The sequence below is a fragment of the Aquarana catesbeiana genome, linkage group LG01 (genome assembly GCF_042186555.1).
Source record: "Aquarana catesbeiana isolate 2022-GZ linkage group LG01, ASM4218655v1, whole genome shotgun sequence".
NCBI classification, from domain to species: Eukaryota; Metazoa; Chordata; class Amphibia; order Anura; family Ranidae; genus Aquarana; species Aquarana catesbeiana.
The window spans coordinates 352,249,016-352,498,655 of NC_133324.1; the positions used below are offsets into that span (position 1 = coordinate 352,249,016).

Genomic DNA, 249,640 nt, shown 5'->3' on the forward strand with positions numbered 1-249,640 from the left:
GGACCTTAAGCTAGCCATAGAATATTTGAACCTCGGCCGGTCCTGGGACTGCCCAAGATTCAAGTCTCGGCCAGGACACTGTCTGCATGGTGTTGCATGTTCTCCTGTGCTTACATTAGTTTCCTCCAGGAAGTCTGGTTTCTTCCCACACTCCCTAGTAAGTATCTCCTAGATTGTAAGCTCTAACAAGCAGGGCCCTCTGATTCCTCCTGTATTGAATTGTATTGTACTTGTACTGTCTGCCCTAATGTTGTAAAGCCCTGCGTAAACTGTCAGCGCTATATAAATCCCTGTATAATAATAATAATGTGTGTGTTTATGTGTGTGAGATGGGGACCTTAAAGGGGTTCCTATGCATTAAGGTAAAAAAACACCTGTCAGTGACCGCCCCCCCCCCCCCCTCCCGCTTTACTTACCTGAACCCTCGAACTTGTCCCTCTGTCTCTCTGCTAGGGGGTTCTCGGCTGTTGATTGGAAAGATTGATAGCAGCGTAGCCATTGTCTCCCACTGCTGTCTTTCTAATCTAATGACGTGGCTGCCGGGGGGCGGGGCTGAGTCCTGCATTCGGTGTCTATGGACGCTGAATGCTGGACTCAGGAGTGCGCCCACAAGGTAACCCCCCCAGGAGAGCCAAGGAATTATCTGATGTGGGGAGGAGCCGCAAAAGCTGCCAAGGGACCCCACAAGAGCCGGTTCAAAATGAGCTGCACAGTGGAGGTAAGTATGATATGTTTGTTATTTTTTTTTTAAAACATGAACTTTTAGTGGCACTCTAAGCTAGCTATAGACAATTTGAATCTCGGCCGGCCCAGGCACTGCCCAAGATTTAAACCATGTATGGGTAGGCTGATTGTATCTAAGTTGATTGATTGACCAACTGGGGTACAACCAGCATGTCGGATTTTGCATGTGATTATTAGCAGCGGTTATAGCCGCTAGCAATAACCACTGTGTGTTATCCCGCCAGGGATGGCTCCCCACGTGCCCCATCCCCCCCCCCCCCCCCCGCTATGAAAACACAATAGCTCCATTGGGGGCATTCCCACATCAATACTGACTGTGTTGATGGGGGGGGGGGGAATTAGTGATTTTTTTTTTTTTTTCTGCAACCAGTGGAATGTACAGTTCTGCATGTAATTTGCTGTGTATAATTACCTGCAATAGATAAGCTATACCTGTAACAAACTCCTGTTCCATAGAACTGGTAACATAATGGAAAAGACAATTATGTACAGTAACCAGCTTCAGGTCTGCAGTCTCTGGCTTTCTCTAAAGCTGGCCACACACATTATGATTTCCCTTGTTCAGCCCTATGCCTGAAGATAGAAATCACTCAATTCCCCCATCTACACTAACCAATGTGAATTGAAGACTCTGCACCTATTGTATTCTGACAGCCAGCAATTATGACTGTCAGAGTACCTGAACAGTGTCTGTACCTGATTGGATGCAGGCATTGTTCGGCCAGCTCCGATTGAAAAATCGAGTTTTGTTGAGCTGGCTGGTGCTGACAGGGCCACCCAAAGAACGTATTGTGGCCGATTCAGCCGGAATCAGATGAAATTCAATCATGGAGTGCCTATGGCCATCAGTATACATGCCCAGGTGCAGGATGTGAATGTATATCCTCCATTGATCTTCTGCACACAGTGAATATTCAGCACAGAACCCTGCACATGGCATCAAAGGTGCACTCAGACCTGATAATGACCAGTGAATAATGACAACAACTTCCAGCAAAACATCTATGGCTTCCCCTTAGGCCGGCGTGTCATCACATTGCTCCTGAAAGAATAGACAGCCCCTGTGGCTGCTAGAGAAGGCTGTACAGAGTGTGTTGCCATATTGTCAGACTGCTCTGTGCATAGTGATTTTGGATGGACACACCAGCTTGTACATTCCAATGCCAGGTCGTACAGACTGTGCAATCTTTTTCTGCAACTCTTATTTCAGTCATCCATATAACAATGTAAAGTGGAAAGGCGTGGACTGGCAGATCCTAAATCATGCCCCATGTCTAAGAGCACCTTTGGGCCACTGGATGTCTCTGGGGGCTGCTGAGATTCAAGGCTATGGCCCCATGAGTACCAAATGCAAAGAGCATCCTGAATTTTTACTAACTAGCTTTTGGGCTATTATCACCCCCAATGGAGGGCACACCAGGAGAGCTATTGAAGTGAATGCCTAGCGTGGTTTGAAAACTGCGTGCTGTTCAGGCCTGTCAAATTTGTTTGATGTCATATACCTGTACCTTTCCAGGGTGTGGGGGACATTCAGTAATGCCAAGTGTCCCAATCTTGTGTCATGGCTTCCAAAAGACCTTTTTTAAAGGCAGTAGATACATTCACTGTAAATTTTATTCCTGCTGAGTCAGCGCTGTAATAACCTAAAAAAAATATTTTTATGATAGGATTAGCAGCGTAAGGTCATGCACACATTTGTGGGCTTAATATGCCAGAGATTCTTTGCATTTCCAGTCTTGCACTAGAAGTGGCAGTGGATCCATACCTCCTATAGTACAGACACAGAGGGGTTGATTTACTAAAACCGGAGAGTACAAAATCTGGTGCAGCTCTGCATACAAACAAATCGGCGTCCAGGTTTTATATTCAAAGCTTAAAGGATAAGTAAAGGTTTGTTTAAAAAAAAAAAAAAACGTCATACTTACCTCCTCTGTGCACTTGGTTTTGCACAGAGTGACCCCGATCCTCCTTTTCTGGGGCCGCTCCTGGCTCCTCCTCTTCTCGAGTGCCCCGTTGATGAGCCGGGGCACTCATGCGGGCGCGCTCTTGTGTCCTGCTGCTGTATCCATTGACACTGACAGCAGGACTCGGGGCCCCCCCCCCCGGCTCCCACGTCATTGGATTCGATTGACAGCAGCAGGAGCCAATGGCTGCGCTGCTATAAATCTATCCAATCAGGACCTGAGACACTGACTGGAGCTGGTGTGCTCGTCCCTGTCGTTGGAAAGACTGGGTTCAGGTAAGTAAAAGGGGGGCTCTGTGGGGCAGCTGTATCACAGGAGGTTTTTCACCTTAACCACTTGCTGACCAGCTCACGCCGATATACGTCGGAAAAGGGGCACGGGTGCGCAAAACAACGTACCCGTACGTTGCTGCATTATCCGCGGCTAGCGAGCATGGGTGCCGCGGACTCAATGTCGGCCCACGATCGTGGCACGGGGAGGCAAAACGGGGAGATGCCTATGTAAAGAAGGCATTTCCCTGTTCTGCCTAGCAACATGACAGGGATCTACAGCTCCCTGTCATCGGGAGCAGTGATCTCTGTCATGTTCTAGTGAGCCCATCCCCCTACAGTTAGAACATGCTGAGGGAACACAGTTAACCCCTTAATAGCCCCCTAGTGTTTTTCACCCCTTCCCCACAAGTCACATTTACAAAGTAATCAGTGCATTTTTATAGCACTGATCGGTGTATAAATGCCAATGGTCCCAAAATAGTGTCAAAAGTGTCCGATCTGTTCGCCGCAATGTTGCAGTCACGATAAAAAATGCAGATTACCGTCATTATTAATAATAAAAAAAATTAATAATAAAAATGCCATAAATCTATCCCCTATTTTGTAGACGCGATAACTTTTGCGCAAACCAATCAGTATACGCTTATTGCGTTTTTTTGTTTTTTTTTTTTTACCAAAAATATGTCGAGGAATACATATTGGCCTAAACTGTGGAAGAAATTATTTTTTTATATATTTTTGGGGATATTTATTATAGCAAAAAGTTAAAATTTATTTTTTTTTTTTTTCAAAATTGTCGCTCCCTTTTTTTGTTTTATAGCGTAAAAAATAAAAACCGCAGAGGTGACCAAATACCACTAAAGAAAAGCTCTATTTGTGGGAAAAAAAGGACGTTAATTTTGTTTGGGTACAACGTCGCACGACCGCACAATTGTCAGTTAAAGCAGCGCAGTGCCGTATCGCAAAAAAAAGGACTTGGTCAGGAAGGGGGTAAATCCTTCCAGGGCTGAAGTGGTTAAATGCATTATGATGAAAAACCTTGAGGGTTTTACAACCCCTTTAATTTAGCAAGCTGAAGTTAGAAGCCAAATGGTTTCTATGCACAGCTGCACCAGATTTTGCACTCTCCAGTTTTCGGAAATCAACCCTACAGTTGTATGCCTGCTACTTTCTGAGACTACTTTCACACTGGGGCGGGCGTCAGTGGTAAAGCGGCGCTATTTTTAGCGCCGTTTTAGCGGCGCTATTCGGCCGCTAGCGGGGCGGTTTTAACCCCCTAGCGGCCGTAAAAGGGTTAAAACCGCCTGCAAAGCACTGCTGCAGCGGCTGTTTGGCGGTGCTGCCTCATTGTTTTCAATGGGCAGGGGCACTTTAGGAGCGATGTATACACCTCTCCTACAGCGCTGCAAAAGGACTTTTTTACCGTCCTGCAAGCGCACTGCTCCAGTGTGAGAGCACTCGGGCTTTCACACTGGAGAGACAGGAGAGGCGCTTTACAGGCGCTATTTTTAGCGCTGTAGCGCCTGTAAAGCGCCTTAGTGTGAAAGTAGCCTAATGCTGCCCTTGCAGATTTAATGTTGGGTCTGCACACTGGCGAGACGTATGATAAACTATCAGAATAGAACAGGCCGTGCTTACTCTGTTATATAGAAAAGCCATCTGTCTGGGATCCTATTTATTCACAGTGCATACTCAGACATGAGTCCTTGGCAAATATAGGGTACAGTCTAAACTAGGGAAATGCTTAATACATGTTTATCCTGAGTTTCTGCATATCTTGTCAATGACCTTAGCTCTTTGTACGTGTTGTTTATCAAATGCAGGGTTAAAGGTCACTAAGGCTGGGCTGTAATTACAGAGCTAAGCAAAACAAGATGAACGGGTAAAAGTTACACGAACACATCACGCATACACCAGTCAGCCATAATAGCCTTTTGCATACTGACACAGAAGAGTGCTACACTTTGACCAAATGACATTGCAATAAGAACATCTTCTGGCACAAGGCAATTCTTTTTAAGAGTAAAACTGACTATATTATACATGACACCTTTTCTCTGGTCTCAATTAAGATGGAATCGAAATCCTGGGTGATAGACTAGTGTAAATTAGCGAATTAAATTGCATGGAGACGGAATCAAAATTGCTTTAATTGAACCCAGCAGAAATTCTGATCACGTTCAACCAACTTTTTCAATAACTTTTTCAATAACCTCCATTAGAGGGGTCTGTTATAGTCCATTACGATCGTTTTGAATTCAGGTGATCAATCCGCCTCATGGGTGCTTGATTGCTTGTTTCACGGCAACCAGTTTTGACTGTATGTTCGATTCTTAGAGGATCAAAAGTGCTTGAAGTTGACATGTGTATAAGTTAGCTTTGTGATGAACCAGCCAGAATTCGAGTCTTAGGTGGCCCTGTTGGAATCTTTCAACCTGACCTACTTTGACCTGAAGATCGAAGGAGCCAGGAGAGAAATTGTCAGCCGAACAGCAGCCCACATTAGATGCATCCACACAGTATATTGAAAACCGCGAGTACTGGATGTCAGATTACAATAGACCGGCAGGAGAGATTTGTCCATCTGTGCTCTTGACGGGGGGAAACGATTTTTTATTTATAGTGGCCTAACCATTGTGAGCCACTATTGCCCAGTTTGGTGATATTGCACTTAATAGGACCGTCCTAGGTCCTGAAAACTCTTGAAAAATTAAAGCGCCCATATGTTTTGTCAAGTAGCCCCAGCTACTTGCAAACGTGTTTGCTCATTCCTTTTGTTGCCAACATCTTCTATTTATCACATGATCCATTTGTTTCATTGACTACCTGTACTTCACTTTTTTGCTGTGGCTACATTCACTGGTGGGGTGATTGTGACGCCTCATTGTAGCCACCACAAAATGCATGTTGCCTCCTAAGGATTACACATACATGTGCAGGTGCTCAGTGCGCAGACTTGCACAGGCGGCAAACAAAGGCTGCAGCTTGAGAGGATGCACAACTTCAGTATGCTGCTTGATCAATCACTATAATTGCAAAGATGTGTCCTTTAAATGGCCCCCGAATGTCAGCCTTAAAATGAGCAGGTCACCATTGTCCCAGGTTCCGTGCATCACCATCTGCAATTCTTAAAACTGAACTTTGCTCATCCAGGGCAAAGTGATAGATTACCATGATAGCCTGCTAACCAGCTGCAAGCCTGCAAGGGCTAAATGTTCATAGGTGTTCAAGTAAAAGATGTATTACTTACTTATCTTGGCTTCAGCAGGCCCCAGCGCTGTCCTCAAGCTCCGGTTCGTGGGTTAACCCTCAGCGTCATCACACACAATGCGAGGCTATTAACCCTACATTGTATGTGAGGAGGCAAGCCTGCGACCACTTAGAGAGGATGCTGTTGGGGACTTGCCCGCAGCAAGAGTTGATTTTGCCTTATTCTGAGAGATTAACTTCCCAACATTTTACCTCTGACCTATTTCCCTAGCAAAAAAAGCCCCGTGAAAGCTCCAATTTGGCCTGCTCAGAGCTTGCATAGACTAAGGACCTGCCTCCATGTGCTAAGGCCTAAAGCCCCAGCATCATGAGGGGGAGAAAATCACACACCCCTATATCCTGAAGTGCAAAGTATGTCACTCAATAGTAAATCACTACAGGAAATAGTAGTAATTAGGGGTCGGCAAGAAGAACCACTGGGTGCGCTGTAGGACACAGGATATTGACACTCCTGGAAGTGTCGGGTCCTGGCAAAACTTTAACAGACAATTTCTCTTCGATTTAGGGGAATTCAGCAGTTCAGGCAGCATTAGTGGTAGGTATTTCTCTTCTTTACAGGTACAGCTGTTAAACATTTGCGAAAGAGTCACTTCAAAGAGATTTACAGCATGATCTGATTATGAAAACTGCAGTCCTGTTCAAAAGGCATGTGAAAATCCTGCTGAATCTTTACCAAGGAATTCCATGAAACACAGATTAAAAGTACATTTGAAATTGAGTAAACTTCTGCAATCATAGCAGGCTTGCAATGTTTGCTGTAGCATTAGTAGTTCACAAACACATGTGTATTGTGCGCTGTGACCTTTGCTCTATATTACAAATGAACAGTTGCTAGTTTTCTGAAGATAAAAACAGCTGGTGAGGCCCTCTGCTGTTTGCAAGCGATTTCTTTTTTTTTTTTTTTTATGCCTAGCACATTCATAGAATTCCTAGAACAGATACAGATTTGTGTATTTGGTATAGATATATCATGAGTGGTACCAATTCAAGTAAATTTGGGGACACATTTATAAAATAGGATTTTAGCAGCAAAATATACACCAAATAGTCTTTATTTGAGCTATAAGAAGTGTTGTAAATATCCTTGTGACAGCGTCTGTGTAAAGACCCCCCTCATCCAACCCACTGTTACCTCTCCAAAATTTCCGACCACTCTTAGCCAGCAATAACAAAATCTGATATGGGGGACCATGTGACATCCACCGGTGATGTTGTGCTTGGGCCTAGTCACTAAACTAAGAACTGGCACATGATGGAGAGGGTGACATAACTGCTCTCTCTAATTTCTGGGCATCAAGTATATTGGCAGTGGCTGTGGTAGAAGAAGGATTGGCTGGGGATCACCAGAGAAAATGACTTCACTGATTTGGGGGGGGAGAGCGTTTTTACACAGAAATTGTCAACTTTCCCTGGTTGGGCAGAGTGACTGTGAGGGAGATTTATTAAAACTGGTGCAGCTGTGGATAGTAACCAATCGGCTTCTAACTTCAGCTTGTTCAATTAAACTTTGACAGTCAGCGAAGGTTCACATTGATGCGATTTGACATGTCAAATCGCATGCCAAATTGGCGTCTATTGCCAGCAATGGCACCGTCCGAATCGCTGTGGCGCCACACCGATTCCCAAAAGCAGTTCCTGTACTACTTTTGGCGACTTGGGGGGGGCGATTTGTATAAACATCTGTGCAGGAACCCAGCCAGATGTCTGTCAAATCACCCCCAAAGTCGGACTGCATTGTCAAGTTGAAATTCAGCCGAACTCGCACGATTTCTAACACGCTCCAGTGTGAACCAGGCTCAAATCTGGAAAACGATTGGTTTCCATGAAGGGCTGCACCATATTCTGTGTACACCAGTTTTTGTAAATCTCCCCAGTGTCTCTTTTGTGACAGTACAAGAGGTGTGTAAAGGTACACAACAGATTGTAAGCTCGCAGGAGCAGGGCTCCTCTAACCCTCTTGTTTTGAATCGTACTGTTGGTACAGTGTCTCCCTTTACATTGTAAAGCACGGCGCAAACTGTTGGTGCTATATAAATCCTGTATAATAATAACAGTAAAAATTTAAACATTAACAATGACATGAATACAAAGAGTATACTCTATATGCTGAGTAGATGGTTTAGACACTGCTTTTCAGCAATGGCCAACCCCACAACCTTTGATGATCCTGGAACACATCTGCTGGTGATGCTGGGACACCCTCTTTCACACACAGAAAGCCTGATATAAAAAAAAAATACAGTACTTAAAAAATGTACAGCTAACAATCAGATTCAACCCTGCCCACCTCCTACTGACCCGCTGTTCCTGGAACACACCTACTAGTGATGCAGGTGCACCCTCTTTGTGCCTTTAAGCCCTGGTTCACATTGATGCTACTTCAAGTGAAGTAGCGCGATTTCAAAGTAGCAAGGTCATCATGATTTCAGGTGCTAATTGATAGACATTTGTGTGGCTTAATACACAGATGTCTATTGAATTCCCAAATGAAACCGGCAAAAGTAGTGCAGGAACTACTTTTGCAAATCGTTGTGGCGCCGCAAAATCGGTGTCGCACCTATTGGAACAGTGCCATCGCCGCCAATAGGCTTCGACTTGTCATGCAATTTGATCTCTCAAATCGCATGACAAATCGCTCCAATGTGAACCTAGGCTTACACACAGAAAATCTACCAGTGCTAAGAAGATTCGTACTGCTGCTGATTAGATTCAACTCTGCCTGCCTACGACTGACCCTCTAGTGAGCTGTGTGTGCCTATTCTGTGGTGGACTGTACATAATTTAGGCCAAACTGTGGCAACTTTATGAACATAATACAGTTGTAGCATATAGTGGATAGATAAAAATGTTAAGGGTATGGTTCACTTTTTGGACAAAAATGCAAAGGTGACCAAAGTTAGAATATCCTGGTCACCCCTTAGGACCCGGCTGTGATGCCCCAAGCTGCCAGTGTAGTATACTGTAAACCACAATACACAGGACGCAATACTTGTATTTTGCAAGTGCTGACTAATTCTGTCATCTATTGATTTTATTTTCCATCAAAACTGAAAAAAAATGCTATAAATATTTTTGTTTTAATACATTTATAGGGGTTGTATTTTATTTGCCTAACTTAAAAATAAAAAGCATTTGCTTACTGATTTGCTATAGGTTTGTATGGCACAGTAACCGTTTTTACATTTGTGGTAAATCGCATTCCACTTGAATGTAATCTTGAATGATCTTGTGCATTTCCATTTTATGTAAGTTTGTCTTTTATGTCACATTTTATAAGTGGATGTCAGTCTCTCTTCATATATTCTCCTTACTGAAAAATGTGCTTCCCTGTTTTGCCTAGCCTTTAGAATTGATGCTGTGTTAGTTATGCACATTTTCAAGGTAATTTAAAGATCAGGGTGATGTTTCTATCATGCTTACTGTATGTCTAGAATGAATGAACACAAGTGAAGTCTCTCACTATTATTACTATGTTTTTTTTTTCCTTGCACAGGCCGTGCTCCCGGACAGTTAAAGCATGGGTGGAGGCACAGCGGGTAAGATGCCGCAGGGCACATGCTGTGCAGACGCTCAACGCGCAGATGGAGCGTCTCCCTCCAGGTGTCCGAGAATTTGTGATAAGAGGAGCTGAATTGTGTAATCCCCAAAACATCCACGTATGTGATGGGTCACCGTCTGAAAATGACACCCTTCTGACCTTATTACAGCAAGAGGGAATGCTAAAGAAACTAAGCAAGTACTCTAACTGGTAAGGTGCCATTTCCATACTGTATACATTATAGCCAAGAGTGTAACTATAGCCATAGCAGACCTTGCCACTGTCATGGGGCCTGGAGCTGTTTGGCTACCCCAGGGGTGCTCAACTTTTTGAAGAGCTAGGGCCACTTAAATGATTTGGTAACCGGTCATGGGCCACAATGAACTATGGGATTTTACCATCCCCCAAACTGCAAATGTAAATGAGCCCATACTGTCCTGAGCCCCCAAAAAGGCTGCTTTCACACTGATGTGCCGCATTTTACGCGTTTTTTCTTGCGGGTTAGCTTCACTAAGTGGTAGACTTCTATTACATCTTGGGGGTGTGGTACACTTTCTGAAAACACACCAAAACTCCTGCATTCAGGATATAATAGAAGTATATGGCTCAGTGTAGCTAACCCCCATGAAAGCCACAGGTGCTCTGAGCTGCACCTGCGGATCAGTGTGAAAGCAGCCTAAAAACCCTTCTTTATAAATGCTAATATGCCCATTGCAAAAGTGCAGTGCATGTGATGTTTAATACACTGACCTTTTCCTCTTCTGCTGGCATCTCTCTCCTGGCTGCTAGAAAGGTCCCAGGCGAAGTGTACTTGGTATCACTCTGCCTGGGACAGGTGCTGGCGCTGCAGAGGCAGTATCGGCTTATGCAGCTCCTGCTTCTTCCCGCAACCCGTTGATCGTGATCTGGGCTTGCCAACCTGCTATGCTAGAGAATGGGCATGCGCTTCCCTGGTTTGAGATTGCAGGCCACATCAGAGGGCTCCGCAGGCCACATGAGGCCCACAGGACAAGTGTTGAGCATCCCTGGGCTACACAATTATTTATGCAGGAACATTTTTTTCAAATACATTCTTGGATATAGAATTTAGGAAACTCTACATGATTGCAATGAAATTAATTTGTATTAGATAGGGCACATCGATGTGGAGTTTAAAGAGGAAGGGGGCCTTTAGTGGTTTTCTATTGAGTCCTATCACAAAGTTTTGGTACTAATTTCAGCCAGTTTTCTTGGGCATATTTTCATGATTGTTTATTTTATTAGTCCATATTCTTTTTCAATATGTCCGTGCGTCCTTGTTGATATTGCTCGTTTTTGTTAAATAAATGTCAGCTTTGGCTGACTTTCTATTTAGGCAACAAATTAAACTTTTATGGTTTTATCTTTTTTCTTGTTAGCTGGCTGGCAAGAACTGACCCAAAAGATGTAGCCCGAGTGGAGAGTAAGACTGTTATAGTGACTGACAAGCAAAGAGACACTGTACCAATTCCACTGGAAGGTGCAAAAGGACAGCTGGGAAACTGGATGTCCCCTCAAGACTTTGATCGAGCAAAGGGTGAACGTTTCCCTGGCTGCATGAAAGGTTTGTATCATTTTTTGGGGTTTATTAAAAGCATGGATGAAGATATCTGTGGGTTGAAGGAAAGGAAACTATACTTTTATAGCCAGCTTTGTGTCATTTTTTCTGCATATATTCTCCACTCTTATTTCTTATATAGCCTCTCTCATCTGATTGTCTCTGGTCTTATTCAGGTATTTGATTTGTTTTTCATAGGTCGCACAATGTATGTACTACCATTCAGTATGGGCCCAGTTGGTTCCCCACTGGCTAAGTATGGGGTACAGCTCACAGATTCTCCCTATGTAGTCGCCAGCATGCGCATCATGACTCGGATGGGCAAACCAGTGTTGGACGCACTGGGAGATGGTGAATTTGTGAGATGTTTGCACTCTGTGGGACAGCCGCTTCCTCTGAAAGGTAGGATAAAATCTTTGTTATCCTTTGATCATTGTGCATCATATAAATATATATGTTTATAAATGGTGTCTCTTTATTTTTTTTAACAGCCCCTCTTGTGAATTCCTGGCCCTGCAACCCTGAAAATACACTAATTGCCCATGTCCCTGATAATCGTGAAATTGTGTCCTTCGGCAGTGGATATGGAGGAAATTCTCTGTTGGGAAAAAAATGCTTCGCTCTGCGTATTGCCTCCCGAATCGCAAAGGATGAGGGCTGGTTGGCGGAGCATATGCTGGTGAGAGAGGAGTTTATAGCACACTGTACACTCTCTCCTGCACTAGACCCTCTGTCTTCTGTTTCCTGAGCCTTTTCATGTTACTATACATTCTTCTGTTATGGGGTTTTTTTCCCATGTTAGATTTTGGGGATCACAAACCCTGCTGGACGTAAGCGATACATCGCAGCTGCTTTCCCAAGTGCATGTGGAAAAACAAATCTGGCCATGATGAGGCCATCGCTGCCTGGCTGGAAAGTACAGTGTGTGGGGGATGACATTGCCTGGATGAAATTCGACAGTGAAGGTGCGTGGTACAATTCCTTTTTGTGGTTGGGCTGCCAACAGGAAACGCAGTGAACTATGCAGTAAGCTTAAAATAGCAAGGGCAAAATCAGTGATGATGGATGCATTTTCCTTGTTACATTAAAGTTAAACTCCTTACAGAAGTGAAAATGTGTAATTCATATATACGCATAGGGAATGCACCCTCCTGTACAGTGCATCTCATATTCATTCATTGCCCCAGTCTTCAAAGGTATCCAGAAACCCAGTCTCCTAACACACTTTCATCCACATTCCCAAACCTGAAAACAGAAGAGAGAATGGATATTAGAGGACATTTGTTTATAAAAAATATGTAGGCAGCTATTACTAACCTTTCTATAAATGGCTGGTTTCAGGGCTTGAATACTTTGTGAGTCTCTGCCCTAGAACAGGTATGCAAATACTGTATGAAAAATAAGGACTACATGTTTACTCTATTTGCTGTATACTTTTTTTTATGAAAGTACTTAATCCAGAGATGGTCAGATTACTAAAAGGAGGCCATTGAAGAAAACGGTATTGGAAAAACATAGGGGCGGCCATTGCTGACCATGCTGAAAATGCCAGATGTCTGACTGTCACCTTGAAACAGTGGCTTTAACAGTTTCTGAAGTACAGACCTGGAAAGAAAGCAAAGAAAGCATGTAGATCAGAAGTTCTGACTTCACTCAAACTTTATAATCTGCATTTTTGTTCAGCTCAGAAAGTACTAAGGCCAGAGACAGTCAGGGAAATAGTATTTTCAGAAAGAAGTATAGGCAGCCTGCAAACATCTGTACAATTTTGTTTCATACCAAAACACTGCATTAAAAAAAATATATATATGTATGTATGTGTGTGTGTGTGTGTGTGTGTGTGTGTGTGTGTGTGTGTGTGTGTGTGTGTGTATGTGTGTATATATATATATATATATATATATATATATATATATATATATATATATATATATATATATATATATATATATATATATATGTGTGTGTGTCCTCAGCTCTGTACAGTATGGGCCTGTTCACACCTAGTAGTATACTGCAATAGGATGTGCGCTCCTGCCTGCTACTGCAACATGTGTGTGCACGTTGCCAGTCATTTTGAATGGCACCGCAATTCACATACATAACACACCTACGTGTGATACAGCGCACTGCAATACACAAAAGAAGGATGCAGTGTGCTGCGGTGAATAAAAAAAAAATACTGCAGCCAACGTAGCACAGCTTGACGTATAATGAAGTGTGTTGTAGCACATGCGTTATCATAGCACAGCATACTGTAGATCCAATGAGCAATGTAAAAACATTATCTTTATTTGTTTCTGGTGTAGAAAACCTAGTACTACCCACTCCATGCTATGAGATTACGCCACTTCCCTCCTTCATTCTTCCTTGTATGCTGACCATCTGCTGCGTGATATTGGCAATAATTCTCTTCCTCACTGTTTATTAGTTGGTTCTGCAAGATCTGCTTTTATATGGCCTTCCTGATAATGCATAGCCACATTCACACCGTGGTCTACCCCCCATTTCAGTCTGTCTGCACTGTTTGCAGAAAGGTATAGATGAGAAAATCAATTTTCAAATCAGGCAAATTGCTATTTTTTTTTACCTAAATATAGGCATGAAGATTTGCTCAGTCTGGGAAGAATTATACAGTTCATGACTCACAGTTGCTGGATCCTAATTTGTGCAATTATTTTTTTCCCCATAGATCTGACAGATCTTCATGTATGTAGATATTCATGGAAATAAGAAATATGCAAATTGCAGATTTTTCTGATTTAATCATCCCTGTTTAACCTCCCTGGCGGTATGATTATTTCAGATTTTTGCGTCTCAAAGCAGTACAATTATTTTGCATAGAAATTTGGCGTTTTATATTGTAGGCCTGTAATTCTTAGCAATAACACTCTTAAATTTGTCCAAACAAGAGTCTAGTAGATATCCCGGGTATGATGAAGTTTGAAACACAAAATCAGAAATTATAATATAATAAATATAAATAATTAAAAAAATAATAATAATAAAATATATTTCCCCACGATTCACTATCGCTCAATTCTGCAAGTGTTCTAATGTATTATCGCTGTTTTCTAGCTGGTTTAAAGCCACTTTTGACGTAAAGGGACACTTTTTGGTTGCTATGGACAATCTCCAGTTTCCAGGCAGAAAGAACAGTATATATAATATAAAACTGCATGCAGGGCATTGGACAAAGCACTGGGGACAAAAGGGATGTGAAATGATTTAATACAGTACTGTAATCTGTAAGATTGCAGTACTGTATGTGTTATGATTTTTCATTTTTTTGAATTCGCCGCCAGGCTCCGCCCCATGCGTCACGGCGCTCGCAGGGAACGGAGCCTGGCACAGAGAGGCTTTGGGAGGAGGACAGAGCCCGTGGACACAGAGGGGGGGACATCGCAGGATCCTGGGGACAAGGTAAGTACACCGCACCAGGATCCTGAGATGTAATCCCGAGTGTGGCTCGGGGTTACCGCTAATGGTGCTGAAATTTAACCCCGAGCCACACTCGCGAAACCCGCCAGGGAGGCTACAAGATACACAGGATGCCAACATGCTTCAATCCATCCCCCAACAGTCTTAAAGCCCTGCTCAATAGGGCCGTAAGTGATTATGAAAAACTATAAATTATAAACAGCCTAAATTTAGATTAATTGGGTATTTCCTCTTACTTCATGATTGGGATAGCATTAGCAGTTTATGGGATTATAGAACTTTAGTCGGTTTTGGAATCTGTAACTAAAATATAATTGTAGCTGTTCATACTTAAAAACGGCAAGGTTCCTATTGCATTAGTCCCTATCGTTGGTGTGCCCATGTTTAAGTGGGCGCAGTCTGAAAAAGTTTTAATTCATTTGTTGGCACCTGTACCAGGAATGTCTGCCAGCTGCTGTTTCTCGTTAGTGAAAGGAGATTGTCAACCTAAACTTTTTAATTTTGGACATAGGTGTGCGCAGCCTATTGCATTAGGGTGTGCACCCCAAAGCTCAAACACACATGCCTTTCTCTGCAGCCATAGCTGCACTGGACAGTGAATGAACAGGATAGTGCTCTGTGCTGAGCGGCTTCCTGTTCATTTACAAACCAAAGCATAGTAAACACAGTTTACTATGCTTCAGTTATGCATGAACACAGTGAGTGAGTGTGTTCATTTAGAAAAGAAGGGTCTGGTAAATTACAATGTTTACTAGCTTCTTCCCCCACTCTCGATTCTGGGAGCGAAAGAAAGGGTGAAGCCCAGGCGATGGGGAGAATTGGCACACCTGGCACACCCCCTTCACACGCCTATGATTTTGGAGAATGTGGGTCCTGGGGCTCAGTCAGATCTTTTTTTTTTTTTTCTCTTTGTCCAATTTAGAAAGATTTTCCTTTTAACTCCTGTCACTGGGACAGGAATCTTTCCATGAGTGCCACAGACAATAATGAAAAATGACTGAGATTCATTTCTAACCCTTTAACCCTCTACAAAAAAAGTGCTTTTTGTTATATTGTAGAAGGTAAAAAAAAAATTATTACACTCAAGTATAAATGTTTTGTCTTTTTACAGGACGTCTCCGTGCTATTAATCCAGAAAATGGATTTTTTGGAGTGGCTCCTGGCACCTCTGTAAAAACCAACCCCAATGCCCTTAAAACAGTAGAAAAAAACACTATCTTCACCAATGTGGGAGAGACCAGTGACGGTGGGGTCTATTGGGAAGGACTGGATCAAGAAATACCTCCCGGGGTCACAGTTACATCCTGGTTGGGAAAGCCATGGAAGAAAGGTCAGATGTCCTCCTCCTTCTTCTTCCTTCTTCTCTTTCCTTTTTTTTTTTTTTTTTTTTACTAATCTGCATAGTTTTTAGATCTCAAGTTGTAATGAGATTTTTTATATCTACAGGAGACAAAGAACCCAGTGCACATCCAAACTCACGCTTCTGTGCACCTGCTGCTCAGTGCCCCATTATGGATGAGAATTGGGAGTCTCCAGAGGGTGTTCCTATAGATGCTATTATTTTTGGTGGGAGACGGCCTGAAGGTACGTGATTTTAAATATATATACATATGTACAGTATAAGGTGTACAGAGGCAGTATTAGCACTCAGTCTGAAACCTGTTGGTCCCCAGTTCATGATGTCCTCTCCACCATCGGGGGTTGCTAAGGCATTGTCCTGGCTGGTTGTGCTTCCGGCTGCCAGTGTTTCTACTGTAGGCTGGCTGTTTGTAGTCTCCCTAGCGGGGCAATTGTTTTTGACACTGCCTATGAATGCTAGTTATTGTTTAATTTTGCATATTTTGTAGCACAAAGGATGTTTAGGGTGGTTGTTCTGGTGGGGGGTGGTCCTTAAAGGGCTAATTACGTACTACTATGTAATATATGTCTGTTACTTTGATAAATAGGACTGTGACTTGCCAAAATGTCAATGCAATAAAGCGTTCCTTTTTTTCCTTGGTTTTTCTCTATGGAAGTCCTTTGAGTGTCTACTATACTTTTTATGAATATATCATAGCCTTTCACTCTTTAATGTGCTTGTCCAGCACAAACAACATTTATGTTAAGGGTCAGAGGGACTGTTCCCTGAAGTGCCGGTTCACACAGGGGCGGCTTCAAAGTCATCTGACTCTAAAGCTGCCCCGTACAGCACGACTTCAGCGCAGCTTGCAATACGACTTCTGTATAGAAGTCAATGCAAGCCGCTCCAAAGTCGCCCCAAAGTAGTACAGCAGCCTTTTTCTAAGTCGGAGTGTCTTGAGATGCTCCTATTATAACTGTTGCATTGCAATGATCGGAGCCTGATTTGTCAGGCGGCTAAGTCGCCTGACAGGTTGCCACTGTGTGAACCGGCACTGTCTGTTGGAAAAAAAGGAAAGATACATCATAAGACATTTACACATTTATTAATAAATATCCACTTCCAGACCAGGCCTTTTCTGACACTTTTGTTTACATTTAACATTCAGTATTTTTTGCTAGAAAGTTACTTAGAATCCCCAAACATTAGATATTCTTTTTAAAAAAGAGAACCTAGGTATTACACCGAGTTACTAGATACCAAAAACTTCACTCTTTTAAATTGCTTGAGCCCGTGCCACAGCCACAAATAACATAAATTTTACTATCCATAGGCAACGCTTTAAAAGACTTTACAGGTAATCACTTTAGATTTACAGAGGAGGTCTAGTGCTAGAGTTACTGCCCATGATCTGACGTCCGCGGTGATAGCTCACATGTTTGGGACTATCGCTTTTTGCGTGCGTGCAGGACTGATGCACATGTTCGCCTGCGCACGAGCACAGGAGGACAGGGGCACTTTATTTATTTTTTTTACACTGTTCTTTTAAAATGTAAAAAGGGGACTTTTATTTCTTTCACAAAGAATGCAAACATCCTAATAGGCATGTGACAGATACTCTTTATAGAGAGATTTGGGTTATAATCCCTCCTCTACCCTTAAAAGCATTCAAAACACCAAGATCAGTATTTTCAAATGCTTTTGATTGTTTTTAAAAATGGCGCCATTGACATCCGGGTAAACCAGAAGTGATGTTAGGTCATCGTTTCCATGTTACCATAGGGGAGAGCTGATCAAAGTTGTCCAAGCTTTGTTCGGGTTTCTGAACAGCTGGTCGCTCGGGTCCCCCGGTGGGACAGGAGAGCCCGGGCAAGCCACGGAAGGCGACAGGAGTTCCCTCCCGCTGCTTGTTAGCTGCTAAGATTACTTTTACAAGAGAGATGGCTGTCAGTTCTAAAAAAAAATGGTACCAGGGTGATGCCTGCAGCTACAAGCATCATTCCAGTATAACCCCCCGAAGTCCAGCAACGTACCAGTACATCGCTGGTCCGGAAGTGGATACATTAGATCAATAATGAGCACCTTTAATGCACAAGTGTGCTGGTTACTATCCTTGTACTCTAATTGCATAATTTCCAACAAACAAGCTGTGTATGTTTGTCCAAAGACCTTTACTATGTATGTTAAGTTGGGTATTGGAATATTTTTTAGGTGTGCCGCTAGTATATGAAAGCTTCAACTGGAATCATGGTGTGTTTGTTGGGGCTGCTATGAGATCTGAAGCAACAGCGGCTGCAGAGCACAAAGGTAAGTCAAAAGATGACTCTTCTACAGACACAACATCCCTTTTGATGTATAAATATCCAAATTCTTTTAAATTTGTATTTTTATATTCATTCAGGCAAAGTGATAATGCATGATCCATTTGCAATGCGTCCCTTCTTCGGATATAATTTTGGCCACTACCTCTCTCATTGGCTGAGCCTACAAAAGAGGGAAGGTCTTCGTCTCCCCAAAATCTTCCATGTCAACTGGTTCCGAAAGGATGAAAATGGACAGTTCTTATGGCCAGGTTTTGGTGAAAATGCACGTGTGTTAGACTGGATCTTCCGTAGAGTAGAGGGAGAAGAGAGTGCACGGCAAACTCCTATTGGCTATCTCCCTGCTGAAGGTGCATTGAATTTACAAGGGATAGGTGGAGTTGACACAAATGAGCTGTTTTCACTCCCTAAAGGATTCTGGGAAAGGGAAGTACAAGAGGTGGGAAAATACTTGACAGAGCAAGTTAATGATGACTTGCCACCACAAATTATGGAGGAGCTGAAAGGTCTTCATACCAGGGTGAGCAGCATGTGAAGCACTGGAAGGCCAGAAAGGGAGTGATAGGCAAACAGTTCATACATTGCACAAGTGCCTTTCTTTACATATCTGTAACACCTTTAAAACAATGCAAGCACCCCTTTGAAACGAATGAACTACAAAAATAGGGGCAAGAAGTTTAATCACTTTATAAAGTGATTCAGAAGCTTCAGGACGCAAACCAAAGAAAAAGCAGCAAGATGCTATGTAAGATGTATACATCAAAGAATTATATTTCTCTCAAACCGCCATCTGATGACCTCAGGAATTATGATTGTATTTTTCTGTCTTTTTTAATACGAATAAACCATTTTTTTTTTTTTGTCTTTGGTGTCCTCCTTCTATTAACCTTCTGACGTTTCACGTGTATTAAATGATGAAGTTAATCAAGGGAAAAGTTTTGTGCATTTATAAGGTGTTTTGCAATTTTAACACTAGGTGAAATTTTCTGCATGGTCCACAGTTCATTAAATCTTTATTGTTAACTGTTTCCTGTGCCCTTAAAATCAAAACTTGGTGTGGATGTAACTCCTGTCCTCCAGCAGAGGCCTGGGGAATGAGCAATCAAAGAATCATGCTCCTGTTTTGTACACCCCACCAAAGACTGGGATCTCAGCAGGGATTAACATTTCAAGTTCGGCAGGGATGGGCTTTGCTCTAGTGTTGATGACATCCATTAGACATAATTTTGAGAAGCTTCTGAGGTCATTCAGGAGTCCTTGACAAGTGCATTTGACCTGCAAATGACCTCCTTCTGATCTGCATTTGACTTTCTTTAACCACATAAATACCACACCATAGCCGCCCATTAGTGCAGCCTCACCAGTGCCCATCAGTGCAGCCTCTTCAGGACACATTAACGAAGAAGAAAAATTACTTATTTGCAACATTGTATAACAGAAACTTTTTTTTCCCCCCATATTTTGCTTTTTACGTTTGTTAAGCAAACAATAAAAAAAACCCAGTGGTGATTAAATACCACCCAAAGAAAGCTCTATCTGTCTCAAAAAACAATTATAAAAATTTCATATGGGTACAGTATTGCATGACCATGCAATTTTTATTCAAAGTGCGACAGCACTGAAAGCTGAAAAGAAAGGAAGGTCAGGAAGGGGGTAAAAATGCCCAATATTGAAGCAGTTAAGTGAGTTTTGCATTTCCATATACAAGTATGGGAATGCAAAACCCACTAGACTCTCATTTGTATATTAAATATTTTTTATTTTTATTTATTTTATTTCAGGTACTTATATAGCGCCGTCAATTTACGCAGCGCTTTACATATACATTGTACATTCACATCAGTCCCTACCCTCAAGGAGCTTAAAATCTAAGGTCCCTAACTCACATTCATACATACTAGGGACAGTTTAGACAGGATCCAATTAACCTACCAGCATGTCTTTGGAGTGTGGGAGGAAACCGGAGTACCCGGAGGAAATCCACGCAGGCACAAGGAGAACATGCAAACTCCAGGCAGGTAGTGCCGTGGGTGGGATTCGAACCAGCGACCCTTCTTACTGCTAGGCGAAAGTGCTATCCACTGCACCACTGTGCAATAGTATCACAAGGTGTATACTGTAAAAGGCTACTATGTGAAGAATAGGGGGGGAAAAGGTGGAACTCTGCTTATCTGCCTCCTCCCTTTCGTTGGGGGGGGGGGGTACCTGGTTTTGACAGGTACCCGCTCCCACTTCTGGCTGACTTCACCATGGCAAACTCATCTGGAAGTTCAGCCTCTTTCCCCTGCCATCGGGCCATTCACAAAGCGCAGCGTGCTTCACACATGTGCAGTAGGGAACCTGATGTGTTCACTGCCGGTTTCCCTTACCCAAGATGATGGCGGCAGCACCCAAGAGCTGAAAAATTGGCTGGGGTGAAGACATCACTGGATTTGTGGACAGGTAAGTGTCCTAATATTAAAAATTAACAGCAACAGCCTGAAGCTCCGCTTTAAAGTGATTGTAAACGATCACCTTGTAAAACAACCCTTTCAGTTTAAAAGAGAAATGAAAGCAAAACACTTTTGCATAGATATAACAAAAAACAGAACATTATAAATACTTCCCCCCCCCCCCCTTTTTTTTTTTTTTTTATAAGTGATGACATTCCCTCTGTTGTCAAGAGCTGGGCGAGGAGAAGCAGCAGCGCATTGGCTGGGTGTGTGTGTGTGTGTGTTTGGGGGGGGGGGGGTCATTGGAGGCGAGCAAGAGGAGAGCAGGCTGATTTCCCAGCATAGCAAGAGAACTGACCACAGTGTGTTCCCCTGCTTAGTGTGATCAGTTTTTAATAGGTAAGCAGGGGGACTGGCAGGAGAATTAGAAATATATAATGTTGGGGTAAGAAACACTTTGAATTGAAAGTCCAGAATGCAACTTCCCCCTCCCCATCTTCCACTGCCTATGCACAGTAAATTTGTAAAAAATTATTTGATTCTCTCTGACATCACTGAATCTAGCACATGTGCAGGACCCTAATCCAGACAGTACTAACATAAGCAGGCCAGTGCTGCCTTGTTTGATCTTCAAGGGGACAGTAACAAGACCAGATGCCCTGCTCAAGGAGGAAGAACTGCAATGATCAGTCATTGCAGACAGAATCTGCTGCAGTGAGGCCTGTAGATACTCAGGTTTGAGATTGGTTTACACAGGCAGTGCTGCAGTGTATCCCAAACGGTGTTCAGCTGTAGAAAAATAATTTTGTATTTTTAAAAAAAAGCACCTTAAAGCAGACTTTGCAGTAAAATGCAAGGTCTGCTTATACGCTCTGGTCCGCCTCCCCTTTTACAAATCACCTACTATTAGAAGGTGTGAAATGTGCCTGTAAAGAAAAAGTTAGGGCTTAAAGTTACCTTAACCCATCTCCCGCCAATGGTGCCTAGGCGAGGATGATGTCACACACCTTCTACCTTTATCCAGGGGAATACAGTACAGCCAAAGTCGCATGAGAATATGCTCTTGCAGTGGACTGGATTCTGTATTCGCCAGGAATCTTCCGAGAGGGTTGGTGACATCAGGCCCACTGATGTGAAAAAAAGTATAAGGTGAATGTAAAACTTTTTAATTAATATATTTTTACTGTAAGAAATGGCATTTTAATAAAAAAAAAAACATTGCTTATTAGCAATAACCTGGCTACACATTAGCCACCTCTATTATGGGTTACAACCTGCTCTCCTGTCTCTTTGAGTCTCAGAAGCTCAAAATTGCGCATGTGTACAGTGAAGAAAGATGTACTATCAATGCCAACTTTCTCAAGAATTCAAAATACCGCCGGGTAATCAAAAGTAGGAGAGAGAGAAAAAAAAAGAAAAAGAGAGAGACAAGCAAAAGGGAGAGAGAGGAAAAAAAAGGAGAGGGTAGCGTCTTAAGGAAGGATTCAATGTCTGTTTGCTTAGTAATATCTAGATTACACAAGGAAGGGAGAGACAGAATCTCATATAAGATACGAACGAGGGAGATTCAAGAAACTACACCCACGGGGTCCAATCTTCTCTAAAACTTGCAGTCAAAAACTTGTTGTAGATACTAGCTCCTCCATCCGCATAACGTGGTTCATATTCGCTACCCACTCTCATAGTGTTGGTACTGCTGGAGATTTCCAATGCCTTGGAAATAAAACTCTACCTGCCATCAGCAGAAATCTACATACAGTGGAGACAGAAAGTATTCAGACCCCCTTAAATTTTTCACTCTTTGTTATATTGCAGCCATTTGCTAAAATCATTTAAGTTCATTTTTTTTCCTCATTAATGTACACACAGCACCCCATATTGACAGAAAAACACAGAATTGTTGACATTTTTGCAGATTTATTAAAAAAGAAAAACTGAAATATCACATGGTCCTAAGTATTTAGACCCTTTGCTCAGTATTTAGTAGAAGCACCCTTTTGATCTAATACTGCCATGAGTCTTTTTGGGAAAGATGCAACAAGTTTTTCACACCCGGATTTGGGGATCCTCTGCCATTCCTCCTTGCAGATCCTCTCCAATGTCACGGAACATCCCACACTCCGCTTGAGTGCTTCCGTCATATACCACTTCCTCCCAGTCTGTATACAGATATCAGATATTCCAACCTCTCTGAGCACAAAACAAGGCGACACTTGCTTGTTGCTAACATGAACTCACTTTATTCAGGACCAGAATACAGTCTTATATACAGATGAGGTTCCACCCTCCTGCTCATATTACTCTAACAATACAAACGTAACCTAATTAACGTGAGCTAATTAACTAATCCTTTATACAGCCTAGGTGACTGAGACATGACTTTTTGCCCAGACTGAGTTAATTATCACAGGACATTTTCTCACAATAGTAGCAGCTCCAATAGGAGTCGTCCCGTCTCCAACATTGTATAGAGGACAATGTGATCAGCTCATTCAATTAACATAAAAACAGGTAGTTGGAGTTGACACCAGCATCTCCTCACAGTATGTGTCCCAACAGTATGAATCAGTCTTATCAGCAGGGGGCTGCTGGAGGAATCCCCCCTCCCTCTTCAGGGACACAAATCCCAAATGACAACAGCAAGGAGTCCCCAACAGAATCAAACAATATATACATATATACACGACTGAGTCTGATTAGTACAGTTCAGACTGGATTTCTAATTCACCTCACAAAGAGTATTGTTCCATTGAAAATTCAGGGCCCATAATCAAAAGGCAAGAGGCCAGCATTCAGTCCTCTGCAACAGCCTCTGTCCCGGCTAGGTCTGTCACACAGATCCTCTCCAGTTCTGACAGGTTGGATGGTAAACGTTGGTGGACAGCCATTTTTAGGCCTCTCCAGAGATGCTCAATTGGGTTTAAGTCAGGGCTCTGGCTGGGCCATTCAAGAACAGTCACGGAGTTGTTGTGAAGCCACTCACACTTCGTTATTTTAGCTGTGGGCTTAGGGTACTTGTCTTGTTGGAAGATAAACCTTCGGCCCAGTCTGAGGTCCTGAGCACTCTGGAGAAGGTTTTCCTCCAGGATATCCCTGTACTTGGCCACATTCATCTTTCCCTCGATTGCAACCAGTCGTCCTGTCCCTGCAGCTGAAAAACACCCCCACAGCATGATGCTGCCACCACCATGCTTCACTGTTTGGACTGTATTGGACAGGTGATGAGCAGTGCCTGGTTTTCCCTCCACATACCGCTTAGAATTAAGGCCAAAAAGTTCTATCTTGGTCTCATCGGACCAAAGAATCTTATTTCTCACCATCTTGGAGTCCTTCAGGTGTTTTTTAGCAAACTCCATGCGGGCTTTCATGTGTCTAGCACTGAGGAGACTCTGCCATAAAGCCCCGACTGGTGGAGGGCTGCAGTGATGGTTGACTTTCTACAACTGTCTCCCATCTCCCCCGACTGCATCTCTGGAGCTCAGCCACAGTGATCTTTGGGTTCTTCTTTACCTCTCTCACCAAGGCTCTTCTCCCACCGATAGCTCAGTTTGGCCGGACGGCCAGCTCTAGGAAGGGTTCTGGTTGTCCCAAACGTCTTCCATTTAAGCATTATGGAGGCCACTGTGCTCTTAGGAACCTTAAGTGCAGCAGAATTTTTTTTGTAACCTTGGCCAGATCTGTGCCTTGCCAAAATTCTTTCTCTGAGCTCTTCAGGCAGTTCCTTTGACCTCATGATTCTCATTTGCTCTGACATGCACTGTGAGCTGTAAGGTCTTATATAGACAGGTGTGTGGCTTTCCTAATCATGTCCAATCAGAATAATCAAACACAGCTGGACTCAAATGAAGGTGTAGAACCATCTCAAGGATGATCAGAAAAAATGGACAGCACCTGAGTTAAATATATGCGTGTCACATCAAAGGGTCTGAATACTTAGGACCATGTGATATTTCAGTTATTCTTTTTTAATAAATCTGCAAAAATGTCAACAATTCTGTGTTCTTCTGTCAATATGGGGTGTTGTGTGTACATTAATGAGGAAAAAAATGAACTTAAATGATTTTAGCAAATGGCTGCAATATAACAAAAATTTAAGGGAGTCTGAATACTTTCCTTCTCCACTGTATTCCCTTTTTAATAGATTTAATTGATCCAGGGATCATGGAGAGGAGTGCTATCCCCGGGGTCTCTTTATTTTACAGGTACATTTTACACCTACTAACAGCAAGTGATTTCTAAAAAGAAACGAGGACCAGGCAATTGGAGCAGACCTCAAACATGGTAAATGTATAACCATAGGCAGCAGAGACAAAGAGGTGTCTTTTCCCTGTATAATTGTCAGCCAAAAGAGGTGATCCCAGCAGAGGGGTGCTACTTAAAGGAGAAGTTCAGCCTGAGATCGTTTGGCTGTACTTCTTCTATGGAGCACAAAAGTGCAATTAGTTTTGCACTCCTGTGACCCATTTTCAGTAGAGAGCGGACTGAAGTCCGCTCTCTGCTGACATCACCAATGTTAGTTCAGGCACCGCATCATCCCGACCATGTAGTCTGAATCTGACAGCGAGCCACTGAGAGCCTGAGACGGCTGCCCCAGCCCCTCCACAGCTCAGCGCTCCAGTGAGCGAGGAGGGAGAAAAGCAGAGAGCTGTGACTGACAGCTCTCTGCTCACGAAGCTCTGAAAACCGAGCGATTGGCTGTGTTCGATCGCTCGGTTCTCAGTGTGGAGGCGCCGGGAGACAGATGCAGCATCGGACTGATTCTGCATCCACCTATTTAAGTATGTTTGAGGGGGGGGGATCCTTTACTTCCAGTGGCGGCTGGTGCTCAAAACGTTTGGGGGGGTGCAAACAAGGGATAGGTGGAGTTGACACAAATGAGCTGTTTTCACTCCCTAAAGGATTCTGGGAAAGGGAAGTACAAGAGGTGGGAAAATACTTGACAGAGCAAGTTAATGATGACTTGCCACCACAAATTATGGAGGAGCTGAAAGGTCTTCATACCAGGGTGAGCAGCATGTGAAGCACTGGAAGGCCAGAAAGGGAGTGATAGGCAAACCTCATACCTTCATACATTGCACAAGTGCCTGTTGTCTCAGCCAATCAGGTGACGGGTAACAGACCCAAGCACCTGATTGGCGGAGAGTTGGTTCAGTGTTAGAAAAGCAAATATTTTTTTTTTCAAAAGATTTTATTGAGATTTTACAGGTTAACATGCAGTGTTTGCCATACATCTTAGAGAAAGAAACAATCAATGGGCAGTATGCACTTATAGATCAGCAGAGTAAGAACATGAGCCAATATAGGCCTTTGTAATCATGCATGAGGCTCAACAGTATAACAAGGTAGGGATCGCCGCTTACAACTATGGATGCAGATTCAGAGAGGGCAGGTGTGGTTTACGGCGCAAGGCCAGACCGCGTTATAAGCAATCCCGTTTCCGTTCACCCCCGACGGGATCTTAGCTGTGAACGAGAACGGGATACCTGACAAGGCATATGTAGTATTTAATATAACGGCCTGGAATTAAGAACTTGTACTAAGAAGTGAAGTCGTCCAAAGTGCAGGGCGGACCGAGGGTGAGTCGGTCGCTCGGAGGGGGAATATATGAAGCCGCTATTGAGTAGAGGCGTGTGTGATATGCATGTATATGGCAAACTTTAGGTTTTCTGAAAATGTCAGGTCAGTATCATTGGTGGGGGGAGGTATGGGGAGAGGGGGGACAGTAGGGGTGGGTGTGTTAACAAAAGTGGACACGAGTGCACTTGTCGCGTGTGCTTCTCAGGGGGTCTGAGGGGTTGGTTGGGTCAAGGCCTGTTGCGTTTGTGAGCTTCTATAATGAGTCCAACAGGCCCAAGTGGCCTGAAATTTGGTAGGAGTATCCGCTGCTTGGGAGATGAGTTGCTCCATTTCCGCTATTCGGTCTACCCTGCGAGTCCAGTCTTGAACTGTGGGGGGGGAGGGGTTCCTCCAACGTGCAGGGATGCAAAGGTTGGCTGCATTAATCAGGTGAATAGTTAGGGTTTTTTTTGTATGAGGTGGGGGACCCTTGTCTGTGGTGCAATAAGTATCTGGCGGGGGTGAAGTTTGGAGTATATGTGGTGATTCGGGAGATTAGTTCATGAATGTCTGACCAGAAGGGTTGGAGAAGGGGGCATTCCCACCAGATGTGAAGTAGAGTACCTCTAGCGTTATTACACCTCCAGCAGGTAGAAGGGACAGAGGGGTGGAAGTGGTGTATTTTGTCGGGGGTCCGGTACCATTTCGAGAAAATTTTGTATCTATTCTCCTGCGTCGTGACATTAATGGACCCCTTGTGCATGAGAGTAAATATGTGTTCCCACTCTGTGGGGGTGAGGTCTATGGCTAGGTCCTTTTCCCATTGTTGTGTAAGGGTGTCATTTTTAATTTTGTGGCCTGTGAACAATAGGGCGTAATTTGAGGAAATGAGATAGCCTTGTGGTTCTGTTGAGGTACAAAGCAATTCAAACGGCGTGAGATCTCTGTGCCAGTGAGAGTGTTGGATGGAGGGTTGGAGGAAATGTCTTATTTGCAAGTATTTGTAAAAGGGTATATCGTAGTTAAGTAGAGTAGTTACAAGTGTCGGGAAAGAGAGGAAAGACCCATTTAGGAAGAATTTCTGTGCTCTAGCTGGGGAGCCGAGGGTATCCGGGGCAGGATCTTTTAGGAAAAGACCCGGGGGGAGGGCTGGGTTGTCGTCCAGAGGGGTCATGGGGCCTGGTGAGGGTGTGAGGGCCAGTATTTTGCATGCTCTTTTGAACAATGAAAGTGTGGTCCCGATGAGGGGGTGAGTAGTGAATTCCTTGGGAACATTGGTGTGGGTCATCCATGGTGTGTTGGCTAAGGGCAGGTGTGCGAACGATGCTTCTAGTGCAATCCAGTCCTTGGAGGGACGATGTGTATGCCAATCCACCAATCTGGTCAGGTGGCAGGCCCAGTGATATTTTTGGAGGTCTGGGAGACCCAGACCCCCCCCCAGTCTTTTAGGGAGCACAAGTCTGTCCCAGCCAATACGCGGAGTTTTGGAGGCCCATACAAAGGTTCGGGAGAGCAGTTTATAGGAGGCAAAGAAGGAGGCAGGTAACGCGATCGGAAGAGCTTGAAGGAGGTAGAGGAGTCTGGGTAAAATGTTCATTTTTAATATTGCTATTCTACCCAACCAGGAAAAGGAACCTAGATTCCATTTCTGCAGGTCGCCCTGGATGGAGCGGAGTAAGGGGAGGAAATTTTTGGCGTAGAGGTCTTTTAGGTCAGTAGTGATTTTGATCCCTAGATATAGTATTTCGGATTGCTCCCAAACGAATGGGAAATTACTACGACATAGCTTCACCGTCTCCCTTGGTAAAGTGACATTAAGGGCCTTGGATTTACTAAAATTAATTTGGAGATTGGATAAAGTCTTGAAAAGGTTAAAATCCGCCAGAAGGTTAGGTATGGTCGTGATAGGGTCTGTCAAAAAGAGTAGAATGTCATCAGCGTATGCTGCTAGCTTATATTGTTTTTGTTGGATGTTAATTCCCTTGATAGCCGAGTTTGCTCTCAGTTTACGGAGTAGGGGTTCTAACGTTAGAATGAATATAAGGGGCGATAGAGGGCACCCCTGTCGCGTCCCATTGGATACAGAGAAGGCGTCCGACAAGCCACCATTGATCCGGAGTCTAGCGGTCGGGGAGGCATATAGTGCTAAAATCATGTTTAGCATGCGCGGTGGTAAACCCGCTGCCTGCAAAGTAGCCTCCATGTAGTCCCAAGCTACCCGGTCGAACGCCTTCTCTGCATCCAGTGAGAGAAAGAATCCCGGTGTGGCAGTTTTAGTAAGCCAATGATGGATGTTGAGGGCCTTAGTGGTGTTGTCCCTGGCCTCACGGCCCGGTCAGCTCCCTGGGGGATCTCGAGCGGGATGCAGAGGATGATCGAGAAGCAGTGCCCATTATCCACTGGTAGTATAGTGTGCGAATACCTTCTTAGTGTTTCTCCCGTGATGGACAGAGCTCAGGGTTTAGTTGTCCGTCGCCATGTCAAGTCAGGCGACGCCCCTCAGAAGAGAAATTAGGTGAGGTGATCCTGAAAGAACAAGATGGCGGCCGTCTTCCACAGGTAGGCCTGGACCTCCTATTTTCCTAGGTTGTGACCGGGGAGTTATGTGGCAGGTGTCCGAGATCGGCCTTTCCTATGCAGCTGCCGGTTTACGGGGCCTGTATAGAGAGCGCCTACCTTCGCGGTACTCCCGCTCGGGGATGCTGGAGGCTCCACAGGCCTCAAGATGGCGGCGGGCCGCGAGCGTTCGGCACCAATCACCCGGAGCTTATCGGCTTCCACAGTGCCAACACAGCGCCCGAACCTCCCTCGCTATATCTGTAGTGGATGGTGGCAGTGTGGCTCCTCCGTGTTCGGCCGATTACAGCACCTGAGTCCGAGGATGGCGAGGGGCTGTAGGCCGCAAGATGGCGGCGACTCGTTTGTGAGGGTGAGCCGGCCGGCGCCTCAGAAGGCCAGATCGATCAGGTAAATTTCTGAAATTTCCCCTGAGGTCTGTGGAAGAGATGTCCAGTGACTGAAGGGTGAAGTTTTAAGGCTCCCCTGTTGGTAGAATACGCCGGATGGCGTTTGATTGTGAGGTTCTCTGTGGAGCTATCAGTCTATACGTCCATTCACTGCGAGGTCCGGACACGCCCCCCAGAAAAGCAAATATTTATTCGCTTTTCTAACACAGCTGAGTCAACTGCGAGCGCCAAGTGCTCACTGTTTACTTTTTTAACTATGGTTCTAATCATTTGCTTCAAAAAAATACCCCACCGCTGTAATTGGGGCGCCCAAAAATGGGCCGGACGCCTGAATAGGGGGTGGCATCAGCGGCCATAGATAGATAGATTCATGCAATGCATGAATCCATCTATTGGTGATAGAGGGGTGGCTAGAGAGAGGGGGTGGCGCCCATGTGCCCTTATGGATGCTTCTGTTTACTTCTCTTTTAAGGCTGGTATAGATGAGCTGAATATCGGCCGGTTCAACAGGCCTGTCCGATACGATATCTGGCCAGTGTGTACAGCAGCCTGTCCGACAGAAGCCGGTCTAAAGACCAGGCACGCTGGAAAACAAATCGATCATTGGCTACCAACGCTGATCGGTGTGTTCTGGTGGGGGGGGGGGCAGTCACCCTATCAGAACGCAAAGGCACAGCAGGGGAGGTTGCTACATCGCTTAGTAGGGCGACCTCTGTTTTCTTTTCGTTCAGCCGTCTGGGTTGATTGAAAAAAAGCATCTAGTTTGTACCTATCATAAGAATGCCAAATATTGTGTGCTTGCAGACTCCAGTGATGAAAATTTGGCCCTGTTTCCAAAGTTACAAAAAAAGTGAGAATTTAGTTTTTCTTCTAATTTTAATGACCGGTTACAGGAGAGCTTGCACAGCAATAACGTATAATTCAGTAAAAAATTAAAACAGATCTAAACATTGATTTAAAGTGCAACTAAACCTATTAATGTAACTTTTTTCCAAAACAGTTGCATTCAAGGCATGTCATGAAATATAACTGTGACAGTTACTTGTGCTCCCAGCTGAACTGCCAAACCAACAAATAGCTGAGGTCATAACTAGTCACACGTGCAGCACTGTGGCAACTGCCAATCAAACAGAGGTTAAGATGGCAGCTTCCTTGGCTGTAAAGGATAGGAGGGTTTAGTTCCACTTTAAAGGAGTTGTAAAGGCAGAAGGTTTTTTATCCTAATGCATTCTATGCATTAAGATAAAAAAGCCTTCTGTGTGCAGCAGCCACCCCAGCACCCCCTAATACTTACCTGAGCACTATCTCTGCCCAGTGATGTCCACGAATGTCTAGGCTGTCCGAGACTCTCCCTCCTGACTGGCTGATACACAGCAGTGGCGCCATTGTCAAAGTCGGTCAGCCAATCAGGAGAGAGAGAGGGTGGGGCCAGGCTGCAGCTCTGTGTCTGAGTGGACACACGGACCTGTGACTCGGCTTGGGTGCCCCAATACTTACTGTTGGGTTACTCGACAGGAGGGAGGGGCCAGGAGCACAGAAGAGGAACCCGAGAAAAAGAGGATCCAGGCTGCTCTGTGCAGATCCATTTCACAGGGCAGGTGAGTATAACATGTTTGCTATTTTTTTAGAAAAAAAAAGAGACTTTACAATCACTTTAAGTTGTCACATAAATATAAGAACTGTGTATGGTCCACAGTTGCCAGTCACATTCTTCCTTTTTAGCACATAAAGTCTGACCATTCATATCTGATTATTGGCTGTGTTGAAAACAAACTGCTGTTTTAATACTGATTTAGCACATACACAAGAGAGCCCGTTAGAGCAGAAGATAGGAGATCTATAAAAAAAAATAATACAAAGAAAACGGATGAACTCTTGGCTGGATCTGATTGCAAGGCCTCCAAGCTGCAAGGCAGCAATCTTACCAGTGCACTGCTATTAATTTGGGTCTTATGCTAAATTAGATCAAGAATTGGCTGTATGTGGTCCATAGCTGCTAATGAGTCTGGTTATTTACAAATGGAGTTCATATGCTCTGCTACTGATAAGGACCTTTTTATCTAATGTGTGCAGAGAAGATAAGTGACAGATCAAAATAATCAACTGTTTCTCATTATATGCTGTTGTGTTTGTTTGCAGGTCCATGCTTTTTAATAGGTCATCCGAACAATCACTTTTCTGCTGTTGGTAGCAATTACTTAAATACATTATGTCATATTAGCAGAATAAGAAAGACAGAAAGCGTTTGCTAGTCATATCCAATCTACGGTCTAAAAATAATCTTTTCATTGAGCCGATTCCTAATTTCTACTGGCATAACAGTAAATAGAGGCAGTGTCTTTTCAGGATATGCAGACAGGACAGCATGTATTTTTGTGGTTTACTTCTCCCTGCAGTATATTGATATCTGTTAATAAAGATGAGATGAAGTGAGGGAAAATATGTGACAGGGTTTGCAAGCTTATTGCCCTTATGTATAGGTGAAACCAACATGGATGAAAGTATTGCATTCACTGCAGGCTCAAAAGAGGAAGTTTTTGGAGTTAGAACTTTAACACAAATAGATCTTCAGAGTGAAAGTACACAAGCAATTTACAGGGCTTGGTAACACTGTAGTTGTATACGGTATGCATTAGTATGTGTATTTTCTTGCAACTGTGTCAAAGCCGCAGAAAGTAAGGTTTTTTATTGCACCATACCTAAAATGCACAGGTGTGAATGGCGTCTAATTGGAGCATGGCTGCCTGTTCTGACCCCTGCCAACTTGCCAAGCATCCTGCAAACTTAGGTCCAGAAGTGTGTACTTGGACAAATAGTTCACACTTCTCCTCTTCTCAAGAGTGAATAAATTCAGTTCCTCTAATCTTTCCTCATAGCTGATCTCCTCCATGCCTCTTATCAGTTTGGTTGCCCTTCTCTGCACTTTCTCCTGTTTCCCTATATCCTTTTTGAGAACTGGTGCCCCAGACTGAACTGCATATTCCAGATGAGGTCTTACTAATGATTTGTACAGGGGCAAAATTATATCTCTCTCTCCATACCTCTCTTAATACAAGAAAGGACTTTGCTCACTTTGGAAACCACAGCTTGGCATTGCATGTTATTATTGAGCTTATGATCTACCAAAACCCCCAGATCCTTCTCCACTATGGATTCCCCCAGTTGTACTCCCCCTAGTATGTATGATTCATGCATATTCTTAGCTCCCAAGTGCATAACTTTACATTTCTCAACATTAAACCTCATTTGCCACATAGTCGCCCAATTAGACAGTGCATTGAGGTCGGCTTGTAAGTTGGAGACATCCTGTAAGGACGTTATTCCACTGCATAGCTTGGTGTCATCTGCAAAGACAGAAATATTACTTTTGATCCAAGACCCAATATCATTTATAAAGATATTAAAGAGTAAGGGTCCCAACACTGAACCTTGGGGTACACTGATAACCTTAGACCATTCAGACTAAGAATCATTAACCACTACTCTCTGAATTCTGTCTTTTAGCCAGTTTTCTATCCATTTACAAACTGATATTTCCAAGCCTGTAGACTTTACCGTACTGTATGAGCCGTGTGTGCGGAACTGTATCGAACGCTTTTGCAAAATCCAAGTATACCACATCCACAGCCACCCCTCTGTCCAAGGTTTTACTTACCTCTTCATAAAGAGAAATCAGGTTTGTCTGACAACCTCTGTCTTTCATGAATCCATGCTGTCTGTTGCTTAAAATGTTTTTTGCCAGCAAGAACTCGTCTCTGTGGTCTTTTATTAAACGCTCCAGTATCTTCCCGACTATAGAAGTTAAACTAACAGGTCTATAGTTACTTGGTAAAGACTTTGATCCCTTTTTAAATATAGGCACCACATTCGCCCTGCGCCAATCCAGTGGTACTATTACCGTCAGGATCAGCCCTGACCTTAATGCATTCTAATGGAACTTGTTTGTACATATGTTTTTGGTTTGTTTGTAGTGTGACTTGTGTGACCATTTGTGAGAGCTAGGCAACTGAGTTCTGTTCAATTTATAAGTATTAGTACTAATAGAGTTGTGTATTTTGTGGATTGTATAGTTGTAAAAATGGAACTTGTTTATACATATGTTAAAAAATATGTCTCTGCCAGTTACCATTAGTGTGCAGATGAACCTCTTAGCCAGTGTAATGTAATATTGTCTCAGTGTCAGCAAAATAATATCCAATTATTGGGTAAACAGCTAACAAAGACAGTGGCGAAAAAAAAAATAGCAAATGAAATTGCAGTATTGCTGAGAATTAAAGATATATCTGAGCAAAAGGAGGAGCAGAGAGGAGGCATCAAAGAAAGAACATTGAGAAAATTGGTGATTTTATTGTTTAACCACTTCAGCCCCAGAAGGATTTGCCCCCTTAATGACCAGACCATTTTTTGCGATACAGCACTGCGTTACTTACTTTAGCTGACAATTAGGTGCCGGTGCTACCACTAGGCAAACTAGGCAGCCGCCTAGAGCGCACTGCTGCCTAGGGCGCCTGGGCCACTGCACTCTTCTCTCTGCAGCAAGCAACTAAGCATCAGCAGGCAGCCGCCGTTCTGTTTGCACACAGTGTCAGAGGCACAGCTGCAGTGGAGGACTGTGTCTGTTTCCCGACTGCCGAATGAATGGAAGCAAGAAAACATTAATTGATGGGCACTGGTAGGCTGCATTGATGGGCGCTGGTAGGCTGCATTTGATGGGAGCTGGTGAGGCTGCATTGATGGGTTCTTGTAGGCTGCATTGATGGGCGCTGATAAGGCTGAATTTGATGGGCACTGGTGAGGCTACATTTGATGGGCGCTGGTGGGCGGAATTTGATGGGCACTGGTGAGGTTGCATTTGATGGGCACTGGTGGGCTGAATTTGATGGGCGCTTCATTAAAAAGGTGGGGTGTACATGGGCAGGGAAATGGGGGTGGAGTCAGGGGTGGAGAAAGGGGAGGGCGGCAAAATGAGGTTTCGCTTAGGGTGTCAAAAATCCTTGTACCAGCCCTGCTGACAATTGTGTGGTTGTGCAACGCTGTACCTAAAACAAAATTGATGTCCTTTTTTTCCCACAAATAGAGCTTTCTGTTGGTGGTAGTTGATCACCTCTGTGGTTTTAATTTTTTGCGCTATAAACAAAAAAAGACAGACAATTTTGAAAAAAAAAATATTTTTTATTTTCTGCTATAAAACACACTCAATAAAAAAATCTAATTTCTTCATCAATTTAGGCCAATTTGTATTCTGCTACATATTTTTGATAAAAAAAATCCCAAAAAGTTTTTATTGATTGGTTTGCACAAAAGTTATAGCGTCTACAAAATAGGGGATAGATTTATGGCATTTTTATTATTTTATTGATTTTTTACTAGTAATGGCGGTGATCAGGGATTTTTAGCAGGACTGTGACATTGCGGCGGACAGATCGGACACCTAACTGACATTTTTTACACTTTTTTGGGAACCAGTGACATTATTACAGTGATCAGTGCTAAAAATATGCACTGACATTGTACGAATGGCACTGGCAGGGTAGAGGTTAACATCAGGGGTGATCAAGGGGTTAATTGTGTTTCCTCTGTGTGGGGGGGCGGGCTGCCTGGGACAACACACAGATCTGTCTTCCTGCATAGCAGAAAGACAGGATCTCTGTGTGATCCCTTGTCAGAATGGAGATCTGCCTTGTTTACTATGGCAGATGATCCCCGTTCTGTCACTGCGGAGAACGCTGATTGGCTGCCCTGTTGGCCAATTGGCACATGCGTGCCCACAGATCGCCGTGTACGAGCCGACATACAGCTACAGCTTTTCGCGCAGCCAAGCCAACCTGACACAGTATAACTGCGGCGGCTGGTCGGCAAGCGGTTAAATGTTTTTACACTTGTATGTTTTTGAACACAGTGGGGTTGAGAGTGCAAAATCTGGTGCAGCTGTGCATGGTAGCCAGTCAGCTTATAACGTCAGCTTGTTAAAATAAGCTTTGACAAAAAAACTGGAAGCTGATTGGTTTCAATGCAGAGCTGCACCAGATTTTTCACTATTTTTCAAAATAGCTAATTAAATTGCAGTATTGCTGAGAATTAAAGATATATCTGAGCAAAAGGGGGGGGGGGGGCAAAAGGGGGAGCAGAGAGGAGGCATCAAAGAGACAACATAGAGAAAATTGTAGAGGTTGCAACAGCCTCCCATAGAGAAATGGATGAATTGCGGGCTACAGCAAGCAATTTGTCAAAAAGAAACGTGGAGCTACAAGAACAAAGAGCTCTCACTCCTTTCTCTCTCCTCCCTCTCTCATCCCCCCTCTCTCTTTCTCACCCTGCTCTCTCTCTCTCTCTCACTCCCCTCTTTCGCCCTCTCACTCTCTTACTTTATCCCCTCACTCTCTCTCACACCCTTTCTTTCTTTCACCCCTCTCTCTTACCACCCCTCTCTGTCACCCCTTCGCTCGCTTTCTCACCCCTCTCTCACATTCTCACATACAAAGCATCACCCTCTCCGCCTCCAGTTTACATTGTAATCTATGTACATGGGGAGTGGGACAAGGCATGGGTTGCAGAGTGGGCATGTGTTAGGGAAAAGGCAGGGCGGGTTTGCTGGGAAGGCACAGTTTTCATACCATAAGCACTCATTCATCACCACTGCTGCGAGTAGCCGTTCTATTTAGATGCTACACATGGGATAATAGACACCACTTTGATGGTGTGAGTTCTTCAAGACTACTGGAGCAAAGCCAAGGTTTCAGAGGGTGGACCTCTCTCTCTTACCACCACCCCCTGTCTCTCACACCCTCTCTCCTACCCACCCCACCTCGCTCTCTCTCGCCCCTCTCTCTCTCTCTCCTATCCCCTCTCTCGTACCCCCCCTCACTCTCTTTCTCCCCCCTCTCTCTTTCTCATTCTTTCCTCTCTCTCACCCCCCTCTCTCTCTTTCTCCCCCCCTCTCACTCTCTTTCTCCCCCCTCTCTCTCTCTCATTCTTTCCTCTCTCTCTCCTCCCTCTCTCACCCCCCTCTCTCTTTCTCTCCACTCTCTCTCTTTTTCTGTCTCTCATTCTTTCCTCTCTCTCCTCCCTCTCTCACCCCCTCTCACTCTCTCTCTCTCCTATCCCCTCTCTCTTTCTCCCCACTCTCTCTCTCTTTCTCTCTCTCATTCTTTCCTCTCTCTCCTCCCTCTCTCACCCCCTCTCACTCTTTCTCTCTCCTATCCCCTCTCTCTTTCTCTCTCTCATTCTTTCCTCTCTCTCCTCCCTCTCTCACCTCCTCTCACTCTCTCTCTCCTATCCCCTCTCTCTTTCTCCCCACTCTCTCTCTCTTTCTCTCTCCCATTCTTTCCTCTCTCTCCTCCCTCTCTCACCCCCTCTCACTCTCTCTCTCTCCTATCCCCCCTCTCTTTCTCTCTCTCATTCTTTCCTCTATCTCCTCCCTCTCTTACCCCCTCTCACTCTCTCTCTCCTATCCTCTCTCTCTTTTGCCCCACTCTCTCTCTCTTTCTCTCTCTCATTCTTTCCTCTCTCTCCTCCCTCTCTCACCCCCTCTCACTCTCTCTCTCTCCTATCCCCTCTCTCTTTCTCTCTCTCATTCTTTCCTCTCTCTCCTCCTTCTCTCACCCCTCTCACTCTCTCTCTCTCCTATCCCCTCTCTCTTTCTCCCCACTTTCTCTCTCTTTCTCTCTCTCTCCTATCCCCTCTCTTTTTCTCCCCACTCTCTCTCTCTTTCTCTCTCTCATTCTTTCCTCTCTCTCCTCCCTCTCTCACCCCCTCTCACTCTCTCTCTCTCCTATCCCCTGTCTCTTTCTCTCTCTCATTCTTTCCTCTCTCTCCTCCCTCTCTCACCCCCTCTCACTCTCTCTCTCCTATCCCCTCTATCTTTCTCCCCACTCTCTCTCTCTTTCTCTCTCCCATTCTTTCCTCTCTCTCCTCCCTCTCTCACCCCCTCTCTCTCTCTCTCTCTCTCCTATCCCCCCTCTCTTTCTCTCTCTCATTCTTTCCTCTCTCTCTCCTCCCTCTCTTACCCCCTCTCACTCTCTCTCTCCTATCCCCTCTCTCTTTCTCCCCACTCTCTCTCTCTTTCTCTCTCTCATTCTTTCCTCTCCTCCCTCTCTCACTCTCTCTCTCTCCTATCCCCTCTCTCTTTCTCTCTCTCATTCTTTCCTCTCTCTCCTCCCTCTCTCACCCCCTCTCACTCTCTCTCTCTCCTATCCCCTCTCTCTTTCTCTCTCTCATTCTTTCCTCTCTCTCCTCCCTCTCTCACCCCCCTCTCACTCTCTCCTATCCCCTCTCTCTTTCTCCCCACTCTCTCTCTCTTTCTCTCTCTCATTCTTTCCTCTCTCTCCTCCCTCTCTTAGAGCCCTTGCACACTGGGGCGGGGGGCGGCGGCGGCGGTAAAACGCCGCTATTATTAGCGGCGTTTTACCGTCGGTATGCGGCCGCTAGCGGGGCGGTTTTACCCCCCGCTAGCGGCCGAGAAAGGGTTAAATACCACCGCAAAGCGCCTCTGCAGAGGCGCTTTGCCGGCGGTATAGCCGCGCCGTCCCATTGATTTCAATGGGCAGGAGCGGTAAGTGAGCGGTATACACACCGCTCCTTCACCGCTCCGAAGATGCTGCTGGCAGGACTTTTTTTACCGTCCTGCCAGCGCATCGCTCCAGTGTGTAAGCCCTCGGGGCTTTCACACTGGAATGAAAGCAGCGGCACTTTCGGGGCGGTTTGCAGGCGCTATTATTAGCGCAATAGCGCCTGCAAACCGCCCCAGTGTGCAAGGGCTCTTACCCCCTCTCACTCTCTCCTATCCCCTCTCTCTTTCTCTCTCTCATTCTTTCCTCTCTCTCCTCCCTCTCTCCTATCCCCTCTCTCTTTCTCTCTCTCTCATTCTTTCCTCTCTCTCCTCCCTCTCTCACCCCTCTCACTGTCTTTCCCCCCCCCTCTCCTATCTCCTCTCTCTTTCTCCCCTCTCTCTCTCTCTCTCTCTGTCTCTCTCTCTCTCTCACCCCCCTCTCTTTCTCTTTCCTCTCTCCCCTGTAACATTTTTTAATTCTCATTTTTATTGTCTTTCTTTCTGACTAGCCTATAACCCGTAACTTGGTGTTTCTTGGGGGTTATTGGCTGGATGTTCTGCTGTAAGTTAGGGGGCCCAAACTACTTGCCTGGCCCCGGGCACTGACAACCCACACTACACTACTGCATACTATGACGTGCAGTCAATATGACAGACAGACCCTTGTAAAATGTTTTCATAGTTCAGCTTTCAGATTTATTTGGAAACCTAAGTATGAGGCAGAAAGTATATCAAGAATATGTACGTGGTCACAATACAAGGAAGAGAGTTACAGTCTGATATGAGTAGACAATTTTTATTCATTATCACGGTGTTCTATCCCAGCAGGTCCTGGCTGGCCGCATGCAGCCTCTGATGTAACCTGTACTGACAGCAGTAGAAAATAACAGGCTGGGAACAGCGCAGACTGGTCTGCTTGTGTTGTTGTGAAAGACTGCTGGACTCTGGGTCAGAGTCTATATCTTTTTGTCATAACCAATTAAAATAACCACTGAGCAAAGATAAAAAGACAAGGGGCTCTGTTAAACATTTACTCTGTCCTAAATTGTATGCAACTTGTTTTTAGAATTATTAGTAACTCTTGTTTGGCACTCTAGCCTTTACTTTTCTAATGTTATCAAATAACTCATGCCCTTTGTAACATATATTAATATAGTGGCTCTCAGCTATCGGGCTGTAGATTGCAGAATAATTGCCACTAGTCAGTTTTCAAACCAAAAAAATAAATTTGAAAAGGGTAGAGGTCTTTTTGTTGACTAATTGTCATATTGTAGCTTAGTATTCGCATCAGTTAATTTATTTGATATTACCCTATCACATTCATATGGACTCCTTTGAGTGTTCATTGTATTCTTTGTATTGTCATTTATTGTGTTTGGTGATATTATACTTATTCCATTTACTTCTAGTTAGCTTTGTGCCTATTTCCTATATTCTAATGCTAACCATAGATTATGACATTTTCTTTCTTGCAGCCACGGGTTGCAGGAAAGAAAATCTCTTGCTTCCCCCATTAACACAGTCAGTGTTGATGGGGGGAATGCCTTCCACTGAGCCACTGTGTTCACCTGGCAGGGGGGCATGGGGAGGTTAAAAGGTTTTATAAGAGCTAAAAATCCTTTGGGAGGGAAGCATACCCAAAAAGAACAGACACAGACTCTGACCCTACCTTAAGCTATACAGAAAACCTTTGTGCCAGACTGACACTCTGTATTTTTTTAACTGTAAACAGTTGTAGAACATGAACCCTTTGGATGAGCCACCATATTTCTTGCAGTGTTCAAGCACAAACCTTGCTCTTTGGAACACACTCCAATAGATAAATGTAATCCTTGTTATTTCTACCCAGGCTCCAGGTTCACTCCTCCTGGGTAAATTCTCAGACTAAGCAATGCCAGCTTTCAGGCCCCAAACTCAGGCCTTCCTTCTTCAAACATGTCTCCTCCCTAGGCACCAGCTCTGGGAGGTTGACGGACAATTAACACATTCCTCCTCAGGCAAAGCCTAGGAGGCAAGAGAGTTCCCAGAAGGAAGGTTCCCCCAAATATTCATTTCTTTCCTCGGCATGCACCATTGGCAATGAACCTCCAAGTGGTTGGCCAGGGACATATTGTATCTTTTTAGGCTACTGCCAGGAACATTCCTCAACCACATTCAGAAGTAAACAATAACCAGAACTTAAAGGAAAGCCTAATGCTGCGTACACACGGTCTTTTCGACCGGACTGGTCCGACAGACTTTCCAGAGGACTTTCGACGGACTTCCGACGGACTTTTTAACGAACGGACTTGCCTACACACGATCACACCAAAGTCAGACGGATTCGTCTGTGATGAAGCACACCAGACTAAAATAAGGAAGTTGATAGCCAGTAGCCAATAGCTGCCCTAGCGTCGGTTTTTGTTCGTCGGACTAGCATACAGACGAACGGATTCTGGGTCAGGTGGAGTTACGACGTAAAGATTTGAAGCATGTTCCAAATCTAAAGTCCGTCAGATTTGCGACTGGAAAAGTCCGCTGAAGGTCCGGTGAATCCCACACACGATCGGATTGTCCGCTGGATTTGGTCCGTCAGCGTCTGTCGGACAAGTCCGGTCGAAAAGTCCGACCGTGTGTACGCTGCATAAGAAAGCAGAACTATCAAATGGGACCTGGACTGACTACAGCCTAGCAGTGCTAAATTTAGAATAGGAAAAGTCCTGCCTAAGGCAAGGGTCCCCACTCCCTACATTATACTTTAGAACTTATGAACCGTGGTGTAATAACACACTTAACAAAAGTCACTTTAGGAATTCGAGTTTCATAGAATTGTGGTGCTACCCTCAGCAACCGACCACTTACACAAACCCTGCCATTAGTCAGGATCCTATGAACCCAGATTACTTTTACTATAGACAACCAAAGCATATTGTAGATGGGCGAACTGACAACAATTAGCTAAATATTTCAGTAGCATGAGAATAAAGGAAATTAGTCATGACATAAACCTGCTGAGCGCCATTGCTAACCTCTCCTTGTGAAAATGCTAATGCCTCGGTTTCATGCTGACCCTTTTTTAATTCTTTGAGCCACTAAAGCTGGCTATACACGGAACAAAATTTGGCCACTTCAGCAGGGACCAAACCAATTTCAAACCATGTATGGGCAGGGAAGTTGTACAGAAGTTGATCTACCAATCGACTTCTGTACAACCACAGTCGGGTTTTTCCCAATTGATTAGTGCCTCTGGCTATAGCTGGCGGCACTGATCAGTGAATGTTGATGGCAGAGAGGCCTCCCCCCTCATCAGAATACAATAACTCTGCATGAAGCATTCCCGACTCCACATCAAGTGTGTGGATGGAGGAATCGGGTAATTTTTTTCATTCAACTCGCTGGTTGAACTGAAAAAAAAAAAAAAGAATAATGTATGGGCTTTAAAGTAACAATGTCCCCAGCAAAGCCATACTAGCCATATTTTTTTTACCTTACATACATAAAATGAGCACTCACTGGCACTGCATTTGTTGTGTCAGCACATCCCCTCATTGTGCAGTAATTTATTTATTTTTATTTTCATTCTAGGATGTATGTGCAACTTATCTACTTGATGCTTAAAGGAGAAGTCCAGCCTGAGCTCGTTTGGCTGGGCTTCTCCTATGGGTCACTGGTGTGTAATACGTTTTGCACTCCTGTGACCCGTTTTCAGCAGAGAGCGTTCTGAAGTCCACTCTCTGTTGATGTCACTGAAATCAGTCCAGGCGCCGCGTCATCCCGACAATAAAGTCTGAATCCACCAGGTGCCTGGACTGATGCCTGTCTCAGCCAGCCGCTGAGAGCCTGAAACAGCCGCTCCCCGACCCTCCACAGCTCAGCGCTCCAATGAGCGCGCAGGAGGGTGGGGCAGAGCGGAGAGCTGCTGAGTGACAGTCAGCATCTCTCTGCTTGGGGATCTGTGTTTGGTCGCTCGGTTCTCAGTGTAGAGACGCCAGGGGACAAATGCAGCATCGGTCCCATGCTTCATGCACCTAGGTGAGTATAAAAGGGGAAAAAAAAAACCTTACTTCTCTTTTAATACTATCTTTGTATAATTCTATTTTTTACATGTTGTTCTAGTGTTTACCAAATTATAGATTTTCCTCTGTTTTTGCTGAGAAAAATTAAAACAAAAAGTAAAAAACGAATCTGATTAATCCCTAATATCCCACAAACTCTCTGGCCCTGATGGGTTTACTGTGTTTTGTTATGAAAAATATACGGAAATCCTTGCTCCCATGATAACGGAGGCCTTTAATGATCTAAGACAGGGCCACTGCTTTTGCCTGAAATCCATCTTGGTGTAGGTGTGCATGATTTCAAAACCGAACATGAACGACTCTACAGTAATTGGACTAATTATCGCCTACTGCTGCTGTCAATTGTCTCCTGTGAAAAGGGAGCATGAGGCGGGGCCGAGCCACGCTGTGTGAGCCACCATATAAATCGGATTCCTATGGGGGGGTGCACCGAGAAGTGAAGGAGCCTAGAACACTGGCGGAGGACCCCAGAAGAGAAGGCTCAGAAGCGTTCTTTGCAATAGCAGAGCACAGAGCAGGTAAGGATAACATGTTTGTTATTTTTTTTTTAAAACAGCCTTTACAACCACTTTAACCGCTTGCTGACCTCACTTAGAAACGCGGTGGTAAAGCGGTATCACTGTGCTGGATCACATAGCTAATACGTGATCCAGCACTTTCGCACCCGCTACCCCAACTGTGCTGTAATTAGTCACAATGATTGACTGCCGGCACCTGCTGATCGGCTCCGCCATTTAGAAAAGGGAGCTCTGTGATTTACACAACATAAAGCTCAGAAGGAATCTTAATGGTTTTTATTCCCTGCAAAGCAAGGAAAAAACTGCAAGATCTAGTAGTAAAAGCGCCACATGGCACACACATTACACATTGTTAGGCACCACATATTTAACCCCTTAATCGCCCCTAGATGATAACCCCTTCCCGTACAGTGACAGTGTATGGTATTATCGCTGATAACTGTCTTAGTTTCACTACTGATGTCAGTGTCAGTGTACCCGCCCAGCCAGCATTAGCTAGTGTCAGATTACCTGCCACACTATCACAGTCCATACTATCACAGCTATAAGTCGCTGATCACCGCCATTACTAGTATAAAATATATATATATATATATATATATATATATATATATATATATATATATATATATATATATATATATAAATTCCATTATACCAAACACTATAACTATCAGATGCTATATCTTTCACTCAAACCAAATAATATACACATATTGTGATTTTTTTTTTTACCAAAAGACATGTAGCAGAATACATTTTGGCTGGAATTCATGAAGTAATTTGATTTTATAAATTTTTTATTGGATATGTTTTATAGTAGAAAATAAAAAATATATATTTTTGGGGGGAAATTTTCAGTTTTTTCATTTATATCGTAACAAATAAAAAAACGCAGTGGTACTCAAATACCACCAATAGAAAGCTCTATTTGTGTGAAAAAATTACATAAATTTAAAGTGGTTGTAAACCCATTACAACCACTTTAACCTACAGGTAAGCCTAGATTAAGGCTTACCTGTAGGTGCAAGAAATATCTCCCAAACCCAAAAGGTTTAGGAGATATTTGCAGGAATAGCGGCACCGATGCCTACGGCGATCATACCGTTAGTGCCAGCACCAGCGCGCATGTGCGGGAGTGACATCATCTCGGCTCCGGCCAATCACAGCGCCGGAGCCGCGATACCAGGAAGTCACTCCGGGATAGATGGGGGTGTCGGAGGAGGCGAACGAGGGCCGATGCCGGGGCTTCGATCCCAGGTAAGTAATTACATACTAGCTCATTATGCCTTTGCCTTGCAGGGTGTATTTTTTTTTTTCAAGAGGCTTTACTTCCTCTTTAAGCACCGATTTGTTAGACAGTTGTAAGCACCGATCTCCCTGTATAGCTTTTCAGTTGATAGCCACGGGAAAGAGAGGAGGAGAAGTGGCTGACTTAAACCCCATTAAAAATATGTGGAATGACTTGAATACCGCAGTCCACAAACAGTCACCATCAAATTTAACTGAACTTGAGCAGTTCTGCAAAGAAGATTGGGCAAATGTTGCAAAGTCTAGATGTGCAAAGTTAGAAGAGACATATCCCAACAAACTAAAGGCTAAGGCTGTAATTAAAGCAAAATGTGGTCCTACAAAATACTGACATAATGGGGGGGTCCTTTTTCCAACTCAGCGATTCTCAGTGATACTTTTTGATTTTTTTCAGTCATGTTGGTGTTATATCTTTCACTTGGATGTTATAAGTTGCACTAGTAAATACAGCTGGATAAAACAAAAACTGTGTCTGTCTTCATTTCAGGCTGCAAAACAACAAAATGGGAATTATTTTAAAGGGGAGATTCTTTTCTATACCCACTATACATATAATTTAATCAACTCCAACAGACCTTGATTTATAGATTACATTTTTATGATGTACGGTATCAAATGCTTTAGCAAGATCTAGATAATCTATGTCCACTGAACTTCCACCATCTAATTTCTCACTTCTTCAAAGAATGGTAACAAATTGGTCTAACAAGAATGGTCCTATTAGGGAGATTTCCCTTCACTTCCTGCCCTGTAAGAACAACAGGGGGTAGGGGGAAATCTCTCAATAACACAGTGAATCCCCTCTTTGTCAACAAAACATTTCTCCCCACTGGAAGATTTCTGCTTTATTTTTTTGAAAAATGTTGGATTTTCTCTCACTTTCAGTTGCGTCATCTGTGCTCATAAGTACAAACAGAAACGGTGAAGTTCCCCAGTAGAGACACAGACAAAAAAAAACTTGACGTTCTAACCTTTGCCCCAAAATAAAAAAAACTTGCTTTAGATACAAATACATTTTTTATGATTTGTGCTAGTTTAATAAATGTAACAGGCCAATTAACATGACATTAATGCTTTCATGTGATATCTTTCATTGTAAACAAATTGGGAACAAACTGATCCTGAAGATTGTGACCATAATAAGACTCTAGTTATGAAAACACTGGATGGGAATAATTTACTGATATACTGCAGCTAGAGACAACATAGCAAGGTAGCCTGATAATGCATCAGTGGAGAAAATTAAATACTATGGCGATAAAATAATTATTTTTGGATAGCACTGTTTAGATTACTTTTTTTACATTTTATCTCTGAAACCATAAGGCACTATCTATAAAGCAGCCTAAAGTGAATGCACACTGTTGACACTGGATACAGTGTCTGGTAAAGGTTAGTTTACATAGCATGTCATAAAGATTATCTTTGCTTTGTTTTTCATTAAAAACATTTTTTTTTTTGTTAGTAGGCATTCAGAGAAAAAATATGATAAGATGATTTCATTTAATTACTTAGCCCTAATAAAGGACAATTTATTGGGTTCATTTAATAGAGGTGTAGAGAATGTTCATTTAGGCTGGCCATACACCATACAATTTTCTTGTTTAAATTTCTTTAGATTTACCTTCAACTCTGTAGTGCAAGGGCATGCCTAAGTGCATACACATTGAAAGTGTTTAGGTTTGACCGCATATTATATGGCTTTGGTAAATCTAAAGGATAATTGAATAAGAAAATTGTATAATGTATGGTCAGCCTTAGTATTCTGAATAAAGTGATTGTACTCACTTTAATTATCCAATTTAACTTTGAATTTAAAAAATTTATGATTTTGCCATACATACAAAATTATCCAGTATATAATTATATATAATACATAATTATTTTATTATTAGCTTAATTATAATATAATTTATATTACAATACAATTATAATATATGATTTATATTTTATATTATACATAACATATAATATATAATTATGTTTTTATTAGTTTAATTTTCTACACCAAGCTAAGTGAACATTTGATTTGGTTAGTGAACATTCTCTAGTCCTTTAGAAAACCCCAATGAATCAGTTGTTACTTCTGTAGTGATAAGATGTGTTTAATCCTAGCCTGGATTCAATGTCCATTCTACCTGGTTTGCACAGGTTCCTCTTACAACATAAAATTGTACTGGTCAGTTAACTATCTTTTGTGTAAGGGCCCTAGCAAACAGGTAAATGGTTGTCCCTTTTGGCTCTCAGCACAAGCATAAAGCCAGAATTAAGCTTGTAGGCAGCTGCAGTCTGCTTCCTCCACTGTTGGTGGCGCCCAACGAAGCAGCGTCACAGCTTAGAGAAGAAGTCAGGGGAAACTTAGTTTCTCTGTGGTTTCCTGGTTCCTTGAGGCAGTGTTTTGGTTGGCTGGCCTGCATTCACTCGACCCTTAGTGGTCATCTTGTGTCAACAAAGTATTTTTAAGTCCCTGCTCCCCAGGTTTTGGCATGGATTCACATGTTGGTAGTGTAGGGACAGGTTGCCAGGGGCAGTATTAGCAGCAGGGAAAGGTTCTAGGCAAGGAGGGAAAACTTAGGGCCCTCAATCTCTTGGAAATTTTCCTGTATGGGTATGATACGGCCAGGCCGCATTCTGCCCCTCCAGACAGTTCAGCTGATACCTGCTCTGCTACATGCTGTTGGTACTTGTGAGTGCTCCCGGTTGGGCCCTCTCCTACCAGTTAGTAGAAAAAGATTCCTCAAAGATGGGACTTTAAATGGACGCCAGGCAGTAATAGATATAAAAGTTACAAAATGTATTATACAGTACAATAACATACAACATGAAAAACATAAATAGCCAATGGTAAAAACATATGTATGGGAGACAAGTGTGGAAACCATCTGAAAGAAGGAAGGAGAGCCGCAGACTGATGTCCGGCGCGTTTCGATTACACAAACGGTGTGGATCTTCCTCAGGGACTATGCGGGCTTCAATACTTCAAACGCTGTAATTCTATGAGAATAGTAAAGTATGTAACATCAGATCCTGCTTAAAACATCATTGTGCATTCCACAGTTACATTAAAACTTTATCATAGACAGTTGTATCAAAAATTCATTTAAACAGCTGATGATACTGACCCCAAACAAAAAGCAATTTCACCGGCAGTAGACAGACATTCAAGTACTAGGATAAGAGGATCCGTCAGGGAGGCCGGGAGCTCATATAAAGGGATTTACTACAGCATGTTGCATTACACTAAATGTGAAGATATTAGGCTTAAGTTAACATTCAAAGAGCATAGATGAAAAAGAGTGAGTGGATAAATATATATTATATTCAATAGGTATATCCATACCTTACTTTGAAAGTGTGGCTCGTGGAGGATGTAACCAACCCAAGCAATGTTCCCGTACTGTATGGTGGAACTTTAGCCGGACAAGATCATAATAGAAGCTGTCCTGTAGTTTTAATCCTCAGGGCCACTGTCTGAAAGAGTAACATCAAAGGATTGTTGTGATCCAACAAAGGGACCAGAGATCACTCACATATAAGAATGGTAATGGATCTCTAAAGACTACACGTGTAGTGGCCCAGGGATCTCAACCATACTTTCAGAGTTGTATTGATAAAAGTAGTAAGTTACTTGCCGTTGTAGGTGGAATAAAGGTGTAAAGTCTGTCGAATGCGGTACCGGAAAGACTGACAAGGTGCTAGCGTCAGCCTTTTATATACTGGTGCTCTAATTGTTAACCTGTTAGGGTCAGCTGATCAGATCACGGCCCGTCACCTGATCCTATTTGTTACCAAAGCTAGACCCATCCGGAATCTGTTTGGCATTCCACAGTGATATCGAGCATCACTATGGTGATCGTAATGCCCTGTGACACAGCAGCATCATGTGGCATAGCTACGTCATCGTGCAATGTCCCACAACGCATAGTGTCGCGCGGCGTGGTTATGTCATCGCGCGATAGCGTGAGCGGTGGGCTCTACATACTAGGAACATGTGGAGCACTCTAGTGGCTAGATCCTGCATGAAAGCAAGAGGCCACACAGAAAGTCAAGCGAAAAACCCCACATGGAAAAACAAGGCAAAGTAAATTAAATAGAGCATGGGAGCACAATAGATCCAAACATCGAGGTATTGCCCCCTGCATGGCCCCAATGAATGTACTAAGGACACAAAAATGACATAACCTTTCACCCGAAAGAGGGAGAATCATCAGGTGCTGATCAACAAAGTTCTATTCTATAATAATAAGATTATATATTAGATAACAGATATAACAAAAAACATGAAAAAATAAATCCTTTTTTAGTCTTAAGCAGAAATTGGACAGTTTGAGACCAATCCTATCACATATGGGTATAGTAAAGATGTTTATTAACATGGTACATAAATGCCCCCATAGAGGTACAATTCAGCAGCTCATTGTATTTGCATAGTACTATGTAATGAGTCCATATATGAGCATATTGTAGAGAAATGTAAATGGACAGGGGCTGTTCATTAATCATGTAGAGGGGTGCATAGGGAAGATCATATTATATTTTAAAATTAGGGTAATTCAGGGTGCCCTGAGACAAAGCCCTCCAAAAATCGTTTGAAGGTAATCATCTCATTGAGGCCTAGAAATGTTGTGGCATTGAGTCTGAAAATCCAACGTTGTTCTCTTTGTAACAGTGTTTTACTCCAGTCCCCCCCCCCTTATTCCTGGATGCACTCTGTCGAGAACAAGGAATTTAATATGGGGAAAATGCCACCGTGGAAGCATGAAGTATGCCGTCCCAATGGTAGATCTGGGTCACATGTCTTCATGCTAGCGATATGCCGATATGCTCTACGACAGGGATAGGCAATTAGCGGACCTCCAGCTGTTGCAAAACTACACGTCCCATAATACCTCTGCCTCAGGGTGTCATGCTTGTGGCTGTCGGAATCTTGCTATGCCTGATGGGACTTGTAGTTCTGCAACAGCTGGAGGTCCACTAATTGCATATCCCTTCTCTACGCCATAGTTCGTTTTTGGTTTTACTGACATAGAAGCATTGGCATTCGCATTGCAACAGGTAGACCACTCCCAGGGTTTTGCAGTTTGCATAATGCCTTGGGGTGAACATGACTTTATTAGGAAGCAGTTTGTGCTTGGTAATGTCCATATACTGACAATACAGACAGCCACCACATTTAAAAGTTCCATGTCTCGTGCATGGATCCCTTAAACCACCCTTAAATTCACTAGAGACAAGTTTGTCTCATAGTGAACTGGCTCTACGAAAAGTGAAAGCTGGGCACTCCGGCACTATTGGTCCCACTATAGGATCCAAGGCCAGAACATGCAAATATTTGTGCACGATATTTTTAAAAAGTTCTTGCTGATTCGAGAATCGAGTGATAATCCGAATTTGGTTATCACAGCTTTTCAAAGTTTTTACACCATATAGTACTGCCTGCCTGGTTTTAGATGTAGCTTTTTAAAAGCCTTTTTTCAGACATTTTTCGAGTATCCTCGTAGGAGGAGTCTCGTCCTCAGATTGTCAACTTCCCTTTTGAACGTGACCTCATCCGAGCAATTTCATCTTAAACGTAGGTACTGCCCAAAGGGTATTGATCAAACTAAATTTTTGGGATGAAAACTGGTGGCATGTAGGATGCCGTTCCCAGAAGTTGGTTTTCTGTATAAACTGCTGGTTAGCATACCATTATCATCTTTGTGAATAGAAATGTCCAAAAATTAGATTTGACTGATATTGGATGTCATGGTAAAAGTAAGGTTAAATGCATTAACATTGAGTTTTTGCACAAAATTCTGAAGCAAGTCATTGGGGCCACTCCAAATCAATAAAACTTTGTCAATATAACGAAACCAGATGATCACATGGTCCAAAAAACCCACCAGTTCTGTTGTAAACTGTTTTGCCTTTACTACAATACAAGTTCTACTAATTGCATCTGGACTGTGTGTGTTATTACTGCCGCACCACGTTGCACCCACTCACAAGTTCTATGTTCAACCCTGTACAAACATCATTCCAATAGGAATACTAAGCAGAATTCCCATCTTAAAAAGTTTTTTGAAAAACAAGTATTCCCGTCACTTCTTGCTCTGAGGACAACTCCAAAATGTTGGATTTCTCATTACTTTCCATCCAAATGACAATATACCCCATGACAAATAGAGAGTGGATCAGCCCTTCAGGGACACAGCAATAACCTGACAGGAGGTTTGACCCTTCCCCAGAACTGAACAAAACACTTCTAGGTACTAGAAAAGTGAAAGTAAACAAAAAAACTAAATTTATTGGTAATATTAGTTTTCTCATTTCATTTTTTTTCATTTTTTTAATTGCTAATACTACAAATAACACACATCTTGTCCTAGGGTGGCTACACTCCACCACTGTATGTATAAAGCGAACCATGGCTGCCACCTAGGCTGGGCTTCAAACATGTCTGCCCTTGTTCATCTCCATTACCTGGGGGTGAATGGAATTAGTAGTTTACACAGAAAAGATAACATTAATTTGGTTTCAGTTCCTCTAAGAGCCCTTTCATGCTGGGGCGCGGGGCGCATTAGCGGTAAAGCGCTGCTAGTTTTAGCGGCGCTTTACCGCTGTTATATCGGCACTTTTTGCCCAATAGTGGGGTGCTTTTAACCCGGCTAGCGGCCAAGGAAAAGGTTAAAACCTCCCCAAAAGCACCGCTGCCGAAGTGCTTTGCAGGCTCATTGATTTCAATTGCAGGGGCGGTTTAGGGGTGGTGTATACACCGCTCCCGCCCCGCCCCAAAGATGCTGCTTGCAGAACTTTTTTTTCGGTCCTGCAAGCGCACCTCCCCAGTGTGAAAGTACTCTGGCTTTCACACTGGGCAGGCTTGAGAGGCACTTTTCAGGTGCTTTACAGGTGCTGTTTTTAGCGCTAAAACGCCTGAAAAGCGCCTTTAGTGTGAAAGGGGTCTAACAGGAAATGACAAAGACACTACATTTCTGGCAAGATCCAAAAGTATTTGCCATACTTTCTGAAAATGGTCTTAGGCTTCATGTACACTTGAACTACTTTGACCGGCGAGTGCAGGAAAATGCAATACGTTGCAAAATTGCGTTGCGACTTTCCCGCGATTTTGAACGTTTTGCAGCCAGCGGTCAAAATGTTCCTATCCTGAACGCGATTCTTCCATGATCAGGAGAGTGAGGTTATGGCAGGTCCAACCTCCCCTAGGGGAGGTTGAACCTCCCCTAACCGCAGCAGCTTCTAAATGATCCTAAAAGCCTATGTGTACATGGACACATACAGTATCTCACAAAAGTGAGTACACCCCTCACATTTTTGTAAATATTTTATTATATCTTTTCATGTGACAACACTGAAGAAATGACACTTTGCTACAATGTAAAGTAGTGAGTGTACAGCTTGTATAACAGTGTAAATTTGCTGTCCCCTCAAAATAACTCAACACACAGCCATTAATGTCTAAACCACTGGCAACAAAAGTGAGTACACCCCTTAGTGAAAATGTCCAAATTGGGCCCAAAGTGTCAATATTTTGTGTGACCACCATTATTTTCCAGCACTGCCTTAACCCTCTTGGACATGGAGTTCACCAGAGCTTCACAGGTTGCCACTGGAGTCCTCTTCTACTCCTCCATGATAACATCACAGAGCTGGTGGGTCTTAGAGACCTTGCACTCCTCCACCCTCCATTTGAGGATGCCCCACAGATGCGCAATAGGGTTTAGGTCTGGAGACATGCTTGGCCAGTCCATCACCTTTACCCTCAGCTTCTTTAGCAAGGCAATGGTCGTCTTGGAGGTGTGTTTGAGGTTGTTATGTTGGAATACTGCCCTGTGGCCCAGTCTCCGAAGGGAGGGGATCATGCTCTGCTTCAGTATGTCACAGTACATGTTGGCATTCATGGTTCCCTCAATTAACTATAGCTCCCCAGTACCGGTGTTCTATCGAGAAATGCCCCTGTCTAAAAATGCCTCTGATGGGTCTGTGCATGCACAGTAACAAACATTACTCCAGCTGATATGTTGATCAGCTAGTGTGATCTCAACATGGCGCATGCGCAGATCATCTGAGGCAGTATTCGACGAACTGCAATCTTAATAGCCACAAAAAATACTCCTTAATTGCTATTTTAAAAGCTAAAATCTAACAGCCACACATAAACTTTGGTACTAAAAATCATAAAAAAAAAAAAAAAAAAAGAAACTCTTGCATTACATATGCTTTTCTGTATGCCGGATAGAGATTTAACGCTTCATTTCAACAAAAACAAAGACAAATTCCCAGCTCAACTTACCAACCAGCCTGCAACAAACCAAATTGTCCTGTCTAACAGTTCTTGTTAAAAACAGGGGTTTAGTTTGCACACATTTGCAAATACATGCGTACGTTTCAGAGGCCACGACAAGGCACCCCATTATTATCCGCAGTAATAACTCTATAAATTTTGAAAGCCTCCATAGTAGAAGCATATATATAGTAATGGATGAATTGAGGGCAGGTTAACCTAGAGGGAGCCCACTCCTTCTGCTGCAGATAATACTGGGGTCCTTGTCACGGCCTCTGCAGCTTAAGCATGTATTCGCAAATGTGGCAAACCCTGTTTTATTGTAAACTGACAGGACAATTTGGTTTGTTGCAGGCTGGTTGGTAAGTTAAGCTGGCAATTTTTCTTTGTTTTTGTTTGACATGCGTCACCATTCCATGTGCTCCTTGCTATTAAGGCCAGCAACTACTGAGACAATAAACAGCCTGGTCAAGTGTGTAATAAACAACACAGCCTAAAGAGCACATATAGTGCAGTGGTCAGGAGTATAAAAAATACAACAGAATATAGAGTAAAACAATCACAAATATGAACACTCTACAATACACTCATGGTAAAGGTCATATTCAAAGAAAATCTCCCTCCTCTCTTGGTGATGATTAGGGATAAGCTTTGAGTTCGAGTCGAACCCATGTTCAACTCAAACATCGCCTGTTCGGTTGTTCGTCGAATGGCGAACGTTATGGGCCGTTTGCACCAAATTTGAGTGGGGGGTCACGGCCCATAATTCACTGCGGCATCGCAGTGCATTGCTGGCTGATGATAGGCCAACCATGCACTATGACCCGCATGCTTGGCCAATCACAGCGCCGTCTGTACAGAGAGCCGTAATTGGCCAAAGCCAGGGTGGCTTTGACCAATTATGGATCAGGGGGTTTAGTACATGTCCCACACTATATAAGGCTGCCTGCGTGGCGGCCTTGTGTAGTGTGTTGCGGCGGCAGAGAAAGATAGACAGAGAGACAGTGTCATTTGATTTAAGTTAGATAGAGTAGGCAGGCGAGTCAGTTAGCTTCACTTACAGTGTATTGTGTATATATATATATATATATATATATATGCATCTTAGGTGTTGTGTATATATATATATATATATACTGTATTCAGTTTAGCTAGATCCGTTCCTGTTATTCTCTTCCTAATATACTGACAGGCAGGCAGGTGTTTTTACAGTATTTACAGTATTTATAGTTAGTGTACTGTGTCCTTTGCACCTAAAGTTACCTGAAGACAATTGCTGGTGTTCTTCTGATCCTATTAATACCACAGGCAGACAGCTGCAGTATTTACAGTTAGTGTACTGTGTCCTCTGCACAGTGTGCACCTAAAGCTACCTGAAGACAATTGCTGGTGTTCTGATCCTATTAATACCACAGGCAGACAGCTGCAGTATTTACAGTTAGTGTACTGTGTCCTCTGCACAGTATGCACCTAAAGCTACCTGAAGACAATCGCTGGTGTTCTTATGATCCTATTAATACCACAGGCAGGCAGCTGCAGTATTTACAGTTAGTGTACCGTGTCCTCTGCTCAGCGTGCACCTAAAGCTACCTGAAGATAATTGCTGGTGTTCTGATCCTATTAATACCACAGAAAGGCAGCTGTAGTATTTACAGTTAGTGTACTGTGTCCTCTGCACAGTGTGCACCTAAAGCTACCTGAAGACAATTGCTGGTGTTCTTCTGATCCTATTAATACCACAGGCAGGCAGCTGCGGTATTTACAGTTAGTGTACCGTGTCCTCTGCATAGTGTGCACCTAAAGCTACCTGAAGACAATTGCTGGTGTTCTGATCCTATTAATACCACAGGCAGGCAGCTGCAGTATTTACAGTTAGTGTAATGTGTCCTCTGCACAGTGTGCACCTAAAGCTACCTGAAGACAATTGCTGGTGTTCTGATCCTATTAATACCACAGACAGGCAGCTGCAGTATTTACAGTTAGTGTACTGTGTCCTCTGCACAGTGTGCACCTAAAGCTACCTGAAGACAATTGCTGGTGTTATTCTGATCCTATTAATACCACAGGCAGGCAGCTGCAGTATTTACAGTTAGTGTACTGTGTCCTCTGCACAGTGTGCACCTATAGCTACCTGAAGACAATTGCTGGTGTTCTGATCCTATTAATACCACAGGCAGGCAGCTGCAGTATTTACAGTTAGTGTACTGTGTTCTTTGCACAGTGTGCACCTGCACAGTTGGTAGACTCTGCCCCCTTCCATGAGTTTGTGGAATGTGCGGTTTCTAAGTGGCAGGTTCCCAAATGCCACTTTTTCTCCCGGAAGGCAATTCCGGCTCTCTACCGGCATGTGGAAGGCAATGTCTTGGCCTCGCTGGACAGGGCGGTCAGCGGTAAGGTGGATATTACTGCTGACTCATGGTCCAGCAGGCATGGACAGGAACGTTACCTATCTTTCATCGCGCACTGGGTGACTCTTCTGGCAGCTGGGAAGGATGCAGGACAGGGTGCAGTAGTGTTGGAGGTTGTTCCACCACCATGCCTCCAAAATTCTACTAGTGGTGATTCTGCCACACCTCTCTCCTCCACCCCCTCCTCTTCTTCTTCCTCCATGGCCTCTTCCTGTGCTGAGTTGTCCTCAGAACCAGCGGTGCTCCGTAGGCGTTCAAGGAGCTACGCAAGCACACAGGCAAAAAGATGCCATGCGGTCCTTGAGCTGGTGTGCTTGGGGGACAGGAGCCACTGGGGCAGAGATTCTGTCAGCTGTGCAGGGACAGGTTTAGAGGTGGTTGATGCCACGCCAGCTTAAGCCAAGAATGGTGGTTTGCGACAATGGCACCAACCTCCTCTCCTCCCTCCGACAGGGACAACTGACCCATGTGCCCTGTTTGGCTCACGTCCTTAACTTGGCGGTGCAGCGGTTCTTGGGCAGGTACCCGGGCTTACAGGATGTCCTGAGGCAGGCCAGGAAAGTCTGTGTGCATTTCCGCCGGTCATATAATGCCAGTGCTCGGCTGGCTGACCTCCAAAAGGAATTTAACCTGCCCAAGAACCGCCTAATCTGTGATATGCCCACCAGTGGAACTCAACGTTGGCCATGCTGCAGCGGCTGCACACGCAGCAGAGGGCCATCAATGAGTACCTATGCGATTATGGCACCAGGACAGGGTCAGGGGAGCTTGGATTTTTTTCCCCACGCCAGTGGGCCATGATCAGGGATGCATGCACTGTCCTGTCACCATTTGAGGAGGCCACGAGGATGGTGAGCAGTGACAGTGCATGCATCAGTGACACTGTCCCTCTTGTCCACCTGTTGGAGCACACGCTGCGTGGAATAATGAATAGGGGACTTGAGGCAGAACAGAGGCAAGAAGAGGAGGACTTCCTTACCTCTCAAGGCCCCCTTTATCCAGATAGTGTTCCTGCGTGCCCACCAATCACACAGGAAGAGGACGAGGAGGAGGAGGATTGTGTAAGCATGGAGGTGGAGCCTGGCACTCAGCATCAGCAGCAGTCTTCAAGTGATCATTTACAGTGCCAAGAAACCCATGGACTTGTACGTGGTTGTGAGGAGGTGGCTGCGGATCATGTCATGCTTAGTGACCCAGAGGTCGATTGCCTCAGCAAACCTACACTGCATGGCCTCCCTGATCCTGCAAAGCCTGCGGAAGGATCCTCGTATTCTTGGTATCAAGAAGAGGGATCATTACTGGCTGGCGACCCTCCTTGATCCACGTTACAAGGGTAAGGTTGCGGACCTTATCTTGCCCTCACAGAGGGAGCAGAGGATGAAACATCTTCGGGAGGCCTTGCAGAAAGGTCTGTGCAACGCGTTCCCAGAGACTGGGAGGTTACAAATTCCTGTTCCTGGACAACGTGTTGCTGAGGCTTCGGTCAGTAAAAGGGGGTGCAGGGGAGAAGGTGGCCGTCTGACCGATGTTTTCAGACAATTTTTTAGTCCGCAGCCCCAAGGTGTGATCGGTTCCAGCAACCATCACCAGCGTCTGTTTTACATGGTGCAGGAATATCTAGGGGCAAGATCAGACTTGGTGTCAGGGAAAGCCCTCTTGCAAATACCCCAGCAAACTAAAGTTTAAAGGAATGCCTGTGCATAAGAGCGCCATCCGGTGCTCGCGCGCACGCAATAGTGCCAATAGGCGTACGCGCATGCGCAATAGCGCCATTGGCGCTAATAGGCGTACGCGCATGCGCAATAGCGCCAATAGCGGCGCGCCCCCTGTAACAGCACTTGGCACCAAAGGAGGACTGTTCCACTGCTGCCTTGCTGTCCGGTCTACAGCGTTCCTGAAGACCCCTACTGCCCTGTTACTTGCTACCTGATACCTGTTGGACTGTTCCTGACTACTCCGTTTGCTGCCTGCCCTGATCCCGGCTTTGGACTTTGACTACTCTGTTTTCTGCCCGCCCTGATCTCAGCTTTTGGACTTGACTACACTCCTGGATTTACCTTCTGTACCTGCTCTGCCCGCCAGTGTCTGACCCAGCTTGCCTGCACCCTGCTGTCTACATCTTGCTGCTGGACTACAAAACACCTCCCGGCTGTCTACATCCTGCTGCTGGACTACAAGACACCTCCCTGCTGTCTTCATCCTGCTGCTGGACTACAAGACACCTCCCTGCTGTCTTCATCCTGCTGCTGGACTACAAGACACCTCCCTGCTGTCTACATCCTGCTGCTGGACTACAAGACACCTCCCTGCTGTCTTCATCCTGCTGCTGTACTACAAGACACCTCCCTGTTGTCTATATCCCGCTGCTGGACTACAGGTCACCTCCCTGCTGCCTACATCCTGCTGCCGGACTATAGGACACTTTCCAGCTGACTACCTGATTCAGCTCCCTGCTCCAGCCTTCCAGTCAGGCACGTGTTCCCCTTCGCACTCTCGAGCCCCTGTCATCACTACCAGGTGTTCCCGAGTCAGATGTATACGAGAGGCCGTTCCCTGCATTCCGGGCTCTACTTACCAGGTAGGTGACACTTGGACACCTTTCCCACCAAAAATCCTCTGGGTTACTTGGTCTTGAGGATGGATCACTAGCTAGAGCTTGCACAGTATGCAACTGAGCTACTGGCCTGTCCTGCATCCAGTGTTCTTTCGGAACGCACATTCAGTGCTGCTGGAGGATTTGTAACCGATCACAGGGTGCGCCTGTCCACCGACTCGGTCGATCGACTGACCTTCATAAAAATGAATCAGTCTTGGATCACCACCAGCTACCAAGCACCTGATGCTGATGTAACCGAATATTTTTTTTTTAAATGTCTGATCCCTTCAAGACTGCCTATGCTGATGCTGAGTGACTATCCTGTTATGCTGAGTGACTATCCTCTTCCTCTTCAATGATCATGCTGATAGCTTGTAAGAACATTTTTGGTTCTGGGCGCCGCCACCAGTAGCTAAGGCCCATTTTTCAGCCCCTGTTTAACAGGGGTTTGTAATTATAATTTTTGATGCAATACTTTGCAGCAGGGCTCATTCCTGCGCTCCAACTAGAGTATCTGTGAGTGGTTGCAGTGCTGTGGGACCAGCACCAGTTCCTAATTTTTCAGCCCCTGTTTAACAGGGTTGTCTAATTACAATTTTTGATGCAATATTTTGCAGGAGGGTTTGTTGCTGCGCTCAACTACAGTATCTGTGAGGGGTTGCAGTGTTGTGGCCTAGGAAGGGAAATTCTCTCCTGTAAGAGTTAATATGGGAAAAACGTGTCTCCTCTCCACTGATGCTTTATCACCAATCCTTGTTTCACTAAAACCCCCAAATTTTCAAAAAACATTTGTCACTGGGACAGAAAGTGAGGTGAAATCTTCTGAAGAGGTCCACAGACAGCAAAACAAATGTTACAGGGGCGATAACCCTTCCCTATGTTTTCCAAAAAGCTTAAAAATAGATTTTTTGGCTGAAGATACACTTTAAAACTGTACAAGTTCAAAATTACAAACAGATTCTATTTAACAACAAACCTACAGTCCCTGTCTTGTTTGCACAGCCTGTATACTGCTGTTCAGAGTATATAAGGCCTGGGGGCCCCACGCCTTTCCTTTTTTTAATTTGGGTGCGGGGTTCCCCTTAATATCCAAACAAGATCCAAACGGCCTGGTAATGGGCTGGGGGGGGGTACCCATGCCATTTTTCTCAATGATTTTCATCCATATTGCCGGGACCAGACATTACATTAAAGCCGCAAGCAGTTTTAAATGACTTTTTTTCCTTTAGAAATGTAATTTTGTGCAGGGACAGTTCTAAACATGGGAAACACGTGCCACTTCACAGGCATACTTTAGACACCTCCCAGGTACGATATTTAAAGGAATATTTCACTTTTTTTTTTTTTTTTTTACTTTAAGCATCATTAAAATCACTGCTCCCGAAAAAACGGCTGTTTTTAAAACTTTATCTTGCATTGATACATGTCCCCTGGGGCAGGACCCGGGTCCCCAAACCCTTTTTAGGACAATACCATGCATATTAGCCTTTAAAATTAGCACTTTTGATTTCGAGCGTTCGAGTCCCATAGACTTTAACAGGGTTCTAAAGTTAATTTTTTTACATTTTACATTTGTTTGTTTACATGTTTTAAAAATCATTTTAGCCCTGAAGATTACTTAAAGGAGTTGTAAAGTCAGAAGGTTTTTTATCTTAATGCATTCTATGCATTAAGATAAAAAGCCTTCTGTGTGCAGCAGCCCCTTCATACTTATTGAGGTCCTTCTCTGTCCAGCGATGTCCACGAATGTCTCGGCCATCCAAGATTCTCCCTCCTGATTGGCTCAAACACAGCAGCGGCGCCATTGGCTTACGTTGCTGTCAATCAAAGTCGGGTAGCCAATCAGGGGGGAGAGTGGGTGGGGCCGGGTCGGGGCTCCCTGTCTGAATGGACACAGGGTCTGTGACACAGCTCAGGTGCTCCCCATAGCAAGCTGCTTGCTGTGGGGGCACTCAACAGGAAGGAGGGGCTAGGTGCTCCAAAGAGGGACCTGAGATGAGGAGGATCAGGGCTGCTCTGTGCAAATCCACTGCAACAGAACAGGTAAGTATAATGGCACGTACACACGAGCAGACTTTCCAGCATACTTGGTCCGGCGGACCAGAGTCTGCCGGACAATCTGACCGTGTGTAGGCTCCGGCGGACTTTTCCGGCGGACTTTTTCCCAAAAGTCTGCCGGACCTAGATTTGAAACATGTTTTAAATCTTTCCGTCTGACTCAGTTTCTGACGGAAAGTCCGCTCGTCTGTGTGCTGGTCCGACGGAAAACTTGCTTGTCTGTATGCTGGTCCAACGGACCAGATGCGATGCAAGGGCAGGGTATTGCATCTCGCGCTCGCTGCAATAGGAAAAACAAATTTTCCTATTGCGGCGAGCATGGGGCATACCAGGCCCTTAGGTCTGGCATGGATTTTAAAGGGAACCCCCCTACACCGAAAAAACGGTGTGGGGTTCCCCCTAAAATCCATACCAGACCCCGATCCGAGCACGCAGCCCGGCCGGTCAGGAAAGAGGGTGGGGACGAGCGAGCGCCCCCCCCCCCTCCTGAACCGTACCAGGCCGCATGCCCTCAACATGGGGGGTGGGTGCTTTGGAGGAGGGGGGGCGCCCTGCGGGGCCCCCCCTCCCCCAAAGCACCTTGTCCCCATGTTGATGAGGACAAGGGCCTCTTCCCGACAACCCTGGCCATTGGTTGTCGGGGTCTGCGGGTGGGGGGCTTATCGGAATCCGGGAGCCCCCCTATAATAAGAGGGCCCCCAGATCCCGGCCCCCCACCCTTTGTGAATGAGTATGGGGTACATGGTACCCCTACCCATTCACCTAGGGAAAAAGTGTCAATAATAAAACACACTACATGGGTTTTTTAAATAATTTATTAAACAGCTCCGGGGGGGTCTTCCTCCAGCCGGGATCTGGGGCCCTCTTATTATAGGGGGGCTCCCGGATTCCGATAAGCCCCCCGCCTGCAGATCCCGACAACCAACAGCCAGGGTTGTCAGGAAGAGGCCCTTGTCCTCATCAACATAAGGACAAGGTGCTTTGGGGGGGCCCCGCAGGGCGCCCCCTCCCCCAAAGCACCCACCCCCCATGTTGAGGGCATGCGGCCTGGTACGGCTCAGGAGGGGGGGGGCGCTCGCTCAGCCGGGCGCGGCCGGGCTGCATGCTCGGATCGGGGTCTGGTATGGATTTTAGGGGGGACCCCACGCCGTTTTTTTGGCGTAGGGGGTTCCCTTTATAACCCATACCAGACCTAAGGGCCTGGTATGACCCGCGACGGGGCTCCCAAGGTGTGTGTCAATCTCGCCGATAAAAGCGGCAAGATTGACTTCCTTTTCTAGTCCCATCGTACCTGAGTCACGTTCAAAATGAACGGACTTATCCATGTGTGGGCAAGTCCGTTCATTCTGAAAGTCTGCCGTAACTCCGGCGAAAGTCCGTCGGAAAGAAGGGCGGACCTAGCTTGCCGGAAAGTCCGGTCGTGTGTGGGCAAGTCCGTCCATTTTAAAGTCCGGTGCACCTGGCGGACAAAGTCCGTCGGAAAGTCTGCTAGACCAAGTATGCCAGAAAGTCCGATCGTGTGTACGCGGCATAACATGTTTGTTATTTTTATAGGAAAAAAACAAGACTTTACAAACACATTAAAAACCCCCAAAAATCTTATTTTTATTTTTTTGAAAGCAGACACTCTAGAGAACAAAATGTTGGTAAAGCAAATTTTTTATGTTACACAACATTAGCACAACTGTTTATGAAAGGCAAAATTTCAGTAAAAAATACATTAAGCATATATATTATACATAAATGCAATGTATTACCTAATTTTTTTGGGTAAAATATAGAAGATGAGGTTGTGGCGAATAAACAGATACCTATTACCTATACCTAGATACCTAGACACCAGGATGTCTGCCTGCAACTCTTTAACTACAGGTCATCAGTTTAGAGGTACGCAGGAGCACTGGTACTAAAATCATTCCTCTCACTCTGACGTGCACGCTGATCTATAACATGTGTAGAACAATCTCTGTTTTCATATGTAGGTAGCCCAACGCACGCATTTTTGTAGGTGTGTGTATGTGTGTGTATGTGTGTGTGTGTGTAGGGGGGGGGGGGCTCTTAAAAAAAAATATTTATTTTTTATATGTCTCCTTATATGCTTAAAACATTTTTGGTTTAATTTTTATTTCTTTTTACATAACTTTTATTGCTATCACATAAAGGACTAAAAGCCCCTATATGATAGCATATAGGGGACGAGTTCTCTTTATGGAGACACTCGGGTCTATTAGACCATGGATGTCTCCTCTCTACTCCACTTAACTCCTACACAAACCATGCTCCATCAGTTGTTTCCCCCAGCACTGATCCTGGAGAATGACAGCTCTGATCCAGGAAGTGACACAATACATGTCACTTTCAGGTCTGTGTTCAGGAGGGAGGCTGAGTGGATGGAGGTCCGCTGAGCTCCCGCCACCCTTCCCAGCAACACGTGCCATGACAATACCGGGCCTGCAGGTAGGACAGCAGAGCCTGGTGAACATAGCGGGGTGGGGGGTCACATGGGGGGAAAGGCAGCACATAGCGGCAGTTGGTGTGGAAGTGAGCATCCACTGCTGCTCGTATCACTTCCACATGAATACAGACAGTAGTCCGCTTTTGTAAAGTACCCACACTCCCGGTTGCTATAGCGGCTGGGTGTGTTTAACCACTTCAATACTGGGTACTTATACACCTTCCTGCCCAGACCAATTTTCAGCTTTAAGCGCTGTCGCATTTTGAATGACAATTGCGCGGTCATGCTACACTGTACCCAAACTAAATTTTTATCACTTTGTTCCCACAAATAGAGCATTCTTTTGGTGGTATTTGATCACCTCTGGGATTTTTATTTTTTGCTAAACAAATAAAAAAAAGACCGAAATTTATGAAAAAAAATGTTTTTTTTTTGTTTCTGTTACAAAACTTTGTAAATAAGTTTTCTATTTCACTGATGGGCACTGATGGGGCTGCACTGACGGGCACTGATTAAGGTGGCACTGATGGGCACCAATAAGGTGGCACCAGTGAGGTGGCACTGATGATGGGCACTAATATGCGGCACTGATGTGTACACATAGGTGGCACTGAAAGGCGGCACGGATGGGCACTGATAGGCAGCACAGATGGGCACTGATAGGCGGCACGGATGGGCACTGATAGGTGGCACGGATGGGCACTGATAGATGGCCCTGATGTACAGTAATTGATGGTACGGATGGATGCCAATCAGTGCCAAACAATAATGCCTGCCAATCAGTGATGCCCATTGTGGGCACTGATTGGCATCCATTGTGGGCACTGATTGCATCCCTGGTGGTCTAGGGTGGCATACCTGGTGGTGACATCCCTGGTGGTCTTAGTGGCATCCCTGGTGGTCCTAGTGGCATCCCTGGTGGTCCAGTGTGGGCATCCTCGGAGGGGGGGGCTGCGCTGATAATCAATCAGCACAGACCCCCCCTGTGAGAGGAGCAGCCGATCGGCTCTCCTCTACTCGCGTCTGACAGATGCGAGTGAGGAAAAGCCGATCAATGGCTCGTACTGTTTACACTGCGATCAGCCTGTGATTGGACACGGCTGATCACGTGGTAAAGAGTTGCGTCCGTGACAAGGTGGAGGAGAGTCTCGTCTGTGACAAGGTGGAGGAGAGGTCATGACGTGAAAGATAAAAGGGAAAAACGAGTAGAGAGCCCAGACACCATCTTTCTCTTTATTATACTAGTTTATTTAACTTCCTCCCGCCCGCCGTATAGACAAATGACGGCAGGCAGGATCCCCTCTCGTTCTAAGATGGCGTCATATGACATTGCCCCAGTCTCACTATGCTCAACCCCGATCTTGATAAAGAGCCAGTGATGCAGCTCTTTACCCATGTGATTGGCTGTGTCCAATCAAATGTAAACATGGAAGTGCCATTTATCGGCTCTCCTCGTCTCACACTGACAGAGTGCGAGGAGAGTAGAGCCGATCAGCGGCATCTCCTCACAGGGGAGACCTGTATGGATAGTCAGGGCACTGATCATCAGTGCCAAAATTATCTGTTCAGCCCCAACAGTGATGTCAGTCAGTGCCCATCGGTGATGCCAATCTGTGCCCATCAGTGATGGCACTTTGTACCCATCAGTAATGTCAATCAGTGCCAGTCAGTACTGCTTTTCAGTGCCCATTGGTGCCGCCCATCAGTGCCACCTATCAGTGCCCATCAGTCCTGCATATTACTGCCTCCTCATCAGTGCCGACCCATCAGTGCCCATCATTGCCACCTATCAGTGCTGCATATCACTGCCTCCTCATCCGTGCCCTTTAATGCCGTCCCATCAGTGGCCATCAGTGCCACATATTACTGCCTCCTCATCAGTGCCCATAAATGCCGCCATATCAGTGAAGGAGGAAGATTACTTATCCCTTTCATGCCTAACATGCCTGACATTTGTTGCATACAAGTTAAAATCCGATTTTTTGCTAGAAAATTACTTCGATTCCCCAAACATTATATATATATTTTTTAGCAGAGACCCTAGAGAATAAAATGGTGATCATTGCAATATTTTATGTCACACGGTATTTGCGCAGAGGTCTTTCAAACGCACTTTTTGGGGAAAAAAGACACTTTCATGAATAAAAAAAAAAAAAAACTAAAGAGTAAAGTTATCCCAATTTTTTTGTATAATTTGAAAGATGATGTTACGCCGAGTAACTAGATACCTAACATGTCATACTTTGAAATTGCACACACTCGCAGAATGGTGACAAACTACGATACCTAAAAATCACAAAATTTAACGGTTACCAGGTTAGAGTTACAGAGGAGGTATTTTGCTAGTTGTGGAGATACCTCACATGTGTGATTTAACACTATTTGCAGGCGCGACTTACGTAGGAGTTTTCTTTGCTGCGCGAGCACGCGAGGACAGGGGCGCTTTAAAAAAAATATATTTTTTCTTATTTATTTATTTTTTACATTGTCCCTTTAAAAAAAGATTCTGATCACTTTTATTGCTCTCACAAGGAAACCATAGAGAGACCATAGAGATTTCCGGTGGGCCAGATGGTCCCCAGAGTCTATATGATTGTTTGGAGGCCGGGTGCGATGTTATGACATCATGCCTTCATGCCTGGCCTCTGAATTTGAAAAAATGCAGCCGATCTTTTTTTTTTTTTTTTTTTTTTTTTTTTTTAGGCTTACTAGCCTAAGACCCCTTTCACACTGGGGTGCTTTGCAGGCGCTACAGCTCTAAAAAGCGCCCTGAAAGACCCGCTCCTTACACTCCAGTGTGACAGCCCCAAGGGCTGTCACACTGGAGCGCTGCGCTGCACTGGCAGGACGGTAAAAAAAGTCCTGCTAGCTGCATCTTTAGAGTGGTGAAGGAGCGGTGTGTATAGATAGATAGCGCCGTTTTACTGCCAGGGCCCGCACCGCCCCAGTGTGAAAGGGCTCTAAAGGTGAGATCTGGGGATTTATTGACCCCAGATCTCGCTGTAAAGAGGACCTGTCACCCACTATTTCTATTACAAGGGATGTTTACATTCCTTGTAGTAGGAATAGTGATAAAAAAAAATGTGAAAAGAAAGTGTGAAAATAGAAAAATAAAAGTAAAGTTAACAATAAAAAAAAAAAGAAAAAATGTAAGCGCCCCTGTCCCCGTGAGCCCGCAGAAGTGAACGCAAACATAAGTTGCGCCCACATATGTAAACGGCATTCAAACCACACATGTGAAGTATCGCCACAAAAACTTTAGAGTGAGAGCAATAATTCTAGCCCTAGACCTCCTCTGTAACTCAAAACATGTAACCTGTAAAAAATTTTAAAGGGTCACCTATGGGGATTTTTAAGTACCAAAGTTTGGCGCCATTCCACGAGCGTGTGCAATTTTGAAGCGTGACATGTTAGGTATCCATTTACTCGGCGTAACATCGTGTTTCACATTATACAAAAAAATTGGGCTAACTTTACTGTTTTGTTTTTTTTAATGCATGAAACAGTTTTTTCCCCCAAAAAAGATTGAAAAAATCGCTGCGCAAATACCTTTGCGAGATAAAAAGTTGCAGCGGCCACCATTTTATTCTCTGGGGTGTCTGCTAAAAAATATATAATCTTTGGTGGTTCTGTGTAATTTTCTAGCAAAAAAATGATTTTTACATGTAGGAGAGAAATGTGAGAATTGGCCTGGGTGACAAGGCCTAAATACAATGCAGGAATGAAGGGGAGGGGGAACACTTCATTAGTCTGGGGTCCCAAGCAACACTCACTAACCGGCCGGTGCTCTGTGAGAGGTGTGCGCACTCAGGAGTGTGTGTCATGTGTCATGTGTCTGTCATCATGGTGTCCCCCCCCAATCCTTCCGACATTGTCCCCCTCCTGTTTCCAGGGTGACGTTCGCTGCCATACAGCATCCAGCGCCTGACATCAAAGCAGCGACTTGGAAAAACAAGAGGGCGGGATATCCGCCGCCCAATCACAGAGAGCGCTGCCGAACTCCAGCGACCTGTCGGCCAACCAGAGATCAGTCACATGGCGAGTCCGGGAAGCGGAAGCTGAGGAGAGAAGTGTGAAGCGGTGTAAACATTGTTTGTGTAGGTAAATAATTGTATGCGATGTGTGTGAGGATCGGGTGCCTGTGTGTGTGGGTGTAGAGGGGAGGATAGGGAAGGGAAGCGTCCCAATACGGGGCTGTATACTTCTATTGGGAAGTCGCCTTGTCTACACTTACGTAACGTCACCGAGCGGCGCTGTGACTGGACGGGGTGCATGTATATGTATATGTATATATATATATATATATATATATATATATATATATATATATATATGTATGTGTGTATGTATGTATGTGTGTATATATATATATATATATATATATATATGTATGTGTGTATATGTGTGTGTGTGTGTGTATGTATGTATGTATGTATGTATATATATATATATATATATATATATATATATATATATATATGCGAGGGAGAGGGGAGGATGGCTACACTGCACACAAAGCGGGCTCTGCAATAACATCATGGCTGCTGGTCACTGTCACTTCAATATGGTCTGATATGTCCGCAGCCTGACTTGTGGTTACATTGTAAACAATGGTGACATTTGTGCTTGTGATAAGATTTCATCTATAAAGGAGGATGGGCTCTCTTTTGTATGACATACACATTGTTTGCCAGTTTTGCTGCTGATGGGAAGTTTAAATGGGCCAGCATACAAGCCAGTTCCCATCACAAAAGGTATGCGATTTTCACAACGCTTAATTAGCTGCCCCCCGTACCCACCGGTGCGACTTGTCATGCAATTTGACAGATCAAAGTTTGCATCCTATTCCTGGCTATGGAACCCCTTCAAATCGGCATGACTCCGGCTCGATTTACAAAAGTAGTTCCTTCACTATTTTTGTTGACTTCGGAGGCGATTTCAATAGACATCTGTGCATAAACCCACACAGATGTCTGTCAAATCGCCTCCGAAGTTGGACTGAAATGCCGGTTTGAAATTGTGCGAGTTCAGCTGCACTCGTACGATTTCAAACCCGCTCTCAGTGTGAACAAGGGCTTAGGCTCGGTTCACACCTATGCGTTTTTTTAAATGCTTTTTGCAGAAACACACTGCAGTCTATTAGGGCCCCATGCACGCTAGCATTTTTTTTTTTTGTTAGCTCCTAGAAGCTGTTATCATTTTTTTTTCTTTTCCTAGAAGCTAAATAGTGTTATCCTATGTGTTCATGCACACTACATTAGGCTATTAGCATTTTTTGGGCTTCAGCGTTTAGGAGCAGAGTTTCTTGAAGCGTTTTTTACCAGCAGAAAAAATGCTGGATGCTACTAAAATGCCACTAACAGCTTTTTATTAGCTTTTTTTTTTCCTTTATGTACTGCAAAAATGCTAGTAAAATGCTACTGCTCCAAAATGCTTCCAAAAGCTACTAAAACGCTTCTAGAAGCCGGCACAAACATGCTATTATCAGCATTTTTCATCCAGCGTTTTTTTCTAGATTTTTTTGAGCTTATGAAAAATGCTAGTGTGCATGGAGTCTTAAAGGAGAAGTCCAACCTGAGCTTGTTTGGCTGGGCTTCTCCCATGGGGCACAGAAGTGCAATTCGTTTTGCACTCCTGTGACCCGTTTTCAGTCTGCTCTCTGCTGACGTCACTGGAATCAGTCCAGGCACCGCATCATCACGACAATAAATTCTGGATCCGCGAGCCGCTGAAAGCTTGAAATGGCCGCTCCGCCCCTCCACAGCTCATCGCTTCAGTGGGGGGGGGGGGGGGGGGGGGGGTGCAGAGAAGAGAGCTGCTGATTGACAGGCAGCAGCTCTCTGCTCGGGGATCTGTGAGAACCGAGCCATCGGCGATGTTCGATAGCTCGGTTCTCAGTGCAGAGGTGCCAGGGGACAGGTGCAGCATCCACCTAGGTAAGTATGAATGGGCAAAATAAAAAAACATATTTCTATTTTAATATGGTTTCCTATGGGACAGGTTCACATCTATTTTTTCAGCCGCTGCGTTTTTGGAAAGGACGAGGGACTGTTTTTTTTAAAAGCAAAGCGTTGCAGTTTTGGTTCAATACACTTCAATGGAGACGCTGCAGACAAGCATGTAGTGCGATTTTGCAGCGTTTTGCATTTTTTTTATCCATTTAAAAAAAAAAAAAAAAGGGCCAAAAAGCATAAAAAAATGCAAAACAAAATACACGAAAAATGTGTCAAAAATGCAACGTGCACCACAAAAATCACTGCAGAAATTAATCAAAAGAAAACTGCATTGTGTGAACCAGGCCTGAGCCTCTGTTGAGCCTCTGTTGATCTGCAATTGCCATGGTGCTGCACAAGTGATCAATTATGACACCAGCCATTTGATGTTTTGACAGTTCAATTGAAAGCACAAGCAAATGTGACAGTTAGCAAGCCCATCATGCCTTGAATATAACAGTTTTGTGAAACCGTTAAATCGTTGGGATTAGTATGGCAGACATAGAAAGTACAGGCCGGAAACTCGACAGCTTCTCCATAGAAAATATTTATTTAAGCATTACAGCAGTAACATCATCCAAAAATACTGACACGTTTTAGCCTTAGGCCTTCATCAAAAGCATAGTATGGCAGACTTCATTTTTAAAATCACACCATGGTACCATGCGTTTTGGTGGCTGTAGTGGATAGGGCAGTCATGTGTTTCCCACACGGCAAGTGGTGTGAACCAATTCTTAACATGAGCTTTGCTGGGATGGGTAAATAAAGGGCAGAACTATTCCCCTTCATTGTTCATTACAGGTACTTATATAGTGCCATCAATTTATACAGAGCTGTACATTTACAGCATATAGTACATTCACATTGGTCCCTGCCCTTAAGGAGCTTGCAATCTAATGTTCATAACTCACATTCATATACAGTACATACTAGGGACAATTTAGACAGGAGCCAATTAACCTTCCAGCATGTCTTTGGAGTGATGGAGAAAACCAGGGTACCCAGAGGAAACCCATACAGACATAGAGAACATGTAAACTCCAGGCATGGTTGGAATTCGAACCAGCGACCCTTGTGCTGCTGGGCAGAAGTGCCAAACCCTCTCTTCACATTATTGTGGTTATATGCGCTTCCATCCGTTTATCCAATCAATGTGCAATTCCATCAAAACAATCAAATCAGGATACAATTGAACAGCCATTACTTCCCTTGCAATCAATTTAGACTACATTTTTTATTTAGATTTGATTAAAGTGAGACGTTCACCCAGGGTAGAAAATTATCAGTCAGCAACACTAAGATGCTTTGAGCATGAATTTGGTCATATCCGAATCAATCAGATTATGTGTAGGTTCACACTGACAGCGGGAATGAAATTGTGCGAGTTTAGCTGTACTCGTACGATTTCATTCCCGCATGTCAGTCCCGACTTCGGGGGGTGATTTCAGAGACATCCGTGCGGGTTGCTGCACAGATGTCTATGGAAATTGCACCCCAAAGTCAACTACTTTTGGGAATCAATGCGTCGATTCAGACGGTGCGATTGCCAGCAATTGCAGCCAATTTGGCATGCGATTTGACCTGCAAAATCGCTCCACTGTGAACCAGGGCTATGAGTTTGCACGTTAAAGACAGAGATGCAACTGATAATTTACGACTGTATCTACTGTATCAGTCAAAATCCATTTCTCGGTGTGTGGCAATTCGATCGATTACGTTTGCTACAATAGATCATTTATTCCTATCGAGAGATCAATCGGAAAATAGATCGATCTTGTGTCAAAGCATGTACGGCCATCATTACAATAATGGCTGTAGTGGAAAATATAATAGAACTGACTTGAATTTGGGTGAGCACTGGACCTTTATCCATGTGACTCTGTTGCTTGGTGTCTTTTAAAGTGAATTCCATTCAAAATCTAACTAAGCCTATATCTACTTCCACCCCCATTCTAAGCTTATTCTATCTATCCTATAAAAGGAAAGATGTGTTTACTTACCTATTCTCAAGCCGCTCCAGTCCAGTACATGATCAGGTCCCAGCACCGCCTTCAGTTTAGATGAAAGGCAGTGACAACGGCTGAAGAACCTGGACAGTGACGTTATCACCCATAGGCTTACTGTGGGGCATCTGTTGTTGGCTGTCACTCCTCTACACTGAAGTTGAAGTTGTGTAGAGAAAGGGGATAATTATTAAAATAGATTTCCTGATGCCTTAAAGCAGATTAAACAGCACAGTGCTTGTGCTGTGTAATCTGCCCCCCCCCCCCCCCCTCTAAACTGTAAAAAAACTTGCCTGAACCTGCCACTTCCTGTGTCCCCCTCTCTGTACTGACCACCGGGGTCAGAGTGCGTCCCTCCATCATACACAGCCCTGCTCTCCCCTCATCCTCTCCTCCCTGCCTGTCATCTCTGTGTATGTGTGTCTCTGTCTCCACCCCCCGCCGTTATTAGTAAAATTAAAAATTCTAAATGGTCCCTGCCAGCCCCTCTCTTGTAGCCTGGCATAGCACACTGCATTAGGATTTTGAAAAAACGAGCGTTGTAAATACTGATTTAGCACAATCTTCAGGCCCATCATGTGACACTCAGCCGGTTTCCAGGGCTACTGCAGGAGAGGCTGAGTGGCCATGTGATCTCCCCGGCTGTCGTCAGAGGGAGATCACAGCCCCTCCTGCAGTATCCATCAATCGGAGCTGTACAGCGGCCGCGAGTCATGTGACTGGCCTGAAGATCGTTCCAAATAGGTATGTACAACGCTCGTTTTTATAAAAGACTAATGCAGCGTGCTATGCCAGACTCTAATAGAGGGTCAGGCAGTGTTTGTTATATATGGGTTAACAAACACTTTAAGGCTTTTCTTTTGCACAAATTACATGTATTGTTTTGTGACAGCCCTAAAGTGGGATTTTGTGCAGAATTCAAACAAAGGGTGAACAGAAAAAGAAAGCTGAGCAGACATTTGTTTTAGAGGGGTGTGATAAATACCAGTAAGAATAAGTATACAATTGTATTACAATATCAATTTTTTTAGAACCTTGTGATACATAAATATAAGATGTATGTTGTTTTTGTTCATAGTGTATTAAAGTGTATCAGTATGCATTTATAAAAATGTAATTTATTGAAGCTTACCACTGCTGAGATGTGGTGGCTGCATTTTAGGTTTAGTTCACACCCATGCGGTTTTTTAGTGCGTTTTGAAGAAACACACTACAGTCCATTTAATATGGGACACCTTCACATCTATGTGCTTTTCAGCTTCTGCAGTTTGAAAAGGGTCAGGGACTTTTTTAAACGCAACACGGAGCGTTTTTGAGTTAATATACTTCAGTGGACATGATGCAGAACGCATGTAGTGCATTTTTTTTTTGTGTGTATTGCCTTTTATAATCTGCCTAACAACAAAAACCTCCCCTCTTTAAAAAAAAAAAGCACAAAAAAATGCGTGAAAAATGTGCGTGCAAAAAGCACTGCAGAAATGGGTCAAAAGCAAACTGCATAGGTTTGAACCAGGCCTTGATTTCTGTCTCTTGTTTGTCACTTGGTAATCCTGCCGGTAGCATTTTTCCTAACATAGAATGATAAAACTCACTCATCCTACTGTATTATGACTACCCTCCTCTGCTTTTGTTGTCCATAACCTAGAAAGGTATAGTTTAGTAGTCCTTAGAAGGCATAGGAAGTTATCAGTTCACAAGGCTTCTGGTAGGATCAAGAGGATTTTTTTGCATTTTATTATACAGATATTGAAAAATTCTTTTAATAGTATAGCTAGTCTCCCAAATATCTGAATACATTAAAGCTAAATGCTCAATATGATTCTTATTGCATAGTTACATTGGTCCAGCTTGGATCAAAATAATTATCTCATTCCTAATGATCGTTGTTGAAGCTGCAAATCACAGTAGTAGTCAGGGCTACTACAGTGATAGCTGCCATCTTCCAGGTTATGGTGTCGCTGTCCTTCCTCTCCACCTTGTCCAATCAGAGAACATCTTGCATTAAAAAAAAAATGATAAGGTTTTCTGTGAATGGTGGCAGTGCCAAGCGAGTGTGATTACTATGTGGAGGGGAAGCAGATTGGCATAGGACCTGAAGATCACTGCTGATGGGGAAACCCCAGAACTCAAGGGGTTTCCGTAACGTGTTGACTGCTGAAGCCACATTCAAAAAGATGTAGTTAATATTCAAGCATGTAGCTATCCACAAGCAGGGAGAACAATACAGTACATGGTGATACGTTCAAAATAATTTTTCTGAAATGGCTGAGAACCTCATCGTACAATTTATACATTCTGAAGGGGGTGGCACCTTGAATGGGACTCTTTTGAAGTCCCATTCAACTCTTTGGTGATATTCATTGATATGCAGATGGTCATTTCAACATACAAGTCACTTCCCAAGTTTTCTGGGAAAAGCCAGAGATAGACATTTTCACAGCTGAAGGTTGGAATGGCATTTGACCACAACCGAAAACAGCTGTCATATGACTTCTAACATATTTGTACCAAGTATATCTGCTTAATCAGAAACACATGTTTTGATACTTATAACTAAATGTTTGATAAATAAAATGGCTATTCCATTTCCATTTACACTATCACTGCTATCTCTTTGGTAGCGCCAACTACTACAGTGATTTGCAGCTTCCACAGTGATTGCTCCGGTATGAGATATGTATAGGTACATTGTGCCAAGCTGGATCAATATAATTATGCACTTAGGCCTCATTCACACGAGGGGGACTCCGTTTCCACGGAACCCGCCTCGGTCCGCTGGCTCAGCGGGAGATCTCTCCGTTGATCTCCGCTGAGCCGGCAGATGACAGGTCCCTCTCTGCTCACTGAGCGGGGAGGGGCTTGTCAGGCGCCGCTGCTGCCTATGGAGGGATCGGATGAAAATGGACAGCATGTCCGTTTTCATCAGATCTCACCCGATCCGATCCGCCAGCGACGGATCTGGACGTAGGGCCATCCGTCTGCTTTTTGTGGATCGGACCGGGTCGGATGTCAGCGGACATGTCTCCTCTGACATCTGTCGCTCCATAGGCTAACATGGAGCTCCCGTTCAGATCCACCGTCAAAACTGACAGGCGGACCTGGACATTCCGATCGCGTGAAAGGGGCCTAAAGATCATACCTAGAGGTCAGTTTTAAGGACTCACGCGCATGAGCAGTTTGGCCCTTATAGCATAAAAACGCAAACATTTTAGAGGCAAAGTTGTAGTTTATAATCCGCTGCCAGCAGCCTGTAAAAATCAAAGCAGTCTTAAATACGTGTCAGCTAATCTGAGCAATACTAACATTTGGAGCTGTATGTGTTAAAGGATGTACACAAACACAGAATTATTGCATTCGGAGTAAACATTTCTAAATAGATACTGCCCTCTGTAAAAAAAAAAAAAAATGGCTGAGTAAATTCAATGCAGTAAAATGCAAAAAAAATGTAAGTACAGTACAGTCTCACTTTATATAGACACACATGTTTTTTAGAGGGACTGGCCCACCTTTGGAACAAAGTCCCTCTTTCCTCCTCATTTGTCCCTAATTTTAGTCTGATGTATATATCTATACAAAAATGTATTTTACAGTGCTAAACCTTTCGTACAGTTTCTAAATGGTTGCATTTGTAAACTTCGTATGCCACTATAAATGAATGGTAGTGATAATAAGTGCTTGTGGGTTTACAGTGGGGGAAATAAGTATTTGATCCCCTTGCAGATTTTGTAAGTTCGCCCACATACAAAGAAATGAAGGGTCTATAATTTTTGTCATAGGTGTATTTTAAATGATAATGACAGAATATCAACCAAAAAAAATTGAAAAAAACACATACAACAAATGCTATAAATTTAGTTGCAGTTCAGTGAGTGAAATAAGTATTTGATCCTCAAGCAAAACATGACTTAGTACTTTGTGGAGAAAACCCTTGTTGGCAAGCACAGAGGTAAGATGTTTCTTGTAGTTGGTGACCAGGTTTGCACACATCTCAGGAGGGATTTTGGTCCACTCTTTTTTACAGATCTTCTCTAAATCCTTAAGGTTTCTTGGCTGTTGCTTGGCAACTCAAAGTTTCCGCTCCCTCCATACATTTTCTTTAGGATTAAGGTTTGGAGACTGGCTTGGCCACTCTGTAACCTTAATGTGCTTCTTCTTGAGCCACTTCTTTGTTGCCTTTTTGCTATATTTTGAGTCATTGCCATGCTGGAAGACCCATCTTCAGTGTTCTGGCTGAGGGAAGAAGGTTCTCATCCAATGTTTTACAATACATGGCCCCGTCCATTGGCCCCTCAATGCAGCAAAGTTGGCCTGTACCTTTAGCAGACACAGCCCCAAAGCATCATGTTTCCACCTCCATGCTTGACTGTAGGGATGGTGTTCTTGGGCTCATAGTCAGCATTTCTTATCGTACATCACGGGACACAGAGCCATAGTAACTATGTGGGTTATAGGCCATCTTCAGGTGATGGACACTAGCACACCCTAAGACAGGAAGTCCACTCCCTATATAACCCTTCCCACTACTGGGAGTACCTCAGTTTTTTCGTCAGTGTCTAACGTGTTGGTTACGAGTACAGATGTGCTGTGCTGAGCTCCACTGGAGCAATCCTTGCTGGGCCAGCTATGCAGCTGGATCCGTTCAAAGTGTCTTTTCAGGCCAAATTGCATGGTACCCGGGCCTCGTGGCGGAAGAAACGAGGTTTTGCCTGTAACGCTTCTCTTTTTAAGAAAGCTGGACCCCAGGATCCAGAACTTTGTTTTTTTCAGCCATAAAGTTTTTTCTGGCGGGGGGGTGTTTTACGGCTCCAGGAGTGTGGGTTCCCAGAGGGTCCCCGGTTCCTGAAGGTTTTGTAACGGAGCCCACCGTGAAAGGTGAAGATTGGGTCTGTTGGTTTTTACTACAGAAAACCCTGCGGCGGGAAAGGTAAGTGGAGGTTTCTAAGGAATTTTAAAATTTTCTTATGAAATGTCTCCTTTAAAAAAGTAAATGTTGTCATGCCTAAGAGTCAGCACTGGGGGCTGTATAGAGCACGTACCTTGTCATGCTTTCCTCAAACATCACGCTTGTCAAGAAGCAGCAGGCTTCCCTCCGGTGAGCAGCTCAGACCTCCGGTAAGATTAGGGGGATTTTCTTTCACGAAACACCCCCACCTGGACAAAGCCCTCCCCCTCTTACTGCAAGGGGAAGGCCAAAAACGATCGGCGATGCCGCTCCGTTTTTTCACTGCCCCCTGCAAGGCGGCTTGTTACAGGTCTCCTCCTCACCATCCCCCCCACACACACACACACGCCGATCCCGTTGGATCGGAGGCCCGCGATCACGCGGGAAAACCCTCTTTAAAAAAGAGGGGAGTCACGATATGATGGAAGGGGCGGGCTTAGCGTGGCATTGGCGTCCTCCAACGTCCAGCGCGGTAGTATGTTTAAAAGCTCCATTTTTGCTGGCTGCAGATGTCGGAGGGACACAATAGCAAAAAGGGACATATAAAAGGTTGGTAACACAGGCATTCCCTGACACATTTACTAAAAGAATCAGGCTGAGCGTTAATAGCAGCGGCAGTGGCTGGACTATTGCTCAAGCAGTGGATGCGATTTCTTCTGATAGTACCTCTGCTTTTGTGCATTGGGCTAAGGTCAGAAGGGGGGGTTGAAACACCCCCAAAAAAGGGCTAAAAGGGTCTCCCTCAAGCTCTGGAAAGCCTACTCATCTCTACAATGACATCCTCCCCTGAGAGGGGGTGGCTGGTCGGCGTGAGCATCGGGGCCATGAAATGTTTGCAACTGTTTTCAACACTGCAGCCCCTATTTATGTTACTAAAAAGATATTTTTTCTTCAGCCATAATAGGATTGGGGAAAAAAAAAAAAGGTTAGCGGCTTTAATCGCATCCATTACCCAGGACCCTCAAACTGAGGAACTGGGGGCGGGAGAAGATGAATTCCCTCAGGGGACCATAGTGAGGCTGATGACTCCTCTTCTGAGGTGTCAAATGCGGGGGGATCAGCTTTCACAATCTGTAAGATTGATGGTGTAATTTCTTGCTGAATAGTCCGCTCCACATTTATGTACCCTTAACTGAGTGTTTGAGTTTGCTGAAGCCTCCTCAAGCTGTGCATGCCTTTCCTGTCCATTCATTGCTGGAAAAGCTTTTTGTATCTGAGTGGATCACCCAGATAAGCATTTTTTCCCCTCCTAAAAAGTTTCTTCACACTTTGTCCTATGGAAGAGAAAATTCACTAAAAGTGGGGTATACCAGCAATTAACGCTGCTATATCCTCTGTGAATAAGAGTTTGACTTGTTCGGCAGACAATTCTCAAATGCTTAGGGATCCAATGGATAAAAAGTTGGAATTCCTATTAAAAAAAAAACACTTTTTTCTCTGGCAGATTGAGTGTATCAGCCTGCGCTGACAGTAATTGGTTGATCGTTGAGAGACCAGTTTAAACAGGTGCTCAAGGTTATCCTGTTCAGCAGGCCCAGGATCTGGCAAGCTACTAGCAGCTTTATGCTTGCAATAGTTGCTATGAGAGATTCTATCCTTCAGGCCTTGCGCCCTTCTCTAAGCGCCATGCACGAAGCTCCTGGCTAGTCTTCCTTTTTGCGGTGAAACGGCTATTTCGGGATGATTTGGGTAATACATCCAAAGAAATTCTAGTGGAAAGTACCCATTTGCCATTTAAGAAAAGGAGTAAACGTATTTCATTTTAACAAGCTCCTTCTCCTGTGCGAGGGGCATGAGCCTCCAGGCAGTCACGACGGCCTCCGCTGTCAAGTTCAAAAGGCAATTATTAGGGACAAAAGAGGTCTTGGGGGAGGAAACCTACAAAATACTAAAGCCTCCTTATGAGGAAGCACCCCCGCTCGCTCGAGTAGGGGGAATATTTCTGCAGTTCTCAAGGATCTGGCAGGAAGAGCGTCGAGACAGATGGGGGACTTCCTCAATAGCTCCAGGGTACAAACTGGAGTTCCAAGAGTTCCCATCTCCTCATTTTCTCAGATCAAACATTCCTAAGGATCCAGAGAAAAAGATGTCTTTCTTTTAAGCATTGGACCATCTTTTGGCAAAAAGTGATCATGGTGGTCCCCATGTAAGAGCAGGGGTTGGGGTTTGATTCAAACCTTTTTTCACGGTGCCAAAACCAAATGGACATTCTGGATCTCAAAAATCTAATTAGATTTCTGAATATAACCGCTCTTTTTTTCGCATGGAGTTAATCCAATCGGTTGTCTCCATCCTACAAGGAGGAGAACTTCTGGCAGCAATCGACATCAAAGATGCATACCTCCATGTGCCTATTTCCTCGCTCACCATTTATATCTACTTTTCAAGGTAGAAAATTTTCATTTTCAGTGTGTAGCTCTGCTTTTTGGTCTAGCTACTGCACCTTGAGTGTTTACAAAGGTTCTGGCCCCTCCTCTAGCCAGATTAAGGGCCCAAGGTATAACGATTATAGTTTACCTAGACAATCTGTTCCTGATAGACCAGTTGGTAGCCCACTTAGACCAATATATGGTCACCACATTCAACTACCTGGAATACCTAGGTTGGATTCTCAACCTAGAAGAAATCTTCCTTAAAACCATGAAGAAGGCTAAAATACCTGGGTCTGATCATAGATACACCCAGAAAAGGGTATTCTTGCCCCAGGCAAAGATCAGCGCCATAAAGGAACTGATTCAGGTGGTCGAAGCAAGATGAATTCTTCTTGCATGAGGTTGTCGGGAAAGATGGTGGCTTCATTCGAGGCTATTCCTTAATCTCAGTTTCATTCAAGACTACTGCAAAACAGTATCCTATCGGCTTGGAACAAAAGGGTTCAAGCTCTAGATTTCCCAATGTGTCTGACTCCAAAGGTGTGTCGGAGCCTCAGTTTATGGTTAATAACCAAAAACCTGCAAAGTTACCTGGGAAGTGGTAACAACATATGCCAAACCTTTTTTGGGTTGGGGAGCAGTCCTGGAAGAGGCAACTGTCCAAGAGAAGTGACCCAGATCAGAAATGGGCTTGCCTATTAATATTCTAGAAATTCAGGCAGAGCACTTGGTCCTGAGGACCTGAACGTTCAGTTTACGGAATTGTCCTGCCGGGATTCAATCCGACAACATCACAGCAATGGCCTATGTTAATCACCAAGGGGGCACAAGAAGTTGTGTGGCCCAGAGAGAGGTGAATCATAGCCTATCTTGGGCAGAATACAATGTACTTTGCCTATCGGCAGTCTTCATTCTTGGAATATAAAATTGGCAGGCGGACTACTTGAGTCGCCAGCAGTTGTTCCTGGGAGAATGGTTCCTTCACCCCGATATCTTCCTGTCAATATGTCAAAGATGGGGGATCCCAGACGTAGATCTGTTTGCGTCCAGGTTCAACAAAGTCATCGACAACCTTGTGTCAAGAACAAAGGATCCGCTAGCATGCGGAACAGATGCCTTGCTATTCTGGTGGAATCGGTTCTCACTGATTTATGCATTCCCTCCTATTCTGCCTGCGTCCACGACTTCTTCGCAGGATCAAGCAGGAAGGGAAGTCAGTGATTCTTGTGGCCCAGGAGATATTGGTATGCAGAGATCGTAAAAATGGCGGTAGGAGACCCATGGACCCTACCGCAACGGCCAGACCTTCTCTAGCAAGGTCCGGTATTCCATCCTACTTTAGAAACGCTAAATTTAACGGTTTAGCTATTGAGACCCACATTCTGAAGAAGCGTGGGCTGTCAGGTTCAGTGGTGTCTACTCTGGTTAATGCAAGGAACCCGGCCTCCAGGGTCATGTATTATAGAGTCTGGAAGACATATGTCTCCTGGTGTGAACCCAGGGGTTGGCATCACAGGAAGTATATCATAGGTAGAATCCTTGACTTTCTTCAGATGGGACTAGAAATAAAGCTGGTCTTGAGTACTATCAAGGGCCAGGTTTCGGCCTTATCGGTATTATTTCAAAGACCACTTGCATCACACTCTTTGGTTCGTAGCTTTATTCAGAGGGTAACGCGACTTCATTCTCCGGTTAGGTCACCCCTGAACCCTTGGGACTTGAATTTAGTCCTGTCGGCATTACAGAAACAGCCTTTTGAGCCGATACGACATATTCCCTTGGTCCTTTTGACAAGGACACTAGTTTTTCTGGTAGCCATATTTTCTGCAAGAAGGGTATCAGAGTTGGCTGCTCTTTCTTGTAAAGAGCAATATTTAATTATTCACAAGGATAAGGTTGTATTGTGTCCTCATCCTAATTTTCTACCGGAGGTAGTATCGGGTTTTCATTTAAACCAGGATATTGTTCTACCTTCATTTTTCCCAGAACCCCATTCTGCGGAAGAAAAGTCACTACATTCTCTTGATGTGGTTAGAGCAATCAAAATCTATTTAAGGACCACTGCTCAGATTCGAAAAACGGATGTTTTGTTTGTGTTGCCTGAAGGTCCTAAAAGAGGACAGGCAGCATCAAAATCTACTATTTTTAAATGGATTTGACAAGTGATTGTTCAAGCTTATGGTTTAAAGAGGAAAGTTCCACCTTTTCATATTAAAGCGCACTCCACCAGGGCTGTTAATACTTCCTGAGCAGTGCATCACCAAGCCTTCATGGCTCAAATCAGCAAGGCCACAACTTGGTCTTCAGTCCATACATTTACCAGATTCTATCAAGTAGATGTAAAAGGTCATGAGGATGTCACCTTTGGACGCAGTGTGCTGCAGGCAGCAGTATATGTCCTCTGGTCTCATGGTGCACTACTTTTGTTGTGTCTCCCTCCCTTCAGTTGGCATTGCTATGGGACATCCCACATAGTAACTACTATGGCTCTGTGTCCCGTGATGTACGATAAGAAAATAGGATTTTTATAACAGCTTACCTGTAAAATCCTTTTTTGAAGTACATCACGGGACACAGAGGTCCCTCCCTTCTTTCTGGTATACACATGTATTGCTTTGCTACAAAAACTACTGGTACTCCCAGTAGTGGGAGGGGTTATATAGGGAGTGGACTTCCTGTCTTAGGGTGTGCCAGTGTCCCTCACCTGAAGGTAGCCTATAACCCACATAGTAACTACTATGGCTCTATGTCCCGTGATGTACTTCAAAGAAAAGGATTTTATAGGTAAGCTGTTATAAAAATCCAATTTTTTTCTTCCTGCAAACTTGGCGAGTCGAGATAATGCCAAAGACCTCAATTTTGGTCTCATCTGACCACAGCACTTTCTCCTAATCTTTCTTTGAATCATTTAGATGTTCATTGGCATGACTGTACATGCCAGTGAAGGAGGGGGACTCGCCGTGTTTGGAGGAAGAAAAATGCTGACCATGACCCTAAGAACACCATCCCTACAGTCAAGCACGGAAGTGGAAACATTATACTTTGGGGCTGTTTCTCTGCTAAAGGTACAGACTGACTTTGCCGTATTGAGGGGTCAATGGACAGGCCAAGTATTGTAAAATCTTGGATGAGAACTTTCTTACCTCAGCCAGAACACTGAAGATGGGTCGTGGATGGGTCTTCCAGCATGACAATGACCCAAAACATAACTCCAAGACCATCTATCTATCTCCAGACCATAATCCTATAGAAAATGTATGAAGGGAGCTGAAACTTCAAGTTGCCAAGTGACAGCCAAGAAACCTTAAGGATTTAGAGAAGATCTTTAAAGAAGAGTGGACCAAAATCCCTCCCTGAGATGTGTGCAAACCTGGTCACCAACTACAAGAAACATCTTACTTCTGTGCTTGCCATAAGGGTTTCTCCACCAAATACTAAGTCATGTTTTGGTTGGGGATCAAATACTTATTTCACTCACTGAACTGAAACCTAATTTATAACATTTGTATCATTTGTTTTTTCTGGATTTTTGGTTGATATTCTGCCTCAATCATTTAAAAAACACCTATCATAAAAAATGATAGACCTCTCCATTTCTTTGTAAGTGGGCAAGCTACTCAAATACTTATTTCCCCCACTATAACTAACAGGGCTTTTTTTCAGCGGGAACGCAGGGGAATGCAGTTCCGGCACCTCCAGCACTGAATGTATGTAATAGCATGGGGTGCGGGGTGTGCTGGAGGGTCTATTGATGTTGGCTGCTGGGGGATCTGATTTTGTGTGAGGGTCTGTTGTTGCTGATGGGGAATCTATTGTTGCTGGGGGGTCTTATGTTGCTGGAAGGGATCTACTGTTGAGGGAGAGGTCTATTTTTACTGGCTGCTAGAGGATCTATTGATGCTGGCTGCTGGGAGATCTGTTGTTGCTGCTGGGGGGAGTCTAATGTTGCTTGGGTGGATATTTTGTTGTGGGTAGTTCACTGTTGCTGTAGGGAATCTATTGTTTTTGGGGTGGAGTCCATTGTTGCTGGGGATCTATTGCTGGGATTCTATTGTTAGAAAAATAGAAAAAATACTGCGCTACCACTATACAAATGAAACCCCCCAAAAAGCAGCAGTTTAAATGTGAGATGCACACCAAAAATATCAAATGTTTAGAAAAAAAACTGCGCTATACCATGGATTGAATGTGAATGTACATAAATAAATCATACATATCATAAAATGATCAATTGTAAATCAAAAAGATTCCTCTTATAAACACAACACCAAAGAAATCCGAAAAAATGTGCAGTAATCAAATAATGTCATAAAAAATCAGTTATAACCATTGCAAGTAAAGTTGTGAGTCATTAAATGCATATGATCTTGACTGAAGAAAAACAGAGACCTTGAGTGAAAAAAATAAGAAAAAGTCCCAAAGGAAAGCACCTCAATATTGCACAAAGAGGACTTGATTGTGAAGATTGCATTAACACACCGCTCACAGTGATCCTTCACCACATAGATTTTGCGCTTACCAGAAAGCAAGCAATAAAGGCTTGTATTCAGACCAAACCAGGGATGTCCAGCTGGCAGTGTGACTTGTCTGTGTGCAACATAACTGCGGAAGTGCACCAGGAAATTCACAGACTCGAGCTCAAAGGCATGTAGACAAAGGAGAAATGGCCATAGTGCAAATCTGATAGGACATTTTATTTTAAAAGGTAGAAAACTTACATAAAACAGGATAAAAAAAGCAATTCGCCGGCCGGCATAGCGAGCGCCCGTGCACAATAGGACTGCGATGACGTCAGAGCGTCAACCTCCCATTCTATTGTTGCTGACTGCAGGGGATCTTTTTACTGCTTTTCTTTTTATCATCAACATGTTTCATACAAATGATTTAGCACCACAAAATAATACTTTGATTCTGTATTCTCTAAACGGGGCACTACTGGTAGGTGGGTAGGGGGTGGAATCAAGGGACGGTGGTCAGAGGTGGCTAGGGGGGCAGAGACAAGGGGTGCCTCAGACGGGGGGAGTTCCTGCACCTATTCTCCGAGAAAAAAAGCCCTGATAACTAATCATTTTTTGTGTTTTAATTCTGAATGTATCAGGGGTGTGTACTTTGCCTAAAATACCTTTCTCCTCTTTCCCATCTTAGAAAGTCAGGAGTTATGGTATATTGCATACAACAGACAAGCCAGTTATTCTTCTGCTCAGTCTATCTAGCATGTGGTAGGAAATCAAAGTGTCCTGAAAAAAAATCACAAGATAATTTCCCATGCATATTCTGACCTCTTTACAGCTTTTTTGAGATGATTTTAAAGTGGAACTTTCTGTCAGTGCTAAGGAAGCCGTTCTGCAAGGAAGGAATGTTGGTCAGTATAGATAATGATATCATCCTTATCATCAATTCTGCAGTCAGTATACTATACCAGGTATAGGCAAGCCCAGGAACTAGGTATCCATTGCACCTAAAAAGTACTAGTGGTGTTTAAGACCATTTTTACTCCTGTGCGGTGTTGACCATAGAATCATTTGTTTACATCTCCTTGCATGGTTTTGCACTAAAAACTACTTTAAATACGTTCCATTGTTCTTCCATTGTTCTGGTTCGCCTTCTTTTTTTTGATTTGCGTTGGTGGTTTCCTAACTCAAAAATATTTTTTACAGTAAAAAGAGGGTAATGCTAAGGTTAATTTTTAAATGGTGTGTCATTTTATTTTTACTGAATTATTAAGTTCTAGTGTCATGTCTCTCATTTTAATGGAAAAATGTTTTTATTTTTTGCTACATACAAATTTATGTGTAATGTGCAGGGGAATGGAGGATGGGAACACGCAGTAGCAGCAGCGCAGGAGGAGCTTCAGGGGATTCTCCAGAGGGCTCCCACAACAGTTCCGGATCTCGCGGTGGACTTCAGGATGATGATGATGAGGAGAACGTTGACCTGGCGCAGGTACTGGCGTATCTTCTGCGCAGGTAACAACACACCCCACATGCCATCTATTGCACTTCAGAACAACACATCTTCATCTGTTTCTGCAATTTTTGGCCTAAACATCCTTGGATCAGCGAGACTGAGATCTGGACACTGCCTGCTTGATAATGTTCTGCACTATATCGCTTTAGTACAACTTGCTTGTACGTGCCTAATTCTCAGTTACTCCTCAGACTGATATTCACCTATTTCTCCACAAAGGCGACACACTTGATCCAATCCAGCATGTTTTCCTGTTCAGTAATAAATTAAATAAAGCAAAAAAGCTGAGCAGAGAGTGGGGGGCAAGGCCAAGCCATGCTAGCCATGCTCTGTGTGTCTATGGATGCACACAGCCTGACTTGGAAGCAAGCTCGCATGTCTGCCCCTCTTGCAAGTGCTTGCTATGGTGCAGACATAGATGAGGAGGAGCAGAGAGCTCCAGCAGGGGACCCCAGAAAAGCAGGTTCGGGCCTACTTTTATTCTTACTTGCACAGAGCAAGTAAGTATAACAAGTTTGTTTTTTTAATTAAAAAAAAAATCTTTTACGACCAGCTTAAGAGTTTTAGGTAACATATGTTTGCATTTGCAAATACTAGTGAAGTTGTCAGCTGTAAAATAATTCCTGACTCCCTGTTAGTTTATGAAAGCATATTGTAATCGGTTGCTGAATGCGTGAACTGATAAGAAAGTGCACCAGCTTGATTTAAGCTGTGTAGCAGGTATAAACGCTGAGTCAATTGTGAAACTTTGTCCTAGCAGAAAATAGTTTACATATATATTGTTACAGCCCCATTGTTAATATTTAAACTTTAAACAATAAAGTCAGGCTGCATAAAATCAGTAAGTGCTAAATATCTTACTATTTTTTGTTTCTTGTTTTTTCTTTTGAGTTCTCCCAGTAGAAAACTCTAATTTTGTCCAGAGACTGCACATAATGACCTCTGCTTTCTGTGTGTTTTGCAATCAGCAATGCACACACTCCCTACTGGTTGCAGTGCTATAGCAATGACAAAGTGGGGCAGCATGTTGGACCCCTCTAGAGAGAGCGCTGCTTTCAAACAGAGCGCGTGCGGTTGGGCTTTATTTCTGAATGATGTCGTTATAGTTGTATTTGTCGTTAAACAGAATTTATAGTGGTTTTGTTTACATTTTCTTTGTTGTTTATACAGTAGTCAAGGTTTAAAATACATATTTAAAAAATGTTTCCTTTTAATTAGGCAAGTATGAAATATTACTTATGAATATTTTGTATTCTGATTTTCAGCCAGCAGGTGACACTTTCAGTAGGTTTTTTTTTTTTTTTTCGTTTCTTTTCATATGTTCTCTACCCTTATCTGCTTTGCCTAAAACAAAAAAAACTGAAAAATCAGCACATAACTTACAGTCAGTAGGATGTGTCCCTTGTGCTAATGCCTTTTCTGTTAGTTGAAGTCCTTCTCTTCCATGCCCCCATACTATGTAATCTTCCATCAAGAGAGCCTAATCTATGCCCATCTTTTTCACCCAGCTGCCCCATGCATAGAAGCTGATTCTATGAATAAAATGTGATCTATAAATAGGGGATGGGTGAATTATTGTTTGCCAGACCCTAACCCCACCACCACTCCCCCCCTTTTATAGAACCAGTTTCGTTCATAGAAGCTGCAGTAGGCCTTCAATGAATAGAGCAACTGGGGAGAAAGAATGGACATAGTCTCTCTTAATGAGAACCTGTGACAGCCCCTTAGTTGTATTAATCCCCACCGCACCAGAAGGTTTTGGCAGCGGGGGTGGGGGAATGGCATGGATGGAGGAGGATTTCAACTAACAGAAGAGATGACAGCACAAGGGACACCTCTCACTGACTGTTATGTCCCTTGTGCTGATTTTTCAGTTTTTTATTTTGGCTTCACTTAAGACTTTAAGACAGCCTATTTACAGACCTCAGTAGCTCAACCTGAAATGTACACTGCACGTTAACAGCTTCTCCTGTGCCCTCACTTTATATAATCTATAGTTCTCTGTAAACGTTGTCACTGGTATACCCAGTTTTAATTATAATTTCTTTGTAAATTAAAAACTGCTATAATAAAGTAGTGTAAAATAATAATAGTTTTTAAACAAAATAAAATTGACCCAAATCGATTATAATTCCCTTTACTAGTCTGCTTTCATGTGTAGATAATCCACACAGAGAATGACAAACATATTTATTAAATTGTGTAGACTGCTCAGTATAGGGTACAGCACTGCAGGTTACACAAAAGCAAACATTTTTCAACTGCACATCGTATTTAGTCGTAAGGCTACATGCACAGTACTTTCTTTTAATATCAAACAGTTCATAAAGGGCATCGCAATTATTCTACCATATTATTCATTTCTGCACCTATCATGTCCTATTCATGCATCACCACCTAAAGTGCAACCAAGTAAACAAATTACAGAGTTGTGGTGTTTTGGCTGATATATTGTGTTATTTCTGTACATCCACAGAGGGCAGGTGCGGCTAGTTCAGGGAGGAGTTCCTGCAAGTGTGCATCTGATACAGTCCCTATCTGATTCTGATGATGACAATGACAGTGCTTGGGAGGGATGCTTGGGAGATCGCTACAACCCCCCTGGTAAGTGACTTCTCCTGAATCCTTAGGATCATGGCATCAGCATTCACCAGCATTTCATCTAACCTAAAGCTTTTAACAGGTACAGTATTTAATGACATTGTGCCTTAAACTTGCATATATTGAAATTTAGTAGAGTCCAGAAACTTAGGCTGGGTTTACACTAGTGCGATGCCAGAAATCGCATGTGATTCTCATCATATTGCTGTGCTGAGATAGGGTGGATACCTTACCACTCAGCCGCCGGATATATGTGTCACTGTTCTTTTCTGGGGTGCGCTTCATCGATGCTCCCAAAACTGTGACCAAGCTATCAATCATTGGGAGCCGGTAGGAGCGGCTCCCGATGACATCAGCACTGTGCTACATGTATAGCCAGTCACAGTGCCTTATCAGGAGCCCCTTCTACCAACCTTGGGCATCATGGTCCATTTAAAGTGCCAGCTCCCATCAGTGCAAAGGGGTTAACTAAAAAGTGTTGGAAAAAACATTTGTTTCAGTAACCAATAGCACAAACCAATTAGACATCTTAAATTGCACCCCACATATGTTTAGCGGGGTAGAATAACGACAACTTAATAATGTTCTGCTGCTTTGTCTGGAGTATGTTTTGACCCAGTGACCACGTATTGCTGCTTCTGCTGTTGCAGTGCATGTTGGTGACCAGTCTGTGCTTTCTGGCAGGGGTGCTGGATAACAAAACTAGCTGCACAGAATTTTTTTATAAACATCCTGGTATTCAAGGGGTTAAAGTAAGCTCATGACTGCTGCATCATCAGTGAGCTTGGTATTGATTTTTTCAGACAGCAATTGGCATGCAAGTAAAAGTGATCCAAGTAGCTGTAGAGCCACCCAGTCACTTTTAAAGGGCTCTGAAGGTGCTGCTGCTGATGGTCGTAAGGATTCACGACTGCTGTTCCTCTGGGAGTCCAGGGCTGCAGTAAATGTATTACAACACTTCAAAGTTCAGAGATGTCATTCCTTGGCTACTGTAGCCTGGGAAGCAGCTATTCAAGCATAATCTGTACTTTATTAGCTGTAATTATAATAGACCCTTGATGTGTCACTAAAGAGGACCTCTCACTTGCCCATGATATTACCAAGGGGGTTTCCTAGCCCCTAAAGTTAAAATGGAAAAAACAAGTGTTAGAAAATATAATAAGAAATTGAAAGCACCCCTGACATTCCCATCCACACCCAAATGCATTGTGAATGTTGCAGTGATAGCACTTGAATTAAAGCCTAAATTCAGGTTTCATTTCATTTTAAAAAGTTTGTTTGGACTAAGCTGGTCCAAGTGAACTATTTCCTTTGCTAACACATGTACCTGCTGTCATCATCATATAAACTATATGTAACATTCGTTCTGGCAGTGGGATGGGGATTTCCAGTCCAGTTCCCGGAACAAAATTGAGTCAGGCTGAGTGCTGCTCAGCCATTCACAGGAAGCTTTGTATTTTTATGAATGAATACAAAGCCTCCCCTGAGTGGCTGAGATTGTGACAAGGTAGTTCATGCATAATAATTTGAATAGCTTTTTCTTTGGCAACCTAAAAATCCCTTTCCCTTTCTTCTGCTAATATTTTTAATAGCTGTAATTTGTTTTATATAATTATTTTTGCTTTGTATATCTGTTATTGAGTTGCCGTATTTATCGAAAACATTTTGTTTGCTTTTGTCGCTCTTTCTTGTTACCTCCTGTAGCTGATCCAGCTCCAGACACTGCTTTACTGGATCAGAGCCAGATCAGAACCCAGGTTCTGCTAGCTACAGGGAGGTTCAAAGCACGCACAGAGAAGAATATGACCCGACAGCTGTTGGAGGTAAACTGTTCATTCTGTCTTATGGTAACATTTGTATGGTATTACACATACATTACGTTTATGGTTTAGCCCTCATGAATTTCACATAAGTTACCCTCTCCTACAAGCCCATCTCTAAGTAAAATGTACCTAATGCAGCAATAAAAGGAGGGAGGTACTTTAGTCTTTTATATTTTATTTGGTAATTTCACACAGTGCTGACCATTTTCAAGTGAAACTCAAAACATAACAGAAAGAAACCTTACTGTTTTTATCTGTCCTTTTTTAAAGTGTGTCCTTTATGGGGAATCTCTTATTACTGTGTCACCAGAACCTAGACCACTTGCAACCAATCCAAAAAAAAAAAAAACCACAGTGAAACCCATGAGGTCTTGGTAATGGCACTTTCTTTATCGTACATCATGGGACACAGCGCCTTAAGTAATTACTTAATGGGTTATATGCTATCTTCAGGTTTTGACACTGGTAAACCCAATCAAGGAAGTTCACTCCCTATATTACCCCTCCTCCTTCCAGGAACACATCAGTTTTTTCGCTAGTGTCTAAAGGTGTTGGTCACGAGTGAAGATGTGCTCTGAGGAGCCCCAGGAGGGATCCATGCTGGATTTAAATATCCTCCATAGACCAGATCCATCCAAAGTGCCATTGAGACCTAAAGGGATGGTACCTGGGGCCTCGTATCCGAAGCACAAGGTTTTGCCTGTAACGCCTCTTTTTGTAGGGCTGAACCCCAGGAACCCAGGGCTTAGGTCTTATTACATTACCTAAACTTCCTGTTGGGGTGCTCTTTACAGGTCCAAGGCAGTTGGAACCCCGTTTTTAGGGACCCAGTCCTTGAAGGTTTGCTACGCAGCCCACTGTGATGGGTGAAGGCTGGATTGTCTGTTAATTCAGCAAATCCTGCGGTGAGGATAAGGTAAGGGAAGAAACTTGGGTATTAAAAACATCTATGTATTTCTTCCATTAAGGAAAAAATGCTGTCAAGCCTTAATTCTCCACTAGAGGGAGTCTGTGCACATACCTTACTCTGTTGTCTTCACTGTAAGCTCAGTCCGTGTCTGGTTACAGAAGCAAGTGGATGGAGACTTGCAAGGTAAAAGAAATCTGAAAAAAGGTCTTCTTCTCCCCCTAATGGGACCAGAGGGTTAGGGGGACAGCAGCGCTGTACCCCCCTTACATTACACACACACCCCCCCCCCCCCCCCCGGAGGTCCTACTAATACCACTAATTGTTTTTACTGTGGCTCACTGTTGTTTCTGCCTGCTGCTGGATGGGTCCCTGCTCCCCCCCCCCCCTCGTGTTGGGTCGGTGGACCCGAAAACGCCACGCATAGGCGCGGCAACATTTTAAAAGTAAATAGGGGCAGAATTTTTTCTCTAAGGGGGCAGGTCCTAAGCGCGATGCCGTGAACGTCCACGAGGACACACGGCAGGCTAAAAACAAATACAACACAACTGAGACAGTCTCTCCTCAACTGACGAGGAGAAAACAAGCAGCCTGCAACACACGTACACAAGAGCTGTGGGACATGTGTGGGTTGCAAACTGGCATTCCTGATACAGGAACAATGCCTTTTTTCCAGCACTAGGCTGAATTTTATAGCGGCTTTAAATGTCATGACTATTTTCAGCGATTAAGTGCAATTTGTATAGTGCCTCTGTTTTTGTACTTAGGACTATGCCTACCAAAAAGACACCACAAAAAACAAAAAAGTAAAGGTTTCACCCCCAGGTGCTAGGATCCCGAGTCGCATTTCCATGCTGTCATCCTCGCCTGAATTACCAGTTATGGCAAGCCAGGGTGAGCCATTTGAAAAAATTGATGGTGCAACTGCTTCTCACATCTCAGCCCCTGTATACGTGATTGAAGATGTCCTTTCCTCCTCCCTGCAGGGTCTGGAAGAAAGATTAGCGACTAATCGCATCCTCCATTCAGATGGATAGGAAGTGTGCTAGATCCCCTTCCCCCAATGGGATCACCTGGATAAGCATTTTCTCCCTCCTAAGAGATTTGCAATTCTCTATCCCCTGGAGGAGAAATTCTCCAAAAGATCGAAAATACCAGCAGTTGACGCTGCGATTTCCAATGTGAATAAAGGCCTAACTTGTCCAGTAGACAATGCACAGATGCTTAAAGGATCCAACAGATAAAGAGTTGGAATCCCTGTTAAAATCTATTTTTTCCATGGTAGGGGCCATCACTCAGTCTGCAGTCGCTGCAATAAGCGTCTGTCAATCCCTAAAGGACCAATTTAAACAGGCCCTTAGAGAGCTTCCTGCAACAAGCTCGGGATTTGGCTGAACTACCAAAAGCATTATGCTTTGCCATAGATGCTATTAAAGATTCTATTCACCAGGCGTCTTGCCTTATGCTTATGCTTGTGCATATGTGTAGAATCCTGTGGTTAAAAAATTTTGGTCAGCTGAAGCACCATGTAAGACCGCCTAACTGGGCTCCCTTTTCATGTGGAGCGACTATTTGGAGAAGACTTGGACAAATATATTCAAACAATTTCTAGTGGGAAAAGTACTCTTTTGCCAGTCAAAAGAAAGTATAAACGCCCTTCATTTAAACTGGCTCTTTCCCCTACACCAGGGGCCTCCACCTCTAGGCAGGGGCGATGGCCTCCGCTGTCAGACTCTAGAGGAAGATCTCAGAGTCAGACCCAGGCTCAAAAGAGGTCCTGGGGTTGGAAACCTGCAAGCCAGAATCCTAAAGCTTCATCATGAAAAGGCAACCCCCCTCACCAAGGTGGGGGGAAGACTTCTACAGTTTTCAGAAGTCCGGAAAGAGGAAATTCAGGACAGAAGGGTCATCTCCATGGTAACGCTGGTGTACAAGCTGGAATTTCGGGACTTTCCACCGTCTCACTTCCTGAGGTCAAGCGTTCCCAAAGATCCAGAAAAGAGACAATCTCTGTTTCAGGCACTAGACCAATTAATATCTCAAAGGGTGATCATACAATCCCACAAAAGAACAAGATCTGGGGTCTTATTCAAATCTTTTTTATGGTACCAAAACCAAATGGAGATATCAGACCCATTCTAGATCTAAAAAATCTAAATCAGTTGCTGAAGATCTGCTCCTTTTGCATGGAGACGATCAGGTCAGTAGTTCTATCCTTCTAGGAGGAGAACTTCTGGCACCAATTGATATCAGGGATACATATCTGCAAGTCCCTATATATTCCCGCTCACTCAAAGTTTCTGTGCTTTGAATTAGAACAGCAGCATTTTCAGTTTGTAACCCTGCCCTCCGGGCTAGCCACAGCACCCTGGGTGTTCACAAAAGTGCGGGCCCCACCTCTAGCCAGGTTAAGGGCACAGGGCATAACAGTCGTAGTGTACCTAGACAATCTAATACTAATAGATCAGTCGGTGGCTCATTTGGAGCAAAGCGTACGCACTACAATCAACTATCTGAAAAGTTGGGCTGGATTCTCAATCTTCCTTAATACCGCTAAAAAGGTTGGAGTACTTGGATCTAATCATAGACACAGCCCAGGAAAGGGTGTTCTTGCTACAGGCAAAGATCAACTCCATAAGAGAGTTGGTGCGGATGGTCAGGTCAAATGGCGATCCCTCCATTCGCCTTTGCATGAGGTTGCTAGGAACCATGGTGGCTTCATTAGAAGCAGTTCCCTATGCCCAGTTTCATTTAAGACTGTTGCAAAACAGTATCTTGTCTGCTTGGAACAAAACAATTCAAGCTTTAGACTTGCCAACGCAGCTGTCCCCAAGAATGTCCCAAAGCCTCACTTGGTAGTTACTAACCCAGAATCTGCTGAAAGGAAAATCCTCCAGACCAGTTATCTGGAAAGTGGTAACGACGGATGCCAGCCTTTCAGGCTGGGGAGCAGTACTAGAACGGACAACTGTCCCAGGGACAGTGGTCAAGAATTGAAAAGAACTTTGTCCTTCAATATCCTAGAGATTCGGGCAGTACGTCTGGCTCTAAAGGCCTGGACTTTCAGGTTACGGCATTGTCCTGTCAGGATTAAATCCGACACAGAGGTCCCGCCCCTCTTTAGCTGTGGCCTATATCAATCACCAAGGGGGCACCAGAAGTCTCTCAGTGCAGAGAGAGGTGAACCATATTCTAACTTGGCCAGAAAGGAAATTTCCGTGCCTATCGGCAGTCTTCATTCCAGGAGTAGAGAATTGGCAGGCGGACTACTTGAGTCGCCAGCAGTTATTCCCAGCGGAATGGTCTCTTCACCCTGACATATTTCGGGCTGTTTGCCAAAGATGGGGGACTCCGGACGTAGATCTTCTAGTGTCCAGGTCCAACATGAAGTTAGTCAACTTTGTGGCCAGAACAAGGGATCCATTCACATGCGGAATGGATGCGTTGGTGACCCCATGGGATCAGTTCTCACGGATCTATGCATTCCCCCCTATTCAGTTGCTGCCACGCCTTTGCAGGATCAAGCTGGAAAGAAAGCCGGTAATTCTGGTAGCACCAGCATGACCCAGAAGGTCATGGTATGCAGAAATCGTAAAGATGGCAGCGGAGGGCCCATGGTCCCTCCCACTATGGCCAGATCTGCTGTCACAGGGCCCAATATTCCATCCTACCCTACAGTCTCTAAATTTAACGGCTTGGCTATTGAAACCCACATTCTGAAGAAACGTGGGCTTTACGGGTCAGTTATCTCTACCCTCATTAATGCAAGGAAGCCAGCTTCCAGAACTATATATTATAGAGTCTGGAGGGCTTATGTTTCCTGGTGTGAATCCAAGGGTTGGCACCCTTGGAGATATGTCATAGGCAGAATTCTTGCCTTTCTTCAATTAGGGGTAGAAATGAAATTGGCCTTCAGTACTATTAAGGGCCAAGTCTCAGCTTTATCGGTCTTATTTCAGAGACCACTTGCTACTCATTCTTTAGTCTGGGGTTTTATACAAGGGGTAACGCGGTTTAATCCGCCCGTCAATTCTCCCTTGAACCCTTGGGACTTAAACTTTGTTTTGTCTGTGTTACAAAAAGAGCAATTTGAACCGATACAACATATTCCCTTAGTCCTTTTGACAAGGAAGTTGGTATTTTTGGTTGCTATATGGCTGCTCTTTCTTGTAAAGAGCCATATTTGATTTTGCATGAGGACAGAGTGGTGTTACGCCCTCATCCAGGCTTTTTGCCAAAAGTGGTCTCAGGTTTTCACCTGAACCAAGATATTTTTCCAAAACCATGTTCCAGGGAAGAGCAGTCACTACATTGTCTTGATGTGGTGAGAGCAGTGAAAATCTATTTAAAGATAACTGCTCAGATTCGTAAGACTGATGTCTTATTTATTCTGCCAGAGGGTCCTAAGAAAGGACAGGCAGTGTCGAAATCCACTGTCGCTAAGTGGATTCGGCAAGTGATAATTCAAACTTATGATTTAAGGGGTAATATTTCCCCGTTTCAAGTTAAGGTGCACTCTACCAGGTCGGTTAGTGCTTCTTGGCCAGTGCGTCACCAGGCCTCCATGGCTCAGATCTGTAAGGCCGCAGCTTGGTCTTCAGTGCATACATTCACAACATTTCTTCAGGTGGATGTAAGGGGGTATGAGGATATCGCCTTCGGGCGCAGTGTGCTGCAGGCAGCAGTATAAATCCTCAAGTCTGTGGGTACCCTGCGGGTTGTCTCTCCCTCCCCTCAAGTAGCATTGCTATGGGACGTCCCATTAAGTAATTACTTAAAGTGGTGGGCCAGCCGGGAAAAAAAAAATTTAAAAGTCAGCAGCTACAAACACTGTAGCTGCTGACTTTTAATAAGCACACTTACCTGTCCTGGGTGCCCGCGATGTCGGCCGCCCAAGGCCGACCCGTCCCTCGGCTCTCGGGTCCCGGCACCTCCATTCGAACTTAGGGAAACAGGCAGTGGAGCTTTGCGGCTTCACTGCCTGTTTCCTACTGCACACGCGCGAGTCGCGCAGCGCTTTGTGAATGGGACGCGATGTTTTGTGGGACACACACAGTTCCCACAACACACCACACCCCATTCCCCAGAAGACAACGCGAAGAGGAGAAGACTGAAGATCACCGCGAAGTAGGAAGAGGCAGATTAGGAAGACTGCCTAGCAACAGCCATTTCAGGTAAGTAAAAAAAATTTATTTTTTTTTCCTCCAAGTTTTTAGGAACATTTTTATGCAATTTTTTTTTTTTAGGGTGGTCCTCCACTTTTAGGGCTCTGTGTCCCATGATGTATGATAAAGAAAATAGGATTTTTATTACAGTTTACCTGTAAAATCCTTTTCTTGGAGTACATCATGGGACACAGAGTTCCCGCCCCTCTTTTGGGATTAAGTATATTGCTTTGCTACAAAAACTGATGTGCTCCTGGAAGGAGGAGGGGTTATATAGGGAGTGAACTTCCTTGATTGGGTTTACCAGTGTCAACACCTGAAGGTAGCCTATAACCTATTAAGTAATTACTTAAGGCTCCGTGTCCCATGATGTACTCCAAGAAAAGGATTTTACAGGTAAGCTGAAATAAAAATCCTATTTTGAGCCATGCGCACTCCACATTAAAAACTAGTGGTGCACCAAAATGAAAATTCGGGAACGAAACCGAATATTTAGGATGCACTTAAACGAAAACCGAAATAGAAAGTTTTGAAAAAATATTATTATTTTATTATTATTATTTTTTCTTATATTTTCGATTATTAAGATTTTGAAGTGCTTTTCGTTAAAGCTCAAAAAAAAAGGCATCCATTTAAAATCTATTTATGTCTTTACACTGATCCGTTGGCTCCCCGTTGGAATTCATTAAAACGCGGCAAAAACAGTTTCAAGTCACATGACCTATGAAAACTGCAGCAAAATTGCTCATGTTTTTCAGTGGCCATTATGGGTACTTTTTTTTTTTTTCTTTTATCGGCAAAATGCTGATAACCCTATTTTGCCTGATAAGTTTCGGGGGCTGATATATTAGTGCATGCCTATTGAATAGAAAGGGCTTTACATATCATAGGTAACTGCGGGACAAGTTTCCTGACTACACAAGGCATCTTTGCTTGGGTGGGGGATATATAATTTTAGTGCATAGTATGCCAATGTGGATGTCTTTAGTATGTTATATCGTACTCTCGGATCCAGGGCAATAAAATACTCCTGGAGAATATATATTTTAAAGTCCCAGAACCAGCATGTTACAAATCTTCACTGAAGTCATCCTCATTTCCATATTGTGGACCACAATTTTCACCAGCCTTCAAAGAGTAGATGGACATCAAGTATCAAAAGATTATGCCAACATTTGGAACTGAGCGACACGGGAGACACGGTCCATCTAAGCAGAGGTCCATTCCCACCAGAGCCTTGGAGTTTTGTGTGAGCCATATATCCACACCATCTATACTGGAGATACCTGAGCGATTGGGCCTCCAGATTTGATGTGTAATCATCCCTGCTTGTGTGACTCATTGCCGTAAGGCGCTTGGGTCCACACTCTCTGGTAAGCGCAATATCACTATACATGCTGGTGGGGTTGTCACGCTGGTGGCCATCAGCATTTGTGGATTAACATTTTCATTTCATTCACCCCTTTGGATTCTGATTGCATACGGACACTTCCTTGTTGTTTCATAGTTTACTGTTCTCATTATGAATTTTTCATTCTTTGATTTGATGTTTTCACATACCTTTTGTGATTTATGTATATGATCGTTTTATACACCATTTAGTGCTGCACTGTATGGTTTCCTAGTTAAGGCTGTTAACATGACTTTAATGTAAACCTGTGGTGATATCTTGCTTTTTATGCTGTGATCTGTAGCTCCAGTATTGCCATCGCAGAGTAAAAATAGTGACTTTCTGAAAATCTTTTTGTATAACTATTAAACCCCTGCCCTCACATATCAGTTAGTCTTATTGTGTCACTTGAGCCTTAGACTTTACAGTGAGATGATGGAGGCCATTATTTACTCCACAGTTGGGATGTGGAGCTGTTGGGGCAGGGGCACACCAGCATGAACTGATATCTTATGCTGTTAACTGCCAGATACAGTTCTTATTTTATTCTATTCAGTGTCGCCAAATGTTTCTTTAGGTGAGCATTTAAAGTATAACTAAAGGAAATGTTTGTCTTTTTTCTTTTTGGATTCAGTGGAGATGGATTAGAACACCTGTCAGGTTTTTATTGCTGTCTGTGCCCCTGTTAGGGAGATTCACCCTCTATATATGTCCTGTTTACCATTATCCTCAAAAGTGAATGTAAAAGAATCCCCAAATTTTTTGTTGTGCTCTAACAAAGTAAAAGAGGAGAATTTTTTCCAATGAGAATACTAGTTCTGGTGACCTGGGGGTCGCCAAGGAATTCCCTTAAGTTGCAGAGCTTTTCTAACTTTCTGTTGTAGCTATGGGACGGGAAGTGAAGGGAAATCTCCCCAATAGGACACAGATGGCAAAAAATAAACTGGTTATAACCCTCCCTTGCTCTATCCAAAATAAAAAAAATAAAGTTTTGCCTATAGTTCTACTTTAAGTATGGGTCCACCAGATTTTTTTTCAGAATTATAGCCCATAGCCCATTATATTTTTTCCTATTCATAATAAGTGTGATTTCATTATTACACTTGACCAATACTCCTTCATTGTTTTTTCTTTAAGAGAGTGCGGGGAAGGTGTGGTTTTTCTCACGGAGAGCAATGTCGTATGACTTCAAAGTAAGTGTTATCAAATTAGTAATAAAATAGATTTTTGTAAGCTTATTTAATTGATGTGGAGAGAAATAATTTGCTGTGTATCTACGTCACAACTACCGCAGCCCTTTTGACTCTGAACTCTTTCATTGCAGTTTTCTGCCAAACAATGTGTCTGCCACAGATTTATACTCCCAAAAGGCATTCTGTGGAGTATATTCTCAAGATGGTTCAATCTTTATGTCTGCCTGCCAGGGTATAGTGTTTCTTCCATTTTGCTATACTGTGTACAGTTTTTTTAGGCATTTCAAGTTAATTTGTCCTCTTGAAACTCTCTTCTGTTTTATGTGTTTACATACTGCACACGTTTATGTTCTATGCTCTTCTTTTACTTGCAGAATTAGATGTAACAATTAAGAAGACAATTGCCTGTATGGAGTTTCTATAATTTCTGTGCATGTAATATGTTCTCATAATGTAATGGTAATTGCCTGTGTCATAATTAGCAGCCAGATTGTACTTCTCATCCACTGGGCTTGCAAGAAAATCTGAATAAATGTTGTAGGCAGCACCTCACCTTTTCCTTTAGACTTGAGTAATTAGACAAAAGTGTCTGCATGGCTACCCAATAGCATTAGGATTGCTGTTTCTGCAAGGAAAATGCCAAAATAACCCTGAAGACATTAGCTGATTAGATGTTTGCAGAACAATTGTGACATTACTTATCCAAGTAGCTTATTACTTAGCTTCTCTTTAGAAAATACAAAGAAACTGGAAACCAGTAACAAGTGCTTGAAGACTAATTATTTTTGCACTAAGCACACTTCCCATCCCTAGTGTGCATCTAAGGAAAATAGTTAAATTATGTTTCTTTTTATTTCATCTTTGCAAATATAAGCAGAATCTACACAAACCACTTCCAAGTTGCCTTTTCGAGTGCGGTTCTTACACGAACAATGAGGGTACAAACAAGGGAACGTACAGTATATAGCTGTGTCTAAATTGGGTGCAGCAGTACACAAGTTCCAGACTCGCCCAGGCCATCTGAAAACCTGTCTAGTGCGTATCGGATGCCAACTTCTGACCCAGTCCTGCCTGCCCTAACCTTTGTCACTTAGTTACCTTTTCCGTTACTTTAAAGAAGACTGAAACGTCTAATAAATATTCTGAGAAAAGCATAGGTAGAACAACTTAAGTGTTTGACTGTCAGTAGTTTAAATAAATTGATTTAGGGGGAGATCCCTCAGCTTATTTGTGAGTGAAGGAGCACCTCTAGAGTAAAATAATTTATGAGGGAAATAGAATTAGTCCATTAAAGCTATATTCCAAAAAATGGGACATCATCCAGGGGTATAGGAGTACATCCCATTGGACGATACATGTCTGGTTAAGCTACAGCAGTGACAGAATCATACCCGCTAGGGTGATGACTGTGATAATTTATCTATTTGCCTGATTTTATCTGCCTTTTTTTTTTCAAAAACTGGTGAAGTTTTATACTACTACACTATGAGTTCCTTCCTTATCTCTAAAGTCCCCAAAACTTCTTCTGTTGAGTGTTTTGGGAGCCCTTATTCTGTGTCCTGAAGTGTGCCATCCATCCATCCCAGCAGGGATCTCTCCTAAAAAGTGCAGTCGGGCCTCCATATCTGAGGTCTTACCTGCTGGTAAGCAGTTTGTGAGTTAGGTGCGCACCTGGGTGTGGCACAGCATATGGTTACATAAGCAGATTGGGGCAATATGCACATTCACTTCAAGAATTTTCTTGCACTGTTCGCTTTTGATTTGGACTGATTTTGCACCATGCACTTTAGTGAATTATCATCTTTGGACACTTTTTGATGAATTGATTTTCACATGATTTTTATGCCATATCCCTATGCTAATGGGTTGTATTATCAGTGCATTAGCACTTTGACAGCGCAACACAATTATTTTGTTTATTGCTTTTATCTGTATGTGGGAGTTTAGTGAGTGCTGCTGTCACAGTATTAGTTGATGTTAATTGGTTTCATATGATTGTTAGTTTTTTTTTTACTGCAAGCATAATCAATACTTCTTTTCCTATGCATGGTACCATACCTGGTTGAACCCATAGACGCTGGTAATCACTGTAGTATGCACCACTGCAAAGCATTCTCTGATCGGAAGAGGTGGAGATTGTGGCATCACTGCCTCTTCTCTTCACCTTATCCAATCAGAGAACGCTTTGCATTCATTGAGAAAAGTTAAAACTGTTCTCTGACAGTGCAAGCGATCTCCTGTGTCCACTAAGCAGTAGGGCAGCTGCTCAGCACAGGACCCGGTAGCTAGCGTCAACCACTGCATTAGCGGCGCCCAGCTTCCATTGGGCATCGCCAGATATAGCACATTCATACTTACATTGGTCTAAGATGGACCAATGTAACTATGCAAAAATAGCCATACCTGTAATTCAGCTTTCAGTTTCTCTGCAATACCTTCAAATTGCTAATGTTTTCCTTCTTTTTTTATCGGGTTTCCTATCTTCCCCCCATGTAGCTTAAACTTTCTTGATTTGTCTTAGATCAAAATATTCGCCTCTATGACTGCCGGTATGGCGCCTTCAAGAAGTTCCGGACTGTGAGGGCCCGAGATGTTGGATGGAGCGTGCTTGATGTGGCTTTTACTCCAGATGGAGGACACTTCTTGTACTCTAGCTGGTCTGACTACAGTCAGTATACACACTGTTTTCTTCTATCTACTGTATGCTTAGAAATATGCATCAGCAGGGCTAGTCATTTTGTATGGAGAACATATAGATTGAAATTTCATATCATACTCAAGTGAGAGTAAATAGGGTAACACCCTACTTCATCAGTGTTGTTGAAAACATTTTGCAAAAAAGAGTGAAAGAATAAACCATTTTTAAACTTTCATACAATAAATAATAATTCTTTATCATACATCATGGGACACAGAGCCTTAAGTAATAAATTAATGGGTTATAGGCCACCTTCAGGTGTTGACACTGGTTATACCCAATCAATTAAGTTCACTCCCTATATAACCCCTCTTTCCAGGAGCACATCAGTTTTTTCGCCAGTGTCTAAGGTGTTGGTCATGAGTGAAGATGTGCTCTGAGGAGCTCCACTGGAGGGATCCATGCTTGATTTAAATAGCCTCCATAAAGACCAGATCCATCCAAAGTGCCACTAAGGCCTAAAAGAATGGTACCTGGGGCCTCGTATCCGAAGCACGAGGTTTTGTCTGTAACGCCTCTCTTTGTAGGGCTGTATCCCAGGAACCCAGGGCTTAGGTCTTGCTACATTACCTAAAGCTTCCTGATGTAGTGTTTTACAGGTCCAAGGGAGTTGGAACCCTGTTTTAGGGACCCGGTCCTTGAAAGTTGCTAAACGCAACCTGCCGTGATGGGTGAAGGCTGGATTGTCTGTTAATTCAGCAGATCCCTTCCATTAGGGAAAAAATGTCATCATGCATTAATTCTCCACTAGAGGGAGTCTATGCACATACCTTAATCTGTTGACTTCACTGTAAAGCTCAGTCCGTGTCTGGTTGCAGCAACGTGTGGAGGGAGACTTTCAAGGTAAAGGAAATCTGCAAAAATGTTTTCTTTCTCCCCCTGATGGGACCAGAGGGTTAGGGGGACAGCAGCGATGTACCCCCCTTACACTAACCCCCCCCCCCCCCCCCAAGCGTGGGAACATTTTAAAAGTAAAAAGGGGCAGAATTTTTTCTCGGTGGGGGCGGGGCCTAAGCGTGATGCCGTGAACATCCACGAGGACACGCGGCAGGCTAAAAACAAAGACAAAGGAGAAAACAAGCAGCCTGCAACACAAGGACACAAGAGCTGTGGGACATGTGAGGGTTGCAAACTGGCATTCCTGATACAGGAACGACACCTTTTTCCCAGCACTAGACTGAATTTTATAGTGGCTTTAAATGTCATTACTATTTTCAGCGATTAAGTGCAATTTGTATAGTACCTCTATTTTTGTACTTAGGACTACCAAAAAAGACACCACAAAAAACAAAAAAAAAGTAAAGGTTTCACCCCCAGGTGCTAGAATCTGAGTTGCATTTCCATGCTGTCATCCTCGCCTGAATTACCAGTTATGGCAAGCCAGGGTGAGCCATTGGAACAAATTGATAATGCAGCTGCTTCTCACATCTCAGCCCCTGTATACGTGACTGAAGATGTCCTTTCCTCCTTCCTGCAGGATCTGGAAGAAAGATTAGCGGCTTTAATCGCATCCTCCATTCAGATGGATAGAAAACGTGCTAGATCCCCCTCCCCCACTTCAGAACCTTTGCAAGGGGAACAGTGGGCACAGGATGAGGTGTTACCCTCAGTCGATCAGGAGGAAAAACAAACCGATAATGATTCCTCTGCGGAGGAAACAATCGTAGGTGAGCCTTTTTCAGCCTCTCAAATCTGAGAAATTGCTGATACAATCTCTTACGGAGATGGTTCATTCTACTTTCATGCTACCCCTAACGGAGTCTCCTGAAAGTTCGGTTTCTTCCTTGGGTTCATTAAAACCCTCTCAACCTTTGCATGTGTTTCCTGCACATGCATTACTAGAACAGCTTAATTTTGCTGAATGGGATCACCCGGATAAGCATTTTCTCCCTCTTAAGAAAATTGCAATTCTCTATCCCCTGGAGGAGAAATTTTCCAAAAGATGAAAAATACCAGCAGTTGACGCTGTGATTTCCAATGTGAATAAAGCCCTAACTTGTCCAGTAGACAATGCACAGATGCTTAAGGATCCAACAGATAAGGAGTTGGAATCCCTGTTAAGATCTACTTTTTCCATGGCAGGAGCCATTACTCAGTCTGCAGTCGCTGCAATAAGCGTCTGTCAATCCCTAAAGGACCAATTTAAACAGGCCCTTAGAGAACTTCCTGCACAACAAGCTTGGGATTTGGCTGAACTACCAAAAGCATTATGCTTTGCCATAGATGCTATTAAAGATTCTCTTCACCAGGCGTCCCGCCTTACGCTTATACGTATGTGCGTATGCGTAGAATCCCGTTGTCAGACTCTAGAGGAAGATCTCAGAGTCAGATCCAGGCTCAAAAGAAGTCCTGGGGTCAGAAACCTGCAAGCCAGAATCCTAAAGCCTCATTATGAAGAGGCAACCCCCCCCCCCCCCCCTCTGCAGTTTTTAGAAATGTGAAATGAAGAAATTCAGGACAGATGGATCATCTCCACGGTAACGCTGGGGTACAAGCTGGAATTTCGGGACTTTTCACCGTCTTGCTTCCTGAGGTCAAGCGTTCCCAAAGATCCAACGAAAAGACAATCTCTGTTTCAGGCAGTAGACCGATTAATATCTCAAGGGATGATCATACAGATCCCCACAGAAGAGCAAAGTTTGGGGTTTTATTCAAACTTTTTTATGGTACCAAAACCAAATGGAGATGTCAGACCCATTCTAGATCTAAGAAATCTAAATCAGTTCCTGAAGATCCACTCTTTTCGCATGGAGACAATCAGGTCAGTTTCTATCCTTCTAGGAGGAGAACTTCTGGTATCAATCGACATCAGGGATGCATATCTGCATGTCCCTATATTTCCCGCTCATCAAAAGTTTCTGCGGTTCGAGTTAGAACAGCAGCATTTCCAGTTTGTAGCCCTGCCCTTCGGGCTAGCCACAGCACCCCGGGTGTCCACCAAAGTGCTGGGCCCCACCTCTAGCCAGGTAAGGTCACAGGGCATAACAGTCGTAGCGTACCTAGACGATCTATTACGAATAGATCAGTCGGTGGTTCATTTGGAGCAAAGCGTACGCACTATAACCAACTATCTGAAGAGTTGGGTTGGATTCGCAACCTAGAGAAATCTTCCTTAATACCGCTAAAAAAGCTGGAGTACTTGGGTCTGATCATAGACACAGCCCAGGAAAAGGCGTTCTTGCCTTAGGCAAAGATCAACTCCATAAGAGTATTGGTGCAGATGGTCAGGTCAAATGGCGATCCCTCCATTCGCCTTTGCATGAGGTTGCTAGGAACCATGGTGGCTTCATTAGAAGCAGTTCCCTATGCCCAGTTTCATTTCAGACTGTTGCAAAACAGTATCCTGTCTGCTTGGAATAAAACAATTCAAGCTTTAGACTTGCCAATGCAGCTGTCCCCAAGAGTGTCCCAAAGCCTCGCTTGGTGGTTACTAACCCAGAATCTGCTGAAAGGAAAATCCTTCAGACCAGTCATCTGGAAAGTGGTAACAATAAATGCCAGCCTTTCAGGCTGGGGAGCAGTACTAGAATGGCCAACTGTCCAGGGACAGTGGTCAAGAACCGAAAAGAACCTTGTCCATCAATATCGTAGAGATTCGGGCAGTACGTCTGGCTTTAAAGACCCGGACTTTCAGGTTATGGGATTGTCCTGTCAGGATTCAATCTGACAATGCCACAGCTGTGGCCTATATCAATCACGAAGGGGGCACCGAAAGCCTCTCAGCGCAGAGAGAGGTGAACCATATTCTAACTTGGGCAGAAAGGAATGTTCCGTGCTTATCGGCAGTATTCATTTCGGGAGTAGAGAATTGGCAGGCGGATTACTTGAGTCGCCAGCAGTTATTCCCAGCGGAATGGTCCCTTCACCCCAACATATTTCTGGCTGTTTGCTAAAGATGGGGGACTCCGGACGTAGATCTTCTAGCGTCCAGGTTCAATATGAAGTTATTCAACTTTGTGGCCGGAACAAGGGATCCATTCGCATGCGGAATGGATGCGTTGGTGACCCCATGGGATCAGTTCTCACGGATCATGCATTATGCATTCCCCCCTATTCAGTTGCTGCCTCAACTTCTTTACAGGATCAAGCTGGAAAGATAGCTGGTAATTCTGGTGGCACCAGCATGACCCAGAAGGTCAGGGTATGCAGAAATCGTAAAGATGGCAGTGGAGGGCCCATGGTCCCTCCCACTACAGCCAGATCTGCTTTCACAGGGACCGATATTCCATCCTACCTTACGGTCTCTAAATTTAACAGCTTGGCTATGGAAACCCACATTCTAAAGAAACGTGGGCTTTACGGTTCAGTTATCTCTACCCTCATTAATGCAAGGAAGCCAGCTTCCATAACTATATATCATAGAGTCTGGAGGGCTTATGTTTCCTGGTGTGAATCCAAGGGTTGGCACCCTTGGAGATATGTCATAGGCAGAATTCTTGCCTTTCTTCAATTAGTGGTAGAAATGAAATTGGCCTTGAGTACTATTAAGGGCCAAGTCCCAGCTTTTTGGTCTTATTTCAAAGACCACTTGCTACTCAGTCTGTAGTCCAGGGTTTTATACAAGGGGTAACGTGGCTTAATCTGCCCGTCAAATCTCCCTTGAACCCTTGGGACTTAAACTTAGTTTTGTCTGTGTTACAAAAACAGCCATTTGAACTGATACAACATATTCCCTTAGTCCTTTTGACAAGGAAGTTGGTATTTTTGGTTGCTATATCCTCAGCAAGGAGGGTTTTGGAATTGGCTGCTCTTTCTTGTAAATGGCCATATTTGATTTTTCATGGGGACAGAGTGGTGTTATGCCCTCGTCCAGGCTTTTTGCTAAAGTGATAATTCAAAGTTATGATTTAAGGGGTAATATTTCCCCGTTTCAAGTTAAGGTGCACTCTACCAGGTCGGTTAGTGCTTCCTGGCCAGTGTGTCACAAGGCCTCCATGGCTCAGATCTGTAAGGCCGCCACTTGGTCTTCAGTGCATACATTCACAAAATTTTATCAGGTGGATGTAAGGAGGTATGAGGATATCGCCTTCGTGCTGCAGGCAGCAGTATAAATCCTCAAGTCTGGGCGTACCCTGCGGGTTGTCTCTCCCTCCCCTCAAGTAGCATTGCTATGGGACGTCCACTTAAGTAATTACTTAAGGCGCTGTGTCCCGTGATGTACGATAAAGAAAATAGGATTTTTAGTACAGCTTAAGCCCCATACACACTATCAGATTTTCTGCTGATTTTTTTTTCCTTCAGATTTACCAAAACCATATAATATGAAGTCAAACCTTAGGAGTTTCAATTTGTATGCAGTCAGGCAGGCCCTTGCACTACATGGTTTTGGTAAATCTGAAGACAAAAATCAGCAGAAAATCTGCTAGTGTGTATGGGGCTTTACCTGTAAAATCCTTTCCTTGGTGTACATCATGCGACACAGAGGTCCTGCCCCTCTTATATTGCTTTGCTACCAAAAATGATGTGCTCCTGGAAGGAGGAGGGGTTATATTGGGAGTGAACGTCCTTGATTGGGTATAACCAGTATCAACACCTGAAGGTGGCCTATAACCCATTAAGTAATTACTTAAGGCTCTGTGTCCCATGATGTACTCCCAAGAAAAGGATTTTACAGGTAAGCTGTAATAAAAATCCTATTTTTGCTCATTTTTTTTTAGGTCTAAAAGTTTGTGTTTTTTAAAAGGTAGCCACATCCCTAGCAGGGATTGTGGTGGTCCTATCCAGAGAGACCACTGTTTCAACCCAAAGAACAAGGGTCCTTCTGTGCAGCATGCTGACAAGGGACAGACCTTTCTACTTGGGCTTTAGCTTCTTTCTAAAGAAAACAAACTGTAAAGTTTACCACATACATTACAATCTGGCTGTATAATCTTTAGATCTACTAGCAACTATGTAGTGCAGGGCCCTGTCTGGTTACAAATTGAATGGATAGTTTAGGTAGGTAAATCTAAGGTTGATTGTACAAAGATTTTACTATAACATGCATGATGAGCTTAAGATTTTGCACATGATGCAAATGGAACCTGTTTCACTTATTTAAAGTAGGAATTAAAGACGCAGATACTTGCCTCCACTCAAACAATCTGACATGCTCAAGGTCCCTTGCCAGTGCCAGCATCTTCTCCATGGCTTCTTCCAAATGCCAGGCCTTAAGTAGTCTTGATTGGCTGCAGTGGAATGATATAACTCCCACATATGCACAGGCACATTTATCCCGGCACAGGTATACCATGCGGAGAGTGTTCCCTGAGCTTTTCACATTCCAAGCTCAGTGTACATTGTAAAAAACACTTTAAAAAGGCAGGTACATTTTTTATTTTAAAAAACGTTAGGTGGTACTGCGCTATGGAATCCACAAACCCAGTAGACAAAAAAATAGAATAAGATATAAAATAAAATATTGTAAATGGGCAAACGAATGCCTTAGTGTTCCAAAAGAGAAAATTGCTGCCTCTACAATAACTACCACTTAAGTGGAGCAAAAGATATGTTGAAAAAGTGTAGGCGTGGCGCTATTTCTCCTAGGGTCTAATAAAAAATATATGAAAGTATTGAGGATTAGGGCCTGGCAATATACCTCAAAGGTGGGAGTAGAATGATAATAGCCTATTTATAGATGCAAGACTTTAAACAGATATGACGAGCTACCATATTACAGCCTCTGGTACAATACACCCCTTTTGTGCTACATCCCCTAGTGCAATATACCAGTGCTGTGTTATACCCCTGGGGTGTGAAGACCAAAATCTGTCCTGCTCAAATAAAAAGTGTCACACCCTCCGTCCATAAATTGCAGAGTATGTAAAATAAGTGCTGAACTTCAGATAAATATGGCTGGCCACTGTGTCACACCCTCTGGTGTAAAACCACCATCTAGTGTGTTACACCCTCTGGGGTATGTAAACCAGACCTGTTCTGTGCAGTGAACTAAAATTATAGAGAGTAGAAGTTCTCTATTCCCTATGTGGTCAATGTGATTGACCCTCTGTATCAAAAACCAGAAGCAAAAAACAGATATAGAAAAATAAATAAAAATTAAAGGCATAAATGTAAAACCACCATTTAGTGTGTTACACCCTCTGGAGTGTGTAAACCAAACCTGTTCTGTGCAGTGAAATAATTCTCTATAATTTTAGTTGACTTTAGTTCACACGGTGCGCTCTGTGATCGAGTCTACGAGACTCGGCTGATCAGGGTGAGGGGTCGATTCTGAACCCTTACCACGTGAGCCAATGACAGCTGATCATGTGATGTAAGCAGAGCCAGTAATTGGCTATTTTTTCTCCTCATGCTGATAGCGTGAGGAGAAAAAAAAAAAGCCGATCACCGGCGGCTGTCAGAGGGACATCGGTCCCGATCAAGGAGAGCAGCCTCCGCCTCATCTATGCCCACCTGTGCCACCTACCAGTGCCCACCAGCACCAGCCATCAGTGCCCACAGTGCCACCTATAAGTGCCCACAGTGCCGCCTATCAATGTCACCAATCAGTGCCTCATCAACAGTGCTGCCCATTAGTGTCACCTACCAGTGCCCATCAGTGCCACCTATCAGGGCCCATCAGTGCCGCCTCATCAGTGCTGTCTTATCAGTGGCCATCTGTGCCTATCAGTGCCTATCAGTGCCCAATCAAACAGCCTCATCAGCGCATATCAACAAAGGAGAAAAATTACCTGTTTGCAAAATTTTATAACAAACTATGAAACGTTTTTGAAGTTTTTTTTTTCAAAATTTTAAGTTTTTTTTTTGTTTAGCAAAAAATAAAAACCCCAGTAGTGATTGAATACCACCAAAAGAAAGCTCTATTTGTGTGAAAAAAAATGATAAAAATTTAATTTGGGTATATTGTAGCATGACCACGCAATTGTCATTCAAAGTGTGACAGCGCTGAAAGCTGAAAATTGGCCTGGGCAGGAGAGGAGTTTATGAACCCAGTAAGCAAGTAGTTAAGGCCACTTTCAGGCTGAGGTGCTATACAGGCGCTTCAGCGCTAAAAATAGCACCTGTAAAGCCCCTCTCATGTCACTCCAGTGTGAAAGCCCGAGTGCTCTCACACTGGAGCGGTGCGCTTGCAGGGCGCTAGAAAAAGTACTGCAAGCAGCATCTTTGGGGCGGTGCTTAAACCGCTCTGCCCATTGAAATGAATGGGCAGCACCCATTTTGCCGAAGCTCCTGAAAAGCGCTTTGGCAGCGGCGCTACACGGGTGGTATTAACCCCTTCTTTGGCCACTAAAAGAGCCCCGTTAGCGGTTAAAAAGCGCCGCTAAAACTAGCGGTGCTTTACCGCCGACTCTCTCATCGCCCCTGTGTGAAAGTAGACTAAGATGAAAGTTCAGTTAGGCTAAAGCAAATTAGAAAAGCAGTAATTTACCTGAGGTACACTTTAACAAGTATTCCATGTCAGAGTGATGGTCATTTAGTATACCGTAATTTTATTTGCATCACCCACCTGGGAAAATAGCAGAAACTGGTTTAAGAAAGAATATCTATACTTTCCACAAATGGCAAACCTTAAATACTTGCTTGAGAATATAAGGACTTTATTATATTAGATCACTTGGTGATGTTAAACAAAAATCTAGTAAAGACTAAGGTTAAGATTTGTATAGATGTTTGTGTGTATATATATATATATATATATATATATATATATATATATATATATATATATATATATATAAAATAGGGTTTTTGACTGTTAACAAGTGTGAAAAAACAGCAATCTACTTTACAGTATATTGCCTGTGTAAACTGACAATCATAAACTGATTCATAAAAGCTTTATTGAATGAACACTGAAGGTAGCCAGACACAGTAATATTTTGCTTAAGATTTCAAGCCCAGTTGACAAATTATTTTAACTTGGACAGCGTGGATAAGGGTTAAAACCTCTGTTTTGTTTAATTGCTGACTGTGTCTGCATTGGGAAGATTGCCCTTTGAATTCTGTCTGAATGTGAAGAGATGGCGGAGAAATTTAGATCGGGTAAAATAAGTATTGAACACATCACCATTTCTAGGTAAATATATATCTACATTATCTCACAAAAGTGAATACACCCCTCACATTTTTGTAAATTTTTTATTATATGTTTTCATGCGACAACACTGAAGAAATTACACTTTGCTACAATGTAAAGTAGTGAGTGTACAGCTTGTATAACAGTGTAAATTTGCTGTCCCCTCAAAATAACTCAACACACAGCCATTAATGTCTAAACCTCTGGCAACAAGAGTGAGTACACTCCTAAGTGAAAATGTCCAAATCAGGCCCAAAGTGTCAATATTTGTCGCCACCATTATCTTCCAGCACTGCCTTAACCCTCTTGGGCATGGAGTTCATCAGAGCTTCACAGGTTGCCACTGGAGTCTTCTTCCACTCCTACATGATGACATCACGGAGCTGGTGGATGTTAGAGACCTTGCGCTCCAGATGCTCAATAGGGTTTAGGTCTGGAGACAAGCTTGACCCATCCATCACCTTTACCCTCAGCTTCTTTAGCAAGGCAGTGGTAGTCTTTGAGATGTGTTTGGGGTCGTTATCATGTTAGAATACTGCCCTACCGCCCAGTCTCTGAAGGGAGGGGATCATGCTCTGCTTCAGTATGTCACAGTACATGTTGGCATTCATGGTTCCCTCAATGAACTGTAGCTCCCCAGTGCCAGCAGCACTCATGCAGCCCCAGACCATCACACTCCCACCACCATGCTTGACTGTAGGCAAGACACACTTGTCTTTGTACTCCTTACCTGGTTGCCGCCACACACGCTTGACACCATCTGAACCAAATAAGTTTATCTTGGTCTCATCAGACCACAGGACATAGTTCCAGTAATCCATGTCCTTAGTCTGCTTGTCTTCAGCAAACTGTTTGCGGGCTTTCTTGTGCATTATCTTTAGAAGAGGCTTCCTTCTGGGACGACAGCTATGCAGACCAATTTGATGCAGTGTGCGGCATATGATCTCAGCACTGACAGGCTGACCCCCCACCCCTTCAACCTCTGCTGCAATGCTGGCAGCACTCATACATCTATTTCCCAAAGAAAACCTCTGGATATGACTCTGAGCACATGCACACTACTTCTTTGGTCGACCATGGCGAGGCCTGAGTGGAACCTTTCCTGTTAAACTGCTGTATGGTCTTGGCCACTGTGCTGCAGCTCAGTTTCAGGGTCTTGGCAATCTTCTTATAACCTAGACCATCTTTATGTAGAGCAACAATTATTTTTTTCAGATCCTCAGAGAGTTCTTTGCCATGAGGTGCCATGTTGAACTTCCAGTGACCAGTATAAGAGAGTGAGAACGATAACACCAAATTTAACACACCTGCTCCCCATTCACACCTGAGACCCTGTAACACTAACCAGTCAAATGACATCAAGGAGGGAAAATGGCTAATTGGGCCTAGTTTGGACATTTTCACTTAGGGGTGTACTCACTTTTGTTGCCAGCAGTTTAGACATGAATGGCTGTGTGTTGAGTTATTTTGAGGGGACAGCAAATTTACACTGTTATACAAGCTGTACACTCACTACTTTACATTGTAGCAAAGTGTCATTTCTTCAGTGTTATCACATGAAAAGATATAATAAAAGATTTACAAAAATGTGAGGGGTGTACTCACTTTTGTGAGATACTGTATAACTATCTTTTGCACCTCCCTTTCTTCAATACTTTTTCCTTATGTCATTCCTTTTTATTACACATATCTTAAACTGGATGTAAATCCTCACATATACCCAATGAAGTGAACAGCCTTAGATGATACACAGACATGAAACAAATCTTCCTACATAAGTTTTTCATGTATATCTGCAGTCTTCAGCTTTCTACACAATTTAAAAAGTGCACATCCTGTTAGAAATGTTTCTTCCTGTTTCTGCAGTGGGTGTGGAGTTTGGGCATAAACTGGTGTGAGCTGATTGGAGGAAAGGCACCCCCCCCCCTCCACATAGGTAGAGGAAGGAACTTACAGAGCAGCTCTCTGCTAATCTATCTCTAAGTTCCCTCCCCTACACAAATTTCCAGCTGCTTTCATCTCCTGTGTCAGACAAATTGTCAGACGTTATCATGCTGATAACAGAGGAACAGAGAAGCAGAAAGACACGGGACTTAGAGCTTTGGAGAGAGATAGGTAAACACTACAGATATATGTGCCCATGTCAGATTTCATGAATGGAGTTTACATCCACTTTAATTTCTGCACATATTATCTTTGGTTTCTTTGTATGTATGGATTGCATGGGTTGTTACCAATCTGTGGTAAAAATTTCATGTCAATAGCACCTTTTAAAAATATATTTATCTAGAAAAATGGTGAGATACACACACTTTGTGAGACACTGGCTGGCAAGATTGTGGACAGTGTAAATGTGTCATCTAGTTTTTCTCACCAACACATTGTGAGGGGCTGTTTTCCCAGATCTTTATGACTTCTGTTGCTGGTTCTGGAGACCGGAAGGCTTTTGTAGCGCTTTGGTGAAATAAATCTTCCTTTCCTAAGCCCTCGTTCACACTGAAATGCAGGTTTGAAATCGGGGGCGTTTTGAAAGACATTTGTGCGGGTTCATGCACAGATGTCTATGAAATCGCCCTCGTAGTCGCCAAAATTAGTGCAGGAACTACTTTTGGAAATCAATTCGATGTCACGCCTATAGGGACAGTGCCGTTGCTGGCAATAGGCTGCGATTTGACATGTCAGATCGCGTCGATGTGATCGGGGGATAAGTCCTGTTACCTTACCTGTTAGCCAAATCTCACTAATTAGTCTCAGCTGTCCACAGGCCTTTTCACATTTAACTCCTTCCCACCAAGCGTACACACATATGCAGCCTCGGCTTTAAGGGGTTATACCGGGAAGATGCATGCAGCTGCATGCATCATCCCGGTACCATTTTTTAGAGTGGGCGGTTGGCTCTTCAGGGATGTGTAGAAAAAGGGGTGAAAATACTGCGCTTAACCCAAACAATCTTAAAGCAAAAAGCTGCTAACACACAAACAAACCAAGTCTGATGAGAAATAACAAAAAACAAGTGTAGCGCTAAATAATAATGTCAGAGTAAATAAGTGACAATATATTGTCACTTATTTACTCTGACATTATTATTTAGCGCTACACTTGTTTTTTGTTATAACCCCTTAAAGCCGAGGCTGCGTATGTGTGTACGCTTGGTGGGAAGGAGTTAAATGAGAAAAGGCCTGTGGACAGCTGAGACTAATTAGTGAGATTTGGCTAACTGGTAAGGTAACAGGACTTAGCCCCCGATCACATCGACGCGATCTGACATGTCAAATCGCAGCCTATTGCCAGCAACGGCACTGTCCCTATAGGTGTGACATTGCACTGATTTCCCAAAGTAGTTCCTGCACTAATTTTGGCGACTACGGAGGCGATTTCATAGAATACACCCCAAAGAGTTTTGGAGTAATAGCAATAAAAAAGACCAAAAGTCCACGTGTGAAGTGTCCAATGGTTGGGGAGCTTTCTCTTCAATCTTCAACCGAAGAAAAAAATAAACCAAAAGACGGGGAAAGACATTCAGTAGGGAAGATGGGTACTCTTGCCGGATCTGTCGGACGCACATACCGTACGGCAGTGCATCTAAAGGGCTTTGGGATACTGGATCCCCAATGGTGAGGTGATGCCAAGGCTGGACGATATCCTGCAGGCCGCAGACGAGGTTGGGGGATGGTTCCAAAGGAAAATTCCAAAGCTGTCGACCGCCAAACCGTTCCAAAGAGAAGATGGTCCAAGGATGGTCATCAATACTCAGGCATGGGGAAACAAGAAAAAAGGGGGCTCCACATGGCACAGGTCAACCAAAATAGGTTTATTGAGGTAAAATACCATGTAGTATAAAGGATATAAAAAATGATTACAAAGGTATATAAAATGGCAATGTAGGAAGCAGGAGGAGCTGGCCCAAGTCTGAAGGAAGTTGCCGTTGCAGCAGTGTAAACAGAGCCTTAGTCAGAAATGGAGTTTAGTTAGTGGCTCAGACAATCAGATGCTTTGTTTTAAGCATGCTGTAAAAAGCCTTCCTACACTGATGTTACATTTGTTTATTGCTGTTCCTGGGTCATACATGGTTTACCACTGCCAATATCAGTTAAGCCTGTCCCCCTTTACCATAAACATACATGCAAACCTTTATGTAATATATAGTGCCCCTTTTTTTTCTTCACTTGTATTTTGTTGCACGTTTTTTCTGCTCTAGTGTTTTCCATGTGCCAGAACCACTCCTAACCAATGTGTGTGTGTGTGTGTGTGTGTATATATATATATATATGTGTATATATACAGTGGGGACGGAAAGTATTCAGACCCCCTTAAATTTTTCACTCTTTGTTATATTGCAGCCATTTTCTACAATTATTTAAGTTCATTTTTTTTCTCATTAATGTACACACAGCACCCCATATTGACAGAAAAACACAGAATTGTTGACATTTTTGCAGATTTATTAAAAAAGAAAAACTGAAATTAAAGTGACTTTAACGCTGGAATGTTATTTTACTTCTGCAATTGTACAAGCCAGCTATGTATGTTATCATGTACCATTTTATCTCATTTTAGTTCATGTCTGCAACATATATGGTGAGCCGGAGTCACACACTGCACTGGATCTCTGGTAATAACCTTAAAGGAAAGCTGCACTAAAAAAAAAATGTAGGCTGCCATTGACTGACCTGCTAATGGAAAATGTTAGTCTCTTGGCTGCCTCTAATTGCATTTTTTTTTTTATGTCATTGACCTGAAAATAAGTATGCAGTCAATGGAACGGCATGAAAGCCAAACGGCTATCATTTTCAGAATGAACTCTGCAGTGTAAGCCTGCATATTTGTTTTAGTGCGGTTTCCCTAAGATTTTGAGATATTACATTTATACTTTACTGTACACCTGTATAGTACCTAAAATTAAATTATATCTGTAATATTTTATTGCCTTTTTTATCTACAGTCCCTCAGAACGGCGTTTTGCTGTTTTCTCTCTTACTGTGTCTTGTGATGGACGGGAAGTGCTTGGTGGGTAAGTAGTTATTTGAAATGAAAGGCATTAAAATGGATGGTTAATAAGAATATATATAACCACACATATTATAGGTTGAATTAAAAACAAACTTCTGTACATGTCTGGAAACAGACATGTTCCCCAGTAAATCACTTTGGGCGAACTGCTAGGAATTTTCAGAAGGGATTTTGAATATAACAATGGTGGTACATTGTTTGCAGGTTATATTTGGTCTTCAGCAAAATCTATGCACTTTTTCCACAGAGCCAATGATGGATGTGTGTACGTGTATGACCGAGAGCAAAACCGCCGAACACTAAAGGTATAATCTGTTTTTGTCTTCCCTCTAACTTGGATTTGAAATATTTTATCATGCAAGGGTTTTTCTCTTTTCTATTTTGTGGGTTTATTGAAACACTTTGCACACACAGCATGCTTATCTATGTGTGTCTTGGCTGGCCATACATGAGTCGCCTTCTTCTTTTTTTTTTTCCTCCAACCAGCGGGTTGAACAAAAGAAAATGGCTCGATTCTTCCATCCACACACTCACCGTGGATGGGGGATTCTCCCACTGAGCCTTTATATTCTGACAGCGGGGAGATTTCCCCGCCGTCAGAATACACTGATCAGCACCACCAGGTATAGCTGGTGGCACTGATCGAGACAACATTTTTCAACAGGCTGGCTGTACACAAGTCAATGGATCAACTTGTCTACGACCAGCCCACCCATACATGTATTCAAATTTGTCTGATCCCTGCTGAACCAGCCAAGATCCACGTATGGACGCCTTAAGTTTGCTTGCTTACAAGACTTTAAGACTATCACAAGTAAATTCATGCCATGTAAGCTCTCCATAGTTCAGTTTTTGGCCAGGCCAGATTAAATTCATGCTAAAAAAAGGAATTAAAAGAGATAGTTTCTGTATTCTTCTAAGGATAACTGAACAATATATCAGTTGAGTGTTGGAAAATACTGGTCCGCAATGCAAGTTGCAGGTGGAAGCTTCATTTTGTTGCTTTTGCAATATTAGATTGTGTTTTGAATAAACTAAGTTGCTATTTGTTTCTAGGTGTTAAAACAATAACAAAGCATATATGTTTCTGCTGTATCAAAATATACAGATAGGCTCCATGCACACTGGAGCTGATAAACTGCAGTTTATTGGAGTTTGGGCATTTTTTTTAAAAGCCCATAAACTCCAGTCTATGTTATCCTATGTGTCCATGCACACATGGACATTTTTTAGCCTTAATGAGCAGTGGAGTTAATGGGCTTTTTTTCTGGACGCCAGAAATTTGCGTTTAAAGTGCCATTTTCCACCTCCAAAAAAAGCCAAAAAACACCAAACGCTGATAAACACTCATAAACGCGCGTTAATTAGTGCTCGGCGTTCTATTTTTTCAATGCATTGTGGGATTTTTGGAGTGTCCTCTGTGTATTTTTATTAAAAACGCCCATAAACGCTAACGCTAAAAAGCGCTCATAAACGCTAGTGCAAAACGCTGTTAAAAGCACGTTTTTCAACCAGAGTTTTCTGCCAGCAATCTGGCATCCAGAAAAAGCTTTTTTGAGCTTCAGTTTGCATGGAGCCTTAGGCCTCATGCACACTGAGCACTTGCTCTGCTCCTTGAACGCCTTTTCTCCTGGCAGGAGAAAAGCTGCTTAAAAAAATGCAGTAAAAGTTGTGTATTATACAGGTGTGTATGCGCGTTCGCACGTATGCATGTAAATGCGTGTTTTATCTGCCCAAACGCTCCTCCCCTAACCACTGATTGTGCACTTTTTTTTCCCCCAGCTTCTAAACTTTCCTCTTCTATTAGGCCCCGTTCACATTTGAGTAATTTTCAGCCTGTAAAACGCTCAGCTCTGAAGCTCCAAAACGCCCAACAAGCAAAACTCCATTAATTTCAATGGCCCCTGTTCACATATGAGCATTCTGTCACCTGAAGCAAAATGCCCGAAGCTCAAAAAAATACATGAGCTTCTTTTTGGCAGATTACAAGTGTTTTTGACCCCATAGACTTCAATACAGTTCATCCAGAAAGTATTCACAGCGCTTTACTTTTTCCACATTTTGTTATGTTACGGTCTTATTCCAAAATGGATTAAATTCATTATTTTCCTACAAACAAATACCCCATAATGACAACGTGAAAGAAGTTTGTTTGAAATCTTTGCAAATTTATTTTAAAATTAAAAAATGAAAAAATCACATGTACAGAAGTATTCACAACCTTTGCCATGACGCTCAAAACTGAGCTCAGGTGCATCCTGTTTCCATTGATCATCCTTGAGATGTTTTTACGACTTGATTGGAGTCCACCTGTGGTAAATTCAGTTGATTGGACATGATTTGGAAAGGCATACACCTGTCTATATAAGGTCCCGCAGTTAACCGTGCATGTCAGAGCACAAACGAAGCCATGAAGTCCAAGGAATTGTCTGTAGACCTCCTAGACAGCATTGTATCGAGGCACGGATCTGGGGAAGGGTACAGAAAAATTTCTGCAGCATTTAAGGTTTAAATGAGGACAGTGGCCTCCGTCATCTGTAAATGGTGACCAAAAAAACAATGGTCACTCTGACAGAATGCCAGCATTTCTCTGTGAAGAGAGGAGAACCTTCTAGTAGAACAATCAGCTCTGCAGCATTTCACCAATCAGGCCTGTATGGTAGAGTGGCCAGATGGAAGCCACCCCTCAGTAAAAGGCACATGACGCCTGGAGTTTGCCAAAAGGCACCTGAAGGACTCTCAGACCATGAGAAACAAAATTCTCTGGTCTGATGAAACAAAGATTGAACTCTATTGTAAATTCTATTATTTGTAGAATTTTGAGGAAAATAATGAATTTAATCCATTTTGGAATAAGGTTATAACATCACAAAATGTGGAAAAAGTGAAGTGCTGTGAATACTTTTGGGATGCACTGTAGAAACGCCTTGAGCAGAAAAACACTTGTAAAATGCTCAAATAGCAGCTTTCCACCCCTAATTTCCTCTCCCTCTCCTCCCCCTAGTGCTTCCTATTGGCTAAACAAAAACACCTGAAGCTGTAAAACGCTTGAAATACATTTCTAAAACGCTTTTAAAAAAGCTTAAAAACGCCAGTAAATCGATGCGCTCAAGTGTGAATGGAACCTTAAGCCTGGAAACTCCTATGTGTGCATGGCTACATAGCCTAACAAAAAAGTGTGTTTACAGGCTCAAAAAAAAAAAAGTCAAACGCCTATAAAAGCGGCATTTTTTTTATATCCTATGTGCATGAGACGTTATATTATAGTATACAATTATGATTTATCATTAGTTGTGGGTCACTATCACCAACTTTTTTGTTCATCATTTCTCTCTCCTTGCTTATCTAGATTGACTCTCATGAAGATGATGTGAATGCTGTTGCATTTGCCGATGACAGCTGCCACATTCTATATTCTGGAGGAGATGATGCCCTGTGTAAAGTATGGGACCGTCGCACAATGCGCGAAGATGATCCTAAACCAGTGGGAGTGTTAGCTGGACATCAAGATGGGATCACCTACATTGACAGCAAGGTGAAAACTATACATTAGCTCTGATGTCACCATTTCTTTGTTTATTAATTACTGTATTTATTGGCGTATAACACTCACTTTTTCACCCTAAAACTTGGGTGCAAATAGCACGTGCGTGTTATACGCCAATGCTTCAATTTTAGCTGCCTCGGAGGGGACAGGGAGGGGGGCGGGACGAGCGCTGTCAGATTACATACAGTGAGAATCTCCTGTTTACTTGGCAGCCTCTGTAATAGGAAGTCCCGTCTCCTGGGCCGCCATTGGACCACTGTTCTGGCTATCATAGGAGATTCTCACTGTATATAATCTGTCTGCGCTCATCCCGCCCCCCTCCCTGTCCCCCCTAGGCTGCAGATGGGCATCGATCAGGCTGCACTGATGGCAATGGAGAGGCTGCTGCATTGATGTGGACTGATGAGGTTGCATTGATGGCACTTGTGAGGCTGCAGATGGGCATTGATCAGGCTGTATTGATGGCAATGGTGAGACTGCAGATGGGCACTGACCTTTATTTTGTTTCAAAGTTCCTTATTTAAAATGTAAGTTTTTTTCCTGAAACTTCCCTCTTAAAATTAATGTGCGTGTTATACACCTGTGCGTGTTATACGCCGATAAATACGGTATATATAAATAATATAAAATGATCAAAAATATTTTGCTCTGTTCTGTTGCTGCTAGCCAGATACACATTTTTGTTTTCTTTTTATAGCATCACAACCTTATCTGTGTTTCTGTCACGCTATCTCAACTGCCTTTTCTTTATCATACATCAAGGGACACAGAGCCATAGTTATTAACTATATGGGTAGGCACCTTCAGGTGATGGACACTGGCATACCCAATACAGGAAGTTCACTCCCTATATAACCCCTCCTCTTACCAGGAGTACCTCAGTTTTTTCGCCAGTGTCTAAGGTGTTGGTCATGAGTGAAGATGTGCTCTGAAGAGCTCCGCTGGAGCTACCTTACAAACGCTAAATTTAAAGGGGTTGTAAAGGTAATTTTTTTATTTTTTAAAAATAACAAACATGTTATACTTACCTTCACTGTGCAGCTCGTTCTGCACAGAGTGGCCCCGAACCTGCTTTTCTGGGGTCCCTCGGCAGCTGTTTCAGCTCCTCCCCGCAAGAACTAACCACCTCAATGCGAGCTCCCTCGCATGGTGGTTAGTTGTTGCGGGCGCGCTCCCGTGATACAGCCGGCGGCTATAGCCGCTCGCTGTATCACTCGGCCCCGCCCCCCAGCGTCATTGGATGTGATTGACAGCAGCGCGAGCCAATGGCTGCGCTGCTTCCAATCCATCCATTGTAGCCAATCAGCGGCCAGGCTGAGCAGCGGAATGGATGTCGGGAACGAGCAGCCGACTTTCGAGGGGTCAGGTAAGTAAAACGGGGGGGCTGGGGGCGGCGGTATTGTCAGTAGTTTTTTCACCTTAATGCATAGAATGCATTAAGGTGAAAAATTTTTTACCTTTACAACCCCTTTAACGGCTTGGCTATTGAAACCCACATTCTGAAGAAATGTGGGCTTTCTGGGTCAGTTATCTCTACCTTGATTAATGCAAAGAAACCAGCTTCCAGAACTATATATTATAGAGTCTGGAAGGCTTATGTTTCCTGGTGCGAGTCCAAGGGTTGGCACCCTCAGAAGTATAACATAGGCAGAATTCTTGCCTTTCTACAATTAGGGGTAGCGATTAGAGGTCGACCGATATGGGTTTTTCTCTGGCCGATGCCAAAGCCGATATTTAGAAATCGCAGTGGCCGATGGCCGATATATGATGCCGATTTTTTAGGGCCGATATATTAGGCCGATTTTTTATTTTTTATTTTTTTCTCCCTTTATCTCATAAAATCTAACAGTTAGACCCCTTTCACACTGGGGCGTTTTTCAGGCGCTTTTGGGCTAAAAATAGCGCCTGTAAAACGGCTCCCCTGCAGTCTGTGTGAAAGCTCGAGTGCTTTCACCCTGAGGCGATGCGATGGCAGGATGTTAAAAAAAAGTCCTGCAAGCGGCATCTTTGAAGCGGTGTATACCACCACTCCTGCCCATTGAAATGAATGCGCACCGCTGCCGAAGCGCCTGTAAAGCGTTTCGGCAGCAGCGCTTCAGGGGCACATTTAACCCCTTCTTCGGCCCCTAGCTGGGTTGTAAGCACCCCACTAGCAGCTGAATAGCGCCGCTAAAATGACGGTAAAGCGCCGCTAAAATTAACAGCATTTTACCGTCAACGCATGCCCGCTCCAGTGTGGAAGCAGCCTTAAGTAATAAGTGATACAGAAAATTTTTTATATTTAAACATTTATTAACTGCTTGCCGACCGCCGGCCGTCAATTGACGGCCAGGCGGCGCAGCTCTCGTTGCGGGCGGACGTCATATGACGTCCTCGCTCTCCTAGGCCACCAGGGGGCGCGCGCGGGACGCTGCCGGCGATCGCGCGCGCCCGCCGTGTCACTAGGCACCCGGTGCGCGTGCCCGGCGGCCGCGATGTCCGCCGGGCACCCGCGATTACCGGTAACACAGCAGGACCATGAATCTGTGTGTGTAAACACACAGATCCACGGTCCTGTCAGAGGAGAGGAGACCGATGATGTGTTCCCAGTACAGCGGAACACCGATCGGTCTCCTCCCCTAGTGAGTCCCCGCCCCCTACAGTTAGAATCACTCCCTAGCAACACAGTTAACCCCTCGATCACCACCTAGTGTTAACCCCTTCACTGCCTGTCACATTTATACAGTAATCAATGCATTTTTATAGCACGGATCGCTGTATAAATGTGAATGGTCCCAAATATGTGTCAAAAGTGTCCGATGTGTCCGCCGCAATATCGCAGTCACGATAAAAATCACAGATCGCCGCCATTACCAGTAAAAAAATAAAAAAAAATAAAAATGTTATAAAACTATCCCCTATTTTGTAGACGCTATAACTTTTGCGCAAACCAATCTATATACGCTTATTGCGATTTTTTTTTACCAAAAATATGTACAAGAATATATATCGGCCTAAACTGAGAAAAAATTTGTTTTAAAGAAAAAAAAATTGGATATTTATTATCGCAAAAGGTAAAAATTATTGTGTTTTTTTTAAAACTTGTCACTCTTCTTTTGTTTATAGCGCAAAAAATAAAAACCGCAGAGGTGATCAAATACCACTAAAAGAAAGCTCTATTTGTGGGGAAAAAATAATAACAATTTCATTTGGGTACAGTGTTGTATGACCGCGCAATTGTGATTCAAAGTGCGACAGCGCTGAAAGCTGAAAAATGGCTTGGGCAGGGAGGGGGCGAAAATGCCAAGTATTGAGGTGGTTAAACAAAACAAACCTCCAATCAGTTCACTTGTATGTAGAATTTAGATAAAAAAAAATAACTATATCTTAAATATTAAATACACAAAAACAGGTAAGCAAAACTTTTGGACAAAAAAAAAATGGGCTAACTTTACTTTTTTTTTTAAATTTCATTAGTGTATTTTTTAAAAAAAAAATTGCGTTTGAAAGACCGCTGCGCAAATACCGTGTGACATAAAATATTGCAATCTATTTTATTCCCTAGGGTCTCTGTTAAAAAAAAATATATATGTTTGGGGGTTCTAAGTGATTTATAGCAGAAAATACAGAATTTTTACTAGTAAGCAACAAGTGTCAGAAAAGATTTAGTCTTTAAATGGTTAAACTGAAAACTTCTCCACGGAGTTCAGTCTATTGATAAAAGAACCCGAAGAGATACAAATGTATCTTCTTATCAGACTTGGCAGGCTGCCCAGAGGAGGAGAGAAGAAAACTTCAGACAACTTGCAATTGACTTCAATTACAGAAGTCATTTGCAAGTCCCGCTGAATTGGCTTTTTTTATCAGCACAATCGGCAGATGCTGATTAAGTAAAAAAAGCCAAATATCGACCGAATATCGGCCGGCCGATATATCGGTCGACCTCTAGTAGCGATGAAGCTTGCCCTGAGTACTATTAAGGGCCAAGTCTCAGCTTTATCGGTCTTATTTCAATGACAGCTTGCTTTGCATTCTGTGGTCCGGGTTTTTATGCAAGGGGTGATGCGGATTAATCTGCCAGTCAAATTTCCTTTGAACCCTTGGGACTTGAACTTAGTTTTGTCAGTGTTACAAAAACAGCCATTTGAACCGATACAGCATATTGCCTTAGTCCGTCTGACAAGGAAGTTAGTGTTCTTGGTTGCTGTATCCTCAGCAAGGAGGGTTTCGGAATTGGCTGCTCTTTCTTGTAAAGAGCCATATTTGATTATTCACGAGGACAGGGTCGTGTTGCATTCTCGTCCAAGTTTTTTGCCTAAAGTGATCTCAGGTTTTCACCTGAACCAAGATATTGTTCAACCATTGTTTTTTCCAAAACCACGTTCTAGGGAAGAGAAGTCACTGCTGTCTTGATGTGGCGAGAGCGGTCAAAGTCTATTTAAAGACAACTGCTCAGATCAGGGAAGACTGGTGTCTTATTTGTGCTGCCAGAAGGTCCTAAGAAAGGACAGGCAGCGTCGAAATCCACTGTGACTAAGTGGATTCTGCAAGTTATAATTCAGGCTTATGGTTTAAAAGGGAAGATTCCACCTTTTCAAGTCAAAGCGCACTCTACCAGTTAGTGTTTCTTGGGCAGTGCATCACCAGGCCTCCATGGCTCAGATCTGTAAGGCCGCAACTTGGTCTTCAGTGCATAAATTTACCAGGTTTTATCAGGTGGATGTAAGAAGGCATGAGGATATCGCCTTTGGGCGCAGTGTGCTGCAGGCAGCAGTATAGGTCCTCAAGTCGGGGGTACCCTACAGGTTGTGTCTCCCTCCCCTCAAATAGCATTGCTATGTGATGTCCCATATAGTTAATAACTATGGCTCTGTTTCCTGTGATGTACGATAAAGAAAATAGGATTTTTATAACAGCTTACATGTAAAAGCCTTTTCTTGGAGTACATCACGGGACACAGAGGTCCCTCCTCTCTTTCTGGGGTTTAGGTATATTGCTTTGCTACAAAAACTGAGGTACTCCTGGTAGGAGGAGGGGTTATATAGGGCAGTGAACTTCTTGTATTGGGTTTGCCAGTGTCAACACCTGAAGGTGCCTATATACCCATATAGTTAATAACTATGGCTCTGTGTCCCGTGATGTACTCCAAGAAAAGGATTTTACAAGTAAGCTGTTATAAAAATCATATTTTTCTTACTGCAAATTTATACAGTGATCTGTACAATAGTCTGTCTTTTGTTAAGTTTTTGACCAACTTTGACTTTCTATACAGGGAGATGCGCGATATCTCCTCTCTAATTCCAAAGACCAGAGCATTAAGCTGTGGGATATCAGGCGGTTTTCAGGACCACAGGGACTTGAGGCCTCGCGCAGAGCCGTAACACAGCAGAATTGGGATTACAGGTGGCAGCAGGTTCCCAAAAGAGGTAAGAATGGCACACAGAAAATTTCCTAGAAACTTTATTATTTTAATTTCTTTGTGTGTGTGTATGTGTGTGTGTGTGTGTATATATATATATATATATATATATATATATATATATATATATATATACATATATATACACAAAGTGAATAAAATAAGTATTGAACACGTCACCATTTTTCTAGGTATATATATTTCTAAAGGTGCTATTGACATGAAATTTTCACATTGGTAACAACCCATGCAATCCATACATACAAAGAAACCAAAACAAATAAGTTCAGAAATGAACATATGTGTAATAAAATGGAATGACACAGGGAAAAAGTATTCAACACGCTAACTGAAATGTATTTAATACTTCGTACAAAATTCATTGTTTGTAATGACCGCTTCAAGATGCCTCCTGTATGGAGAAACTAGTTGCATGCATTGTTCAGGTGTGATTTTGGCCCATTCTATCACACAGTCTTCAAATCTTGAAGGTTCCGTGGGCCTCTTCTACCAACTCTGATCTTTAGTTCTTTCCATAGATTTTCCAATTGGATTCAAGTCAGGTGATTGGTTGGGCCATTCTAGCAGCTATATTTTCTTTCTTTGAAACCAATTGAGAGCTTCCTTGGATTTGTGTTTGGGATCTTCTTGCTGAAATGTCCACCCTCATTTTATCTTCTTCATCCTGGTAGATGGCAGATTTTTATCAAGAATGTCTTGGTACATTTTTACATTCATCCTTCCTGCAATGATATGAAGTTTGCCAGTACCGTATGCTGAAAAACAGCCCCACACCCTGATGTTCCCACTTCCAAACTTCACTGTTTGCATGGTGTTTTTGGGGTGATGTGCAGTGCCATTTGACCTCCAAACATGCTGGGTATTATGACATCCAAAGAGTTAAATTGTGGTCTCATCTGGCCACACTGTATTCTCCGAATATTTCACAGGCTTGTCTAAATGTTGTGCAGCAAACTTTAAACAAGCTTTAACATGCTTTTTCTTCAGCAATGGAGTCTTGCGTGGTGAGGGTACATACAGGCCATGGCAGTTGAGTGCATTACTTATTGTTTTCTTTGAAACAATTGTACCTGCTAATTCCAGGTCTTTCTGAAGCTCTCCACAAGTGGACCATGGCTCTTGGACAACTCTTCCGATAATTCTTTTCACTCCTCTGTCAGAAATCTTGTGAGGAGCACCTGGTCTTGGCCGGTTTATGATGAAATTATGTTCTTTCCACTTCCGGATTATGGCCCCAACAGTGGTCACTGGAACATTCAGTCGTTTAGAAATCATTCTGTATCCAATGTTTTAATGTTTTACAACAATAAGGTTGTGAAGGTCTTGAGAAAGCTCTTTGCTTTTACCCATCATGAGATGTTTCTTGTGTGACACCTTTTTATAGGCCATCAGTTGAGACTGAATCAGCTATTAATTTGTACCGACAAGGGGCAGGATTGCTTTCTAATTACTGATAGATTTCAGCTAGTGTCTTGGCTTTCCATGCCTTTTTGCACCTCCTTTTCTTCATGCGTTCAATACTTTTTCCCTCTGTCATCCAATTTTATTACACATAATTTAATTTCTGAACTTATTTGTTTTGGTTTCTTTGTATGTATGGATTACATTTGTTGTTACCAACATGTGGTGAAAATTTCATGTCAATAGCACCTTTAGAAAAATAGTTTGTGTATATATATGTGTGTGTATATCTCTCTCTTCTCTCTCTCTCTCTCTCTCTCTTTATTTATATCTACATACATGACTGGTTTGAATAGCTCTCCTGATTTTAATGTTTCAGAACTTGGAAAAGTGCTGTTTACTCAGTGGTATACTGACCAGTATTTTCATATATTTTCAGCTCTCAGGAAGAAACGCCTCACCGGTGACACATCTCTGATGACTTACCGTGGTCATGGAGTCTTGCACACTTTGATCAGATGTCACTTCTCCCCTGCGTACAGTACTGGTCAGCAGTATGTGTACAGTGGGTGTTCCACTGGTCGAGTTGTCAGTAAGTTTGTCAGAGAAGTTTGGGTGCTGTCATTGTTAACCTCCCTCTGAAAATGCTAGTTGTCTGGCTTTTATGCTTCAATACTTTCTATGTTATTGACTGGAAACAAGTATGCAGGAGGATAAGGGTAAAGCCAGGCAACTAGTTTTTCTAATGTTTTTCTCATGACAGGTTCTGTTAACCACTTCAGCGCCAGAAGATTTGGCTGTTCAATGCCCAGGCCATTTTTTGCGATACGGCACTGCGTAGCTTTAACTGACAACTGCGTGGTCGTATGACGCTATACGCAAACAAAATTGATGTCCTTTTTTTTCCCCACAAATAGAGCTTTCTTTTGGTGGTATTTGATCACCTCTGCGTTTTTATTTTTGCGGTATAAACAAAAGAAGAGCGACAATTTTGAGAAAAAACTCTATCCTTTTACTTTTTGCTATAATAAATATCCCACATTTTTTTTCCAAAAAACAAATTTTTTCCTCAGTTTAGGCCGATATGTATTCTTCTACATATTTTTGGTAAAAAAAAAATCGCAATACGCGTATATTGATTGGTTTGCGCAAAAGTTATAGTGTCTACAAAATAGGGGATAGATTGATGGTATTTTTTTTTTGCTAGTAATGGCGACGATCTGCGATTTTTATCGGGACTGCGATATTGTGGCAGACAAATTGGACACTTTTGACACATTTTTGGGACCATTGATAATTATACAGCGATCAGTGCTATAAAAGTGCACTGATTACTATATAAATGTCACTGGCAGGGAAGGAATTAACACTAGGGGGCGATCAAGGCGTTAACTGTGTTCCCTCACTGTGTTCTAACTGTAGGGGGATGGGACTGTCTAGGAGGAGAGAGAGATCGATGTTCATACTTAGTGTGAACACATGATCTGTCTTGACTCCCCTAAAAGAACTAGGATTTGTGTGTTTACACACACAGATCCCGGTTCTCGTGATCTGCCGCCTCTGGCGGTGCGCCCCTAGTGGCCAAAAGGAAAAGTGACATAAGGTAACGTCGGTTTGCCCAGTTGAGCCAACCTGCCGCAGTAAAACTGCAGCGGCTGGTCCGGAAGTAGTTAAAGCGGGGTTCCCATTAAAAAAAAAAAAAAAAAATTAAAAGTCAGCAGCTACAAATACTGCAGCTGCTGAGTTTTAATCGGACACTTACCTGTCCCAGGGTCCAGCGATGCGGGGGATCGAAGCCCCGCTCGTCCTCCCCTCTGCTCGGCGGCGCCGGCATTTTAACTGTGGGCGCCCAGCTGTGGCTTCACAGCCGGGCACCCACTCCACATGCGCGGGCCGCGCCGCACGCCGTCACTGGCCCCGCAATCATCTGGGTCCGGTCACGTGTCCCAGATGATTGACAAGAGGGAGGGTGGAGAGGCGATCTCCCTTCCTGCGCCGAGGGAAGTGACGTCAGGAGCCCAGGCACCGAAGGAGGCAGACTACGAGGGAACCCCTAGCAACAGGCATTTAGAGGTGAGTAAAAAAAAAAAAATTTTCTCCAAATGTTATTTTTTTATTTTTTTTTAAGCACTTTACTAATTTTTTTTTTTTTTGGGTGGAACTCCACTTTAATGAATGAAGGAAGTCAGAGTGATATTTGTATTATTGAGGTGGTGTTGTGTGTGTATATATATATATATAAAATTTTTTTTTTTTTTTTTGATTAGTGTTTGGTGTTTATTATTGACAAAAAATTGTGGTACTCTATACCGCTACATGTTGGTGATTGCCTTACCCTGTACGTTGGTGGCAGCAAGGGGTTTTACACAATTCCACCAGCTGCAGCCACCTGGGCAAAAGGGCAAAATTAGAACCAAAATATCTGATGAGCACCTTGATAATTCTCTGTCCAATCTCTTCATTAAAGTTTTGAACTAGAAGATAAGGCATTGTTGGGTAGCACAAATTAGTACAAAATAGAACTGTCAACATAAACCGTGCATAAAAAACAATTGGTAGAACATTAAGAATTCATTGAGAAATGCTACTACATCCATCAAACCAAATATTGATGTGTTAGTTTATCTTAAAGTGGTTGTAAACCCTAGAAAACAAAAACAAAACAAAAAAAACCCCGCAAGACAAAGGCATAATGAGCTAGTATGCATAACATACTAGCTCATTTTGAATTACTTACCTGAGATCGAAGCCCCCGCAGAGGTCCTTGTTCACTGCTCCGGCAGCCGACATCGCTCCCAGAGTTACTTCCAGGTATCGCAGGTTCCAGCGCTGTGATTGGCCAGAGCCGCGATGACGGCACTCCCACGCATGCACGCAGGAGCCGCCGGTAACAGCACAATCTAACTGAAGCAACGGCACGTATGTGCCATTGCTTCAGTTTGCTTCGGTGCGCATGTAGCGATGACGTCGGCACATGCAAATACAGGAGATATCTCCTAAACCGTGTAGGTTTAGGACATATCCGGGGTAGATACAGGTAAGCCTAATTATAGGCTTACCTGGAGCAAAAAGTGGTTGTAAAGGGTTTACAACCACTTTAAACAGTGTTAAATATTGCACTGGTTTTATGTTGCCTCTTACTTTTTTAATAAAAATTTTACAAAAAAAAATATTTTTAATGGTACATTATCTATATCAGTGATCGTTAATTTGTGCTCTGCCTGACTTTTACTGCTCATCAGCTAACCTTATTAGTGTATTTAATGTGTGGCCCAAGACCATTCCTCTTCTTTCAATGTGGCCCAGGAAGGTCAAAAGGTTGGACACCCCTGCTCTAGGGTGTCTGCTTTCTGAAAATATATAATATTTGGGGGTTTTACATAATCTTTAGGCCTAAAATGATTCTTTAAGCGTGTGTAAAAAATGCAGAAACGGCTTGACAGCAAAAGATTTCTTGATGAAGCACAATGTCTTTTGATGGAACAGTTCAAGAGCTGACAAGATTGTGTCTTTGTTTTTCATTTTTACAGTATATGATTTGTTGACGGGTCAGATAGTGAAGAAACTGGCCAACCACAAGGCATGTGTACGGGACGTGAGCTGGCATCCATGTGACACCAGACTTGTGAGCAGCTCTGTGAGTGATCATAAAAATAACTAAACAAGAACAATTGGTATTGAAGTCTTATAGAGGCTATTAAGTGTGTATGGACAGATATTCTAAATCAGTATAGATTGTCATGAGCGCAACCAACCCTGGTAAAAAACCTGTTTGATTTGGTGAAGACCTGCTGCCTGACCAATTGGAGAGCAGTACAATTGCACCTGGAGAGAAAGCATACTTGGTAATATTAATCCACATATATTAATAATCTTATTAGGTCAGTGTGGTCTGTAATATTTTACTCAGGTGATCATTGTTAAGCGTGAGCTCAGGTTTGGTCCGAACATGGATTTTGACCAAACTCGGAAGGAAGCTGTCATTGCTGCCCAGTCAGCTATGGTAAGGGCATTTTATCATACACAGAAGGGGCGGGGGTGGTATCATCGTGACATCATTGACCTAATATAGTCCAAGCTCATCCTGACTGCTGAATAGCAGTTTGATCGTTCAAGATTTTCTACAATTTGTCAGAATTCCGAAGGAGCAGTCTGGTTTATTGTGGTGTTTCTGTTGGAAAAATCAGCTTGGTCATGTCATATGGGGCTCTTTTAAAACTGCAGGTTGTCAGAAAGTAAATGCACGCATGTGACACTGGCATACATTTCTTTTCCACCTCTGCTCAGCAGTAAGCTATCTGATTTTAGGGTGGCCAAGCTCTGATAGATGATAGAAGGATAATAAGGACCTATTCATAACTGATCACAATGCCTTACAGTGTACACATTTTCAGGTGTTGATGTGTATTGCATTAGCCAGCCCATTCAAAAGGATTTGGCTGTAATGCACCTCAACATGAAAATTAAGGACATGCTTCATTTTTTTGTAGTGCATAGCAATGATGTGCATTGTTGTACCGCAGAGTGGGTATGTTCTGGTGGTGTTGTTGAGGTGCTATTCAAAGTGAATGGCAGCGCATCAGACCATTATGTGCATTTTCTAGTACTGCATGTCTTTTACTGTATGTTACAGCAACACCCTTTTGTGTATAATCAGGTTTTATTGATTTTCAAACATATTAAAATGAACATTAAAGGTGTTCTCTGGTAACATATTGTACCACTAGACATGTACGAGGGGAGGCCAATAAGTTCTTACCCTCACCATGATCTAGATGTGCTAAGGATCTAAAAGTTTGCAGGTTTATAGGTGGATATCTTAGTAGTATACATGTCAATTTTTTTGTAGGTCGTGGGGAATTATGGTTAGAGCCCAGAGAAATGGAGTAGATGTCATGCCGGGCAAAGTTGAATAAGGAGCCGTGATTAGATTCCTCCATTTTGAAGGGAAATTTGCCCAAAAAATCCATGAAGAGATGTCAGCTGTGTATGGACCATGGATGAAAGCTGGGTATATCTATATGATCCTGAGACTAAAGAAATTAGTAAAACATGGAAACATGCTTCATCACCCACCCCCAAAAAAGGCTAGGGTGCAACATTCATCCATTAATCACAGCTCAGTATTCAGCTTTGTAAATATGACCCACCCCTTCCTGTCAAGGCTATGCCCCTTGCTGTTTAAAACCCGCCCTGAAATTTTTCGGGTGGGGACACTAGTTCTGATGGCCTGGGGGTGGGGGTGGGCAATGGATTCCCTTAATTTGCATAGATTTCCTCTCACTTCCTGTTTGGCTATGGGGCAGGAAGCGAAGGGAAATCTCTGCAATGGGACAGGGATGGTAAAAAATAAACTGACAGGGGTTATAACCCTCCCTTACTCTATCCAAAATGAAACAAAAAGTGTTGCCTATAGTTCTACTTTAAGCACAAATTTCTGGAAATTTTATGGACTAAAGAAGATATAACCATGCCAATGGTGCAGCAGAAAACAGCACAGTGAGGAAGGTTTGTGGTCCAGGATAATAGGACAGTCAAAATTAGAAGCGGCGCCCCCCCGCCGTTGCGGAATGCCAGACGCCCCCGCGTACCAGAAGCAGTGAGGCTGCTTTATGGGGGTGCTAGATTAATTTGCCTCTCAACCCAGTCTGCCCCAAAAGACTGGTGCTACACTAACAATGTGCTGCCCCCTGCAAAGTGCTTCTCTAGGCCTGGGCCTTGTTGGCCTAGGCCAGGATACAGCATTGATGACACCTATTCCATTTTTATTGGCTCGAACTATAATTCACCATGACCTACAAAAAGGAAAATTGGCATGCATATTACTAAGAATATCCACCTATAAACCTGCAAAATTCAGAGCCATAGCACATCTAGATCATGAGTGAGGGTAAGAACTTATTGGCCTCCTCGTACATCTCTGGCTATACAAAGTACCGTAATAAATCGGGAGTCTCAGTGACTGTGTTCTCTGTTGCAGTACACAGAAACCCGTGGAGGAACAAATCAACACATGTGTAAACACTTCATACATAGTCATAGTAGCTCATTGACTAAAACAAATCGAGAACTTTAAAAAAAAAAAAAAGAGGTTGTCTATTCAACTAGTACCCGGGTACAGTGAGTATAAAACATGATGTTATTCTGCTTCAAAACCTATACTTTGGTTACCATAGAAGGACATGTTCAAACATTTGATATCTCTGACAAGTAGTACATCCACCCTGTCCAGATGTCTCAAAATGTTTCTTGTTGGTCCTTAACATTATGTATCTAACGTTCAACCTCCATAATGGCATATACTTCCCTATTCCAATCAGATAGCGTAGGGAAAGTAGATTGCTTCCAGAACATAGGAATTGGGATTTTTGCGGCATTTAGGAGATGGGGTATTACACTTCTCTTGTAAGCCTTAATAGAGGCTAGTGTGTAACACCGTTTTGTGAATGACCCTTAAATGCTCATTCGCAAAGATGTCACTTGGAACCCCTCCTGTCTTCCTTTTTGGATGCTGAGTGTTAGCAATGCATGGGTGGCGAAAACCTAACTTGATTTTCTTTATAGAAGGAATAGTAAGTTACAGAGAGATCTTACATGTTGGAAAATCTCTCTGTGATATTGCCTCTGGCAGCCAGAAATGATCTCGCTGGTCACCCTTATGGCTGAAGTTTTTGTGCTAGATTTTTTTCTTCTGCAAATATGGACGTACAACACTTGTAACATTTTCATTTACACTATGCATGCACCTTCTAAAATATATTGCATTAAAAATGCTTTTCTTAGATGCCTTTGAGTAGGGTATAATGTGTATAAATACAGACTTTGTTTATTTGTATGTTGTATTTTCTGTTTGTCATATGAATTGTGCAGTTTAAACAGATAAAACGACTTTGACTGTATTTACAATTTTGCAGTAGTCAAATTTGAGAAATCCCACTATATGTTTTGTGTTTTTATGCACACAGCATACCTTAAAATAATCAATGTGTATATATACAGTATAGTTTACTATTTGAGATGTTTTTGAGCAGGACGTTGGCCGACTACAAACTACTCTGAGTTGTCCCTACCAACAAAGAGGAACATTAACTTACACTGCAGACACGCAGCTTCTAAATCTTTAACCCTTCATTAGGTCGGATAGTGTTTAAAACTAGTTTACAACTGATAATGAGTTCCGCAAGTACAGTACAGACATGTTTATAGTGAACATTATCTCCCCAGCCCCCCCCCCCTTTTTTTTTTTTCTTTAATTCATGTACAGTGGGGAAAATAATTATTTGATCCCATGCAGATTTTGTAAGTTTGCCCACTTACAAGGTAATTAAGGGTCTATAAATGTTATCATAGGCATATTTTAAATGACAGAGACAGAATATCAACCAAAGATCCAGATAAAAACAGAATACAAATGTTATAAATTGAGTTGCAGTTCAGTGAGTAAAATAAGTATTAGCTCCCCAAGCAAAACATGACTTAGGACTTGGTGGAGAAACCGTTGTTGGCAAGCACAGAGGTAAGACATTTCTTGTAGTTGGTTACCAGGTTTACACACATCTCAGGAGGGATTTAGGTCCACTCTTCTTTACAGATCTTCTCTAAATCCTTAAGGTTTCTTGGCTGTCGCTTAGCAACTCGAAGTTTTTGGCTCCCTCCATACATTTTCTATAGGATTAAGGTCTGGAAACTGGCTAGGCCACTCCATGACCTTAATGTGCTGCTTCTTGAGCCACTCTCTTGCTGCCTTGGTGGTATGTTTTAGGTCATTGTCATGCTGAAAGACCTATCCACGGCCCATCTTCAGTGTTCTGGCTGAGGGAAGAAGGTTTTACAATTAATGGCCTCCCTCAGTGCGGCAAAGTGGGCCTGTACCTTTAGCAGAGAAACAGCCCCAAGCATAATGTTTCCACCTCAGTGCTTGACTGTAGGGATGGTGTTTTTAGGGTCATAGTTTGCATTTTTATTCCTCCAAACACGGTGAGTCGAGTTAATGTCAAAAAACTCAACTTTGGTCTCATCTGACCACAGCACTTTCTCCCAATTCCTCTCTGAATCATTTAGCTGTTCATTGGCAAACTTCAGATGGGCCTGTACATGTATTTGGTTGAGGAGGGGGACCTCGCGGGCGCAGCAGGATTTCAATCCATGGCGGCGTATTGTGTTACCTTTATGGTTTGTTTGGTGACTGTGGTCCCAACTGCCTTGAGATACAAGCTCCTCCCGTGTAGGTCTGGGCTGATCCCTCACTTTTCTCTTAATCATCCTTACCCCATGAGGCAAAATCTTGCATGGAGCTCCAGACCGAGGGCGATTGATGGTTTCTTTGTACAGTAGTACCATGGATTAAGAGCATAATTCACTCCAGAAGCATGCTTGTAATCCAAAGCACTCGTATATCAAAGCGGGTTTCCCCATAGGAATCAATGGAAACTCAAATAATTTGTTCCAGTGTTACTGCTAGTGTATGCAGTACTACATGTGGTCAGAGGAGGGGGGCGCCAGAGACTGCTTGGAGACACTCGGGAAGGGAGTGTTTCCCAGTGTCTCCGAGCGTCACCGGTTCCCCCCGCACCTCTGGCCACATGCAGTACTGCACACCCCAGAGGCTTGAATCCTGCTCGTCCTGCGAGACAACGCTTGCAAAGTGAGCCAGGATTTAAGAAAAAAGAAACAGCTTGTTTTGCGAATTGCTCACAATCCGAGGTTTTACTGTATTTCTTCCATTTGCGAATAGTTGTCTCCTTCTCACCAAGCTTCTTGCTGATGGTCTTGTAGCCCATTCCAGCCTTGTGGGGGTCTACAGTCTTGTTGTTGACGTCTTTTGACAGCTCTTTGGTCTTGCCCATGATGGTGAGGTTTGAATGGAAGAAAGAGATTCTGTGGACAGGTGTCATTTATACACATAACGAGTTGTCATTAGGAGCACCTTCTTAAATTGACAGGACTAATCTGTGTACCACATGAGAACAAACTGTAGCCAGTCTGTGAAAGACAGAATTATTGGTTGGTAAATACTTATTTTACTCACTGAACTGCAACTCAATTTATAACATTATTATCCTGTGTTTTTTCTGCAATTTTGGTTTATATTCTGTGTCTATCATTTAAAATACACCTATGATAAAAATTATAGACCCTTCATTTCTTTGTAAAGTGGGCAAGCTTACACAATCAGCAGGGGATCAAATAATAATTTTCCCCACTGTATGTGAATGAAAACATGTAACAAATATAATTATTTATATAAAAAAACAAACAGAATCTTGCAAGCTACCATGTGAAAATCCAAATGATAATTAAAGATGATTAAAGGACAGCTGCTAGCATTGATCACATCCCATATGCTCGTGCCAAAAAGTTTTATACCAATTTATATATATATATATATATATATATATATATATATATATATATATATATATTGGTATAAAATATTTGTTTATATACATGCCTTCATTCTTTGCCTTACCCCGTATGATCTTTATGTCATTCTTATTGCAGTGGGATGGCACCGTTCGAGTCTGGGAACACCAACAGTCAGAGTTTTATGAAGATGACCTTTATGTCCCACCGCTGGACCCTGATGGTAGCCCTGCCAGCAGCTCCAGCTCTTGGTAGCCCCCCGGCTTGTCTGACATGATTTTAGAGAATGTGAAGACCTATGGTTAGAGCATTGAACAATGTGGGGTTTGTGTGTATGTGGTACTGAACGTGATTGTATAGGGAAACTTGTGTTTCCAGTAACCTGAAAGGACTGCAAAGGTCATTTAAATGGGGGATCCTCTTTATAGCAGGGGGTCACAAATCTGGTGGTGGGCTACTTGGTGGGACACAGCAGCAGCACCTGTTGGTGACATGTAGAGAAGATATAATACGGAAATTAATCTGTTGTGTTCCTGACTTCCATATCTTAATAAACATGTCCAAAATGTTTGATATTTTGGCTTTTGTTCTAGTGTTACGTGTGTAGAGAGAGCCTATATGGTAGTCACATTTCTTATTGTTCATGGATTTCATTATGGAAATATTTGCCTAGTACTGAGATTCTGATAAGGTAAGTGTTTACATGCATTTCTTTTACAGACATTGTTTCTGCACACCAAGCTGGTCCAGATGAATGATTTACTTTACTAAGACATGCAGTGGCTTTCTGTGCTGTATGAACTGTATGTAACCTCATCTACATACAGTATGCAGCACTGCGTTTCGGCAGTTAGATGGGAACTTCCTTTCCCACACCTGGTATTAAATTGATTCACGCTGAGCTCTGCTCAGCCATTCACAGGAAACGTTATATTTTCTAAATGAATACAAATATTCCTGTGATTGGCGGAGAAGCAACCCATGATGTCACATTCTCTGACTCAACTATTTAGAAGAAGCTATGCATTCATTCAGAAAATATGAATCTCCCTGTGAATGGCTGAACAGAGCTCAGCCTGACTCAATTTTGTTCCAGGTGTCCCCATCCCACTGCAGGAACACAAAGCTGTATACTGTATATAGCTGTGGTAACATAGGGGTTGATTTACTAAAACTGGAGAGTGCAAAATCTGGTACAGCTCCGCATAGAAACCAATTTTACCAATTAAACCAGGTTTAATTGTCAAAGCGCAATTGAACAAGCTCAAGTTAGAAGCTGATTGGCTACCATGCACTGCTGCACCAGATTTTGCACGCTCCAGTAAATCAACCCCATTGGTTTAATGTTTGGATAGAGTGGTGAAGGGTAAAACCCCCTGTAAGTTTTTTTTTTTTTTTTGCTGTCTGTGTCCCTGCTAGTAAGATTTGCTTTCTTCAGTGTCAAAAATCTGAATTGTCACCAGATCATGAACGGAGTTGAAATTTTCTGTTGGGGAAACTTGTTTAAGTGGCAACTGTCAGGAGGCATTTTTCTCACTTTGGAGTGATTTCATCTAATATCCTGTTGTGTCTACAGTACAAGAAATCAAGAGACATCTCCTCAATAGGGCATAGATGGCAAAAAATCTGAACAAAATGAAAAAAAGTGTTTTTGCTGTAGATATATTTTAATTCTTTTGATTTTTACATGAAATTTTGGAACATTTTTCTTGGGCCGTTGATGATAGCATTGCTGGGTCTGCAGTTACCCGCAATTGGAATTTTTTTGTTTTTCAAATATTTTTTATTGGTTTTTGCATGGTTACAAAGATAGAAAAATGGAATTGGAAACAAAAAGAAATCTAAATTTGTCATTGTTACTTTACATATATATGGAGGCATATATTCCATACATGTAATAGTCATGCCAATATGCAAGTTAGGCGTTTTACCACTAGAGATATAGGTTATGTATGTGACATATGTATTACTGTAATAACTATACTTATTTATTCTCATTGGCCAAAGAGTGTAACAATAGAGAAAAACAGAGAAATTTGGCAACATCACCTCTAGTCCATCTATGTTATTATAGAGATAGAAATGGTTATTCCTTGGTTACGGTAAATTTCTAGTATGTTGCCAAATCTGAATGATTACAAGCATTTCCAATATCTGCACATGCATGTCCTTATCAACACTGTGAAAGAAAACTAATGATTCTAGAAATAAATGGAGACTGCCAGTGCGAACTTCTGAAATTCTAGTTGCCTGGCTTTCATGTTAAGCCACTTGCTTCCATATGTAGTTAGTTGTTGATCTGGTAATACCATTCAGAGCTGAGTATCCAACCTCCCTTGTTACATGCTCATACAAGATTAGTGACTGTGAGGGCTAATTCACAGCAGCTATGCAGTGGCTGGTTCGGCGGGTTCATTGTCACATTGCACTGTTCACTTTTTTTTAAACAAACTTTATTGAAATTTCACACCCTGACATTTTATTAAAGAGGAACTAAACCCTGATGGGTTTTACTTCCTTTCTTCTACCTAGCAAAGCAAAAGCATACTGTGCTAGTATACATTGCATACTAGCACTTTTTGTGATACTTACCTGCAAACGAAGCCCGCGCTGCAGGCCGTATCCATCTTCGCCCCTCTTCCTTTCGAGGCCATGGTCTCTGGCTCTGTGACTGGCCGGAGCCACATGACGTCACTCCCACGCATGCGCGTGTGAGCCGCCGCTCACGGCACACTCGCCTGAAGAAATGGCCTCGGGGGGCCGTTTCTTCACAGAGCATGCGCCGATGACCTCATCGGCGCAGTATACAGTCAACATCTTCTAAACGGCGCACGTTTAGGAGATATTTACAGTACCATTAGGTAAGCGTTATTCTAGGCACAACTTGCAAAGGGAGGTTTACGACCTCTTTAAGTTCAATTGGCCCGCTGAGTAGTGCGGTGCACTGAAAAAAGTACAGCTTGCCGCAAGGCAGTGGTGTGAACCGGGCACACAGGAGACAAGCCATTTTGCCTTGTTTTGTGGTGTGTCTGTGCTGGAATAGCCGCCAAATGCAAGCACATTTTTCCTGGTGTGAATGGACCTTAAATGTATTGAAGCTAAAGGCGGCCCAGTATATAGCTTTTTCATAAAGCTGCCAACAAAGGCAGCGTCCAAGTTTCTCTGTACAGATTTACAGTACATATTCACAGTGATTTTCTGTTTATTTTTTATACTCACTTTTCTTTTCATTAGTCTGTTTAACTGTATTAATATCAAGTATCTTGTAAGGCTCAGTTCACACTAGCTAACTCCAATGTCGTGTTATTTTCAGTGCGACTTTGGAGCCCGACTTTTATACAACTTTGATACGATTTTTACACTCTCTGGCACTGAAGCCGTATCAAAGTTTCATTAGAGTAGTGCAGGAACCTTTTCTGAAGTGGCAGTGACTTCAGTAGTGTCAATTGGAATGGCTCTCATAGAGATACATGGCATTTCACATGTCCTGTAAATTTGGGTCTCTTAAGTCGGTCTCTAAGTCGCAGAAGTGTGAACCAAGTCTTTAGAGCCCTTTCACGCTGAGGTGCAGGCCACATTAGCAGTAAAGCGCCGCTCATTTTAGCAGCGCTTTACCAGCGCTGTGCGGGCGTGAGTGGTGTGCTTTTACCCTAAAGAAGGGGTTAACAAGGGGTGAAAAGCACCACTGCCCATTGATTTCAATGCAGGGGAGGTTTAGGATGAGTGTATACACCGCTTCTTCACCATCCCAAAGACACTGCTTGCAGGACTTTTTTTTTCTGTCCTGCAAGCGCACCACCCCAGTGTGAAAGCACTCGGGCTTTCACACTGGGGAGACAGGGGAGGCAGTTTACAGGCGCTTGGTGCCACGTTTAGCTCTAAAATGCTTGTAAAGAGCCTTCAGTGTGAAAGGGGTCTTAAGTGGACCTTCAGTCATTTTTTCATCTTTCCATCTATTAAATCTTCTGCCCTTGTTGTTTTAACTTTGGACAGTAAAACATTTTTTTTTTCTGCCAGTAAATACCTTATACAGCCCACTTCCTCTTTCATGTCTGGTAAAAAGCCTAGGCTTATGACATCATGGAGGGGGTGGGGGGATGAGTCATAAGAGGGCCAATGAGAACTGCAGGGCTGTAGAGCTGGGGGTGTGCCTCTGTGTGTTTGTGTAAATCCAGGAAGTGAACAGGCAGCAGCTTCAGCTGCCCACAGTAAAAATGATTGCAGCCAGACTTAGTGGAGGGAGATTTCTGCAGCATATTTGGTAAGTACAGAATCACAGTAAATATAAAATAATATGCAATGTGGTTGGAGGGAAGCTTCAGAATGGCAAATATGTTTTTATTAGAAATCATGTGAGCAGACTGCAGTGCCTCTTTAAAGAATGATTGTAGCAGCTGTCCTTCACCATAGCAACAAATTAGATTCCTTGTTCCATTTTTACAGTTAAGGTTTTAAATGAAAAAGATATAAAAATCTAATTAGTTAGGTACGATGCAGAACCCTGATTTCCTTTCCTGACATTTTCTAAACCAGGACTGTTATGTTTTTCACATCTGTAGTAATGCAATAATGCTAATAAATAGCAAAGTTGTATAGTAAATAATATAACCATACTAATCTGACAAGCTCACACAAGCTTTTTTTGTTTTTTTTTGTTCTTTGATGTCACTGCACCACAGCGTGTTGTGTTGCACTGCTGTGCAGGCATATGTGGTGCCATCCAGTGCAGTGCTGAAAAATGCAGTCGTGCTGCATTTTCCTGCACTGCAATGCACATAACATCAGCGTTGTGATGTGAACTGGGCACATAGAAACAATTGTGTTTTTTGTGTGCCCTAGTCACGACCTGCGTTTATCCAGTATGAAAAAACGCAGGTTACTGTACATAACCCTGACTGTCCTAGGGCTTTTGTGAAAATAAGTTCTTTGCAGGATCATGTGTTTGAGGTCACCACATCCCGATTATATAGAAAAAACAGCCCCCCTTAGGAAATGGGATTTTGGAAGTGACCAAAAACACTAAATATTAATATAAAAAAGTATTTTATTATTATTACAAAAATTATAGTAAAAAATGTTGTCATATAGACAGGGATGCACAATAGCATGAAGATGAAAATAGTTTTGATACATATACAGACATTTATGACATCTCTAATGAACTTGACGTTCCTTCTTCAGGGGTTTTTTACAAACAGAGCAAAATGTCTATCAAAGAAACATGTATATCATTATAGAAGCAATAGACAAACATTGGTGCAAGGTATGAAAAGCAAATAAATGGCAATACATATCACGTACCAGTGGTATCAATAGATTGTTGTGGCAGCACAGTGGTGTAGTGGGTAGCACTCTCACCTAGCACACTACCTGCCTGGAGTTTGCGTGTTCTCCCTGTGCCTGCGTGGGTTTCCTCTGGGTACTCCGGTTTCCTCCCACACTCCAAAGACATGCTGGTAGGTTAATTGGCTTCTGTCCAAAATTGGCCTTAGTATATGAATCGGGGACCTTGAATTGTGGGCTCCTTGAGGGTAGGGACTGATCTGATCTACAACTGTAGAAACTCAGTCAGCTTGAACTGGTGTCTTTATTCAAGCTTACTAACTATGTAACTATTGTACAAAAGTATAAGAGCCCTTGGGCCCCATATAACAAAGGCTGGACGGATGAGACTTAATCTCAGATAACCCCACAGAAAGTATGGATATCTCATCTAAGGCCCAAAAAGGGGAGGAAGGCCACAAAGAAAAAGTCAGATCTGAACTGATCTGAAATATAAAACGGAATGTAATAATTTCCAACGTACTTTACAGTCAGGCACCAAATGAAGTTGCACAAGATTATATATTCACAAAACATACATACCTGGATAGAAAATATATATAGATTCTACACAGGAAGATGTCCCTGGTTTAACAATCCCAAGAAAATGGCTGGGAGAATTCCCATGAATCCCCTGCACAGGAGGTATGCCTGTTTGGGATGCAAAGGGGTAGTATAAAGATAGGAATCACCTCAAGCTTATTGGTCAGGAAACCACAAAAATGTATTTATTATTTATTTATTTGCTTTTCATACCTTACACTGATGTTTGTCTATTGCTTCTATAATATATATGTTTCTTTGATAGACATTTTGCTCTGTTTGTAAAAAACCGCTGAAGAAGGAACGTTGGGTTCATCAGAGACGTCATAAATGTCTGTATATGTATCAAAACTATTTTCATCTTCTATATGACAAGGTTTTTACGATTATACTATGTTTTTTATGATAAAGTACTTTTTATATTAATGTTTGGTGTTTTTGGTCACTTTCAAAATCCCATTTCCCAAGGTGGGCTGTTTTTTCTTATTACAATATAAATTGAAGCTCACAGTTAGAACTTGAACTCCTCACCACTTTAATATATTAGACTTTTAAAACAATAATTTAAAATAATGAAGTTGTGTTTTTTTTTTCTCCAAGGGGAATCTACAAATGCACACAGTATATTGTACATAAAAACAGTATGTTACATCGGTAGCTAAACATAACATATTTGTATAGTTTTGCATATGTCTTTTATGTATAATCAGTTTTTATTGGTTTTAATATAGTATAATAATAATCTATTTGGGAAAATTCACAAGAGATTAGGGCCGAAAATGCAGGATGCACTAGGCCAAAAACCAACACCGATATCGAAAATTACAGTTTTTAAAAAATATATTTTTATATACATTTGTATTATATTCAACTTTTTAATCAATATCAATTTTAAATTAATATGAGTTTATTGTTGGCCATTATTGGCACCTTTTAGTGCAAGAAAAGCTAAAAAAAATGCAGTCTGTAGTCTCTAACCATCTCCTGTATCGTGTCCTCAGCCTTTAACCATCTCCTGTATCATGTCCTCAGTCTCTAACCATCTCTTGTAGCATGTCCCCAGTCTCTACCATCTCTTGTATCATGTCTCCAGTCTCTAACCATTTCTTGTATCATGTCCTCAGTCTCTAACCATCTCTTGTATCATGTCTGCAATCTCTTACTTAAACACACTGCTGATAGTATTAGCAAAATTTCCATTCGGTGCACCTCTAGCAGACATGATACAGGAGATGGTCAGAGACGGCAGACATGATACAGGAGATGGTCAGAGACTGCAGACATGATACAAGAGATGGTCAGAGGCTCCAAACATAGTACAGGAGATGGTCAGACTGCAGATATGATACAAGAAATCAATGCAGCCTGCCTTTGCCCATCATGCAGCCTACCAGTGTCTATGGATGCAGCCTCACCAGTGCCTGTCATGCAGCCTGCCAGTGTGTGGATGCAACCTCACCAGTGCCCGTCATGCAGCCTGCCAGTGTCTGTGGATGCAGCCTCACCAGTGTCCGTCATGCAGCCCACCAGTGTGTGAATGCAGCCTCACCAGTGCCGTCATGTAATGTGGCCTGCCAGTGCCCCGATCAGAGTGGCGATCTCTGTGTGTCACAGAGCTGTATTTGAATTGCCCGGGTCACAGTAACAATGTCCTGCCTCCTGTGATCACATCACACTGATTCAATGTCCCACCATTGGATCAGTGTGCCATCTGTCACAGGAGGCGGGATATTGTTACTGCGGCCTGTGCAATTCAGCTCCGTGACAGACGGAGATTTCGGCTCTATAGGAGGGAGGGGAGAAGAGGACTGGGGTGCTCCAGGTTGACACCCCCGCAATGGATGGCACCAGGGGTGGGGCCCCGACCCATTTTCATTTTCGGCTCCATTATCGGCAATATTTTCTTTTCAGCAATGTGCCGAAAACACCATTTTCAACAGTTTTTTTTTCGGACGCCGAAATTTCGGTGCATCCCTACAAAAGATAGATGGCACATAAATGGCACAATACAGTGGTGATAGAAATAGTAATTTTTAGTTCTATTGTTGTGCTTGAAGCAAAATTTAACTATATCTGAGCACCACAAACTGAAAGCGCTATTTATTTTACTATTCAAAGCAAAACCACCCATCGATGTCTCCATTTTTAATTTTGTTGAGAAAACACCCCCCCCCCCCAGCATTTCTAGCTGTGGCTATCTTGAGTAAGGGCAGATTATTCATGTAGCATTTACTTCCTGGAATCTATCTGCCTTTAGATGAGGAATGCGGGGAGGAGGGTGTGTCTAGCAGAGAAAGGCCTCCTCCAGATGAAAAAAAAATTGTCCATGTAGACTCATGGGATGTGTGACATCATGTTGGCCTTGACCAGAAACTAAAGAAATAAAAAAAAGTTTAAAACAAGTAAATATCTCTTACTAAGGCTTGCAGCATATGGATTGAAAATAGTTAATGTTGACTGAGAGAGAAAAGTTCAGATTTAAGAATATTAAGCGGTATAAATATCCACCAACTGTTGATATCATGCTGTCAACAAAAACCACTGTTAAGAAGATTGTTTATAAGCTCTGTACAAAAAGAGAAAAAGAAAAAACAGAAAAAAAGGGAAGCAGACATAGAAATTTATAGAAGTGTGAAGGGAGAAAGCAGTGAGAGGATGTACAGTATTGTTGTCCCTTTCAGATTTCCAAAGGACCCATAAAACCTCTGTCCGTGTTTATTTCATATTGTCTTCATATTCGTATGCACTAGACTGTTTTTGTATGGGAAGATCCTATAAATATACTTACTATTGGATCTTGCCAGAGAACAGTTAAAAGGGGTACTTTCCAAAAAGTATCAGTGTTACCTCTGCATTACAAAAGTTTCCGAGTTCTTTACAGTATGTCATGGACAGAGTCCCGGTGTCATATATGAGGGACTCAGCAGCTGATAGGGGGATGGGATTTGTGCCGTCCTTCCTGGGGGGTGAAGGGCAGGATAACAGCTGTTGTGGAGAGGACCCTGATCAGTGTGGTTCTCAGCTTGTGTGATTTGTGCCTGTTGCTTCATGTCTCCTAAGTGAGCTTGTGTTGTGATGTGAATGTCTCTCTGTCTTATGACCATTTGCAGCTTCTCTGTTCCTGGCTGCAGTCTTGCACTCACGTAGATTACTTATGTAGCTCCTTTCCCTACAGTTTTGTCTTCAGCTTTCTCATTATTACTGCAGCTAGCTTTTCTCTGGCATTTTTCTCCTACTTCTGCACAGGACATTATAATCTTTACTCAGCAGTTCCATCTTTCTTCCTTTCGGTGCCTCTTCTGACATGAATGCACTTACAAACACTATTTGTGCCCTGGTATGTATCTGCTCGCAGCTGTGTGCCCGCATACTGGGCAGTGTGTGTATGAGAAGAGGGTATCACTTGTGGCTGGCAGCAGTGGTCAGTGTGACTCCATTCCTTCAAGGACTTGGTAACCCCCGCAGCATTTTCTCCAACTCCAACAACTTCTTCAATGTGTGAGTATATTTTTATGCATGGACATGTGACAGTGGGCACATATATAGTAAATTTGATCGTATTAATCTGAGTAGTTCATATCTGGAACAGTAAGTAGCGATAGATACGAAACAAAGTACAAATGGGAATTTTTAGGTATTCTTGTACATATTGGGCTTTATATCTAATAGGGAAAGAAAGAAAAGGCCTTGACTGGCATAATTTAATTCAGTGCCTGCTTTCATATTGCATCCTAAACTTTAGAAATGCCCAAATTGGTTATTATGGGAAATAAACCTCTCCACCCAGTGCCTTATGTGATCAAGCGAAACTAAATTCAGACACATAAAAAATGTCAAACATAAAATCCAGGCCTGCCTGTTTTTCCTAACTGACTGAAGTCCTGGATGAATTTTGTGAATGGTCACCTATGTACTTATAATTGGCACATAAAAACACATGACAAAATTCTATATAGCTTCACATGATCAACTATTTTCTAATGTGCTTCCTGGAGCAAAATATCTTCCCTAGTACCATCTACAGTATCACTATTTTTGTAAAGCCCATATGCAACTGTTTAGTGTGTTGTAAATGTATTTACTTACCAAGCAATCCTCTGTCTTGCTTTTCTGCTACTCTACATTCCATGGTTATTTATATTGCCGGCCATCGCTCTGTATTTAAATGCCAAGCCATCTTCTGGCTCCCAGATAATGCCGATGAAACACAGACATGGACAGGGATTTGTGAGAACTGCTATACAGGATCATTTAATGTTTATTTCAAGAAGATGATTTTAGCTATTTAATGGTTTAAAAAAAAATCTGACACAGAAAAATATTTCATCAGTTGAAGACCATTATTGAAACAAGCCCCAACAATTCTCTTTTTAATCTGATCACACCCCTGGATAACTAAAATGTGTCCCTTTTGTGCAAGTCAGTGAATTTCATGTTTACATAGAAATTGGTATGTTTTATAAAGAAGTGATTGTGACTTTCACAAAAAAATGAATTGGTAATGAAACAATCACCGTCATTTAAAACACTCGCAAAAGGAAGATTTACCTGAAGTGGATGTTTGAAAAATGTCAGATCCACTACTTTATAAATATACATTGTACAGCAAAAAGTATGTAAACCCCAACAATGAATTTATCTTATTTCTCTTTTAGAATTTTGTTTAATTTGTTTAAAAATTGCAAAAAAAAAGTTAATCCTGCCAGAAATCCAGTAGGTTTGTATAGTTGTGGGAAGCTAAGTATACCTCCTGTAATTCTATTGACATTTTTCAACATATTTTAACAAATTTCATTCAAACGGTGCCTACAGATAAAGGTGATATTCTTAAATGCACAAGGAAACTTTTTTTGTTTCAGTTATTCAACAAAAATATCAATATGTATAATGATGTACTGTGGAAAAAGTAACCATACCCTTGGCCTTAGAAGCTAGCATGGCTCCTTTTAGCAGAAAGGACTTCTTGTAGGCATTTAGCATAACTGCCCACTGTTCTCTGACAGTAAAGCGTTTGTTAACCCAAAAAAAAAAAAAAAAGGATCCTGCTCCTTTAAAGCATGTTATTTGATACAGTGCTTCTCCTGTGTCATTTGGCCCCCTGTAACACCTAAAAAACCTGGCTGATCCTGCCAGTTTCTCCCCACCCCTCTGTAAACTGACCACGGTGTATCATGGCTGCTGAGATCAGACACGTGGTCAGTTTACTTGCCTCTGTCATCAGCAGCCTGCTATCTGCTCTACTCTCTGCTCCTGTGTCCTCCTCCCCCCTCCCCTCTCTGTCTGTGTGTGAGCGCCCCTCCTGCTGCTCTCAAAACACTAACCTGTATACACCGTCAGCAGTGCACTGCCTCCTATTGCCGTGTCCCCCTCTGTGAATGATTTATAAATATAAATGCTGTAAGTACCTAATTTAAGGGCCGAGATTGCGATCACATGACCAGCCAGCTCTTTCCTCCTCTCCTCCTCCCCTCCAGACTGACATCAGCAGAGGAATCTCAGCCTCGCCCGCTGCATCTCTCAGAGGAGGAAAGGCGAAAGCTGGCCAGTCATGTGATCGCAATCTCAGCTGTGAAATGAGGCATTTGCAGCATTTATTTTTCTAAATCACACACACGGGGATACTACAATAGGAGGCAGTGCTGATGGTGTATACACTTTAGTGGCTTAAAGTGGCGTTCCACCCAAAAATGGAACTTCCACTTTTTGGAGTCCTCCCCCTCCTCCGGTGTCACATTTGGCACCTTTCAGGAGGGAGCAGATACTTGTCTAATACAGGTATTTTCTACCACTTCCTGGCATAGATCACCGCGGAGCTTGCGATGACCTACGGGACTTCCAGCGCCTACCCCGTCCTCCCCCGCTGTGTTCTGTGAGACACAGAACACAGCAGGGACCAGAGAGGACGCGCAGCGCGACTCGCGCATGCGCAGTAGGGAACCAGGAAGTGAAGCCGCACAGCTTCACTTCCTTATTCCCTCACCGAGGATGGCGGCGGCAGCAGCCGAGAGCCGAAGGACAGATCGGCTTTGGCTGCCGACATCGCGGGCTCCGTGGTAAGTGTCCATGTATTAAAAGTCAGCAGCTGCAGTATTTGTAGCTGCTGGCTTTTAATATTTTTTTTTTAGCTAACCTCCGCTTTAACAACCACTTTAATGTTTTCACCAGTCCTCTTTGCAAAATTCCTTCAGTTGCAAGATGGTTTCCTTGCATGAACTGCTTGTTTTAAATCCACAACTATTCAGTGGAATTTCAAATCAGGGCCAATCCATTTCTTCTCTTTAAACTATTATTTGGTAGATTTGCTAGTGTGTCTTGGATTCTTGTTGTGTTGAAAGATTTATTTTCAGTTTAAGTTCAGATAGATGGCCGCACAGTCTCATTGAGCACACGTTAACTATGAATTTTGTATCATATCAATTTAATTACTGCTAGCTGCTCAGCCTATGAATCAGCTTTGAAAGCAAGCCCAAGCCTTAAAGCCTAAAGCTGGCCATAGATCATAGGATTTTCATTCCTGCAACCACAGGCTGCATGAAAGAAAATCGCTTGATTACCCCATCAACACAATCAGGGCTATTGGAGGAATCTCACCTGTGGAGCTATTGTGTTCTCCCGGTGGGGTGGGTGCAGCAGCAGTCGCTAGCGCTGGCAAAAATCTGACATGCTGGTTGTACCCAAGATTGATAGATTGATACAAGCCTGTCCATACATGGTTTGAGATACAAAGCGTTTATGGTCAGCTTAACTCCAGGTTTTAGTGAACTTTAAATGGTTTTGGAACTATCTAGTCCAAACAAACAATTCTGTTGCTAACACATGCGGTGGCTTTGTGTGCTGTATAATGTGTAAAAACCTTCAGTTACATAAAGTATACAGCACAATGTTCTGGCACAGCTGGATGTGAACTTCCCGTCTCGTTGCCAGAGCACTGCTCAGCCATTCACAGGAGGCTTAGTATTTTATGAATGAATAAAAGACTTCTTTGAATGGCTGTGGAGATCATTCACCCCAGACGCAGGGTGACGCTCCCAGAACACAACACTACATACTGTATGCAGCTTATGTAGCACATATACCCGCTGCATGTGTTAGTGAAAGACATAGTTCCTTTGGACCTGCTTGGGCCAAATTAACTAAAACCTGGAGTTAAAGTGATACTAAAGTCTTGTTTTTTTTTTCTTTAAAAATAATAAACATGTTATACTTACCTGCTCTGTGCAGTGGTTTTGCACAGAGCAGCCTGGATCCTCCTCTACTCGGGTCCCTCTTCAGTGCCCTGGCCCCTCCCTCCTATCGAGTGCCCCCACAGCAAACAGCTTGCTATGGGGCACCATTCAGACAAGGAGCCACGGTTCAGCCCTGCCCTGCCCCGCCCCCTCTCTCTCCTGATTGGCCAACTGACTTTGACAGCAGTGGGAGACATTAGCGCCGCTGCTGTGTCTGCTTCATTCCTGGATGCCTGAGGCACTCGTGCACATTGCTGGACAGAGAGGGGGCTCAGGTAAATATTTATTGGGGTTGAGGGGAGCTGCTACACACAGAAGTTTTTTTTATCTTAATGCATAGAATGCATTAAGATAAAAACCTGCTGAATTTACAACTGCTTTAAGGCTGAAGTGTAATCTATTCATAAAACACAACATTTCAACATTTGGTTAAACTAATTGAATGAAAAGTTATTGTTTAATCCTTATGCCTTGCTCTCCTACTTCCCCTATATATAGCCTTCCAAATGGGAGGAGAAACTTTGGTAGTATCGTGAAGTGAAAGACTAGTCCCAGATGTGACTGACAACAGACACTAGTTCCTCTAGACCTTAGAAATAATCTTTATCGTTTTCTGTGGTACTTGGTAACATCTTGTTGCCAAATTAATTTCAGCATATACGGCAAATCTGTCTGATGGCGCACAATCTTTGGTTGAATAGCTACGGTATGCTATGTATGCTTTTCTAGCAATGTTTCAATCAAAACCCAGTAAAAGCATTACTTCTTAAAGTGGAACTTCACTATCTCAATCAACAGTGACTAGTGTTAATCCTTATGCTGCTAGAATTAGTAGATAGAAAAGTGTATCATATTTACTAGTTTTAAACTTTTTTTTTTTTTTTTTTACATTTCTTCAGTTACTTCCTGGTTTCCAGGCCTAGGCAAATTATGTCATACATCCCAGGAGTCTACAGGAGGGGAGGAAGGGAGGAGGGGTTTTCTCAGTTAAGCACACCATTATACCTGCATGCCTGAGCTAAGGGCAGGATTCCAGGAAGTAAATGCTACATGAAGTATCTGCCCTTACTCAAGATGGCCACCATCAGAAATGTTAAGGGGTGTTTTTCAAAGTGATTTTTCAGCAAAATAAAGCATTGTGACATGAATGGATGGTGGACTTTGCTTTTAATATTAAAAATGAATTAAATTGTGTTTTTGGTTTGTGGTGCTCAGATGTAGTTTAGTTCCGCTTTAAGTGATCAAAGTGAATCACGCACTCCGAGTTTAAGCTCATGATACCCATCTTTATGGCAACCAGACTTTACCAAAGGCATGAAAATCCACCGACTTAGATCCACAAGAGGTTTGATCCAGAGTATCATGGCGGATGTCTAACACTATTACCCCCATACTGAATGATAAAATGGTCCATTTTAAGAAGGTGTTGTCCTCACAATTTCAACACTACCCCCTCACCACACACACACTTTTTCCTATTTCTATTCTCTTCTTCTGCAAATTGGTACTTTGGAGCATTCCTTATGGCAATGCACCATAGCTTCATGAAATGTTGCATATTTGATATATGGGAATGCATTGTATCTTGTGTACTGTAACCTTTTCAATGCAACATATTACACTGGGCTATCCTTTTGTATTCCTTGTATTTAAAGGGTAATTTCACCTTTACAGAAAACTCTGTAAGGTGAACTTACACGGGTCCCCCTCCTTTTTTTTTTTTTTTTTTTTTTTTTTTCCAAGAGCCATTGCAAGCAATGGGCAGGATCTTGAGCACGTGTATGCTAATTTTGTGTAACCTGTAGGAGAATGCAACAATAATACACCCACAAATAAAACTGAGCACTACAAAGAATGCCCACTCCTTATGAGGCTGACAAAAGGACAGTTTAGAAAGCGAATAAGTGTAATAGATGGGCAAACAGGACTAATGTGGATGTGTACAGTTGTTCAAGCCTGAAATTATGCAGGGCCAAGGTAGCTGCTACATCTTCAGAAGTTAGAATTGGGGGTTTGAGTGAGCAGGGAAATTAAGGTACTAACTTTGAACACAGGAGAGCACCTGCTACAAGTGAAGAAGAAAAAGGTAAGACTAAAGGTCAGCTTTAACATTTTCACCACCATGTTTCACAATTAGTATGAATGAATATCCTCTCCTCAAATGCCGTCTTTGCTTTGTGTCAAACTTGTGTAATGTTACTGTGGTAAAACAACTTTAGTCTTGTAATGTTCTTTTTGGACAGCAAGGAAAGGTTTTTTGTTTTGCTCCGCTCCCATGCAAGTTAAATTGGTGCAGTCTCTATCTGATTATAGATGCATAAACTTTGATACCAACTGTTGGAAGAGTTACCTGAAGATTCTGCAATCCAATTTTGAGAATTCTTTCAGTATCAAACATCAGCTCTCAGGCTGAATTTGCTGAGCTAGCCAGTCCTTGTTAGCAATCGATTTGAAATCTATGCCACATGTAGTTTTTTTTAATTAACTGCAAAATTATTTATTTCAAATAATTTGGTGATCCTTTTAATTCCTTTGCCAGACTCCCTAGGCATCCATAACCTTCTATCTGGGGGCCTTAGGCCTTGATTACACTTGCAGTTGAGGGATGATTAAAAAAACCGGTATATGTGGTTGAGCTGCATTTTTACTGCTCCCCCTTAAGCTGCAAATGCAGCAGACAGGGGTGTACGTATACTCTGGCCACAATGTTTTGCATCATTGCACTGCAATAGTTATCCTCTCTGTCTCATTTGGCAGGCAGTACAGCCCACTGAACATGTACCATTTTAACAGAATGAGGTCGCGCCACAACCACGTGTAATACACACAGTTGCAGCATGGTGGCACTGTTTTTTTAGGAGTGAAATCTGTGGGCAAGAAGTAATATAATGCCACCTCACTGCCTGTCAAATGCCCTCTAAAAGTTGATCCTCTACAAATCGTTCCTCAGACGGCGACCCCAGTGTAACTGAGCCCTAAGGCCTCAGTCACACTTGCGAACTAGGCCTAGGCAGGAACCCCAATGGCCACTCACATGTAATCGCTCAAGCAGAGATTACCTGCAAGTGATTGGCCCTGGATGTAGATGTGTCTTGGTATGACACCACACAATAGCAAAGAAAATTCCAGACCCTACGTGTTGAAGGTTTAAATGGGACGATTTCACCTGCATACTCCCTGAGGAGGTTCTACTCCCTGGCATATATTCTGGAACACCTGATTTTAAATTCATGGATTTATAGTGGTATACAGTATATTGACGTTTATCTATTTTTTTCCACCTGACAAATCCGCATTTTCGTTCATTTAGAAAATGAATACACCACGCCAATGTTATGTGTCATTTGTTTAAGTGTATTACCTTTATTTTTAGCACTGTATGAGTGAAGGTATAATGTTCAAATATGATAAAAAAAAAAATCAAAATTTTCTATGTGCTGTGCTTACTGTTTTATATGATGTGCACTCTGCAGAGTAATCTTAAGCAGTCTTTTAAGCCCTGCTCAGTTCTGTGAGCTACAAAACACCACCTCCTTTGGTATGGAGAGTGTTCTAACACACTTTCTGACCTAGAGTGAAAATGCTTCTCCTCCAAAGATACAGCAGAGTGGGTGATTGTTGTCAATCTAGGGTAGGAAAAGTGTCACTGGTGGGTTCACCAGGTGAAAAAGTAAAATAGAAAACAAATGCAGCCACCACATCTAAGGACTAGTAAGCTGTGATACATTACATTTTTGTTCTTGTTTAAATATATTTTAAGCTAACCATAATTATTTGAGGACAGTTGACTTGGGTGACAATTTCATCCTTATGTCCCATGCACGACAACCAGCTACCTTATTGGAAGTGACAGCATTTACCTGCACCACTCATTTTCTCCCTCCCTGATTGTGAGATCGACTTCTCCCGAGTGGGAAAGGTCATAGATAAATTGAAATTCAGCTGGTCCTTGCTGAACTGGACGAATTTCAATCCATCTATGGCTAGCTTTAGGGAAAGGAACAGCGAATAATTATAAACTGTATATAATGTACTGTTTTGGTGACTTCTGTCACTGGGAGAAGTAGTGTGTGAGAGTAATCCATCCCAATAAAATTTTGAGAGATGCTTCAATTTAGCCCTTTCATCTATGACATTACTTAATGGCTGGAGCACTAATTTTTTCCCCTTTAATACTAAAAGAAGAAATGACATTCAGCACCTTTTTGTCCACATCACCTTACATCACCAACCAGCTCAGCTTCCATTTCTTAATTTAGAAAACTATACAGAGTGTACATCTGCCAAGGATTCCTGTGCAGCAGCCATATGATATACACTATATGGTGTACATTTAAGTTGTGCTTCAAGTTTTACCTAAAATTAATACATTAAAATACAGTATAAGGCTAGACATACAATTTTAGAAAATCAACAGTGTAGATAGAGGAATATGTACTGTTGGCTATTTTATTCAGACAGTCCCAGAAACCTTGGTTGTCTTCATACCTGAACATCAGCTCAATTTTTAATTCAACTTTTTACCAGCTAGGTGGTGTCGACGGGGCCACCCATGTCTTGAATTTTGGCTGATTCAACAAGAATCAACTGAAATTTAGGCTGAGTATAGCTAGCTTTAGTATTTTCTGTGCATTTAGAAGGGTATATCCAATAAAGAGTGGAAAGAAAATATCAGCATCTATTGTAGTTCTAGTTCTGATCTGTGTACGTTTGCAAGGTAAAGAAACAGGTTTTCTTTCATGTATAAATATGATGAAGTAACGCTAATTAAAAAAAACACATCACTAAAGTGCTAAATAAGCAAAAATTATATACCGTATTTATGTGCGTATAACATGCATCCCAAGTTTAGGAGGGAATTATAAGGAAAAAAACTTACATTTAAATGCCCATCAATGCAGCCTTGCACAGCGTCCATCTGCATGCTTGTCCAGTGTCATTTGCAGCCTTGCAGTCATTTGCAGTCATTTGCAGCCTTGCAGTCAGCAGCCTTGCAGTCAGCAGCCTTGGTGTCATTTGCAGCCTTGCAGTCAGCAGCCTTAGTGTCATTTGCAGCCTTGCAGTCAGCAGCCTTGGTGTCATTTGCAGCCTTGCAGTCAGCAGCCTTGGTGTCATTTGCAGCCTTATCAGTGTCCATTTGCAGCCTTGCAGCTTTGTCTGTGCCCTTTTGCAGCCTTGCCCAGGCTGCAGTTAAACTGCAGTAACATGTCAGTGTCACTGCAGTTTGAAAATGGCGCCGCCGGCGCCGAAATACACAGAGCCGGTCCTCGGCTCTTCTCGGTGGCTTTAGTTCACTTTCGGCTCCACTCGTAGTCCCGCCCGGGATGGGCGTGACTGTGAGCGGAGCTAGCCAAACCTAGCCAAGTACACTCGGCTAGGTTCGGGCGGCGCTCGAGTGAAGCCGAAAGTGGCCGAGAAGAGCCGAGGACCGGCTCTGTGTATTTCGGCGCCGGCGGCGCCATTTTCAAATCGCGGGGGATCGCAGGGGATCAGCGTATAACACGCACCCGCGATTTCCCCCTGATTTTAAGGGGAAAAGAGTGCGTGTTATACGCCGATAAATACGGTAAGTATCAAAGGATCTCTCAAGTACTCTTCGTGAAGAGAGACGCATAAATATGTGTTCAACATCCTATAAAGTGTATCACATCCAAGTAATATAAAACTAAACATAACTGCAATAAAGTCAAAGTGCATTACATCAGAATAGGCTTCAAATAAATAATTGCGTGGGAATACACAAATTATAATAAAAAAACGCAACCGAAGGAATCTGGTGATTAAGAGAGCTGATCAGTCCCAAATTAAGAGTATAAACAAAGGTAATCATATGTAGACAAATAGAGATGAGGGGGAAAGGGACGAATGTAGGAGTCCAATTTACAGATGTAAGCTGGTATTGATAACTTTCTGCAATCCTCCTCCAGTAGTGCTAGCCCCTCACCTTATAGATAGACCCCAAACGGGGTTAAAAAGATATTTGGCGATTAAAATGCTCCTTCACAAACAATGGCATATAAAAGCCAGGCAGCAAAAAACGTGTCATACAATGTAAGAACTTCCGGTCACGGCCGTAACCGGAAGTGACGTCACCAAGCTCCTCCCAGACCGGAGAAAACCTGCAGTGATTCCTTGGGTGAGGAAGATTCAGCAACAGTTTGATCGATTATCGATGCTTCACTAGACCCGTTTGGGGTCTATCCATAAGGTGAGGGGCTAGCACTACTGGGGGAGGATTGCAGAAATTTATCAATACCAGCTTACGTCTGTAAATTGGACTCCTAAATTCGGCCCTTTCCCCCTCATCTCTGTTTGTCTACATATGATTACCTTTGTTTATACTCTTAATTTCAGACTGACCAGCTCTCTTAATCACCAGATTCCTTTGGTTGCGTTTTTTATTATAATTTGAGTTTTCCCACGCAATTATTTATTTAAAGCCTATTCTGATGTGATGCACTTTCTTGGACTTTATTGCACTTATGTTTAGTTTTATATTACTTGAATGTGATACACTTTATAGGATATTGAACACACATTTATGTGTCTCTCTTCACGAAGAGTACTTGAGTGATCCTTTGATACTTATAGAATTTTTGCTTATTTAGCACTTTAGTGATGTGTTTTATTAATTAGCGCTACTTCATCATATTTATACGTACTCAGGGGTGTTGGCAACACTACAGAAGTTTAGCTGCTTTTTTGCCTCATTAAGCACGTTTATCACGCACTTTATAATTAACACTTTATCTGTTATCATTACACTTGTTTTTTGGTAGTGCATTAGTACTTTTTTCATATTAGGTTTTCTTTAATGCTCCCTTCCCTCGCAGTACATAGTCATGTTTCCTTCGCTCCCCCGCCACTTCATTTAGTTACCAGGGTTTAGGAAATGATGTTCTGAATTTCAAGTTACTCTGGTTGGAGCTTTAGGCTGGGTTCAAACTTATGCGGCGCTGGAAACGCAGTGATCTGTGCGTGTTTCCTGCATTGCCATCGCATTGCCCTTGCGATCTGCTGCACTTGTCAATACAAAGTTAACAACACCCCAAACACAGGATGCAAACCCAGTACATTTGCCTGCACAGATCGCATGGTACAAAATGACCATGCGATCTGGTTTGGTGCGGCTCCAGAAAAAGGTGCATGTACTACTTTGGTGTGATGCGGTGTGATTTGAGCCCATTCAGAATGAAATCGCACCACACCATTTGCATGTGAATTGCACAGGAATGCAGTATACAATGTGAACTGAGCCTTACGCAGGAGCGAGGACTCCCAACCCACCCACCACTGTGACAGTACTGGATCAAGCACCAGTACTAGCACATTATTATTATTATTTCATATCTGAATGCACCAGGTGTTTTTTTTTTCTCACAGTAGTTAACAGTATGCTAGGGTAGCGAAGAAAAGCTGATGTGTTGATACGGAGGGGGCATTTAAACAAACTTGCTGTATGGATAAAACACATAGTTTGCTTTCAACGGCTGGCTGATTTAAATTTAAATTGTATAAGTTCTCTATAACTGCTAGTAGCAATAATGTTACAGACTTGCAACAAAACCATTTGCCATACAGACCCCTAATAGCTATCAATGCTTATTCTGATGCCAGCTGGTCACACAGTTTATCACATGGAAATGATAGCCTTAAAGCGGAGCAACACTTCATCTGGGCCCCAAAAACACTACAAGCGGGTTACAAACAAGACAGAGTCTGTAGGTTTGTTCTTAAGTTGAATTTGTAAGTCGGAACAGTTACATTTTTTAAGTGTCGCTCCAGCCAAAGAAATTATTTTTACCTTTTTTTGGGTAGCATAGGGAAGGTTTGACACCCCTGTAACATTTGTTTTTACTGTCTGTGCCCCTCTTCAGAAAATTTAACCTCACTTTCTGTCCCTGTGATAATTTGATTTTGAAAATTTTGGGTTGTGGAAACAAGGATTGGTGATAAAGCTTCAGTGGAGACACCTTTTTCCCATAATAACTCTTACAGGAATGAATTTCCCTTCCTAGGGGTAGATTTCCTCTTACTCACTGTTGTCTCCCTCTGTTTGTAACTAGGGGACCGCCTGTATTTCACTGATTTTTAATATTCAAAGTAAACTCCACCATCCATTAATGTCTCCATACTTTATTTGCTGAAAAATCACTTTGAAAAACGGCCCCTAGCGTTTCTAGCTATGGCCATCTTGAGTAAGGGCAGATGATTCATCTAGCATGTACTTCCTGGAATCTATCTGCCCTTAGCTCAGCCATGCGGGCAGGAGGGTTTGGCCGAGAAAACCCCTCCTCCCCTCCAGAAGACTCCTGGGATGTATGACATAATTTGCCTAGGCATGGGAACCAGAAAGTAACTAAAGAAATTGAAAGATAAAATTGAAAACAAGTAAATATTATTATTATTATTATACACAATTTATATAGTGCCAGCAGTTTACGCAGCGCTTTACAATGTAGAGGGGGGACAGCACAATTACAGTACAGTTCAATACAAAAGAGACAAGAGGGCCCTGCTCGTAAAGCTTACATTCTAAAGGGACGGGGTGGTGGTACAAAAGGTAATATATGCGGGGAATGATTTGATGGGGGTGGCTCTGGACAGTTGTTAAGTGGGTGTGGGATAGGCTTCCCTGAATAAGTGAGTTTTCAGGGATCTCCTAAAGGTGGACAGGTTAGGGGCTTATTATTATTATTATACACAATTATATGGTGAGGGATTGAAGTTCCACTTTAAAGTAAAAAATTTGTTTTTGCTAATGCAGGAGAAAGCAACAGATTCATTTTATAGTCATCTAACACCCTCCAGTTATATTCACCTTTTGTTTGCTCCCTCACTGATCCATTTGTCCATGCAAGTTAAGCCCTACAAAAGTACCAAGTCAATCTGGACAAAGCTTTAAAAGGGTAACTTCACCATTAAATGTACTAAAAGGCAGCGCTGTTGCTAAATAATATATGTTAGTGCAATTAATCCTAAACACAATATGTAGCACCCAAAACAAAAATAAAAATCTCCATCAATTAAAAGTGATAACCGTATGTCAAGTGCAATCTGTTCACAAATAACTTAAAAAATTCATATATATAATGGAACTTTGGATTACGAGCATAATCCGTTCCAGGAGAATGCTTGTAATCCAAAGCACACGCATATCAAAGCGAATTTCCCCATAGACGTCAATGGAAACAAAGATAATTTGTTCCACATTGACTTCTATTGCATGCAATACCGTATGTGGCCAGAGGTGGGTGTGCCGGAGAGACTCGGAGACCGCTCGGATACACTCAGGAACCGAGTATTTTGTGAACGGCTCCGAGTGTCAAATGCGGTACTGCACAACGCAGATGCTTGAATCCTGCTTGTTTTGCGAGACAGCACTCGCAAACAGAGTCAGGATTTTTTTAAAAAATAATAGCTCGTATTGCGAAACGCTTGTTAACCGTGTTACTCAAAATCCGAGGTTCCACTATATTGTCAAAAGTATTGGGACACCTGCTTTTACACGCACATGAACTTTCATGGCATCCCATCTTAGTCTGTAGGATTCAATATTGAGTTGGCCCACCCTTTGCAGCTGCAAGAGACTGCAAGCCAGGCCTTCTTGTTCACATCAGTGCCTGACCTCACAAATGCGCTTCTGGAAGAATAGTCAAACATTCCCATAGACAGAGTTGAAGCTGTTATAACTACAAAGGATGGGCCAACTCAATATTGAACCCTATGGACTAATGAACCCTATGGACTAAGACTGGGATATTGAACCCTACAGACTAAGACTGGGATGCCATTAAAGCTAATTTGTGTGTGTGTAAAGGCAGGCGCCCCAATACTTTTGGTAATATAGTATATATATATATATATATATATATATATATTTACATACATAATCTATCCCCTACCAGCCAACAATAATTCTGGCTCCCACTGACTGTACCACATGAGCACATGCTGTAGCCACAGATTAGTCCTGTTAATTTAAGAAGGTGCTCCTAACGACAACTCGTTATGTGTATAAAAGACATCTGTCCATGGAATCTCTTTCTTCCATTCAAATACACCATCATTGGCAAGACCAAAGAGCTGTCAAAGGATGTGAGGGACAAGATTGTAGACCTGCACAAGGCTGGAATGGGCTACAAGACCATAAGCAAGAAGTTTTCTGAGAAGGAGACAACTGTTTAAGCGATTTTTCCCAAATGGAAGAAATACAAAATAATCATCAATCGTCCTCGGTCTGGCGCTCCATGCAAGGTTTTGCCTCATGGGGTAAGGATGATCATGAGGTAAGTGAGGGATCAGCCCAGAACTACACAGGATTTGTGAATGGTCTCAAGGCAGTTGGAACCACAGTCATCAAACAAACCATTGGTAACCCAATACGCCGCAATTAATTTAAATCCTGCAGCACCTGCAAGGTCCCCCTTAAGAAGGCACACATACAGGCCCGTCTGAAGTTTGCCAATGAACATCTAAATGATTCAGAGAAGGATTGGGAAAAAGTGCTGTGGTCAGATCTGACCAAAATTGAGCTCTTTGGCATTAACTTGACTTGCTGTGTTTGGAGGAAGAAAAATGCTGACCCTAAGAACACCATCCCTAAAGTCAAGCGCGGAAGTGGAAACATGCTTTGGGGCTGTTTCTCTGCTAAAGGTACAGGCCGACTTTGCCGCATTGAATGGCCAATGGACGAGTCCATCTATTGTAAATTCTTGGATGAGAACCTTCTTCCTTCAGCCAGAACACTGAAGATAGGTCGTAGATGGGTCTTCCAGCATGGAAATGATCCAAAACATTCCACCAAAGAAACAAAGGAGTGGCTCAAGAAGAAGCACATTAGGGTCATGGAGTGGCCTGGTCAGTCTCCAGACCTTAATCTTATAGAAAATTTATGGAGAGAGCTGAAACTTTGAAAAGTTGCCAAGCGACAGCCAAGAAACTTTTTTTTTTTTTTTTTAACACAGGTACAGCCAAGAAACTTTAAGGATTTCGAGAAGATCTGTAAAGAAGAGTGGACCAAAATCCCTCCTGAGATGTGTGCAAACCTGGTATGCAACTACAAGAAATGTCTGACCTCTGTGCTTGCCAAAAAGTTTCTCCACCAAGTACTAAGTCATGTTTTGCTTGGGGATCAGATACCTATTTTACTCACTGAACTGCAACTCAATTTATAACATTTGTATCATGTGTTTTTTCTGGACTCTTGGTTGATATTCTGTCTCTATTATTTAAAATACTTTTTCCCTCACAGTATTTGATCCCCTGCTGATTTTGTACGTTTTCCCACTGACAAAGAAATGATCAGTCTATAATTTTAATGGTAGGTTTATTTTAACAGTGAGAGACAGAATAACAAAAAATAAATCCAGAAAAACTCATTTCAAAAAAGTTATTGATTTGCATTTTAATGCGTGAAATAATTATTTGAGCCCTTTGCAAAAAAAGGGCTTAGTACTTGGTGGCAAAACCCTTGTTGGCAATCACAGAGGCCAGACATTTCTTGTAGTTGGCCACCAGGTTTGCACACATCTCAGGAGGGATTTTTTTGCTACTCCTCTTTGCAGATCCTATCCAAGTCATTAAAGAGGAACTGCAGTCTGCTCACATAATTTGCAATAAAAACATCTTTGCCATTCTGAAGATTCCCTCCAACCACTTTGCATAATATTTTATATATACTGTGATTCTTTACTTGCCAAATATGCTGCAGAAATCTCCCTCCACTGAGTTTGGCTGCATCCATTTTAACTGTGGGTAGCTGAAGCTGCAGCCTGCTCACTTCCTGGGTTTACACAGACACACAGAGGCACACTTCCAGCTCTGCAGCTCTCATTTGCCCTCTTATGACTCATCATCCCTCCCTTCCTGGCAAACTCTCACGAGAGAGAGAGCTTGTGCATGATGTCATAATCCTAGGATTTTTACCAGACAAGAAACAGGAAGTGGGCTGTATAAGGTATTTACTGGCAGAAAAAAATGTTTTATTATTCAAAGTTAAAACGACAAAGGCAGAAGATTTAACAGGCGAAAAGTTGAAAAAATGACTGAAGGTCCGCTTTAAGGTTTCAAGGCTGACGGTTTGGCAGCTCGAACCTTCAGCTCCCTCCACATATTTTCTATGGGATTAAGGTCTGGAGACTGACTAGGCCACTCAAGGACCTTAATGTGCTTCTTCTTGAGCCACTCCTTTGTTTCTTTGGCCATGTGTTTTGGATCATTATCATGCTGGAATACCCATCCATGACCCATTTTCAATGTCCTGGCTGAGGGAAGGAGGTTCTCACTCAAGATTTGACAGTACATGGCCCCATCCATCGTCTCTTTGATGCAGTGAAGTTGTTCTGTACCCTTAGCAGAAAAACACCCCCAAAGCATAATGTTTCCACCTCCATGTTTGACGGTGAGGATTGTGTTCTTGGGGTCATGGGCAGCATTCCTCCTCCTCCAAACACGGCGAGTTTAGTTGATGCCAAAGAGCTCGATTTTGGTCTCGTCTGACACAATACTTTCATGCACTTCTCTGTATCATTCAGATGTTCATTAGCAAACTTCAGACAGGCCTGTACATATGCTTTTTTTGAGCAGGGGGACCTTGCGGGCACTGCAGGATTTCAGTCCCTCAGGGTATAGTGTTACCAATTGTTGTCTTGGTGACTATGGTCCCAGCTGCCTTGAGATAATTGATAAGATTCACCCGTGTAGTTCTGGGCTGATTCCTCACCATTCTCATGATCATCATCATGATCATTGAAACTCCTCAAGGTGAGATCTTGCATGGAGCCCCAGACCAAGGGAGATTGACAGTTATTTTGTGCTTCTTCCATTTGCGAATAATCGTACCAACTATTGTCAACCTCTCACCAAGCTGCTTTGTGATGGTTTTGTAGCCCATTCCAGCCTTGTGTAGGTTTACAATCTTGTCCCTGACATCTTTGGACAGCTCTTTGGTCTTGGCCATGGTGGAGAGATTGGAATCTGATTGCTTCTGTGGACAGGTGTCTTTTATACAGGTAACAAGCTGAGTTTTGGAGCAGTCCCTGTAATGGCCCGTAAACACGATCCGAAAATCGGATGAAAAATACTGCTTTCGACATGATCGTACGATAATCGAATCATTAGTACAGAGCTTTCGAGAGCCGACCACGACAGTTCATCCGATATTATCTGATCGAAAGAAACACAAAATATTTTCTTGTACGATACCAGATCGTACGATTTTCGTTTAATCAGTACAGTTGACGTCCAAAAATACACTACAACACATGACATCACTTCTGATTTTTTTTATTCTGTCGTGGCAAAATTTTTGTTACTTTAGTAAACTCTGTGGTACGATTTTTTTGGATTGTGTGTATGGGGCATAAGAGTGCGCTCCTAATCTCAGCTCATTACCTGTAAAGAAGACACCTGGGAGCCAGAAATTTTGCTGATTGATAGGGGATCAAATACTTAGACTCCTTTCACACTGTGGTGCTTTGCAAAGCGCCCTGAAAGAGCCACTGCTGTGTCTTCAGCGTGAAAGCCCGAGGGCTTTCACACTGGAGCAGTGCGCTTGCAGGACATTAAAAAACTTCTGCAAGCAGCATCTTTGGAACGGTGAAGGAGCCGTGTATACGCGCGGCTATACCGCAAATGCTTTACGAACGTTTTAACCCTTTTTCGCCCGCTAGCGGGGGTTAAAACCACCCGGCTAGCGGCCGAATAGCGCTGCTAAAACGACGGTAAAGCGCCGCTAAAAATAGCGCCGGTTTAACGCCGATGCCCGCACCGCCCCAGTGTGAAAGGGGCGTTATTTCATTCACTAAAATGCAAATCAATTTATAACTTTTTTGAAATGCGTTTTTCTGGATATTTTTGTTGTTATTCTGTCTCTCACTGTTAAAATAAACCTACCATTAAAATTATACACTAATCATTTCTTTGTCAGTGGGCAAACATACAAAATCAGCAGGGGATCAAATGTTTTTTTCCCTCACTGTACACCTATGATAAAATAATATAGACCTTTCATTTCTGTGTAAGTGGGCAAACTTACAAAATCTGCAGGGGATCAAATAATTATTTTCCCACTGTAAACAGCGGGTAAAATAAGTATTGAACACGTCACCATTTTTCTGGGTAAATATATTTCTAAAGGTGCTATTGACAAGAAATTTTCACCACATGTTGGTAACAACCCATGCAATGCATACATACAAAGAAACCAAAGCAAATGAGTTCAGAAATTAAGTTATGTGTAATAAAATAGAATGTCACAGGCAAAAAGTATTGAACACATAAAGAAAGGGAGCTGTAAAAAAGGCATGGAAAACCAAGATTCCAGCTAAAGTCTATCAGTAATTAGAAAGCAATCCTGCCCCTTTGTCAGTGCAAATGAATATCAGCTGGTTCAGCCTCAACTGATGGCCTATACAAAGTTGTCTCATTAACAAGGTGTCACGCAAGAAAACTCTCATGATGGGTAAAAGCAAAAAGCTTTCTCAAGACCTTCGCAACCTTATTGTTGCAAAACATACTGATGGCATTGGTCACAGAAGGATTTCCAAACTTCTGAATGTTCCAGTAAGCACTATTGGGGCCATAATACAGAACTGGAAAGAACATAATTTCACCATAAACTGGCCACAACTAGGTGCTCCTCGCAAAATTTCTGACAGAGGAGTGAAAAGAATTATCAGAAGAGCTGTCCAAGAAGAGCCAAGGAACACTTGTGGAGAGCTTCAGAAAGACCTGGAATTAGCAGGTACAATTGTTTCAAAGAAAACATTAAGTAATGCACTCAAGAGCCATGGCCTGTACGCACGCTCACCACGCAAGACTCCATTGCTGAAGAAAAGGCATGTTTAAGCTTGTTTTAAAGTTTGCTGCACAACATTTAGACAAGCCTATGAAATACTGGGAGAATATAGTCTGATCAGATGAGACCAAAATTGAACTCTTTGGATGCCATAATACACACCATGTTTGGAGGTCAAATGGCACTGCACATCACCCCAAAAGCACCATACCAACAGTGTAGTTTGGAGGTGGGAACATCATAGTGTGGGGCTGTTTTTCAGCATACGGTACTGGCAAACTTCATTTTATTGAAGGAAGAACAAAGGGAAAAATGTACCAAGACATTCTTGTTAAAAAATTGCCATCTACCATGATGATGAAGATGAAATGAGGGTGGACATTTCAGCAAGACAATGATCCCAAACACAAAGCCATGGAAACTCTCAATTGGTTTCAAAGAAAATAAAACTGCTAGAATGCCCCAGCCAATCTCCTGACTTGAATCCAGTAGAAAATCTATAGAAAGAATTAAAGATCAGAGCTCATAGACAAGGCCCAAGGAACGTTCAAGATTTAAAGACTGTGTGGAAGAATGAGCCTAAATCACACCTGAGCAATGCATGTGACTAGTTTCTTCGTACAGGAGGCATCTTGAAGCTGTCATTACCAACAAAGTATTTTGTACAAAGTATTAAATACATTTCAGTTAGCGTGTTCAATTCTTTTTCCCTCTGTCATTCCATTTTATTACACATAACTTAACTTCTGAACTTATTTGTTTTGGTATGGAGTACCCATAGTTTTTTCCTTCAAATCCTCTTAAAGCCATCCATCCATCCATCCATCCATCCAAATGTCAGGGGAGATGAGTTCTCATAGCGTAAAACTGTTTAAAACATATTACTTGTAAAGTGTGAATGTGGATATTACTGCGCTAAGTCTAAAACGGGTTAAAAAGCTGCTACATAAACATGTGACAAAAATGCTAGAAAGTGAATGAGTATAAAATGTAGCGCTAGAAAATAAATACATATACATATGTTTGTGATTTATCCAAAATTATGTGATCATACAATAAATGATGGGAATGTGAAAAAGTCCAATGCCTGTAACAGTCCTAAAAAGGACCAAATACAAAGTCCACCACCCAATAGTGGCTAGTAAAGGATGTAATACACTGGAACTCTCTGACAGTAAGGGCATCAAAGGTGGTGCATTCGAGTGTCAGCGACAACGAGTCATAAAGGCAAAGATGCCGGATATTGGCAAGTCAACGCCCTGGAGTCTCGTTGACTTGCCAATGTCTGGCATCTTTGCCTTTATGACTCGTTGTCGCTGACACTCGAATTGAGTCGAGTTGGCTCCAGCTGCAATCTCTGACCGTGAGCTCAAACCCGCTGTGCGTGGTGACATCCTATCTGAAGCCCCGCCCTATGTGTTTCACCATCTGACATCCTTCAGGGGCAGTAGGACATACACTGCCATCCATGCCATTATATGCATAAAGTTCCTTATTAGAGAAAAAAAGGAAAAAGGTTGTAGAGAAGGATAGAGACTCTCTACTAAGAAATAAAAAAGAATGACATGCGTTGTGGTTTTATTACAGACTACAACGCACAGTCCGAGCACACTGAAAAAATTATAAGAAAATATTGCCCCTTCTTGCTAAAGGATGAGACCTTGAGGGAGTTTCTCCCCAACAAACCAAATCTTACTGAACCTCCAAAAAAGCCAAAAATGTTTTTTGAAATGTTTCTATAAATGTAAAGCTTGTAAGACTACGAAGAAAGACAGAAAGAAAAGGGCAAAATCAATTTCAGCACAAAGAGAATATGATATAAAACAATTCATTACGTGTAGTGACCTGTACACACGATAGGATTTTCCGATGGAAAATGTGTGATAGGACCTCGTTGTCGGAAATTCTGACCGTGTGTAGGCTCCATCACACATTTTGCATAGGAATTTCTGACACACAAAGTTTGAGAGCTTGCTATAAAATTTTCCGACAACAAAATCCGTTGTCGGAAATTCCAATCGTGTGTACACAAATCCAATGCACAAAGTGCCACGCATGCTCCGAATAAATTAAGAGATGAAAGCTATTGGCTACTGCCCCATTTATATGTGTGTGTACAGGGCATAAATCTTCCCATGTTGTATACGTGTTGGAATGACCCTGTCATGCACAATATAGTGGTAGAACAACCAGAAAATTAAAAACTAGGATAGGAGAACATATAAACAAAATAAAAGATGGCTTTGATAAACATATCGTACCAAGATACTTTGAATTAAAACATAACAAAGATCCTAGTTTATTGAATTTTTATGGGATAGATAAAATCACCACCCATTGGAGAGGAAAAGATATGTTGAAAGAAGTTTCAAAAAAAGAAACAAACTTGATATTCAAGATGGATACATTGCAAGTTTTAGATCCATTCTTGTAATTTTGTATTTTATTTTTATTATTTTCAATCATTTTTCAAATTTTATTTTGTGTATGTATATTTTTTTGTTTGATTTATTTATTGATCTTTTTTATTCGGTTTTCCATAATTTTTTTATATCTTCCCAAAAAATGTTTTAGATAGAATGCCACTTTAGGTTAACACGGCCCCTTTAAATGCTCCGTCATTTATTAGGTAGACTTTGATATACGAGTACCAGCCCATAGTGGCATATTAAAGCATAAGATTAACCCTTTCATTTGTAATAAAAACATTGGTGTATCAAATATGCCGCTCTTTTTTAGTTTTATGTTTTTACAAGATGTTTTTACATTGTCGCAATGTATTTGCACTATATGCATATAAAGCTGTGGATGGTGGCATACGTCCTACTGCCCCTGGAAGACGTCAGATGACGAAATGCTTGGGGTGGGGCTTCGGATGTGACAGCACGCATGGCGGGTTTGAGCTCGTGGCTAGAGATTGCAGCCATAACCAACTTGGCTCCAAAGATTATACGTTTTATACTTGTGTCAGCGGAGACACACAAAAATGTGAGTGCTTTTACTAACTTTACAAATAAAATGTTTTAAATGGTTTTACGCTATAGGAACTCTTCTTTCTTCTCCCCTGACATATGAATGGATTGATGGCTTTAGGAGGTTTTGAAGGAGAAAAATACGGAAACTGCAGATTGTTACTCCCAGAGGGGAATGCATTAATAGCTGGTTTATAACATTACCAGCACTTACCTCTGGTGAGTTTATTTAATACAGTTGGTACTGGATTCAATTTGTGGTGTGATATATATGAATTTTGGAAGGTCTGTGTGAACAGATTGCACTTGACATATAGTTATCACCACTAATTCATGGGGATTTCTATTTCTGTTTTGGGTGCTGCATATTGAGGTTGATTTACTAAAGGCAAATATACTGTGCACTACAAGTGCTTTTCAAATGTAGTTCTAGATCTGAGGGGAAGCTCTGAAATGCAGAGAAGCTCTGCTGATTTCTATCATCCAATCATGTACAAGCAAAAATGCTGTGTTTCCTCAGAGCAGCTGTCAAATTTGAAATCAGTGCGGCTACATGGGGCTCTGACTGCACAGTTGCTTAATTTTATTCAGAGATCTATTAATTAATTAACTACAAGCCCCTTCTTCCACCACAGCAGACGGACTTGTAGTTTTCAATGGAAAACAAGAATGGTGATGTCACTGCTCTCGTAGTTCATTGACACTTCCTCCAGCTTTCCAACTGAAAGCCTGTACCATAGGTACAGGCAGGAAACAGGAGGAAGAGTCTGCAGGAGTCTGACATTGCACCTGCCATCCACTGATGGCGGGTGCAATGCTTTGCAGGCTCCTGTAAAAAAACAAACAAAAGAACCTTTTTCCTGCAAAACTATGTGCAGTGCCGTGCTTTGATGTGATACAGTACCATTCATTCATTAATGGAACCCCAGTGCACTTTTCTGACGAAGCTGCAAGCCAATAAAAACAAGGATGCTCTCTGTTGGAGAGATTCTGCTGATTCATTGGGGTCAATTTAATGAAGTCAAGTAGGCTGTTCACTTTGCAAGAGAATTTTCCCTTGCAAATGATTGGATACTTTTTCACCACATTCACTAAGGAGAACATTTGTCTTTAGTAAATCATCCCTACTATGTCAAAGCATAGCAGTAAAAAATTTCCTTGATCATAAAGTACGCTCTCTCACTGTTTTCCCTTCTACAGGAAATTTGTGCACTGCTCATGTGGATGGACGTTTCTACTCCTGTCTGGATTTGTCCTGCTTGTGTCTTTGGTCCCCACTCGTCGTCCACTACTATGCCTCATGCATCTCACAAGACTTGGCATAACTACAACCCTGTGTCAATGCATTCCCTACCTCTTCCAACTCTTGGAGGATCTTACTGGTTCCTGTCATCAACCAATGCCACCTGGTACACTCTTTCTACCACGACTGGAAACTAGGCAAACCTGCCAGGCCGAAGGGCATCAATGGCAGGGTTACCATATTTCTCGGCAGACCTTCACGCTCACTTTATGCAGCCTGTCTTTGGCAGAAGAGCTATCTGTGTTTGTGCGCTATCTGAGAAGGGGATACCCATCTGGAACTTCTTTGCGTTTAGTTTTCTTATTGAATGCCAGTCTTCTGGGGCTTTACAACTTGCTTTTGATGTGCACAGCTCTTTATACACATGAATATACACAGAGTGTGGTTGGTGTAGCCATGGGAACCTTATTTTGGCACATTACATATCGTGGCTGGTACCGCACATACTATTCTCCTGGGCCACCCGGGCATGGAATGTTTCCCAGATTTGCAGGGGTTAGAAACAAACTGGAATGAAGAAGATCTAACATTTTATATGGAATATCTCCTCTTCTTGATTTACCTGATGTATTGGACATGAAGTTTAAGTGCCCAAACTCTGCTCAGGAAGAACAGACTTTCAAGCACAGAATATCACATTTCTCTGATTTATTTATGCAAATGATCTGAAAGTGAACTATTACCTAATAGATTTTCATTCATAATTGGTTACTACGAGCAGCTTTACCCCTTCATTTGGGTTTTGATCTAAAAACACAGGAGAACATTTAAAGTATAGCAACTGAATTAACCTTAGTCATCAAAAAGTGTATCCATGACGAGTAGAGACAGAAATAAAGACTACCAGAAGAAGCTCGAAAGGTTTTCTTCAACATGAACTCTATGAGAGCAACAGTTTAAAAGCCATTAGCATGGGCATTCAGAATGACTGGAGTTTTGCAGAATACTGAACCAATACTTAAATTAAGCTAAATAATTGAATAATTTGGGTTTCATATGAATAGATTTAAAATATGGATAATGTGCACAAACTTATGTTTTACTTATCATCTGACAAAGTCAAAGAGATTCTGTTAATATTTTAAGAGAACTGAAATTAAGTTTTCAGTGTTCAATTGTTTTTTTAAGGATCATTTATTGCACATCCCAGATATATCTGCAGGAATTTTAATAGGAAAGTATAATAGTCTGATGGACAAAAATACATTTATAGGATGGGCTCAGATTTGATCTAACGCTTTGCTTTCCAATGCACTGTTTAGCAGAATGTATCTGTAACCTGTAGTTTGCCCTGGTATGGACCAGCAGGCTGCTGTGGACTGACTCTCCTTGCTGATTTGTCTGATGTAATGTAACAATACCAATCTCATATAATATTTTTGACAAACTATGCACCACCAGAAAGAGAAAACATAAGAAACAAAGCCTGTAATTAAGGGATTACATGATTTTCCTTTTATATAAACTAAAAAGTGTATATTTCAATAAATATTTGGGGAGGAGGGGGTGAACAAATATCTCAGTTTATGCAATTGTAGAAAATGTTTTACTTAAATAAATGTATGATTTATTTTTATTAAAGAAAACCTGTCAATGTTGTTAAATTAAAAAGGACATTCTAGATATCAAACACAGTGAGCTACTAATGCTTGGAAGTAAATACTACAACTGTGCTAAAATCTTTACTTTTCTTTGAGATCTGTGTAATGCCTGGCATCCAAGCTTGAGGGAGCACATACAGGGACTGTAGGAGGGAACACTGAGTGTACTTTCTGCTTGTGCATCGCAAATTCCGCTTTCTTAAAGTGGAACTTTAGTCAGAAAATTAAAGGGGTTGTAAAGGTAAGTGTTTTTTCACCTTAATGCATCCTATGCATTAAGGTGAAAAAAACACATGCATGTCTATGGACGCCGAATGCTGGACTCGTGAGCGAGCCCGCAAGGTAACCCCCTGGGAGAGCGCTTCTCCCAGGGGGTTATCTGATGTGGGGAGGGGGCGAGACATCCGCCGAGGGACCCCAGAAGATGAGGATTGGGGCCAATGTGTGCAAAACGAGCTGCACAGTGGAGGTAAGTATGATATGTTTGTTATTTAAAAAAAAAAATTACCTTTAGTGTCACTTTAAGTCCTGCTAGATCACTTCAGGCTGGCCCCTTATGCAGGTATAGCTATGTAAAAAAATGAAAAATAAGTCTATACCAGGGGTCTTAAACTGGTGTCCCTCCAGCTGTTGCGAAACTGCAAGTCCCATGAGGCATTGCAAGGCTGACAGTTACAAGCATTACTCCCACAGGCAAAGGCATGATGAAACTTGTAGTTTCACAACAGCTAGAGAGCCGCCAGTTTGAGACCCCTGGTCTACACTGTTTAAAATCCAGTAATACACTGTTTCACCCAGCTCTGCACATGCTCAGTTGCTCTCCATTTGTTAGGCACTGCTGAGTTTGTACAGGCCAGTCTGCTGACAGCCTAAGACCCATTTCACACTGACATCGCGGTGGCTAGTTTTAGCTGCGTTTTACCGTTGATTTAGAGGTGCTTTTCGGCCGCTAGCGGGACGCATTTAACCCCCGCTAGCGGGCGAATAAAGAGTTCAAAACGCTGCTGCCGAGGCGCTTTGGTGGCGCTGCCCATTGATTTCAATGGACAGGGGCGCTTTAGGAGCGGTGTATTACACTGCTCCTAAAGCTCCTCAAAGTAGTTGCTTGCAGAACTTTTTTTGGCGTCGTTGCCAGCGCAGCGCCCCAGTGGGAAAGCACTCAAGCTTTCACACTGGGATTGCATTTTTGAGATGCTATTTTAAGCGCTAAAGTGCCTGTAAAATGCCTCCAGTGTGAAAGGGGTCTTAGAGCGAACTTTAACCCTCCTATCCTTTACATCCAAGGAAGCTGCTTCTGTTTGAATTGCAACTGCCTTGTGATCAGTTATGATACCAGCCATTTGATGGTTTGACAGTTTGGTTGAGTACACAAGCAAATGTGACACTTAGCAATCCCGACATTCCAGGAATATAACTGTTTTTTGAAACCGTTAAATCTATGGGTTTAGTTCCACTTCATGATTTACTGCTGTTCAGGGTTCTGGGCTTCAGCGAAATGGCAGCCTCCAGCAAGAAGAAACAGGAGCAACGTTGTAGGCAATTTACAGCACACACTAATCTTGGTAGAATAATTATTAATGTGGAATGTATGTTCCTTGCTAAATAACATTTTTTTCAAGTTGTTATTGGTAAAGTTTTGCTTTAATCGTACAAGGCAGCTCAGGTCATCAGATAGACATTAAAGATATCATATACATGTCTGCTTCGACTAGGCTGCTACCTCCAAGCGGGGCTGCCATCAGGGGGGTACAGCCCATACACTTGTAAGGGGCCCCAGCATCTGGATGAGCCTGGCCGACTGGCAGGGGTGTGAGAAGGCAGAGGCGGGTGCAGAGGAGCTCCATGGATGCTCCTGTGTATGAGTCGCCAGGCTGCTGCTCAGTCATGAGCTGACGTCGGACTCTTTGCTGCCACCTCTGGCCATTTCCTGCATGTGCACCCCTCTGCATGTGAAAACGAGCTGGGGCTTACAAGTAAGGGCTGTTGTGCGGGGGGGGGGTTGGGTGCGGCTGTGTGTGTGACTGTGTACATGCCTTGTGTGTGTATGTCTTGTGTGTATACGTGTCTCTGTGTGTACATGACTGTGTGTATATGTGTCTCTGTGTGTACATGTCTTGTGTGTGTATATGCCTGTGTATACATGCCTGTGTGTACATGTCTTGTGTGTACATGCCTGTGTGTATACATGTATATAGTAAAAAAGGGGTGAGGGGAAATGGGGACGTGGTGCGAGCCGTACGAGGATGATTGGTCAAATTAATGAACTGACCACAGATCGTACACCTGATGTGGCGTTGTTGCTGTAACCAAATTCAAACTAAAAGAAAAAGGGGAGTACTCGATATAAAGAATATCGGGTAAGGAAAGGGGTTACTTTAGCAACAAAACTGATCAGAATATTTAGTTATATCAAAAAGTATCAGTTTATTAAATTATCAATGAAATAATTCAAACATATTGGTGTATTTCATAAAAACAAACACATTATGGCTATTGAGGAGTAACCATATCCAGATAAATTCAAGAGACAGGACAAAAAACATTCAAAGACACAGTACAAAACAACACTGAACATGGTCCGGACGCTTTATGGTGGTCAGCAGCAGTATCGAATCAATGTATGGGGATATTCCCTGTAGGGGATCACAATGGATCACCTGGATAATTAATTTTTGGTGATGCTTAGCTGCTGATCAACATAAATAGGGGGGAGCAAGGTTGGTAAGAAAACAGGTAAGAAAAGGACCGGTATTTGGTAGATAGCAGAACCAGCGTCTATGGAATGACCATACACTTATACTGTGAGTATGGAATATCAAAGTCGGGACCATGGAGACTGCCACGAATTTTCCGGCAGTCATTAAAGTGCAAGTGTCACAAATTTAATCTGGTCCTTACATGCAGTAGGTTGATAATATTAATTGTAGTTAGATACTCCTTATTGCCTAGTCAGTGAACAGTTCACAACTTGTGGTTCATGATGTCAACACTGTCATGTCATCACTGAAAATAACTAGATGTTGAAAAGATTGCTTTGATGTTAATTGCGGTGCTGAGTAGTAAAACTCAATGAATCATAGTTCAGGATATAAGCATTAGGGTAGAAGTCGTTAATTGTAAACTGCATAGGTTTTATCCATACATTACTACCCGATGTATGAGGGGGGCTGGTCCAGGTCCTTTCTTATTTAGCTGGCGGTGTAACCAAGGTATCCCTGGTGGCTGTGAAATCTCACAGCTAATTGTAGCAACGGCGTTGCATCTCCATAGCCAGTATGTCCGACTCATTGCTGAGATATTCCACCGCCGGCCTTGCAAGTCTCGTAGATAGCTGTGGCTGTTTTCGGGACACGCTATGGAAGGCGTCCTGTTTCTCCCAGCTGTTCATCTCCCGTGGCGTTGTGGAGCATGACAGCACTGTTGCTAATGTCAATATATGTGTATGTATACATGCCTGTGTGTGTACATGGGTACAGGTGTGAGGGGGGCTGAGAGCGTACAGGTGTGGGGGGGGCTGAGAGCGTACAGGTGTGGGGGGGGCTGAGAGCGTACAGGTGTGGGGGGGGGCTGAGAGCGTACAGGTGTGAGGTGGGGGCTGAGAGCGTACAGGTGTGAGGGGGGCTGAGAGCGTACAGGTGTGAGGGGGGGCTGAGAGCGTACAGGTGTGAGAGGGGGGCTGAGAGCGTACAGGTGTGAGGGGGGCTGAGAGCGTACAGGTGTGAGGGGGGGGCTGAGAGCGTACAGGTGTGAGAGGGGGGCTGAGAGCGTACAGGTGTGAGGGGGGCTGAGGCACTGAAAGACTTGGTGGGATGGCCAGTGGGCGGGAGCCTGGGGAATGTTGGTGGTCAGGCTCGAGGGGGCCCAGGCCTAAAGCTGTATAAGGGGCCCCACAATTTGTGATGGCTGCCCTGCCTCCAAGTGAATGGACACTGGCCACAAAAATAAATAATTCCTGCCATGACTCCTCCCGGCTCAGCTAAGCCTCAGTTTTAGCTAGTGTCCTTATATAATAGATGCCTCTGTATGTCTCCCTGAAGATTTCCTGTAGTTGGCTTAGTTTGCCTTATTCCTGGCCTATTTCTAACACCACTGATTGGGTAAATACATGGATTGAAATTATGCCGATTCAGCAGGGACCAGCCGAGATTCGATCCATCTATGGGCAGATATTTTATACAGATACTTGGTGGATTTGGTAATAAAAATGAGGACACCACTTCCCAAAAAGTTTGTGGACATTCCAAAAACAACAATATGGACTTTTAAGGTGCCCCAAAAGAGTAATGTACTGCATAACACATGTTTAACATTAACTGGGAGAATTACTCCCCATACTTTATTGATGTTAACAATAAAAACTAGACAGAGTCCAACTGTTATGCTAAGAGAACAGTAAACTTGTTACAAAGCAGCAAAGCCCACTGTGCAATGCCATTCAGTGTAAACATATATTGCATCAATGCAAAAAAATGTTTTGTATCCATAAGAGCAAAAGTGCATTGACCAATTCAAATATTGCTCTGAATCCTCAACATGCCAGAATCTCAGCCTGCTTCCTCAGGAGGTTACTAGCTTCTGCTAAAGGGAACAAACAGAAAACATACATAGGTATAAAACAATTTAGCATTTATGGGTACATAAATATATACTATATACTGTAGTGGAACCTGATACATTCAGTTGTATGTAGATGTAAATCACTCTTTAGAAAAGTGGAAATGATAAAAGGACTCCTATGCAGTAAAGGCCAGACAAGAAGATGGGGGGGGGGACCCCAGGAAACCACCAGATTCATCAGAGACAGGTATCCCCAAACAGTTAGCTTTGCTGCTTTGTAGCAAGTTTATTTGTTAACACCAATAAACTATGGGGAGTAATTCTCCCAGTTAATTTTAAACATGTGTTGTACAGTGCGTTACTCTTTGGGGGCAACTTAAAAGTCCATATTGTTGTTTTTGGAATGTTCACCATCTATGGGCAGGCTGATTTGTACCCCAGTTTCTGATTTTTTTTTTATAGCCACTAGCAGTAATCATTGTGCTCTGCCAGCCAGGAAGGCTCTGCGTGGTTTTTGCAATTCACAGTAGATGACCTAACCAATCCACTTCTAAAGGAGCAAATGGTTTTAGAAACAAACGCCCAGTGTATAGCAGACTGTACAAATCCTGGAGAGGTTTGACTGGGTGCTGAACCTTCAGAAGTCAGCCTTGTTCCTCTCTCACGGGACAAATACCTGTCTCCTCGAGTCCAGGTGGGATCCCAAGGTCGTTGAAAAGTTCCTTGATCCAGACCAACGTGCAGGTTCTAGGGAAGATGGTACAGCCTTCAGTGCTGTCCCTTATGCCCAGTTCCACTCCAGAGCTCTGCAACTCAATATCCTGTTGATATGGGACAAACATTAGGAGCCCTAAGATATGCCAGTGAATCTTACTCCCAAACAGTGGCGGCCGCTCCATAAGGGGTGCCCCCCAATCCATGTGCCCGGGACCTAATCTACATGCAGGGTGCCGGATGCATGGATTTCAATGGATTTTTTTTTTTGAAGCATGTGATTAAAGCCTGAAGCTCTAATTGGCTTCAAAAAAGGGTGGGCTCGAGACGCAGAGCACTACGCTCTGAGCCCACCCATTTGTGTGACGATAGTGAATTAATATTCGCTATTGTCTTCCTGATTCTTCTCCTGGCCAATCAGGAAGCGGGTCCTGAGTCTTAGGACCCACTTCCTATTCAGCCAGGAGTAGAAGCAATGGCCCGGTGTCACGGCAAGTTGCACCAGGTGGAAGGGCAGCTTCCAGGAGCCTTACACAGATCACCAGCACCACCTCCTAAGGTAAGGACATGGATGGCGTCTGAGCCGTCTGCGTGGGGGGGCTAGTGTGAGTAAGGGGGCCAAGGGCATCTTCCAGGAGCCTGCACCACCTCCGACTCCCGTGTATCTCCCAGGAGGGGAGTTATTGTCTGGTGCGAGTAAGGAGCAGGCTTGTTTGCTGCCACCCCCCCCCCCCCCCAAAAAAAAATATTGAGCACCAGCTGCCACTGCTCAACTTCTACCTCTTCTCTTGTGTAGGATACGCTTGAAGGCATTCTGGTGATTTTGACTGCACTGACTTGGCCAAGAAGAATGTTGTATACCGACAAAATAGGTATCCTGGTAGAGGAGTGTGGGCTTTTTTAGAATAGCCCGATTTTCTGTCATAAGGTTCGATCTTCCATCCTGCATTATGATTGCTGGCTTTGATTGCATGGCTGTTGAAGCCCACGTCCTGAGGGATAGAGGTGTTTCTGATACTGTGATTCCAAGCTTCCTCAAGGCTAGAAAGTCGACCTCCAGGAAAGCGTATCATCATAAATACAAGGCCTATTTCATCTAGTGTGAAGCTTGTGAATTTCATCCCCAACAACAGTTTTAAGGTGTGTTTTCTCTTTTTCTGTAGTATGGTGTGGAGATGTCTCTGGCTTTGAGTACCATCAAGGGACAGATCTCCTCTTTGGCAATGCTATTTCACATACCTATTGCGTCTCATTGCTTGGTAAAGACTGTGTGCAGTGTGTCACATCGATTTATTTTGTCTGTGTAGCCCCCTTTGTCTCATTTGGACCTTAATTTAATCTTGTCTGTTTTGCAGTTCTCTCCTGTTGAATCTCTCTGAGAGATTCCCTTGTTGTTTCTGACATAGCAGGTTGTCTTTTGGTGGCCATTACCTCGGCTTACAGGGTCTCAGAGTTGTCTGTGCTCTCCTGCAGGGAACACTTCTTAGTTCTTCACTAGGATAAGGTGGTGTTGAGGCCTCAGTCCGCTTTCCTACCTAAGGTGGTTCCTTTGTTCCACCTAAATCAGGACATTGTCTTGCCATCTTTATGTCCTAATCCTAAACATCCTAAGAAGAAGGTGTTTCATTCTTTGGATGTTGTTCAAACTGTTCCAGTTTATCAAGTCTACTGCTTCCTTGTCGACAGTCTGATTCCCCGTTTGTTCTGCCCAAGGGTCCTCCCAAAGGACAGGCTGCTTTTTAATCCACTATTTGTAGGTGGGATTTATCAGCTCATTTTTCAGGCCTATGGTCTCAAAGTCAAAGTTCCTCCTTTCCTGGTTAAGGCCTTTTTCACTAGGAGAGTCAGTGCTTCCTGGGCTATTCAACATCAAGATTCTGTTGTTCAAGTTTGTAGGGGCTGCTACCTGGTTTTCTTTTCACATATTTACTATGTTCTACCGGGTATGTTTATACCTCTGTGAATGACAGCTTTTGGTTAAAAGTTTTTCAGGCAGCTCTGTAGTGGGCGTGTTGGCCTTGTTTACTGTGTTGTCCACCCCTTATGTTCAGTGCTTTGGGACATTCCAAAAAGTTTTGTATTTGAAGTCCGTTGTGTCCTGTGATCTACAATTAAGAAATTTGGATTTTTGGTTTACCTGTAAAATCCTTTTTTTTGTACACAAGACACAGAGATTCTTCTCCTCTTGATTGTGTTCCTTGTTTGACTGAGGCTTAGCTGAGCTGGGAGGGGTTATAGAAGAGAGGGGATTTCTGCCTTTTTTGCAAGTGTCCATTCACCTGAAGGCAGCAGCACAACCCAAGTAGTCATGTATATGAAGTCCTCTGTGTCCTGTCATGTAGTCTACCCACCCACAATCTTTCTAATAATTCTAATATAGGCTGTTGAACTGGTCTCCAAAAGTGCTAGGACAGTGGGGGCAGGATTTAGCTCTCAAGGAACAGCTCATCTCCCAAGTCAGAGAATTGGTAGCTTTGCAAATCATACTTGTCAGATAGCTCCACTGGGCCACAGAAGAGACTTTTCAAGGTAAGAACAACAACAGCATGCACTTTGTGGTGTCTACTTTTCAAATGACTTTTGTTTTTTTTTTAACTTCAGCAAGGCTGACAGGGTCAAATTAAAGCTGAACTCCAGGAAACTTAAAAATGTTCCCTTGATGTGGGCCTGTGCCCACACATCAAGGGTTTACCGCTCATTTAGTTCTGGGGGGGCATGGAAAAGCACTTTTACCTGACAAATCCTTGGCTTCTGCAGGTTTCTCCGTGCTGCTTTTTCTCCCGCAGCTTTTTCTTCCCTATGTTCTGGTGGTCTAAGGTCCTGACACCATCAAGATCGATGCAGTCTATAGCTATTCGCTGGATGTGAGGACACTGAGGGCCAGTCCACCACTGAAGCATAGGAAGTGCCATCTGCTGGGGGAGCGGATGATCTGGTAAGTAAAATAGATTTTTTCAGAGGACTCCAAACTTTCTAAACAAAGGGCCAGATTACAGTCCTTCAGACTTTAGAGGGGCTGGACTGTGGCCACTCGGAGTAGAAAATGCCACAGGGTTAGGAATAGTGCCTTATATCTGTGGAAAAAATAGTGTCCCAGGGGCTGGATAAAGGCAAGCAAATGGCTATATCTGGCCCACAAGCCACATTTTGAAGACCACTGCCCTAGACTCACACTTGTGAATGGGGCCATTTGCAATTAGATGCAGACGACCCAGCAGGGTTCTCTTCAATTAGCTGCAGGTGGGAGGCCCCTTTGAAAACAATCGGAGGCTGACCGCTCCTGCAGCTATTCGTGGACACTTGCAAATAGCTGCTCATGGAGCCATTACCTGGGAATGAGCGTTCCTGAATGCAGACTGTCTGCGCCCAGGCCAACAATTTGCAGTTAATCCCTATTTGAGCAATTCACAAGTGTGAATCGTACCCTAGTCTAGGGTTTTTCACTCATTTTTCCCCTATAAATCATAGAATATTTATGTGTACAGTGGATTAAAGTCTATAGCAGAGGATTGTCTAACTGATCAATATGCCACCCTGATCCTACTGAATGCCATTATGTTATGCAACATAATTATCAACCATTGTTTGTTAAATTGAAAAATTCCCAAGAAAGTTAATTTGTAGCTTTTCTGTTCTTATATGACAGTCTCTATATATCAATATAGTAAAATATTCCTATATGCTAGCTATATCTTTATAATAATCAGTCTGATTTTTAAGTAATGAAGAGGCTCACACATAATTATAGTCTGTTACTATGGCCCTGTTAATGACATATAGAATATCTAGTAAGTTTGAAAGTAAGAGGGTTTTATTTAATCACTTCGATACAGGGCATTTTCACCCCCTTCCTTCCCAGACCAATTCTTAGTTTTCAGCGCTGTCACACTTTAAACAACAATTGCGCGGTCGTGCGACCCTGTACCCAAGCAAAATTGACGTCCTTTTTTCCCCACAAATGGAGCTTTCTTTTGGTGGTATTTGATCACCTCTGCGGTTTTTATTTTTTGCGCTATAAACAAAAGAAGAGCGACAATTTTGAAAAAAACACAATATTTTATACTTTTTGCTATAACAAATATCCCAATTTTTAAAAAAAACAAAAACATATGTTTTCCTCAGTTTAGGCTGATACGTATCCTTCTACATATGTTTGGTAAAAAAAAACGCAAAAAAGCGTATATTGATTGGTTTGCGCAAAAGTTATAGCGTCTACAAAATACGGGATAGATTTATGGCATTTTAAAAAAAATTTTATTTATTTATTTTTTTTTATACTAGTAATGGCAGCTATCTGCATTTTTTTTCGTGACTGTGACATTATGGCGGACACATCGGACACTTTTGACACATTTTTGGGACCATTCACATTTATACAGCGATCAATGCTATAAAATTGCATTGATTACTGTATAAATGTGACAGGCAGGGAAGGGGTTAACCACTAGGGGGACACGAGGGGTTAAATGTGTTTCCTAGGGGAGTGATTCTAACAGTAGGGGGTGGGGACTCACAAGGGGAGGAGACCGATCGGTGTTCCTCTGTACTGGGAACACAGATCGGTCTCCTCTCACCTGACAGGACGTGGATCTGTGTGTTTACACACACAGATCCACAGTCCTGCTCGGTTAACGGGCAATCACGGGTGCCCGGCGGACATCGAGGCTGCCGGGCACACGCACCGGGTCCCGAGCAACATGGCGGGCGTGCACGCGTACGCCCCCTAGATGGCCGGGAAGCCCAGGACGTCATATGACGGCCACCCAGGATGGGAGATCTCATCTGTGGCCGTCATTTGACTATGGGCAGGTATTGAAGTGGTTAAACAATGTTTACCGTATTTCACACATAATGCTGCTACTGTATATCTGTAAGAAACCATGAACCAGACCGAGACAGAAGTACAGTAAAATCACACTTGTTTATTAATAAAAATAAAAAGCTAAATAGAGTAAGCGTAGTCAAAGCATAGCCAGAGTCCAGTAACCGGATCGGGTAGTCAGCCAAGCCAGAGTTCAGTAACCAGATCGGGTAATCAGCCAAGCCAGAGTTCAGTAACCAGATCGGGTAATCAGCCAAGCCAGAAGTCAGGGATCCAAGTAGAGGAACAGCAAGCAGGATAAGGAGCCAGAAGGGATATCAGCAAAGCCAGTCTTTAAACAGGAATGCAGGAGATGGTTTCTTGCGATGTGACCAAGGCAAAGGCAGGAATGAAGTGAGCTGGAGATCTTTAAGTAGGCGGGACTGACGAGCAGATCCACTACAGCTGGTTAACTGTGGAGAGAGATGAGAGCTGGCAATTAGCCGACAGCTGAGCGGCCAGTTCAGAGAAGGAAGGGCTGAGCCAGCCCTGACAGTACCCCCCCTCCTCAATGACCCCTCCCTCTCGGAGGACCACCAGGCTTGAGGGGAAAACGTCTATGGAAATCTTGGAGGAGGGCAGGAGCATGTACGTCCAAGGATGTGACCCAGGAGCGTTCCTTCGGACTGTACTCCTTCCAATGCACCAGGTACTGTATGCGCCCACGGGACCTACGAGAGTCAACAATGGATTGTACCTCATACTCCTCATGGTTCTCAACCTGTATAGGGTAAGGACGTGGCACCGGGGTGGTAAAGCAGTTACAGACCAACGGTTTCAATAAGGAGACATGAAACACATTTGAGATGCACATACTAGGAGGAAGGTCCAACGCTAACTGGGTTAAACCTGCGAAGGATACGGAAAGGCCCAATAAACCTAGGTGCAAACTTCAGTGAGGGAACACAAAGTCGGAGGTTGTGAGATGACAGCCAGATCCTGTCCCCAACCTGGTAGGAAGGCGCAGGCAGGCGTCTGCGGTCAGCATGGAGTCTGTACCTATCATTAGCATGACGCAAAGCCTCCTGGACTTGTGCCCAAGTGGAACGAAGACCACGGAGATCCTCCTCTAGCGCAGGAATACTCTGCAGAACAAACGAGTCAGGCAACATGGAAGGTTGGAAACCATAATTCACCATAAACTGATACAATCGGGAAGCAGAATTCAAGGCACTGTTGTGAGCAAACTCTGCCCATGGTAATAGGTCTGACCAGTTGTTGTGATGGTCAGAAATATAGCAACGTAGGAATTGCTCCAAGGACTGATTGGCTCGTTCTGCAGCCCCATTAGTCTGCGGGTTATACGCAGAGGAGAAAGCAAGCTGAATTCCCAGCTGTGCGCCAGAACCAGGACACAAACTGACTACCCCTGTCTGAGACAATAACCTTGGGTAGCCCATGTAAGCGAAAGATCTCCCGAGCAAAAATGGAAGCCAGTTCCTTAGAAGTGGGCAACTTCTTAAGTGGAATACAATGACACATCTTTGAGAACCGGTCAACCACCATAAGGATAACTGTGTTGCCTTGGGAGTTGGGCAACTCCACAATGAAATCCATAGACAAGTGGGTCCAGGACCTCTCGCCATTGGGTATGGGTTGTAGGAGGCCCACTGGAAGGTGTCGTGGAGTCTTACTCTGAGCACACACGAAACAGGCAGCTACGAAGGCAGTTACATCAGCACGTAGACTAGGCCACCAGAATTGTTGGGAAAAGGCCCAAATGAGTTGATTCTTACCAGGGTGGCTAGCTGCCTTGGGAGAATAGTAAGTCTGGAGCACGGCAGTACGGAGACACGCTGGGACAAAGCAGCGGTCACAAGGTTTCTCAGGAGGAGCATCGACCCGAACAGCATGAATTTTTTCACCCAAAGGAGAAGTAAGACTGGTGCGAACCGTAGCCAGAATACGATCAGGAGGAATCATAGGAACCGGACCTGACTCTAACTTGGAAGTGGAGGAAAATTGTTGTGACAAGGCGTCAGCCCTTACATTCTTAGTACCGGGTAAGAATGAGACAATGTAATTGAAACTTGACAAGAAAAGAGCCCATCGCACCATTCTGGGAGAGAGGTGTTTAGCCTCAGACAAGAATGTGAGATTCTTATGGTCAGTAAGAATGAGAACCGGCACAGTGGTACCTTTGAGGAGATGTCTCCATTCTTTCAGGGCTAAAATGATTGCCAACAGCTCTCTGTCACCAATCTCGTAATTGCACTCGGCAGGTGACAATTTCTTCGAAAAGTAGCCACAAGGATGCATAGCACTCTCAGAGGTAGGACGTTGAGACAAAAGGGCGCCAACACCAGTCTCAGAAGCATCAACCTCAAGGATAAAAGGTAACGTAGGATCAGGATGTGCCAACACAGGAGCAGAAACAAAGACAGCCTTGAGACATTCAAAGGCCTTAATGGACTCCGGAGACCAACTCTGTGGGTTGCCTTCTTTCTGGTCATATTGGTCAGGGGCTTGATCAGAGACGAGAAGTTACGAATAAACTTCGGATAATAGTTGGCAAAACCCAGGAAACACTGCAGAGGACGTAACCCCACGGGTTGAGGCCACTGTAGGACTGCCGAAAGTTTCTCTGGGTCCATCAAAAAACCAGCAGTGGAAATGACATGCCCAGGAATTTAACCTGGTCCCGATGGAACTCACACTTCTCCAGTTTACAATAGAGATTGTTCTCTCTTAATTTCTGAAGCACACGACAGACATCTGTGTGGTGGCTCTCCAGGGACTTGAAAAATATGAGGATATCATCGAGATAAACCACCACACATAACTGCAACAAATCTTGGAGGACATCGTTAATAAATTCCTGGAAAACTGCCGGGGCGTTACAAAGGCCAAAAGGCATTACGAGATACTCATAATGGCCTGTTCTGGTATTAAACGCAGTTTTCCACTCGTTGCCCTCCTTAATCCTCACGAGATTGTAAGCCCCTCTCAGATCAAGCTTAGGGAAAACCATTGCTCTCTTGAGGTGGTCAAATAACTCTGTAATCAACTGGATCGGGTAGGCATTCTTAATCGTGAAATGATTGAGACCCCTATAATCAATACAAGGTTTCAGTTCACCGCTCCTCTTCTTCACAAAGAAGAGACCAGCACCAGCAGGAGACGAGGATTTGCGGATGAAACCCCGAGAAAGTGCGTCTGCAATATACTCCTTCATGGCTTTATCCTCCAAGACCGACAAAGGGTAAACCCGGCCCCAAGGGGGAGTGGCACCAGGTTGAAGGTCAATTGCGCAATCATACGGCGGCCATTGTGGAGGCAAACTACCGGCTTGACCTTTGTCAAAGACAACGCTAAAATCACGGTACTCCTCTGGCAGGAAGGAGAGTGAAGAGGTACAAAGGACCTTGGCTACCTTCCAGAAGCATGTTTCACTGCATTGTGGTGACCAGGAGAGAACCTCAGCACGGAGCCAATCAAAAGAGGGGTTGTGCCTCTGTAACCAAGGATAACCAATAACCAGTGGAAACTTAGGAGAGGAAATCACTTGGAATTGGATTATCTCATGGTGAAGAGCCCCTACAGCCATGGACAACGGAACTGTCTCATGAGTCACATGGGCAGGCTGTAGAGGTCTCCCATCAAGAGCCTCAATGGCAAGTGAAGTGGTACTCAGCTGCAGTGAAATCGAGTGCTTTGATACAAAGGCAGCAAAGTCGATTAGAGCCTGTATCTCGATAGACGACTTAGCCCAAGAAAGGGTGACCGAAACCAGGGGCTTATCCTTCTGGATAACTGGGGATGACAACACCACCTAAGGTCTGTCCATGACAGGACCTCAAGGTTCTGGTGTTCCCAGGACGGGTAGGACAAGACTTCAAAAAGTGACGTGCCTGGCCACAAATAAAGGCACAATCTCTCCCTCCTCCTAAAGGCTCTCTCATCCACAGAGAGATGCGTGAAGCCCAAGTGCATGGGTTCATCTTCACTGACCGTCTCGGTACCAGGAGGCATGGGAGGTAAGGGAGGCACGGGTGGGACTGCAAAGCTCGGAGGCAAACTGGGCTTCTGCGCAAGCGCTTCTTAAAAAGTCTTTCTCTGAGTCTGGAGTCAATGAGGATGGCAAACGAGAGCAAGCTCTCCAGCTCAGTGGGTATATCTCGGGCTGCTATCTCATCCTTGATGGAATCCGAGAGACCATGAGAAAAAGCAGCCACGAGGGCCTCATTGTTTCAAGCAACCTCTGCTGCCAGAGTAGGGAACTCAATGGCGTAGTCGGCAATAGTTCTCGTACTCTGTTTGATGGACATGAGGCACTTGGCAGCATAAGCGAAGCATGTGGGAACGTCAAATACCCTTTTAAAGGAGGCCACAAACTCAGGGTAACTCAAGACAACAGGTTTTTGCGTCTCCCATAGAGGGTTAGCCCAGGCCAAGGCTCTCTCAGAACGCAAAGATATCACGAACCCTACTTTGCTTCTGTCCGTAGCAAACGCCTGGGGCACCATCTCGAAGTATATCTCAACTTGGTTGAGAAACCCTCTGCATGGAACTGGATCGCCCCCAAATCGCTGGGGAAGCGGGGCGGAACCAGACACATCTCTTATAGAGGTAATACTCAAGGTGGGTGCCTACACAGGGACTGGCGCAGCAGCAGGGACGGCCTGCAACCCAGGTTGTATCGGAGCAGCCACAGTGGAGGATTTCAGGTGAGCCGTGCGACTCAGGAGCGTTTATAACGCTATGGCAAACTGATCCATGCGGTGATCTTGCTCATCCAATCTGGAAAAAATATTACCAACAAGTGGATTGACTGTATCTTCTGAATTCATGGCCTTCGCCTACTGTCAGAAACCATGAACCAGACTGAGACAGAAGTACAGTAAAATCAAACTTGTTTATTAATAAAAATAAAAATTCATGGCCTTCGCCTACTGTCAGAAACCATGAACCAGACTGAGACAGAAGTACAGTAAAATCAAACTTGTTTATTAATAAAAATAAAAAGGTAAATAGAGTAAGCGTAGTCAAAGCATAGCCAGAGTCCAGTAACCGGATCGGGTAGTCAGCCAAGCCAGAGTTCAGTAACCAGATCGGGTAATCAGCCAAGCCAGAGTTTCAGTAACCAGATCGGGTAATCAGCCAGGCCAGAAGTCGGGGATCCAAGTAGAGGAACAGCAAGCAGGATAAGGAGCCAGAGGGATGTCAGCAAAGCCAGTCTTTAAACAGGAACGCAGGCGATGGTTTCTTGTGATGTGACCAAGGTGAAGGCAGTAATTAAGTGAGCTGGAGATCTTTAAGTGGGTGGGACTGATGAGCAGATCCACAACAGCTGGTTAACTGTGGAGAGAGATGAGAGCTGGCAATTAGCCGACAGCTGAGTGGCCAGCTCAGAGAAGGAAGGGCTGAGCCAGCCCTGACAATATCAAAGTAGGAAGGTATTCAACATATAGTCCATGCACAGTGCTGCTATGTCCAATACAAATCAATAATATATACTGTGTGTATACATATACAGTTTAAACTAAATGCTCTGCAACCAAAAACTGCTTTAAGGCCTCATGCACACTTGAGCTTAGAAACTTTTTTTTTTTTCTGCATCTTAGAGCCCCTCCATGTTAGCCTTTGTGTCCATGAGCACTTAGCAGTTTACAGGAGTTAAGAAAGAGGAGCATTTAGAGGCAGAAAAAAAACCCATCACTGTGCAGTCAGGAGAGGAGCGTTTTGGCTGAAAAAAAAATGCCAAAACGTGTTTAAAAACGCCTAAGTGCTTAAATGTTTATTCATTTCAATGTCCAGAATAAATTAATAATAAATGAATAAACGCCAAAGCATTTGACACCCCTAAACGTGTATGCCAAATAAGGATGAGCTCCGGTGTGTACGCACACTCCACGCGCAGAGCCCGCCAGGAAGTCGGCACTGCGCTGCGCTAATCACAGGCAGTGAGACATTTCCTGATCTCTGCAGCTGCGCATCGGGACAATGTCTTACTGTCTGTGATTAGTGCAGCGCAGTACCAACTTCCTGGCGGGCTCTACACATGGGGTGTGCGAACACGCCTAAGCTCATCCTTAATGCCAAAACGTGGTTTGGGTGTGGTTTTGAAGCTGCTTTTCTCCTGCATGAAGAAAAGCATTTACAAAAGTCCCAGTGTACATAAAGTCTAAGGCTGCAAAGAGCCCGGAAAGAGCCGCTCAATTCACTCCAATATGAAAGCCCCGAGGGCTTTCACATTGGAGCGGTGCGCTTGCAGGACGATCAAAAAAGTCCTGCAAGCCTCATCTTTGGAGCGCTGTAGGAGCGGTGTATTCACTGCTCCTAAAGCGCCCCTTCCCATTGAAAACAATGGGGCAGCGCTGCAAACCTTTACGGGTGGTTTTAACCCTTTTTCGTCCGCTAACGGGGGTTAAAACCGCGCCACTAGCAGCCAAATAGCTAAAACTACGGTATAGCGGCGCTTTACCACCAGAGCCTGCCCGCCTCAGTGTAATGGTAGCCTTATACAAGAACATATCCATGACACACATGAAACCAATTTTCACCCCTTTTAGAAATCGATCCAACACACTGTCTGTATAAAAAATGTTGAACATGTGGTACAAGATACAAGAACACTACTGATGGGGGGACGGAGGTCTACATGACAACATGAAAGCTAGGTATGCCTGTACTAAGATAAAGGTCTCTTTCAGACAGGTGATAATGCTTACCACCCTCTGAAAAGTGATCCATTGTTGGTTGTATTCTCAGAGGGCGGTATAGCAGTGGCTGGCAGGCGCTCAGGAGGCACTACCGTTGCCTCCAGATGCCTGTTTTTTTGTTTTTTGCAGCACCAGCCCCATCAATCTTAATCTGTGAATTTGACAGGCAGTGCTGCCTGTCAAACTTTGCAGCCAAGTTAAAATTGCCACTGCTGCAGTATGTGTCAGCCTGTAGCATTAGAGTTCTGCTGGGTAGCTTAGATTCCGTGGCAAATTTTTTTACACAGTGCTTCTAGGGAAGGAGGTGGGGGGGTATGTGGCAGTGGATGGGGTCAGTAGTTTTTTATTTTTACGTATCAATTTTTTAACAATTTAATTAGTTTTATATTTTTTTCGTAATGCTTTTTGGGGGGAGGGGGTTGGGGCAGTGGACAATGTTGGTAGGACGGGGGGGGGGGGGAGTTGTGTCAGTAGTTTTTTATTTTATATATTTTACAATTTCATGTTTTAGAATTTTTTTACAATTCCTTTTTTTATATTTTGTGCATTTTTTTTTTGTCAGCCCTGTTATGGGGCTTTGGTGTGATATCAAGAGTCTAAACAGACCCCTGACATCTGTCCCTTGAGACAAAGAAAAGGGACTGAGGACACAGATTCTCCACTCCCTTTCTCTGCACTGAAGATGAATGGACAAGAGACAGAGGCTCCTGTCCATTCATAAACTGAAGCAGAGGAAACACAGTTTCCTCTGCTCAATTTTCACAGGACCCAGGAGCGAGCGTTGCTTACTGTGTCCAATTCCAAAAAGGAAGGAGCCGGTGAATGACATATTTACTGGTTCCTTCCTCTGCTCTCCACCCTGACACATCCCTCGCAGCCAGCGGGAGAGGAGGGAAACCAGCTGCAGGGGGGACGAGGGTGCGGGAGAGGAGGACAGGGAGCCGGAGGAGAACACGGGGGACAGAAGGGGCCGGAAAATGGCAGGGGGCCAGGGGAGCGGCCAGAGGAGGAGGACACAGGGAACAACTGGGAATGATTGGTGTGGCGAGAGGGATAGCTATACCGATCTCCCTGTATAGCTTTTTATCCGACAGCCGTGGGAGGGAGAGAAGCAGCTGTCGGATAAAAAAACTATACATGGAGATCGGTGTTCACAACTGTCCCTCCTGCCGCACCGATCATTCCCCGCTGTGAACCAGGGAACAAACTAGGATCGGCCCTGCAGCCGGGATATTGGGAGGCGCTGGCAGGTGTCCCGGAGCCACAGCAGAAATGCGGGAGACTCCCGCACCTCGCAGGAGACTTGGGATGTCTGGGTAAAGACAGGTTTCAGAGGGTGTGCTGGATGCAGGGTATTGCATGCCAAGGCAATCAGTAATGATGTGATGCATTGCATGCCAAGAGTAGTGGTCACAGTAGGGCCAGGTAAAATGGAGCACAGTATAATATATGTGTGACAGGTACAGCTTTATGTGTGCTGGATGTAAAGGGGGCAATGTATATAGTCATTTTGAAAAAAGATGTGTACATGGACCTTAGCCAAATAAAATGTCAGCCCAGTCTAATGGAGTAGAATATTAAATATGCCATTTCTGAGGAGGACCATCAAAAAGTGTGGTGGGGAGTGCTGCCAATATGGAGAATAGCCAGCCCGGCCCCATTGGGTCAGAAGGGGCTGCCTGTGGGCTGGGACAAGGAGTGGGCGGAAGGGAATGCTGCCCACTGGTATACTGTAGGGATGGGGGCTGACAGAAGTAGTGACAGCTACAGTGCCTTGAAAAAGTATTCATACCCCTTTAAATTTTCCACATTTTGTCATGTTACAACCAAAAACGTAAATGTATTTTATTGGGATTTTATGTGATAGACCAACACAAAGTGGCACGTAATTGTGAAGTGGAAGGAAAATGATAAATGGTTTTCTAAATTTTTTACAAATTTTTTATAAATAAATATGTGAAAAGTGTGGCGTGCATTTGTATTCAGCCCCCTTTACTCTGATACCCCTAACTAAAAGCTAGTGGAACCAATTGCCTTCAGAAATCACCTAATTAGTAAATAATTAATAAACAGAATCCACCTGTGTGTAATTTAATCTCAGTCTAAATACAGCTGTTCTGTGAAGCCCTCTGCTGGGTCCCTATTACAACTCTTCTCTCTGTTGGCTATGTGCAACACAGTGATGATGTCACGGCTACATTTACAAGGTAATATCTGGGTTTGTAAAGGAAGTTGGTGCACACAAAGTGGATTTATATCCCTTATGACTCTTGAGCTATATATTGAAATAAACATTTTTCTGTGCCTGGAGTTCAGCTTAAACGTGGTGTGCATGAGGTTGTGATAGCATCTCGTGAAGACATCTTCCTAAGTACCTATGAAGTGGCGGGCGACAGATGCAGCATCGGACCCATGCTGCATCCACCTAGGTGAGCATGATTTTTTTTTCTTTTTAAATTTCCGTACTTCTGTTTCAATATTAAGTTGGCCATAGACTATACAATATGATTGTACTCCTTGAGGACTACATGAGGACAAACCTAAACGATATTTGTCATTTTTATCTAATCAGGCAGGCCCTTGTACTACATAGTTGATGGTAGATCTAAAGGAGATTGTACAATCGGACTACACAGTGTATGATCATTGTACAAACATAATAATTTAATGATATATACAGTTTTGGTTGATGTTTGGATTATGGTTCGTAATTAAATCTGGAAATGCTCTGATGTGGTTACTTCTTTTTAAATTGTTATGGTATATTTATTTAAATTGTTTACATGTTTTCCTAGGCTGTTATTTAAAGTGATTTCTTGCTGTGTATATCACTTGATGTCGGTGATTTCATGTTCTCCACCTTCCGTCTTCTAACTGTCAGCACCTCCCTCTGCCTATTCCACAAAGTCATTGCTCCTCCTTGTTCTGTAAAGTCCCTTCTTCTTTGCTTTCACTTTCCCTTCAAAGCTGAAACGTCTAAAGTGTAAAAAACCGAGCAGACAGACGGTACCGGGGATCTGTCTCTTCTTCTTCATCCACAATCTGATCCCTCTGCAGTAATAATGGCAGACGTTGAAGTTAAACAGGAAGCCATACAAAAGGTGAGAGGTTTATGTTTAAGTGTGTTTTGTGGGAGCCGTATATCCCTCCGACACACATATCTATACATGTATGTTTTATAAATATATTTGAGTTATGTATGTTCGGCCTTCAAAAACAAGTTAAATAAGTATATATGTATTTTCAAACAAATGCAAAAGAGGAGGAGGCCATGGGTGTCATAGTTATAGCATGTGGAATTCTTCAACGATCAGATAATCAAAGAATCATATATGAACAGATAATCACATTATATTACTACAGAGTACAATCATTTATACAAAAAATGCCACTGTACCCTGACGATGCATGCCAAAGCCCGTTCTAAAATACGAGTCATGATCAGAGTGAGGCCTACTTTCCTTTTGCCGGTTTTCCTTATTATAGGTGCACAGTCATATAGACCAGACATAGCACTCAGTACTATACTACAAGCTGTAACACGCGTTCTATGAAACATAAAGCAAAAGAAAAAAATGGAAATATGAGCTGAAAGTAAATTCTAACAACTCCAAAACAAGTTATGAACAGATTAAATGACAAACACGCAATATTAAATATCAGTGAAAATCTCTTGTTAGATTGTTAGAGGACAGTTTATGTGTCTGTATTTATTTCACACTTGGTTTCGTGGAAGTAACCTGCAAAGTTTTAGAGGTCTAAGTTTACTCTAATGCCCTGTACACACGGTCGGACTTTATTTGGACATTCCAACAACGAAATCCTAGGATTTTTTCCGACGGATGTTGGCTCAAACTTGTCTTGCATACACACGGTCACACAAAGTTGTTGGCAAATCCGATCATTCTAAACGCGGTGACGTAAAACACGTACGTCGGGACTATAAACGGGGCAGTGGCCAATAGCTTTCATCTCTTTATTTATTCTGAGCATGCGTGACACTTTGTCCGTCGGATTTGTGTACACACGATCGGAATTTCCGACAACGGATTTTGTTGTAGGAAAATTTTATATCCTGCTCTCAAACTTTGTGTGTCGGAAAATCCGATGGAAAATGTGTGATGGAGCCTACACACTGTCGGAATTTCCGACAACAAGGTCCTATCACACATTTTCCATCGGAAAATCCGACCGTGTGTACAGGGCATAAGGCCCCTTTCACACGGGCTTTCTGATCAGATCTGCCTGTCAGTTTTTCAGGCAGACCTGATTGGAGACTCCATTCACTCTTATGAAGCGGTGGATGTCAGCGGTGACATGTCCGCTGATACCCGCCGCTATCCGATCCAATCCTGTTCGTAAGATCCAGACAAATAGAGACCCTATTTTCCATCCATCTGGCGGATCAGATGGGATGGGATGAAAACGGACAGGCAGTCCGTTTTCATCTGATCTCCCCATAGAGGGGCTCTGACAGGTCCTTCTCTGCACAGTGAGTGGAGACGGACCTGTCATCCGCCTGCTCCGCGGGGATCAGTGGATCGACCCCCTGCTGAGCAAAACCAGGCGGACTACCCGTGTGAAAGGACCCCATGGCCTCATACACACTGGATGTTTTTTCTGCTGCTCTTAGGGGTGTCTGCCATTTTTTCTGCCTCTAAACGCCCCTGCATGTTAGCCAATGTGTTCATGTACACATACAGTATCTCACAAAAGTGAGTACACCCTTCACATTTTTGTAAATATTTTATTATATCTTTTCATGTGACAACACTGAAGAAATGACACTTTGCTACAATGTAAAGCAGTGAGTGTACAGCTTGTATAACAGTGTAAATTTGCTGCCCCCTCAAAATAACTCAAAACACAGCCATTAATGTTTAAACTGCTGGCAACAAAAGTGAGTACACCCCGAAGTGAAAATTTCAAAATTGGGCCCAATAAGCCATTTTCCCTCCCTGGTGTCATGTGACTCATTAGTGTCACAAGGTCTCAGATGTGAATGGGGAGCAGGTGTGTTAATTTTGGTGTTATCACTCTCACTCTCTCATACTGGTCACTGGAAGTTCAACATGGCACCTCATGGCAAAGAACTCTCTGAGGATCTGAAAAAAAAAAGAATTGTTGCTCTACATAAAGATGGCCTAGGCCAGTGATGGCGAACCTTGGCACCCCAGATGTTTTAGAACTACATTTCCCATGATGCGCAAGTACACTGCAGAGTGCATGAGCATCATGGGAAATGTAGTTCCAAAACATCTGGGGTGCCAAGGTTCGCCATCACTGGCCTAGGCTATAAGAAGATTGTCAAGACTACGAAACTGAGCTGCAGCATGGTGGCCAAGACCATACAGTGGTTTAACAGGACAGGTTCCACTCAGAACAGGCCTCGCCATGGTTGACCAATGAAGCTGAGTGCACGTGCTGAGCGTCATATCCAGAGATTGTCTTTGGGAAATAGACCTATAGAGTACTGCCAGCATTGCTGCAGATGTTGAAGGGTCAGTCTGTCAGTGCTCAGACCATACTCCGCACACTGCATCAAATTGGTCTACATGGCTGTCGTCCCAGAAGGAAGCCTTTTCTAAAGCTGATGCACAAGAAAGCCCACAAACAGTTTGCTGAAGACAAGCAGACTAAGAACATGGATTACTGGAACCATGTCCTGTGGTCTGATGAGACCAAGATAAGTAAAAATGTCAAATTGGGCCCAAAGTGTCATTATTTTGTGTGGCCACTATTGAATTCCAGCACTGCCTTAAACCTCTTGGGCATGGACCCTTCAACCTCTGCAGCAATGCTGGCAGTACTCATAGGTCTATTTCCCAAAGACAATCTCTGGATATGACGCTCAGCACTTGCACTCAACTTCTTTGGTCAACCATGGCGAGGCCTGTTCTGAGTGGAACCTGCCCTGTTAAACCGCTGTATGGTCTTGGCCACCGTGCTGCAGCTCAGTTTCAGGGTCTTGGCAATCTTCTTATAGCCTAGGCCAGTGATGGCGAACCTTGGCACCCCAGATGTTTTGGAACTACATTTCCCATGATGCTCATGCACTCTGCAGTGTACTGGAGCATCATGGGAAATGTAGTTCTAAAACATCTGGGGTGCCAAGGTTCACCATCACTGGCCTAGGCCATCTTTATGTAGAGCAACAATTCTTTTTTTTTTTCAGATCCTCAGAGAGTTCTTTGCCATGAGGTGTCATGTTGAACTTCCAGTTACCAGTATGAGAGAGTGAGAGCGATAACACCAAATTTAACACATCTGCTCCCCATTCACATCGGAGACCTTGTAACACTAACGAGTCACATGACACCAGGGAGGAAAATGGCTAATTGGGCCCAATTTTGAAATTTTCACTTTGGGGTGTACTCACTTTCGTTGCCAGCGGTTTAGACATTAATGACTGTGTGTTGAGTTATTTTGAGAGGACAGCAAATTTACACTGTTATACAAGCTGTACACTCACATTGTAGCAAAGTGTTATTTCTTCAGTGTTGTCACATGAAAAGATAGAAGAAAATATTTACAAACATGTGAGGGGTGTACTCACTTTTGTGAGATACTGTATGTGTACATGAACACATTGGCTAACGTGTTTAAAGGCAGAGGAAAAAAAAAACCCTACTGACAGCGAGTCCAGGAGCAGCTGTGTTTTGCTTAAGTATCTAAACGCATCTAAACGAGCAGCTTTCTATGGGGGGCACTCGCTGAAGAGGAGGAGCCAGAAGCCCCAAGAAGAGGAGGTTCGGGATGTTCTGTGCAATAGAGAGCTGCGCTCATGCAAATCTTTGGATCGGGTCGGGTTTCAGGTAAGAAAAAGGGGGGTCTGGGGGAGCTGCAGCACAGAAGGTTTTTCCTTGAGGCTTGAGGCTTTACAACCACTTTAAGAGTGTCCCCCACCCCTTTCCAGTAAAGATGCAACTTGGGACAATGCCACAGTGAGTGAATCAGGTCTTGCATCTATTAAATAGGTGGTTTGCCTGAGTTCCCATTTTGTAAAGCCTAAGTGAAGTGTAGTGGATTCTTAGTAAGATATAGAATTCAGTTTCTGAAATACAATAACAGAACTTGTTACAACAGCTTGAAAGACCTTTGTCCCATTGGTTTCCCTATAGGAGGCTTGTATCCTTTTTCCATTGCACCGTTACTTTCATGGGGTGGTCTTTAAAGGGGTTGCAAAGCTTTTTTTCCCTTCAAAGTACCAAACAGGTTTTTACTTACCAACTCTGTGCAATGGAATTGTACAGATCGGCCTCGAACCTCCTCTTCTTGGGTCCCCTGCCGGTGCTCCTGGCCCTTCCCTCCTGCGAGTGCCCCTATAGAAATCCGCTTTCTATGGGGGCACTCGTGCAGGCTCACTCCCGAGCCTCACTGTCTGTGACTATCGCCACAGACAGCTGGACTCAGCTTTCCCCCCACTCCATGACTGACTTTGATTGACAGCAGCAGGAGACAATTGCTCCCACTGCCTCAGCAAAGCCTGTGAGAGCAGGAAGTGAAGGGTGGGAAGAGCTGCAGATGTGCACAGCACTGGATCGAATGAGGACTCAGGTAAGTAAAAGGGGGTGGTGAGGGGGGATGCTAACGGCTAAACATTTTTTACCTTAAAGTGATACTAAAGGATCGTTTTTTTTTTTTAAATAACAAACATGTCATACTTACCTCCACTATGCAGCTCGTTTTGCACATAGTGGCCCCGAACATCCATTTCTGGGGTCCCTCAGCAGCTCTTGCGGCTCCTCCCCGCATTAGATAACCCTCTTGGAGAAGCGCTCCCCCGAAGGGGTTACCTTGCTGGCGTGCTCCCGAGTCCAGCATTCGGCATCCATAGAGGCCGAATGCAGGACTCTGCCCCCGGGGCCAGCGTCTTAGGATTTGATTGACAGCAGCGGGAGCCAATGGCTGCGCTGCTATCAATCTATCCAATCAAGAGCCGGGAATCCGTGGAGAGAGGGAAATTCGGGGCTCAGGTAAGTAAAACGGGGGGGCTGGGGGGGCCGGTGACTGCAAGGTGTTTTTTCACCTTAATGCATAGGATGCATTAAGGTGAATAAACACGAGCCTTTACAACCCCTTTAATGCAAGCTAAAAAATATTTAGGATTTAGAACCACATTAAGAAATTCAGTCCATAACATAGCAAAGCATTTCGATATGAAGCCTTTAGAGATCTCAGTTGATTGTATTAAGTTAAAACCACTTCTCGCCCAAGGTACGTAATATGACGTCCTGGACTTTGAGTGGGGATATCTGCATGATGCCTGCAGCTACAGGCATCATCCAGATATCATCTTTTTCGGCTGGCGATTCCCTACACCCTAAGAACAATCATAGCGGCAGTTCAGCCGCTTTATCATTCTTACAGGAGTCCCCTCCCGCTGCCCTCCGGTGCTTCTATTGGCTTGCCCGTGCGATTGGCGAGCCCGAGAGGGAATCCACTGGCGTCGGAAGTTGAGCATAGAGATTTCCAAGGGACAGATGGTCCCCAGCGATCTCTATGACCTTCGGAGGCCCGAGTGCAACGTTATGATGTCACATCCAACCCAGCGGAAGTAAACATTGCCAGGGAAAGACCAGGATTGTTTATTTCATCTTTTGATCTCGGTCTTTCCTGCCTGGAGGAGAGATGTGGGGTCCTATAGACCCCACATCTCTCCATAAAGAGGACCTGTCACTCGCTATTCCTATTACAAGGTATGTTTACATTCCTTGTAATAGGAATAAAAGTGATCAAAAACATTTTTTTTAAAGGGTAATTGTAAAAATAAAAAAATTCAAATAAAAGAAAATAAAAAAAAATTCAAGTGCCCCCGTCCCCATGTGCCCACGCACAGAAGCAAACCCATATGTACATTGCGCCCGTATATGTAAACAGCATTAAAACCACACATGTGAGGTATCATGGCGAACGTTAGAGCGGGAGTAACAATTCTAGCCCAAGACCTCCTCTGTAACCCTGAACTCGTAACCTGTAAATAAATGTGAAAGCGTCGCCTATGGAGATTTTTAAGTTCCGAGGTTTGGCGCCATTCCACGAGTGTGCGCAGTTTTAAAGTGTGACATGTTAGGTATCTATTTACTTGGCGTAACATCATCTTTCACATTAAACAAAATAATTGGGAAAACTTTACTGTTTTTTTTTAATTCATTAAAAAATTCATTAAAAACACATTTGAAAAATCGCTGCGCAAATACCGTGTAGCATAAAAATTTGCAACGGCCGCCATTTTATTCCCTAGAGTCTCTGCTAAAAAAAACATATGGGAGACACAGAGGTCTCAGGAGACAGCGGGACCATTCAGAAAGTGCAGTGGAACTCACACATGCGCAGTAGGAAACTCGGCTGTGAAGCAGCAAGGCTTCACTTCCTGTTTGCCTTAGTGAAGATGGAGGTATTCTGTCGAGAAGTGCCCCCCCATCGAATAGTGCCCACGCATGTGCAGGATGAAGCCGCCGATCAGCTGGAGTGACGTGACCAGGGCGCAAGCGCACATCGTAGGAGGCATCTCTCGATGGGAGATACCATTTCACAGACACAATTGAAACCTATATAAGCAGCAGGGGGAGACCGTAGTTCTCACATTGTGCCTCACTGTTGCGGGGCGGCTTTACTGTGTGCTGATGGTCCGGTTTTGTTTGTGTTGCAGGGCAGGTTTGCTGTGTTGAACGGCCGGTTTTGCCTGTGTGAAAGGGCGGATTACAACACAGAGAAAACCAGCTCTTCAACACAGCCACTAGCAGCAGCAGCAGCAATGCACAATCTGAGAACTACGGTCTCCCCGCTGTTTGTATAGGTTTAAATTGTGCCTGTGAAATGGTATCTCCCATCGAGAGATACCTTCTACGATGTGTGCATGCGCCCTGGTTACGTCAGCCCAGCTGATCGGCAAATCAGCTGTTGTGCTGTTCCGTATGGCGCATGCGCAGTACATACCAGGCACTATTCAATGGGGGGCACTTCTCGACAGAACACCGGCGCCTGCACCTGGAGCCGATGGACGGATCGACTTGGGGTGCCGACATCGTGGGCTCCCTGGACAGGTAAGTGCCCTTATATTAAAAGTCAGCAGCTACAGTATTTGTAGCTGCTGACTTAAATTTTTTTTTTTTTCCCGAGGCTGGAACTCCGCTTTAAACAGGACAGATAGAGAAGGTAAATCTACCTAATGGTGGCACAGATCTCAATAAAAGCCTAGGTGTTCTAATCCATCTACACTCTGACCAAACAAAATAAGTTTGCTTTTTGTTATTCTTAAAAGTGTTTTTAATGCAACTTTTTTTTAATAAATAACAAACATATTATACTTACCTGTTCTGTGCAGTAGTTTTGCACAGAGCAAACCCCAATCCTCCTCTTCTCGGGTCCCCCCGCCGGCACTCTGAGTCCTTCCCACTTGCCAAGTGCCCCCATAGCAAGCTTGCTATGGGGGCACTCATGCGTGCTCACTCCTGAGTTGGCTCTCTGTGTCCAAAAGATACAGGTAATGAGGCTCACCTCCACCCGCCACTTCCTCCTCACTGGCTGTGATTGGCAGCAAATCGCAAAGCATGCATGCAGGTAAAAAAACATCAGATTTTAGAGTCACTTTAAAGCTTAGTACACACAGGTCGAATGCAAAGGTGTCATCGGCTGGTTCAATAAAAACTGTCCCACATTCGGCCCATGTCTATTGCAGGGGCTTCTGTCGGACCTGCATGCTGGAAATCCAGCAGCCGACTGGCTCCCAAGCAGCATTCTCAGCCAATGGCTGAGGGTGCTGATCAGAGCGTTCTGGCGGGGGGTGAAAAAACATCTGATTATGTGTACTGGGCTTTAGTCATCGTGTAGGGGCAATTGCTGTCTCTTCCTGGTTCTTGCCCAGCCCATGCACAATGGGGGTAACTTGCCCCAATCACTGTGGGATGTTTAATGTGACAAAAAGGCAAAAGCTCCAGCTGTTAGAGCCCTTGCACACTGGGGCGGGGGGCGGCGTCGGCGGTAAAACGCCGCTATTATTAGCGGCGTTTTACCGTCGGTATGCGGCCGCTAGCGGGGCGGTTTTGCCCCCCGCTAGCGGCCGAGAAAGGGTTAAATACCACCGCAAAGCGCCTCTGCAGAGGCGCATTGCCGGCGGTATAGCCGTGCCATACCATTGATTTCAATGGGCAGGAGCGGTAAAGGAGCGGTATACACACCGCTCCTTCACCGCTCCGAAGATGCTGCTGGCAGGACTTTTTTTACCGTCCTGCCAGCGCATCGCTCCAGTGTGCAAGCCCTCGGGGCTTGCACACTGGGATGACAGCAGCGGCACTTTCGGGGCGGTTTGCAGGCGCTATTATTAGCGCAATAGCGCCTGCAAACCGCCCCAGTGTGCAAGGGCTCTAAAAATAGAGATTTGTAATAATAAATATATATATATATATATATATATATATATATATATATATATATATATATATATAATATATATATATATATATATATATATCCAATTGTGGTACAGGAGGGGTTGAAGTAGTAATTACGGTATCTATAAAGGAGGAAGAACAGTAAAGGTCTGCTTTAAGGCTGGGTTCACACTATTGCAAATTGGAAGTGGGAAACCCACACACTACAGGTTTTTTTACCTTCATGCAAACAATGCATGAAGGTAAAAAAAACATCAGCTTTTAGAACCACTTTAAAGCTTAGTACACACAGGTCAAATGCAAAGGTGTCATCGGCATTTTAAAACTTGCTTCTGCAGAGTGGTGGGAAAATATATACATTCATGTGAAAAAGTAAGTACATCACATTGAAATTGTTGAATTTTGTACCATATTTGAACAGGCAAACATTCAGTCTCCATTCCAACTTTGACTACTGGTAAAGGTAATTTACTAGAGCAAGTGACATCTATGCTGTATTTACTTTATTATAATCTAAGTGAGTGAAAATACAAATTTGTCATGTGGAATAAGAACATGTACCACCTTTTCAAATCCATGAAATTAAAATCAGGTGTTCCAGATTAGGTGCCAACGATTGGAACCTTTTTTAGGCCCCTTTGACATGTAGCAGATTCCATTCCGATCAGCAAGGGATCAGCTCACAGGTCCCCTGCTGTTCGGAGCAGAGCAAGCAGATAACACATCTGTGTCCGACCTGCTCTATGGGTGGCCGGAACTTAACGGACTCCACTGTCGGGTAATACCCGACTACCCGCCAATCCGCCTAAACGGTAAAGGACAGAGCCCCCTGTAAACGGACTCAAGTCTGTAGGGATGTCCTATAGACACATGTCCATAGGGATGCCTGGACCATCCAATCAGGTCCAGTGAATTCACCTTAAGTAATGAGAAATTCCCTCCAATGGGGTCGCTGACAAAGACAAAGCAGTTTTTATAGTGTGAGGAAGGGTTGGAACCACTGATGGCACAAGTAAGAAAAAGGGCATGAAATAAGAAAAAAAATTGTTACTGACAAGTGAAAAGAAATGTAAGCTTTCAAGGTACAAGCCATTGTCAATGACATGGGGGTAGATTTACTAAATCTTGAGAACTCAGAATCTGGTGCAGCTGTGCATGGTAGCCAATCAGCTTCTAACTTCAGCTTGTTCAATTCTGGTGGTAGGGGACTCAATTCTTAGAAGGACAGAGAGGCCAATCTGTAACAAAGACCTGAAGTGCCGAACTGTATGTTGTCTACCGAGCGCTTGGGGTTCGGCACATCACGGATCTTGTGGACAGATTACTGGGGGGGTTGGCACCAATGACAAAGTCAGAGACAGATGGAGTGTCCTAAAGAACAATTTTAGGGACTTGGGAGCTAAATTGAGGAAAAGGACCTCCAAGGTATTATTCTCAGGAATACTACCGATACATCGAGCACACCAGAAAGGCAGAGGGAGATTAGTGAAGTAAACAAGTGGCTGAAGAGCTGGTGTAGTAAGGAGGGGTTTGGGTTCCTGGAGGACTGGGCCGACTTCTCAGTCAATAACCAGTACTATAAAAGGGATAGACTGCACCTAAATGAGGAGGGTGCAGATCAGCTGGAAATGAAGATGGCCAAAAAGTTAGAGGGGTTTTAAACTAGGCGACGGGGGGGGGGGAGTCCAGAGGTAGATATAGTCAGCGCAGAACATATTCCAGAGGGTAGTATTGGGGGCATTAGTGATAGATTGACTAAAGCACAAAAACCCAAGGTAAGTATAGTAGCAAGTCCTAGTTGCAATCTCGGAACACCCAAAAAGGGGATAACATGCGACCGGTCTAAACTACGTGGCATGTTCACCAATGCCAGGAGCCTGCCGGACAAGATGGGTGAACTAGAGATTCTGTTGTACGAGGAGGATTTGGATTTTGTGGGAATTTCAGAGATCTGGTTCAACAGCTCTCATGTTTGGCTGGCAACCATTCAAGGTTATACCCTTTAACGCAAGGATAGAGAGGGTAAAAAAGGGGAACTGGTATGCCTATATATCAAGAATAATGTACAAGTGAATGTGAGAGATAACATCACTAAGGGAGATAGGGAGGAGGTGGAATCCTTATGGGTAGCGCTCCAAAGGGATGAAGCCATGGGGAAAATAATACTGGGAGTATACTATAGGCCCCCTAACCTGGGGGAGGAAGGGGAGAAAGATCTCCTATCACAAATTGGATTAGAAGCAAGGATGGGAAGTGTTATCATAATGGGGGATTTTAATTATCCAGACATAGACTGGGTGGAGGGAACCACGCATTCATCTAAGGCTCGCCAGTTCCTAAATGTCTTGCAGGACAATTTTATGGGTCAGATGTAGACGCACCAACTAGACATAAAGCGTTACTGGATCTACTGATTACCAACAATACAGACCTGATCACGGATGTGGATATACGGGGCAATTTAGGTAACAGCAATCACAGGTCAATTGGCTTCAGTATAAATCACACAAATAGGAAACATAAGGGGAATACAAAGACACTGAATTTCAAAAGAGCCAACTTCCCTAAACTACGAACCTTGCTAGAAGGCATAAATTGGGATAAAATCTTAGGAACAAAGAACGCGGAGGAGAGATGGGTTTGCTTTAAGAGCATATTAAATAAGGGCATTAGCCAATGGTAATAAATTTAAAAGAGCGAACAAAAGTCCTGGATGGCTTAACTCCAATGTAAAAATGCATACAAACGCAAAGGAGAAGGCCTTCACAAAATACAAGGTTGAGGGATCATCCTCAGCTTTCAGACTTTATAAAGAATGCAACAAGAAATGTAAGGGTGCAATAAGGACGGCTAAGATGGAACATGAAAGACACATAGCGGAGGAGAGCGAAAAAAATTCCAAATAAATTATTTAAGTATGTAAATAGTAAAAAAGGGAGGACTGACCATATTGGCCCCATAAAGAATGAGGAAGGACATCTGGTTACAAAGGATGGGTAGATGGCGAAGGTATTGAATTTATTCTTCTCCTCAGTCTTCACGAGGGAATCGGGGGGCTTCAGTAACCAAAACTGCAGTGTTGATCCTCATGACACATCACAGGAAGCACCTCCATGGTTAACAGAGGACAGAATTAAAATTAGACTTGAAAAACTTAACATTAATAAATCACCGGGACCAGATGGCTTGCACCCGAGAGTACATAGAGAACTCAGTCAAGTAATTGCCAGACCATTGTTCCTAATTTTTACTGACAGTCTACTGACTGGAATGGTACCAGCTGATTGGAGAAAAGCCAATGTAGCACCAATATTTAAAAAGGGCCCACAATACATCCCTGGGAATTACAGACCAGTTAGCCTAACATCAATAGTATGTAAACTCTTGGAGGGGATGATAAGGGACTATATACAAGATTTTAGTAATAAGAACAGTATCATTAGCAGTAATCAGCATGGATTCATGAAGAATCGTTCTTGCCAAACCAATCTATTAACCTTCTATGAGGAGGTGAGTTGCCATCTAGATAAAGGAAGGCCCGTAGACGTGGTGTGTCTGGATTTTGCAAAAGCATTTGACACAGTTCCCCATAAACGTTTACTGTACACATTAAGGTCCGTTGGCATGGACCATAGGGTGAGTACATGGATTGAAAACTGGCTTCAAGGGCAAGTACAGAGGATGGTGATAAATGGGGAGTACTCGGAATGGTCAGGGGTGGGTAGTGGGGTCCCCCAGGGTTCTGTGCTGGGACCAATCCTGTTTAATATGTTCATAAACAACCTGGAGGATGGGATAAACAGTTCAATCTCTGTATTTGCAGACGATACTAAGCTAAGCATGGCAATAACTTCTCCGCAGGATGTGGAAACCTTGCAAAAAGATCTGAACAAATTAATGGGGTGGGCAGCTACATGGCAAATGAGGTTCAATGTAGAAAAATGTAAAATAATGCACATAGGCTCAGCAATTGCATGCAATGCCAAGCTGCTGCTAACAAAGCAAACAGAATGTTGGCATGCATTAAAAAGGGATCAACTCCAGAGATAAAACGATAATTCTCCCACTCTACAAGACTCTGGTCCGGCTCCACCTGGAGTATGCTGTCCAGTTCTGGGCACCAGTCCTCAGGAAGCATGTACTGGAAATGGAGCGAGTACAAAGAAGGGCAACAAAGTTAATAATGGGTCTGGAGGATATTAGTTATGAGGAAAGTTTGCGTGCACTGAACTTATTCTCTCTGGAGAAGAGAGGCTTGAGAGGGGATATGATTTCAATTTACAAATACCGTACTGGTGACCCCACAATAAGGATACAACTTTTTCGCGGAAGGGAGTTTAACAAGACTCGTGGCCACTCATTAAAATTAGAAGAAAAGAAGTTTAACCTTAAACTACGTAGAGGGTTCTTTATTGTAAGAGCGGCAAGGATGTGGAATTCCCTTCCACAGGCGGTGGTCTCAGCGGGGAGCATCGATAGTTTCAAGAAACTATTAGATAAGCACCTGAACGACCACAACATAAAGGGATATACAAGATAATACTGACATATAATCACACACATAGGTTGGACTTGATGGACTTGTGTCTTTTTTAGACCTCACCTACTATGTAAAACTAAAGTCCATCATTTGCAAAAAAATTATGGTGCATTAAAAATTTTTTTGCAAAGGAGCATGGAAATCATTTCAACCGCAATCTGTGGATCACCGGTTCAATGCTCTGGCCCCTGCAGACTCTTTGCACAGCCAGACCTTAGGTTTGGACCTTCGCTCTAAGGGCAGGAGGAACTATCAATAGACAAAAAGTGCAACATCACTACACTTGTGCTGCACTGAGAACTACAAGTTCCTCTGCTGCGGTGGCAGATGGCACTTGTTTTTTCTATTCACAGATTTCTGTGAATGAACTATGTGACTGTTCAGGCAGAGTCACTCGCAGCCACATCAATTTTACATTGGACAGGAGCCAGCAGCGAGAAGAACCCCCGACTTCTGTAAGTGGGGTTTGCTTCTTGAGGGTGGGGGCTGCAGACTCTGACTATGCTCCATGTTACCCCCCCAAATATGGGTGTAACATGAATCATGCTTAGTTAAGTGGAGTTTGCCATTAAACATGCAGAGGAAAAACGTTTGTACATTTTGTTATATTTGCATTACCTGCTAATACTACTATGATAAAAAAAACATGCCAAGCTATGGTTCTTAAGCTATTAACAGTTTGTTTTATTTTATAGGTACAAGGATTCCAGAATCAGTTTTGTAAGGAGGTGAGAAAATGTATTAAATGTAATTAAAAAAAAATAGTGAATTTTATTATGGTTGCAGAAAACCCAAATGCAGCTCTTAGTGCTGTCTTTGCTATTTATAGAGTAGATGAGCTGGTATGCACCCCAAAGAATGTGTAATTATTCTGTAGAAATATTGAAGCTATTATTGCTGACCTAAAGAATCACTTTCCAGGTTGGCCATACTCATCCCGGCTTCACTTCTTAACTAAGCCAATGACAGAACAATAGGCGTGGTGTGTTGATGTTTTTTTGTGCTAGGGCATCCCCCAATGCATGAATTTATATCTGTGCTTTGTGATGCACTTTAGTGCAGGCGTGTGGTTTGTTGTTGTATAAGTGAGTTTGAGTTCCTTTTAGAATACAGCATGTGCATTTAAAACAGTCTTAGCAAGTGTTACTGCATAGATGTGAATCCAGCCTAAATCTGGAGCAGAGGATGTAGGATAAAAGCAGGGGGTCCTAACTGATATCTGCCATCCGGTTCCAGAAGTGCCAAGTTACAGGACCAGTTCTTCACTAACTTTTTTTTTTGTGCAAAGAAATGGCAATTTATATGCATTTCCAAGATTTAGTCCCAGACCAGCTTTTATTTGCTGGTGCAAAATATGCTAAAATGAAAAAGGAGAACTAAGCTGGCCATACACCATCCACACAAATGAGGAAGTTAGAGGAATCCCCAGGCGGGGACATTGTATTTTGTATCTGGCCACTGTCAGAATATACTGATCAGTGGCTGCAAATGGAAAATTTTCCATTCTTGCTGGACCAGCTGAATTGTTTTCAGTGTATGGCGAGGTGTAATTATGGATGCACAATATTCAGTTGAACCCTCTTAGTCCCTTTATAGTTGATGCACATATGCTCAGCACAGAATCATGCTTATTATCCTATTGTCTAAGGACCAGTGTCAACAGGCTTTAGGCTAGGTTCACATTGATGCGGTTCTGTGAGCCACATTTCACGCGAGCATGGCTGCCCATTCATTTGAATGGGATGCCGCGCCTCCTGAAATGTAGAGAAAAGGTCCCTGCACCATTTCTGTAATCGTAGCCCACATGGGAACTGCAAGTGTGGTTCCCAGTGTGGGAGCAATTTCCAGTGTGTGCAGGGTGCCATTAGCATTAACGGCACCTGCGCTCATCTACTGCGTTTTTCTGTGCGGCTGCGGGAACAGGTGTGGACCCACAGCTGGGAATAAACTCACACAGGTGTGAGCCTAGCCTAAATGAGTAATGCAGCGGGATTTTAACATCAGTTTGAGAAGCTTCTGAGATGGCCCACGTTCACACTGGGGGCCGGTTTGAAATCCTGCGAGTTCAGCTGAACTCACACAATTTCAAACTGGCATTTCAGTCCAACTTTGGGGGTGATGTGACAGACATTTGTGCGGGTTCATGCACAGATATCTATTAAAATTGCCCCCCGAAGTCGCCAAAAGTAGTGCAGAAAATACTCTTGGGAATTAGTGCGGCGCTACAAAGTCGGCGTTGCACTGATTCGGACGGTGCCAGTGCCGACAATGGGATCCTATTTGGCATGCGATTTGACATGTCAAATCACATGCCAAATCGGCCCAATGTGAACGTGGGCAAATTGCTGGTGCATTTAATCTGTGTCAGCTGATTTTTTATTTCACAAGACTTGATAGTAGGGCTCAGTGACACAGCAGTACAATCGTAGAATCAATTATGTACCCAAGCCCTCATTTTTTTCTTTCCGGTTATTAATAACTTTTTCAATTCCCCTATACAATTGTTTTTTATGTTGCTATTGCCAGGCGAATGAGCTGATCTCAGTAGGAATTCCACAGAAGATTGCTGACCTGGACAAGTTTCTCAGTGTAAGTTGGCTGCACCCAATACTTGTATCATTTAACCACTTGACCTCCGGAAGATTTACCCCCTTCATGACCAGGCCATTTTTTTTGCGATACAGCACTGCGTTACTTTAACTGACATTTGAGCAGTGGTGTGATGCTGCACCCAAATAAAATTTATGTCCTTTTTTTCCCACAAATAGAGCTTTCTTTTGGTGGTATTTGATCACCTCTTCGGTTTTTATTTTTTTCGCTATAAACAAAAAAAGACAGATAATTTAGAAAAAAAACAATTTTTTACTTTCTGCTATAAAACATATCCAATAAAAAATATTCTTGGTAAAAAAAAATCCCAATAGGCGCATATTGATTGGTTTGCGCAAACGTTACAGCGTCTACAAACTATGGGATATATTTATGGAAGTTTTATTTATTTTTTACTAGTAATGACGACTTATAGTGGGACTGCGATATTGCGGCAGACAAACTGGACAATAACTGACACTTTTGACACTTTTTTTGGGGACCAGTGACAATAATACAGTGATCAGTGCTAAAAATATGCACGGTCACTGTACTAATGACACTGGCTGGGAAGAGGTTAACATCAGGGGCGATTAAGGGTTAACTGTGTGCCTAACAACGTGTTTTCTCACTGTATGGGAAGGTGCTTTTAGAAATAGGAGGGCGTTGATCCATGTTCCTCCTTTACAGGAACACAGGATCAATGCCTTACCTACTGACATAACGGAAATCTGCCTTGTTTACATAGGCAGATCAGCTCCCACTGTATCTAATTACAGTGGAAGCAGGTCATCGGTGGCGCGCATGTGCACCCCAGACCCGGAAGTGCAGGATCCTGCGCAGGACAGCCGCCTTGCCGCCGTATATATACAGTATATGGTCAGCAAGCGGTTAAAGGATAATTTTACTTTTGGAACATGTTACAGTTTCACTTATTTTTAGGTTGGAACATGTAACATGTTAATGCATCTGCACCCTGTACGGGAGTCTGCAGAAGCCTAATATTGCACCCACGATCTGCTAATTGCGGGTGCAATGCTGTTCAGGCTCCTTAAAAAAAAAATAAATGCACATTTTTTTACCTACAAAAGGTGAAACTATCCTTTAAGCAAAGATGAAAGATTGGATGTCATCCTAGAAGCACATTCTAAAGCACTTGTACCCTTGGATGACCAAAGCTGGTTTATACCATACTGTATAACATCTCTTTACTGTTCATTAGGACTGTGTACAAGGGAGGCTTGGTCTAATACTCCTGGATGCAAAGAAGCACAATTTTAGTTATTGAACTATGTCAACCACTCAGCACTGTTGCTTTATTTTTAAAAAAATGGTTGCTAGATATTAGCAACAATTCCAATATTAGCTCATTTTTAATTTCCACTATTAATTCTTCATCCACAAAGTATAGCTTTTCCACTATTTAGTGTCACTCCAACATTGCGCAGCATGTATGCTGCAGTCCTCAGTCATTTCTACAATTGCTCCAGAAAGCTCATCACCCAGAGGAGCTGTACCTTCTGACCTAAAATTTTACTAAACCCAGAACCCTGAATTCACTATATCTGGTCTCCCACAGTACACTGAATATGGAAATGCATTTTAGTAAATATAAACTGCTAAATACCTTTTCTCTTTAGCAATATACTGTATAGAAGTCTTGTGACTTCTATCAGTGTCCGTCCGAGCACTAGTTAAAGCTTGTAGGAAGAGTTTTCATTCTCCTCTGACTGTCCTATGAGGTTGCAGGACCCTGGCCCTCCATCTGGACAGTGCTGATTGGCCCTGTGCTGATCACATGCACCCTTCCAAGAAAAGGAAAAAACTCTCTAGCCGTGCACACCACACTGAGCATGTGCACAGTGACTCCAAAGGCTCTTTTCTATCAGGAGATGGATTGGAGACTGTGGAAGAAGGGGAGGATCAGAGAAGACAGGATCAAACAACCCCTTTAGGTTCCACAGTGAGTATAACAAGCATGCTTTACTGCATATATAGACTGATTTTACTGTTGTGGGTTTAGTAACTCTTTTAAGCTGCTTCAGGATAGATGTTCATAACTTATTTATGACAGATGACATGACTGTTTAATCTCTTTAGTCTCCGGAGCTGAATGTTTCTGATTTGACAACACTGCGAGCCGAGCTTGATATACCAATACCAGACCCCGAAAAAGAGAAAGAAAAAGAAAAACAGGTAAGGTCGTTAACTATAACTCTTCTCTGCTGGCGTACTATTTCTACCATCTCTTTATAACCAAATATTAACACAATACATCCTGTTATATCATAGGATTATGGTTTCTTATGTTTAAACAACCAGATGTTATTAGCAAGAATTGTAACCACTATGTTAAGCCCTGTTCCATCCAAATCAAAGTGTCAGTGTTCAGGAGGGATAGAACATCTATCAATTTTTTTTTTTTTTTTTTATGTTCTCCAATGGGGCGATTCGGTTTCATTTCCACCATCACAGACGTGAGCTCTCAGATTCTGAGCTCAGAGCTACTTCATTAGGACGAGAAAGTGCATGTGAGAGGGGTTTAAATCAGAGAAGGCACTCACTCCTTTGATGGTGGACATGAACACTAAGAGCTAGGAACTTTAAACAGGAGAGGGATTAGGGCATGGGATACTTCAAAAAAGGTTAGCAACAGCAATGAAAGGACAATCTTCTCCCTAGTGTTTCTCTGGAGGTAATTGAGGACAACGAACAGTCTAAGGCATCACAGCTGTAAGACAATTTGTTTGGCATCTGTTTCCCTTGCACCACTGCAGAACTATTGGTACACAATGTAAATTTGAGGACACTGCACAGTAAAAAGGACACTTTCCTCTAGACTCACACTCCAGGATTCTGCTGAGGACATGGAAATGGCCAGTACTCTGAGGCCCTATAAGAGCTCCCTCAGTTCAAGATACCTCTGGCACTTATATCCCCAAAGCACACAGACACCAGGAATCAATTCAGAGTCTTTACTCACATGTCCCCAGGACAGCTGCCTCCTTCCAGCTTCCTCTGGACATGGTCCAGTGAGGGAGTCAATCCTTCTCCAGACCAGGTCCCTTTTTTGGTGAAGTCCTACAGCCAGCTTCTCAGAAGATCCACTCAACTCTGACACCACACCAGTTCATTGGCTGCCTGAGGGCAGCAGCCACTCAGGCTTTGGAACCCTCCTAGGGAGAACAATTTCTCCAGTGCCTCGGGTTATTTATCACCCTTCCAACCACCTTCTGGACACTGCTCTCCAGGGATTGGTGAGGCCATGATAAATATTGAGGATGGTCATTTGAATCTCTCACCCTATGATTGAAAAGGTTCTTCCAGATGCAGGGAGATACAATCAAACACCCAGCCTGGAAACCCTGAACAGACCAGAACAAACAATCACTGCTCCTTTGACTGCAGAAGGAGCCAAAAACTACAGTTGCCCCTAGAATTAAATTTGAACATCTGCAGCGCCCTAAGGATGAGGGGGTCTATCCTTGCCAAACCCCTGGCTGTACTATCTAGCCGCACAGTTGCAGCACCTGATAGGTGTGATGTGTTGGGGTACGAAGCGGAGGGGCGCCAAAGGCAGCTCCTCTGAGACCATGATGCTGCATACAGTAAAAGGAGAGTCTGTTCCAGTGGCCCTGGAAGCTCTGGCCTTCGTAAACAACATAAAATATACCCGACTTATAACCTTATTCAAAAAGTATGGAATAAAACCAGATATCTACAGGGAGTGACTGGATACACGGAATTTAGCACGATCTGGTCTAATGGAACCTACCTTGAAATTAAGGATGAGCTTCGGCGTGTTCGCACAGGCCACGTGCAGAGCCCGCCAGGAAGTCGGCACTGAGCTGCAGTTATATAGGGGATGCACCCAAAAGTTTGAAAAACTCTGGGGCCCATGGCTTGATGTACCTGGGCTCGTCCCGGTGGATCTGGTTATGGGTAGGTTACTAGGTCTGAATGCCGGTTGAAACTGATCTCAACAACATTAGAATGGGAAACATGGGTTATGATGAATAATAGGGCTCCAGGAGGGAAAGATTCAGATGAGAGGGGTAGCCTTTTATTGCACCTTTCTAGAGATCCGGTTATGTTCAATACGCAGTGTGATTATGTTTACTATGCTCTGTAATTGACTACTTGTGAAGCCTCGGTCTGTATGTAAATGTTTACTTTAATAAAAATTTTCTTTGGATAAAAAAACAAAAAAAACTACATTTGCCTAGCATCCTACGCTAAGAGGGCGCTACATGCATTAGATTGTTTAGTTAATTTTAGAGAGGCAGACAAAGCACTATTGTACTTTATTCATTAACTGCTATTATTTTTTATTTAGAAGAAAGAAAAAGACGAGAAAGAAAAAGACGAGAAAAAGAAAGATGATGAAGAGGACAAAGGTGATGAATATAAACCTTTTGTTAATGTCTCACATATCATACCTGTAAATGTCCTCCCTTTACTGCAAAATGTGTCAAATAACTTCAATGTAGCAAAAGCAATGTGTACATTAACCCATAGCAGCAGTCAGTCTTTAACTGCAACATGCTGAAATTTGTTTGCTAGGAGTTACTGCACTTTGTACCTCATCCTTGCCTTTATCACTGCATTACTAAATAAATATCAGTATAGGGAACAACTAAACTTAGTGAGTGATGGAAGAAATAGCTTGCGTGTTGCATAACAGCAGCCGATCAAATTCTCCCTGTCATTTTTATAAAATGTACCGCTAAGTTTGTATATAACCAGGTACAGTAAATAGTAAGCCAACAAGTAGTAATACTAAAAACAAAACTAAACTATCCTCTTTACAAACCCACAAGGCACAGTTCAGCCATTGGGTTAGTTATTATTTCTAATCAAAAATAATAAAGAAACGCATTATAAGAAAGGTTACACTTTGAGACATATAAACATGTATACATTCCATTAATGTGTGATCACACCTCTCTCTTCAGGCCCTCCATGTGGCCCCGTTGCATGCAATGAGAAGATTACAAGTCTACAAAAAACTATCAAACAGGAAATACAAGCGCTGAAAGAAAATCTGAATATGGTGAGATGAATGGCATACAGTACTAGAAGTACTGCGCAAGGGAAATGTGAAATGATGGCTGGGAGCTGGGTTTGGTAATCGGGAGAATGTGATGGCTAAAAATGCAAAAGGGAAAAGCACTGAGATCAGCAATTCTATACTCTGTATTTCTTGTCCTTCTCAGGTTACCCTTTGGCTGCAACTTCAGATTCCTCAGATTGAGGACGGGAATAACTTTGGAGTTGCTGTTCAGGTGAGCCATGTGACACTGCTGATGGATGGTGTCTGCACTTTATTTTGATTTAAACTATGCTAGCCTTTTTATTTTCCTAGGAAAAAGTGTTTGAACTGATGACAAGTCTTAGGACCAAGTTAGATGCATCCCTAACCCAGATATCCAAGTGAGTGTTGTATCCATGCAGCAATGACTGCTGTTCTGCATCATCCAGATATTTCCAGGCTGCTCTTATAAGATTTTTTAATGTTCTCACTCAGGTATCTCTCTGATCGAGGTGATGCAGTGGCCAAAGCAGCAAAAAGTCCCCATGTGGTAAGTCTCCTTGCGTGCCTCCTAAAATCTGAAGCCTGTGTCTACTCTGGACTAGCGCAGACTTTTTTTTTTTTGAAGATTTGAGTTTAGCTATTGTTTGAGATCCTGAGGCAAATGGCACTGCATGAAGAAAAGCTAAATCAAGGTTTTGATACATGTTAAGACTGTGCTACCTGACAAAACTGTGATATGGCCATATCAGGATGTTTGAGTTCTAAATTGCATATAGACACTTTTTGTCCACTCTGGCAGGTATTAGGCACCTTAACACTCATACATAGAGGTTTTGGCTGTGGAAGTGCATACAGCACCTGTGAGTGCAGTTAAATGTGACAAAAAGCCAATGTTTTGCTGACTTCCCATGTGTGCTGACCATAACTAAAAAAAAGAAGCCACTGTCTGAGCTCCTGCAGTAAAGGGTGGGACCTAGCTGTCAAAATGACAACTGGATCTCAAGAACCAGGCCAGCATCCAATGTATTTAGATTTTTTTTTTTTTATGGTATACCTTGCATGCCCACAGTTCCTAACTCATTAAAGGTAATCTTCTGACAATGATGGTTTCCTGGTTGTCATGTTGATTTAGTGACTTCAGTTCTTTTCTAATCACTGGCAAGTTCTAACTTCACTTCAACTTCACTTTGAATCATGGCAATGTATGCTCATTCTGGGTCAAAAGAAGTACAGGTTTCCTTAAAAACTGAACCATAAGTAGATATGAAAAAATAAAAATTACGTCCACCATTCATCAATATTTCGGGAACTCTGTTGGCGAGATTTATATATCTGAGTTCTTGGGTCTGCACTCCTGCTGTGGCCATGTTCCTGCTAAATGTATTTTTATCTTTAAAGTGGATGTAAACCTGAAAATGTTTTTTTTTTTTTTTTAATGTCATAATGTAGCGTATAAGATTTCCTATCATTTGAGCCCAGTCTTGCCACAAAGAGTTAATCCAGCTCTGAGCAATCCTCTTTTATTGTTCAGTGAGATAAATCTTGACAAAATGAGAAAAACTTTGTCAAATCCTCCCCCTTGCTGTGAGTGACAGGTGATTTACATCTCGTGCACTAGCCTAAGACATGCATTATTTTTTAATTCCCTCCCCCACTCCTTTCTTCAGCAGCTCTGCAAGGATTGGCTGTTCCACACTTCAGCGTGATTTGGCATGCTGAAGTCATGTGGTTACTTTCCTGTCTTTTCACTGGATGTTAGAGATCATAGCTGAAGTTCAGTGTAAGAAATACACAGGAGAAAATAAATATTGTCAAGGGGCGTTTAGAGGTGGGCGGGGAGTCTACTGACATCACGACTCCACCCACCGAGCTCCAGACAACAGACCCACCCACAGAATATGCAGTTTTTCGGGGCTCATAACAGACAGAGGGGAGGCATTTGATGGATAAAGATACATGCAGGAGGCATGTATATCCTTATAGATAACCCCTATGGCAGTAGTTTAGAAAGGATAACATTGGGTTTACATCCACTTTAATGAAGTATTTTTTTTCCCACAAATAGAGCTTTCTTTTGGTGGTATTTGATCGCCTCTGGTTTTTATTTTTTGAGCTATAAACAAAAAAAGAGCGACAATTTTGAAAAAAAAAACAATATTTTTTACTTTTTGCTATAATAAATATCCCCAATTAAAAAAAAAAAACACATTTCTTCATCAGTTTAGGCCAATATATATTCTACTACATAATTTTGGTTGAAAAAAATCACAATAAGCTTATATTGATTGGTTTGCGCAAAAGTTATAGCGTCTACAAACTATGGGAAAGATTTATGGCATTTTTATTTTTATTTTTTGCTAGTAATGGCGGTGATCTGTGACTTTTAGTGGTACTGCGACATTGGGATGGACTGATCGGACACTTTTGACATATTTTTGGGACCAGTGACATTTATACAGCGATCAGTGCTATAAATATGCACTGATTACTGTGTAAATGTCACTGGTATGGAAGGGGTTAACACTAGGGGGCGATCAAGGGGTTAAATGTGTGTTCTCTAAATGTGTTCTAACTGTATGGGGATAGGACTGATGGGGGAGGAGACATATCGCTGTTCTCTCCCCTGACAGAAAAGGGATTTGTGTGTTTACACACACAAATCCCCGCGCCGGCTCTCGTGCACGTCTGGCGGCTCTTAAAGGGAAACCCATACGGGGTTTCACGCAGTGGTGCCATTGTGCCACAGTAAAAGTAGGTGAGCCCGTCGGGAACCGGTTAAAGGTTCATTTCCCACATTTGTGGCTTTTTAAATCGAAATTAGTGTCTGTGTATAAATAGTCAATGAGTTTGTTAGGTCTCACATGGATGCACTAAGCAGGCTAGATACTAAGCCATGGGGAGCAGAAAAGAACAGTCAAAAGACCTGCGTAACAAGGTAATGAAACTTTACAAAGATGGAAAAGGATATAAAAAGATATCCAAAGCCTTGAATATGCCGGTCAGTACTGTTCAATCATTTAATAAGTCAAAAATTTGGGGATCTCTTGATGGTCAGGTAGATCAAGCAAGATTTCAGCCACAACTGCCACAGGAATTGTTCGGGATACAAAGAAAAACCCACAGGTAACCTCTGGAGAAATACACGCTGCTCTGGAAAAAGATGGTGTGGTTGTTTTAAGGAGCACAATACAATGTTACTTGAACAAAAAAGAGCTGCATGGTCAAGTTGCCTGAAAGAAGCCTTTACTGCACAAGTTCCACAAAAAAGCCTGGTTACAATATGCCCAACAACACCTTGACATGCCTCATTGTCTTTTTTGTGGCATTGGGGCAGTAAAGGCTTTCTTCTGGCAACTCAACAATGCAGCTCTTTTTTGTTCAAGTATCTTTAAGTTGTGCTCCTTTAAAAACAACCACACCGTCTTTTGGAGAGCAGCCTGTATTTCTCCTGCGGTTACCTGTGGGTTTTTCTTTGTATCCTGGGCAATCATTCCGCCAGTTGTGGCTGCAATCTTTCTTGGTCTACCTGACCTTGGCTTGGTATCAAAAGAGCCCCGAATTTTTCACTTCTTAATAAGGGATTAAACAGTACTACTGGCATATTCAAGGCTTTGGGTATCTTTTTATATCTATTTCCATCTTTATAAAGTTCCATTACTTTGTTATGCACGTCTGTTGAGTTTTGACTGTTTTTTCTACCTCCTCATGGCTCAGTGTCTAGCCTGCTTAGGGCGTCCAAGTGAGAGCTAACAAACTCATTGACTATTTATACACAGAGACTAATTGTGATTTAAAAAGCCACAAATGTGAGAAATTAACCTTTAATTGCCATTTAAACCTGTGTGTGCCACCTTCTGTGTCTGTACCAAGGCAAAACATTCCAGGGTATGTAAACTTTTTATCAGGGCCATTTGGGTGATTTCTGTTATCATTATGATTTAAAAAGGATCCAAAAAACTATGTGATAACAAATGGCTTCATGTGATCACTATCCTTAAATAAAAGACAGTTTTTTGGCATGATCAGTCATGTTTTCCATATAAAATAATTTAAAAAAGACGGTGCAGTGCAATAAGATAAAGTCCATACACTTTACAATGAAAGATGTAATGCAGCAACTGATACTCTGTATTCAAAGTGACAAATCCTCCACCTTCAAAAGTATACACTCTTACCAGATCTGGTGGACCACTGAATGAACAGATGGTCAAACACGCTTCTTACCACATTTAGGGTAGAAACGATCACTCGATCCAGCAGGGTAGTGAACAGGATATATTCAAATTTATGGAAGGTATATGCAAAAATAAAAGGATGGACACGATCTAAGTGCACACTTGTAAGATTGGACAAAGACTGGGATGCCATTAAAGTTCATGTGCGTGTAAAGGCAGGCATCCCAATACTTGGTAATAAAGTATATATATATATATATATATATATATACACATACACCTGTCAGTCATAGCTTTTAGACCACTGACCGGTTAAGTGAATAACATTGATTATCTCATTACAATGTCATCTGAAAGTCGGTGATCAGCAGGTTATTCTCGAAGCATGTTATTCCTGAAGTTGATGTGTTGAAAGCAGAAAAATAGGCATCGCATTTTGTTGTGTATGGGGCTGTGTAGCCACAGACCAGTCAGGGTGGCCATGTTGATCTATGTTCACAACCAAAGGCGCCTACAAGGGGCACGTGAGCATCAAAACTGGACCATGGAGCAATGGAAGAAGGCAGTCTGGTTTGATGAATCACATTTTCTTTTATATCATGCAGATGGCTGGGTTTGTGTATGTCACTTACCCGGGGCAGAGATTGCATCAGGTTGCAGTATGGGAAGAAAGCAAGCCGCTGGAGGCAGTGTGATGCTTTGGGCAACTTTCTGCTGGGAAACCATGTGTCTTGCCATTCATATGGATGTTACCACCTACCTAAACATTGTTGCTGACCAAGTACATCCACACTATACTGTATATATACAGTGTATATACAGTATATATATATATATATATATATATATAATTTGTCTGCAATTCAGTTTTAACTGTTTTTCACATTCGAGTCACTAGTAGGCTGATAACACAACTTTAATTCAGGAATCTTTTTGAAGCATGAAGGATGCAACTGAAACTTTATAAAGTTGACTTTAAACAAGAACAGTCTTCACTCATCTAAATTGTTCCCTAGTAAAATATCGCTTTTATAACCCCCGAGGTTTACCCTTTGTCCTATTCTCTTTGTAATACTTGTTCTCACTTTTCCTTTCAGGGCGATTACCGTGCTCTAGTTCAGCAGCTTGATGAATCGCAGTACTCTGAGCTCCGGATCACATCTCTGGAAATAAGGAACTCCTATGTGAGTAGAGAAGGGGTGGGGATTTCATCTGTCAATGAGAGGCTACATGTCTATCTGATACATAGCTGCTTGCTCTTTTAGGACATAGAAGTGACAGCTGCTAAAAACCAGCTAGTGTCCTAATCTGTACTTATTATCCCAATGATATAATAGTAGATTGGATTTCAAAGGGGTGACCTAGCTGACCACACTGACACCATGGAAAAGACATTCGGGAGTTAAGGAAAAAATGCACGGTGGTTTCCAGCTAAGGTTTTACATAGATGGTAGAACATTTGTAACATGCCTTTTATGTGAACATCATTTATTGCTGCTGTTTTTATTTGTGTTGTGAACACTCTAGCAAGATATGGCCTGTTTGGAGCCAAGTCCATACTGTTTAACTAAAACATTGAATAAACGTTTGGATTTTGCTCCTTTACAGTGCCATCCAGCAGTTAAAGTGGAGCTTCAGCCAAATCTTGTGTTCTAGTTGTGGCTATCTTTACTCTTTCTGCCTTGAACACCATCATCATCAGAGTAGACAGTAAAGGGAAGTCTAAACTTTTACCAGGACAGGGGTAGGGAAGTAAAGCTGGGTATACACGGATACATGGACAGTTTTTTCCTTCAACCAGACATGCATATATCAAAATTTGTCCAATGCCTGCTGAACCAGCCCTTATTTGGAGGTGATTCGCCTTCATTTTTTCTTGCCTCTGAGACAGGAAGTGATGAGAAATCTCCCCATTGAGGATATGGAGAGCAATAACAATCTAACAGATGTTCTAATTCTTCCCCGCTCTATCTAGACAAAAATGTGGGCTAGAGGTCCATTTTAGGTTTTAGGTTATTCCATGACAAAGAATCCTTGTGACAGGGGCACCCTAAAATAAGAATATAACTACTTATAAAGTGCATGCAATCACTCCTTGGTGCCTGTACTATATACTTTCTATCAATTTTTTTTTTTTTTTTTTTTAGTGAAACCATGTCCTCCCAGTCAGTCTGGTAATTCAACACTGTGCACACTGCTTCCTTTGTACTCTGTGTCCTGTGACTTTCCTGTGTTAGAGATAAATTATGAGCAAATAGTGTAGCAACTGAATTTCTCAGTTGTGATTAAAAGAACAGGATTCAAGTTGGAGACTGAAAAGTGGGTTTACGGCAGTTTATGAACATTAAACTTTCATCAAATATTAGCTTACTTTTCATTAGCGTTATTATACTAAGTTGCTAAAATCTGATTGCATATACTGAAGTAAAGGCCCAAGTTCCCAAATTGTGGTTGCCTTCAATTGGCATTAGCCGAGAAGAAGACAATACATCAGTGTTCATATAACAATCAGTTTTGATTTAGGTCTGGTTCACATCTATGCATGTTTTAGTGCGTTTTCAGTTTTGCAGAAACATACTACAGTCCATTTAACATGGTTTCCCATGGGTCACGTTCACATCTGTGCATTTTATGGAAAGGGCCAGGGATCAGCAGGTTGTGTTTTTGGTTCCATAGACTTCAATGGATCAAAAAAACGTGTATTGAAAAACGCAAAATGCACCTGGAATATGCAAACTGCAAACCTGCATAGGTGTGAATCAGGCCTTAAGTTATGTTTGTGCACCCTGGTCTACAGTCCATAGATGGAACTGTTCAAACCCTAGCACTTCCTTCACAAATGTCTGCTGCTTTTCTAATGGAAATCTATTCTAAAGTCTCCCATTTCATACACATGCAGGAAATGAGTATAGGAAAACCTGGAGAAATCGCTTGGTATGGGACATTATGATAGCCGGAACAGCAGTACAGAGGACTGATATACAGGTTGAACTGGATGCAGGTCCAGTCCTTCATTTAATCCAGAAATTAGAATAGGTGCAGAGTTACTGGAAAACCAATCCCCTACCTTTAGGGGCTTAGTTGCTTTTTTAAAAACTGCACTCCATGCAAAAATAGAATACACAATTCAAATAAATATATGTGAGCTGTCCTAACTACCAAGCTTAGCCAGTATTGTGTGATCTAAGCACCCCTGCCAGACAGCATAGTCAGGCCCTTGACCTTCTGTGTAGTTAATCACCTCATCTTCATCAAGAATTTCTCCAGCCTGTTGAATTGGTAAGGAAGAAGCAGCACATTAAAGACTGGTCTGATAAAGTCCTAATTGGCCCACAATGCCAGCCCTCCTGTTAGCAGTATGGGCACTGAATCCAGGCAAATAAAAGAAGCCTAAAATAAAGGGAAAATTCAGGTACTTATACAAGCTAATATATTGAGCCTGAGTTCACACTGAAGGCGGGTTTGAAATCATGTTTAATCGCAAGATTTCAAACCAGCATTTCAGTCCGACTTCGGGAGCGATTTCAGAGACATCTGTGCGGGTTCCTGCACAGAAGTCTAATGAAATCGCCCCTGAAGTCGCCAAAAGTAGTGCAGAAACTACTTTTGGGAATCGGTGCGGCATCGCACCATTTCGGACAGTGCCGTTGCTGGCAATAGGCAGCGATTTGACATGCAATTTGACAAGTCAAATCGGCACAATGTGAACGGGGGCTATAGGATACACACACTTGTAGCTAAGGCTGCACAACCACGGTCTTTAATTATACATTAAGCTGGCAGCTAAAGGTAGCAAACCAATAATTTTAATGTGATTTTAATACATAACTGGATTATAAGGATTTTTTTTTTTTTACCGGACTGCGGCTTCTCCAGGCTCCTTCAGAAAAAAATAAAAGTCAGCAGCTACAAATACTGTTAATATTGGGATCCTTATCTGTCCACGAATCCAGCGTTGTCGTCACCCGAGCCGATTTTTTAATCGGCTCTCGTGTGCTGCTGCCGCCATCTTGGGTAAGGGAAACCGACAGTGAAGCCTTGTGGCTTCACAGCTGGTTACCTACTGTGCATGTGTGAAGTGGGCTGTGCTTTGTGAATGGCTTGGCGGCGGGGGAAGGAGGAGGAGGGTCAAACTTCTGGATGAGTTTGTTGCGGCGAAGTCAGCTAGAAGTGGGAGCGGGTACCTGTCAAAACCAGGTACCTACTCCCCCCACCTCCAAAAGGTGCCAAATGTGGCGCCGGAGGGAGTAAGGAGGCAAATAGGCAGAGCTTCCCCTTTTAGGTGGAGCTCCTCTTTAAATGTCCACAAATGAGAATGTTTTTAAATGTGGGCCATTAACACTTTGATCTTCTTCCTAGGCCACAGTATATGATGTCATCACCAAGAATTACAACAAGATAAAAAGACCACGTGGGGAAACCAAGCGTCTCATTTACTAAACAAAGCTAACCTGTCTGCTTTTCTCTCTGGTGTAGCTTAGGACCATATTTTCTGTAATATTCCAAAGCAGGATATGTGATTACGTTGTTTCTACTGAAGAATTGTTTAATTTGACATTTGATTTAATTGAGTTGATGGAAGCACATAAAGTAAATAAACATTACTGATTATGAAATAAATATATTTTGTCATAGTGGTGTCTGGTAGTTCTCCAAAGACACATTTCTGAATTTACACAAACATTATGGTTGCATATTGGCTGAATTTACAAATGCTACATAAACAAAGGCTGTATAGATAACTACTATATACATTCGAATATATACATACAGCAGTTACAGGTATTTCCCCACATCCCTGGGTTGATGAACTAAAGGAGTAGCAAATGTTCACTTTGATGAACTAAAGGAGTAGCAAATGTTCACTAAGCTTAGTAAAGATGGTAAATTTGTACTAACTGAGAATACCAAATTATGTGTAAAGCTGGGTAGATTCGGTTCTGTTTTTCATTCAGCCGGTGTCCTAACAGATTCTCCCATCCACGGAAGCGCGGTAGATGAAGGAACCCTCCTTGCTGGGCCTTTATATTCTGACAACGAGACTCCCAGCTGTCAAAATACACTGATCAGCAGCTACAGTCACTGATTGACTTAAAGTTTTCCAGCGTGGCCCTTTGAAAAAAGTACAATGGATCTACCAATTCAACTTCTGTTGAACAGGGAGAGCCACACACAGATGGGATTTTGGTCTGTTCCCGCCGAACCAACTGGATTTCGATCCGTCTGTACAACCTTAAAGTGCTTGTAATCCCTCACATATACCCAGTGAAGTGATTGGCCTTAGGTTATACACAAAGATAAAACAAATCCTCCTACATCAATTGTACCTGTTTATCTGCAGCCGTCTTTGCCCTACATCCATTTAAAGTGCAGAATTTGCACAGGATCTCTCAGCTCTGATAAGAAGGGGGCGGAGAGATGATCAGTGAGGAGAGCTCTAAGAGGTGATTGGAGGGAAGGGACACACCTCCCTGCACACAGGAACAGAGCTGAGGCTGTCAATCAGTTGGAGGTACCTACCTTGTCACCATTTTTCTCTTGGTGTCAGTAGTGACTCATGCTTATAGCAGAGGAACAAGGCAGCGGACAGAAATTACAGTTAGTGCTCTGGAAGTAAACACTATAGAGGGATATGCTACGTTCATATTTCATGTCTGAGGTTTACAACCACTTTAAGGGTAATGGGGAAAAATAGAGGGTATTTACTAGCACATGTTTAGAAGTTGGAGAAGTACAAAGCTTCACCTTATTTACTAAACTGAGTAAACATTCAGTTTACAATGGGAACATTTTCTACACTTTTAGTAACTGAACCCCATGTATCTCTTATTTTTACATGCTGCCATTTGCTGCTGCAGACAGTCTTGCTATTTCCACATTCAGCGCTTGATTAGTCCAGTCAGCTCTAATGTCATCCAAGTGATTGTCAAAGTCAATAAGTTGTTGATACGCTTTGGCTTGAAGAAGTTGTCTTGTAATACGCTGTGTTTCCTCCCAGTGACCCCACATTACCCTGCAGGAAAAGAATGCAACTTGTAAATTTGGACCAATTCTAGAAAACTGACGTAGCAGAAGTTGATTTTGTTACAGTATTGTTTCCTGGTTAAAGAGGAAGTAAACTTTCCTCTATAACTTTTACCTATAGGTATGACTATAATAAAGCTTACCTATAGGTAGTGTAAATATCTCCTAAACATGCACTGTTTAGGAGATATTTACATTAAATGCAGCCAGTCGTGCCGGTCCTTCCGAGCCCTGTGCCGTAATGGGCAGATCCCGCGTGCATCCGCAGGAGTGATGTCATCACGGCTCCTGCCAGTCACAGAGCCGGAGTCCGCAAACCTGGAAGCAAGACGGGTGAAGATGGGAGCCCACTGCAGCTCTGAGATCTTGGCACAGGAGGGCTTTGTTTAAGGTAAGTTTAACATAATGTGCTAGTATGATTATGCCTTTACCTTGCAAGGTGTAAAAAAAAAAAAAAAAAAAGTCTAGCGGTTTACAACCACTTTAACGTTTCATTACAAAACTTGATTTCAGTTAACAGTATGGAAAAATTGTTGTCAATTTGGGATTAGTTCACAGAAAGTATTAGACCCTTTCACACGAGGCAGGCTCCGTTTAGGTCACCAGGGGATCTGTCCGCTGATTCCCTGTTGATCAGAACAGAGCAGGAGGATGATAGGTCTGTGTTCTTTAGTATATGCAGAGCAGACACAGACCGAGCCCTCGTTGCTTTATGGGCGGCCGGGTGCAAATGGACTCCACTGTCCTCCGACTCCGATCCTTTTTTTTAGCGGACCGAATTAATTTAGAGGTAGGCGGGTGTAAACAGAAACAAATCCATTTCCATCCACCAGTCCATAGGGGTGAATGGAGGGTCTGGTCAGGTCCTCCTGGTTAACTAACAGACAGACCTAAACGGAGCCTTTGTGTGAAAAGGGGTCCTTAAGATCACATATTAAAAGATGAACAAGAAAGATTTAATAATTGTATTCAATTATTTTAATGTGTACTTTTTTATTAGGATACACATTTAACTTCATGTACTGTTCATACATGCACATGTACTGTGTTTCTAATACTAGCTATATTTCTAAACAGGGAAGTAGAAATCAAATTCTACAATTTTTGCAGTTAAGACACAGATTGGATATCCCTCAGTTAAGCGGTATAGAACCCCAAAAATTATATACTGCAACTTATCAATCATTAGATGTGGTGGCTGCATTAGGTTTATTTTTTTAGGCTGGGTTCACACCACCGCTTTGGATGTGGAGTTCACCTCATCCAATTCGCATAGCAGGAGAATGTGACTGGCTCCCTATGGAGCCGGTTCACATATCTCCGGGGGGGCGGCTGCGGAGCGCACTGCGTCTTTAGCTCCGTTTCAGGGCCGAATTCAGGCAAAAATTCAGTCCTGATTCGTCCTTGAACCGGAGAATAGGGACACACAGCGTTCCTGTGCGTTCCGCAGCCGGTTCCAGTATGAACTGAGCCTTATGCTCCGTACACACGAGCAGAAATCCAAGATTTTTCCCGACAGAATTCCACTCATGCTTGCCTTGCATACACACGGTCACACAAAAGTTCTCTGAACTCTCAACCGTCAAGAACGCGGTGACATACAACACTACGACGAACCAAGAAAATGAAGTTCAATGCTTCCGAGCATGTGTTGAATTGTTTCTGAGCATGCGTGTTTTTTTGTGCGTCGGAATTGCATACAGACGAATGGAATTTCCATCAAGAACTTTTTCTGTCGGAAAAATAGAGAACCTGCTCTCAATCTTTTGCTGGCGTAAATTCAGACAGAAAAAGTTGGATGGAGCATACACACGGTCGGAATATCCGACCAAAAGCTCCCATCACACTTTGCGACCGTGTGTATGCAGCATTAGGCTTTTTCCCCCCTCTGTTTTCACCTGGTGATCTTGCAAGTAACACACCTCCTGTATTAGAGTGCCTCCACTCTGGATGAAGGAGCACAGGAGACATCTTTGGACAGCAGCATTTTCAGTCTGGGGGGAAGGGGAGATGTACTAGAAGTTTTAAATAGACTGACAGCTTGAAGTTAAACTCCAGCTAATACTTTATAAGCAGTTACAGCAAGCAGTTTTGTTCCTTTTGAGATAAAGGTTTTATATCAATAAATAAAAGCTGATGCTTGTAGCTACCCCTTTCAGTGATAAATGGTTTGTTTCATCCCTCTAACTGATACATCTGCAGGAGAGGTTGTTCTTTTGAAAAATAACAGACTTACTGGCCAGATCACCAGGTGACAATAGAAGAAAAAGCCTAAGAAAGAAAATGAATGCAGCCATCACATCTAAGAATTGGTAAGCTGCAATATAATAAATGTTTGTTTTTGGGCTTAAGACCGCTTTAATTATGCAGATAGAGGTAGAAAACAATGAGACTGTCTATGCTACAATTATAGCTATAGTTGGTAAAACATTTTGAGACAATGTACATTCCTCCCTTTCAGTACAGGGGTATGAATGGTACTAAGGTTTGTTCTGCAAAGCATATGTACTTTTTAGAGTGCCCAGTTTTAGCAGTTATAGATGAGTCTGGTGGGAGAATTGTATGCATAATTAGCATTTTGGCTTTTGATCTGCTACAAAGCAAAAAGAGAGCAGTAACAAAATGCTTCTATATGGTAGAAACACAGGTGATATTCCCATGATCTCTTCACATGAGCCCTAGTGGTCACCTTACGTGAGTTTTCATGACTTTAGTAAACTCATCAGATTCGATCTGAGATTAGTATGCAAAAAAAAATAAGAATAGACGATCATTCGTCCGATAATCTCATCGTGTGTACCGGGTGTTAGACTCCTCTTGCAGCAACAGATCACTGCACTTAGAGGATCTACAGCTTGCTGATAACATTTATAAGTAATGTGTTGCAGCAAAACTGGGGAACCAGATCCACATTCCACAAATGAAAAAATAAATAATGGCCTGGCCTGTCTTAACACATCACATATTCATGTGCAAGGTTAACCAACAAAAAAAAAGCACTGGGGACAAAAGGGATGTGAAATTATTTCATACATCATTCATATTTTATGAATTTTCACTTTTTTTAATTTGCCTCCAGGCTCTGCTCCCGTGTGTCGTGATGCTCGCAGGGAACGGAGCCTGGCACAGAGAGGCATCGGGCGGAGGACAGAGCCTGCAGACACCACGGGGGGGACATCGCAGGATCCTGGGGACAAGGTAAGTAACCTGCACCAGGATCCTGAGATGTAATCCCGAATGTGGCTCGGGGTTACCGCTAATGGTGCTGAAATTTAACCCCGAGCCACTTGGGAAAACCACCAGGGAGGCTACACGTAAAATGGTGGGGTTTTTTTTGTGTTCAATAGACTTCAATGGAGAAGCTGGAAAAAAAGCATGTAGTGTGTTTATGCGGCGATTTTACAGCAATTTTGCATTTTTTAATCTGCCTAACAACAAATTGGCCAAAAAAAGTCCATAAAAATTGCAAAACGCAAATCGCGTCAAAATTGCACTGCAGAAACAACCAAAAGCAAACTGCATAGGTGTGTATCAAGCCTAACTCGATTGCCTTATATAATGAGAAAGTTATTGCTTAATCAATAGTGGAAATGAAAAAATGCGTCTGGCTCATAAGCATGTGAGAGCTGATGTACTAAATAGAGGGCATATTTATCTGCATATTTAGAGGGTCATCAACTGTAAATTTTATGGTAGATCTTAAAGTGTGTTATATTTCTGGCATAATTTCTATGCTACAAAAGATTGGCTTACAAGGTTTTCTCTTTGGGGACCCACTGTTTGTTGGCGTTCTGATGGAAGACTGTGAGAGGAGGGACCCCGGGATAGGATGACAGGCGCTCATTTTCCATCTAAACAAAAATCATCAAAAAAAACCCAGAATAAATAGATAATGAAGATAGGACAGAGAAAGGTGACAAAGTACAATGACACGCCGTCATCTCACCAGTATGAGCACTGCTTCCTCCTGGTATTCGGATATCAGAGAGGCTGCTTTGAGAGCCACACAATTAATGCTGAAAATAAAGAAATACTCAAATTCAATATTCACAGTTCACCAAATGTCTTCTATTTAAAGAAAGCCCTCTACAGTAGCAAAAATATTAATAAAAAATGGAAGAGGCTGCGATTAAGAGCTTACTATCTGAAAGACAGTGATAATTGTCCTTGATAATTTTGTATAAAGGACGAGCCCTATCTAATTGCAAAGGAAATTGTTTTATATAAAAAGACATATACTGGGTACTGAAAGAAAAGTAAGAGGAGATAGCACAGGTACGAGAGAAGTACATTGACAATAAATGATGGATAGGTAAGGTAAGGCTTTAATTACTATAGTGTTTAAAGGAAACCTGACATGGCTCCCTCTGAAAATGCTAGTTGCCTGCCCGCTATTCTAAAATTCCAAATTGTTGACTAAGCACAAGTATAGATATAGGGAATTCTGGCAGTTCTTTGACTTTAAAATCCTGCATTCTTATTCCAGGTCTCTGACCTAAATTAGATACAGCCAGAAAATAGCATTTTTAGGCTCCATGCACACTGAAGCTCATAAACGGATGTTTATGGGAGTTTGGGCATTTTTTTAACAGCCCATAAACCCTCCTCTATGTTATCCTATGTGTCCATGCACACATGAACGTTTTTAGATGTTTATCAGCAGTGGAGTTTATGGGCTGTTTTCTGAACGCCATAAAATTGTGTTCAGGAGTCGTTTTTCTGACCACAAAAAACACCAAATGCTCATAAACGCCAATAAACGTTAAAAAAACGTGGCTCAGCAGCGTTTTTTTACGTTTTTGAGCCATTGAAAAAGAAAAAAAGAATTACAAAAAAAGAATGCTAAAAAACGCTAATAAACGCTATTACAGAAACGTTAAAAAACATTGAAAGACTCACTGCAAAGCTACTGGCATTTTTATAACATCATTTTAACGTCCAGTGTGCATGGAGCCTTATGCCGCGTACAAACGATCGGACATTCCGACAACAAAACCATGGATTTTTTTTCCAATGGATGTTGGCTCAAACTTGTCTTGCATACACACAGTCACACAAAGTTTTCGGAATTTCCGAATGTCAAGAACGCGGTGACGTACAACACATACAACAAGCCAAAAAAGTGAAGTTCAATAGCCAGTGCGGCTCTACTACTTGATTCCGAGCATGCGTAGAACTTTGTGCACCGGAATTGTGTACACACGCTCGGAATTTCCGACAACAAATTTTGTTGTCAGAAAATTTGAGAACTAGCTCCCAAACATTTGTTGTCGGAATTTCCGACAACAAATTTTGTTGTCGGAAAATTTAAGAAACCAGCTCTCAAACATTTGTTGTCGGAAATTCCGACAGCAAATGTCCGATGGAGCATACACACGGTCGGATTTTCCGACAATGAGCTCACAGCTAACATTTGTTGTCAGAAATTCTGACCATGTGTATGCGGCATAAGTGTTTACATGAGCCCTAAGGCTTCATGCACACTGGACGTTAAAATAATTTTATAAAAACACCAGTAGCTTTGCAGTGAGTTTTTCAATGTTTTTTTTAACGTTTTTGCAATAGCGTTTATTAGCGTTTTTTTGTAATTTTTTCTTTTTCAATGGATCAACAATGTTAAAAACCGCTGGTGAGCCACGTTTTTGAGCATTTATTGGCGTTTATGAGCGTTTGTTTTTTTTTGTGGTCAGAAAAACGACTCCTGAACGCGATTTTATGGCGTTCAGAAAATAGCCCATAAACTCCACTGCTGATAAACGTCCAAAAACGTGTGCATGGACACATAGGATTACATAGAGGAGAGTTTATGGGCTGTTAAAAAAAAAAAAAAACACCCAAACTCCAAAAAACGGCCGTTTTTGAGCTTCAATGTGCATGGAGCCTAAAAAGTAATGTTTAGCTAATGCATTTTTAATGTGTCCTGTAGTGACATAGTGGAACCACAGCACGCAGAAGAGGACGCAAGAGCGTGAAGATTGGTATTGCAGGATAACTTTAAAGAGAAAGTGATGTAGAGAAGTGGTGTACTTTGAGGTGCAGTTGGTGTCTAGAGTATGCATGTATCTCTTTTTAGAGACATGGATCCCCATATAATCCTTTACCTGATGTTAAGTTTGGTGAGTCTGGGCCTCCCCATTGAAAGCCATGGAAGGCTGCTGGCTCTTGTAGCTAATCGCACCCACTCGCATGTAATCTCTCAAGCAGAGATCACATGTTTGTGATCGGCCCTGGACTTGACTGCTTGTGTCCAAGGCTGACCACTCACATGTGATCGCTGCTTAAGCGATTACATGCAAGTGGGCGCGATTATCTATGAGAGCCCCCTCCTGTTGCTTTCAATAGGGCTGTCTACGTGCAGGTAATCATGGGAACCCCCCGCTGAGGTTCTTGCATCTATTCGCTGGCAAATTGCAGTTGCAGATGTAAATGCACCATAATTCTGCATTTGGATAACATGAGCCAGCAGAAGAAAAGGCACACTGAATGTACAAGGTGCACCCCTTTGTTTTCCATTGACTTAAGGAGGCCATAGACGGTCTTTAGCCAATGGGCTAAACAAAAAAATGACAGATTCCTTTATCTACACAAATGGGGTGGATGGAGGAATCCCTCCTGCCTGGACATTGTGTTCTGACAGCATGACCCACAGCTGTCAGAATACAATGATCAGTGCCTTCAGTTTTCCTACATGTCCCTTCAACAGAAGTTGATCAAATGACCAACTTTTGTCACACAGGGACGGCCACACACTGATCAAAATTCAGATAGTCCCTGCTGAACCAGCTGCCATTCAATCAGTCTATGCCCAATATTACCAGTTAGACATTGGCTTTGCAAAGCTTCAGTAACACAAAGCAAGCGCTTGTTTTTTACACCTATATAAATGCGGCTTTACAAGAAGGTCAACAATTTCTCTCATGGTAGGTTTACTATTAAAGTGTATGTCTTTTTAAGTTTTGGCTAGAATGGGGAAGAATTAGAATTCCTGTCAGATCTTTACTGCTATCCAGCTGGATGTACACTTTAAGCCTACCTATACACAGTATAGACATTGGAAATAATTGTTCTCCTAGCATTAGTTAGAGAACACAGTGGGGGAGATTTACTAAGGCTAGAGTGTGCAAAATCTGGTGCAACTATGCAAAGAAACCAATCAGCTTCCAGGTTTCATTGTCAAAGTTTATTGAGCAAGCTGAAGTTAGAAGCTGATTGGCTACTATGCACAGTTGCACCAGATTCTGAGTGCTCCTGCTGTAGTAAATCTCCCCCCACAGGACTGTATTCGTAGTCACCGCCTCAAGGAAGGTTTGCACCCAAATCAAAAAAGGCACAGCTCCATCTAATTGCTATTCCCCTTCATTTGCTTAGCCTGGTGCCCTAAGGAGGTAAGATGTCTGACTTCAGCTTTAAACTAAGCTAAATTAGACCAAGCTTCTAAACGTTCTTCTATCTAGTACCTGCTGGTAGTCTCAGACCAAACCACAAGATCTTGGATGTTCACTCTTGGACCACCAAATTCAGTGTCCCACCGCAAGGGCACTGCCTATACTTGGTAACTGTTAAGACTGCCATAGATAGCTTGAATTTCAGATCATTCCTGCAACAATTTTTCAATTGACTTATATGTTGAAGAAGCCAGGTGGAAATCATTGGCCTGTAGGGTTGATAGGGGAATTAACTAACTATATAACTGTATGTATGTATATGTATGGTATGGTATGGTATATGGTATGTATATGTATGGTCAGTGACCATTCTGAGCTTAGTGCTTTACAATATATGTAACATTACCTTATCCAGTTATTCGCTGTATGCTACTTTTTTGCTTATGTGGTTGCCTAAAGCCTAGTATACACTATCAGGTTTTTTTCATTCAACCCACAACTGAAAGCTCAGGTTGGAGCCACTATGCTAACGACTCGTCGTTAGTACAACAATCTCTCCTGTTGAGCCGATGTGTTCTGACCGGGAGACGGCCCCCGCCAGAACACTCCGGTCAGCGCTCTCAGCCATTGGAGAGCACTGATCGGGAGCTGGTCAGCAGCTGGTTTTCCAGCATGCTCATCTGACAGAAGCCAGCCAAATGGCCGTCTTCTTTTACAAAAATAAATAGTTGGACAGGTTGAAAAAAGTCCATCTAGTTCAACCAATAAAAAAAAAAAAAAAAAACATACAATCATCCCATATACAGTACACAATCCTTTACCCACAGTTGATCCAGAGGAAGGCAAAAAACCCCAGCAAAAGCATGATCCAATTTGCTACAGCAGGGGAAAAAATTCCTTCCTAATCCCCCGAGAGGCAATCGGATATTCCCTGGATCAACTTTACCTATAAATGTTAGTATCCAGTTATATTATGTACATTTAGGAAATAATCTGTCGGACTGGCTGCCATACACATGGGCTGAATGTCGGTCACTTTTTATCAAACCGGCCGATGTTGCCCGACATTCAGCCTGTGTGTACTAGGCTTAAGAGTATAGGCCACCAGTTAGAGCTGAGCCCTTTTCAATTTGCAAAGTTTCCAGATCTCCCAAAGGTTGTGGCTATCCTCCACATAATGGAGAAATACTTCTGTGTCCTCCAGTGAACTACTGAAGACAGGAATTAAAGGCAAGTACAACAATCCTAATATATACCCCAATGAGAAAACAAATGTATCTCAAGTTGTTTCCAACTGGTGAGACTATAAGACATTATTATGCATATGACGATAAGGTAAAAACAATGCAGTGAGACAATGAGATGAGGGAAGATAAGTGGTCACCTGGTGTCTCTAAGGCCAGCGTTTGCTTGATAAAAACCAGCAATAACCAGTCCTTGAAGAGCACTCCATGAGTCTATCTGTGGGACAGACAAAGATCTGAGTGTGAGGATGGTACAGAGGGAATGAAGAAAGAAGCAGTGGAGAGGAAAAATAAAACTTGCAGCGTATTGGTAAATAGTGGACAAATCATGAGAAGGCCAGTACAAGTCTTTGTGTCACATAGAAACCCCAGTAGACAATATGGTACCTGTGCCAGAGCAACTTCTAGACTCAGAGAGAGCGGCAGCTGAAGGTGACAGACGGGGACACAATCAACAAGAGTTAGGCAGGACGGTGTGTGGTGTCCTAGAAGAACCCCGCTCACTGTACTGTGTGGATAGTGTGCAGCATGGAGCACCATCTTTACATACACACGTGTGTTCAGTTCAACCTCACACATTGTTCTGCAAAATATGGAAGCAAATATAAGCAAATATTCAGAACAGAAAGCATAAATAGATGTATTGTGATATCTTGTAAATTCATCAAGATACTAATACGGACAAAAAAACAAAACAAAAAAACTATTGAACAAGCATCTTTCAAACCCTAAATCTTGGCTCCAGAGGAAGGCAAAACAAACCCAACAAAGCATGGTATGGTCAGCTCTACCAGGGAGCCCCCACACTTCCCAGTTTTCTCGCCTAAGAAGAATGAGGTCACCGTCCTGCCCAAAGACTCATGGGATACTACTGTCATGCATCCCATGAGCCTTTGGGGGTATCTACCATACACTCCACATTAGGGGGGCTAGCTGTAAAAAACGAAAATAAACACCCAGCTCCCGATGAAGTCACAAAGGATGATGATGGTACAGGACATCACATGCAGCACCATAGCGGTGGATCATACCAGAGAATAACAATTTATTTTTTTTGAAAGACAACGCAGCAGACAAGCTAAGATAGGACTGAAAAAAAAATTAAGAAAGGGGTGAAGTTTCACCAATTTTCAACAGAATTTAACTGAAATAAAGGTAAAAGAAGAATTAATTCAGTTCAAACTTTCCTCATAGTGAAAAAAATATATAATCAGTGCAATAAACAATGTGGTTGTGATAATAAAAATAAAATAATCATTATATTAGCCAACTAATAGGCGTGATGCGATTGCTGCCCACACCACTAATGCCCTGTACACACGGTCGGACTTTGTTTGGACATTCCGACAACAAAATCCTAGGATTTTTTCCGACGGATGTTGGCTCAAACTTGTCTTGCATACACACGGTCACACAAAGTTGTCGGAAAATCCGATCATTCTAAACGCGGTGACGTAAAACACGTACGTCGGGACTATAAATGGGGCAGTGGCCAATAGCTTTCATCTCTTTATTTATTCTGAGCATGCGTGGCACTTTGTCCGTCGGATTTGTGTACACACGATCGGAATTTCCGACAACGGATTTTGTTGTCGGAAAATTTTATATCCTGCTCTCAAACTTTGTGTGTCGGAAAATCCGATGGAAAATGTGTGATGGAGCCCACACACGGTCGGAATTTCCGACAACAAGGTTCTATCACACATTTTCCGTCGGAAAATCCGACCGTGTGTACGGGGCATTAGAGTGTATCCACTTATGACTCTCAATAAGTAATAAACAAAATATGATAAATATAGTGTAGTGCAACCAAAAACTCATAAATCAAGTCCAAATATTTGACAAAATTCCACCGTAGTGCAACTTTCAGTAACAGTTCATTGATATCTAGCTGGAATGCCTGCTCACCTCCCAATGTTGACCCCACTACAGAGTCACACACGCCTGTAGTAATATCTCTCAGGATGCCTCAGGGAAACCCTTCCTCCTCCTGGTGTTCCTGGATAAGACATACCTCCTCCTGGGTTCTCACGATATGGACCCCACTATAGAGTCACACATGCCGGGTGAAATATCTCTCAGGATACCTCAGGAACACAAATCCTCATCACAGTGCACCTAGACAGCTCAGACCTTATTCAGTCATGTGTAGCCTTATAAAACAAAGGCAAACCATAGTGCTCTCTGCTAATAACATTTAATGAAACTTAACTCAGGGATAAAATACTCACATACAAATGTGAAAAACATGCATATCATCAATATTGATGAAAACGGAGAGAAACATTCTGAATGGCGGCACCTCGCACCTGTACACGTTACGCTCTCTAATGAGCTTCTTCAGCTTTGTTTTATATGGCTACACATGACTGAATGAGATCCCAGGAGGAGGTCTGAGCTGTCTAGGTGCACTGTGATGAGGATTCGTGTTCCCGAGGTATCCTGAGAGATATTTCACCAGGCGTGTGTGACTCTGTAGTGGGGTCCATATCATGAAAACCCGGGAGGAGGCCTGCCTTGTCCAGGAACATCAGGAGGAGAAAGGGTTTCCCTGAGGCATCCTGAGAGATATTACTACAGGCGTGTGTGACTCTATAGTGGGGTTAACATTGGGAGGTGAGCAGGCATTCCAGCTAGAGGTGGTGGTCACCAAAGTCACTGGATGGATTTCATGAACTATCACTGAAAGTTGCACTACGGTTTAATTTTGTCAAATATTTGGACTTGATTTATGAGTTTTTGGTTGTGCTACACTATATTTGTCAAATCTTTCCTCATAGCTGAGGTAATCTATGCCCCCTAACAATTTATTCTCCGCACTCTCCATTTTTACAATATTATTTTTGTGAACTGATGCCCAAACTGAACTGCATTTTTAAGATGAGGTCTTACTAATGTTTTGCAAAGGCAAGACTATGAGTCTGTTTTATTTTAAAGAGACACTGCCACCTTGCTCATGCAGGGGTAAAGTGACAGTGTGTTTGTAAAGGCCCCAAGTCCCATTTATACTCATCTTACCAGTACTTCCTTGCAGCTCCTGCCTTTGCTACAGCCTGCACTGAAATCGAAGATGTCGGCTGCTAAGGGTCATGAAACCAGCTCAGTGACTGGTCACATGCTCCTCCATACCTGGGATCACCAGCTATTGTTGCCAGCTGAAACAGAGGCAAAAGCGGTAATGAATGGGCAAAGTGACAGTGTTCCTTTACCTATCCCGGTCACTTAAAAGAGAACCATGGTCAAGGCTCTTTTCACCAACTTTTAACCCAGAATCAGCTTACAGGGGTATAAAGCCGCTGTCAGCTGATATATCAGAGCTGATCCAGGCTATTGAAGGATCCTGACCATATTGTGGGGATACACCCAGCTGCTTGATTGACAACTGTCTCCGGGTCTCAGCACAAGGCTGACAGCCAGAGCCAGCTGCGCTCACCAGCTCTCCGGCCTGGCATTCCAGTGAGCGCTGGAGGGGCAGAGCAGAGAAGAGTGACTGACAGTCTGAGAAGACTGAGAGCTGAGTAATCAGCAGGTATGTGATCGCTCAGTTCTAGGAATTAGAGGTGGCGGGGGGCAGCTGCAGCATCACACTGATATGTAGAAATGTGGGGGTATTTTCCAAGTCCATACCTTCTATGTTTTCCTTTAAAAGGCTACAGATTAGCACTGCATGCTGTTATTAAAGCAGACCTTCACTCAGACACATCACTTGGCATAATTCTATTCCTCTCCTCTCCCTGTTACACATTTGTATGTTTTTTCTTTTTTTTTTTTTTTTGTGGGGGGCTGGGGGGGCGACTTTCCTCCACTTCCACAGACCGAATTCAATGCAAGGAGGACATACACCAGATACTTGTAATTTGTTAGAAACTGACTGGAACCCAGCTGTAGTGTCTTTGCTGTGATCTTTTGAGGATGAAATACTTCACAGTAAAAGCAGGTAGAGGCTGGAGGACAGCTTTTTTTTTTTTTTAAGAAGAATGTCAGGAATTATATTAGTTTAAACATTTGCTTTTAGCCAGCTTGCCTCGAGCTAATTATCCAGATGTCACCCCTGTGTTGCCGATGGTGGAGCTGTAATTCAATGATTTAGCCTATGCTACATACAAGTGATTTCCTCTTCTGGCAGGTGCTTAAACAACTTCCTCTCCAAGCGCTAAACATTGAAATTTGCTTATTACCACACCACCTTGACTCAGGAGAAGACTTGTATTTTTTTTCAATGAATACACAGCATTCTCTGACTGGATGAGGTGGTGAGGAGCAATGAATAACAGCACAAACTCGGTCTCAGCCAATCAGAGAATGCATAAGGACAGTGGCTTTATGCATATCTGCATTTTTCTGCAATTCGCTGCAACCCACCTGAAAGAAGCATTGCATAGTAAATGGGACACACAGAAAATAATAGTATTCTATGTGCCCTTGCTATAACTGGTTTTGATCAAGTGCAGAAAACTACCAATCACAACACATATTGTGGTTGTCTTCATGCCTATGAACTGTAGTAATATCTGGTAAAAAGGTTTTATGAGTGTTGCATTGGCATTCATTTAGAATGGCACCCCAACGCACATATACAGGAGCAGTAATCGCACCTCCGCTATAATGTTTTTACCATGCCTTGTGATGTGCTGCGTTGTAAAAAATAATACTGCAGGTGTGGTTTTTCATGCATTGAGGTGCACTGCTAATCCATTTAAAATGAATGGGCTGCCTAAATGCATGCCTCATTGCATGACAACCCATGCATTTACATATACGCAAGCATGAAGGTGCCCTTAACATTATTTGTCATGCAGTTGACCAATCAAACAAAACATCCAGGCCAGCTTCAAAAATAAAGACTTTGAGGCTTTAATAAAATAATAAATCAAATAATCTTAACAATCAAATAATATAAATATATAAAACATAAATAAATATTATATATATATATATATATATATATATATATATATATATATATATATATATATATATATATATATGTGTGTGTGTGTGTATAAAATTTATATTATAAAACATAAATAAATATAAAAATAAATAAAAAGAAAATAATCTACTCTAATGAATATACACTTCAATTAGCAAACCATTGAAAAAGCAAATTCCTGTTATCTTATCTGCACATGATTGCCTAATTCAGGTGAATATTCACGCATTCATTGTGTGAAGATAAGATTCTCTAATCTTTTAGTAAATCAGCCTCATCTTATAGGGACTTTAAGCCACTACAGTGATTTGTGTCACCTGCAAAAAAATTTAAAAAAAGGTAGATTTAACTCCAAACTCTGTTTCAATAATAGACAGGTTAAATAATTAGTGGTCCCAGTACTGATCCTGGGAATCCAGATAACATGACCTTTGATCCATTGCTATTAGACTGGTAGATTTCTTCCAATGTAGACTATGTTGTCTTGTCTATAGCATATCACCAATAATGTTATATTAGGTTTGTATATTTATATTGGTATGCAGACGAAGAGATGACACTATAGAATTCTGCATGCATACCTCCCATGCACCATCCTCATCTCCAGCATAATACAACCATTGAATGGGAAGCCTCTTCACATAGAACATTCCACACCAGGGTTCTGCTGCTACACTCCCATCATCTCCCTGCACCGATCCCCACCATCCTGCATATATTAATGCAATCATCACACAGACACCATCAATGATCACAACTGACCTGTCACTTCTTCACCGGTTTATTTGTTCCACCCCCTTAGCGCGCTGATTGGAGACGTCATTCAGCTCACTGCTAGCCGGAAACATTGATTGGAGGATGGCTTATTTCCGGCAGAGAGCTCCGCTCATTGTATAGCCATCACTGAGCATGTGCGGTGCCCCCACCTCTAGAGGTGACAGCTGCTCGGTCACTATATAAGCACACAGACTATAGTACTGCTGGGGCAATGCGGAGCCCACAGCTCCCTGATAGGCCGCTTTTTTAACACTTTTTGCAGTGATTTCTATGTATGGTTCCACCCTTGTATTACTATGGGATCCAAGATGGCTAGATAGGTTTAACTCTATTAATATGGAATCCCAGACCTTTCATTACTATCAGATCCTATCAGGTAAGGTTACCCACTTGCCTACTTAGAACTTTTACCCTCTTCTTGCCCAGGCCAATTTTCAGCTATCACCACGGTTACACTTTGAATGACAATTGCGCAGTCATGTAACACTGTACCCAAATTAAATGTATGTATTTTTTTCGCACAAATAGAGCTTTCTTTTGGTGGTGTTTGATCACCACTGAGTTTTTTTATTTTTTTCTAAACAAACAAATAAAAACTGAAAATTTTGAAAAAAAATAAAAAAAGAACATTTTTCATAATGGTATAAAAGTTTGCAATTTTGCGTTTTTCTCCTTCACTGATGTGTGCTGATGAGGCTGCACTGATGGGTACTAATAGGCTGCACCAATGAGCACTGATAGGTGGCATTGATGGGCACTGATATATTTTTATTTTTTGCTAAACAAAGACTGAAATTAAAAAAAAAAAAAAAAATATATATATATATATATATATATATATATATATATATATATATATATATATATATATATATATTTAGAGTGGTATAAAATTTTGCAGTTTTGCATTTTTTCTCCTTCACTGATGTGCGCTGATGAGGCTGCACTGATGGGCACTAATAGGCTGCACCAATGGGCACTGATGAGGCTGCACTGATAGGTGGCACTGATGAGCTCTGATAGGTCGGCACTGAGAGGTGGCACCAATGGTCACTGATAGGTGGCACTGATAGGCACTGGTAGGTGGCAGTGATTGGCAGCACTGATAGGTGACACTGATGATGGGGCACTGATTGGCAGCAGCACTGGTGGGCACTGATTAGAAGTACTGGTGGGCACTGTTGGGACCGATGTCCCTTTAAAGTGGAACTTTACCCTTACCAACTTGATAAAAAATAATGTTCTTTGCAAGGAACATACAGTATCTCACAAAAGTGAGTACACCCATCACATTTTTGTAAATATTTTATGTGACAAATATGTGACAATGCTGAAGATATGACACTTTGCTACAATGTAAAGTAGTGAGTGTACAGCTTGTATAACAGTGTCAATTTGCTGTTCCCTCAAAATAATGCAACACACAGCCATTAATGTCTAAACCGCTGGCAACAAAAGTGAGTACACCCCTAAGTGAAAATGTCCAAATTGGGCCCAAAGTGTCAATATTTTGTGTGGCCACCATTATTTTCCAGCCCAGCCTTAACCTCTTGGGCATGGAGTTCACCAGAGCTTCACAGGTTGCCACTGGAGTCCTCTTCCACTCCTCCATGATGACATCACAGAGCTGATGGATGTTAGAGAACTTCCGTTTGAGGATGCCCCACAGATGATCAATAGGGTTTAGGTCTGGAGACATGCTTGGCCAGTCCATCACCTTTATCCTTAGCTTCTTTAGCAAGGCAGTGGTCGTCTTGGAGGTGTGTTTGGGGTCGTTATCATGTTGGAATACTGCCGTGCGGCCCAGTCTCCGAAGGGAGGGGATCATGCTCTGCCTCATGTCACAGTACATGTTGGCATTCATGCTTCCCTCAATAAACTGTAGCTCTCCAGTGCCGGCAGCACTCATGCAGCCCCAGACCATGACATTCCCACCACCATGCTTGACTGTAGGTAAGACACACTTGTCTTTGTACTCCTCACCTGGTTATCTTGGCCTCATCAGTCCACAGAACATGGTTCCAGTAATCCATGTCCTTAGTCTGCTTGTCTTCAGCAAACTGTTTAAGGGCTTTCTTGTGCATCATCTTTAGAAGAGGATTCCTTCTGGGATGACAGCCATGCAGACCAATTTGATGCAGTGTGCGGTGTATGGTCTGAGCACTGACAGGCTGACCCCCCACCCCTTCAACCTCTGTAGCAATGCTGGCAGCACTCATGCTTCTATTTCCCAAAGGCAACCTCTGGATATGATGCTGAGCACGTGCACTCAACTTCTTTGGTCGACCATGGCGAGGCCTGGTCTGAGTGGAACTTGTCCTGTGTAACCGCTGTATAGTCTTGGCCACCGTGCTACAGCTCAGTTTCAGGGTCTTGGCAATCTTCTTATAGCCTAGGTCATCTTCATATAGAGCAACAATTCTTTTTTTCAGACCCTCAGAGAGTTCTTTGCCATGAGGTGCCATGTTGAACTTCCAGTGACCAGTATGAGAGAGTGAGAGTGATAACACCAAATTTAACACACCTGCTCCTCATTCACACCTGAGACCTTGTAACACTAATGAGTCACATGACACCGTGGAGGGAAAATGGCTAATTGGGCCCAATTTGGACATTTTCACTTAGGGGTGTACTCACTTTTGTTGCCAGCGGTTTAGATATTAATGGCTGTGTGTTGAGTTATTTTGAGGGGACAGCAAATTTACACTGTTATACAAACTGTACACTCACTACTTTACATTGTAGCAAAGTGTCATTTATTCAGTGTTGTCACATGAAAAGATAGAATAAAATATTTACAAAAATGTGAGGGGTGTACTCACCTTTGTGAGATACTGTACATTCCACAATAATATTTATGCTACCAAAATTCGTGTGTGCTGTAAATTTCTTCTAGCATTGTTCCTGTTTTTTCTTGCTGGAAGCTGCCATTTTGCTATAGCCCAGAGCAGCTGAAGAGCAGTAAGTCATAAAGTGAAACTAAACTCATCGATTTAACGGTTTCAAAAAATAGTTGCATTCCTGGAATGCCGGGATTGCTTACTGTCACATTTGCTTGTGTTCTCAACCAGACTGTCAAACCATCAAATGGCTGATATCATGATCACATGTGCAGCACCATGACAGTTGCAAATCAAACAGAAGCAGCTTCCTTGGTTGTAAAGGATATGAGGATTTCTTGTAAAATGCAATGCAATATGGCTACCTGGAGGTATTCTGTACATAGAATGTGTATAGAACACCCCCCCAGAAACATAATTTCCTGGCAGCCCCTGCAACAAAAATGTAATTTTTGGTGAGATACTCCAAGTAGAAAATCACATCTAAAGGGATGCAGACCCTGCAATTTTCCTCATTATAGCCCTAGGAATCTGCAACAAAGCTTGTCAAAATCCTTGCAATGTACATAGATCACCCAGAGGGGAATGTTTTTTTTTTTCAACAAAAGTGGAGTTACTCTTTAACCTTTTCATTACTATTGTACTAGTGAATCCCAGGTTGCTACATATGGTTATGCTTTTTTATTACCAGTAGAACAAATCTGTTTTTATGAACCCTGTAATTACAAAAGTATCTACCACCCTAAGAACCTGTGTGCCAACTGCCAGTAGTACTGCCAGTAACCCCACACTTACACTTTACACTTTTGACACTTGTTTTTTGTTTTCACTTTTACACTTGTTTTGCCCCATCATCAGTCAATCCCACATCATGCACTCTCACTTCACTAATCACATCACCACACCCTACCCCCCACCCAACCTTTCTTCACTGCTAGCCAACCCTTTTTATAACCAATCCAACTAACGAATAAACTACGCCATGTTATGTATAACTTAATTAATTTTTCTAAAATATTAATCCACTAGTGACCATATAACAACCAGCCTACAGCTGCCAAGCACTTCTATACACTCCTCTAATATTATCTAAACGACTACTTACAAAAAGTCTTTGCATGTCTATCTGCAGGTGTTTTTCCCCCCATCCTCCTCTCCAGATCCTAGAACGTGGCCCCCTGCAAGCTCGGTGGGCTGTGCGCCCACCCGGAGGACGCAGGGGGGACGTGCAGCGGCAATGGGATCATTGGACAACTACAATCCTACAATACTGGTTTGTGTGATACATCCTCATGTCTTCATCCACCCATTGGTAACTATATCTCTATGTGTATGGAGATATAATTTTGCTCAATTCGAAATGCTATACCTACATTTTTTATATTGTCCAATGACTTTAATCAGATATTTTGATATTTTCCTAGAATATAAATCCCCCTGAAGAGACCGGAAATCGCAAGGGTCGAAATGCATCAGGGTTTTTCATGTGGATACATACGTCATAAACACAATTGGCAAACCATGCTTGTACATAGGGTGTTCTTTGCTATGAGTGATGTTCCATGTTTGTTTTTGTGTCGCGCTACCTATATGGATGATTCATTATTGTTCATTTGAAATTATTATTGCCTGTTAAATAAATGATTTTTTACATCAACTATTTTTATACAAATTCTCTGCTGCTAAAAGAACCCTGGGGAAACTTCCTATTTTTCGTAACACCACAAAAACCTTTGAAGATACAATAGGAGATACCAAATTTCACAGTGAGATTTAACAGTGTAGAAATGCCTCTCAGCAACCAGACTTCCTACAACAGCGCCTTCAAACCTGTCAACACATGTATAGACTTACCGGCATGGTATTTGCCTATAGTGGATGGCAAAAATTGTGTTCAGATTTAGCAGAGAAGGGCCTCCAAGCTTGCCAAACTATGCACTACCATCCAGACATCCCACAATGCTGGATGTAAAACTGCCAACACCCTTCGGATTCACCTACGGACTTGTACCCCAAGGTGTAATAGTGTGGAAACCCCACCCCAACAATATAAACACAGCTAAAAAAAACACTACCTACAAACCTGTCACCATTTGTCCACCTCACTAGAGGACCGGTTTCTCTCAGGGAACCATTTCCCATAGGAGATATTACATTTTACATCCAGAAGGACCCAAGGCGGTGCCAGGAAACTTGTAAAGAACTTTTAAACTCCCTTAGGTACCTACAAACACTAGGGTAGCCATTTTCAATAGGGAATACCAAATTTCACAGGGAATACCAAATTTCACAGTAGCAGACTAACCTCCCACTCTGGGACAGTATGCACCAGCTCCCACAATACTGCCTGTTACCCTTCTAACACTCATCCAGCTTCTTCAGGTACCTGTATCACCCCAGGTTAGCCATTTACACTAGGGAATACCCTAATTTTACAGGGAGTTAGAACACTGCAATGGTGCCTTTCATCATGAAAACTGTGCGCCACCAACCAGATATTACCGAAGCAGTGTACTTCCAAGACTGCCAAGAGATTTTCAACTCACCAGCAAAATACTGATTTCTCTGATGGGATACCACTTTTTACAGTTAGATTTAACAATGTAAAAGTACCTGCTACCACTTGGACAAGAATAGTCCCTACAAATCTGGTTACCTATTTCCACCTCCCCGTGGCCCGCACCTTCATGTGAAAAATTTCCCTTTGGTCTAACACTGTGTCAGTGCCCCCTGTCCTGCACAACTGTCCCACCACAGTGCCCACAAATTTAAAGCTCACTTGACTCCCAGGCTAAGCAGCCGATCCCAGACATCCCAACTAAAAACATTCATTTTAGTCATTTGCAAAGACGCAATTGTCAATAGGGGTTACTAAATATCCCAACCTCTCCTGCAGCCCCTGTACAGCGGTTTTACAGGCCCCAAGGGGTTTACACTGTATATAATTATATTATTAACTGACCTATCTTTTAGGCTCCATTCACACCATATTTTCAGAAAAACTGATAGAAAAAAATGCACAGATTTTACTTGCAGAGACATCCTTTTTACATCAGTTTTCATGTGCGTTTCAGTGATTTTTTTATGCACATTGCAGATTCCTGCACAGAAAAGGCCACACGTGATACCAGTGTTGTGGTTTGAACGGGACACATAGAGAGCATTTGTTTTCTTTGTGCCCTTGCAGAACGCGTGCAGACAAACTCACGGCTCTACATGTGGTGTAAGAAAGGCCTTAAACATTTATGTATTCAATCGCACATACAATATTTAGGGATCTCATTTTTAAAACTAAAACCATTGGTTCAACAGTTTTAGTTACATTCCGGGCATGCTGGCATTGCTAACTTACACATTTGCTTGTGTCCTCAACCAAACTGTCAAACTATCAGATTGTTGGTGTCATAACTAATCACATGTGCAGCACCATGGCAATTACAGATCAAACAGAGGCAAAGATGGGAGCTTCCTTCACTGAAAAGGATAGGAGGGTTTAGTTCTGCTTTGTGGAACTTTAGTCAGAAAAAGTCCTGCTAGATCACTTCAGATTGGCCTCTTTTGCAGGTATAACTATTCTAGCGGTACCCCTGTAGGAGCTGCTAAGTGATGTGGCCCACCTGTCACCCTGCCCAGCCTCGCATTCACTTCTCAGACACTCCAAGACAATGAACAGTTCATAAGCCGTGATTTTGTATTTTATTGAGGGGATTGAACTTAGATGGGGTAAGGAAAGTATGGGATGCCCAATGAAATTGGTAGTACTGGCTTGGGACAAACTATATACAGTCCAGTATATACACTCCAGTTCTCCTCCTGCACACTGCTTCCTCTCTAATCTTCAGGCACAGCTAGCACAAAGTAATTAGACCTGACACTGGCTCAGCCAGGCCTTAGCAACTGCCCTTTGCAGGCAGGGACCACCGGCCCCTGTAGTGTAGCAATAGAAAGTTTCCGGTGCTAGCTGTCCTAACTTCAGCTACTAAACCCAGTAACCCATCTTCAGGCCCTGCCAGCCCTCCTGGCTGCAGCTGCCCCTCTCCACTGCCCATGACACCACAGTCCACTCTGCTAGCTCTGCATCCATCCCAGACTGCATGCTCCCAGTCCACTCAGGCTTGCCTCCCTAGTCCTCCAGACTGTGCATGTCACTCACCAGCCCTCCTGGCTGCAACCAGTTGTTCCTCTCTCTAGAGACTTGCCTGGCAATGTTCTCTCCTGCTGTCCTCTCTTTCTCCTCCTGTGCCTCCTGTCCGGGACACCTCCACGATTTCTTGAAGGGCCCTGTCCGCACCCGAGCCCAGGCCCAAGGTCACCCCCCCAGACTGGGGGGCTTCCTCAAAGGCCCAACTGCCTAGCACTCCATGTCCAAAGCTCTGAACAACTCCAACTCCTCCCCAGCTGGGCTAACCCTGGGTATTTAAGGAGGCCTGTCCCCTGCCAATCCAAGTTGGGGATTGGTCAGAGCTCCTTAGAATATCACAGACAGCTCCACCTCTCCTCCTCTCTTTCCAGAACCTTCTAGAAAAAAAAGGAAGGTCCCAGTGATGCTGCCTGTGAGTCACCAGCTGCTACCCCGAGCCAATCCCAACCCAGACCAAATCAAAACAGCCAGGCCTGCCTAAATTTACCTAATCCTAACCAAAAATCCTCACTCTAGCACCTACTTACCTAGAGGGTGCTACACTATGTAAAACATTAAAAAATACATAGTAAGGTTGAATAAAGACACCAGTCCATCCTGAGTGAATGTGGGTCTACAATTATCCCTATTTATTTAAGGTACCCATCTAGTGCCATCGATTTACAAAGCACTCTACACATACATTGCACACTCACATCGGTCCCTACCCTCAAGGAGCCCACAATCCAAGGTCCCCAACTCACATTTATATACTAGGGCCAATTTTGGACAGAAGCCAATTAACCTACCAGCATGTCTTTGGAGTGTGGGAGGAAACCGGAGTAAACCCATGCAGGCACAGGGAGAGCATGCAAACTCCAGTCAGGTAGTGTCGTGGTTGGGATTTGAACCAGCAACCCTTTTTACTGCTAGGTGAGCGTGCTACCCACTACACCACTGTGCTGCCCAAAGATGTGCCTATACAGGTTAAAATCTAGTAATACACAGTCTCCTCCTGCCCTGCACATGCTCAGTTGCTCTCCATTTTTGTTACTGTGCCAAAAATCAGAGCCAGTAGAGGCCGATCAGCTGACAGCCTATGATTTACTGCTGTTTAGGGGCTCTGGGCTTCAGCAAAATGGCAACCTTCGGCAAGAAGAAACAGGAGCAATACTGGAGGCAATTTACAACACACACTAATTTTGATAGCATAATTATTAATGTGGAATGTATGTTCCTTGGTAAAGAATATTATTTTTTATCAAGTTGTTGTGGGTAAAGTTCCGCTTTAAGCTTTAATTATTGTGCCAGGTACGACACTGCAGCTTTTTGGGCTGCCTTACGGTCTGTGCACCCATGGAAGAACCACAAGTGTACATCTGAGAGTGAGTTGCTCTTTGGGCAGTTCCTGCTCTTTTTCAGCACTTATGGCAAAGCAGTGACAAAGTCACATCTGACTAGGTATTGGAGGGTGGGTGATTGCTATAGGTGGCCTGCCACACATCTGACTTGTTTTAAAAATTCATATGAACCAAGGAAGTTTGAGAACCAATGATCTAAATTTCTATACTATACAGAATGACTTTACATATATAATCACTTTCAACAAAAAAATAGACGTTTATTGCTAAATTTAGGATAGTAGGCAGAGCTATGCAAATTATTGATCTATTCCCTCCTGACCAACTGTTCATCCAGAACTAATGGTAGCTATAGTCTAAATTTGCACAGCAATTTTTCTCAACCTGCAGTTTGAGACCAACAAGCTGCTTCATTTGGTCATCAGCATTGCAATGCATGAAAAACATAGGTTTGTGGAGCACATAATATTAGTTTTAAAGAGGACATGAACTCAAAAAGTGAATATTTGGTATGTTATAGGGAACAAAAAAGTGTTAATTGTGCCTAAGCAGTACCCTGAACTATCTGCCTTTTGTCTTGATTTTCTCCTGAAAAAGAGCAGTGAACTTTCTGTGCCTTGAGCTTCATAGCTGTATATCTACAGTATGAAATCATTTAAGGCACTGCTGCCCTCAACTGTTAGTTTCTTATTTTTCTTCCAAGCACTAGACTCTACAGATGTGCATCCCCAATTCAGGGGCAGTCACAACACTGTTCACTATATCACAACACTGCTCTCACATATCTCTGCTTGAGATTCAGCACCCTCATATTATATATACTCTCATCTTTAATCTCAGATTACTTGATGTCCTTGAGGGCCTTCTTGAGGTGGGGAAAATCAAACTTTCCATTTTGCAAAAATACTATCACTGTTCCTCTGGTTCCTACATGAGCTCATCTAAATACATTTATTATTGCCCCAGGTGTGGGGGAACTACAACTGATCATCTGCATATGTTCTGGAGGTGCCCCAAGCTTGTACATGTTGTATATATTGTTTATAAGAGGTGGATATTGACGTGTGCGTTAACATGTTTTAATGATTCTTCTTGTTAGTAAAGCATGCAAATAATTCTATGCATAATGTGATATCAAATGCAACATCTTTGTAACGTGCACCCTGCTGTTGTACAGTGCCAACTGCTTTGGTTGCTTGTATGTATGTATGTATGTTTAAAAAAAAAAAAAAGTTTTCAATAAAAAATATTTGAAAATGTAAATGTATTAGTCTCCAATCCATACACACTTACTTCTTTTATCCCCTTCTGTAACCATCCCATCTTCTAGGGGTAGGTTCTTTAATGGTGCTAATGGAATAATAGTATGTGATCATGTGAATATGATTGGCAATGGTTAACTTTTCTGTTGACAAAGGTTTTCAACATCCAGAAAAACAAGACAATATTTTTTTCACTGCTCTTTTTCTCTTAGGCCCCTTTAACACGGGGCTGTCCGTTTTGATGGACTCCGCTTGCTCAGCGGGAGATCGCTCCGTTGATCCCCGGCGGATGACAAGTCCATCTCCGCACACTGTGCAGGGATGGACCTGTCAGAGCTCCGCTTTCCTCTATGGGGGGATCAGATGAAAATGGACCGCCTGTCCATTTTCATCCGATCCGCCAGATGGATGGAAAATACGGTTTCCATCCGTCTGGATTCTGGACATGTCACCGCTGACATCCGTCGCTCCATAGACCTGCATGGAGCGTCTGTTCGTGGCAAGGCATTCTCTGATTGATACCCACACAGAGCAGGTGACCCCCTATGGTTACTATGCAGCAGGGCAGCCCCTCAGCATAGGATCTGGAAGATAGAGGATCACTGAAGTATGCTGAGCCAATATAACTATGCAAATATGGTTTGCGTTGATCAGAATGTATTGATATGAATGTGTCCATGTTATTGCAGGTCCAATTGCCTTGAGAACCAGGTCTAGATTCTCTCTGGTGGGTCGTGCACCGGACCAGCTGCTGGCGAGACCCAGGAGACGTCAGATCGCTAAGGCCAGAGGGAGGGTTAGAAGCCATTCTCCAGCACGTCCTGCCACCTGCACCACCTGTATTGAGGATGTGGAAGAGGGAGTAGGAACTTACCGGCTCTCCTGCTCCCACATCTTTCATTCCCCCTGCATGGTGGAGTGGCTGAGTAGAGCCTTGGACAACAGGCTTTGGCCGCATGGCCCCAACTGCCGGGCTCGTGTCCCTTTGACTCAATGGGTAAGTATAACATTCCTCAATGTTTGGATCTGTATTTTTCTTTAGGAAATCCTTTATTAAATGTCATTTATTTTCCCAACAGCCTTCTTTTCGCATCACCTATGTCAGAGGGGAGCTAGATCTTCAACCTTTTATGCCTGAACAACGCTGGGAAGAGTCACCATGAAGTCCAGCACCACCAGATTGATCAGTAAGTGTTCATCTTCTATTTCAATACATTTTTAAATAAACAATATATGTGCTGTCTGACAATTTTTTTATATTTTTCCACTGATAACACAGTTTGAACCAGCCATAAATGGAATGAAATGTAGCTGGTTTAGCAGGAATCTGCTGAACTTCGATCCATGTATGGGCAGGCTGATTGAACTGAAGTCGATCCATCCCTCCATCGACTTCAGTACAACCAGCCTGTCAGATTTTTTTTTGCAATCGCTGCAGGCAGCTATAGCTGCAAGCAGTGATTATTGTATTCTGACAGCTGGAATACCTCCCTCTGTCAGAATAGCTCCACTGCAGGGATTCCTCCATCAACACATTTGGTGTCAATGATTTGGAATCAAGTAATTGTCTTTCATTCAGCCCATGGTTGAAGGAAAAAGAAAAAAAAAAATAGTTAATGTGTTGCCTACCTTAAGCAGCCCATAGATTACTCATGGTTGAAGGAAAGAAAATTGCGTGATTTTCCCCATCAACATAGTCAGTGCTGTTGGGGGAATGCCTCCTGCAGCGCAATTGTGTTTTGCCTACAGGGGGTGCCTTCCCAACAGGCAGAACACAAAAGTTACTGCTAGCGGTTATAGCCACTGACAGTAATCGAATGTCAAAAAACTTACAGGTTGGATGTACCCAAGTCAAACGATGGACCATCTTGGGTACAATCAGCCTGTCCATACATGGATCCAAGCTCAGCCGCTCCTTGGTGAACTGGCTGAATTTTGATCCATGTATGGCTGGCTTAAAGCTGGGTTCCCATTTAAAAAAAAAAATTAAAAGTCAGCAGCTACAAATACTGCAGCTGCTGACTTTTAATTGGACACTTACCTGTCCTAGGGTCCAGCGTTGCGGGGGATCGAAGCCCTGCTTGTCCCCCCCTCCGTTCGGTGGCGCCGGCATTTTAACTGTGGGCGCCCGGCTGTGGCTGCACCCACTGCGCATGCGCGTGCCGCGCGCCGTCACTGGCCCCGCAATCATCTGGGATCGGTCACGTGTCCCAGATGATTGACAAGAGGGAGGGTGGGGAGGCGATCTCCCTTCCTGCACCGAGGGAAGTGACATCAGGAGCCCAGGCACCGAAGGAGGTAGACTACGAGGGACCCCCTAGCAACAGGCATTTAGAGGTGAGTAAAAAAAAAAAAAATTCTCCAAATGTTTTTTTTTTTATTTTTTTTAAGCACATTGCTATTTTTTTTTTTTTTTTTTTGGGGGGTGGAACTCCACTTTAAGCGATGGTACAAAAATAAATAGAAAATGTAATTTGATGCGCAAAAATAAAACTAAACAATTAAAGCAGCCAGCACCGAGGTATAGGATACATTATACAATTCACCAATATCTGATTAAGTGCAGCGCTAAGAAGGAAAAAAAAACCCTCTGAAAAGTGAAATGACACTCTGACAAGCAAGCTCAATAATAAATAGTATGACTCATATTCCTCAGAAGGGTGAACCAACACTCTTAAGAGTTCACTCAATGACCATTGTGAATACAAATACAATAGTCAATGGAAATAAAAAAAAAAAAAAAAACGCTGTAAAGTGAAATTACACTCTGAAAAGCAAGCTCAATAATAAAGAAATAACTAATATCCATCTGAAGGGTGCAGTAGTGTATTTAGGTTTTGTGCTGCCCTAAGCCTGACTAAACTCGTGCACCCCCTAATTTAAATATGACCCACCCCTTCATGTCAAGATCACACCCCTTGCTGTTTAAAACCCGCCCTGAAATTTTCGAGTGGGGACACTAGTCCTGAGGGCCTGGGGGGGGGGGGGGGGGGGCAATTGATTCCCTTAATTTGCATAGATTTCCTCTCACTTCCTGTTTGGCTATGGGGCAGGAAGTGAAGGGAAATCTCTGGAATGGGACAGGGATGGTAAAAAATAAACTGACAGGGGCTATAACCCTCCCTTATTCTAATCCAAAATGAAAAAAAAAAGTGTCGCCTATAGTTCTACTTTAAGCACAAATTTCTGATGGAGGACTAAGAAGATATAACCATGCCAATGGCACAGCAGAAAACAGATAACACTGTGAGGAAGGTTTGTGGTCCAGGATGAGAGGACAGTCAAAATTAGAAGCGGAGCGCCCCCCCACAGCTGGCCGCCCGCATACCGGAAGCAGACGCTTTATGGGGACGCTAGACTTATTTGCCTCTCAGCCCAGTCCGCCCCAAAAGACTAGTACTACAGTACACTAAGACTTGCTCTCTTACTGTGCTGCCCCCCTGCAAAGTGCTGCCCTAGGCCTGGGCCTTGTCGGCCTAGGCCAGGATACATCGTTGGAGGGGTGAAACCAACACTCCGAAGAACCAGCTCAGCGACCACTATAAATATGAGATCAGTATTCAAAAACACAAAAGGTCCTTGGCACCGGGGTACATGGGGGAATCTTGATTGACACAAAAGCTGTTAGTGACTTGTCATGTGGAGGTGGGATATGCTCTGGTAAGCCTCAGAGAGCTCTGTGTTTGTAGAGAATACACGTTGAGAGTGGGATTATCAAGAGATCCTGCTTATACAGTCTTGATCTCAACCTTCAGAGGACTACTATTTTGCATGGGGTTCACTTTTCAGAGGACCTTTTGTGTTTTTGAATTCTGATTTTATATTTATAGTGGTCACAGAGCTGGCTTTTCAGAGTGTTGGTTTCACCCTACAGAGGGATATTAGTTATTTCCTTACTATTTATCTCCCTCTGCACAGTGTCATTTCACCTGTCAGAGGTGTTTTATTTTTTCTATTTCCATAAAATTTTGTATTTGTATTCACAATGGTCATTGATCTAATTTGCTAGAGTGCTGGTTCACCCTTACTATTGAGCTCTCTCTTTAGAGTGTCATTTCTCTTTTCAGGCGTTTTTTTTTCTTCTCACTTTAGTTTTGGTACTTAGCGCAGCACTTCATCAGAATGATGGTACAGAAATGACAATGTCCACCATAAAATTGAAGAACGCATTCAAACAATGAGATGAAATGATTTAGGCATTTCATATACATATACATCATAAGGAAAGTTCCATTTGTAAAAGACTCTTTCATGTTAACCAATTAAGGACCGGAAGATTTGCCCCCCTAATGACCAGGCCTTTTTTTTAAATACGGCACTGAGTCGCTTTAACTGACAATTGCGTGGTCGTACGACGTTGTACCCAAACAAATGGATGTCCTTTTTTCCCACACATAGAGCTTTCTTTTGGTGGTATTTGATCACCTTTGCGTTTTTATTTTTTGCGCTATAAACAAAAAAAGAGCGACAATTTTGAAAAAAAAAAAAAAAAAACAATATTTTTTTACTTTTTGCTATAATAAGTATCCCAAAAAAATGTAAAAAAAAAAACAGATTTCCTCATCAGTTTAGGCCAATATCTATTCTTCTACATCTTTTTTGGAAAAAAGTCACAATAATCGTATATTGATTGGTTTGCGCAAAAGTTTTAGCGTCTACAAAATAGGGGATAGATTTATGGCAATTTCTTTATTATTATTTTTTTTTTTACTAGTAATGGCGGTAGCGATTTTTAGCGGGACTACGACATTGCAGCAGACAGATGTCAGGGAAGCTCCTCTGTACTGTAAACCATTTAGTATCACAGCAGCCATTGCAGTAGGTCAGATTATAACAGAAATAATAAGGACCCATAAAAGTCTTATCCTAATGGGGTTGATTTAATAAAACTGGAGAGTGCAAAATCTGGCACAGCTCTACATAGATATCAATCAGCTTCCAGGTTTTATTGTCAAAGCTTAAAGGGGTTGTAACGTCTCAAGGTTTTTCACCTTAATGCATTATATGCATTAAGGTGAAAAACCTTTTGTGCTGCAGCTGCCCCCCAGATCCCCACCTTTCTTACCCAAATACGTTCGTTCCAGCGATGAGCACGAGCCCAGCGGCTCCAGAGGCTGTCTCTGTCCTAATTGGATAGATTGATAGCAGCAGGAGCCATTGGCTCCCGCTGCTGTCAATCAAATGCAGTCACACGAGAGCCGAGGGCGGGGCCAAGTCCTACTGCCTGTGTCAATGGACGCAGCAGCAGGACTTGGGAGCATGCTTGCACGGGTGCCCCATGGAAAGCGGCTCTCCGTGGGGGCACCCAATGAAGAGGAGGGGCCAGGGGCGCTGCCGGGGGACCCCAGAAGAGGAGGATCGGGCTGCTCTGTGCAAAACCCTTGCACAGAGCAGGTAAGCATAACATGTTTGTTATTTAAAAAAAAACAAAAAAACTAACTAAGCTTTACAATCACTTTTGAACAAGCTGAAGTTAGAAGCTGATTGGCTACCATGCACAGCTGCACCAGATTTTGCCCTCTCCAGTTTTAGTAAATCATTCCCATAGATTCTCTTTAAAAATCTGTCAATACTTTACAGTAATATCCATCATCTGAACACAGGTGAGCTTTAAAGCGGAACTAAAGTCTGCAACCCTTTCCTCTCTTCAATGGTATTAAGATACAAACTAGTGGATAGTAATGGGAATAGTAGTAAAATATGTCCATTATTACACATACAACAAAATGTCACTAATAGTAGGACTGATAATCGCTCAGATATCTGTATTGGATAAAGATTGACACTACTGTGCAAATGTGTTAGACAGGTGTGAAAATCCTTCTGTTTTCTAATGTAATCCCAGACAGACTCCATGATATTGAGATCACGGCTCTGTGGAGGCCAAACCATCACTTCCAGGACTCCTTGTTCTTCTTTACGCTGAAGATAGTTCTTAACCTCCCTGGCGGTATGATTATTTCGGATTTTAGGTGCTGAAAGCGGTACAATTATTTTGCATGGAAATTTGGCGTTTTATATTGTAGGTCTGTAATTCTTAACAATAACACACTTAAATCTGTCCAAACAAGAGTCTAGTAGATATCCCGGGTATGATAAAGTTTGAAACACAAAAACATAAATTATAATATAATAAATAAAAATAAATAATTAAAAAAATAAAAATAAAATAATAATAAAATAAATTTCCCCACGATTCACTATCGCTCAATTCTGCAAGTGTTCTAATTTACTATCGCTGTTTTCTAGCTGGTCTAAAACCATTTTTGACGTAAAGGGACACTTTTTGGTTGCTATGGACAATCTCCAGTTTCCAGCCAGAAAGAACAGTATATATAATATAGAACTGCATGCAGGGCATAGGACAAAGCACTGGGGACAAAAGGGATGTGAAATAATTTCATACAGTACTGTAATCTGTAAGATTACAGTACTGTATGTGTTATGCTATTTACAGTTTTTTGAATTTGCCACCAGGCTCCGCCCCCGTGCGTAGCGCCGCTCGCAGGGAACGGAGCCTGACACAGAGAGGCTTCGGGCAGAGGACGGAGCCCACGGACACTGCGGGGGACATCGCAGGATCCCGGGGACAAGGTAAGTAACGCTGCCCCAGGATCCTGCAATGCGATCCCGAGTGTGGCTCGGGGTTACCGATAATGGGACTGAATTTTAACCCCGAGCCACACTCGGGAAAACCGCCAGGGGGGCTACTGACATTGGCTGTATGTTCGGGTGGTTGTCCTGCTGCAGAATAGATTTGGGGCCAATCACACGTCTCCCTGATGGTATAGTATGTTGGATAAGTATCTGCCCGTATTTCTCAGCATTACGGACACCATTGATCCTGACCAAATTTCAAACTTTATTTGTAAAAATGCAGCTCCAAACTTGCAAGGAACCTCCACCATGCTTCACTGTTGTCTGCAGGCACTCAATATTGTACCGCTCTCCAGCCCTTCACCAACAAACTGCCTCTTGCTACAGCCAAATATTTCACATTTTGACTCATCAGTCCAGAGCACCTGCTACCATTTTTCTGCACCTCAGTTTTTTATATTTTTGTGGCTAGGATGTGGAAACAATGCTAAGTGACTCAGCTATGCATGAAAACATAGGAACTGGAGTGTAGAAAAATGGCAGCAGCTGCTCTGGGCTGATGAGTCAAAATGTGAAATATTTAGCTGTAGCAGGAGGCAGTTTGTTGGCAAACGACTGGAGAGCGATACAATAATGAGTGCCTACAGGCATCAGTGACGCATGGTGGAGGATCCTTGCAAGTTTGGGGCTGCATTTCTACAAATAGAGTTGGAGATTTGGTCAGGACCAATGGTGTCCCTCAATGCTGAGAAATATAGGCAGATACTTATCCATCATGCTATACCATCAGGGAGAATTGTGCTTGGCCCCAAATCTATTCTGCAGCAGGACAACCACCCGAACATACAGCCAATGTCATTAAGAACTTCAGCGTAAAGAAGAACAAGGAGTCCTAGAAGTGATGGTTTGGCCCCCACAGAGCCCCGATCTCAATATCATGGAGTCTGTCTGGGATTACATTAGGAAACAGAAGGATTTGAGGGCAGCCTACATCCGCAGAAGATCTGTGGTTAGTTCTCCAAGATGTTTGGAACAACCTACCTGCCGAGTTCCTTCAAAAACTGTGTGTAAGTGTACCTAGAAGAATTGACCCTGTTTTGAAGGCAAAGGGTGGTCACACCAAATATTGAACTGATTTGGATTTCTTTTCTATTCATTTACTTTCCATTTTGTTAATTGATTAAAAAAAACTATTAACACTTCTATTTCTGAAAGCATTCTTCATTTACAGCATTTTTTTCACACCTATCTAAAATTTTTGCACAGTACTGTTTTTGCTGATGGGCCTTAAGGGCTTCAGGTAGATATTACATAAAAACATTCTACTCAATCTTCAGTGTGGACAGAGTTCCAATATTCGGGAGCCATGAAATAAGCAAATAAATATCTGTAATTTGCTAGTGTCAGTACCCTCCAAAATGGGGCATAAATTACAAACAAATCCCCCCTATGTGTCACAATATCTACTAAGAAAAAGAGCCTGTCAACCTTGTACTGTGGCGACAGCTCAGCTGAGCCCAATGGTTAAAAAAGACCCCCAATACGGTATATACAAACACAATAATTGTTAGGTAGTCCACAATCAGTTACCTTAGCGAGCCAGTGTCTAAAAACAATGTTCCCCAATGCAGGGCATACGCCCATTTGGTTGCAGTGTATTCCTCTCCCCCCACCATGTGCTCCCCCGCCTTAAATGGGCCCCCAGTGGTGGTGTCCGCACTAGCCTCCCTTTCCCGGTGTGTGACGTCATCCCGCTCCAGAGATTTGGACTGCACTCACTGTGATGTCACGAGCATGCACAAAGCGGCATCCATCTGCTCCCATAGATACCAGTCCTGTGGGAGCAATGGCAGCCCTAACCCTCACCCAGGGTCTCCCACATGCACAAAATTAGGGACCCATATAGAACAAGGGCTGGACTGCCCAGAGCCCCCCCACCACCACCACAGCAAGCAGCATATAGATAATAATAGGACCATGGGACCAAATGTACATAGTCTTTACAAGGTATACTAGTTTGATACAAAAAACAACCAAACAATAAACAATCAAATCATTTGCAACATTAAATAGTGCAGCTGTACCGGTGTTGTCCTGAGTGTTCTAAATTATATAGGAACTAAAATTATAAAAATGATAAAAACGGTTTATAGCTCAAAGTCTCGTTCAGACCTGGGGAGTGGTGGCTTCAAATCGTTGAATCTGTTTTGTTTCTTTCTGAAGCACTGCCTTATCAAAATCACCACCACAAGGGTCTTTGAAGACCGCTCCAAAGCTACAAATCCCACATGTGATGTGTAAAAATTATGATTTTGACATGTTTTCATGTTATAATTTTACCATTA

The 249,640-nt window shown here is 42.8% G+C and overlaps 5 protein-coding genes across 10 annotated transcripts in view; 4 read left to right on the top strand and 1 right to left on the bottom strand.

Moving 5' to 3' along the window:
- Nucleotides 1–19,400, top strand: part of PCK2 (phosphoenolpyruvate carboxykinase 2, mitochondrial) — a 24,531-nt gene extending 5,131 nt beyond the window's left edge. Inside the window, exons 2-10 of the mRNA XM_073632715.1 lie at nucleotides 9,744–9,998; nucleotides 11,186–11,370; nucleotides 11,563–11,766; nucleotides 11,856–12,043; nucleotides 12,167–12,329; nucleotides 15,917–16,135; nucleotides 16,252–16,389; nucleotides 18,356–18,451; nucleotides 18,546–19,400. Coding sequence (XP_073488816.1) covers nucleotides 9,744–9,998; nucleotides 11,186–11,370; nucleotides 11,563–11,766; nucleotides 11,856–12,043; nucleotides 12,167–12,329; nucleotides 15,917–16,135; nucleotides 16,252–16,389; nucleotides 18,356–18,451; nucleotides 18,546–19,000 — 1,903 coding nt within the window. The 3' untranslated portion in view covers nucleotides 19,001–19,400. The remainder of the gene's footprint in view (nucleotides 1–9,743; nucleotides 9,999–11,185; nucleotides 11,371–11,562; nucleotides 11,767–11,855; nucleotides 12,044–12,166; nucleotides 12,330–15,916; nucleotides 16,136–16,251; nucleotides 16,390–18,355; nucleotides 18,452–18,545) is intronic.
- A 46,196-nt stretch (nucleotides 19,401–65,596) lies between these two features.
- On the top strand, nucleotides 65,597–133,029 carry DCAF11 (DDB1 and CUL4 associated factor 11). 5 transcript variants are annotated; one of them, XM_073632722.1, is made up of 15 exons: nucleotides 65,597–65,746; nucleotides 82,763–82,925; nucleotides 85,403–85,530; nucleotides 87,232–87,350; nucleotides 95,950–96,005; nucleotides 96,137–96,237; nucleotides 98,527–98,673; nucleotides 112,277–112,331; nucleotides 112,662–112,730; nucleotides 112,977–113,034; nucleotides 116,079–116,264; nucleotides 121,528–121,681; nucleotides 123,536–123,688; nucleotides 126,627–126,733; nucleotides 132,598–133,029. In XM_073632722.1, exons 2-15 carry the CDS (start codon nucleotides 82,774–82,776, stop codon nucleotides 132,712–132,714), a joined length of 1,602 nt encoding a protein of 533 aa, XP_073488823.1. In that variant the 5' UTR covers nucleotides 65,597–65,746; nucleotides 82,763–82,773; the 3' UTR covers nucleotides 132,715–133,029. The 5 variants fall into 5 exon arrangements, with proteins under 5 accessions (XP_073488823.1, XP_073488830.1, XP_073488821.1 ...); XM_073632729.1 differs by having other exon boundaries at nucleotides 82,763–82,902; XM_073632720.1 differs by having other exon boundaries at nucleotides 65,598–65,750.
- A 6,140-nt stretch (nucleotides 133,030–139,169) lies between these two features.
- FITM1 (fat storage inducing transmembrane protein 1) lies at nucleotides 139,170–166,156 on the top strand. The gene is made up of 2 exons (XM_073632735.1): nucleotides 139,170–141,822; nucleotides 164,523–166,156. Exons 1-2 carry the CDS (start codon nucleotides 141,629–141,631, stop codon nucleotides 165,139–165,141), a joined length of 813 nt encoding a protein of 270 aa, XP_073488836.1. The 5' UTR covers nucleotides 139,170–141,628; the 3' UTR covers nucleotides 165,142–166,156.
- Nucleotides 166,157–185,907: 19,751 nt separating this feature from the next.
- Nucleotides 185,908–215,372, top strand: PSME1 (proteasome activator subunit 1). The gene is made up of 11 exons (XM_073632743.1): nucleotides 185,908–186,121; nucleotides 199,649–199,681; nucleotides 201,480–201,542; nucleotides 203,643–203,738; nucleotides 205,879–205,939; nucleotides 206,498–206,595; nucleotides 206,759–206,827; nucleotides 206,908–206,975; nucleotides 207,070–207,124; nucleotides 211,850–211,936; nucleotides 215,112–215,372. The coding sequence occupies exons 1-11, from the start codon at nucleotides 186,083–186,085 to the stop codon at nucleotides 215,190–215,192; spliced, it is 750 nt and encodes a 249-aa protein (XP_073488844.1). The 5' UTR covers nucleotides 185,908–186,082; the 3' UTR covers nucleotides 215,193–215,372.
- On the bottom strand, nucleotides 215,112–231,221 carry EMC9 (ER membrane protein complex subunit 9). 2 transcript variants are annotated; one of them, XM_073632754.1, is made up of 6 exons: nucleotides 231,101–231,221; nucleotides 225,793–225,988; nucleotides 225,546–225,622; nucleotides 220,723–220,792; nucleotides 220,530–220,627; nucleotides 215,112–216,765 (listed from the first exon to the last, which is right to left on the bottom strand). In XM_073632754.1, exons 2-6 carry the CDS (start codon nucleotides 225,982–225,984, stop codon nucleotides 216,585–216,587), a joined length of 618 nt encoding a protein of 205 aa, XP_073488855.1. In that variant the 5' UTR covers nucleotides 225,985–225,988; nucleotides 231,101–231,221; the 3' UTR covers nucleotides 215,112–216,584. The 2 variants fall into 2 exon arrangements, with proteins under 2 accessions (XP_073488855.1, XP_073488850.1); XM_073632749.1 differs by lacking the exon at nucleotides 231,101–231,221 and adding an exon at nucleotides 230,920–231,094.
- Nucleotides 231,222–249,640: the final 18,419 nt, after the last annotated feature.

Coding starts and splice junctions, on each gene's coding strand:
- DCAF11 (XM_073632722.1), top strand. CDS start 82,774: ATGGGAACACGCAGTAGCAGCAGCGCAGGAGGAGCTTCAGGGGATTCT. Junction 98,674..112,276: donor CTCTAGCTGGTCTGACTACA/GTCAGTATACAC, acceptor ATCTCATTTTAG/TTCATGTCTGCAACATATAT. Junction 116,265..121,527: donor TCACCTACATTGACAGCAAG/GTGAAAACTATA, acceptor CTTTCTATACAG/GGAGATGCGCGATATCTCCT.
- FITM1 (XM_073632735.1), top strand. CDS start 141,629: ATGAATGCACTTACAAACACTATTTGTGCCCTGGTATGTATCTGCTCG. Junction 141,823..164,522: donor TCCAACAACTTCTTCAATGT/GTGAGTATATTT, acceptor TCCCTTCTACAG/GAAATTTGTGCACTGCTCAT.
- PSME1 (XM_073632743.1), top strand. CDS start 186,083: ATGGCAGACGTTGAAGTTAAACAGGAAGCCATACAAAAG. Junction 201,543..203,642: donor ACCTGGACAAGTTTCTCAGT/GTAAGTTGGCTG, acceptor TAATCTCTTTAG/TCTCCGGAGCTGAATGTTTC. Junction 205,940..206,497: donor AGATGATGAAGAGGACAAAG/GTGATGAATATA, acceptor CTCTCTCTTCAG/GCCCTCCATGTGGCCCCGTT.
- EMC9 (XM_073632749.1), bottom strand. CDS start 230,948: ATGCTGGAGATGAGGATGGTGCATGGGAG. Junction 225,623..225,792: donor TAGAAGTTGCTCTGGCACAG/GTACCATATTGT, acceptor TCTGTCCCACAG/ATAGACTCATGGAGTGCTCT. Junction 220,628..220,722: donor AGGAAGCAGTGCTCATACTG/GTGAGATGACGG, acceptor ATTTTTGTTTAG/ATGGAAAATGAGCGCCTGTC.